Raw genomic sequence first — 288,358 nt, forward strand, 5'->3', positions numbered from 1 at the left:
TCCTTGTCTGAAACCTCTTTTGGTACAAAATTCTTCGGAGAGGTTCTTTCCAATTTTAACTGGGGACCTAGTATCAGTTAAAGTCATCTTACAAAGTCGGATGAGCTTTGCGGGGATACCAAATTCAGACATTGCGTGGAATACCTTTGATCGGAGGGGACTGTCGAATGCTGCTTTATAATCGACAAAAAGGTGAAATGTGTCGATCTGCATCTCTTGGGTCTTCTCTAGGATTTGCCGCAGGGTAAATATCTGGTCAATGGTGGACTTGCCAGGTCTAAAGCCACATTGTTATGGTCCAATTATTTCGTTGACCATTGGCTTTAGTCGTTCGCACAATATCCCTGACACTATCTTATAGGCAATAGGGAGAAGACTTATGCCCCTATAGGTGGAGCATACAGTCTTATCTCCTTTCTTGTGGACGGGACATAGGATGCTCAGGTTCCAATCGTCGGGTACGCGTTCTTCCTGCCAGATGGTGCTAACTAGCTGATGCATACACCTTATCAGCGCGTCGCCTCCGGTTTTAAACAGCTCCGCTGGTAAGCCATCGGCTCCTGCTGCTTTATTATTCTTCAGCCGGTTGATTGCTGTTTTTATCTCATCTTGGCCGGGCGGTATACATTCTATACCATCTTCTGGGATTGGATCTGTGGTATCATCGTCTTCGCTACTATTGGATACCAACAGATTGGAGAAATGTTCCTTCCATATCCTGAGCATGCTATCTGTATCTGTTACCAGATTACCTTGCTGGTCTCTACAGGAAGATGTGCCTGTACCAAAGCCATCTGTTTGATGTTTCACTCTTTGGTAGAATTTTTGGACTTCATTCTGGCTCCTGTACATCTCGATATTTTCACACTCCCGCTTTTCCATTTCTCTCTTTTTCTTGCGAAAAAGACGTTTCTCTTCTCTCCTTTTCTCCCGATATCTCTCTCGTGCGCTACGCGTTGCTACTGATTGTAAAGTAGCTCTATGTGCCGCATTTTTCTCTTCGGTAGCAGCACGACACTCCTGGTCATACCATGAATTCCTTTGTGGAGGTCTCTGGAATCCAAGTATGGATTTTGCGGCTGTTTGCATGGAGTGGGCAATATGTTGCCATTGTGTTGTTATGTTATCGGGACAAGGAGTGCTCGCGTGAAGCAATTGGGCTAGTTGAGTGGAATATGCTGTGGCTATCTGTTGTGTTTGCAGCCTATCGATGTCCAACTTCCGCGTTGTGTCTGTTCGTGCTTTATTTGCAACGTTTAGACGGGTACGTACCTTTGCTGCAACAAGGTAGTGGTCCGAATCAATGTTTGCGCCTCGGAACGATCGTACATCCAACACGCTGGATGAATGTCTTCCATCTATTACAACATGATCAATTTGATTACTTGTTCTTTGATCTGGAGACAGCCAGGTGCCCTTATGAATATCGAGATGATTAAATCTGGTACTGCTAACTACCATGTTTTTTGCAGCTGCAAAGTCTATCAGCCTCATACCATTGTCAGATGTTACACTGTGGAGACTTAATTTCCCGACTGTTGGGCCAAAGATATTCTCCTTCCCAATTTTGGCATTAAAATCGCCTAGAATGATTTTAATGTCATGGGTAGGACAATGGCCATATGTCGCTTTTAGGCGCTCGTAGAATATCGTCGGTGTCATGCTTAAGTGTTCCATACGCCATTTCCCTGATTCGAGAAAAACTCAAGTTAATGTTTAAGGCCATACAAGATAAAAATGGTGCAATAATCCAACACTTTAAGAGCTCAGTTCTACTTAACTAAACTCATAGAATATATCAGTAGTTTATTTTAGTCAGATATCTGTGATAGTCTAGAAGTTATGGCCAATTTTTATAATTGCAAAAAGTTGCTGAATTGTTCCATGGAATCTTTTTTTCATGTTTTTGGCAGTTTGTGTCACATGGAATACGTTTTGTCTCATTTCAACCAAAACACTTTTTATCAATCCTGTTCCACCTCCCTTATATGAAGTGCTACTGTGGAGTTTAAAAATCAGGACTTTAAATGAAACATTTATTTTTCTCATATAAATATAATAAGGACCATTATTAAAGGTTTCCTTAACATTTATTTAAGGAATTTCCTCCACTTATCACTATGTTCTTTGTGGTAAAATTTCGGTCGGACAAAACGGATTGATATTTAGCATTTCTTAGGTAACATAAAACATTTAAACGCGATTTTCTTATAATACAATTTTTGTAGTCGGTGTACACACTAGCTTCAAGTCGTATGGACGTTTTGCGTATTTTTTTGTGGACTTACATCAAAATTTTGTTTTTAAACTAGGGATTTTTTGTTTAAACGATTGATAAATTTTCGTTTTCATATCACAATACAATATTAAAAAATATTTGTATTTAGAAACTATTATTCATCAGTTTTTAAACCAAGTCCTTTAAACCAATTGGTTCCATACGCCACATTTTTCCGTAACCTAGCAAAAATGGGCAATTTTTTGTTCCAAACGCCATCATTTTTGGTGCGGAACAATTCGTTTTTGTCTCTTTTTGTTCCATACGCCAAACGACATGGATATGGAACTAAAAAGTTCAAAGTTGTTTTGTTCCATACGCCAGCCTTTATGGATATGGAACAAAACGACAAGATTTGTTGGGTCACAAAGAGGATATAGAACATATTGGCATCCGAATATCTCAGAAACTATAAGAGATAGAGAAAAACCGACCAAAAAATCTGAAAAAGCATGGTTCAAAACCTTGTAAGGTACCTTTATCTCAAAATGTCAAAAATAGCGTATGGAACACTTAAGCATGACACCGACGATATATCTTTGGTCTGTTTGTCATTGTCTTCGGTTGGACCATGAGCGCAAATAAGGATAATGTTGAAGAATTTTGCTTTTAACCGTATTGTAGCAAGTCTTTCATTCACTGGGGTAAATCCGGAGACCAGATGTTGCAATCCCACGGCAGCGGGTTCTTTCGTACCGGATTGACCCGAAACCATAGTGTTTCGGCCAGCGGCTGCCAACCCAGTATCAAACCTGTGCTTCTAAGTAGGTTTTTATGCTGATATAACAACCACAACCAGATGTTTTAACTTCCGACCAACTACAAATCTCTAACCAAACTCATGCTTTGTGTCGTGGTAGCTATAATACAGTGCGTCATCTTTAGGCGCTGTTATGACGGATTTCCCAATCCATCGTATTTCCTGTATGGCAGTTATATCGGCCTTATACTTTTGAAGTACATCTGCCAGCGCGTAAACTGCACCTTCTCTATAACGAGTGCGAACGTTCCTGGTGCAGATTCGTAGATAATGGTCCTTTAAACGTTTGCGGGGGTCGTCAACCTTCGGAGGGGTTTGTGTTTCTTTTCTTTCGTTTTTTTTTCATGGTATGCTGCTTTTTCTAGGGGAGGGTTGCTAACCTTACGCCCAAACCCAAGGCAGCTTTCCAGGTGACACCACGGGGAGGTCAGTGTCCGCCTCAGATGAGAGAGGGACCAAGATAAATCCTTGGCTTTGCAATGTTAAATCTTGTCAGGTCCGTTCCTCAGTATCTTTCATCCCACACGTGTACTTTTGCGCTGTTAAAAATGTGATGTTGGCTGACCTGGATATCGAATTCCGGCTTGCAGCTTACACCACGGTGGCCCTGAATATACATCGTAATATCAAACTAAACGACAAAAATGCCGCAAATCTACTATTAACAACAAATAACCAAGTCGTTTAAAAGAAAGAGAATAGCGCAACTCCTTTGCCTATAAACTTCCATCTCTCTAGGAAACAAGTACATACTACCAACCTACACTCGAGTTAGTTTGCCAATATGATCGTCAACCAGTATCCTCTCATTCATTCATTCATTCATTCATTTGTGCATTTATGTCAACACCGCCTTTCGTTCGCATCCATTTGATGAACATCCACATATATTTTCATTAGGAGTCAATGACAACAGAAACGGCCGGCCATCATCCGACCAGCTAAGCAACCAAACCAACCAACTAACTAAAGATTATTATTGTCATTTGGCACCAAATATATTTATTTATATTTTTTATGTTATTATTAATGATCCTTTCCATGGACCGCGTAAAAAAACACAGCCACTAAGTCAAGAGAATTGCAGCGAAAAAGCGACACATTTAAAAAGAAATTTAAACTGTCATTTATCTTAACAGCCCAGCTGTAGAGTTGTGAATGAATGAAAAACAAAAAAAAAAATGAAAAACATAATTTTGAAAGGTGTTAAAAACAAAAACGCGGTGTAATAAGAAAGAAATTATAATTGCTTAAATGTGACATATCGTGAAATAAGTATTCATTTATTGTAAACTGCTGTGCATCACAGAGTGTAAAAGATTTTTATAACATTTTAATTGTTGATCAAAAAGAGGTAAAGTAATATTCAAGTAGTGGACTTGAAATGTGTTTGATGGCAAAAATGTAGATTTTGCAATATAAACTGTTAACTGTGAGTTTTTAGAATAAGATTGACTGACTACTTATAGATGTTATTGTTTAAATGTCTTTATTTATTAGGCAACGATTGAACTGTGGTGAAGAACCATTCTCCTGTGATATTGTAAGAGATATATAGCATACTAAGGTTGCAAAAAGCGATTTTTACGATAACCCCAAATTTGTACAATTTTTTACTGACAGCCAGTTTCTGTATATGGAACTGGCTGTGAATGCTGTTCGATAATAAAATTGTCCAGTAAAAGAGAGCGAGTTGAGAGAGATTTTTTTGACAGTTCTGTGACTGAGAATTTGTAAATTTTTCCTGGGAAAATTTGTCCCGTAAACATTTGTAAGTTTGGCTAGCTGATTTCTAATCAGCTGTTCAATGTAAACAACTTGAAATGTTAACATTTTTGGTCAAGAAAATTTCATAATTTCACATTTTTTTAGAAAGGATTATTGCCAAGGTCTAAGCAAGGTCGGCCAATAAGCCCACCTGTGATTTAAAATACAAAGAAACTCAAATCCCAATAATGTAAAATCTATTATGTTTGTTGTCAAAAGTTGTTAACAGAATTCTGAATGGCCGACCTTCTGTACGCCTTGATTATTGCTTTAAATATGTTAAATGCAATTTTAAATCTTATGTTTCTGTTCCATTTTGTTTAAAATATTCAAAGAAACAAAAACAATGTTCATACATTTTTGGAAACAGCTGACTTTCTTGCAATTTCTTACAAAATGTTGTTCGATAACTTTCCGCAATTTTTATACCCTACACCACTATGTGGTAAGGGGTATTATGTGTTAGTGCATTTGTATGTAACATACAAAAGGAAGCGAGATAGACCCATAGTTCCTTCTAGGGATATACATAGAATCACTTTCTGAGTCGATTTATGCATGTCCGTCCGTCCGTCCGTCCGTCCGTCCGTTCGCAACATACAGGTCACATTTGTTGACCGATTTCGCTGAAAATTGGGGAATACAATTTTTTTAGCCGTCGGAAGATCAAGTTCGAAGATGGGATATATCGGTCCACGTTTTGGTATAGCCCCCATATAACGGTACCCCCCGATTTACGGTATTTTGACGTTTTCAGCTACATTTTCAAACCGATTTGGCTATAATTTGACATTTAGGGTTCTTAAGTGTCAATAAACATATATAACAAAACTTTTGGACATAGGTCCACGTTTTGGTATAGCCCCCATATAACGGTACCCCCCGATTTGCGGTATTTTGACGTTTTTAGCTACATTTTCAGACCGATTTAGCTATAACTTGACATTTAGGGTTCTTAAGTATCAATAAATTTATATAACAAAAGTTGTGGACATAGGTCCACGTTTTGGTATAGCCCCCATATAACGGTACACCCCAAATTAACGGTATTTTGACGTTTTTAGCTACATTTTCAGACCGATGTAGCTATAATTTAACATTTAGGGTTCTTAAGTGTCAATAAACTTATATAACAAAAGTTGTGGACATAGGTCCCCGTTTTGGTATAGCCCCCATATAACGGTGCCCCCCGATTTACGGTGTTTTGATGTTTTTAGCTACATTTTCAGACCGATATAGCTATAAATTGACATTTATGGTTCTTAAGTGTCAATAAACTTATACAACAAAAGTTGTGGACATAGGTCCACGTTTTGGTATAGCCCCCATATAACGGTACCCTCCGATTTGCGGTACTTTGACGCTTTTAGCTACATTTTCAGACCGATGTAGCTATAATTTAACATTTAGGGTTCTTAAGTGTCAATAAACTTATATAACAAAAGTTGTGGACATAGGTCCCCGTTTTGGTATAGCCCCCATATAACGGTGCCCCCCGATTTACGGTGTTTTGAAGTGTTTAGCTACATTTTCAGACCGATATAGCTATAATTTGACATTTAGGGGTCTCAAGTGTCAATAAACTTATACAACAAAAGTTGTGGACATAGGTCCACGTTTTGGTATAGCCCCCATATAACGGTACCCTCCGATTTGCGGTACTTTGACGCTTTTAGCTACATTTTCAGACCGATGTAGCTATAATTTAACATTTAGGGTTCTTAAGTGTCAATAAACTTATATAACAAAAGTTGTGGACATAGGTCCCCGTTTTGGTATAGCCCCCATATAACGGTGCCCCCCGATTTACGGTGTTTTGATGTTTTTAACTACATTTTCAGACCGATATAGCTATAATTTGACATTTAGGGTTCTTAAGTGTCAATAAAGTTATATAACAAAAGTTGTGGACATAGGTCTACGTTTTGGTACAGCCCCCATATAACGGTATCCTCCGATTTGCGGTACTTTGACGTTTTTAGCTACATTTTCAGACCGATGTAGCTATAATTTAACATTTAGGGTTCTTAAGTGTCAATAAACTTATATAACAAAAGTTGTGGACATAGGTCCCCGTTTTGGTATAGCCCCCATATAACGGTGCCCCCCGATTTACGGTGTTTTGATGTTTTTAGCTACATTTTCAGACCGATATAGCTATAATTTGACATTTAGGGTTCTTAAGTGTCAATAAACTTATATAACAAAAGTTGTGGACATAGGCCCACGTTTTGGTATAGCCCCCATATAACGGTACCCTCCGATTTGCGGTGTTTTGACGTTTTTAGCTACATTTTCAGACCGATTTAGCTATAATTTGACATTTAGGGTTCTAAAATGTCAATAAACTTATATAACAAAAGTTGTGGACATAGGTCCACGTTTCGTTATAGCCCCCATAAAACGGTACCCCCCGATTTACGGTATTTTGACAGTTTTAGCTACATTTTCAGACCGATTTAGCTATATTTTGACACTTAGGGTTCTTAAGTGTCAATAAACCTATATAACAAAACTTGTGGACATAGGTCCACGTTTTGGTATAGCCCCCATATAACGGTACCCCTGATTTGCGGTGTTTTGACGTTTGTAGCTACATTTTCAGACCGATGTAGCTATAATTTGACATTTAAAGTTCTTAAATGTCAATAAACTTATATGACAAAACTTGTGGACATAGGTCCACGTTTTGGTATAGCCTCCATATAAGGGTTCATTTAAGTTCATATTTTCGTATAGCCCAGATACCTCCGAACTAGCTGTTAATGACATTTGAAGTTCCCACGTTATGTACCGATTTTCGATATTTTGAAGATTCTAGCTAAATTTTTTAACCGAATTAGGAGTTATTTGACATTAAGAGCTCCCATCAAAAACTGTCAACATAGGCCCATGTTTTATTATAACCCCTATATAACAGTACCTCCCAATTTCTAACCAAAAATTGTCAACATACATAGTCAGATATAGGCACCATAAAAAAGGGCCTCCCGAATGAAGCATAAATGTACATAAACATTATCTGACATTTTAACGTACCCACTTAAAGTTGGGGACAGGAATGAAAAGTAATTATTCCATTTTAGTTCAGAATATTTTATGGTGGAGGGTATGAAAAGTTCGGCCCGGCCGAACTTAATGCTTTTTTACTTGTTCTTGCTTGAGAGAGTAAAATTCACTGAGAGAAGTTGCTGGAACTTGCTGAGTAATTATTGCTGGGAAAATTATTGTACAGACCTAATATATCGCGGTCAAAGGCCACATTTTTATATCCTCCACTATATTATGGAGGGCATAATTAAATTTGTCATTCCGTTTGTAACACATCGAAATATTCATCGGAGACCCTATAAAGTATATATCAAGTCCTATAGAAGGTCGGCCATTCAGAGTTCCGTTAACAACTTTTGACAACAAACATAATAAATTTTATATTATTGTGATTTGTGTTTCTTTGTATTTTAAATCACAATAATGTTTTTGACAACAAACATAACAATCAGGTGGGCTTAGTGTCCAACTATATAAACTGTGGCATATATATTCTTGATCAGTGTCAGTGTCGCCTATCAGTCCGTATGTTGAAATCAAGATATAGCTCGCAATTTTGAAGATAGAGCATTGTAATTTGGTATAGAAGTTTCTATTACTTCTAGGATGTTTGTTATTGCAAATGGGCTATATCGGTCCACGTTTTGACATAGCTCCCATACTTTGACGCTTTTAGCTACATTTTCAGACCGATGTAGCTATAATTTAACATTTAGGGTTCTTAAGTGTCAATAAACTTATATAACAAAAGTTGTGGACATAGGTCCCCGTTTTGGTATAGCCCCCATATAACTCTATGTTCTAAAAATACAAACATTTTATAATTGAAGAATTTTCCCACAATGCATGTGCCATAAAATCTTAAGTGCATAGCGCACACACAAACAACTAGCGATCCCAGCTACCACTGCAAGTGGGATCTTCAACTCTTATCTTAAAACACTTCCATTATCAAATCAATGGAAAATGTGATAATCTGTTCAAAGTATTTTGAACACTCAATATTCCACCGAAATGGCTGAAATTTGGTATTTGGTGTATGTTAGAAATTTGTCAGTACAGGTCCACGCCTTCATGTAGCCCCCATAAAACGGTTCCGTATTTTGAAGTTTGTGGCCCCAACAAACCTGAAATTTGATATTTAGTCTACTTTGGAGATAAAAACTTTTCCGATTGAAATTCGTCGGTGTAGGTACACGTTTCGATATAGGCCCCATAGAAGGTTCCATAGAACTTGCGGTTTCCAAGCAAAATCCTGAAAACCAAAAAAAAACCTAAAAATGTGACCTTTGACCACGATTGATATTCCATGATATTAATTGTGAATGTTTTCAGACAGAGTCAAAATCTCCCAAAAGACTTTACTACTTGGGGATAGTGTCAAAAGCAGAAATGGTCCAAATCAAATTTCACTATGAGTCTCTGAATAAAAGCAATCTGTAACCGTAACATACCCAGCAAAATTTGAAGGAAGGGGTTCTATGCGATGACGTGATTTCATGGCATATTTTGCATTGGTTCAAAGCAAGTCGTAAAAGATCCGATCTTTTCATTAGCATTTAAACCCATGCAAAGAAAGTCGTGAAAGATCCGATCTTTTCATCAGCATTTGAATCATTTGTACAGATCACTAGAAACAAACAAGTCGATTTGTACATCCCTACATGTAGCGACATCAAAACAAAAGAGTATACATTTCCAAAATTTTTGTTATAAAATTCCCAGCAAAATGTTCGATGCCAAAGATGACATTCAATCATGGGTGCAAGTGATCTAGCATGTCATCTTTTTAGCATCTTCATCGATGAATTTTATATGAGCGTGGACCCCAAAAGATGACGTTCTTTTCTGGATCCTAAGCATGTCATTTTAACCAATGCTTTGACACGTCATTTTCACCCATGCTTTGACATGCCATTTTAACCAATGCTTTGGCATGTCATTTTCACCAACCCCTTGGCATGAAATTTTCATGTCTTGTTTGGAAAATGGAAATGCTGTATTGAAATATGGTTTTCATGAAAAACAAAACTCTTTATTAATTCAAACGAATTCATGAAATAGATACAGTTAATTTATCAGTTTAGTTTTTCAAAAGTTTACATCCAAAATTGCAATGTAATCACCACTGCTGCAACGCAAAAGATTACTTCCTCCGTTCTCCGCAACTGATATTCTTTCATCTTACAAAAGGTTTTTTCAATTATCTTCCCATCACCAGTTCAGATTTCAACATGGACTCCAAATGCACTCCTTTAAGTATTTTTATTTCGTAAATTACTTTTATTTTATAATTTTGTTATTTTATAACAACATTTTGGTAATTTATACTCTTTTGTTTAGTGACGGATATATGTAGGGATCTACAACCCGGCTTGCTTTAGGGATCTCTAAGAACAAAATGTAACGAACGGGGAGGTGAGACTTTTTATGGAAAATACCATTTATGCTTAATTAATTTATTTTTAATTGTTTCTTTCCAAAAGTAGTTTCTTCTTTATTTTCAGACTCTTATTTCTTTTCGTTTCGGAATTTTTTTCAAATTCCAAGAAGCGAGATCTGATTGATTTCATTCTATGTCAGATTTAGAACAGACAAGGGAGCTTTTAAAATAGCAATGTGTGCAGTCCGATTCTATTTTTAGCTCGATGGTTGGACTTCATATAATACCAATTGTTTAGAAGTTTTAGTTGTTTGATATGCAGGAAATGTAAGACAACATCACGACGACAGTTCTAACAAATTTGGTCTGTTCAAGAAACTGCAAGAATCTACTTATTTTTACTACGATAACAATTTTTCCTTTATGTTATCAGAAAAAATAGTAAAAATTAGTAGATTTTTGCAGTACTGGAACATACCAAAATGAAAATAAACAGGTGTGTAAATAAAAACATAAACATCATCTCTATTGGAGCGATGGAATGGGCACAAATGCTGATGAAAAGATCGGATCTTTCACGACTTCCTTTGCATTGGTTCAAATCCTAATGAAAAGATCGGATCTTTCACGACTTCCTTTGAACCAATGCAAAAGATGACATGAAATCACGTCATCGCAAAGAACCCCTTCCGTCAAATTTTGCTGGGTTACAAATTAAATGTAGGTTCACGAACTAGAAATTCTTAAAGGAGTGCTGTTGGAGTCCATGTCGAAATCTGAACTGGTGATGAGAAGATAATAGAAAAGCTTTTGTAAGATGAAACAAAATCAGTGTCTGAGAGTGGACGAAGTAAACTCTGTTGCGGTGCAGCGGCGGTGATAAAATTGAAATTTTGGGTGTAAACTGTATGCTGATAAATTAGTTCTAGGTATTTCATGAATTAGTTTAAATTAATAAAGGGTTTGGTTTGTCATGAAAATCATATTTCAATACAGAATTTTCCATTTTCCAAACAAGACATGGAAATGTCGTGCCAAAGGGTAGGTGAAAATGACATGTCAAAGCATTGGTCAAAATGACATGCTTAGGATCCGACAATGAATGTCATCTTATAGTGGTCACGCTCATATAAAATTCATGAGTGAAAATGATAAAAAGATGACATGCCAGATCATTTGCACCCATGATTCAATAGCATCCTTGGCATCGAAGATTTTGCTGGGATATAACATCTTTAGTAGCCATTGTTTTTGATGTCTGCGATTCCTATATGGAGAAAATTTACTAAATTAACCATTGCAATTTGGTACGATCATTAAAGGTACAGCCATTTATGTATCCCAATATTAAAGGTTAATTACCCAAATATTCTCAACGCAGGAGTTAGAATTAAAAAATTCGAACAAATAACTTCTACTTTTAATATACTAAGTTGCATGTTAGTTTCATACATCATTCGAAGTGATGAACGGAACAAATTTTATTAAAAATATGTTTGTGTTTTCTTGGCAAAATTGATATAGATATTTCGATGTTATATAATGTAAATATATATTTCATATCTTCGGTGACTTATTCTAAAATTTAACTGAGAATATTTTTGTCTTTGACGTCATCCACCTAGAATGAATTTGACAGTATTGTAGACGTTCGCATCCGATTCGGTCACATTTTAAAGGGCATCTAAAACTTATTTGGAAAAAGGGGCCAAAAATACCTCTTTAGTGACGCGTTTGTGGGTTAATTTTTGTAACTAAAAGATTCCTCGCATTGTTGGCAGTAATATTGCCAAAGACAATATATGCCTGAAATGCAAGGATTCCAAGGAATCCTAACTCGAATATTTCCAAAAATGTACAAAAAGGGGGAACTTTCCCAGAACATTAATCGTACTTCCCGACGTAAACTTTCAAAACGCCGATGCACGTGTCTTCTCCTTTTCGACCCTCTTTCATAATCTGCCCGATTTTATCTCAAATTATTTTTTGTGCTGTACAGTGTTATGTTCACATTAACTTTGATTTTTTTTCGATTTTTATACCCTCAGCATTTATGCTAACGAGGAAATATACACTTTCATACGGGCAAAATGTGCCTCATCGAAATAATGGTTTTAGACCCCAAGTATGTTTGGGCGAAACGTGTTTCAGACAATTTGGAGTCGATTGAGTAATGTCCGTCCGTCTGTCTGTCTGTCTGTCTGTATGGCTGGAGCGCACGATAACTCTCGAACGAATGAACCGATTCGGTTCAAAATTTTTCGTAATATTTTGCCCAAACTTAGTTTAAGTTCGAAGATGAGCTATATCGGTCCACTCCTTCCGGTACCTCCCCCACAAAAGTTCGAAAATGTTCGGAAAATTTGTGCGCACGATAACTCTTGAAGGGAGTAACCGAAATAGTCCATACTTTGCCCATCGCGAAATGTGTACCAGGCTTAGATAAGGTTTCAATATAGACTCAATCGGCCTACTCCTTCGGGTACCTCCCACACAAAATTTCGGAAAAGTTCAGTTTAGGGCCATCTTTCGAATCACTTTGATTTTTGTTTTAGCATCTTGTATTCACTGCCCTTCATACGACGATACAAGTTTTATCAGGGGCAAGTCCATACTTCCTGAGAAAATAGCCTGAAAGTTGCAAAAAAATCCCCTGTGACACCGTTGAGGTGGTTAGAACGAAAGATAACTCTCGAACGGATCTGCCGATTCGGTCTAAAATTTGGCCTTCGTAATATTTTGTTCAAACATAGTTTAAGTTTGAAGATACGCCATAACGGTCCACTCGTTCAGGTACCTCCCCCACAAAAGTCAAAAATGTTCGGAAAATTTGTTTGTGCGGTAACTCTTGAAGGGAGTGGCCGAATTGGTCTATACTTTACACATCCTAATATATCTACCAGATATAGATCAGGTTCAAATATGGACTATATTTGTCCATCCGGTACCTCCCACACAAAATTTCGTATAAGTTCACTTTAAGACCTGATATCAAATCACTTTGTTTTTTTTGAAGCAACTTGCATTCGCTGCCTCAATTACGATGGTAAAAGTTTTTTTTTGGGGCAAGTCCATACTAATTGAGCAAACAGCCCGAAGAGTGTAAAAACCCCCTATGGCACCATATGTTGTGGCTGGAGATCCACTTCCATAAAGGTCAATGTCGATCCACTTTTGATCTTTAATCCTAATCAACATTTTTGTCGGTTCAAACGCTCACAATTTTTAAACCCCCCCTAAATACATACGTATTTTGGGAAAAAATTGTTTCAATATACACAGGCTGAGGGTATATCTCTGTCGGCAAAGCCGACTGATACTTTTTTACTTGTTTACTTGTTAATTTGTTTAATAGCTAAACAAAAATAACACCTGCTATTATGAAGGGTTTTAAAATTTTATTATTAGCTCTGTTTTATATTGCTTGATATTAAACTTCGTAACAACACAAACACAAAGATTCGATTTTTGGTGACCAAATGTCTGGCTGAAACATTTATGATCCGCTTCTTTTTTCTAAAAACAAATTACAAAAAAAAAAACAAACTAATGTCTGCACAACTACTTACATTAGCCGGCATCTTATACTGCAATACCCGCATTATCAACAATCCTAATAACAACATCTGCAGCAGCATCTCAACCGAGACCGGTTACATTAACGTCGTCGGTAATCGTCTCTGCTACGGCGGTAAATAAAACGTGTATCTTGTTTTGTAAACGTAAAGTCATTATTACTTTATCACTGTTGTTAACTTGCTGATGTTGTTGTTGTAAAGCTCTTTTGCATATCAATTTTATGCCGCAACATTTTGTTGCATGTCCAACTACATGTCTCCTGTTTGGCGTGTCTGTCGGTCAGTTGTTAAATGCGTTGGATGTTGTTTTTCGTTCGTCCAGAAGATGATGATGATTTCCATGTTGTTTGTTGTATCGGGGCAATGATGCTGCGTCACGCAAGTTCAGCGACTCTATTTATGTTGAACATGTAAAGAAGGGAGAGTGAAAAGAAGAATGTAATAAATATTTTGAAAAAAAAACGCTTAGTATATAATTTAAGATCCTGTCCGTCGTTGAAATATACTCTTTAAGAAACAACGCTTATGGAGCCTTTGGTAATTGAAAAAAATATTCTTAAAGACAGCTCGCCTTTGGGGCTTTTGGTAATTGAAAAAAATATTCTTAAAGAAAGCTCGCCTTTGGGGCTTTTGGTAATTGAAAAAAATATTCCTAAAGAAAGCTCGCCTTTGGGGCTTTTGGTAATTGAAAAAAATATTCTTAAAGAAACCACGCCTTTAGGGCTTTTGGTAATTGAAAAAAATTCCTAAAAAACCACGCTTATGGGGCTTTTGGTAATTGAAAAATGTTCTTAAAGAAACCACGCTTATGGGGCTTTTGGTAATTGAAAAATGTTCTTAAAGAAACCACGCTTATGGGGCTTTTGATCGTTGAAAAAATATTCTCAAAGAAACGATGCTTATGAGGCTTTTGGTCGTTGAAAAAATATTCTTAAAAAAACCACGCTTATGAAGCATCTGGTCGTTGAAAAAAATATTTTTAAAGAAACCACGCTTATGGGGCTTTTGGTCGTTGGAAAACATATTCTTAAAGAAACAATGCTTATGGGGTTGTTGGTCGTTGAAAAAATTTTGTTAAAGAAACCACGCTTATGGAGCTTTTGGTCGTTGGAAAAATATTCCTACAGAAACCACGCTTATGGGGCTTTTGGTCGTTGGAAAACATATTCTTAAAGAAACAACGCTTATGGGGTTGTTGGTCGTTGAAAAAAAAATTGTTAAAGAAACCAAGCTTATGGGGCTTTTGGTCGTTAAAAAAATATTCCTAAAGAAACGACGCTTATGGGGATTTTGGTCGTTGAAAAAATATTCTTAAAGAAACCACGCTTATGGGTCTTTTGGTCGTTGGAAAATATATTCCTAAAGAAACCACGCTTATGTGGCTTTTGCTAGTTGAAAAAATATTCTTAAAGAAACCACCCTTATGGGGCTTTTCGTCGTTGAAAAATATTCTTAAAGAAACCACGCTTATGGGGTTTTTAGTCATTGGAAAAATATTCTTAAAGAAACCACCCTTATGGGGCTTTTCGTCGTTGAAAAATATTCTTAAAGAAACCACGCTTATGGGGCTTTTGGTCGTTGAAAAAATATTCTTAAAGAAACCGCTCTTATGGGGCTTTCGGTGGTTGAAAAAAATATTCTTTAAGAAACCGCGCTTATGGGACTTTTGGTCGTTGAAAAAATATTCTTAAAGAAACAACGCTTATGGGGCTTTTAATTGTTGAAAAATAATCTTAAAGAAATCAGGCTTTTGGACGTTGACAAAATATTCTTAAAGAAACTACTCTTATGGGGCTTTCGGTGGTTGAAAAAAATATTCTTTAAGAAACCGCGCTTATGGGACTTTTGGTCGTTGAAAAAATATTCTTAAAGAAACAACGCGTATGGGGCTTTTAATTGTTGAAAAAATAATCTTAAAGAAATCAGGCTTTTGGACGTTGACAAAATATTCTTAAAGAAACCACGCTTATGGGGCTTTTGGTTATTGAAAAAATATTCTTACAGAAACCACGGTTATGGGGCTTTTGGTAATTGAAAAAATATTCTTAAAGAAAACACGCTTATGGAGCTTTTGGTAATTGAAAAAATATTCTTAAAGAAACAACGCTTATGGAGCTTTTGATCGTTGACAAAATATGCTTAAAGAAACCACGCTTATGGGGCTTTCGGTCGTTGGAAAAAATATTGCCAAAGAAAATACGCGTGCGGGGCTTTTGGTAATTGAAAAAAATTTCTTAAAGAAACCACGCTTATGGGAATTTTTGGTAATTGAAAAAATATTCTTAAAGAAACCATGCTAAGGGAGCTTTTGGTCGTTGAGAAAATATTCTTAAAGAAACCGCGCATATGGGGTTTGGGTCGTTGAAAAAATATTCTTAAAGAAACAACGCTTATGAGGCTTTTGGTCGTTGGAAAAAATATTCTTAAAGAAACCACGTTTATGCGCTTTTGGTCGTTGAAAAAATAATCTTAAAGAAATCAGGCTTATGGGGCTTTTGGTCGATGAAAAAATATTCTTAAAGAAACCACGGTTAAGGGGCTTTTGGTAATTGAAAAATATTCTTAAAGAAAGCAGGCTTAAGACTTTGTTAGCCATTGAATTGTCTATTGAACTAAGAAGAGATCATAGCTTGATCCTTCACGAAGTAAAGAATATGAACTGCTCAATATTATATACAACATGAACATGTGTTAAGCAATACAAAACAAAAGAGTTAAGACACAAACTTACAAAACATTTCAACATTGTTTCCCCTTTACAATGTTTCACTCAACTATTCGCCTGGTAATGGCAACAAATGTTGCTTCAACAATGTTCCATCATTACATCCCATTAACAATAATCAATAAACAACACGCACTTGTTGTACAATTTTCTTGTTGTCCATCAATGTCGAATGGCAACGGCAACAAGTAAAAGCATTTCTTCTTGCTTTATTTGTATTGTTGTAGTCCAAATTGACACTATTTTGGTTGCTGTCGTTGTTGTTTTGGTTGGCAAGGTTTTTTTGAATTGGCTTTCTGACAACGACAACAGACAAATGTAGTTATGTATGTGCGGCAAATGAAAACATAACTCTAAATAATACATATCACGTTTAACACTTTTCAACGTACTATCCACACACACACATGTTCACATTGATTACTCATACACGCATTCACATAGATGTGTTTTTGAAGAGCTTTTCTTTTATGCCAAAAAATCGAAAACGAAACCAAGCAATCGGCTGGCTGACCAGTAAATACAAAACATCATCACATCACTTTTCAATTGCCGGTCAATTGGGTTTGTCAACAAACCGATGCGAACAACAAAAATGCCAGTTGCTACTGAAGTTGCCGTCCAAGTGTTTGTGTTCAGCTGCTCTTCTTGGTGATACTCATAATGCTTAACATCTTCATTATGAAGATGTTACTGTGTTGATGTTAAAAAAGGTAAATAACATCAAGTGGGGATGCAGATACATGGCTAAGGACTGTATTGACTTTTGCTGAATTACCAGGTTGAATAGGGTTTTTAATACGAAAACTTATATTCAACCTGGCTGAATTTGGTTTTCCATAGGAAAACTTATTTTCAGCCAGGCTGAATATGGTTTTCCATAGGAAAAATTCTATTCAGCCAGGCTGAATATGTTTTTCCATAGGAAAACTTCTATTCAGGCAGGCTGAATATGGTTTTCCATAGGAAAACTTCTATTCAGCCACGCTGAATATGGTTTTCCATAGGAAAACTTCTATTTAGCCAGGCTGAATATGGGTTTCCTTAGGAAAACTTCTATTCAGCCAGGCTAAATATGGTTTTCCATAGGAAAACTTCTATCCAGCCAGGCAGAATATGGTTTTCCATAGGAAAACTTCTCTTCAGCCAGGCTGAATATGGTTTTCCATAGGAAAACTTCTCTTCAGCCAGGCTGAATATGGTTTTCCATAGGAAAACTTCTCTTCAGCCAGGCTGAATATGGTTTTTCATAGGAAAACTTCTCTTCAGCCAGGCTGAATATGGTTTTCCATAGGAAAACTTCTCTTCAGCCAGGCTGAATATGGTTTTCCATAGGAAAACTTCTCTTCAGCCAGGCTGAATATGGTTTTCCATAGGAAAACTTCTCTTCAGCCAGGCTGAATATGGTTTTCCATAGGAAAACTTCTATTCAGCCAGGCTGAATATGGTTTTCCATAGGAAAACTTCTATTCAGCCAGGCTGAATATGGGATTCCATAGGAAAACTTCTATTCAGCCAGGCTGAATATGGGTTTCCATAGGAAAACTTCTATTCAGCCAGGCTGAATATGGTTCTCCATAGGAAAACTTCTATTCAGCCAGGCTGAATATGGTTTTCCATAGGAAAACTTCTATTCAGCCAGGCTGAATATGGTTTTCCGTAGGAAAACTTCTATTCAGCCAGGCTGAATATGGTTTTCCTCAGGAAAACTTCTATTCAGCCAGGCTGAATATGGTTTTCCATAGGAAAACTTCTATTCAGCCAGGCTGAATATGGTTTGCCATAGGAAAACTTCTATTCAGCCAGGCTGAATATGGTTTTCCACATTACAACTTCTATTCAGCCAGGCTGAATATGGTTTTCCATAGGAAAACTTCTATTCAGCCAGGCTGAATATGGTTTTCCATAGGAAAACTTCTATTCAGCCAGTCTGAATATGGTTTTCCATAGGAAAACTTCTAGTCAAGCCAGGCTGAATAGAATTTTCCATAGGAAAACTTCTAGTCCAGCCAGGCTGATTAGGGTTTTCCATAGGCAAACTTCTATTCAGACTGGCTTCTTCCGAGCGTAGTTGAGCCAAAATTACTCTAGTTGCCGTAGCAGCTGAGATGTGGGATGTTCTCCGATGACCGCATTCACACGATAGTCGTTAATGTTGTCTGCGTTGGACTTCTCATTCTAGAACCTGAAGATGCCATCTGAAAGACCTGGTTTGGGGGGAGAGAGGTTGTCTTATCCACCATATGGTAATTAGGATGGCTTTCACGGTAACACTTGAGCAAGTTCTGCAACGAAGGCATGCCATTGTTTTGCTGTACTGTAAGAATCTTTGTCTCCTCATTTAGATGGCCCACTGAAGACATGATGAGGCATCTGTTGCAGATCTCAGGGCGGCTTCAGACAGGTTGGAATATTTTTCCATCGCGTTACACTTATATCCGGCGCCGCATATGTGTAGAGATGGCGTGATGTGCTGTTTAAGGAACCCAGGTATATAGCGAGCGTCTGCAACAGTGAAGATGTCGTGGAACGTTCTCTCTGATATCCGAACATCAGAAGGTTTAAGCAAAATTTTGAAGCTTTAACATGATTGATGAAAGTGCGGCATTCAGAGGTGACGAAATTGGGCGGTCTGCTGATGGAGACAATTCTGTGGAGATGATCTGACCCAAGAGAAACGAAGGCGACGTCATTTGTCAGACCGGTAATGCGATTCTTTAACTCATTTGTTGAGTTACCGCAAACGCAAAATTATGAACCAAAAGTTCAGATAAAAGTTGACAGCACTGTTGCTATCGGTAGCACTTTACGACTTCTTTTTATTGGTCCCCAACTTACCGAATAATATCGTTAATTACCGAAGTTATAAGAATTTTTATTTTACTGATTGTTGTCGGTAACTCAAAAAATGAGTTAGAGAGTCGCATTACAGGTGTCGCGATGGTCAAACCTGGGGAATTGTGACACTCTACGCAAATTCTGGTAGAGGCGTTTTCATAATCGCTCAAAATGTAGAGTTATCAATCTGCTCAGCCAGCACTATACCCCTCTGTAGTGCGATTCTCTAACTCATTTTTTGAGTTACCGACAAAAATCGGTAACATTAAAACGAAAATTATGAATGAAATTTTCAAATAAATGTTGACAACACTGTTTCTATCGGTAGAACTTTGGGACTACTTTCTATTGGTTGCTAACTTACCGAATAATATCGTAAATTACCGAAATTCTAAGCATTTTAATTTTACCGATTTTTGTCGGTAACTCCAGAAATGTGTTAGAGAATCGCACTACTGGTCATTTCTTAGGACCGAATGCCATGATTCATGATGAGCCTTAAAGTCCCCCAAAACCAGTCGGTTATAACCCTCTAAAAGTTGGCTAATGTCGGGCCTATAACATAGAGTACTGCTGTTAATTGGCGGGATGTTTACATTAAGCAACTCTACATCGGCAGTTCCACATCTGACTGCTACCATGTACGGGTCATTAGAGCCAGGCCCAAGCGAGATAGGTCCGTATTGAGCAGATTGGAGCAATATGAAATCTCATCCCTCAACTCCACTTCTGGTGTGATCCTTCCTCAGTAAGTTGTAACCATGCCGATGCAGATGTCATAAACCAAGCACATCTATATTGCTCATGGATTTTCATCAGTCCCGGTACGACAAATCTTTGTAAATAAAATCAAATTTTTATTTAATTGTTGTCTTATTAGGACGAAGGTAATTTATTTGTGAGAGTTGTATTTAATTCAATTAATTGAGCTATCATGACCTAAGGAGTTTTGTATTGAAAAAGTGATATCTAGCGAAGTCCACACGCATCCAACCAATATGCTACGATCGTTTCGCTGGTGGTTTAATTCATTTCATCAGGAATATGTAAATGTGGTGCTAGACAAAGGCTGAGTTTGAGTTTGTGAAGTATTTTTGAAGCCTTTTTACTATCAAGTCAACATTGCGTCTCTGGTCTTCTTAGAATCATTCTTCAATACAAGCACATAATAAATCAAAGAGGTTTTTCTTCATGAATTCTAATGCATTCCAGTTCGGAAGTTTGATAGATTGGCAGACCTCTCCAACAAACAGACAATGTTGCCGACGTCTTAGCGTTCTAAGCAACTACCAATATATCAAACTTCCTAATTGGAAGGCATTACAATTCATTAAGAAGCCCACTGTGAAAATAGGATGCATATTTTGTTGAATTTCGAAGGGGCGGGGAGTCTCCCCTACGCCATATTAAAAAAAACATATCTTTATTAATTACCAGCACCAGGGACGTACGCATGGGGGGGGCCACAGGGGGCCCGGCCCCCCCCCCAAAATGGTTTGGTCCGACAAAATTTTTTGAGCTACTTTAACAAATTATTACGATTTTGTCCCTAAAATAATTTTTGTTTTTGAAATTTCAAATGAAAACTGATATTGTTCTGAAGGTTCTGTACTGAAAATGAACTTTATCAACAAGCCGTCTGAAGAAATATTTAAATTTTTTTTGTTTGAATACCATTTTTGAGAGAAACTTCCACTAAAACTGAATTCCTTCTTTATGCCATTCCAGTGTTTTGGAATTCTGTAATGAATATAAAGGTCTTGAGGCTTTAAACTCATTTTGTTTTCAAAATGATTACAAATTCAATGTTGTGCGGATTAGAAGTACATAAAATGAAGTGGCTATTGGACAATATGTACGACATATCAAGGGTTTTCGGTGGAGTATATCTCGAAAACCAATTAGAAAATTGATTTACTGCCTTAATCACCATTTTGTATTCCTATTTTATATCAACTTGTTGCTAGTGGGAGAAAATAATGGAGAAAAATTTATTGTTGTGCATTATAAAGTGATAATATCTGCTATAAATAGCATGTCCATCTGAATTTTTTCTTATCAGTAACAAATTTGTAGCTAAAAACAACCGTAAACGAAATTAATGCTCAAACTTTGGTTATTTGGTATTGTATTAAAATCTGCTGTTATTTGTAAATGGAAGAAGCTTACACCCTAGATGAAAAAAATAAAAAATAGCATTTGTAGTTCTTTTTAAGGTTTTGCTAAAGAAAAAGTTGTAGAAGTGAAAACTCTTATTCTCTTATGATATTTTCGTACGTTTAACAATTTTTGAGATATAGAAATTCAAATTGGGACATTTCACAGACTGTATCGCCTCCTTATAAATTAATGTCATGACTGCAATTTCCCAACTTAAGTTTATATATCTCAAAAATGGTCCAACCGAGGAAAAAATTACGAATTCCAATCTTGTAGAGATTTTTCTGTAGTCCCATTTCGAAAAGACTTACTGTTTTGAAGCAAATCGTGAAAACCTAACAAAAAACCTAAAAATGTAACCTGCACTTCTATATCTCAAAAATGGAAAAATCCTAGGAATAGATTTGCATAGCTACAACATTTTCTTTAGCCCCATTTCGATAGGACTTGCGGTTTCCAAGCAAAATCGCGAAAACCTAGAAATGTGAATTTTGACCGCGATTTATTTAAAAATCTCTACAGCGATTTTTTCTTGTTTTTGGATTTTTCTTATCTATGAAGATTGCTGTTCCAGAATCCGCAAGATCTTCCCAGTTGTAAGCTCCTTTCATTTAACGTTGGTGCAAGAGCACCGTGATATTGTAACCACAGCCGTTCGGCTAATGATAAAAATGTAACACGCGTCAAACAATTTGGAGTCGCTTTATCCCAATTAGTCCGTCCGTCCGTCTGTCTGACTCGAGCCCATTATAACTTTCGAACAGGTCAATAGATTTTGTCAAATTTTTGGATCTCGCAATATTTTGCTCAAACTTCCTTTGGACACTTCCCCAGCCAGACTTCAAAATGTTTCCCTAAAATCTTGAGCAAAGTCCAATTCGATTTTTTCGAGGCCTAGAGTACGTTCGAATATGGACCGATTCACTCCTTCTGGTACTTCCAACAATATTTCAATTATCCGATTTGACCGAAACTTTAAACATCCTCAAATTACTTCCAAACGTTCATATTTTAAGTACCAAGAGGGTCTATTTGGGAAAACATCTTCGGATACATCCCTCACAAAAGTCCAACCTCAGTGTAGTAGTATAAGGGCCGTTCGAGGAGCCATTGCACATTTTGATCAATATTACTTCTTGAGGTCACGTTTACAGCGATATTGTATTTTTCGTGGGTGAGTCCACGGTTTTGGCAGGATTGGCCCAAAAGCTTTAAATCTTACGCCGACCAACTAAATTGACTTCCAAAATTAAGTCCACTTCCAAAATGGACTTTATCAGTTGATTCTTTCAGGCATAGTCTGTACAAAAGTGCAAAACTTTTGCGCTTTCATCGAAGTCACATTTTTAGCATAACGCCAACAATCGAGAAGTTGTACACCCTAAATTTTTCCAAAATGTTGTCGGAAAGTTTATACGTCAAAAAAAGGAGCCGAAATTCTGAAACTTCCTGGCTACCATTTACAGAAAAAAATTTGGCTATGCAGCCCGTATTCGATCAGTCTATGTAAAAGTCTCAACTAACACAGGGTGAGGGTACATCTCTGTAGGCAAACCCGACTGTTACTTTTTCTTGTTTTCCAGAAAACAAAAGTTATGAATTTTCATAAGTTTGCCTCCGCTGTGCCGACAGATGGGATTGGTCGTTGGAAACCATTGATGTATCAGATGGAGTTTTTCGGCTTATTCTATTTTTACAGGATTTAGCTAAAATGTTGCCGAGCTATTTTTAGAGATATTTTTTCGATCATGTTTTTGCGAAGTGTCAAACAGTACTGCGAGTAGGATTCGGAGTCTATGAGTCGTAGATTGCATCGCCCGGCTCCTGATTTTTTTTTTTAATATAATTTTCTAAATTTTTAGTTGGCTTTCACTGACTCTATCACTTCTGGTAAAATAGTACAGTTTTGGCGTTTTTATGCACTTAAAGAATATTGTTTTCTTACATCTTTGTGTTTATTTCAGATTTAGTCCATATTTTGTTGTAATTCAATTGTTTGAATAATACAAAATTTTTTTAATTGCACTGAAGTTAGTGTGTAATATATGTACTTTAAAGAAGAAACGGCGTTATGTTCGAGTCGAACTGATTATATCCTCCAAACACTGTATATATCTATTCGACATATTCGTACTTTTTGCGTGGAAGTTCTTCCACCAAAAGGATTTCCAAACTCCATATTACTGACGATATTTTTAAAAATTATTCTAATAGTCTCGAATTATAGAAAATCTTTCGAAAGCTTTCGCTGTGGGATTTAGAACCCAAAATGCCAAATAAAAGCTAATGTGGTTGAATTTTGGGCAGTATACATTTGAAATGTTCGTTGGAGAATTTGGTTAAAAACTTCTGTATGGGGACTATAACGAACGTGGTCTGATATGGTTAATTTCAATTCTAACTTTGTGGCAATATTGTATATGCATAAAATCGTAAAAACACTTTAAAATAGCTTTACGTAACGATACACAACATTTTTAAGTTTCATGATTTTTGGTCAAGTTGGGCCCCCCCCGAAATGAAATCCTGCGCACTTCCCTGACCAGCACGGAAAGTATCAAAGTCGGGCGGGGCCGACTATATGATACCCTACACCACTGTGAATATTTAAAATATATATTGGAGATATATATAGATCTGAAATGATTTCTATATATTATGGTCCGTCAAAAATTCAAAATTTCATGAAATTTGGTACAGCAAATACGTGAAATCGGGCGAAAATATATATGGGGACTATATCCAAATCTGAACCGATTTCGATATAATTTTGAACATTTTTTTCTAGACCAAATTTAGTAACATATTCCAAATTTCATCAAAATCGGAAGTATATTGCGCGTTTAGTGCAGCAAATACGTGAAATCGGTCGAAAATATACACTGCCGCTCACTTGAATAGAACCCCCCTGCAAAATTTTATTCAACCTCCATTTTTTCCGAACTATACAAGATATGAAGTTTTTAACTTTTATTATATTTTGCGTCATGTGTTTGGAGTAAACTTAGTCATTCATTTGCATTGAAATCCAATTTATATAAGAATTATACAAGAAATACTAAATTAAGTCAAAAATTGGAGTAAAAAATTTGGCTCATTTGAATAGAACCCCCCTTTAAAACTAGGGAATACAGAAAGATTGTGTTAGAATAGCGATGCATATTCACTCTATATTGAAAACGAAGTACTTTCAGTACTATTCAGTAAAAGGATATCCATCCTGATTAAGGATACATCCGTATATCCTGCTTTGGCAAGGATACGTTAAATAATCAGGTGTAATGCCTAACAAACCTTGCTTATTTCTGTCAACAAGTTTATTTTTGGAAGCGTACTGTCTCCTAGAGTCGTATATTTTACGCATAAGTCATTCCCACACAGATTAGAGAATATTTACCACTGTAGAATATGGTGGCCCCTCCAGGATATCCGCATTTCTATTCAAATCTTTAAGTTTCGATGACTCGAAGTGTACAAAAGTTTATAAAATCGTAATGAAATTGCCACTCGGGATATCTGAAAATGTTTCTCAATGCTTAAAATGCCTGTTTTAGAACTCCTTTGTAAATTGTCGTGCGCATTTAGGGTGAACTAAATTGACGCCCAAGTCCTTGATAATTAGTAATGCGTTCCAGCACAATAAAAACTCATTCATCGCTACAGAAACAATTTAGAAGATGGTCTTCCATTCAATAGACGCGAAAATAATAGTTATATTGCTATACAATTGTTTACTTAATGAGGAGAATCCTTAATAATTATGAAGGACTTGGGCGTTAATTTCTTTTACCCTAAATGCGCACGACAATTTACAAAGGAGTTCTAAAACAGGCATTTTAAGCATTGAGAAACATTTTCAGATATCCCGAGTGGCAATTTCATTACGATTTTATAAACTTTTGTACACTTCGAGTCATCGAAACTTAAAGATTTGAATAGAAATGCGGATATCCTGGAGGGGCCACCATATTCTACAGTGGTAAATATTCTCTAATCTGTGTGGGAATGACTTATGCGTAAAATATACGACTCTAGGAGACAGTACGCTTCCAAAAATAAACTTGTTGACAGAAATAAGCAAGGTTTGTTAGGCATTACACCTGATTATTTAAAGTATCCTTGCCAAAGCAGGATATACGGATGTATCCTTAATCAGGATGGATATCCTTTTACTGAATAGTACTGAAAGTACTTCGTTTTCAATATAGAGTGAATATGCATCGCTATTCTAACACAATCTTTCTGTATTCCCTAGTTTTAAAGGGGGGTTCTATTCAAATGAGCCAAATTTTTTACTCCAATTTTTGACTTAATTTAGTATTTCTTGTATAATTCTTATATAAATTGGATTTCAATGCAAATGAATGACTAAGTTTACTCCAAACACATGACGCAAAATATAATAGAAGTTAAAAACTTCATATCTTGTATAGTTCGGAAAAAATGGAGGTTGAATAAAATTTTGCAGGGGGGTTCTATTCAAGTGAGCGGCAGTGTATATGGGAGGTATATCCAAATCTGAACCGCTTTCAATATAATTTGTGACATTTGCTTTTAGACTGAATTCAGTCCCAAATTCCATATTTCATCGAAATCAAACATATAAAGCGTGTTTGGTGCAGTAAATACTTGAAATCGGCCGAAAATATATATGGGAGCTATATCCAAATCTGAACCGATTTCAATATAATTTGGCACATTTATTTTTAGATCGAATTCAATCACACATTCCATATTTCATCGAAATCAGACATATATAGCGTCTTCGATGCAGCAAATACGTGAAATCGGCAGAAAATATATATGGGAGCTATATCCAAATCTGCACCGATTTCGGTATAATTTAGCACATTTATTTCTAGACTGCATTCAGTCACACGTTTCAAATTTCATCGAAATCAGACAAATATAGCGTGTTTGATGCAGCAGATATGTGAAATCGGCAGAAAATATATATGAGAGCTATATCCAAATCTGAACCGATTCCGATATAATTTGGCACATTTATTTCTAGACCAAATTTCGGACATATATTGCACGTTTGGTGCAGCAAATACTTTAAATCGGCCGAAAATGTATATGGGAGCTATATGAAAATCTGAACCGATTTTCACCAAACGCAATAGCGTTCTTCCTTTGGCTAAGAAAATTATATTCCCCAATTTCCAGCTGAATCGGATAATAAATGCTACCTGTACGTTGTAAACGGACGGACGGACATACATAAACCGACTCAGAAAGTGATTCTATATACATATATGCCTAGAAGGAACTCAAAGTCTATTCTGTTTCCTTTTTTTACAAATGCACAAAGACATAATACCCCTTACCACAGTGTGGTGTAGGGTATAGTCAATATTTTGAGGACTATAAGCCAGTCAATCGAAAATATACTTTCCACTGTGTTCAACATGTGTGTACAAATCGACAAAGTGTAGCGAAGCAACGATGATGATCCCCTGAACTGGCGGCCTCCGACTTAGTGACAGAGCAACACGAACATTACCAAATGATGTACATTCAACATACTCGTATGCTCGTTGTGCAGTTTACGTTATGTTTGGCATAAAGCAGCGTTGTCGTTCGCCGACTCAGCCGGCAGCAACATTTATGCCACACCACACAGCTCAGCACACAACTTGTTAGTTTAGCAAAGAAACAACGCGAATTCAGTTTTCAAACGAACATCGACTGCAACGGATGCTTTTAGCGGAAATAAGCAAAACGTTCGAAAGTAGAAAAAATCACAAAACGTTTAGTGAATGATATCTCGTCAATATTGTACGGCAAAATTTTAACATTAAATACTTGAAAATTTGTTCACACAATCATTCATACATACATACGTACGATTCGTTTATACGTATGAATTGTTTGTATTGAAGAGTGCGTTACGTTTTATAAGCTCAGCTAATCAAGTGGCAAGTGAATGAGCGAGTGAGTGAGTGCGAGTGTCCGTCCCCCGTGTAATGTTATTTCGTTTCCTTTGTGTCGATTTGACGATTCCAGCCTCCTCTGGTCCATTTGTGATGTTAGATGTTGCCAATTGCTGTTTGATGAAGAAGATGATGATGATGACGACGATGCTTATTTAGCAAGTTTGTTACATGCAACATCGACAACAATAAAAACAACAACAATTATCAACAACAGCAGCATCAATTGCAACAACAATTGTAGCCAACAACCAGACAGTGTGGTGTTATTTGTATGAAACGACATCTCCTTACCTCGCCCAATTACTCCATCAACAGCATCTCCATATTTTTCTAGGAGCTTCAAATGTTTTAACTTGAATTTTTGTTGTTTTTGTTTAGTTTGGTTTTTCTTCTACTGATTTTCTTGCTTTATTTGATGTGACAAAAACAAACAAATAAAAAGTGAAACTTTTTTGCATTGCATTTGTGTGCGTAGAAGAAGCAAGTGTTTGTGTGTTTTTCCAATTTGTAATCGGTTTTCAAATATTTGAAAACAAAAACGTTAATTTGTTGAAAAATTAAGAAACAAAAAATTGTTTGAAATTAAAAGCGAAAAAAGGATAAATACTTTGTAAACGAAAGAATTTGAAATACGCATTTTGACAACAACAAGTGGAATTTCCTAAATTGTCCTGTTACAGAAAAAAGTTCAATACTCGAAGTGCAGTTTTAATAAAATTTTCTTGGATTGTCCCCCAGTTTATGGTGAGTATTAAAAACCAATATTATTTTTACTTGTTTACTTTTACTTAATGTGGGTGCGTGCCTTAAGTTTTTGTTTATCTCGACAGGTGCAACAGATATTTCGAAAACTGAAATTAGGTACATATAAGGAAATTAGTACTGAATTTTCGAATTGTGTTATGTGTCATTTTTCGATAAGGATTTTCGTTAGATGGTTGGGTCTAAAATTCCTGAGCCAGAAAATACCCACGTTCTTGTCAGCAATTCTCATATAATATTTAACCATTCAGTGACTAAAATATATTTTCCTCAGTCAAGTAGAAGTTTGGTTGCAGCTCCAAAAATTCTAATTCATCCTCAGAAAATTAAAAAATGTATATATGTAAATCCAAATAAAAAGCAAAGGCGATAATACTGAATAGGGATGATGTTGACACTGAAGGGATTAACCACCTCAAGCAAATTTTTTCACAAGTTTGCCTTAAGTGAACCCTCCTCCCATTTTACGTTGGTTTTGGTATCTGTGACTATTTGTTAAAGATCTTTTGTATATGAGTATGTAATAAAACTAGTAAGGAAAGGAAGGCAAACATATTCTCACCAAAAGCAATAGAGTTCGTCCTTTGGGTAAAAAATACCATCCTCAATTTTCACTAGGATAATAAATGTGCAGGTCACATGAACTTGTTATACCCTTCACCACGAGTGGTATTTAAGTAAAATGGAACAATTAGTTTCTTTCGTTTATGAAGAAGTCTTAATACCGAATTTCAGCAATTTCGGTAAAACAATGTCACTAACCTTCAAAATACCGAAATTCGGGAGGTACCGTTCTATGGGGGCTATATCAAAACGTCGATATATGAACACGTGGAACAATATTGGTAATTCTTTTCTGGAACATTTTATAACCCATTGAAAGACTAATCGGGAGTTACCGTTCTATGGGGCTATATGAAGGCGTGGACCTATACCGACTAATTTTATATGGAAATACGAGGGCGGTTCGGAAACTTCTTAGCCTATCAATGAAAGAGAATAGTTAGTTTTTCAAAAATATTTTTATTTTTCAATATAATCTCCTGAAACTTCAATACACTTAGTCCAACGCTTTTCTAGCAATTCTATCCCTTGATTAAAATAGTTTTCCTCAAGGTCTTCAAAATTGTGGTTTACAACTGTAATTGCATCTTCATTTGAGGTAAAACGCTTGCCAGCAAGGATTTTTTTTAGATTTGGGAACAAGTAAAAGTCACTGGGAGCTAAATCAGGAGAATAAGGTAGGTGGTCAAGCAACTCGTACTTTAATTCGTTGATTTTAGCCATTGTTAAAACACTCTTATGCGCTGGTGCGTTGTCTTGATGAAAAATTATTTTTTTGTGTTGTAAGCCAGGACGTTTTTCTCGAATTTGTACATTTAATTGATCCAAAAGGTTGCAATAGTACTCTGAATTTATTGTTTTACCCTTTTGCAGATAGTCAATCAATAAAATACCTTTGAAGTCCCAAAAAACCGTTGCCATAACCTTACCAGCCGATTGAATTGTTTTTGCCTTCTTTTGGGTACTTCCTCCAGCTTGAGTCCATTGTTTGGATTGTTCTTTTGTCTCTGGAGTATAGTGGTGGATCCATGTCTCATCAACAGTTATGAAACGACGCTTAAAATCCATTTTATTTCGCTTAAAACGATCCAAACAAGCTTGAGAAATGTTCATTCTTATGCGTTTTTGATCGACTGTTAACAAATGCGGCACCCATCTTGCAGAAAGCTTTTTCATCTGTAGTTCTTCATGCAAAATTCAATGGGCTCGATCATTTGAGATGCCCATGATATTAGCAATTTCACGCACTTTTATTCGTCGATCATTTAATACCATATCATGCACTTTGGCTACAATTTCTGTTGTTGTTGCTGTTTTTGTCCACTACGTGGTTCATCTTCAATGCTTGTACGACCACGTTTAAATTCAGCATCCCAATTTTTTACTGTTGCATATGAAGGAGCACTTTCACCTAACACATTCACCATATCATTATGAATTTCTTGCCCCGATAAACCTTTTTTATGTAAATATTTAATGACAGCAGGCATTTCTAATTTTTCCATTGTAAAAAAATTGCAGATGCGTCTTTTTTGAACACCTGTTTCTATATGCAGGAGTTGCCAGATCGAAACAAAATTTAACATGTGTTCATAACAGAGATGGAAGTTTCCAAAACACTTAACTTTTTTCTGTTTATGCCGCGCTTTTTGTGCTAGGCTAAGAAGTTTCCGAACTGCCCTCGTAAATACCTTAAATGAGGACTAAATACCAAATTTCAGCAATTTCGGAGGAGTATACCGAAAATCAGGTGGTACCGTTCTATGGGGCCAGGCGTGGACCTGTACCAACAAATTTCAGAGGGACGGTTTTATACCACCAACGAAGATTAAATACCAAATTTCAGCCACTTCGGATGAATATTTAGGCCACAACTTTAAAAATACCGAAAATCGGGAGGTACCGTTCTATGGGGACTAATATGAAGGCGTTGACCTATACCGACAAATGTAGAGGGGAAAGTTGGATACCTCACAGGTTGTTTTACACATGCTCCAGAAGATGTTGTCCTACATACACCTTCATAGAACTTAATGTACGTTTGAAATACGTTTTACCATGTGCAAAGTTCCGGTCAAATTGGATACTCAATTCCTAAGTTCAATCATTTTAGTTGGTGCCGGCAGAGTTTTTATAGAGCTGTTAGACCATTATCTCAAGAAGTAAAAAAATTTTACCGCCGCAATAGGCGCCTCGAGGACTATTTGCTGTACATATTTCAAAACGATCCGAATGCTGGTCTTAAACTGCACTTTTGCGAAATTTTTTGAAATTTTGCGTGAGAGGTACCCGAAGGAGTGGATCGATGTATGCCATATTTAAACTTAATCTACAGTATTGGCATAAACAAATGAATAGTATAGACAAAGAAATGCTCTCACCAAGTTGTTAACATTGTGTTTGTTTACAGAACAACTCAATTAAAAATGCCAATAAACACGATTCTATAAACATTTTGTTCTAACAGTATGGGGTTAGTTTTTGACGAAATCTACATCCTCATATAGAAATATAGAAGAAAGTCTTTAAATTTTCTTCAAAAATCGCCTTCGAACAATTTTGAGTTTTTCTGTTTGAGTCAGTTGACAGCACATAACATGAGTTTTTTTTTGTCTATACGATAATTTGTCTATGGTATCGGTCAAAATTAAAACACCCTCAGTACATTTTTTTAAAATGACAATTTTTACAGTGTTTTTACAGTGTTTTATTATACCCTACACCACTATGTGGGGCCGACTATGTGATACCCTACACCACTACCCCTGTTCAGAAGCTTTTGACTAATAAAATTCAAAATATTAAAATTGGGATAGCTTAGCACCTTTGCTCTGAATGTCGTCATTAACACAGATAAATTTTTTTGAAACGCATTTAAGTGCATCGACAGTACAACCCAAATAAAAAATGGAAAAGTGGGATGTATGCCAACCATCAATAGGCTTCTTTCTCTGTTAGACCCCCATCAACCCCCAAAATTTCGTGAGGATCCGATCAAAATTTCGTAGTGTGGTTGCACAAAAATGGAAAAAGGGATGCATTACCGACTATTGCGATATATCTGTTGTTTGACCACCTATGACAACCTACTTCACATCGTTGCAAAGGTGATATTTTCTACTTTCATCAGCAGGTTTTGCTTTTGATATATCCCTTTTAGAAGCGGAGATATTCGCTTTGAAGTAAAACGTTGACCTTTTTCTCCAAATAAGTTTTTTCCCATTCCGACCCCTGACCATCACCAAAATCAATAGGCTTCTTTCTCTGTAGGATCCCCATTAACCCCCAAAAATTTAGTGACGATCGGATCAAAATTGCGACCTGTAGCGTGATTACCAAAAAAATGAAAAAATGGGATGTATGGCCGACTATTGTGATATCTCCGTTATGTGGCCACCTACGCCAACCTACTTTACATCACTGTAAATATGGGATTTTCTACTTTCATAGTCGGACTTTGTTTTTGGAAGATCCCCAACCGAAGCTGTGATATTCGTCATTATTATTAAAATCGCAAAAATAAAAGGTTGGGTTCTATTAGCGGCATCATTAGAAAGGCGATATTTTCTACATTCATGACCAGGTTCTGCTTTTGGTATACCTCATATTGAAGCTGAGATATTCGCTTAGGAAAAAACGTTGTCTTTTTCTCCAAATAAGTTTTTTGCCCATTACGACCCCTAAATATTATCCGACCATCACCAAAATCAATAGGCTTCTTCATCTGTGTGACCCCCATCAACCCTCAGAATTTCGTGACGATCCGATCAAAATTGCGACCTGTAGCGTGATTTCCAAAAAAGTGGAAAAATGGGATGTATTACCGGCTATTGCGAAATCTCCGTTATTTGGTCACCTACGCCGAACTAGTTTACATCATTATAAAGATGGGATCTTCCACTTTCATAGCCAGGCTTTGCTTTTGGAAAGTCCTCAACCAAAGCTGTGATAATCGTCATTATAATTAAAATTGCAAAAATGAAAATTTGGCTTTTATTTGCGACTATTGTGATATCTTCGTTGTTTGATCACCTACGAGAACCTACTTTACATAATTAGAAAGGTGATATTTTCTACTTTTATTGTCAGGTTTTGCTTTTGGTATACCCCGTGTAGAAGCCGAGATATTCGCTTTGGAAAAAAACGTTGTCTTTTTATCCACATAAGTTTTTTGCCTATTCCGACCCCTAAATATTATCCGACCATCACCAAAATCAATAGGCTTCTTCCCCTCCGAGACCCCCATCAACATCCAAAATTTCGTGAATATCCGATCAAAATTGCGACCTGTACCGTGATTACAAGGTTTAGATGGACAGACGGACAGACGGACGGACAGACGGACGGACGGACACACATAGCCAGATCGACTCAGCTCGTCGAGACATTCATTTTGGTATATATAAGTATGGGTCTACGACCATTATTTCGATGCGTTACAAACTTTTTGGCCAAAACCAACTTATAATACCCTCCCCACATAGTGGTGTAGGGTATAATTAAGTTTCAGTGTTTTATTTAGAAATGCACTTAAAACTAAAAAAATTTGTCGCTTAGCCTCAATAAATATATTCTTTCTCATTATAGAATTTCTCAAATAAATTAATTTTGCCACCATTCATAATATAAATGCAAGCGTTTTATTTGAGAGATTCTATCATGAGAAAGAATATATTTATTGAGGTTAAGCGACAAATAATTTTTTAGTTTTAGTTTTTAGTTAAAAGTGCATTTCTAAATAAAACACTGAAACTTAATTTTTTTTCTATGATAATTTTTTGTATTTTTCTATTTATTTATTTCTCTATTATTGAAAAACTCAAACTTTAGGAATTCTGAATTTAATAAAAAAGTTAAAATTTAATAAAAAAACATTTTAAGTCACAAATATAAGTGGACAAAATTAAAGCACAACCTATTAAATTAGCAAAAAAAAAAAAATAATTAAATCAATATTTCGTTGCGCACCTTTATTCTGGATAACACACGCATACCTTGTATGCATCGAGGATATTGAATTATTAATTATTTCAGACGGTATTGCTTCCCAGGCTACTTTTGTGGGTTCAAATAAATGTTCTTTGATTTTTATGTTTACCTGTTAAGTCTTTCGAGGAGAGCTAATTCATCAGAAGGTTTTTGTGAATGAAAAATAATGTCAGAGAAATTGTCATCACAAACCACTGCACTACATGTTTCGTACTTGGGGAGAGTGCTCATCAGGTGTATCTAGTAAATATTATATATACAGATTTTTTGTCTTCGGCAACTTATGTTAAAATATTATGTAGAATATTTCCGTCTTCGGCACTTTCTTTCTAAAATGATGTTTTGTTAGACAATCTGGAGCCTATTCAGAAAAAGTGCGTCTTTAACCCTAAACCGAGTTTTTATATTTTCACATTTTCTACCCCTAGTTTGGATTTTTCAATTTTGGTGTATTCTGAGACCTATAGTATAAATCTTATGGCGGACATTTTTGTGGAATATATGAACTAGGGTTATGACTTTTTGACATTCTTTTTCAAAAATGATTTCCTGTAGTGAGAATGAATGAACTTTTGTCTTTTAATGATCAATTAACATTCATTCCAATTTATTATAAAAAAATGTTCCGCAAAAAGAAATTTGAAAAAAATATTTTTAAAAAAATTCTATGAAATGAAAAACAATTTTCTCAAAAAAATATTTCCTGTTGCACAAATGAATGGCTATTTGCATATTAATGCCTAAAATAACTTTTATTCCATTTAAATTTTAAAAAAGGTCCCGCACAAACCACTTTTAATTTTTATGATATATGAAATAAAGTTATATGTAATATAAAATGATATATATGTTATAATACGATGATAAAATTAGTGAGAAACAAACGGTTATGTCATTTTACTTATGTCGTGTGCCCCTATACGTTGTTTTCAGTTAAATATCTGCTTGCATTGACTTAAAAAATGCCAAAAGTTCTGAAAACTTTAAAGGCTTTTTGTGAGAATCACTCTATAATTAACATTTTATGCAACCTTAGGTAAAAAATCATCAAAATATCATACAGGTATACGAGGTTGTAAAAAAGTCATAGACCTAATATGAACCCGCTGCGACCAACTCTTAAAGACGATTTAAAAATGTTATTAAAAAAGTGACCAAAAAGACCCCTTTAGCGACGTTAGAAGGTTAACATATTCTACAAAAATGTTCAGCAGAGTATTCTTAGTAATATTGCCAAATACACTATATACCTAAAATGCATGGATTGCGAGGAATATTACTCCGACTATTTACAAAACAGTTCACAAAGCGAAATACTGGACCCCCTATTTAGGTTACCTCCCGACGTAAACTTTCAAAATCCCGATATACGTGTCTACCATTTTTCGGTACTATTTCATAATCTGCCCTATTTTACCTGTAATATTTTTTGTGTTGTACAGTGTAATATACGAATTAAATAAAGATTGTTCTGATAAATGCAGAAAAAATTGTTCGGAGTCGGAATAGAATTCTTGTTTACAACTCCAACTCTCAACCGTTCGAAAATCTTCTCTCAAATAATAATCTCGGAGATCTTTTTGCGTCTACTTGTATTTTCTACTGTTACTGCCCTTTGTTCTTGGATCGTTCCAAATTTTTTATGCGAGTTTTTTTGCATTGATTAAGAAACGGCCACAACTGTAACACTTAAACGGCACGTACTTTGTTGGTCATTTAAGTAGCAAACATAAAACCATCATTGTCATCATCATAATCAAAATCACGATGATGATGTAATTTCCAATGATAATCACATTAACCACAACATATAATAAAACATTACATTAAATGTCTTAAAGACCGTACTTGTATTACTACAATATACACGTGCTTTGTTTGTATTGTTGGCATAAATTAGTTAAGCTTACCAAGTATGCGTTGTGTACTGATGATGATGATCGAATTACAACTATTCAATTGTTATTTTATGCTGCTTTTTGTTATATAAATATGTAGTACAAACACTGCAATCATCACCTTCCGCCATCCGAATGAATGGAAATAACACTTATGCATAAACGATTCAAATCGTTTGCTTTAGTGAAAAGTTTTTACTCTTTAAAAAATCCCCTCCCCCTTTGCCAAATAAAAATAAAAGAAAAGCCCATTAAATGTGTAACGGTTAACAATTGTTTTTTTTTTTTTTTTTGGGTCATGTTTCATTAAAATTTATGACTTGAAATGGTGTTATGTGGTAAGATGTGCTGGACTCTTTGAGGAAAATAGTAATTGATTTAAATATCTATTTTCATTGTAGTAGGTTGGTAGGTATTGCAAAATTGCATAATTCTTTATATTAGGGATTTTCTTAAGTTTTTTCCTTGAAATTATTTTGCAATTTTTTGGGATTTACACATGAAAGTAACACGAAACTTTATGCTAGACATATGATGTCAAAGAATGAAATATTCTACATCAAATTTCACTATAAATCCCAGAATAAACTATATATGTAGACGTGACGGATTAAAAAAAAAATACAGCAATACAGGGAAGAAAAACAAGAATTTTTATGTTGGTTTACTTTTGTTATAATTTCAAATATTTCCGATTTGAACCAAAATCTCCCATAAAACGTAATTTTTTGAGGGGAACGTCAAAAAAATAAGTGTTCCGAACTAAAATTTAATGTAAGTTTCCAACGAAATGGAATTTGTAAACGTAACAGTTATCATAAAAAAACTTGATCCAATTTCGGTTTACACATTGTTTCTGGTACAATTCCATCAATGTTCGAAACATGTGCGCTTAATTCCAAGTTAAGGCTCCCTCGAAATGTCTATTAAACAGATCTGTAATGATATTCAAAAAAGATTTTGATTAATCACGAGTTCTCCAATAGACGACCTTCGTGGCGGTCGCAGAAGGTTTCAACACCCTCTTCAGTGCCGCTCGGGAATTTAACCACCTGGCTGTTTGGTTTGGTCAAGTCCCGCCACAAGGATAGTGATATCCTCTTTCTCCTCCCTTGTGGTACATTATTATTAGGTCCCTCATTAGCTCGCTGCTGATAATTGCTATTGATCCACGCCTTTCTAATATGTTGTTCAAGAGTTTATCGTTGCCATTTTCTCAAATATTTCCTGGTGATCCTTGGGTAGCCCGTCAAACTCTCTACCAGTGTTGATCACCGCATAAAACATCTCGGTGCCTTTGGCTTACCATGGTGTAAGTAGACGGTGAACATCGTTTGAGACGTAATACGCCACAAGGAGCGTGTCATCCTCTTTCCCCTTCCTATAGAAGATCTCCCATCGCAACACCTTTAAAGTCTGGTTTGGGTTGTCAAAGACTCTGAGCATGCTTTCCGTCTGGAGTTTACATCCATTCCCCTTGACGCATACCGCCGATTTGGTAAGATGTCAAAGACTCTGAGCATGCTTTCCGTCTGGGGTTTGCATCCATTCCCCTTGACGCATACCGCCGATTTGGTAAGATGTCTGCCTCACCAGCTTCAATTTGCCATCATCTCAGGAAGTCTCAATGCTTCTTTTAATCTCCGGCAGAGTTCGCATGAGGACCCAAGTGGTACAAGAGCTTGTCCCTCATAAGTTCGCTGCTGATAAATGCTATTCGTCCATGCCCTTGTCGTTGACCATTTTCTCAATGGTTCCTGGTGATCGTTGTGTTGGCCGTCAGACTCTCTGCTAGTCTCGATCACAGCCTTACACAGCACGTCGCATTAATACCTTTTGGTTACCTTGGCGTAAGTTGATGGTGGCTTCTTCTTGGTCTTCTCGGTCTATAGGATTTCCTTTGGAAGACCCAATTCTTTCATAAGATTGAATCAGTAGTCGAACTCTGGTGGAAGATCTATTTCTTCTTTGATGATTTAGTTATGTTCTATTTTCCATGAGAACTTATGCTCTTTTCCGCTTCCGTGGAATTGGAAAGAGTGTTTTTGATCACCTTTAGAGCATCCTGCTGTTTTTTATTTAAACGCGCCTGTTCATTCTTGAGCATCCGTTGCGACTCCTTTCTGCGATTTGCGAAGGAAGAGCAACACACTTCATCCAACATCTTGTGAACGGTCGATTTTCCAGTCAGAAAAAAATCGGGAAAAGTGCAGTGAAAGACCTGCTGTCGAATAGTTTTGATTTCTGGCAACAGTTTGTACTCGATACCCCTACTACGATGTTACAATTTTTTTCAGAAGCAAGACCATAATTCCTGAGAAAATGGCACAAAAGCCCCACGACCACCATGTGTAGTGGTTGGTGGGCACAACATTTTTCGTTGGTCCAAACCTTACATATGGTAATATTTCTCTGAAACTTCTATAAAGTTCCGACAAAAGTTAGTTTAAGTTAGAAAAATTATAGTTCTACATTTTTGTTTAAGTGCAGTTAAAGGCCTGTTCGAGGATCCTTTGGGAATTTTTACCAAAGCTGCTACTTGTGGTCCTGTTTACAGCGACATTATGTTTTTCGTGGGCAAGCTCTAAATTATACGGAGACCAACTGAAGTGACTGTAGGGCGGCATACCTATCGAATGGAATGACTCCCAAAATAAGATCCACTTTCAAAATGAACTATGTCGTCCATTCCTTCAAGGGTACCGCCTCCGAAACAATTTTGAGCTTTAATCCAAAGTTCGTACATCCAAAAAGGACCAAAAAATTCTAAAAGTCCCTAAGTATAGAATTTTTGGGGAAACGGATTTTGGTTCTGTAGTCGGTATTCGATCTATTCTTAAATAAAAGTTTCAATTCATCACACAGGCTGAGGGCATGTATCTGTCGACAAAGTTGACTGATACTTTTTAGTCGTTTCCTTTAAAGCTTTGTCCTTGTAGCAGTACCTTTGACCACAGATGCCAAGGCACCCAGATCATGGGGTCCTCCTAAGAATATTAAAAAAATCCACGCTTATTGTCCAGTATGGGTCCTCCTTTGAATTAAAAAAAAATCACGCCTATTGTCCTGTATGGGTCCTCCTTAGAATTAAAAAAAACACGCCTATTGTCCTGTATGGGTCCTCCTAAGAATTTAAAAAATCCAATCTTATTGTCCGGTATAGGTCCTCCTAAGAAACTTAAAAAATCCACGCTTATTGTCCTGTATAGGTCCTCCTAAGAATCTTAAAAAAATCCACTCTTATTGTCATGAAAGGTCCTACTAAGAATCTTAAAAAACCCCACTCTTATTGTCCAGTATGGGTCCTCCTTAGAATATAAACAAAATTGAGCCTATTGTCCTGTATGGGTCCTCCTTAGAAACTTAAAAAAATCCACGCTTGTTGTCCTTTATAGGTCCTCCTAAGAATCCTAAGAAAATTCACGCTTATTGTCCTGCATAGGTCCTACTAAAAATCTTAAAAATACTCACGCTTATTGTCCTGTATGGCTCCTCCTAAAATTCTTTAAAAATCCACGCTTATTGTCCTCTATGTAATAATTGTTCCACAAACATCTTAGACGGGACAAGGGAGAATTCTCTCATATTAATGAGTGCACCCCGATTCATATAATACTTATTGTCCTCTAAGGGTCCTCCTAAAATTCTTTAAAATATCCACGCTTATTCTCCTAGATGGATTCTCCTAAAAATCTGTAAAAATCCTAGTTTATTGACCACTTTGAGTCCTCCTTGAAACCTAGTAAGAACCTTAAGAAAGAATACGTTTATTTTTCGAGTTCTTGTAAAAATGTTAAAAAATTCACCTTTGTTATCCTCATTGAGTCCTCGTAACAATTTAAAAATATCCACGTCAAATAGCGTCCCAGAATTCACCTAAAACATCTACAATTTTGCGTCTTTGTGTGAAAGAAAAAGTCTGATATTTTTCATCCAAATGAAAGATAAGCTAGCTATGATTCCTTTTTGCTGGTTTATTACATTTCGGCCGGCTTACTGCTGCCTTACCTCATTCTCGTTGGACCGAATACATTCAATGACATCTTCTGGGATCAAATTCTAAATTAAAAATAACATTTTTAAATTTCGAGATGAACCACATAAGAATTACTTTTTATATAATTTTTTAATTTTGCGAAAAACCTAATTTTTGCACGAAATTTCTAACAGCGCTCCAGGAAAAATTCCAGTATACAAGTATGTAGGATTCTAAAAATGTAACACAACCTATTTCACATAATTGCAACGTCGAATGTTTCGTCACGTTTAACATCATAAAACTATTTATTTTTAATTGCCTTAATATTACGTAACATTGTAATTAATTGCAAGAACTCATTATTAATAAAAATAATATCCAAGCATTCCCCAAAACGAAATCTAAAATATTTATTATGCAGGGAAAGGCCAACAAATATCGCAATCTATGGTAAAAAATGCCATAAAGAAAGAATGGTTTCATCTAAGTTTGTTGCTTAAGTCTTTTGTTTATACATTCACAACACACCCATTGCATACCAAAAACCTAAAAAAAACCAAAATTAAATAAAAAACGGTGGCGTTAATGAAAACCCTCAGAAGCATGAAATACCAATTTCGAATATAGATGAAAAGTTTCACTTGCCATTGTTTTTGATAGATTTGCCGAAACGAAAGTGTAGGTAATAAACACTGTGGCTAGTTAACACTTAACAACAATTTTCACCCTTTTTTCAATTAAACACGTACCAATGTTGAGTACTGAGCTACTCCACTCCCCATCTATTTATGGTGCTTACCTTTCCCTTAAGTCCATAATATTTATTTATTTATTTTGTATGTTTATTGTTTTGTTATTTGTTAAATATTTAGTGGCCACAGCCAGCCACATGCAACTCTCTACAGCAATTTGGTGACAATGTTGACTAATAGCCAAAGTGCTTCGAGTTGTCGCTATGTTGTATGAATGTTGTTGTTTTTAATGTTTTGTGGTAGCTATATGCAGCGCTGGCTAGTGATGGCGATTTAGAAATTTTTTATTGTTCATTAGGGCTATAACCAAAAAAATACCACCACATAGCCGTGTAGAGCATGGAAAACTATTATGAAATACGGTGTCAATTTTTCTCTATCGCGAAAAAAGTTTCCGCGCCAAATGCATGGAAGTTCAGAAATGCATTTTTAATTTTATCTGTTACAACAACATATTTGCTTTTCATTAAAATTTTTATTTTTTTGTAATCTAATTTAAAATCATTATCAAAGCGTTCTGGACCAATTTGATCTCAAATCGCGCCATTTCGGAGCATATTAGGAACTTTTGACACTATTGTAATTTTTGGTTTTTCTTTCTAAACTCGTGAATTTTATGTTTATATTTTTTGTACCTATCGGACAAGAGAATTTGGGGTCATTTGCAACTAACTCGCGAAAGTTACAGGCTGTTTTTGTTGACCTTGCCTGTGGGAATTGTATTTGTTTTCTACAAAAATACAACACCAGTACCATGTGGGGAATTTTGTCCTAATAATGAAAACGCGTTTCTAAGATCGATTCGATGAAAAAAGTTTCAGCACCGACCGCAATTACTAAATCCCTTTTGGTATTTTTTCTACTTATAATTTTAAATTTGCTTTGTTTGAGTAAATATTTAAAACGGTCTGTAACTTTCGCGAATTTGTTGCAAATGACACCATATTCTCTTGTCCGATAGGTACAAAAAATACAAACATAAAATTCACGACTTTATAAAGAAAAATCAAAAATTGCAATAGTGTCAAAAGTGTCTAATATGCTTCGAAATGGCGCGATTTGAGAACAAATTCGTCCAGAACGCTTTGATAATGATTTTAAATTAGATTACAAAAAAATAAAAATTTTAATGAAAAGCAAATATATTGTTATAACAGATAAAATTAAAAAATGCATTACTGAACTTCAATGCATTTGGTGCGGAAACTTTTTTCGCGATAGAGAAAAAATTACACCTTATTTCATAATAGTTTTTCATGCACTACACGGCTATGTGGTGGTATTTTCGATATCTGCAAACAAGTGCAAAAAGTTATATCCCTATTGTTCATACGTGATATAATATTATTAAGACAAAATTATATTTTACATTATTGTTAAGTACCTTACAATTCTCAGACTTAGCGAAGGGGTTAGGCTCCATTGGAGCCAACAATATTCTATATGAACGATTCAAATCAGTTCAACGGAAGCCAAAGAAAATGTTTGCCTATTCTAACGAAATACTGTGAGTGAGTCGTGTTTACCAAAGGGTGTACTAGTAAGTAATTTTTTAAGAAATGATTTGGAAGCATATACCTATTATGGGTTTTCCTTTCGATTCTTCTGTCTTATGGTGACATCCCTGTTGTGGAAGCTGATACAACACACAAACCACTGCTACTGTTGTTGTTTACTCGTACTTTGTTTTCAACGCAGGTGCAAGTAACAATTTTTTTACTACCAACATAACCACAACAAACTTCGTAATACCATAATAATCATAATTATTATTTTTATTACTGATATTAGGATTATTTGTTAGTATTACTTTTCTTTCAAGTTAAAAGTGGTATTTGACTACTTCTCTAAACATTTAGCGGCATATTTATCTTTCACTTAAGAGTGAAGAAGACATTCTTCTAATGAAATTAATGTTTAATTTTTTTCTTCACTGATTCGTTGCATGATGATACCGGTGGTGTATTTGATTTTGTAAATATTTGTTGTCATTTTATTTGCTTTTATTGTGTTCCATTACGTCTATGTTTACCATTAACATTTTAGCATGAATTTCACAGGAAACAAATTATTTATTTGGTATGTTGGTATTACACTGAACAGCACGTAAAATGCAAACAACTCCTGCATATTGGGGCTACAAAAATCCTAGATGGTTTTTTGTTGTCAGATCGATTTTGGATTATATGGCCTCAATTAATTTGTCCTATAAGCCATTCCTCTCGATTTCCTGCTTTACTTTACCAATTTGGTATATCGTGTTTTTCGACCTTGCCTTCCACTTGTTTATAAGCCTTTTTAGCGGATTCATCATCGCTCATTCTTATGAAATGACCTAGCCAACGGAATCGCTGTGTCTCGATGCCTTCAACTATACTGATGTCGTTGTATAGCCGATTTAACTCACGGTTCACACGACGTCGGTATTGGCCCGTAGATCTTTCCAAGATTTTTTCTCTCAAGCACACCAAGCACAACTACCCATACATTATCACGGGTAGTATCAATGTTATTATACCCTACACCACTATGTGGGGAGGGTATTATAAGTTGGTTTTGCCCAAAAAGTTTGTAACGCATCGAAATAATGGTCGTAGACCCATACTTATATATACCAAAATGAATCTCTCGACGAGCTGAGTCGATCTGGCTATGTGTGTCCGTCCGTCAGTCCGTCCGTCTGTCCATCTAAACCTTGTAATCACGCTACAGGTCGCAATTTTGATCGGATCGTCACGAAATTTTGGGTGTTGATGAGGGTCCCGGAGGGGAAGAAGCCTATTGATTTTGGTGATGGTCGGATAATGTTCAGGGGTCGGAATGGGCAAAAAACTTATGTGGATAAAAAGACAACGTTTTTTTCCAAAGCGAATATCTCAGCTTCTATATGGGGTATACCAAAAGCAAGACCTGAGAATAAAAGTAGAAAATATCACCATTCTAATGATGTAAAGTAAGTTCTCGTAGGTGATCAAACAACGGAGATATTACAATAGTGGCAAATAAAACCCAAATTTTCATTCTTGCGATTTTAATTATAATGACGAATATCACAGCTTTGGTTAAGGACTTTTCAAAAGCAAAGCCTGACTATGAAAGTAGAAGATCCCATCTTTACAATGATGCAAACTAGGTCGGCATAGGTGACCAAATAACGGAGATATTGCAATAGCCGGTAATACATCCCATTTTTCCACTTTTTTGGAAATCACGCTACAGGTCGCAATTTTGATCGGATCGTCACGAAATTTTGGGTGTTGATGGGAGTCCCTGAGGGAAAGAAGCCTATTGATTTTGGTGATTATCGGATAATAATTAGGGGTCGGAATGAGCAAAAAAGTTATTTGGAGAAAATGTCTACATTTTATTCCAAAGCAAATATCTCAGCGTCTATAAGGGGTATATAAAAAGCAAAACTTGGCAATGAAAGTAGAGAATATCGCAACGAAGATATCGCAAGAGTCGCTAATAGAACCCAACTTTTCATTTTGCGATTTTAGTTATAATGACGCATATCACACCTTTGGTTGGGGACCATCTAAAAGCAAAGTCCGACTAAGAAAGTAGAAAATCCCATCTTTAAAACTATGCAAAGTAGATTGGCGTAGGTGGTCAAATAATAGAGATATCGCAATAGTCGCTAATACATCGCTTTTTTTACTTTTTCTGCAATCACACTACAGGTCGGAATTTTGATCGGATCATCACGAAATTTTCTCACATAGATTGAAGAATATTGATGTTGGTGATGTCGATAGTAGTCCAATATAAAATTAAATATTAATTATTTTGGTTCAGTTCGCCTTAAGTCATTTGGTATAAAAGCCAGATAGGTGAAAACTTTCGTATCTCCCTAAAAGAAATGTTTTCGAGTGAAAAGATTATGAACAGAGGTAGTGGTGTAGGGTATCACATAGTCGGCCCAGTACCGACTATAGCCTTTTCTCACTTGTTTAATAATCGTGTTTTTTAATTAATTTTTAGTAACCGTCGATTTTTTTTCCTGGATATAAAAAAAAATTTTAATCGTGGGTTTGTTTAAAAAATTGTTTTTAATAACTGGATTTTATAAAAGAATATTTTTTTAATGATCGTCGATTTTGAAAGAATATTTAAATAAACCGTGTAATTTTTTTAAGAAGTATTTTTTAATAATTGTGAACTTTTATTTTTTAAAACCGTGGATTTTTTATAGTATATTTTTTAATAGTATGTTTTTTAAAGAATATTTTCTTTAATAATCGTGAATATTTTAAAAAATATTTTTTTGTTGTTTGTTATTGTTGAGCTGTTGACTTCTAATTTTTTTGATGATCGCTTGGCTTTTTAATGATCTTAAGCCAAACGATCATCAACAAAAATATCTTTTTTATAAACGTGGATTTTTTAAAAATTATCTTATAATAATTGTGGACATTTTAATAAATATATTTTTTAATAATAGTGGATATTTTAATTATGGATTTTGAAAAATATTTTTCTATAATCGTGGATTTTTTTTAAAAAACTGTTTAATATTTGTGGATTAAGGAAAAAAAAATAATTGCGATTTTTTTACGAAATGTTTAATAATCATGGATTTTTTAAAATCCTGGATTTTTATGTTTTTATATTACAAAATATATTCGTGGATATTTTAAAATATATTTTTAATAATCTATTTTGTTTTTCAAAATAGTCAGGCTTAATCCCATAGTCGTTGTTTTAATTATTTTTTTTATTAAAACAACTTTAATTTATTAGTGGGAAAAATTGGCGATGTTTACCAAGGGGTAAGGCAGGGAATACTATAGTTTCAGATCTCGCCACAGATCTTCATCAGTTCCCTTATTTCTTGTTTTTCAACAAGAAACTTTTTATACCCAAGTGTCAATTGCTAGCTCAAATAGATACGTGCGCAAAGAAACACTCTGATCGAGAATTTCTTTGGCACTACCTAAACTCTAGCAACTTCACTTGCAAACAAAACCAAATTTTTTTCCCACTGCTATGCGTTCGTCGATTCTCGACGAAAAAGCACATAACTAATTTCTTGGTATTGCATACTACAGTAATAAACAACATTTTGACGGTGCCCGGTCTCACAATTAGGAGGGTTGGCGTTTTTTATTTGGGATGACGACTTCTATTTTGTTTTTCAAAATCTTAATCCCATAGTTTTCCCACTAATAAATTAAAGTTGTTTTAATAAAATATTAAAACAACGACTATGGGATTAAGCCTGACTATTTTGAAAAACAAAATAGAAGTCGTCATCCCAAATAAAAAACGCCAACCCTCCTAATTGTGAGACCGGGCACCGTCAAAATGTTGTTTATTACTGTAGTATGCAATACCAATGAAGATCTGTGGCGAGATCTGAAACTATAGTATTCCCTGCCTTACCCCTTGGTAAACATCGCCAATTTTTTCCCACTAATAAATTAAAGTTGTTTTAATAAAATATTAAAACAACGACTATGGGATTAAGCCTGACTATTTTGAAAAGCAAAATAGAAGTCGTCGTTTTGTCCTGTCAGATCCAGTTACGATTTTATGGTCTCATCTAAACCGGCCTAAAACTATAGTTTTTTGCATTTATCGGACCTTTGTCTCAGTAACGATTAGGAATTTGGCCTTGCTGTCTTTGGCAATATTGTAACCCTCAACTAGTAGAAATTATCTTTTGAACAGACAACATAAGAAAAACTCCATCTAGGGCATCAAAATCGATAAAATATAGAAAATTTTACATAATTTCGGAAATTCTGGTCAGTATCAGCTAAACTATTAGAAGTTGAACCAAGTAACCTTTTGCAAAAATCTTCCAAATAAAGTTCTCAGCAATTCTTCAGAACATTCCGAAACTCTAAAGTGCTTACTTCATGTTGTTTCAGTGGTATTTTGCATAATATCTTTTACAACACCTATTTCAAACACAGTTCACACCAACAGTTTATTCTCGCATTTCGGATTTCACCACATTATTGATATATTTATTAAATCGTCGTTGGAAAATATACTGAAAATAACATGATAGAGGCATTTTACAACTATAGCATGTTCTGAAGAGTTGTGTATTACATTCCAGCGAATATTTTTCTGGAAGAAAATATTAATTATCGTGGATTTTTTAAATAGTATTGTTTAATAATCGTACATTTTTAAAGAAAATTGTTTAATAATCGTGTATTAAAAAAAATATTTTTAATAATCTTATTATTTCTTTGGGTACCTCCCTCACAAAAGATAAAAACTTTTCGCTTAAATGCAGTTTTAAAATTATTCGAGGATCGTGTGGAAATTTTAACCTGTTTACTGCTATATAATGTTTTTCGTGGACTAGTTCATACTTCCTGACACACAGCCCAAAAGCCCTAAAAATCCTCCGGTGGCACTATGACTATTGAAAAGAGTGAATGATATTTGTCCAACATTTTCCCATTTTAATATTTTTCTCACACTTTAATCAAGTTCAAACATAGACTATATTTCAAAATTGTTGGCAAATTGCAGATTAAAGACTTGCCTCGGATGGTTCTGAACATTTTAAAGCAAGTTGTTCTCGACAGCATTCTAATTTTATTCTGGGTTAAGTTTATTCCTTCATGAGATAATTATGCTAACGCTGTAAAATATCAAAGGTACCAACTAACAAGTAAAAAAGCATTAAGTTCGGCCGGGCCGAACTTTCCATACCCTCCACCATAAAATATTCATTCCTGTCCCCAACTTGAAGTGAGTACGTTAAAATGTCAGATAATGACCATTTTTGGTGGGCTAGAAATTGGGAGGTACTGTTATATAGGGGTTATAATAAAACATGGGCCTATGTTGACAGTTTTTGATGGGAGCCTTTAATGTCAAATAACTCCTAATTCGGTTAAAAAATTTAGCTAGAATCCTCAAAATATCGAAAATCGGTACATAACGTGGGAACTTCAAATGTCATTAACAGCTAGTTCGGAGGTATCTGGGCTATACGAAAATATGAACTTAAATGAACAATTTTTGTTTCTGAATTTTTGTTGACTTTTAAATTTCAAATTACAGAAAGTTCGTCCAAAAAAATAAAGCTAAGGTACGGAAAATCGGGAGGTTTGTTTTGGGGCTATACAAAAACATGGACCTACGTTCGGTTAAACATTTTAAGTAAAATCCTCAAAGTGCCGAAAATCGGGAAGTATCGTTATATTGAGGCTATGTTGAAAATTGTTGATGCAGATGTGTGGTGACCACTACAACCTTCAAATGTCAAATTGCAGTTAGTTCTGTTAAAAATTGTAGCTAAAACTGCCAAATTACTGAAAATTGGGAGGTACCGTTACATGGGAGCAATATCCGAACATGGACCTATGTTGACAATTTTTGATGGAGAGGTGTTGTGACCACTAAGAACTTCAAATGTCAAATTACTGCTAGTTCGGTTTAATATTGTAGATAAAATCATCAAATTACTGAAAATCGGGAGGTACCGTTATATGGGGGCTTTCTTGACAATTTTTGGTGGAGAGGTGTGATGACCACTAAGAATTTCAAATGTCAAATGTTCAAATTACAGATAATTCGGTTAAAACTTGTTGGTAAAATTCTCAAAATACCTGAAATCGGGCGGTAACGTTATATGGGGGCTATTCCAAAACATGGACCTATGTCCACTAGTTATATAAGTTTATTGACATTTAAGAACCCTAAATGTCAATTGATAGCTAAATCGGTCTGAAAATGTAGATAAAAACGTCAAAATGCCGTAAATCGGGGGGTACCGTTATATGGGGGCTATACCAAACCGCGGATCTATGTCCACAAGTTTTGTTAAATAAGTTTAATGACATTTAAGAACTTCAAATGTCAAATTATAGCTTCATCGGTCTGAAAATGTAACTAAAAACGTCAAAATACCGTAAATCGGGGGGTACCGTTATATGGGGGCTATACCAAACCGCGGATCTATGTCCACAAGTTTTGTTAAATAAGTTTAATGACACTTAAGAACCCTAAATGTCAAAATATAGCTAAGTCGGTCTGAAAATGTAGCTAAAACCGTCAAAATACCGTAAATCGGGGGGTACCGTTATATGGGGGCTATACCAAACCGCGGATCTATGTCCACAAGTTTTGTTAAATAAGTTTAATGACACTTAAGAACCCTAAGTGTCAAATTATAGCTACATCGGTCTGATAATGTAGCTAAAAACGTCAAAATACCGTATATCGGGGGGTACCGTTATATGGGGACTATACCAAAACATGGACCTATGTCCACAACTTTTTTTATATATGTTTATTGATACTTAAGAACCCTAAAAGTCAAATTATAGCTAAATCGGTCTAAAAATGTAGCTAAAAACGTCAAAATACCGCAAATCGGGGGGTACCGTTATATGGGGGCTATACCAAACCGTGGACCTATGTCCACAAGTTTTGTGATATATGTTTATTAACACTTAAGAACCCTAAATGTCAAATTATAGCCAAATCGGTCTGAAAATGTAGCTAAAACCGTCAAAATACCGTAAATCGGGGGGTACCGTTATATGGGGGCTATACCAAAACGTAGACATATGTCCAGAACTTTTGTTATATAAGTTTATTGACATTTAAGAACCCTAAATGTCAAATTATAGCTACATCGGTCTGAAAATGTAGCTAAAAACGTCAAAATACCGCACATCGGGGGGTACCGTTATATGGGGGCTATACCAAACCGTGGACCTATGTCCACAACTTTTGTTATATAAGTTTATTGATACTTAAGAACCCTAAATGTCAAATTATAGCTAAATCGGTCTAAAATTGTAGCTAAAAACGTCAAAATACCGCAAATCGGGGGGTACCGTTATATGGGGGCTATACCAAAACGTGGACCTATGTCCACAAGTTTTGTTATATAAGTTTACTGACACTTAAGAACCCTAAATGTCAAATTATAGCCAAATCGGTCTGAAAATGTAGCTAAAAACGTCAAAATACCGTAAATCGGGGGGTACCGTTATATGGGGGCTATACCAAAACGTGGACCGATATAGCCCATCATCGAACTTGACCTGCCTGCAAACAAAAGACGCACTTTCCCAAAATTTCAGCGTCCTATCTCCATTTTTGTGGATGCTAGAGTGATTACCACAGACGGACGGACGGACGGACGGACGGACGGACGGACGGACGTGCTCAGATCGACTTAGAATTTTACCCTGATCAAGAATATATATACTTTATAGGGTCGCAAATGAGTATTTCAATGCGTTACAAACGGAAAAACAAACTTAATATACCCTCCATACTATGGTGGAGGGTATAAAAAGGCTAGTGCAAAGTAATTCTCGAAGGGAGTCTCCGATTTGGTGCAAACCTTGGACATTTAAATTTACATCAAGATCAGACTATATTGATTTACTCCTTTCGGAATATTCCCCACAAAAATTCAAACTTTGGATATTTAGATATTTTAAAGATTATAGCACCCATTTAATGGTACCTAGTTATTTCACGTATTGTGAACAAAATGCTTAGTTTAAAAATATATTATATAGATTTCAGATGTAAACGATTTGGGGAAAAAGTAACCTATATTGGGGTTGCTTCTTTTCTTTTTTGCCACAGACTGAGGATATATCTAGAAATTATGGCAAACTAGTAAACGATCCAACGAGCGTATCACTCACATTCATATAAATAAATCAGGTACGATTTGTTTTATGACCCTTCTCAGCTTAAAATATCCTTTAAGCGCCTTTGGTAAATAAATAAAGAAAACAGCAACAACCACTTCATGTAATCTGATACAATCGCATAATTTCTTCTATTTGTATAAAATTTACACTGTGTGGTCAACCGACGAAAATCATGTGAATTAAGAGGAATCAAGCAGGAAAGGCGATTGTAACAACTAGCCATCCTCTCAGCTTGCGGTAGAAACGCCACATGCTGTGCATAGCGGCGGTAACATGTCTGTAAATCTGTGTATCTCCCTCTCTGTCTGTGCGTTTGTATTTTCCCAAAGGGCTTTAAGTTCGAAAATGAAACAAAGAAGATGTTCGTTTGTGTTGTGCTTTGTGTTAAAGATACTTTGCCGCAAACAACAATGCCATCAATTGAGAAGACACAATCATTAAATGGCATCAATCGTATGATATTGTCTGTATGACCGGAACCCAGGAGGGAACCAAAAAGAAAAAAAAAACGACATGAATTAAAATTATCAAATAAAGTGAGATATATGCGACTAATATATGTCACTAATATCTTCGCGAAGTTCAGAAGTTTTAAAATCTAATTTCTAAAAGTTCTAAAGTCTAATGGGGACTATATCAAAACTTAGATCGATATAGCCCATCTTCGAACGGACTCGAGAATTTTTTAATTTTGTTTTTAAGAAATAAGAGAATTGAGAGTGTATTTAAAAAAAATCTTAAAACCTTACAATTGGACAATTTATTCCAAATTTTCTGTTTCCAATCATTTGTAAAAGCCTCGTCTGTAGGGTGTAACAACGCCACACCACACAACTAGAATGAAAAAGTAAACAAGTAAAAAATGTTAATAATTAGTTTCCTTCCACAAGTTTAGTTGGAAACATTTTTCGACCATGGATACCCCGAATGCCTAAATTATCTAATCTAATCTAGATGAAAGGTACCATCTATGGGGCTATATCAAGGTGTCTACCTATCTTTACCATTTTTGGTGACAAGGTTTATATTTGCAGGGAACCTCAAAAGTCAAACAAAATACTGAAAATCGGGAGGTACCGTTAAATGGCGCTATACCAAAACATGGCCCTATGTTGACGATTTTTGGTGGAGAAGTTTTGTTACCAGTTACTTACTTAGCTGGCCCATTACAGAACATTTGTTCCATAGGCCGAACTAAGACAAGATCTCCATTCCTCTCTATTTATTGCTTCGCACTCTGGAATACCGCGCCTTCTCATCTCATCATCCACTTGTTTGCTTGGCCTGCCAATTCTGCGTGCACCGCCAAGCGGCCCGTATTTATACGCCTTTTTAGCGGGTTCAACATCGCTCATTCTTATGATATGGCCTAGCCAACGCAATCGCTGCATCTCGATACGTTTAACAATATTGATGTCGTTGTATAGCAGATACAGTTCGTGGTTCATGCGACGTCGATGTTCACCGTCAACGCAGATTGGTCCGTAGATCTTTCGAAAAATTTTTCTCTCAAACACACCAAGCTCTGTCATGTCTGCTTGAGCAAGTACCCAGGCTTCGGAGCCATACATCAGCACGGGTAGTATCAGTGTTTTGTAGAGCGTTATTTTTGTTTGACGAGATGTGGCTTTGTTTTAAAACTGCTTACTTAAACCAAAGTAGCATCTGTTGGCCAATACAATTCTTCTTTTAATTTCACAACTGATGTCGCTTGTTGTGTTTACGGAGGTGCCGAGGTAGACAAAGTCTTTTACTACCTCAATATTATAGGAACCAACTTCCACAGTCGGTCCGAGCTCAATGGACGCATTGCGCGTCGTCACCATCAACTTGGTCTTCTCACCGTTTACCGCCAGATTCTCCTTCGACCTTCATAAAGGTATCAGTTACTTCTTTTACTGATCGGCCTATGATGTCTATATCATCAGCATAAGCAAGTAACATGTGACTATTGGTGTAGATTGTGCCACTTCTTTTGACGTTTGCCTTTCGTATAACCTTTTCCAGCAGGATGTTGAAGAGATCACACGAAAGGCTGTCTCCTTGTCTGAAACCTCTTTTGGTACCAAACTCTTCGGAGAGGTTCTTTCCTATTTTAACTGAGGACCTCGTGTCAGTTAAAGTCATTTTACAAAGCCGGATGAGCTTTGCGGGGATACCAAATTCAGACATGGCTTGAAATACCTTTGAACGGAGCGGGCTGTCGAAGGCTGCTTTATAATCGACAAAAAGGTGGTAGGTGTCGATCTGCATCTCTTGGGTCTTCTCCAGGATTTGCCGCAGGGTAAAAATCTGGTCAATGGTGGACTTGCCAGGTCTAAAGCCGCATTGGTATGGTCCAATTATCTCGTTGACCATAGGCTTTAGTCGTTCGCACAATATCCCTGACACGATCTTGTAGGCAATAGGGAGTAGACTTATGCCCCTATAGTTAGAGCATACAGTCTTATATCCCTTCTTGTGGACGGGGCACAGGATACTCAGGTTCCAATCGTTGGGTACTCGTTCTTCCTGCCAGATGGCGCTAACTAGCTGATGAATACACCTTATCAGCGTGTCGCCTCCGGTTTTGAACAGCTCGGCTGGTAAGCCATCGGCCCCTGCTGCCTTATTATTCTTCAGCCGATTTATTGCTGTCCTTACATCATCTTGGCTGGGCGGTATACATTCAATACCATATTCTGGTATTGGGACTGTGGTGTCTTCGTCGTCTTCGCTGCTATTGGATACCAACAGATTTGAAAAATCTTCTTTCCGTATCCTGAGTGCACTATCTGTATCAGTTACCAAATTACCTTGCTGGTCTCTACAGGAGGATGTGCCTGTACCAAAGCCATCAGTTTGATGCTTGACTCTTTGGTAGAATTTTCGGACTTCATTCTGGCTCCTGTACATCTCGATTTTTTTACACTCCCGCTTTTCCATCTCTCTCTTTTTCCTGCGGAAAAGACGTTTCTCCTCTCTCCTTTTCTCCCTGTATGTCTCTCGTGCGTTACGCGTTGCTATGGATTGTAAACTAGCCCTATATGCCGCATTTTTCCCTTCGGTAGCAGCACGACACTCCTGATCATACCATGGATTCCTTGGTGGAGGTCTCTGGTATCCAAGTATGGATTTTGCGGCTGTTTGCATGGAGTGGGCAATGCTTTGCCATTGCGCTGATATGTTATCGGGATGAGGAGTGCTTTGATTAAGCAATTGGGCTAGTTGAGTGGAATATGCTGTGGCTATCTGTTGTGATTGCAGCTTACCGATGTCTAACTTTCGTGTTGTGTCTGTTTGTACTTTGTTTGCTGCGTTTAAGCGGGTGCGTACCTTTGCTGCAACAAGGTAGTGATCCGAATCAATGTTTGCGCCTCGGAACGATCGTACATCCAACACGCTCGATGAATGTCTTCCATCTATCTCAACACGATCAATTTGATTTCTCGTTTTCCGATCTGGAGACAGACAGGTGCCCTTATGAATATCGAGATGATTAAATCTGGTACTGCTAACTACCATGTTTTTTTGCAGCTGCAAAGTCTATCAGCCTCATACCATTGTCATATGTTTCACTGTGGAGACTGAATTTCCCGACTGTTGGGCCAAAGATATTTTCCTTTCCAATTTTGGCATTAAAATCGCCTAGAATGATTTTAATGTCATGGGCAGGGCAACGGTCATATGTTTCTTCTAAGCGCTCGTAAAATATATCTTTGGTCTTTTCGTCCTTTTCTTCAGTGGGAGCATGAACGCAAATAAAGCTGATGTTGAAGAATTTTGCTTTTATTCGAATTGTAGCAAATCTTTCATTCACTGGGGTGAAGCTGGATACAAGATGTTTTAGTCTCCGACTAACTACGAATCCGCAACCAATCTCATGCTTTACGTCATGGCAGCTTTAATACAGTGCGTCACCTTTAGGTGTTGTTGTGACGCCTTTCCCAATCCATCGTATTTCCTGTATGGCAGTAATATCGGTCTTGTACTTTTCAAGTACGTCTGCCAATGCGAAGACTGCACCTTCTCTATAAAGAGTGCGAACATTCCAGGTGCAGATTCGCAGATCATGGTCCTTAAAACGTTTGCGGGGTTCGTCAACTTTAGATGGGTTTGTTTTTCTTTTCTTTCGTTTTTTCATAGTAGGCTGTTTTCTAGGGGAGGGTTACTAACCCGACGCCCAAACCCAAGTTTTTAACGTTCTTATGGGTGAACCGAAAATCGGAATGAACCGTTACATGTGGGGCTAAAGCAAAACATGAGCCTATATTGACGATTTTTAGTGGAGAAGTTTCGTGGCCACTGAGAACCTTTAATGTCAAAATACAGATAGTTGGGTTACAAATTGTAGCTAAAATTCTCAATATACCGAAAATCGGGAAGTACCGTTATATGGGGGCTGTACCAAAACATGGACCTACTGAGAACCTCAAATGTCAAATTGCAGATAGTACGATTAAAAAATGTAGCTAAAATTCGCAAAACACCGAAAATCGGGAGGTACCGTTATATGGGGGCTATAGCAAAACTGGGCCTATATTGACGATTTTTGGTGGAGAAGTTTTGTGACCACTGAAAACCTCAAATGTCAGATTACAGCTAGTTCGGTTAGAAATTGTAGCTGAAATTCTCAAAATACCGAAAATCGGGAGGTACCGTTATATGGGGGCTATACCAAAACATGGACCTTTGCCCATAATTTGTGGTATATAAGTTTTTTGATCACTATAAACCCTAAATGTCAAATTAAAGCTAATTCGGTTCGAAAATGTGACTAAAAACACCAAAGTGCCTGAAATCGGGTGGTACCGTTATACGGGGGGCTACACCAAAACCTGGACCGATATAGCCCATCAGCGAACTTGACCTGCCTGCAAACAAAAGACGCATTTTCCCAAAATTTCAGCGTCCTATCTCCTGTTTTGTGGATGCTAGAGTGATTACCAGAGATGGACGGGCGTACGGACGAACATGCATAGATCGAATTTTACCCTGATGAAGAATATATCGCTCATTTACTCAAAGAGTGACACATCTCAAAAAATCAAGTTTCGAGAAAAACGCGTTTTAAGTTGGAGATGGAAATTTGACTTCCCAACTTTAAAAGGCTATTACAGATCAAGCATGATTAGAAGTGTGCTCCATAAACTCAAAAACGCTTTTGTTGATTTATGGCACACTCGTAGTAAATGAGCTGTAACTCGTTAAGTTTTAGAGATATCAACATGAAAATTTGACATAAGATAAAGTAAGGGTCGTAGAAAAAATAGAAAATGCTAACTCAGAAAACACATTTTTTGAGTTATGCCACACTTTGAGTAAATGAGCGATACATACCTTTTAGGGTCCCAAATGATTATTTCAATACGTTACAAACGAAAAAACAAACATAATATGCCCTCCATACTATGGTGGAGGGTATAAAAAGAAGATATAAAAATTGCATGGGTGGGCTGATCAATTTTTGACAATTGCATTTTTGTGGCAGCTAAGACAAGCGGCCAACGAAGTGTACGCAACGAATAGCCATTGCCATGCCAGGAGAATTAAAAAGGATGGGAACATTTCTTGTTTCGTTGTTTCTGTTTTGTTTTCTTTTTTTTTGCTGACTTCTTTGTGAACGACGAAAAATATGTTAACGTGTGTCCTTAGGGATTGTTCGTTCGTTCGATTGTAGGTTGTGTTACATGATGGCATGATCTGTGGGTTCTTTTGCTTTGCTTTGTGGCATCATAACTCAGAGGGGTTTCCTGTAACATTTGTTTTTGTTTTAAAGTTTGGAGGTCCGTCCAATCACAGAAAGAAAAGAGTCATTCATTCATGTTGTTGAACTTTTTTTTTTTTGGTTGTGCCTTCAACTTCTGCTGTTGGCTGAAAGTGAAATTATGTTTCCCTTTTCATTTGTGTTGGGTTATGTTATAACATCAAGTAACCTACGAAGAAGAATAAGAAAAAAGATGCTGCCACAGAAAGAAAGATCGATGTTCCAGGGTTTTATTTTTTGGCAATGGTGCTGGTTGGTGGTTGTGGTGGTGGCGGCATCGGCTTCCTTTTTTGTTTTTAATTTAAAATTGTAACTTCGAAAATGAGAATCATTTTTTATTTTTATAAAAATTTTTACTTGATTTATACAGCATTCAACACACCGCCTTGTTGTTACATTGCCAAAGCAAAATGTCTTTCTGTTGTTTTTTTGTCATTTCTTTTCCTTGTTGCTCACCCGTTGACAGTTAATTTAAATTTATGTTGTGGTTTTAAAAAAATCATAAATTTTCCCACCAAATACTCAACTTCTGAGTTTTTTGTGAAGATTCATTCGTTTGGCCATTTGTTGTTTTTTTGTTTCTTCTTTCTGTCATTTCTTTCTGTGAATATTTGTTTTAATGATTGCAATGAAAGCTAAAATTTGTCACTTGGCAAGCAGAAAATTTATGTCTTTATTGTTTGCTAATTGAATTTAATGTCATACATAGACAATTTAACAAATAAAAGACTTAAGGCACAAACTCCCAATTATGAATGTTAATTGGCTTTTAATGTCTGTATTTAAAAACAAATAAATTTTATTTTTTCCAAAATATTGCTATCTACAAATCGAAAACTGCTCAAAAAAGCAACATACTATTAAAAAACAAACAAAAAAAAAACAACCCCGTCTTAAGTTGAAAATCCACGTTTTGTGGTCAGATGGTCCATGAAAAAATATTCTTTAAAAAATCCAGGTTTTGGGGTCAGATGGTCCATTAAAAATATTCTTTAAAAAATCCAGATGGTCCATGAAAAAATATTCTTTAAAAAATCCACGATCGGTGGTCAGATGGTCTTTGAAAAAATATTCTTTAAAAAATCCACGATCGGTGGTCAGATGGTCTATGAAAAAATATTCTTTAAAAAATCCACGATCGGTGGTCAGATGGTCTATGAAAAAATATTCTTTAAAAAATCCACAATCGGTGGTCAGATGGTCCATGAAAAATATTCTTTAAAAAATCCACTATCGGTGGTCAGATGGTCCATGAAAAAATATTCTTTAAAAAATCCACGATCGGTGGTCAGATGGTCCATGAACAAATATTCTTTAAAAAATCCACGTTTTGTGGTGGTCCATGAAAAAATATTCTTTAAAAAATCATAGTTTTGTGGTCAGACGGTCCACGAAAAAATCCACGTTTTGTTGTCAGATGGTCTATGGAAAAATATTCTTTACAAAATCCACGTTTTGTGGTCAGGTGGTCCATAAAAAAATATTCTTTAAAAAATCCACGTTTTGCGGTCAGGAGGTCCATGAAAAAATATTCTTTAAAAAATCCACGTTTTGTGGTCAGGAGGTCCATGAAAAAATATTCTTTAAAAAAATCCACGTTTTGTGGTCAAGTGGTCCATGAAAAAATATTCTTTAAAAAAATCCAAGCTTTTTTGGCCAGGTGATCCATGAAAAAATATTCTTTAAAAAAATCCACGTTTTGTGGTCAGGTGGTCCATGAAAAAATATTCTTTACAAAATCCACGTTTTGTGGTCAGGTGGTCCATGAAAAAATATTCTTTAAAAATTCACGTTTTGTGGTCAGGTTGTCCATGAAAAAATATTCCTTAAAAAAATCCAAGTTTTGTGGTCAGGTGGTCCATGAAAAAATATTCTTTAAAAAAATCCACGTTTTGTGGTCAAGTGGTCCATGAAAAAATATTCTTTAAAAAAATCCACGTTTTGTGGTCAAGTGGTCCATGAAAAAATATTCTTTAAAAAAATCCAAGCTTTTTTGGCCAGGTGATCCATGAAAAAATATTCTTTAAAAAAATCCACGTTTTGTGGTCAGGTGGTCCATGAAAAAATATTCTTTACAAAATCCACGTTTTGTGGTCAGGTTGTCCATGAAAAAATATTCTTTAAAAATTCACGTTTTGTGGTCAGGTTGTCCATGAAAAAATATTCCTTAAAAAATCCAAGTTTTGTGGTCAGGTGGTCCATGAAAAAATATTCTTTAAAAAAATTCACGTTTTGTGGTCAGGTGGTCCATGAAAAAATATTCTTTAAAAAAATCCACGTTTTGTGGTCAGGTGGTCCATGAAAAAATATTCTTTAAAAAAATCCACGTTTTGTGTTCAAGTGGTCCATGAAAAAATATTCTTTAAAAAAATCCAAGCTTTTGTGGCCAGGTGATCCATGAAAAAATATTCTTTAAAAAAATCCAAGCTTTTGTGGCCAGGTGATCCATGAAAAAATATTCTTTAAAAAAATCCACGTTTTGTGGTCAGGTGGTCCATGAAAAAATATTCTTTAAAAAAAATCCACGTTTTGTTGTCAGGTGGTCCATGAAAAAATATTCTTTAAAAAATCTACGTTTTGTAGTCAGGTGGTCCATGAAAAAATATTCTTTAAAAAATCCACGTTTTGTGGTCCATGAAAAAATATTCTTTAAAAAAATCCACGTTTTGTGGTCCATGAAAAAATATTCTTTAAAAAAATCCACGTTTTGTGGTCCATGAAAAAATATTCTTTAAAAAAATCCACGTTTTGTGGTCCATGAAAAAATATTCTTTAAAAAAATCCACGTTTTGTGGTCCATGAAAAAATATTTTTAAAAAAATCCACGTTTTGTGGTCCATGAAAAAATATTCTTTAAAACAATCCACGTTTTGTGGTCAGGTGGTCCATGAAAAAATATTCTTTAAAAAATCCACGTTTTGTGGTCAGATGGTCCATGAAAAATATTCTTTAAAAAAATCCACGTTTTGTGGTCAGATGGTCCATGAAAAAATATTCTTTAAAAAAATCCACGTTTTGTGGTCAGGTGGTCCATGAAAAAATATTCTTTAAAAAAATCCACGTTTTGTGGTCAGATGGTCCATGAAAAATATTCTTTAAAAAAATCCACGTTTTGTGGTCAGATGGTCCATGAAAAAATATTCTTTAAAAAAATCCACGTTTTGTGGTCAGGTGGTCCATGAAAAAATATTCTTTAAAAAAAATCCACGTTTTGTTGTCAGGTGGTCCATGAAAAAATATTCTTTAAAAAAATCCACGTTTTGTGGTCAGATGGTCCATGAAAAAATATTCTTTAAAAAAATCCACGTTTTGTGGTCCATGAAAAAATATTCTTTAAAAAAATCCACGTTTTGTGGTCCATGAAAAAATATTCTTTAAAAAAATCCACGTTTTGTGGTCCATGAAAAAATATTCTTTAAAAAAATCCACGTTTTGTGGTCCATGAAAAAATATTCTTTAAAAAAATCCACGTTTTGTGGTCCATGAAAAAATATTTTTAAAAAAATCCACGTTTTGTGGTCCATGAAAAAATATTCTTTAAAACAATCCACGTTTTGTGGTCAGGTGGTCCATGAAAAAATATTCTTTAAAAAATCCACGTTTTGTGGTCAGATGGTCCATGAAAAATATTCTTTAAAAAAATCCACGTTTTGTGGTCAGATGGTCCATGAAAAAATATTCTTTAAAAAAATCCACGTTTTGTGGTCAGGTGGTCCATGAAAAAATATTCTTTAAAAAAATCCACGTTTTGTGGTCAGATGGTCCATGAAAAATATTCTTTAAAAAAATCCACGTTTTGTGGTCAGATGGTCCATGAAAAAATATTCTTTAAAAAAATCCACGTTTTGTGGTCAGATGGTCCATGAAAAAATATTCTTTTAAAAATCCACGTTTTGAGGTCAGATGTTCCATGAAAAATATTTTTTAAAAAATTCACGTTTTGTGGTTAGATGATCCATGAAAAATATTCTTTAAAAAATCCAGTTTTGTCGTCAGATGATCCATGAAAAAATATTCTTTAAAAAATCCACGTTTTGTGGTCAGATGATCCATGAAAAAATATTCTTTAAAAAATCCACGTTTTGTGGTCAGATGATCCATGAAAAACTATTCTTTAAAAATTCACGTTTTGTGGTCAGGTTGTCCATGAAAAACTATTCCTTAAAAAATCCAAGTTTTGTGGTCAGGTTGTCCATGAAAAAATATTCCTTAAAAAATCCAAGTTTTGTGGTCAGGTGGTCCATGAAAAAATATTCTTTAAAAAAATCCACGTTTTGTGGCCAGTTGGTCCATGAAAAAATAGACTTTAAAAAATCCACGTTTTGTGGTCAGATGGTCCATGAAAAAAATATTCTTTGAAAACCCCACGTCTTGTGGTCAGGTGGTCCATGAAAAAATATTCTTTAAAAAATCCACGTTTTGTGGTCAGATGGTCCATGAAAAAAATATTCTTTGAAAACCCCACGTCTTGTGGTCAGATGGTCCATGAAAAAATATTCTTTAAAAAAATCCACGTTTTGTGGTCAGGTGGTCCATGAAAAAATATTCTTTAAAAAAATCCACGTTTTGTGGTCAGATGGTCCATGAAAAAATATTCTTTAAAAAATCCACGGTTTGTGGCCAGATGGTCCATGAAAAAATATTCTTTAAAAATCAACGTTTTGTGGTTAGATGATCCAGTTTTGTGGTCAGGTGGTCCATGAAAAAATATTCTTTAAAAAATCCACGTTTTGTGGTCAGATGGTCCATGAAAAAAATATTCTTTGAAAACCCCACGTCTTGTGGTCAGATGGTCCATGAAAAATATTCTTTAAAAAAATCCACGTTTTGTGGTCAGGTGGTCCATGAAAAAATATTCTTTAAAAAAATCCACGTTTTGTGGTCAGATGGTCCATGAAAAAATATTCTTTAAAAAATCCACGGTTTGTGGCCAGATGGTCCATGAAAAAATATTCTTTAAAAAATCAACGTTTTGTGGTTAGATGATCCAGTTTTGTGGTCAGATGATCTATGAAAAAATATTCCTTAAAAAAATCCAAGTTTTGTGGTCAGATGGTCCATGAAAAAATATTCTTTAAAAAAATCCACGTTTTGTGGTCCATGAAAAAATATTCTTTAAAAAAATCCACGTTTTGTGGTCCATGAAAAAATATTCTTTAAAAAAATCCACGTTTTGTGGTCCATGAAAAAATATTCTTTAAAAAAATCCACGTTTTGTGGTCCATGAAAAAATATTCTTTAAAAAAATCCACGTTTTGTGGTCCATGAAAAAATATTCTTTAAAAAAATCCACGTTTTGTGGTCCATGAAAAAATATTCTTTAAAAAAATCCACGTTTTGTGGTCCATGAAAAAATATTCTTTAAAAAAATCCACGTTTTGTGGTCCATGAAAAAATATTCTTTAAAAAAATCCACGTTTTGTGGTCCATGAAAAAATATTCTTTAAAAAAATCCACGTTTTGTGGTCCATGAAAAAATATTCTTTAAAAAATCCACGTTTTGTGGTCCATGAAAAAATATTCTTTAAAAAAATCCACGTTTTGTGGTCCATGAAAAAATATTTTTAAAAAAATCCACGTTTTGTGGTCCATGAAAAAATATTCTTTAAAAAAATCCACGTTTTGTGGTCCATGAAAAAATATTCTTTAAAAAAATCCACGTTTTGTGGTCCATGAAAAAATATTCTTTAAAAAATCCACGTTTTGTGGTCCATGAAAAAATATTCTTTAAAAAAATCCACGTTTTGTGGTCCATGAAAAAATATTTTTAAAAAAATCCACGTTTTGTGGTCCATGAAAAAATATTCTTTAAAAAAATCCACGTTTTGTGGTCCATGAAAAAATATTCTTTAAAAAAATCCACGTTTTGTGGTCCATGAAAAAATATTCTTTAAAAAATCCACGTTTTGTGGTCAGGTGGTCCATGAAAAAATATTCTTTAAAAAATCCACGTTTTGTGGTCAGATGGTCCATGAAAAATATTCTTTAAAAAAATCCACGTTTTGTGGTCAGATGGTCCATGAAAAAATATTCTTTAAAAAAATCCACGTTTTGTGGTCAGATGGTCCATGAAAAAATATTGTTTTAAAAAATCCACGTTTTGAGGTCAGATGTTCCATGAAAAATATTCTTTAAAAAAATCCACGTTTTGTGGTCAGATGGCCCATGAAAAATATTCTTTAAAAAATCCACGTTTTGTGGTCAGGTGGTCCATGAAAAAATATTCTTTAAAAAATCCACGTTTTGTGGTCAGATGGTCCATGAAAAAAATATTCTTTGAAAACCCCACGTCTTGTGGTCAGATGGTCCATGAAAAAATATTCTTTAAAAAAATCCACGTTTTGTGGTCAGGTGGTCCATGAAAAAATATTCTTTAAAAAAATCCACGTTTTGTGGTCAGATGGTCCATGAAAAAATATTCTTTAAAAAATCCACGGTTTGTGGCCAGATGGTCCATGAAAAAATATTCTTTAAAAAATCAACGTTTTGTGGTTAGATGATCCAGTTTTGTGGTCAGATGATCTATGAAAAAATATTCCTTAAAAAAATCCAAGTTTTGTGGTCAGATGGTCCATGAAAAAATATTCTTTAAAAAAAAACCACGTTTTGTGGTCCATGAAAAAATATTCTTTAAAAAAATCCACGTTTTGTGGTCCATGAAAAAATATTCTTTAAAAAAATCCACGTTTTGTGGTCCATGAAAAAATATTCTTTAAAAAAATCCACGTTTTGTGGTCCATGAAAAAATATTCTTTAAAAAAATCCACGTTTTGTGGTCCATGAAAAAATATTCTTTAAAAAAATCCACGTTTTGTGGTCCATGAAAAAATATTCTTTAAAAAATCCACGTTTTGTGGTCAGGTGGTCCATGAAAAAATATTCTTTAAAAAATCCACGTTTTGTGGTCAGATGGTCCATGAAAAAATATTGTTTTAAAAAATCCACGTTTTGAGGTCAGATGTTCCATGAAAAATATTCTTTAAAAAAATCCACGTTTTGTGGTCAGATGGCCCATGAAAAATATTCTTTAAAAAATCCACGTTTTGTGGTCAGGTGGTCCATGAAAAAATATTCTTTAAAAAATCCACGTTTTGTGGTCAGATGGTCCATGAAAAAAATATTCTTTGAAAACCCCACGTCTTGTGGTCAGATGGTCCATGAAAAAATATTCTTTAAAAAAATCCACGTTTTGTGGTCAGGTGGTCCATGAAAAAATATTCTTTAAAAAAATCCACGTTTTGTGGTCAGATGGTCCATGAAAAAATATTCTTTAAAAAATCCACGGTTTGTGGCCAGATGGTCCATGAAAAAATATTCTTTAAAAAATCAACGTTTTGTGGTTAGATGATCCAGTTTTGTGGTCAGATGATCTATGAAAAAATATTCCTTAAAAAAATCCAAGTTTTGTGGTCAGATGGTCCATGAAAAAATATTCTTTAAAAAAAAACCACGTTTTGTGGTCCATGAAAAAATATTCTTTAAAAAAATCCACGTTTTGTGGTCCATGAAAAAATATTCTTTAAAAAAATCCACGTTTTGTGGTCCATGAAAAAATATTCTTTAAAAAAATCCACGTTTTGTGGTCCATGAAAAAATATTCTTTAAAAAAATCCACGTTTTGTGGTCCATGAAAAAATATTCTTTAAAAAAATCCACGTTTTGTGGTCCATGAAAAAATATTCTTTAAAAAAATCCACGTTTTGTGGTCCATGAAAAAATATTCTTTAAAAAAATCCACGTTTTGTGGTCCATGAAAAAATATTCTTTAAAAAAATCCACGTTTTGTGGTCCATGAAAAAATATTCTTTAAAAAAATCCACGTTTTGTGGTCCATGAAAAAATATTCTTTAAAAAAATCCACGTTTTGTGGTCCATGAAAAAATATTCTTTAAAAAAATCCACGTTTTGTGGTCCATGAAAAAATATTCTTTAAAAAAATCCACGTTTTGTGGTCCATGAAAAAATATTCTTTAAAAAATCCACGTTTTGTGGTCCATGAAAAAATATTCTTTAAAAAAATCCACGTTTTGTGGTCCATGAAAAAATATTTTTAAAAAAATCCACGTTTTGTGGTCCATGAAAAAATATTCTTTAAAAAAATCCACGTTTTGTGGTCCATGAAAAAATATTCTTTAAAAAAATCCACGTTTTGTGGTCCATGAAAAAATATTCTTTAAAAAATCCACGTTTTGTGGTCCATGAAAAAATATTCTTTAAAAAAATCCACGTTTTGTGGTCCATGAAAAAATATTTTTAAAAAAATCCACGTTTTGTGGTCCATGAAAAAATATTCTTTAAAAAAATCCACGTTTTGTGGTCCATGAAAAAATATTCTTTAAAAAAATCCACGTTTTGTGGTCCATGAAAAAATATTCTTTAAAAAATCCACGTTTTGTGGTCAGGTGGTCCATGAAAAAATATTCTTTAAAAAATCCACGTTTTGTGGTCAGATGGTCCATGAAAAATATTCTTTAAAAAAATCCACGTTTTGTGGTCAGATGGTCCATGAAAAAATATTCTTTAAAAAAATCCACGTTTTGTGGTCAGATGGTCCATGAAAAAATATTGTTTTAAAAAATCCACGTTTTGAGGTCAGATGTTCCATGAAAAATATTCTTTAAAAAAATCCACGTTTTGTGGTCAGATGGCCCATGAAAAATATTCTTTAAAAAATCCACGTTTTGTGGTCAGGTGGTCCATGAAAAAATATTCTTTAAAAAATCCACGTTTTGTGGTCAGATGGTCCATGAAAAAAATATTCTTTGAAAACCCCACGTCTTGTGGTCAGATGGTCCATGAAAAAATATTCTTTAAAAAAATCCACGTTTTGTGGTCAGGTGGTCCATGAAAAAATATTCTTTAAAAAAATCCACGTTTTGTGGTCAGATGGTCCATGAAAAAATATTCTTTAAAAAATCCACGGTTTGTGGCCAGATGGTCCATGAAAAAATATTCTTTAAAAAATCAACGTTTTGTGGTTAGATGATCCAGTTTTGTGGTCAGATGATCTATGAAAAAATATTCCTTAAAAAAATCCAAGTTTTGTGGTCAGATGGTCCATGAAAAAATATTCTTTAAAAAAAAACCACGTTTTGTGGTCCATGAAAAAATATTCTTTAAAAAAATCCACGTTTTGTGGTCCATGAAAAAATATTCTTTAAAAAAATCCACGTTTTGTGGTCCATGAAAAAATATTCTTTAAAAAAATCCACGTTTTGTGGTCCATGAAAAAATATTCTTTAAAAAAATCCACGTTTTGTGGTCCATGAAAAAATATTCTTTAAAAAATCCACGTTTTGTGGTCCATGAAAAAATATTCTTTAAAAAAATCCACGTTTTGTGGTCCATGAAAAAATATTTTTAAAAAAATCCACGTTTTGTGGTCCATGAAAAAATATTCTTTAAAAAAATCCACGTTTTGTGGTCCATGAAAAAATATTCTTTAAAAAAATCCACGTTTTGTGGTCCATGAAAAAATATTCTTTAAAAAATCCACGTTTTGTGGTCTATGAAAAAATATTCTTTAAAACAATCCACGTTTTGTGGTCAGGTGGTCCATGAAAAAATATTCTTTAAAAATCCACGTTTTGTGGTCAGATGGTCCATGAAAAAATATTCTTTAAAAAAATCCACGTTTTGTGGTCCATGAAAAAATATTCTTTAAAAAAATCCACGTTTTGTGGTCCATGAAAAAATATTCTTTAAAAAATCCACGTTTTGTGGTCTATGAAAAAATATTCTTTAAAACAATCCACGTTTTGTGGTCAGGTGGTCCATGAAAAAATATTCTTTAAAAATCCACGTTTTGTGGTCAGATGGTCCATGAAAAATATTCTTTAAAAAAATCCACGTTTTGTGGTCAGATGGTCCATGAAAAAATATTCTTTAAAAAAATCCACGTTTTGTGGTCAGATGGTCCATGAAAAAATATTGTTTTAAAAAATCCACGTTTTGAGGTCAGATGTTCCATGAAAAATATTCTTTAAAAAAATCCACGTTTTGTGGTCAGATGGTCCATGAAAAATATTCTTTAAAAAATCCACGTTTTGTGGTCAGGTGGTCCATGAAAAAACATTCTTTAAAAAAATCCACGTTTTGTGGTCAGATGGTCCATGAAAAATATTCTTTAAAAAAATCCACGTTTTGTGGTCAGATGGTCCATGAAAAAATATTCTTTAAAAAAAATCCACGATTTGTGGTCAGATGGTCCATGAAAAAATATTCTTTTAAAAATCCACGTTTTGAGGTCAGATGTTCCATGAAAAATATTTTTTAAAAAATTCACGTTTTGTGGTTAGATGATCCATGAAAAATATTCTTTAAAAAATCCAGTTTTGTGGTCAGATGATCCATGAAAAAATATTCTTTAAAAAATCCAGTTTTGTCGTCAGATGATCCATGAAAAAATATTCTTTAAAAAATCCACGTTTTGTGGTCAGATGATCCATGAAAAAATATTCTTTAAAAAATCCACGTTTTGTGGTCAGATGATCCATGAAAAAATATTCTTTAAAAATTCACGTTTTGTGGTCAGGTTGTCCATGAAAAACTATTCCTTAAAAAATCCAAGTTTTGTGGTCAGGTTGTCCATGAAAAAATATTCCTTAAAAAATCCAAGTTTTGTGGTCAGGTGGTCCATGAAAAAATATTCTTAAAAAAAATTCACGTTTTGTAGTCAGGTGGTCCATGAAAAAATATTCTTTAAAAAATCCACGTTTTGTGGCCAGTTGGTCCATGAAAAAATATTCTTTAAAAAATCCACGTTTTGTGGTCAGATGGTCCATGAAAAAAATATTCTTTGAAAACCCCACGTCTTGTGGTCAGGTGGTCCATGAAAAAATATTCTTTAAAAAATCCACGTTTTGTGGTCAGATGGTCCATGAAAAAAATATTCTTTGAAAACCCCACGTCTTGTGGTCAGATGGTCCATGAAAAAATATTCTTTAAAAAAATCCACGTTTTGTGGTCAGGTGGTCCATGAAAAAATATTCTTTAAAAAAATCCACGTTTTGTGGTCAGATGGTCCATGAAAAAATATTCTTTAAAAAATCCACGGTTTGTGGCCAGATGGTCCATGAAAAAATATTCTTTAAAAAATCAACTTTTTGTAGTTAGATGATCCAGTTTTGTGGTCAGATGATCTATGAAAAAATATTCTTTAAAAAATCCACGTTTTGTGGTCAGATGGTCCATGAAAAAATATTCTTTAAAAATTCACGTTTTGTGGTCAGGTTGTCCATGAAAAAATATTCCTTAAAAAATCCACGTTTTGTGGTCAGGTGGTCCATGAAAAAATATTCTTTAAAAAAATTCACGTTTTGTAGTCAGGTGGTCCATGAAAAAATATTCTTTAAAAAAATCCACGTTTTGTGGCCAGTTGGTCCATGAAAAAATATTCTTTAAAAAATCCACGTTTTGTGGTCAGATGGTCCATGAAAAAAATATTCTTTGAAAACCCCACGTCTTGTGGTCAGGTGGTCCATGAAAAAATATTCTTTAAAAAATCCACGTTTTGTGGTCAGATGGTCCATGAAAAAAATATTCTTTGAAAACCCCACGTCTTGTGGTCAGATGGTCCATGAAAAAATATTCTTTAAAAAAATCCACGTTTTGTGGTCAGGTGGTCTATGAAAAAATATTCTTTAAAAAAATCCACGTTTTGTGGTCAGGTGGTCCATGAAAAAATATTCTTTAAAAAAAAATCCACGTTTTGTGGTCAGATGGTTCATGAAAAAATATTCTTTAAAATCCACGTTTTGGAGATATAACAGATCAAATCCCGGCCAAGATGAGGTAAAGACAGCAATAAACCGGCGGAAGAATAATAAAGCAGCATTATGCGATGGTCTACCAATCGAGCTATTCAAAACCGGAGGCGACACGCTGATAAGGTGCATGCATTAGCAAGTGAGAACCATCTGGCAGGAAGAGCGCGTAAGTCTGCTCTCTATTGCTTATAAGATAATGTCATATTGTGCGAACGATTTCAGCCTAGGCTAAAAAGGCGTATAAATACGAGCAAATGGCGGTACACGCAAAACTGTAATCGCAAGGCTTCGATTCAAATAAATTTTCTCTAGAGGACCAACTAAGTAAGGACGTTTTTGTCGTTCTAAAGCTTGTGTTCAATTACCCAGCAAAAAATCGGATCCCTTAGTCATTATGTAACCCATTACAAAGTAATGTAAACAAAAATAACTACTTATATTACTTCTTACTAAGTTATGAGTACGGTGCCAGAGAGCATGTGTGCCCGACTACATACCCTAGGGTTGTGTGTTCAACTCTCACCGTCGGCACACAAGCTTTTTGTTAACAAAATGAAAAAACTGATGGTGGTGCACACGTTAGTGTTTAAACAACCCTTAATGTGCGTACCCGTGGCCGAGTGTGTAGTATGTTCGGCTACAAATCAGAAGTTTGCATGATCAAATCCAGCAGAGGGAGAAATAAAGTAAAAAATAAAATGAAATAAATATAGGAAGTATGTTGAAATTGAAAACAAATTCCATCGCAACTGTTTTTAACACAGAAATTGTTTAGCTTATATTTCAATTTTTGGCCACAGAATAACTAGTTATTCGTCGAGCCGTCTTCAATGGATTGGAGACAACTTTAAAGACATATAGCAGACAACTTCCAACTGGGAAAGATGGGGAGATAATCTCGTGTGTGTGACCAACACATACCGGTTGCATTTGTAGTTGTTGGTGAGCTCCGGTACATAGAAGCTCAATACTTAGCCTTTATTCCCAGTTGGAAGTTGTCTGCTATGTGTCTTCAAAGTTGTCGCCAATCCATTGAAGACGGCTCGACGACAGCCCTTTGCGATCATCGACGACATTTTCGCACAAATATCGGAAACTCGTGCACGATAAGTTGAGTGCCAATGTAAGCGAAGTTGTCTTCATGGACGATAGAATGATCATTAAATTGTACTAAGGCACATTGCAAGACATTTTCGTTCAGAATGTCACACATCGCACATGGAAGAGTGACAAATTTGGTGACACCGTCTTTTTTAAAGACAATTTTGAAAATTTTCGTTGATGAAATGGTCATCGCAGATTCAATTTCCTACTGGGTTGTTACCGTGCCCGTCTTAATTTATTAATGGAGAAAATTTGGCATTATTCGCTAAGGGGTATAGCGGATAAAACTGCAGTTTAAGACCACGTCACATATCCTCAACAGTTTCCTGAATTTTTGGTTGTACAATAGGGTTATGACTTTTTTACAACCTCATATCCCTGTATCATAACTTTATGAGTTTCTACATAAGATTATATAAATCTTAATTATAAGGTGCTTCGGTGAAAAAACCTCACGCACAAAATGATTTTAAACTTAGAAATTTTGAGAATTATGAGCAATTTTTTGAAATCACTGTAAGCAGATATATAATTGAAAATAAACTTTAGAGCCATATGAGATATCCAAACTGACAACATTTTTTTCTCACTCATTATACCCTCCACCATAATATGGAGGGTATAAATAAATTTGTCATTCCGTTTGTAACACATCGAAATATTCATCGGAGACCCTATAATGTTTACATATTCTTGATTAGTGTAAAATTCTAAGTCGATATAACCAAGTCTGTCCGTCTGTTGAAATCAAGACACAGCTCGTAATTTTTAAGATTGAGCTTTGTAATTTGGTATAGAAGTTTCTATTACTCCTAAAAGGTATTGCAAATGGGCTATATCAGTTCACGATTTGATATAGCCCCAGAGAACGGTACCACCCTATTTTCGGTATTTTGAAATTGCTGATATTTGGTACTTAGTCTTCGTTGGGGGTAAAAAACTTCCCCTAGAATTTTGTTGGTAACTCCCGATTTTTGGTGTTTTGAAGGTTGTCCTTCAAATGGCTGAAATTTGGTAGTTGGTCTTCATATGGGGTATTAATCGTTCCATACGAAAATTTGTCGGTCCACGCCTTCATATAGTCCCCATAGAACGTACCTCCCGATTTTCAGTGCTTTGAAGATTGTTGCCTCAAAATATCTCAGAAATGGCTGAAATATATATACAACTTTCCCCCAGAAGTTTATCGGTACAGGTCCATGCCTTAGTATAACCCCCATAGAACTGTACCTCCCTATTTCCGGTATTTTGAATGTTGTGGCCTCAATATTCCACAGAAATGGCTGAAAATTGCTATTTGGTCGTAATTTGGGGTATTAAACGTTCCATATGAAACTCGTTGATATAGGTCCACGCCTTCATATAGCCCCCATAGAACGGTACCACCCGATGTTCGGTATTTTGAACGTTTTAGCCTCATTATCACATTGAAATAGCGGAAATTTAGTATTTAGTCTTCGTTGGGGGTATAAAAATTTGTCGGTATAGGTCCACGCCTTCATATAGTTCTCATAGAACGGTACATTCCGATTTTCGGTATTTCGAAGGTTGTGGCCACATCAACCCACCGAAATGACTGAAACTTGGTAATTAGTCATTGCTGGAGGTAAATTCCTTTCCGACTGAAATTTGTCGGTATGGGTCCACGTTCGATATAGCCCCCATATAACCGTACCTCCCGATTTTCGTAAATCTGAAGGTTGTGACGTCAATATCCCACCTAAAGACTGAAATTTGGGAACAAATCTAGTTTAGTAAAAACTCTCCGATTTTTTTGAAATTTTTTCCAGAGGTAGGTATTTTTACGCTGATTACGGGAATATAAAATTTTCTTGGGGGACGGACCCGGTTACCCGGTTATTCGACCCGAAAGTCCGGGTACCCGGTACCCGATAGACCCGGTTCTACTGAACCGATTCTTACAAAATGGGTATCGTTGGAAAGCTTATGAAACTACCTATCCAACAAGTGGTCATATGATGGGGTTATCTCCAGGGGTTCAGAAGTTATAACCAAAATACCTCTTTTTAGACCCGGGTTTTTCCATAAAACCCTCAAAAAGTCGAAAAAGGGTCCATTATGGGTGCTCAATAAATTCACGTAATTTTATAGCTCATACTTCAACCTTTCCAAAATGGTGCCATTTGTTATAATACCTTCACTGGGTCCAGAGATATTGACCTTAGAACCATCGTACCCTCTTTTTTTAAGTAAATTTTTTTCTAAGTAGCCGGCCTTCGGCCGGGGATTTAAGACTTTCTCCTATGGACAGGTTCAAATCTAGGGAATGGGAACAACATTTTCTTTTAAATTATAAATTTTCTCTAAGTAGCCGGCCTTCGGCCGGGGATTTAAGACTTTCTCCTATGGACAGGTTCAAATCTAGGGAATGGTAACAACATTTTCTTTTAAATTATAAATTTTCTCTAAGTAGCCGGCCTTCGGCCGGGGATTTAAGACTTTCTCCTATGGACAGGTTCAAATCTAGGGAATGGGAACAACATTTTCTTTTAAAGTATAAATTTTCTCTAAGTAGCCGGCCTTCGGCCGGGGATTTAAGACTTTCTCCTATGGACAGGTTCAAATCTAGGGAATGGGAACAACATTTTCTTCTAAATTTTAAATTTTTCTCTCATTCTAAGGTCAATATCTCTGGACCCAGTGAAGGTATTATAACAAATGGCACCATTTTGGAAAGGTTGAAGTATGAGCTATAAAATTACGTGAATTAATTGAGCACCCATAATGGGCCCTTTTTCGACTTTTTGAGGGTTTTATGGAAAAACCCGGGTCCAAAAAGAGGTATTTTGGTTATAACTTCTGAACCCCTGGCGATAACCCCATCATATGACCACTTGTTGGATAGGTATTTTCATAAGCTTTCCAACGATACCCATTTTGTAAGAATCGGTTCAGTAGAACCGGGTCTATCGGGTACCGGGTACCCGGACTTACGGGTCGAATAACCGGGTAACCGGGTCCGTCCCCCAAGAAAATTTTATATTCCCGTAATCAGCGTAAAAATACCTACCTCTGGAAAAAATTTCAAAAAAATCGGAGAGTTTTTACTAAACTAGATTTAAGCCGAAATTTGTTATTTAGTCTTACATGGGTTTATAAAATATGCCAGACAGAATTATCAGTATAAGTCCGCGGATTCCTATATCCCCCATAGAAGCGTACCCCTTGATTTTCGGTATTTTGAAGGTTTTTCCGATATATCGGAAATTTGGTATTAAGTCTTCTTTGAGTCTAAAAACTTCCCGCCAAAAATTTGTAGAATTTCGGTATTTTGAAGGTTAGCCACATTGTTTTACCGAACTTGCTGAAATACAATACAATACAACTCATGGTGGAGGGTATAACAAGTTTGGCCTGGCCGAACTTAACGCCGTTCTTACTTGTTTTCTTTAATTCCGAGAATCATAAAAATGTAGTAAATGCTTTTTTCAAAGATATAATAAAAACAAAACAAAATTTTTTGAAAGTTGTTTGTGCATGACCTTTTTCAATATTTGAAATGATAAACGTTATTTTGCTTATAAGTAGGCTTAAGTTTATCCATTCGTGCAACAGAAAATAATTTTTAAAAAAATTGCCATTCATACATTTTTTCAAAAAAAAAAAATTCGATTTGGGCGTTTACTTTTTTATATTTCATGGAATAAACGACATTTTTGAGAAAAAATGTCGAAAAGTTATAAACCTATTGCGCATATGTTCCTTCAAAAAAAAAAAAATGTTAATACCCAAAGATCAATTGTCCGCTCCAAATATAAGAGTGAGCAAAGAAGTTTTCTTTGGTACATTCATATAACCCCAATAAAAAAACCACTACCAAAGTTCATATATTTGCAATTTTTTAAGACTTTCATTAGTTGGAAAGCCACAAATTATAAAAAATATTAGCCACAGAATAATTACACAAGCAGAGTTACAGAAAAAAGTGCCAGATGATACATACGATAAATATGGCCACCTAGGTACATAACACTGTGCTACAAAAGTTGACAAATTTTTTTTGCAGGGGTTCTGATGCATAAGTTCAGTATTTTCGTCTTCCATTGACTCCCACAATACCGAATTTATGCATCAGATCCCATGCAAAATTTCACTGTAGCACAGTGTAATTAATCCAAAAGTTGTTTTTTAAATTCATTTGGGATGGAACAAACCAAAATGTGACAAAAGAAAGTACAAAAATCGGTTTTATTCATTTCATAAGAGACAGCCGTTTTAATCTTATTACAACCCTATCAGAGGAATTCTCAAGTTTCGTGACTTTCATGGTAATACTGTACAATTATTTTCCCATAGTTTAAAAAACATCCCAATGTTGATATTCACGAAAAGTGTTCAATAGCTAATTGTAAAAATATAAGGAACTTCAACATTATTATCTGTGTGGTCAACAAATTTAGAAATAAACGCGAAAACTCACTACAAAAAATATTGTAACAATCAAAACAAAAGACTTAAGATACAAACTTCAATACCCATAAAAATATATTTCCAACATCTTTAAATATTCCATAAAAAATAATTCAGTTTTTAAATTTGTCTAATTTAAATAATTCCATTTCGTTTTAACAAATTTTGTTCATACACTAATTTAATATTGTTTTTTTTTTTCATTTTTCGTTACCATTTCTATTACCATTTCAGATCCCCTGACAGCAATGATTACCGATCGCAACAAATTGAATTTTGTTACGATACAATGGTTGTGGCTTTTGTGTCTCATTTTGGTGTTCAGTGGCGGCTTCACAACAACACTGGCCCACAATATTGCCGGTGGTGGTGAGACCACACAACAAAAGCAACATGCAGCACAACAGATCCAGGCTCAACAACAACAGCAGCAGCAGACACAGCAGGTTGATACACAACAGCAACAGCAGCAACAACCAGCCGCGTTACAAATAGTCCAGCCACAAGTAGAGAGCAATGGACCACAGTCACAACAACAAGATGTAACAGGTATGAAATGACAACAACGACGACAACTACGACTATGCTGATGATGACGATGGCATATGGACACCGACATAGCCAATGACAAAAAAAATTTTATATGTATGAAAAAAATTAAATAATCATTACAGACGCATAGCCGAGAAAAAAAACGAACTGGCCAAGAAAACAATGAAAAATATGTTTATGACAGTCAAATTGCTCAAAATGGTATTGACAAAAAACGAAATAATAACAACTCAAATACTCACAAAAAAATGATGACAATGATTATTGCCAGATCAGAGACCAAAAAAAGATAAATAGCCACCATTATTGTCAGTGTCAAATCAATATCAATCAAATTGTTTAAATGACAATATAAAGTAACAAAAACAATTGATTGTAGGATGTTTTTTTTTTGTATTAAGAAGTATTGAAAACTAATAAAAATAATAATCATTTTTGTAATCCACACCACAACCGCTGAATACAAATTCATAATTGTAGCAAATTTGTTTGCAAATACTTTCACTAATCATCATCGAGATTGATGGATGTACTGTTGTGGGAATTGGATTGTGTGAAAATTTTATGAAGTCCCACCATGTCTTCCATTTTTCTGTGATCGTTATGTGATCCCTCAAAGGATTTTTAATTGCGTAGACTTTTTTTGCTTATCACGAAAGGTTTTTTTTTTGAGATTTTTACCATGATACTTAAGGTTAGAGTTAAAGCAGTGGCAAGCATATTATTCTTGTATTCAGAAGGTCCGCGGTTGTTTAGTTCCTGACCAAACAATAACATTTATTGCCTCACCTAAACGCTAGAAAGATCTGAGTGTATGCGATATAAACAACTGTTTTATAAGTTGTGTACTATTGTAATATGTTGAACACGCCACTCAGTGTTACCACTTCTTTATAAACGTGGACAAGTATAGAAGGAGATTACCTGAACTATTGAAATTTTACACAAGTACATATATCCTTTTTTATATCCTCAGCATTTATGCTAACGAGGGTATATGGCCAACATTTTTCAAAATTCAATATAATTGAAGCCAAAATTTACCCTTTTATAACTCGCGAATTGTGGTTGTACATTATACAAATTCAATGCTTTTGGGCAAAATGAAATGTTTTTAGACATGGCAAAAAATATTGGCCTTAAAATTTAATTTGCGCGGCAGCTGTGGTTATATGTACATATATGTTAAACCAATAAGGACACGATTAAAGTCGCTCGGGGCCGACTATATAATAACCTACACCTCTGTGAATATGTAAAATATATATTGGGGGCTATATCCAAATCTGAACCGATTCCGATGTAATATGGCACACTTATTTCAAGACCAAATTCCGTCACACACATGTAGACCAAAATTCAGTCACACATTCCAAATTTTATCAAAATCGGACATATATCAAGCTTTTTGTAGAAAATTTTGTAGTTATAGTTTTTTTGTGAGGGTTTTCAGACAGAAACCACTATAACTTAGCCATTTGTAAACCGATTAAAAAAATAATAACTTATTCGAAAGATATTATTCGCCCCTTTACGAGGCAGAAGGATCAATAGAAATCCGTTGTGAAAAAAAGAAGATATGCCCGTTTAAATTTTGAAAATGTAAGAAACCCAGATTTTCACTACTTTTTCCGTTATAAACAAATAAAGCGAAGTGACCCAAACCTACTAAAGGCATTTTCGTTGTCCATGGATCCCAACACGATAGAATTTTGCATCATCACAGTGCCATTTATCGACATTTTCCGAAAAGTTTGCACCTTCTCAAGGCCAAAACTGCCTGAAGTAGGGTTACAATGGTTTTGCGATGTATTAGAGAGTTCTTAATCACTGTCTTGGCTACAATTTTTGTCTTGGTATTGGATCGAAAATCTCAATGGTTTGGCCGTTATATGCTAAAATATCAAAAAAAAAAACGTGGATAAAAAACTTAAAGTGAAAATCGGGAGGCTCGATTTTCGCGGTAGACCTATGGTCTAGTAGACTTTTTTGCTCAGTTCAATCCCAGGAATCAGAAACGCGAAGGGCCCATTAAGGTTTTTTTCTTTCCATACAAACCGCCCCACCCTAACCCTCAGCCTATGTCAATTTAAACTTTCATTTACGGACAGATCGAATGTATTTAGGGTCTTTTCAGAATTTGGTAGCCCTTTTTGGATATTTGAACTTGCCGAAAATGATGTGCATTAGTTCAGAAGTATTGCGGAGGAGGTACTTAAAGGAATGGACCGATTTGGTTCATTATGGAAGTGGATCTTATTTTGGCAGTCATATCTTTTCGATAGATAACACGCCCACTAGTAATTTCAGTGGGTCATCGTATAATTGGACCAGTATGGATTTATCCACGGAAAACATAATATCGCTTTAAAAAGGAACACAACGAACATCATCGGTATATATCTCTAAATGATCTTCGAATAGACTTTAAAATGCACTTAGATACAAAAATTTAACTTTTGTGGGGGAGATACCCTATGGAGAGGACCGTTATGGGTCATTTTAGAAGTTAAACTAAAGTTGGACAAAATATTAGGAGATCCAAAGTTTGGACCAAATTGGTAACCCGTTCAAGAGATATTGTGCATACCATTTTAGTGACATTTTTTAAATATTTTGGATCAAATCGGTTGATCAGCTCGAGAGTTATCGTGCTCTCCACCCACTACATATGGTGATATCTGGGTGTTTTATACCTTTGGGGCTGTTTTGTAAAAAAGTATGGACTTGCCCCTGAAAAAAACATTTACCGTCTTAATTGAAGCAGCGAATGCAAGTTGCTTCAACAAAAATTAAAGTGAACTTATCCGAAATGTTGTGAGGAAGGTACCAGAGGGAGTGGAAAAAAATATAATCCATATTCGAACCTGATCTATATCTGGTAGATATATTATCATGTGTAAAGTATGGACCAAATCGGTCACTCCCTTCAAGAGTTATCGTGCGCACAATTTTTCCCAACATTTTTGAACTTTTGTGGGGGAGGTACCTAATGAGTGAACCGATATGGCTCATCTTCGAACTTAAACTTAGTTTGGACAGAATATTACGAAGGCCAGATTTTGGACCGAATCGGCAGATCCTTTCGAGAGTTATCTTGCGCTCCAACCACTACACACGTTGTAATAGGGTTTTTTTTATAACTCACGGGCTATTTTCTCAGGAAGTATAGACTTGCCCCTAATGAAACTTGCACCGTCATATAGGTGGCGGTGAATACAAGTTGCTACAACAAAAATCAAAGCGATTCGAGAGCAGTTCCTAAACTGAACTTTTCCGAAAATTTGTTTGGGGCCGATATAGTCCACATTGGAATCTCATCTAAGTCTGATAAAAATATCAAGATGTGCAAAGTATGGATCAAATCGGTTACTCCCTTAAAGATTTATCGTGCGCACAAATTTTCCGAACATTTTCGAACATTTGGGGGTAGGTACCAGATAAGTGGACTGATATAACCCATCTTCGAACTTAAACTTAGTTTGGACAAAATATTCCGAAAGCCACATTTTGGACCGAATCGGTTGATCCGTTCGAGAGTTACAGCGCGCTCTGAAACGGATTTCGTCCAAACATACTTGGGGTCTTAAACCATTTATTTCAATGAGGAACATTTTGCCCGTATGAAAGTGTACATACCCTCGTTGGTATAAATGCTAATTTATAGTAATAAAAATTATAACAGCATCTAGACATTGTGAGGAATAAAATGAAACCTAAGTCGTGGAGATAGGAGCTATAGTATTCATGTTATTTGCAAAAATACGAAGAAAATATGACGAAAAAAATAAAAACCATATTATTCTAATTTAATTTTTTTATGGTTTTATAGGAAAAGTTGTCCTTCCGGTACCTCCCCACAAAAGTTCGAAAATGTTCGGTAAATTTGTGCTCACGATAACTCTTGAAAGGAGCAAACGATGTGATCCATACTTTGCACTTCGTGAAATTTCTACCAGATTTAGATGAGGTTCCAATATGGACTCAATCGGTCCACCCCTTTGGGTACCTCCCACACAATATTTCGGAAAAGTTCAGTTTAGGACCTGTTCTCGAATCGCTTTGATTTTTATTGTATTCACTGACCCCATACGACGGTACAAGTTTCATCATGCGCAAGTCCATACTTCCTGAGAAAATAACCTGAAAGTTGCAAAAAAAACCTCTATGACACCGTGTGCAGAGGTTGGAGCGCAAGATAACTCTCGAACGGATCCGCCGATTTGGTGCAAAAGTTGGCCTTGGTAATATTTTCCAAACTTAGTTCAAGTTCGAAGATAAGCCATATCGGTCCACTCCTTCAGGTACCTCCCCCACAAAAGTTCAAAAATGTTTGAAAAAATTGTGCGCATGATAACACTTGAAGGGAGTGACCGATTTGGTCCGTACGAATATGGACTACTTTGGGTACCACCCACACAAATTTCGGATAAGTTCATTTTAAGAACTGCTCTCGAATCACTTTTATTTCTGTTGAAGCAACTTGCATTCGCTGTCGCAATTACGACGGAAAAGTTTTTTCAGGGGCAATTCTATACTTCTTGAGACAACAGCCCGAAAGATGTAAAAAGCCAATATGTAGTGGCTAAAGAGCACGATAACTGATTAACCGATTTGGTCCAAACTTTGGCCTTCGTCATATTTTGTCCAAACTTAGTTTCAGTTCGAAGATGGGCAATTCTGGTCCACAACTTTCGGTACTTCCCCAATATATAAAAAATGTCACTAAAATGTCATGATATCTCTTGAAAGTGGCAACGAATTTGTTCCAAACTTTGGATCTCCTAATATTTATACCCTACACCACTATATGGTTTTGGCCAAAAAGTTTGTAACGCATCGAAATAACGGTGGTAGACCAATACATACATATATATACCAAAACAAGTAAGCAAAGACTATAGTCGGACGGGACCGACCATGTGATACCCTTACACCACTACCCCTGGAAATTAGCTTTCAGCAAATCAAAATTCATTTATGGAACAAATAAACTTATTGTAAGAAATACCTTTGTGGATTCTGCCACCTTATCACATCAAGCTGAAATAATAATATAATAATTGTTCCACAAACATCCCATAAGGGACAAAGTAGACTTCTCTCATATCAATGAGTACACCCCGATTCATATTTCCTGATATGGGGACCTACAGTTTATCGCCGAGTCCCAACGGCGTGCCCTAAGCCACCACTTGTAGAGAAGTTTTACATGACTTAAATACTCAGAAAATGTCGCCAATCGTTTGAAGTTACCTGGCCGGGGAATTGATCAAAGGTGGCGAAATACCCCTTAGTAATGTTGACGACAGTTCCTGAATATTCCTGCCATGAAAACATTCTCTACAAGTGGTGTCTTAGGGCACGCCTTTCGGACTTGGCGGTTAATTGTTGTATGTATAAATCCCAAAATAATACGGCAGGAGGAATTCAGTAGGTGCCTTCACCTTCACCAAAATTAATATTTCAAAAAAACTTTAACGGTAGCGAAACCGAGTACATTTTGAAAAAAACGTGGCGAAGCGACCCCATGCTGCAATATATCGCAAAAAGGTAGTAACTCAAAGTGAAATACCGGTATTTTTGACGAAAGAATAGACAAAGAAATGCCAGATTTTTACAGTGGGTATGGTAATTCATTTTCTTAATAAAAAGTTAGTTACTACCCTTCTGTTGAACAGGTGCGATACGTATAAAAAAAATCCAATTGGACAATTAATACGCCTGGGCTCCACGTAATTCGCAATAATGCACAAACTGGGAATTTTTCTGTCATGATAGACACATAGCATGGGAGGAAAATGTGGTTCTCTACAGAAAACCCACTTTATATTAGGCAGTACCCCCGTTATCTATCAAACTCATTATTGCAATTTGTATCAGTGGAAAGGTCAGTCGTTCTCCAGAAATTAAAATATGGACCGAATATAAAATGTTTATATTTTTTATACAAAAATAATGGTCCATTTCACCCGCTAAATAATACTAGATCATCATCCAAAATTGTAGGCACCTTCATCGACCTAAAGTCTTACCTCGTGCAAAATTTCGTGACTATTGAGTTATAATTGCGACATCTAGCGTGTTTATTCCCAGCAAACCAAATGTCTGATGTCCGACAAGTCTGAACAATTTCGGAAGCAAAGTCGTTCAGATTTCGTTCCGATTTCTAAACGATTTTTCGTAGAGGAAATAGTTCAGATTTTGTACCGATTTCGTTCCGATTTCGGAACGAATGTCGGAAAGAAATTTCCTTTTCGAATTTCCCAAGGATTTCCTTCAGATTTCGTTACGAAATCGGACCGAAATCGATCCGATGTCGCTCCGACATTTCGTTCCGAAATTATGTCAACCACTTCATACAACTTTCGTTAAGATATCGTTACGATTTCGGATCAGATATCGGACGAATCGTCCGAATTTTGTTTCGATTTCGTTACGATGTCGGTACGATTGGTTTGCTGGGTTATTACACTACAAACAAATAATTGGATATATAAGGCTGTAACTCTGTTATCTTACACTATGCAACACTAAAAATGCAAACAACTTGTAGTATGGATTTTTTGAAAGTACATATTTAGACTACAGAAACCCTAGTAGGGTTTTGTCCTGTCAGATCCAGTTCGGATTTTATGGCCTCATCTAAACCGGGCTAAATCTACACTTTTTTGCATTTATCAGGCCGTTATCTCAGAAACGAATAGGAATTTGGCCTTGCTGTCTTTAGCAATATTGTAGCCCTAAACTAGTAGAACTTATCTTTTGAAAAAACCACACAAGAAAAACTCGATCTAGGGCATCAATATCTATAAAATATAGAAAATTTTACATAATTGCTGAAATTCTGGTCAGTATCGGCTAAACTATTGGGAGTTGAACCATGTTACCTTTTGCAAAAATTTTCCAAATAAAGTTCTCAACAATTCTTTAGAACATTCTGAAACTCTAAAGTGCTTACTTCATGTTGTTTCAGCGGTATTTTGCATCATATCTTTTACAACACGTATTTCAAACACAGTTCGCACCAAGAGTTTATTCTCGCATTTCGGATTTCACTACATTATTGACATTTTGATTAAATCGTCGTTGAAAATGTACTGAAAACAACGGCAACGAGGCATTTTACAAAAATGACATGTTCTGAAGAGTTGTGTATTACATTCAACGGAATATTTTTCCAAAAGGGAATATTCAGAAAAAAATAACGGTTTTGGAGATACGGTGCAAAATGTATAAAAATTGTGCCATTTTTGCATATATTTTGAAATTTGAGGCCATAAATGTAGTTTTTCGAGTTCATTATTTCTCCAAATATTTTATTCTTGTCCTTATCTACAAATTTGCTTCAGAGGTCTGAAGAAGATTCGCATTGGTTTCAGAGATATAGCCCCGAACTTCTTTAAAAACTTAATATTTAACCATGTTTAGATGGGGCCATAAAATCCGAGCTGGATCTGACACAACAAAACGCTATTAAGGTTTCTTGTCGTTTGGGTCTGTACTTTCAAAAAATCCACAGTTCGAATTGTTTGCACAAGATCACCTTAAAAATGTTGCACAGTGTTATCATATACGCCAACACAACTGGCATCAATAGAAAGGTCACAAGTTTATTTTCCAAGTATATCTTACTTACCCGGAATATGTCTTCCAAGAATTAATATATAAGCTGTATATTATTAATTTTCACAATTTTCACACAAAAGTTGTGGTCCATTTAACCCTCTAAATATTATCTGATCATCATCTCAAATTGCAAGCTTCTTCTTCCTACCTACAGAGCCGCAACAAAATTGGATAAATATTATGTTTTTCGTCCATTTCACCCGCTAAATATTTCATGATCATCACCAATAAAAATAGAGATCTGTTCTGGTCTGAACCCGAACTCCATACAAAATATCGTGATGATCGGTCCATAATTACGGCCTGGAGTTTGATTACAATTTATAATGGACAGACGGAAGGACGGACGGACACACATCTCAAAATCGCTTTATCTCGTCGAGATATGAAGATTGGTATACCACATTGGGGGTCTCCGACAAATATTTCGCGGTGTTACATGATTTTTTACCAAAACAGACTTATAATACCCTTTCCACATAGTGTGTGTCTCGACGATCTGACTCGATCTGGCTATTTGTGTCCGTCCGTCCGCCTGTCCATCAAAACCTTGTAATCACGCTACAGGTCGCAATTTTATCCGTCACCAAATTTTGGGTGTTGATGAAAGTCCCGGAGGAGAAGAGGCCTATTGATTCTGGCGAGGTCGGAACGGGCAAAAAAACTTATTTGGAGAAAAAGTCAACATTTTATTTCAAAAGCAAAACCCGCTAATAAAGCAATATTTGCACCAAATAAAAAGTAGGTTCATATCATTGAAGCAATATGAATCTTCATGCACTCGTTGATATGAGAAAAGTCTCCCTTGTCCTTGTCATATGTACATTGTTTACATATACGCTAATTGGGGTGTACCATTCAACTTTTAGAGTCCTCTGTAAACAGAAAATCTCTTCTCAAAACACATGTGTAATTATACCCTACACCACTATGTGGAAAGGGTATTATAAGTTTGTTTTGGTAAAAATTCATGTAACACCGCGAAATATTCGTCGGAGACCCCCAATGTGGTATACCAATCTTCATATCTCGGCGAGATAAAGCTATTTTGAGATGTGTGTCCGTCCGTCCGCCCGTCCGTCCGTGTATCCGTCTGTCCATTATAAATTGTAATCAAACTCCAGGCCGCAATTATGGACCGATCGTCACGAAATTTGGTATGGAGGTCGGTTTCTCATCAGAATAGATCGCTATTTTAATTGGTGATGATCGTGAAATATTTAGCGGGTGAAATGGACCAAAAACATAATTTTTATCCGATTTTGTAGATGCTCTGTAGGTCGCAATAATAGTCCGATCGCCTCGAAATTTTAAATAAGGTAAGAGTATATGACAAAGAAGAAACTTGCAATTTGAGATGGAGATCAGATAATATTTAGAGGGTTAAATGGACCAAAACTTTTGTGTGAAAATTGTAAAAATTTTAATATACAGCTTATATCTTTGTTCCTGAAAGACACATTCCACACTCGTGAGTTATATTTGGAAGACGATCGCTTGATCTTTCAATTGGTGTCAATTATGTTGATGTACGTGATCAGATAACAGAGTTGCAGCCTAATATGTCCAGTTTTTTGTTTGTAGTGTAATCATAAACCCGCTAGAGGTCGCAATTATAGCTCAATAGTCACGAAACTTTGCACGAGGTAAGAGTTTAGTTTGAAGAAAATGCCTACAATTTTGCATGATGATCTGATATTATTTGGCGGTTGACATAGACCATTACCTTCGGATGAAAAATATACAAATTTTTTTGTTGGTCCATATTTTCATTTCTGGAGGGCATATACTGGCAAAGTAGCCTACATATGGAAAAATAACTACTGATCTTTCCCCTGATGCAAACTGCAATAATTTGTCTGCTAGATAACGCACCTACTGCCTGTTATATAATGTGTTTTGTGTAGAGAACCACAATTTCCTCCCATGCTACAAATTGTCTCTATCATGACAGAGAAATTTTCAGTTCAGTTGTCAAATTGAATTTTAATGCAAATATTGCAGCATGGGGTCGCCTCGCCACCTATTTTATACCTCAGGATTTAGGGTAAATTGGATACATACAACCGGACCGCTTGGCGGTGCACGCAGAATTGGCAGGCCAAGGAATAGATGGCGCAAACAAGTGGATGTTGAGATGAAAAGGCGCGGAATTCCAGAGAGCGAAGCAACAAATAGAGAGAATTGGAGATCTTTTCTTAGTTCGGCCTATAGAACAAATGTTCTGTAATGGGCCAGCTAAGTAAGTAAGTAAGTAAGATACATACAAAATACGACCAAAGATGTGTCTCATCGAAAAATTGGTTTTAGACCCCAAGTATATTTGGACGAAATTTGTGTCAGATAATTTGGAGTCTATTTAGAGCTGTCCATTCATCTGTCTCTTTTAATGTCTAGCTGGCTAGTGCGCACGATAACTCTCGTACGGATCTACCGATTAGAACCAAATTTTATACTTCGTAATATTTTACCCAAACTTTGTTTAAGTTCGAATGTAGGCTATATCGGTCCACACCTCCCCCAAAAAATTTCAAAAATGTTTTCGATAAATTGTGTGAACGATAACTGGCGGAGTGAGCAATCGATTTGCTCCAAACTTTCCATATATTATTATTCCTTCCAGATATAGATCGGATAAGACTATATCGGTCCTTAGGGTACCTCCCACACAAAATTAGAAACGGGAAATTTAAGAGTCCTCTCGAATCGCTTTGAATTTTTTTCAGCAGATCGTACTTGCTCCGCAAATCCGCAAGTTAACTCTCAAGGGGATTTTCTGATTGGTCGAAACTTTACACATCGTATTATTTCATCCAGTCATGTGTCCGGTAGGAATATGGACTATATCGGTCCGTCCTTCGAGTACCTCCCACACAAAATTTGGGAAAAGTGCAGTTGGAGGACCCGTATCGGATCTATTTGATTATTATTATTTTTTGGAGAAGGTTCTTTTTACGGTCCCTATTATGGTCCCTTTCCCTGGGTAAGTCATACCTCCTGAGATAATAGTCCAGAAGTTCCAAAAACCCCTGCCAGCTCTAACTAAAATTACAAATCTGAAAAAATAATTCTCAAATATTTCCAAAACTCAGAATTTATCTTACTAAAATTGATTTGGTATAGTCCCATATTACGATACCTACAGATTCCACGTATTTTGAAGCAAATTCGTGTTACAAAATAAATATATTTTTTACGGCTGAGGGTATATCACCGTTAGCGCAGCTGACTTATACTATCTTCTTTGCTGTGTAATTGAATATGAATAATTTTGGGATTTATAAATTTGTTTGCATGCAAAATTTTTGAATTCCTATTCATTGTTAGTTATTATTACCGGTATAAAACATATTTCAGATATCACAATATATGCCCACAATGAACTATTTTCTAGGCATATGTGAGGTACAAGTGCACAATTTTGGACGATAGATCTTCAATAAACTCGCAATTTTCCCAATTAACAAATATACCAAATTGCGTGGTATATATGTATTTATTTTAGGTGTATTCCAAAAAGGAACCTGATATTCAAAGACAATTTGAAGGTGTAGCAGGTGGGGCCAATCAATGCGAATTTTCCAATTTTCGAACATTTTTTAGAAATGATAAATTATACATATATTTTTCCACAAACATCCCAGTAAAGAAAAGTGGGCTTCTCTTATATCAATGGATTCATATGATGTTATATAGTATATGTGACCTAGTTTTTATCGCCGAGTCCGAACGGCGTGTCCTAAGTTGCCACTTGTAGAGACGTTTTTCATGTCTGAAATACTCAGGAAATATCACCAACAGTACTGCGGGATATTTTGCCACCATAGACAATTTGATGGGAATCGAACCCGGACATTCAGCGTGCAAGGCGGTTGCACATAGCTAATTCCTACAGGTTGTGGTGTAGGGTATCATATGGTCGGCCCCGTCCGACTATAGCCTTTGCTTACTTGTTGCTGATATGAAAATGTGTTTCCTTTAAATAGGAAAAATGTCCTTATTCATTATCCCGTAAATTCTCCTTATACCCCGCCAAAATTCGAAATAAAAACTCCACACAATTTTACAAAAGTATTTCTCGTGTGTGTGTGCGTGTGTGTTTCTGTGCGAATAAATGTTTGTACACTTTCAAAACACTTGATATTCCGACATGATTGCATTTAGTTGATTGTCATGGGAATTTCAAATAAACTCTTAAACAGAGAGCCGGCACTTTAGTACAAATGACAACGACAAGACAGCCACACAGCAGTGGCAATAGAAGTCAGTTGTGTTAACATTTCAAAAATCAAACAGAAAAACAAAAAAAAAAAATACCACTGACAACAACAACACAACAACTTTACCACAAAATTTTAAAAGACCAAAAAAGAGACGACAACGATTGAATTGACCACAGCTAGTAATTGTACTGACCACAAACCAAAAAACTGCATTGAAAAAACGTCAGGCAAACAGATGCCAAGAAGAAACAAAAAAACTGATGCCTACTCTTCATCCATGTAAGTGACAACTATGAGTCCAGTAGAGTAGTGGATGGATGGCGACGGCATGATCTAATATTCGTATTGGTGCTGCTACTTGTTTGGGGTCTGGTGGCTGGCGCATAATTGTATGACAGTGAGACTTGATGACAGTTATGATGTCCAGTGACAATGATCACGTACATAGCTTCGTATTAACTGTGATTGTTTTTTGAGGTACGAAGTTGTGCAGTGCAATGCGATGATGGGAATTTAATACCTACGAAGATAATGACGAATGTAATTGCAGTGATTAGCATTCTTGTGGTTTTGTTGGGGAGTTGCACTTTTGTAAACTGCTTGAAAAATATTAGTTTAAAACATTCTGTCTTTAGGGTAAGAATCGTCTTAGAAATAATCGGGCTTAGAAATAAATCTCTCCGCCAATGTTATTGTTTTGATAACAGTATGTATATTAGGGCGACCAAAAAAAATTTTTTTTTAAATTAATTTTTCGTTGGAATCGATCTTCATGATCAATAATGCAAGTGAAAAAGGAAAGCCGACGACTCGAACCCACACACCCACCACTATATGACATGACATGTTTCGCCTTTGGTAAAGGCTCCTCAGACATATCGGATGTGGGGCGGCTTCGCTATCATCTAACTTTTCCTCTTTCAAATGCAATTTGTTTTTTTTTTTTTTTTTTTTTTTTTTTTGGAACTCCTACCCCCTATTTTTTCCATTTGACCCCAGAAATTCGTCGGTATAGGTCCACGCCTTAGTATAGCCCCCATAGAACGGTACCTCCCTATTTTCGGTATTTTGAAGGTTGTGGCCTCCATATTCCACCGAAATGGCTGAAATTTGGTATTTAGTCATCGTTGGGAGTACACAACTTTCCCCCAGAAACTTATCGGTACAGGTCCACGCCTTAGTACAGCCCCCATAGAACGGTACCTCCCTATTTCCGGTATTTTTAAGGCTGTGGTCACAATAATCCACCGAAATGTCTGACATTTGGTATTTGGTCTTCGTTGGGGTTATAAAACTTTCCGCAGAAATTAGTCGGTAGTGGTTCACGCCTACATATAGGCCCCATAGAACGGTACCACCAGATTTTCGGTATTTTGAAGATTTTAGCCTCATTATCACACCGAAATGGCTGAAAGTTGGTATATGGTCTTCATTTGGGGTATAGGTCCACGCCTTCATATAGCTCCTACCCAGCAAAAAAAGTCCTCCCAAAATCATGGGTTTTGTAAGGGATTTTTGGCAGCCGTAACTACTCGCAAACCACCTTTCTTCCCCATTATTTTTACAAGGGCATGTCGCACTCAGTTTGTAGTTATTTTATGACCACTAGAATAACTAGTTATTCTGTGGCCACTAGAAGTTGAAAAATAAGTTGAAAAAAATGCTATTTTTAGAACAGTTGATGTGGAGATTTTTTTATTTCAACACACTTCTTACTTTCATTTTACTTTATTTTAATTCGCTGTCTGCCCGAATTGAACCCACGAACCCTCTGATTTCTGGCCGAAGACACTACACACTGTGCCACGCACACGAACATTAAGGGTTGCTTAAGAACTTAAATGTGCAGTGCACATGTTCACCACGAACTGTTATTTTTTAATTAAAAAAAACTCGCGTGCCGACAGTGAGCGTTGAACACACAACCCTAGGATTTATAGTCGGACACACACTCACTGTGCCACCGTCCTCATTACTTAGTGAGGAGCAAAGTAAGTAGGTTTGCCTTGTAATTTTTTTAAGAAGTATCCCATTACTTTTCAGATTACTTGTAATGGGAAAAGAAGCTTATTTACATTACTTTGTAATGTGTTACGTAATGACTACAGGATCCAAATTTTTGCTGGGTATAGAACCGTACCTCCCGAATTTCGGTATTTTGAAGGTTAGCCACATTGTTTTAACGAACTTGCTGAAATTTTGTATAAAGTCTTCTTCATAAAGTTCGACCTGGCCGAACTTAACGTCGTTCTTACTTGTTCTGCTTAATCTGGTTCTGGGTCTATCTTCAGTTTTAGGAATGTGGCTGCTTCGATGGTTTGTAGCAACAAAGCTACTGGAGTTAGATGAATAGGTTTGACAGGACATTTGAAAAGGTGCAGTATGTTGTGTGGGTCTGTACCGCATGCTAGGCAGATGTTTTGCACAGTATCATCGATCCTTGTCCTATAGGAATTTAGACGGCTGCAATAGATGTCGGATGTATTCCCAGGGCCGCATTCAAACCTGCTTGATACCAGATGGTCTAGGGGTTCTCTCTGCTAAGGTTGGACCTCTTTTTCTAGATCATAAATATCTCGCCTGACATGCCTGAATGGGAAGTCCTATCCCCCATATGGTGATTAAGATGGCTCTCGCGGTAACGCCCGAGCAAATACCATTGCTTTGCATGGGGAGGTATCCTGTTGCAGTTCTCAGGGTGGCATTCTGACACGTTTGAATACTGTTCCATCGCACTGCCCTTATATTCGCGGACCACACTGGCGCCCCATAACTTATTGGTGGTCATATGTGGTTAACAAGGTTTCTTTATCTACACCCTAAGTGCTGCAGGCTAGGGGCTTGAGGACATTGATCCTGCTTGTCGCAGATAGCCGTGGCGTGGGCGGCTGATGTGAACATGCTGTCGAATGTGACCCCAAGAATCATTGACCATGACATTCAACTCAGTGCTCACATCTGCAGTCCATGTGGTGAACAGAAACAAACAAATTTAGTGGCAGATATTTGCACATTAGGAGTAGACCCTTTCACAAATGGCATCAAGGAAGGTATCTGTCTTCCAGATAGTATAGTCATCCGCATACTTTACGATCTCAATGCCGTCTGGTGGGGATGGTATACAGGAGAGCTAGAGGTAAAACAGTTCCGGAGATATCACCCCATCTTGGGGATCAGCCTGTTTCTTTCTACGGGGTATGTACTTCTTGTTCCTGTATTCTACCGCTAGCGTCCACACATATACTTATCCAACGTTTCAAACTTGGCCGGAGGGCAGTCTGCTCGATGTCCTCAAACAGCGTGGAGTGTTTGACAGTATCAAAAGCATTTGATAAGTCGAGCGCCACCATCACTCTTCTATCACACGACTTGCTCTGGTGGAGTCCTCGACTAATATGCGTGGAGATGGCGTGCAGAGCTTTTGTGGAGCTGTGCTGCTTACGGAACCCATGCTGATGATCGGCAACTGTAGTGCGATTCTCATGTTTTGAGTTACGGACAAAAATCTGTAAAATTTAATGAAAATTTCAAATAAAAGTTGACAAAACTCTTGCTTTCGGTAGAACTATACGACTACTTTTTATTGGTCGCTAATTTACCGAAATATATCGTTAGTTACCGACATTATAAGCATTTTAATTTTACCGATATTTGTCGATAATTCAAAAAATGAATAGCTATTTCTGATGCTGGGGAGGACTAAAGTCTCAAGGGTCTTTGCTAAGGACGACAAAGGCGAAATCGGTGTACGATTCACCTTTGCTTGCATTCTTGCCTGGCTTCAATTACGAGACCACCCTGTCCATTTTCCACACTTCGGGAACGATGTGGGTACATAGCGACAGGTTGAGAACTTTAGTGAGATACTCTACTCCTGCCACCTCCAGCTGCTTCAGCATTACCATGGAGATTCCATCAGGGTCCACCGCTTTGGATGATTTAGCGTTCCTGATCATATTCGCAACATCATCCATTATAATTTGTAGTGGTTCATCCTCGGCAGGAACACATCTAATACGACGTAGTACTCTTCTCTTCGCCCTGTCACTACCGGGGTGCTCGACAAATTGTCGATGGAAATCACTTGCGCCCCTCTTCGGATCAGTCAGCATAACGTCGTGACTGAGGTCATATCTTTCTTCTTTCCAGGATTCGAGAGTGACTTAACCGTTGCCCACAGTTCACTTATTCCGGCTTCAATGTTGTAACTCTTGATGATTTAACCACTTGTTCCGTTTGTGCTCACCGACCAACCTGTTAACTACCAGTGTCCTGACTCTGGGGTCACTGGGGCTGGTAGCACGAAACTAATCACGCCCATTTGCTAATCCCGTCGCTTCTGCTGGGAAATTTGGCTGCAGCAGAGATGATGTCACGGAACGTTCTTTCTGCTAAGCGAACATCAGAAAGGTTGAGCAGATCTCTGAAGCAGTGATTAGTGAAACTCGGCCAATTAGCTTTCCCCGGGCCTTTTTCTGATGGAGACAATTATGGGGAGTTTGATCCAAGAGAAACGAAATGTTGCCCGGTGACGTCATTTGTCAAACCAGATGACACGATGGTTAAGTCTGGCGAACTGTAACACTCTTCGCTATTTCTGGTAGAGGCTTCCTCATTGACAGTGCAAAACGTAGAAATCAATCTGCTCAGCCAGCACTATATCCCTATGCAACTACTCATGATGAGAATTAAAGTCCCCAAGATCAGGCGGTTATGACCTTCCAGACGCGAGGTAATGTTGGGCCTGCAACCTGGAGAACAGCTATTTATCGAAAGTATGTATACTCTACCTAGACAGTTCCACACCTGAGCCTGGCTCAAGCGAGATAGGTCTGTATTGAACTGGCTGGTGCAATAGGAAAGCAACTTCCCCCTTCTACTTGTGGTGCAATCCTTTCTCAGTACGTTGTAACCATCACAACGCTGTTAGCTGTAGTTTGTAGCTTGATTTCCTGCACCGCCGCGACAATGATATTCATAAAATCCACTATTTCCTCCATCTTACGTCAAATCCCATTCGAATTAAATTTTAAATAAGATGCATTTTCAGGTATTGGAACAACAACGGCTGGTCTTAAGAGCTGCGTGTGTGGTTGCTGTTGGGGGACTGCGGGAGAGTCGCGTGACGACGACGACTCACTGGGGGCTGTGTTCACGCAGTATGCAGCAACATAGTCCCTGTCGTAGCCCCTCGCATGGACGAGTCCAGTGCAATCTCTGAGATGCACTCATTCTCGAAATCTAATGCATCTCACTGAAGTTTGAGTGTGATGGATGGGGATGTGACAAATCGAACACAAATAAATTAGTCCTGGGTTTTCCTCCGTCCCGGCACGGACGAAACATGTGTACACTGAGGTGGCATCCGCTGGCCGGAACACGGCTGTTGTTTGGTTCCGGGTCAATACGGCGTGGAAAAATCCGCCGCCATTTGGATTATGTGTGGTGTGATAGACATGTTCTCTGACCAAAGGGTCGGATGAAAAAATTGAAGCTCGAACTCTTAAGGGAGTTCAAGGGAAAATTGGAAGGGAAATTATAGTTATAGTCGTTCCAATTTATTTCCAAACGATGCCATTGAACGAATAGCAACTGTCAAAAGTTATAATGTTAATATTTCCATCTAAAATAAAATATCTTATAAGGGTATATCTTCTACGTATCAAAACCACTTCTCCAAACATTTTTTTCTGTTTTTTGCCTTCAAAGAAAAATTTCAAAATAATTATTATTTCATTTTTACAAATGCAATTCCTCACAGTAGTCGCATTTATTTAACCACCACACCATCTGTCGTCATTATCCGAAAATGACAACGATAAAATGTTTAAAAAAATTTTAATGATAATTGGAAATTATTTTTCAAGTTTACAGAAGCACAAAACAAACAGCAGCAGTTTATAGTGAGAGAGAAAAATAAACACAAAAAAAAAACAAATAATTTTAATGCAATCGAAAACTATTAGAGGCATGTTTGAAAAAAAAAACTACAACGCATTGTTTTTGGGTGATCGGTTAAGCTGAAAAAATTATCTACTCTACGAGTAAATCGAAGAAGAAAGTTGTTAGACAATTTGGTTTTTCTTCGCTTGTAATCAACCACAATTATGCAAGGATCTCAACTTAATGTAACACTTGGTGGTAAGCAGCTTGTTTTTGTTTAAAATTACATAGGCTTCAAGTAAAATTAAGGGGAAGAAGCAAATAAAGTAATTGAAAATTTCAAATTTACTACAATTTTCATAATTGAAACGTTTTTGTGTTTCAACAAATTGCAGCACTAATGGAAGATTCTTTAAGAATATGTATATTTAGATCTATTCTCAGAAGATAATACTGCTTTGCGTAATATTAAAAATATTTCCTGACCTTTTCAGCCATTAAAATTGTCTCTACAAGTGGTGCCCTAAGACACGCCCAACGAATGTTAGCCTCATTCCGTTGTTGGATGTTTTTCTGCGTAGGTTATAATCTTCGACAGTTAGGCCAAATACATTTTCCGTTCCAGTGTTGTCATTAAAATAACCTAAAAAATAATAGCACCATTATTAAAAATTCTTATAAAATTTTAGAAATTGGACTAATAACTAAACTTTATTACTCAAGAATAGTAGTACATAAACAGAAGCTAGTGTCTACTGATTTATTCTTCAGTTTATGGCGTTAGTACCGCCGGGGGATAGGCGTGGTATCGAACCAAGTGGATTCTGGTATTGGTTGCAGGATTCTTTTTCAAGGACCTCTCAATTGATTTTCTGGTCCTTGATTTTGATGCTGTAGTTGCCTTATTGCCTAACATGTGCCGCGCGTTCACCTATAAGAACGTTAAAAATTTGGGTTTGGGCGTCGGGTTAGTAACCCTCCCCTAGAAAAAACAGCCTACTATGAAAAAACGAAAGAAAAGAAAAACAAACCCCTCTAAACTTGACGAACCCCGCAAACGTTTTAAGGACCATGATCTGCGAATCTGCACCTGGAATGTTCGCACTCTTTATAGAGAAGGTGCAGTCTTCGCATTGGCAGACGTACTTGAAAAGTACAAGACCGATATTACAGCCATACATGAAATACGATGGATGGGGAAAGGCGTTACAACAACACCTAAAGGTGACGCACTGTATTATAGCTGCCATGACGTAAAGCATTAGTTTGGTTGTGGATTCGTAGTCAGTCGGAGACTAAAACATCTGGTATCCACCTTCACCCCAGTGAATGAAAGACTTGCTGCAATTCAAATAAAAGCTAAATTCTTCAACATCAGCTTTATTTGCGCTCATGCTCCCAATGAAGAAAAGGACGAACAGACCAAAGATATATTTTACGAGCGCTTAGAAGAAACATATGACCGTTGCGCTGCCCATGACATTAAAATCATTCTAGGCGATTTTAATGCCAAAATTGGAAAGGAGAATATCTTTGGCCCAACAGTCGGGAAATTCAGTCTCCACAGTGAAACATCTGACAATGGTATAAGGCTGATAGACTTTGCAGCTGCAAAAAACATGGTAGTTACCAGTACCAGATTTAATCATCTCGATATTCATAAAGGCACCTGGCTGTCTCCAGATCAGAAAACAAGAAACCAAATTGATTACGTTGTGATAGATGGAATACATTCCTCGAGCGTGTTGGATGTACGATCGCTCCGAGGCGCAAACATTGATTCGGACCACTACCTTGTTGCAGCAAAGGTACGCACCCGCTTAAACGTAGCAAACAAAGTACGAACAGACACAACACGAAAGTTAGACATCGGTAAGCTACAATCACAACAGATAGCCACAGCTTATTCCACTCAACTAGCCCACTCCTTTTCCCGATAACATAACAACACAATGGCAAAATATTGCCCACTCCATGCAAACAGCCGCAAAATCAATACTTGGATACCAGAGACCTCCACCAAGGAATCCATGGTATGATCAGGAGTGTCGTGCTGCCACCGAAGAGAAAAATGCGGCATGTAGTGCTACTTTACAATCCGTAGCAACGCGTAGCGCACGAGAGAGATACATGGAGAAAAGGAGAAACGTCTTTTCCGCAGGAAAAAGAGAGAGATGGAAAAGCGGGAGTGTGAAAAAATCGAGATGTACAGGAGCCAGAATGAAGTCCGAAAATTCTACCAAAGAGTCAAGCATCAAACTGATGGCTTTGGTACAGGCACATCCTCCTGTAGAGACCAGCAAGGTAATTTGGTAACTGATACAGATAGTGTACTCAGGATACGGAAAGAACATTTTTCAAATCTGTTGGTATCCAATAGCAGCGAAGACGACGAAGATACCACAGTCCCAATCCCAGAAGATGGTATTGAATGTATACCGCCCAGCCAAGATGAGGTAAAGACAGCAATAAATCGGCTGAAGAATAATAAGGCAGCAGGAGCCGATGGCTTACCAGCCGAGCTGTTCAAAACCGGAGGCGACACGCTGATAAGGTGTATTCATCAGCTAGTTAGCACCATCTGGCAGGAAGAACGAGTACCCGACGATTGGAACCTGAGTATCCTGTGCCCCGTCCACAAGAAGGGAGATAAGACCGTATGCTCTAACTATAGGGGCATAAGTCTACTCCTTATTGCCTACAAGATCGTGTCAGGGATATTGTGCGAACGACTAAAGCCTATGGTCAACGAGATAATTGGACCATACCAATGCGGCTTTAAACCTGGCAAGTCCACCATTGACCAGATATTTACCCTACGGCAAATCCTGGAGAAGACCCAAGAGATGCAGATCGACACCTACCACCTTTTTGTCGATTATAAAGCAGCCTTCGACAGCCCGCTGCGTTCAAAGGTATTCCAAGCCATGTCTGAATTTGGTATCCCCGCAAAGCTCATCCGGCTTTGTAAAATAACTTTAACTGACAAGAGGTCCTCAGTTAAAATAGGAAAGAACCTCTCCGAAGAGTTTGGTACCAAAAGAGGTTTCAGACAAGGAGACAGCCTTTCGTGTGACCTCTTCAACATCCTGCTTGAAAAGGTTATACGAGATGCAAACATCAAAAGAAGTGGCACAATCTACACCAATAGTCACATGTTACTTGCTTATGCTGATGATATAGACATCATGGGCCGATCAGTAAAAGAATTAACTGATACCTTTATAATCTGCTAAAGTGGGTCTGGCGGTAAACGGTGAGAAGACCAAGTTGATGGTGTCGACGCGCAATGCGTCCATTGAGCTCGGACCGACTGTGGAAGTTGGTTCCTATAATATTGAGGTAGTAAAAGACTTCGTCTACCTCGGCACCTCCGTAAACACAACAAACGACATCAGTTGTGAAATAAAAAGAAGAATTGTATTGGCCAACAGATGCTACTTTGGTTTAAGTAAGCAGTTTAAAAACAAAGCCACATCTCGTCAAACAAAAGTAACGCTCTACAAAACACTGATACTACCCGCGCTGATGTATGGCTCCGAAGCCTGGGTACTTGCGCAAGCAGACATGGCAGTGCTTGGTGTGTTTGAGAGAAAAATTCTTCGAAAGGTCTACAGACCAATCTGCGTTGACGGTGAATATCGACGTCGCATGAACCTCGAGCTGTAGCTGCTATACAACGACATCAATATTGTTAAACGTATCGAGATGCAGCGATTGCGTTGGCTAGGCCATATCATAAGAATGAGCGATGATGAACCCGCTAAAAAGGCGTTTAAATACGGACCGCTTTGCGGTGCACGCAGAATTGGCAGGCCAAGGAATAGATGGCGCAAACAAGTGGATGATGAGATGAAAAGGCGCGGTATTCCAGAGTGCGAAACAACAAATAGAGAGGAATGGAGATCTCTTCTTAGTTCGGCCTATAGAACAAATGTTCTGTAATGGGCCAGCTAAGTAAGTAAGTTGCCTTATTGACCTAAGTTCGCAATTTTGTTTTAATTTGTTATAGTCTAGGAACAACGTACAACCCTAGAGAATGGCTACAAAACTTCTATACCACAAGTTCTTTGACTTTCCTCCAGATTATAACCCAGCTTATCCTTTTGGAAGGACCAAACTAGTGTCAACTTATCTTCTAAATGAAATAGACTCATGTTTTCTACGATTTCAACGAAAACAAGTTAATTCTTCAAAGTTTTGTTGCCACGCATTGGGTTTAGTTTCTAACGACAAAGCCAGATCCATACTATTACGGTTAAGCAATCCTCTGTTAATGAGCTTTGTTATATATTTTTGGTTCTATTCCGACCTTTTGAGGACATCTAACTGACAAAAGAAAATATTTTCCTCCAAACATAAATATTTAGCCCCACGTTTTCGCAACTGTAAATCAGGTTCGGTTAGCTTCCACACAAAATTTCGGATAAGTTCACTTTAAGACCTGTAGTGCGATTCTCTAACTTATTTTTTGAGTTACCAACAAAAATCGGTAACATTAAAACGCGAAATTGTGAATGAAAATTTCAAATAAAAGTTGACAACACTGTTGCTATCGGTAGAACTTTGCGACTACATTTTATTGGTCGTAAAATTACCGAATAATATCGTTAATTACAGAAATTTTAAGTATTTTAATTTGAACGATTTTTTTCGGTAACTCAAAAAATGAGTTAGAGAATGGCACTATTGCTCTCGAATCCTTTTGTCTTTTGTTGAAGCAACTAGCAATCGCTGCCTCATTTACAACGGTAAACGTTTTTTCATAGGCAAGTCCATACTTCTTGAGAAAACAGCTCGAAAGGTGTAAAAACACCCTCCGGCACCATATCGCTCATTTACTCAAAGAGTGGCATAACTCAAATTAGCAGTTTCTATTTTTTCTACGACTGTGTCACACTTTGAGTAAATGAGGGATATGTAGTAGATGGAGAGCACGATAACTCTCGAAGGAAGCAATTGATTTGGTCCAAACTTTGCACATGGTACTATTCCTTCCAGATATGCATCGTGCTCGAATATGAACCATATCGATCCACTCCTTTGGGTAGCTCCCACACAAAATTCGGTTAAATTGAATTTTAAGATCTTCTCTCGGATCGTTTTGAAGTTTTTTTCAATACGCTGTTCTTGTGGCTCTTTTTACGACGGTACATGATACACTGACGGCACCAACCAAAATGGCAAATCCGCAAGATAATTATCGTAGGGAGTTTCTGATTGCGCATCGTATTACTTCATCCAGTCATGTATTAGGTTGGAATATGGACTATATCGGTCCACTCGTTCGGGTACCTCCCACACAAAATTCGTATAAAATGAAGTTTAAGAGCTCCGCTCGGATTTTTTTGATTTTTTTCAGTAGGTTGTCCTTGCTGTACCTTTACGATGGTACAATTTTTTTTTTTGTGCAAGTCCATACTTTCTGAGATATTTGCCTAAAAGCTCTAAGAAACCCTGACGGCACCAACCAAAGTGGCAAATCCGAAAGATAATTCAAGCGGGGAGTTTCTGATTTTTGCACACTTTGCACATCGTATTATTTCATCAGGTTGGAATATGGACTATATAGGTCCACTCCTTCGGGTACCTCTCATACAAAATTCGGATAAAGTGAAGTTGAAGAGCTCCTCTCGGATCGTTTTGAAATTTTTTCAGTATGTTGTCCTTGCGGCTTCCTTTGCGACGGTACAAAGTTTTTCTTGTGCAAGCCCATACTTCCTGAGATAATGGCTATTGTACAAGATAACTCTAAAAATTTTCAAAAATTTCTTCCAAACTTAAACTTAAATTACGTTCAACTAATTTAATATTTCGAGTCCTTTATGAAGAAGTTTGGTTACTAAAAATTTTTGGTATATGTCAATGATTTGGTATAGCCCCACATTACGGTACCTACAGATTTTAAAGCAAACTCGTGATACAAAATCAATATATTTTATATACGGCATAATTATTGTGTTTGGTTTTGTTGTTGTTGCTCTTTTTTCAGTGGCTGAGGGTATATCTCTGTCAGCACAGCTTACTGATACTTTCTTACTTGTTTTATTTCATATATCATAAGAATTAGAAGAGGTTTATGGGGGCCTTTTTTCAATATTTAAATGAAATAAAATTTATTTTAACCATTAATAGTCAATCATTCTTGCAACAGGAAATAATTTTTTTAAATTATTTTTTCATTTGATAGTATGTATTTAAAAAAAATTCAAAATGGTTTGTGGGGAACCTTTTTTTATAATAAAATAGATTGAATGTTCTTATAGGCATTAATAGGCAAAAGTTCATTCAGTCTCACTACAGGGAATCGGTTTTGAGAAAAAAATGTCAAAAAGTCATAACCCTAATATATGTATATACTTATAGGTTCTCCGACGAATATTTATATGTGTTACAAACGGAATGGAAATTTTAATTTTACCCTCCGCAGGGGACGTAGGGGATGAATGATACCAAGGAACGGTCTTGACCGGCTTTAACATGGCAAAGCCCAGGACTTATCTTGGTCCCTCATTCATCTCAAGTGGACACTGACCTCCCCGTGGTGTCACCTGGGGAGCTGCCTTTAACGCCCGTTAAAGGTAGTGAGCTAACATGTGCCGCGCGTTCACCCATAAGAACGATAAAAACTTGGGTTGGGCGTTGGGCTAGTAACTCACCCCGTCAAAACAGCTTACTATGAAAAAAACAAAAAAAAGAAGAAAAACAACCCCCTCTAAAGTTGACGACCACCGCAAACGTATTAAGGACCATGATCTGCGAATCTGCACCTGGAATGTCAGGACTCTTTACAGAGTAAGTGCAGTTTACGCATTGGCGGATGTACTTGACAAGTACAATGCTGATATTATCGCCTTACAGGAAGTGCTATGGAATCGGGCAGACGTAAAGGTCACAAACGATTATGCAATGTATTATAGCTGCCATGAAACGAAGCATGAGCTAGGTGTTGGATTCATGGTAAACCGGAGGCTTAAAAATCTTGTATCCAGTTTTACTCCGGTTTTCCGGTTTCCAGTTTTACAAAGATTTTTAACATCAGTCTCATCTGCGCCCATGCTCCGACCGAAGAGAAAGACGAACAGACCAAGGATATATTCTACGAGCGCCTAGAGAGAGTATATGACCACTGCCCTGGCCACGACATTAAGATTGTTCTAGGAGATTTTAATGCTAAAATTGGAAGGGAAAATATATTCGAACCCACGGTCGGCAAATTCAGTCTTCATGAGGTAACATCCGACAACGGAATGAGGCTGATTGATTTTGCAGCGGCAAAGAACATGGTAGTGAGCAGCACCAGATTCCCACACCTCGACATACACAAGGCTACGTGGATATCCCCGGATGGAAAAACAGAAAATCAGATTGATCATATTGTGATAGATGGAAGACACTCGTCCAGTGTGTTAGATGTCCGATCGATTCGAGGTGCGAACATCGATTCGGACCATTTCCTTGTAGCAGCCAAGGTACGCACTCGTGTTAATGTTGCGGCAAAAGTGCGATCTAACACAGGACGGAAGTTGGATGTCGAGAAGCTGCAAACACAACAGACAGCACAAGCCTACTCCGCTCAACTGACTCGCATGCTGGAAAACAGCACTCCTTGTCCCGATAATGTAGAAGCACGTTGGCAAAGAATAGCCCACTCCCTTCAGACTGCCGCAAAAACCATACTTGGGTACCAAAAACCTCCACCTAAAAATGTATGGTACGATCAGGAGTGTCGTAAAGCTACAGAAGAAAAGAACGCGGCACATAGAGCAACACTGCATTCAGTAGCAACACGAAGAACGAAAGAAACTTATCGGGAGAAGAGGAGAGAGGAAAAGCGCATTTTCAGGAGAAAAAAGAAGGAGCAAGAAAAACGTGAGCGTGAGAAACTCGAGATGTTCAGGTGTCAGAATGAAGTCCGAAAATTTTACCAGAGTGTAAAACACCAGACTGAAGGATATGGTGCAGGCACATTCTCCTGCAAAGATGACCAAGGGAATCTGGTAACTGATACAGATAGCGTACTGAGGATCTGGAAGGAGCACTTTATGAAGCTTTTGGTATCGAATATGGATGGCGATGAAGATACCCCAGAACCAATCGTAAATGACAATGTTGAATGTCTACCACCTAGCCAAAGCGAGGTTACGACAGCCATTAATCGGCTGAAAAACAATAAGGCAGCAGGAGCTGATGGACTTCCCGGTTCAAGACCGGTGGCGAAATGCTGGTTAGGAGTATGCATCAGCTAATTTGCGAAATTTGGCAGGAAGATAGCATACCCAACAATTGGAACCTCAGCCTACTATGTCCCGTACATAAGAAAGGAGACAAAACGGTTTGTGCAAATTACCGAGGTATAAGTCTCCTTCCCATCGCATATAAAGTGTTGTCGAGCATACTGTGTGAACGGTTAAAACCCATGGTCCATGAAATAATCGGGTCATACCAATGCGGTTTTAGACCTGGCAAGTCGACAATTGACCAAATCTTCACACTGCGCCAAATATTGGAGAAGACCCACGAAAGACAGATCGACACATACCACCTATTCGTCGACTATAAGGCCGCGTTCGACAGCCCAATTAGAGCAAAGGTGTTTCAAGCCATGTCTGAGTTTGGCATCCCTGCAAAACTAATTCGACTATGCAGGATGACATTGGCTGACACAAGATCAGCGGTTAAAATAAGAAAGAACCTCTCCGAACTTTCAACACAAAACGAGGTTTCAGACAAGGGGACAGTCTATCGTGTGACCTATTTAATATCCTACTGGAAAAGGTCATACGAGATGCGAATATATATACGGCCAGAGATAAAAACAACACAGTTTACAATAAAGATATAATGTTACTGGCCTACGCAGATGATATAAACATTATAGGTAGATCAGCGCGAGCCGTAACAGCCACCTTTGCAAAAATTGAAAAAGAGTGTGCCAAAGTGGGTCTGGCAGTCAACGGCGATAAGACGAAGTTTATGCTATCAACACGCAAGTCGTCCAGTAGACTCGGACCAACTGTGGATGTTGATAATTATAAAATTGAGATAGTAAATGTCTTTATCTAACTCGGCACCGCCATAAATAAAACCAACAATATAAGCCTTGAAATAGAGAGAAGAATAATATTGGCCAACAGATGCTACTTTGGTGTAAATAAACAGTTTAAAAGCAAAACCACCTCTCGTCAAACAAAACTTACACTTTACCGGACACTGATACTACCCCTTCTTTTGTATGGATCTTAAGCATGGGTACTTGCGAAAGCAGATGAGGCAGAACTTGGTGTGTTTGAGAGAAAAATTCTTCGAAAGATTTATGGACCAATATGCATTGAAGGTGAATACCGACGTCGTATGAACCACGAGCTATACCAGCCGACCGACATCGATATAGTAAAACGTATCGAACTACAACGATTGCGTTGGTTTGGCCATGTCAGCAGGATGGATAAAGATGCCCCCGCCAAAAAGGCATTTGAATACGAGCCACTCGACGGTATACGCCCCAAGGGAAGGCCAAAACTCCGATGGAAAGACCAAGTTGAAGAAGATATCACAAAACATGGCGTCCAAAATTGGAGAAGTAAGGCAAAAGATCGGTGCGTTTGGAAATCTATTCTTATTTCGGCTTATGGAACAAGACGTTCTGTTTAGTATAAAAGCCATCTAAGTAAGTAAGTAACCCTCCGCACTCTAAACAAGACAAAATTCAAACCTAATCAGGGATTTTACTTAGACCTAAAGTCTACACGCAAAAAAATAAATGCAGCAATCAAATAATATGTTTGGGTGCAAACATATAATATGTTAAGATTCAAACATATTATTTGTTTGCAACAGTTTGTAACATAACATATGTTTGGATCCAAACATATTATTTGTTTACACCCAAACATATTGTTTGCTGCATTTTTTCTCCGTGTATTGAAAGAGTATTGTTCATAGACCATTATATACTTCCTGTCCTCTTATTTAAACTAATACTATATACAAAATACTTAAAAATCGTCTTAAAATCAAAGTTTCTTCTTCCCAAAATCACAAAAAAGCATTTGAAATATTTCTCAAATTTTAAAAGATCATGAATCAAAATCTCAAAACAAAAAGAAAAATTAACGTTGATAGGATATTTGTTTCATGTTTGTTGTTTTTTAACGAAAACACATTCACATCATTATCATCATAATCGGAAAATGAGATATAACCATAACAGAGAAGAGGAGGTTAGTCTCAACAATCATCAACTTTTTGATGGACTATCAGTCATTTGATGAATGGTGCAATAGACGAAGGCAGTAGACACATAGACCTCAATAACCTCCAATTCCAACATCCATCCACACACATTCACAATGAAAAAGTAGTTTCCCAAAGTCAAATGGAAAACAACAAAACAAAGTTTCGTGTTTGGAACCACCTTTGTTTGTTTGTAATCATTTCAAGCAAAAATAAATAGGGAGGGTAGACTGTTCAGTAATTTTGTAACACAATTAAGTCCAAATGGTAGAAAATTTGACTCGAAAGCTTAACTGGAATATTTTGGTAAGAAATTCTGGAAGATATCAATTGTTATTGGACATATCTTAGAAAATGAATGGATCGATATATGTAAATATGCTATGCTATTGAGTATACAATAATAACATTATCATAGTTATATTTATAAATATTAATTATATTTAAATACAGAATAATGGGCATTCTTACCAACAAACGTCATAACTTCCTAAAGATGTACATTACTCATTAGCGAATTATTGAGATAAATAAAGATTTTCCTGTGACATGATATTCAATACCTACTTACTTACTTACTTAATTAGCTGGCCCATTACAGAACATTTGTTCCATATGCCGAACTAAGAAAAGATCTCCAATTATCTCTGTTTGTTGTTTCGCTTTCTGCAATACCGCGCCTTTTCATCTCTTCTGCAGATTGCAGAGTAGTCCGTAGTCCATGCTTCAGAGCCATACTTAAGCACGGGTAGTATCAGTGTTTTGTTAAGTGTTAGTTTTGTTTGACGAAATGTGGCTTTGTTTTTAATCTGCTTACTTAAGCCAAAGTAGCATCTGTTGGCCAATATAATTCTTCTTTTTATTTCACAACTGATGTTGTTTGTTGTGTTTACGACGTTGCCGAGGTAGACGTAGTATTTTACTACCTCAAAATTGTAGGAGCCAACTTCAACAGTTGGTCCGAGCTCTATGGACGCATTGCGCGTCGACACCATCAACCTCGACACCGCCAGATCCGCTTTAGCAGATTCTCCTTCGATCTTCAGAAAGGTATCAGTTACATCTTTTTTTACAGATCGCCCTATGATGTCTATATCGTCAGCATAAGCAAGTAACATGAGGCTATTGGTGGAGATTACGCCAATTCTTCTAACGTTTGCCTCTCGTATGATCTTTTCCAGCAGTATGTTGAAGAGATCACACGAAAGGCTGTCTCCTTGTCTGAAACCTCTTTTAGTATAAAACTGTTCGGAAACTGTTTTAACTGAGCTGTATGAGCTTTGCGGGGTTACCAAATTCAGACATGGCTTGGAGAACCTTTGAACGTAGGGCGCTGTCGAAGGCTGCTTTATAACACTGTGCAACAAAATGGAGGTGAAAGTCTGGGATACGGAAAATTCCTCTTGTTGAAGAAAGGCCTTGGTGAGTATATTAAGAACCCCGAAGCACAGATCCGCCGTGAGTCGAACTACCTCGCTATGGCGTGATGAAGTTGTTGCTAGAGACCCTGTAAGCCATCAGGAATTAGCGTTATATCTTTGTTCACTGTTGCTTTAGCTTATTTTTGAGATGACATGTCTGCACTCAAATCGAATGAGGATTATTTTCGTAGAGTACTTCGACCTTATAAATCGCTTCCTTCAATGTCCTTTTCATCCTTTATTTTAAGAGCCGCTATACAAGTACCACAAGATGACGTTTTTCAGCTTCGAAATGTTCGGCAAAGATGTCGCTCAGAAAATTTTAGGTACGACACTCATTGACAACTGTAGACATGTCATCTCAAAAATAAGCTAAAACAACAGTGAACAAAGATATAACGCTAATTCCTGATGCCTTACAGGGTCTCTAGCAAAAACTTCATCACGCCATAAGACGGAAGTTCGACTCACGGCGGATCTGTCCTTTGGGATTCTTAATATACTCACCAAGCGCTTTAATCTCCAAAAGGAATTATCTCTGCCCCAAAATTTGTGTTCACAGTGTAATCAAAAAAAAAAAAAAAAAAAGTGGTAGGTGTCGATCTGCATCTCTTGGGTCTTCTCTAGGATTTGCCGCAGGGTAAATATCTGGTCAATGGTGGACTTGCCAGGTCTAAAGCCGCATTGGTATGGTCCAATTATTTCGTTGACCATAGACTTTATTCGTTCGCACAATATCCCTGACACTATCTTATGGACAATTGGAAGAAGACTTATGTTCCTATAGTTAGAGCATACAGTCGTATCACCTTTTTTGTGGACGGGACACAGGATGCTCACGTTCCAATTGTCGGGTACTCGTTCTTCCTGCCAGATGGTGCTAACTAGCTGATGTAAACACCTTATCAGCTGATGCAAACACCTTATCGCCTCCGGTTTTGAACAACTCGGCTGGTAGCCATCAGCTCCTGCTGCCTTTTTATTCTTCAGTCGGTTTATTGCTGTCTTTACCTTCTCTTGGCTGGACGGTATACATTCAATACCATCTTCTGGGATTGGATCTGTGGTATCTTCTTCGTTTTCGGTACTAGTTGGAAAAGTGCTCTTTCCATAACCTCAGCACACTATCTGTATCAATTACCAAATTACCTTGCTGGTCCCTACAGGAGGATGTGCCTGTACCAAAGCCATCAGTTTGATGTTTCACTCTTTGGTACAATTTACGGACACCATTTTAGCTCCTGTACATCTCGATTTTTTTAGACCTCCTGCGGAAAAGACTTTTCTCTTCTCTCCATTTCTCACGGAACCTCTCTCGTGCGCTGCGCGTTACAGCGTAGCAGCACAACACTCCTGTAGTGGGATTCTGTAACTCATTTTTGCTGTTATCGATAATTGTCGGTAAAATTAAAATGCTTATAATTTCGATAATTAACGAAATTTTTCGGTAAGTTAACGATAAATAAAAAGTAGTCGTTAGCCTCTACCGACACAAACAGTGATGCCAACTTTTCTTTATGTTTTTAGTCATAATTTTGCGATTTAATTTTACCGATTTTTGTCGGTAACAGCAAAAATGAGTTACAGAATCCCACTACTGGTCATACCATGGATTCCTTTGTGGCGGTCTCCCCTATTCAAGTATGGATTTCGCGGCTGTTTGCATAGAGTGGGCAATATTGTGCCATTTTGCTGATATGTTATAGGGATGATTAAGCAATTGGGCTAGCTGAGTGGAGTATGCTGTGACTTTCTGTTGTGTTTGCAGCTTACCGATGTCTAACTTCCGTGTTGTATCTGTCCGTGATTTATTTGCAACGTTTAGACGGGTACGTACCTTTGCTACAAAAAGGTGGTGGTCGGAGTCTATGTTGGCTCCTCGGAACGATTGCATATCCAACACGCGAGATGAATGTCTTCCATCTATCACAACGTAATCAATTTGATTTCTTGTTCTGTGATCTGGAGACAGCCAGGTGCCCTTATGAATATGGAGATGCTTAAATCTTGTACTGCTAACTACCATTATTTTTTTGCCGCTGCGAAGTCTATCAGCCTCATTCCATTGTTAAATTTTTTACTATGGCGACTGAATTTCCCGACTGTTGGGCCAAAGATATTCTGCTTTCCAATTTTGGCATTACAATCGCCTAGAATACTTTTAACGTCATGGGCAGGACAACGGTCATATGTTTCTTCTAAGCGTTCGTAAAATATATCTTTGGTCTGTTCGTCCTTGCCTTCGGTGTGAGCATGAGCGCAGATAAAGCTAGTGTTGAAGAATCTTGCTTTTATCCATATTGTAGCAAATCTTTCATTCACAGGAGTGAAGCTGAAGACCAGATGTTTTAACCTCTGGCCAACTACAAATCCGCAACCAAACTCATGCTTCGTGGCATGGCAGCTATAATAGTCTGTTCGTCCTTGCCTTCGGTTGGAGCATGAGCGCAGATAAAGCTAATGTTGAAGAATTTTGCTTGTATCCGTATTGTAGCAAGTTTTCATTCACTGGGGTGAAGCTAGAGACCAGCTTTTTTAACCTCCGACCAACTACAAATGCGCAACCAAGCTCATGCTTTGTGTCATGGCAGCTATAATATAGTGGTGTCGTTGTAAAGCCTTTCCCAATCGTCGGCCTTGTACTTTTCAAGGACATCTGCCAATGCGTAAACTGCATCTTCTCTATAAAGAGTGCGAACATTCCAGGTACAGATCCGCAGATCATGGTCCTTAAAACGTTTGCGGCGGTCGTCAACTTTAGAGGGGTTTGTTTTTCTTTTCTTTCGTTTTTTCATAGTAGGCTCCTTTTTCCTAGGGCAGGGTTACTAGCCCCCCGCTTAAACCCAAGTTTTTGACGTTCTTATGAGTGAATGCGCGACACATGTTAGCTCACTATCTTTAACGGGTGTTAAAGGCAGTTCCCCAGGTGACACCACGGGGAGATCGGTGTCCACATGAGATGAAAGAGGGACCAAGCTAAATCCTGGACTTTGCCATTTTAAGCCGGTCACGACCGTTCCTTGGTATCTTTCATCCCCTACGTCACCCATTCAATACCTACTACAACTCTTTAATTTTTTACATAAATGGACTTATTACATTTTTAAATATTATGAGAAAACTTTTTTGTTCGAATTGGCTAAGAAAACCTTGCTTTGAATGATAGTACGTCACGATGCAATGGGCAGTGGCGGTAGTGATGGGTGTTTGTTGACATGAATAGATTTACCGAAATTTTTTCAAATATTAGCATAAGTATGAATGTATGTGTGTATGGCATCTAAAGTGAGGAACATAAAGATCATTACCATCATCCTTACCATCGTCACCATTACCCACAATCTCTGGCGACCATCATTGGTTGGTTTGGACTTCATGCTGCATCCAAGTGGATGCTGAGGATGATGACAATGCCCAAGGCAATGATTGCAGTAAAAAAAAATACAAAAACAAAACCGACACACATACTACTTACTTCTCCAAGTACATAACATACAGGCTCCAGTTGTTGATAAATTATTAGCTAAAACGAAACCAGACAAATCGCTTTCCATTTTTACCATTAAACGATTGGGTAAGCTATTGAGAAGTTCAATAATGAAGTTCGATGAATCATGACGAAAGTCATGAGAATTTCAAAATAAATTTGAAAAACAACCTAAAAAAGCACCATAAAAAAATATTCCGTATATGTTAGTGAACTTGAGCGCTGACATTAAGTTCGTGTCCTAAGTCTTTTGTTATCAATTAGTCAGATACTAATTCGTATTGAATATCCTAAATCTTGGAATTTAAGGTTTCATTGGAACTAATTGGAATGGCTAGGAGAAAAGTATTTCGATAACTCAAATCTTAAGATCGGAAACTTTTAATACAGGAATAGAAAGGTGAATCCTTATAAAGCTTACAATAATTAGGAGGTTTAAATAGATGTTCAAATCCGAAAACATATTGACATTTTACACACAAAAGACTTGTAGAGCTACTAACCAACCATCGGTCAATTGGCAATCATGCTAAGCGTCTACAACTTCCATACAAGGAGCACTGCATCGGCTTAGGAAACGGTTGAGCACCTCTTTTTTCCTGCCCGGCCCGTATACATAGCTCAAGGAAGTACTTTCCTTTACAACCTAAATGTGCCTCATCGAAATAAGGGTTTTATACCCCAAGTCCCCGTTTCAGACCATTTGGAGTCGATTTAGCAATGTTCGCCTGGCTAGCTGCAGCGCTCGAAAATTTTGGCCGTCGTAATATTTAGATCCGTACTTAGATCAAGTTCGAAAATGGGTCACATCGGTCCACTCCTTCAGGTATCTCCCCCACAAATCGTAATATCAACAACACATCGTACACATCGTAATATACAAAAGTTCAAAAATATTCGGTAAAATCCCAGAAACCAAATGTCGGATATCCGACACGTCTGAACAATTTCGGAATCAAAATCGTTCAGATTTCGTTCGGATTTCTAAACGATTTTTTCGGAGGGGAAATAGTTCAGATTTTGTAACAATTTCGTTCTGATTTCGGAGCGAATGTCGGAAATAAATTTCCCTTCCGAAATTTCCAAGGATTTTCTTCAGATTTCGTTCTGAAATCGGACCGAAATCGATCCAATTTCGCTCCGACATTTCGTTCCGAAATTATGTCAACCACTTCATACAACTTTCGTTAAGATATCGTTACGGACGTAGCGTCCGAAATTTGTTCCGTTTACGTTACGATGTCGGTACATTTGGTTTGCTGTGATGGTACGCGCTATATCTTTTGAAGGAGCAACCGTTTTCGTCCTATATTTCGTCCAAACATAGTTTATGTTCAAAAATTAGCCTTTTCGGTACAATCCTTAGAATACCTCCCTTACAAAAGTTTAAGTCCATTTAAATGTTTGTTTGAGGATTTTTTGAAATTTTTACCGAAAAAGTAGCCTTTATGGTCTTATTTACAGCGATATTATGTTTTCTTGACCAACTGAAATGTCTGGTAGACGTGTTATCTATCGAAAGGAATGATTCCCAAAATAAGATTCACCTCCTTATGGTTGTCTATTGATACTATCTTCTAAATGATTGGTCCTTTTGGTCGTCGAATAAGACAACCTTTTTGTTGTCTCCTATGACCGGTAAGTTAGAGGACTTTATCATCACGAATTGTGGCATTCGGTCATCGGCAATGTACTGAGGGGTGTAGCACTGGCTGATCAGATTGATAGCCTTACCTTTTATACGGTCAACGAGGACCTGAATTGCCAGAATTAAAGGAAAGTAACACAGTTCTCCAGACAGAACCATCTGGTCAGATGGTGTGAGAAATCAGTATGGAGGGTATATTAAGTTTGTTTTTCCGTTTGTAACGCATTGAAATAATCATTTGCTCCCCTATAAAATATATACATTCTTGATCAGGATAAATTTGTCAGTCGATCCATGCATGTCCGCCCGTCCGTTCGTCTATTGTAATCACTCTAGCATCCACAAAAATGAAGATAGAACGCTGAAATTTTGGAAAGATGCGTATTTTGTTTGCACGCAGGTCAAGTTCGATGATGGGCTATATCGATCCACGTATTGGTATAGCCCCCATATAACGGTATCACTCAAGTTCAGGTATTTTTACGCTTTTTTTTTAGGGGATTTTAGCTAGAATCTGTAACCGAAACTGTAATTTGACATTTGAGGTTCCCGGTAGCCACGAAACTTCTCCACCAAAATTGTCAATATAGGTCCATGTTTTGGTATAGCCCCCATATAACGGTACCTCCCGATTTTGGGTGTTTACAGGATTTTAGCTAAAATTGTTAACCAAATTAGCTGTAATTTGACATTTGAGGTTCTCAGTGGCCAAAAATCGTCAACATAGGTTCATTATTTGGTATAGCCCCCATATAACGGTACCTCCCGATTTTCGGAATTTTGAGTGTTTTAGCTAAAATTTTTAACCGAACTACCTGAAATTTGATAATTTAGGTTCTCAGTGGTCACGAAACTTCTCCACCAAAAATCGTCAACATAGCTCCATGTTTTGGTATAGCCCCCATATAACGGCACCTCCCGATTTTCGATATTTTGAAGATTTTAGCTAAAAATTTTAACTGAATTAGCTATAATTTAACATTTGCGGTACTCAGTGGTCACGAAACCTCTCCACCAAAAACCACCAACATAGGTCCATGTTTTGCTATAGCCCCCACATAACGTTACCTTCCGATTTTCGGTATTTTAAGGGTTTTAGCTAAACTTTTTAACCGAACTAGATGAAATTTGATAGTTTAGGTTCTCAGTGGTCACGAAACTTCTTCACTAAAAAATCGTCAATATAGGTCCATGTTTTGATATAGCACCCCTATATCGGTACTCCCGATTATCGGTATTTTGAGAATTTTACCTACAATTTTTATCCGAACTAGCTGTAATTTGACATTTGAGGTTCTCAGTTGTCACGAAACTTCTTCACTAAAAATCGTCAACATAGGTCCATGTTTTGGTATAGCTCCCATATAACGGTACTTCCCGATTTTCAGTATTATGAGGATTTTAGCTACAATTTTTATCCGAACTAGTTGTAATTTCACATTTGAAGTTCTCAGTTATCACGAAATTGCTTCACTAAAAATCGTCAACATAGCCCCCATATAACGGTACCTCCCGATTTTCGGTATTTTGAGGATTTTAGCAACAATTTTTATCCGAATTTGACATTTGCGGTTCTCAGTTGTCACGAAACTTTTTCACTAAAAATCGTCAACATAGGTCCATAATTTAATATAGTTTCCACCCATATAACGTTAACTCCCGATTTTCGGTATTTTGAGTGTCCTAACTACATTGTTTGACGGAACTACCCGTAATTTTACTTTTAAGGTCCCCTATAGTTATAAAATTTTTCCACCAAAAATTATAAAGATATAGCCCCGTAGGTGGTACCTTTCACGTGTCTGAACACATTTTTTAGATTAGATTATATAATTTAGGCAGTTGGTGCGTCGTCGAAAAATGTTCCTAAAATTGTGAAACGAAAATATTGTTACGGAATTACATTTAACTAATCTCCGTGTAGACGTTGTTTTATTCCCCTGTACGATTTGTACCAATTAAAATAGGGTTCGTTTTAGATTACGTTTCTACAATGCTTTATTTACTTTATTACACTTATTCGGAACCGAATTTAATTACTAAGCACACAGCTTGTATCTAGTTAGCACGCAGCACTTCTTTAACCGATCTGTTCAGTTCAACACTTAAAACACAACTAACTCAATGTTGCCTTTCCTACCGCTACTTATACCCCAAAATCTCCCTGTTCTAGAGTCCTATAGAACACATATGGCAACACCTCGAATCTGCGCAGCGAACACACAGACGCACATTCGCACTAAGCGAACAACCATACTCACATACATACTAGGGGGGAATACAATTGGACGACAAGCACAGTAATGACGTAACTACAACAACAAACAAATGCAAGAAATAAAGAAGTAACAAACTAAACAATAATTACATGATTATGGCAAAACAAAACAAAAGCACATTAATGAAAGGTAAAGAACTAGAATGATGAAGAGATTTCTACATGGTAGTTGTTGTTGTTGCTTAAATAAAGTAACTGCGTAATAAAACTTTACGTTACAATTCAAATTTTTAAATTAACGGAAATTAAACTAAATTAACTTAAACCTATCAGTTACATTCGCAACAATATTTATTCCATTTTAAGTAAGACTATTTTATGGTGGAGGGTATAAAAATTTCGGCCCGGCCGAACTTAACGACTTTTTAATTGTTAGTCTTCGAAGGTTAGGAATGTCACAAGTCCCACACTTTGGCTTTGCAAAATGAGCATGCCGATAATAATCACACGAGTTATTATATGCCTAGGTTTCAGGTCTGACTTACCTACTGTAACTATTCTCTTCGGGACTATTTGGCAGTATATATAGTTGGTTTGCAGAAGTGCTCTGTATAATGTATGGTAAACTGTTCTGGATTCATTATTATGAAGTAATTCTGGGAGGCTCCAATACGATTGATATAAATTTGAGTCTTTTGCAGGTCTATAAATATTCTCATTGAGGAAATCGGCGTTTTAACTTAGTTAGTAGCTTAGTTTGTAGCTTATAGCCCCATTTTTGAATCGCAATCACCGCCAAAATTTAAGATTGGTTTTAATTCTAAACTCTAACATACGCATAACATTGCACTTACACTTATGTTTTGCGAAGATTATGCTAAAGGTAATAATCTCCAAAATTGTTTCCTAACCAAATCATATCAATCAAGCTATGCCAATTTGCATTGTCTTAATCCGCTACTCAACGATCGCGTCCAATCCTAAATATTCATCTAATTTTACATTTAAATGTTTGATGTTATAAGTTTAATCCTGCAACTTGATGTTGTTCGGTGGCTATTACATTCATTCACGACAGACACACACACACACCAACATATTTTGTTATGTATGTAAATGCCATTTGTTGCTATAGTTTATCTTAAATCATAACTTGTTAAAGTGTTAACAAATATTGACCACAACAAATGCCAAAATCTGTGCATCATCCAATTGGCTCAGCTAACCATAGCACCAACCACCATCACCACAGCACGACTGACAATATTACCGCCTTATGATTGTCATACAGTCAGTCATTCACTCACTCACAGGCTGCAACATTTATTAACAGCTTTACATCGGCTTAACCAGTGGTAGTGGTGTTGGCCGGCTAGCTGGCTGGCTGGCTGATGTCAATGACAACCAACAAACTGCACTTCACAGTTTGGACTAGTCATACCGCCGGCTAGCTACCCAGCTTGCTATAGCTACATACTTTTTGTATGTTTAGTCTACTTGTTGTAATATTGTTGGTGTTTTTGTTTAGACTGTTAGTGTCGCCTTCACCAACGCCAACATCATCACCGTCATTTATTTCGGTTTTGGTTTTTTTTTCTGAGTCAAGCTTGTGGCCACAACCATACCATGTCCACTGGTGGACTCACATTGAAATTGTTAGCTTCTGTTCATGGTGTCGTCTAGCCACGGTCTGAGGAGTGTCTGGTTTAGACAAATTATATTGATTTAATAGCTGAATGGTGGTAGCTTGTTTGCTGCTCCTGCTAGTCGCAACAGATTACCAAAGTAGTTTTGATTTTGTTTTGGGAGAGGGGGATCATGTTTATCATGTTGGTAGGTTATTTTAAATATGAATACCCTATGATTGGTCTTAGCTATGAAGATCAGGAGTAATTTCGTTCATAAGAAGATCAAAATAACATGAGAAAACCTTGGGACCTATCACAAGATGACCACGTGGTTTTCTACATGAAGACCTTGTGGTCTTAAATAAGAAAAGCTTATAGTCTTCCATAAGTAGACTTTATGGACTTTAGGTCTTTTACGAAAAAACCTTGAAGTCTTCTATGGAAAGACCTTGAAGTTGCCTATGATAAGACCTTGAGGTCTTCTATTGGAAGATCTTGAGGACTTTTAAACGGAGACCTTCAGGTCTTCTATGAGAATAATTTGGGTTTACTTTGAGTCTCCTAAGATAGGACTGGGAGGACTTTTATGAGATGATCTTGAGGTCTTCTATGAGGAAACCTTGACGTCTTCTATGAGAATACCTTGAGGACTTATATGAGAATATTTTAATGTTTTCTATGAGAAGATCTTGAGGTATCCTATGTAAAGACCTTGAGGTCTTCTATGAGAAGACCTTGAGGTCTCCTGTGAGAAGACTTTAAGGTTCTGGGGTCTTGAGATCTATCTACGGAAACACATTGAGGTATTTTATGAAAAGACATTGAGGTGGTCTTCTATGAGAAGATATTGATGTCTTCAATGAATAGACTTTGAGGCCTTCTATGAGAATACAAAGAACTTGAGGTGTTCTGTGAGGTCTTCTATGAAACCTTGAGGACTCCTGTTAGAAGTCTTTGAGGTTTTGTGGTCTTGAGGTCTCCTATGGGAAGGTCTCCTATGAGAAGACCTTGAGGTCTTCTGTGAGAAGAGTTTGAGGTCCTATGAGAAGATCTTGTGATCTTTTACGAGAAGACCTTGAGGTCTTCTATGAAAAGACCTTGAGGTCTTCAGTGAGAAGACCTGGATGTCTTCTATAAGAAGAACTTGATGTCTTCTATGAAAAGAATTTGGAGTCTTCTATGAGAAGACCTTGAGTTCTTGATGTCTAGATGTCTTCTATGAGAAGACCTTGAGGTCTTCTATGAAAAGACCTTGAGGTCTTCTACGAGAAGAACTTAAGGTCTCCTATGAGAAGACCTTAAGGTCTTCTATGAGAAGGCTTTAAGGTCTCCTATGAGAAGACATTGAGGTATTCTGTGAGAATGCCTTGAGGTCTTCTGTGAGAAGATGTTGAGGTCTTCTGTGAGAAGAACTTGAGGTCTCCTATGGGAAGACCTTAAGGTCTTCTGTGAGAAGAACTTGAGGTCTCCTATGAGAAGACCTAAAGGTCTCCTATGAGAAGACCTAAAGGTCTCCACGAGAAGACCTTAAGGTCTCTTATGAAAAGACCTTGAGGTCTTCTGTGAGAAGAACTTGAGGTCTCCTATGAGAAACCTTAAGGTCTACTGTGAATAGGCCTTGAAGTCTTCTGTGAGAGGACCTTAAAGTCTCCTATGAGAAGGCCTTGAGGTCTTCTGTGAGAATATGTTGAGGTCTTCTGTAAGAAGAACTTGAGGTCTCCTATGAGAAAACCTTAAGGTCTTCTGTGAGAAGAACTTGAGGTGTCCTATGGGAAGACCTAAAGGTCTCCACGAAAAGACCTTAAGGTCTCCTATCAGAAGACCTTGAGGTCTTCTGTGAGAAGAACTTGAGGTCTGCTATGAGAAACCTTAAGGTCTGCTGTGAGAAGGCCTTGAGTTCTTCTGTGAGAAGACCTTAAGGTCTTATGTGAGAAGACTTTGAGGTCTTCTATGAGAAGCCCTTGAGGTCTCCTATGAGAAGACCATAAGGTCTCCTATGAGAAGACCATAAGGTCTCCTATGAGAAGACCTTAAGGTCTCGTATGAAAAGATCTTGAGGTCTTCTGTGAGAAGACCTTGAGTTCCTATGAGAATATCTTATGATCTTCTATGAAAAGACCTTCAGGTCTTTTGTGAGAAGACTTTGAGGTCTTCTATGAAAAGACCTTGAGGTCTTCTGTGAGAAGAACTTGATGTCTTCTGTGAGAAGAACTTGATGTCTTCTTTAAGAAGACCTTGATGTCTTCTATGAGAAGACCTTGAGGTCTTCTACGAAAAGACCTTGAGGCCTTCTACGAGAAGACCTTGAGGTCTCCTTTGAGAAGACCTTGAGGTCTCCTTTGAGAAGACCTTGAGGTCTTCTATGAGAAGTCCTTGAGGTCTCCTATGAGAAGTCCTTGAGGTCTCCTATGAGAAGACCTTAAGGTCTCCTATGAGAAGACCATAAGGTCTCCTATGAGAAGACCATAAGGTCTCCTATGAGAAGACCTTGTTGTCTTCTGTGAGAAGACCTTGAGGTCTGCTGTGGGAAGACCTTGAGTTCCTATGAGAATATCTTATGATCTTCTATGAGAAGACCTTGAGGTCTTTTGTGAGAAGGCTTTGAGGTCTTCTATGAAAATACCTTGAGGTCTTCTACGAGAAGACCTTGAGGTCTCCTATGAGAAGACGTTAAGGTCATCTATGAGAAGAACTTGAGGTCTCCTATGAGAAGACCTTAAGGTCGCCTATGAGAAGACCTTAAGGTCGCCTATGAGAAGACTTTGTGGTCTTCTGTGAGAAGCCCTTGAGGTCTTCTGTGAGAAGACCTTGAAGTCTTATGTGAGAAGAACTTGAGGTCTCCTTTGAGAAGACCTTTTGGTCTTCTGTGAGAAGACCTTGAGGTCCTATGAAAAGATCTTGTGATCTATGAGAAGACCTTAAGGTCTTTTGTGAGAAGACTTTGAGGTCTACTCCCTGAAGAAGACCTTATGATCTTCTGTGAGAAGACCTTGATGTCTTCTTTGAGAAGACCTTGATGTCTTCTACGAGAAGACCTTGAGGTCTTCTATGAAAAGACCTTGAAGTCTTCAGGGAGAAGACCTTGAGGTATTCAAGGAGAAGGCCTTGAGGTCTTCTATGAGAAGGCCTTGAGGTCTTCTATGAGAAGACCTTGAGGTCTTCTGTGAGAAGACCTTGATGTCTTCTATAAGAAGACCTTGAGATATTCTATGAAAAGAATTTAGAGTCTTCCATGAGAAAACCTTGAGGTCTTCTATAAGAAGAAGACCTCAACGTATCCTCATAGAATTCCTTAAGGTCTTCTCATAGAAGACTCCAAATTCTTTTCATAGAAGACCTCAAGGTCTTCATATAGAAGACATCAAGGTGATCTTATATAAATGAAGACCTTTTGGTCTTCTATAAGAGCAGTGGCCTTCCATAAGAAGTTCTTATTTGCTTCATAAGAAGTCCTTATGAGCTTCTATAACAAGTCCTTATAATATTGCATTAAATGACCATGTGGTCTTCTAAAATAATACCTTGCGGTCGTCCATAAGAATACCTAGTGGTCGTCCATAAAAAAACCTAGTGGTCTTCCAAAAGAAGACCTAATGGTCTTCTAAAAGGGTCCAAGTGGTCTCTTTATAAAAAGAACTTGTGGTCGTTGAAATAACTCACTGTCTTCTATAGAAAGACTTTGTGTTGCATATCTACGAATACCTTATAGTCTACTATAAGAAGACCTTGTGGTAATCTATATGAAGAACACATGTTCATCTATATGAAGATCGTGGGGTCTTCTATAGGAAGACTATGTGTTTATCTATAAGAAGACCTTGTGAAGGCCTATATAAAGATCTAGTGGTCGTGCCGAATTGATTGTGGAATTTATGGTTCCTACAGGTTTTTGTGTAGTTGTTGTTATCTTCTGCATAGGCTGTGTGGTGTTACTATTCACATGCTTGACGTGGAAGGTTTTTGGTGTTCCACGTTCCTCATTGAAATCAACCATACGCACCACAGTTTAGCGAGTCGTTGTGACTGCACCTTTTTATGGTTTGTGTGGATCCAATTCACCTTTGAATGACCCTTAATAATCAAATACATGTGGCTCTCTGAGGGGTTTCTCGGGTAGACCTTAATGTGTGAATAACGAATCTGTTTTCATTTTCATGGGACAGATTACTGGTGTTGGGTATAAGTAGGTGGAGGAGTTGTGCTAGAATTGGCTGTTTAAAATGTTGGGAAAGAGGGAGAGCTGACATATGACCGTATGGCCTTCTGCAAGAAGATTTTGTGATATTCCATGAAGAGACTTTATTGTCATCAATGAAGAAACCATGTTAGTCTCCCATAAGAAGTTTTTATTAAGTTTTCAAAATTCGGCAAAAGTTTTGTTTAGTGTATTTTCTAGTCGACTCTGTTTGTATTTCGTATTTGCAATACTCGTTTTTGCTATGTGAATGAATTTGTTGTTTTTGTATTTTTTTCGATTTCTTGCTCCATTTAAAAGAGTAATCGGATCCTATAATTGTTACCTGAGGCAAAATACAATGCCATAATTGCAAAATATTTTGATGAGTTTTGGTTTTGGTAATTTTTGTTAATATTTTTTATATTTTATTTTTGTTATTTAAATGGAAATTATTTTGTGTGTGTGTACATGTGTATTAAGTCTTTCATTTGATAACATTGCAAAGAGGATGGATGGAATTCCAACTTAATTTGGTTTTATGGTTAAAATTAAAATAGATTTTTTAAGGATACATTTTAATCATAGATTCCATTCAAAGTTAGGATTTTTGCCCATCTATGTATATTTAAAAGGACACTATCGTTTAGCCTTCAGTGTCGAATTTCACCAAAGATAACATGAAGTAATACTCCGTGTCGATGGTGACGATGTGTAGTAGTAGTTGTAGCAACATAAAAGCTACTTAGAGCATAGATTTGATGAGGAAATAGGTTTGCCGATGTGAAAATTGGAGGTGCCGTGACATAACTCCAACGGACATAATTCCCAAAACGAGTTTGGGAGTTATGCCCGACTTGGTTTGCGGACATAACTGCCAAATTTTTTTGGGAGCTAAGTCCGACGCCCCTAGCGGACATAAGTCCCAATTAGAGTTATGTCTGTTTTTAAAATTTAAGTGATTTTTAGTGAAATGCAATTTTTGCACTATTTAAGAAAATAAAAAGTTTTGTTAAAATTTGCAAACACTCTCTGAAAAACAAAAAGCTCCGAAGGCGAAAACATTTTTCAAAAAATCGAGTGATTTTTTACAGTGTTTTATTTAACTTGCTTTGGTGTCCGTTTAGTTCAAATCTAGTAACTCATTTTTAACACAGTTTCAGTTTACCATTCAAACTCACAATACATGAATATGAAATCAAAACCAATATGGGTCATTTTTTTCCTATAGCCACCACATAGCAGTACCACTCGATTTAGTTCAAATCTAGTAACTCATTTTTAACACAGTTGCAGTTGACCAATCGTACTTTGAAACTTTGCACACTTTTCAGATTTGGGTGACAATACATGAATATGAAACCAAAACCAATATGGGTCCATTTTTTCCTAAAGCCCCCATATAGCTATACCACCCGATTTCAGGTGTTTTGAGGATTTTGTCTTAATTTTTATTCCGAATTGGCAGTACCTCGGCATTTGGATTTCCCAATTATACAGAAACTCCCCCACCGAAAATTGTGGACATGGGTCAAATTTTGTATCGCCCCCATATAACGGTACCAATCGATTTTAGGCAATTTAAAGTTTTTATCTACATTTTCGGCATAAATTGGCTGTAATTTGGTTATGGTAAAAATAAATGGTCAGTAGTCAAATGAAATATGAAACCAAAACCAATATGGGTCCATTTTTTCCTATAGCCCCATATAGCGATACCACCCGATTTCAGGTGTTTTGAAGATTTTGTCTTCATTTTTATTCCGAATTGGCTGTAACTTGGCATTTGGAGTTCCAAATTGTACAGAAAATAATTTCGGGCATAATTTTGTTTTTAAATAATTTAATGAAATCAGTAGAGGAATTCTGTAACTCATACCGAAAAAATTCGGTAACATTAAAATGTTTATAATTTCGGTAATTAAAGAATTTTTTCATTAAGTTAACTACCAAAATAAAGTTGTCGGTAAGTTCTACCGATATCAACTGTGTTGTCAACGTTTATTGATACTTTTCATTCATAATTTTGCGTTTTATTTTTACCGATATTTGTCGGTAACTCAAATAATGAGTTACAGAATTTCACTACAGAAGGATTTTGTGGATACTTCGGCATTGGTTGGCACTTTTGTTGTTGTTGTAACGGTGTTTTTTTATTATGTTTGTGTGTTCGTTCTCCTGTTCAATCTGGATCTGGGTCTATCTGCAGTTCCAGGAAAGTGTCTACTTCGATGGGATGTAACCACAGATCCACTGGAGTTAGATGAGTAGGTTTGGCGGGGCAGTTGAATAGATGCTTAGTATCGTGCGGGCCCATGCCGCATACTGGGCAGATGTCTTGCACGGTGCGATCGATTTCCGCCCAATACGAATTTAGGCGACTGCAATATCCCGAGCGTAGTTGAGCCAAAACTACTCTGGTTTGTCGTGGCAGCTCCACAGCTGCGATAGATGGGAAATGTACTCCGATGACTGCATTCTGTGAAAATAGAAGGTGCCGTGACATAACTCCCAACTGACATAATTCCCAAAACGAGTTTGGGAGTTATGCCCGCCTTGGTTTGCGGACATAACTGCCAAATTTTTTGGGAGCTAAGTCCGACGCCACTAACGGACATAAGTCCCAATTAGAGTTATGTCCGTTTTTAAAATTTAAGTGATTTTTATTTAAATGCAATTTTTATTTCAAATGTTTAAGAAAATTAACAAATAACTTTAAGTTCTATAGTTTCTGAAAATAGTGTTTAAAAAAATTGCGCATTCTTTTACAAAAATATTTGCAGTATTTAATAAAATAAAAAGTTTTGTTAAAATTTGGAAACTCTTTTTGAAAAACAAAAAGCGCCGCAGGCGAAAATATTTTTGAAAAATCGAGTGATTTTTTACAGTGTTTTATTTAACATGCTTTGGTGTCCGTTTAGTTTAAATCTAGTAACTCATTTTTAACACAGTTTCAGTTTACCATTCAAACTCACAATACATGAATATGAAATCAAAACCAATATGGGTCCATTTTTTCCTATAGCCACCACATAGCAGTACCACTCGATTTAGTTCAAATCTAGTAACTCATTTTTAACACAGTTGCAGTTGACCAATCGTACTGAAATTTTTGCACACTTTTCATATTTCGGTGACAATACATGAATATGAAACCAAAACCAATATGGGTCCATTTTTTCCTAAAGCCCCCATATAGCTGTACCACCCGATTTCAGGTGTTTTGAGGATTTTGTCTTCATTTTTATTCCGAATTGGCTGTACCTCGGCATTTGGAGTTCCCAATTGTACAGAAACTCCCCCACCGAAAATTGTGGACATGGGTCAGATTTTTGTATCGCCCCCATATAACGGTACCAATCGATTTTAGGCAATTTAAAGTTTTTATCTACATTTTCGGCATAAATTGGCTGTAATTTGGTTATGGTAAAAATAAATGGTCAGTAGTCAAATGAAATATGAAACCAAAACCAATATGGGTCCATTTTTTCCTATAGCCCCATATAGCGATACCACCCGATTTCAGGTGTTTTGAGGATTTTGTCTTCATTTTTATTCCGAATTGGCTGTAATTTGGCATTTGGAGTTCTCAATTGTACAGAAAATAATTTCGGGCATAATCTTGGTTTTTAAATAATTTTATGAAATCAGTAGAGGAATTCTGTAACGCATACCGACAAAATTCGGTAACAATAAAATGCTTATAATTTCCGTAATTAAAGAAATTCTTCATTAAGTTAACTACCAAAATAAAGTTGTCGCTAAGTTCTACCGATATCAACAGTGTTGTCAACGTTTATTGCTACTCTTCATTCATAATTTTGCGTTTTATTTTTACCAATATTTGTCGGTAACTCAAAAAATGAGTTACAGAACTCCACTACAGGAGGATTTTGTGGATACTTCGGCATTGGTTGGCACTTTTGTTGTTGTTGTAACAGTGTTTTATTATTATGTTTGTGTGTTCGTTCTCCTGTTGAATCTGGCTCTGGGTCTATCTCCAGTTCTAGGAAAGTGGCTACTTCGATGGGATGTAACCACAGATCCACTGGAGTTAGATGAGTAGGTTTGGCGGGGCAGTTGAATAGATGCTTAGTATCGTGCGGGCCCATGCCGCATACTGGGCAGATGTCTTGCACAGTGCGATCGATTTCCGCCCAATACGAATTTAGGCGACTGCAATATCCCGAGCGTAGTTGAGCCAAAACTACTCTGGTTTGTCGTGGCAGCTCAGCTGTACTTTGATGGGGATGTACTCCGATGACTGCATTCACACAATAATTGCTTATGGCCTTGGCAACTGTGTCCGTGTGAATGCTATTCAAACCTGCCTGATATGCCTGTTGATCTAGAGGTTCTCTCCTATATTGCTGGACCTCCGTCTCTAGAGCATGAATATCCTTCTTGATATGCCTGGGTGTATCGGTGGCCTGCAGATGGTGATTAGGATGGCTCTCACGGTAACACCCGAGCAAGTACTGCAACGACAGCATCTCATTATGTTGTCGTTTTGGAAGAATCTTTGCATCCTCATGTAGATGGTCCACTGTAGATTTGAGGAGGCACCCTGCTGCTGTTCCCATGGCGGCGTTCTGACAAATTTAAATCTTATCCCACTGCGTGTCACATAAATTCGGGGACCAAACTGGCGCCGCATAGCTTACCACAGACCGACCTATCGCTTTATACGTGGTCAACAAGGTTTCTTTATCTGCATCCCAAGTGCTGCCGGCTAGGGACTTGAGGACCTTGTTCCTACATTTTAGTTTATCGCAGATAGCTGTGACATGCGGGGACGACGTGAAAGTGGTGTCGAATGTGACCCCTAGGGGCAGTTTGTGGTCGAAATTCTGCTACCATTGACCCTGATATTCAGCTCTCTTCTATACTGCGACGTCCATGTGGTGAACAGAGTGGCCGTAGATTTAGAGGCGGATATCTGCATATTCCTCGCGTGGAAAAAGATGGAAAGATCGGTTAAATAGGAGTTCAGTCTCTTACAGATGTCATCAGGGTAGGTACCTGACGCCAGGATCGTACAATCATCCGCATACGTTACGATCTCAATGCCGTCTGGAGGGGCCGGAATACAGGAAAAGTATAGGTTAAACAGTTCCGGAGATATCACCCCTCCTTGCGGAACTCCGCGTTTCACTCTACGGGGCTTGGACTTCTTGTTTCTGAATTCCACATACGACTGGCGACCACACATATAGTTGATTATCCAACGTTTCAGACTTGGCCAGAGGGTCGTCTGCTCGATTTCTTCGAACAGCGTGAAGTGCTTGACAGTATCAAAAGCTTTTGATAGGTCAAGCGCCACCATCACTGTTCAATCACACGGCCGATCCTGGTTGAGTCCTCGACAAATATGTGTGGAGATGGCGTGCAGCGCTGTTGTCGTGCTGTGCTGCTTACGGAATCCATGCTGATGATCGGCAACTTGATAGCTATTTCTAATGCTGGGGAGGACTAAGGCCTCAAGGGTCTTCGCTACAGGTGACAAAAGCTCCAGACTTCAGGAACAATAAGGGTGGCTAGCGACAGGTTGAGAACTTTAGTGAGATACTCCACTCCCGGCTCATCCAGCTGTTGCAACATTGCCAATGACAATTCCGTCAGGGCCCAACGCTTTAGATGATTTAGCGTTCCTGATGGCATTCGCAACATCATCCATTGTGAACTGTGGTGGTTCATCCTCGGCATGACGATTTGTGTGATTTTCTATGAGAAAACTTTGAGATCCTCTATAAAAAGGCCTTGAGAAGACTTTGAGGTCTTCTATGTGAAAACCTAGAGATCTTCTGTGAGTAGAGCTTTCGGTCTCCAGTGAGAAGACCTTGAAATCTTGTGGTTTCCTATGATCCACTATAAAAAGCCTTGAGGTCTTCTATGAGAAGACCCTGAGGTCTTCCATGAGAAAATCGTGTAGTCTTCTATGAAAAGATATCGAGATGTTTTAAGAGAAGACCTTGTGGTCTTCTATAAGAATACTTTGAGATTTTTACGAGAAGACCTTGAGGTCTTCTATGATACGACTTTGAGGTCTTCTATGAAAAGAACTTGACCATCGGTCATTCTCATAATCAGAATATTATATTTTAAAAGGCATAAATTAATAAATTCCACCGTTCCATTAGCATCAAGCCATCAACACCTTACTTTCTTAATGGCACAACAACAACAAATCACGTTTTGCAAAAGATATCAAATTGCACTGCCGCTGGCAAAGTTTACGAACAAAACTCAGACGCTCTCTAATGGTTGGTTGGCTGCATGGCAATAAAACTGGCAATTATAACACGCTTGTAATAATCATTGAAAACATATGTAAAAATTATGAATTTTATCGCCTCCTTTAATCGTTTTTCTAGTAAACATATCTACAACAACAGCAACAGCTTCTCATGTTAACATTTTTTTCTTATTTCTTTTTCTTCTCTTTCTTTGCAGTACGCAACTTTAGTCCACGCATGGATTACAACAACAATGAATGGCGTCCAGTGGGTCGTGGTGATCCATTAAAGAATGATCCAACATTTGATTATAGTCCTCCCACCTTGGATAGGGTGCGTTATTGGGCTGATCCGGACAAGGATAAAGAGAAGTCCGAAGATGTGGCCACAAATGTCATTGATGCCAAATTGAAAAAAGCCAATCCGGGTAAAAATGAAATTTTACTATTGGGTGTGACAGGAGATCGTATTAGGGGACCTGCTGCTCCAGGTCAGCAACATGTTGGCCATGCTCAGGCTGGACATGGTGGCCAGATGCATGTTATGAAAAATGCCAAGGGTGAAACACCGTTACTGCAGCCAAAATATACCTCTGTAAGACGTAGCTACTATTCTCACCAGCTGCCAACGCATTTGATGCCACCACCCATGCAACCAATGGTTCCCCAACAACAACAAATGACACAACAATCACAAGCTCAGCAAACACCTGGACAGTCCCATATGCAAACAATGGGTCATATGGTGAAACCAGCTCATGGTGAATACAGACATCATATGGCAGCCGGTCCAGCAGCAGCCACCAATGGTGGTCATCATTCCTATGTTAGCTCCCCCGCCATGTCCGCTTCAATGAATGTCCATGCCAAGCCTTATCACATGGCATCCTCATCCTCAACATCATCACAACCCTGGATGCATGCCGGAAACGCACAATCTTCATCAATGGTTACATCAATGCCATCATATCACATGGCTAAACCAATGGGTATGGCCCATACTCAGCAGCATTACTCACATGCTGGACCCAGTCACCCGGCTGCGGTTCATGACACACATCACCAAGAGTCGGTGAATTACTTGGCCTATACCAGACCCAGTGGACAAAATCCTCACATGGCAATGAATGCCGGTAGTCATGAATATTATTCTCCCAATTCGATTAGGGGAGCGGCATCAGGTCACCACAAATCCTCCTCCTCTAGCTCTAGCTCAAGGAAGCCCTGGATCCATGATTTGCTGAAAAAGGAGGTAGTAAAATCCATCAAACCCACAGCGGGACCCAATACGTATCACAGTGAGGTATCCATAAAGCCATCGCACTCCTATCACATAGAATCCAATCCAATGAGGCCACAACAACACATTGATAACCGCTTTGAGCCCATGATGGCAGGCAACATACCCGTAAGCACCACAACATATACACCTGTTTCCTTTGTCACCACCACCAGCACCACTCCAGCCACAACCACCACAACACCAGCACCTCTTCCCACGCAAGGAGCCATTTACATAACCAGCAGTACTAGTACCACACCCTCTTATGTTACCTCTCCATCTTCCCCACCAATTTATACACACACCTCTACCACAACACATGCTCCCAGGACAACAACAACCCTGAGTCCCACACGTCTGCTGATACCCAACACCAGTAATCTCTCCTATCGTCCCACTGTGGCTCCCATGAAAATGACCACCGATTCATTGTTCTCACACTATAATCAACCCGAGAAACCCCTGCGAGGACCCATGTATTTGATTATTGAAGGTCATTCGAAGGTCAAGACATATGGTAAAGATGAATTGGATCCACACAAACCGAAAATAGTGCCAGTCATATCGAGTCGGGAACCAGTGGTGCGTATGGCTGATCCCAATGAGCAGCGGGGTACACCAGAAACTTTCCAAGTCAAGCATTTGCATAGTAAAACCACACAGCCCATGGAGAAGATAACAACAACTACAGCAAAACCTACAGCCAACACAAAGACTACCACCAAACCGACAACCAAAAAACCCACAGTAACCACCACTACCAGTAAGCCCAGCAGTACTGCCAGCCCCAAACCATCTGCAGAGAAAATCAAACCTGCCAGCACCAAGAAAACTCTGGAGGCCACACCCACAAAGAAACCAGTGGCAGCCAACACAAAAACTGCAACAACGACAACAACACCGAAACCCTCAACAACAGTGGCCACAACCAAAAAACCGGCCCCCAAATTAAGTGTTACCACAAAACCCGCCACCACCACCAGCACCCCTAGAACCACAACAACCACCACCACCACTCCAAAACCAACAAAATCTGAAAAACCTGGCCCCACCAAAGAAAGTAAAATTCCCCCAAAGACCCCCATTAAAGGAGAAAAATCTAGCCCCAATAATTTAAATGTTTTGGATTCGCAGAAAAAACCAAGTCAAACTGGTCCCACAGCCATGCAGGGATTGCTTAGCTTTTTGGATTCATCACTTGATTCACTGTTCAAGGAAGAAAGCCCCCTAACTGGACCAAGTGGCCCAGCACCAGCCAAACCCACTTCCAGTAGTGGTACCACCAAACTAAAATCTGTAACCATGGCAACAAATACACAATCCGAACCCAACATCGAAGCAAGAGTCAGTACCAAATTACAGGCCATCAAGGCTGAAGATTATGACGATGACTACACAGAAGAAGAACTGAAATTGATGAAAACAACCACCGAATATTTACCCCGGGAAACAAGGCAAATTTTCGATTACGACCAACTGCCAGAATCGAGAATAACTGGCAGCCCCAAGGATGCCAACTCTAATTATGAAGATGACCTCTCCGCATTGGGTTTTGATGATGAATATGAATACGAAGAGGTTGAAGAAGATCCAACAGCTGCTGGTTCCCAGCTCATCAAACGTATCGATGCCTTGGTCGACGACGATTTCACCGATGATGATTTAGAAGCCTTGAACCAGGCCAGACAACAAACGGCAAAGAAGTCAGCGTAACGAATTTCATATCTCGTTTTAAGCATCTCCACAAAGTCTTAATTTATATATAATCGCATGTTGTTAGTATTTTTTATCAGATACTGTTCTATACCAAAATCTATTCGCAAGAAATCAAGTTTTATATAGTATTTATATATTTATTTATTTTTTCCCGCCTCCAATTTCCTTCCAACTGTAAATAGCAACGATTTGATTTTGGTAACAAACATTTAACATTGAAATTTATTCCCCCTCAATATTTAGCCTCAAAAGATCCCCTGCACCATAAAGTGGTCACAGACGGTTTATGTTTTAAGTTGTATCACGATTATTTTTGTGATTATTATTAATAATAATATTTATTTATTGATTTAGTTTTATAAGTGTAAATTATTTAAATAAAAATTATATTTAATCTATATATATAAAAGAGCTCAGTGAGTGAGTGAGTGAGTGAGTGAGTGACTGACATATCATCGCCCAGACGAAACCGCTGAAGCTAGAAAGCTGAAATTTTGACTGCGGGTTGCTGTCGGTGTGTAGGGGTGAGATAAGGCTGGGTTTTTGGAAATTCGACCTAGAAGGGTACGAAAAGTACTAAAAGGTACTAAATATGGTACCCTTTGTATTAGGCAAACGGGAAGAGCTAGAATTCTGAAATTTGGAATGAGGGTAACTGATGGAGAGTTAGAAAGATGTACCAAAGGGTTTTTGGAAATTCGACCTATAAGTGTACGAAAAGTTACTAAATTTGGTACCAATTGTATATTTTGATCAGATACAGCTACAATCTTCATATTTGGTATGGGAATCAAGGTTGGGAAGTGGCGTTAATATAAGGAAATGATTTTGAAAGTTCGTACTTATGTGTACGAGTAATACTAAATGGTACTAAATTTGGTACAATTCGGATTTGGGTGACCGGATAGAGCTGAAAACCTGAAATTTGGAATTTAGATTACCGTTGAAGCGTGCGATTGAGATATGGGTGTACTTTTGGAAATTCATACTTATGTGTACGAAAAGTACTAAATGGTACCAAATTTGGTACAATTTGGATTTAGATAGACATAGAAACCTGAAATTTGGAATTATGATTACTGATGGAGTGAAGGATTGAGGTAGTTTTGGAAATTCTTACTTATGGGTACGAAAAGTTGTAAACGGTACTAAATTTGGTACAAATTGGATTTGGGTGAACGGATAGAGATGGAATCCTGAAATTTGGAATTTAATTACTTTTGGAGTGTAGGATTGAGTTAGTCTTAGAAATTTATACTTATGGGTACGGAAAGTACTAAATGGTACTAAATTTGGTACAATTTAAATTTAGTTGAACGGATAGAGTAGGAATCCTGAAATTTCGAATTAAGGTTACTGATGGATTGTTGGATTGAGGTAGTTTTGGAAATTCATACTTATGTGTACGAAAAGTACTAAATGGTACCAAATTTGGTACAATTTGGATTTAGATAGACATGGAAACCGGAAATTTCGAATTAAGGTTACTGATGGAGTGTAGGATTGCGGTAGTTTTGGAAATTCATACTTATGGGAACGGAAAGTACTAAATGTACTAAATTTGGTACAATTTATATTTGGGTGAACGGATAGAGCTGGAATCCAGAAATTTCGAATTAAATTGAAATTTCGGAAAATACTAAATTTGGTATAAATTGCATTTGTATGGAGAGATAGCCCTGTAATCCGGAAATTATAATAAATAGTAAATAATAAATAATAAATAATAAATATTAAATAATAAATAATAAATAATAAATAATCTATATATATAAAAGAGCTTAGTGAGTGAGTGAGTGAGTGAGTGAGTGAGTGAGTGAGTGAGTGAGTGACTGAGTGAGTGACTGACATATCATCGCCCAGACGAAACCGCTGAAGCTAGAAAGCTGAAATTTTGACTGTGGGTTGCTGTCGGCGTGTAGGGGTGAGATAAGGCTGGGTTTTTGGAAATTCGACCTATAAGTGTACGAAAAGTTACTAAATTTGGTACCAATTGTATATTTTGAGCGGATATAGCTACAATGTTCATATTTGGCATGGAAATCAAGGTTGGGAAGTGGTGTTGATATAAGGAAATGATTTTGGAAGTTCGTACTTATGTGTACGAGTAGTACTAAATGGTACTAAATTTGGTACAATTTGGATTTGGGTGAACGGATAGAGCTGAAGTTTGGAATTTAGATTACCGTTGAAGCGTACGATTGAGATATGGGTGTACTTTTGGAAATGCATACCTATGTGTACGAAAAGTACTAAATGGTACCAAATTTGGTACAATTTAAATTTAGTTGAACGGATAGAGTTGGAATCCTGAAATTTCGAATTAAGTTTACTGATGGAGTGTAGGATTAAGGTAGTTTTGGAAATTCATACTTATGGGTACGAAAAGTACTAAATGTACTAAAGTTGGTACAATTTATATTTGGGTGAAAGGATAGAGTTGGAATCCTAAAATTTCAAATTAAGGTTACTGTTGGAGTGTAGGATTGAGGAAGTTTTGGGAATTCGTACTTATGGGAACGGAAAGTACTAAATGTACTAAATTTGGTACAATTTGTATTTGGGTGAACGGATAGAGTTGGAATCCTGAAATTTGGAATTAAGATTACTGATGGAGTGTAGGATTAAGGTAGTTTTGGAAATTCGTACTTATGGTTACGAAAAGTACTAAATTTGGTACAATTTGGATTTTGGGAACGAATAAAGCTGGAATCCTGAAATTTGGAATTAAGATTACTGTAGGATTGACTTAGTCTTGGAAATTCGTACTTATGGGTACGGAAAATACTAAATGGTACTAAATTTGGTACAATTTAAATTTAGTTGAACGGATGGAGCTGGAATCATGAAATTTTGATTTAAGATTACTATTGGTGTGTAGGATTGAGCAAGTTTTGGAAATTCTAACTTAAGGTTACGAAAAGTACTAAATTTGGTACAATTTGGATTATGGGGAACGAATAGAGCTGGAGTCCTGAAATTTAGAATTAAGATTACTGATGGACTGTAGGATTGACTTAGTCTTGGAAATTCGTACTTATGGGTACGGAAAGTACTAATTGGTACAAATTAAATTTAGGTGGACGGATAGAGCTGGAATCCTGATATTTCGAGTTAAGGTTACTGTTGGAGTGTAGGATTGAGGAAGTTTTGGAAATTCGTACTTATGGTTACGAAAAGTACTAAATTTGGTACAATTTGGAGTTTGGGGAATGAATAGAGCTGGAATCCTGAAATTTGGAATTAAGATTACTGGTGGACTGTAGGATTGACTTAGTCTTGGAAATTAGTACTTATGGGTACGGAAAGTACTAAATGGTACTAAATTTGGTACAATTTATATTTGAGGTAGTTTTGGAAATTCATACTTATGGGTACGAAAAGTACTAAATGTATTAAAGTTGGTACAATTTATATTTGGGTGGACGGATACAGCTGGAATCCTGAAATTTCGAGTTAAGGTTACTGTTGGAGTGTAGGATTAAGGAAGTTTTGGAAATTCGTTCTTATGGGTACGATAACTACTAAAGTTGGTACAATTTGGATTTTGGGCAACGTTGGGCTGTAGGATTGACTTAGTCTTGGAAATTCGTACTTATGGGTACGGAAAGTACTAAATGGTACTAAATTTGGTACAATTTAAATATAGGTGGAGTTTTGGAGTTAAGATTACTTATGGAGTGTAGGATAGAGGTAGGTTCGGAAATTCGTACTTAAGTTTACGGAAAGTAATAAACATTTTTGGATTTGGGTGAACAGATAGAGCTGGAATCGTGAAATTTATAATTAAGATTACTTATGAAGTGTAGCATTGAGGTAGTTTTGGAAATTCGTACTTATGGGGACGGAAAGTACTAAATGGTACTAAATTTGGTACAATTTCTATTTGGGTGAACGATAAATTTAGTACGATTTAAATATGGGTGGACGGATAGAGGCGGAATCCTGAAATTCCCAATTACTGTTGGAGATAGTTATTGAAATTCGTACTTTCATACGAAAAGTATTAATGGTATTATGAATAGAGGTGGAATTCGGAAATTTAGTATTAAGCCGCTGTTGGTGTGTAGGGTTGAGATATGGATGTTGTTGTGGATATACGTACAATAAGTGTACAAAAATTACTAAATGACACAGAATTTGGTCCAAATTGTTAATGCGTATAGGGGTAGAGCTAAAATTGTGAATATCGGTATTAGTATAGCAGTTGACGTTTACAGTGGAGATAGAGAGGAAGTTTTGGAAATTCATACTTATGTATACGAAAAATACTAAATCGCGGTTGGGATATAGTTTTGAATAAAAGGAAGTAATTTTTGAAACTTATACATACTATCAGTACTAAATTTGGTACCAGCTTGGTGTTGCATGAAGGGATATACATAGGTGGAATTTCGAATTGTTGTATGAGGGATTGTGTTGGTGTTTAGATATGGATTATTTGAAATGCATACAAATTCTAAAATTAGGCTGAGGGCAGGGTGATTTATTGAGAAATACGAAATGTACTAAATGCTATTAAATTTGACGTTGGGTGAAGCAATTAAGATGGAATTATATCATTAGTGCGTGAAAAGTACAAAATTGCAGTAAATTTGGTATTGGGCTAAGGAATAGAAGTGAAATTCTGATATATTACTGATTTGTCAGTTTTATTGTTAGAGATGGTCGTACAATAAGTATACTAGAAGTATTAAAAAATACTAAATATTGAACCACTGGTATTGGGTGAATCGATAAATAAAATTTGTTATGAGGATAACTGTTAAGATTGGATCAGAATGTTTATTTAAATCCGCCTTTAATGTATGAAAGGTTTCTACATGTAATACCATTGACATTGGGTGAACAAGTAGAACTAAAACTGTAACATTTGAGCTAAGGTCCTAGATTTTAAAAATTACTATTGTTTCTAGGTTAACACGAATTCGGTTTCTAAATAATGTAGTGAAATCAAAAAGTCTAACGTGCCTTTCAATAAATTTTTTTATCTTTGTTGTCTATTCTGAACGTTATAGTAAGTTCATTTGAAAAGGCAGATTTATGCGGCTAATGTTTTACAAGAAGGGTTTTTACATCCTGAAAAAAAGGGCTAAAATAAAATGTCTCAAAAATTTATTGTTATATAGGGTAACATCTTCTGAATAATGGTTTTCCACATTTTGATATCACAAATTCCAAAAATCGGTTGGAAAATATGGATAAGATTTTCAAAATACCCATACCGTTCTAATAAAACATGAACTGGAATTTAAAATGTAGGCCGCTGTTGAATTGTAGAGGTATTTTTTTTTTTTTTTGAAATTCGAATAGAACGTTTACGAGCGGTACTTGAAAGAAATTTAATATCAATACAAATAGGTATTAGTACATCAAAATTTTCAGTGTTCTCCATATTAAATATTGTTGATTTGTATATTATTCCTTTTCCGCATACGAAGTAGCGGGCATTTTGCTAGTAAAACATAAAATGTGTGTCTAATAAATCAGTATATTGAACAAATAAGAACGGAGGTACTGTTCTATGGGGCTATATCAAAACGTGGACTTTAATTTCTTAGTGGAAGTGTTATAGCTCCAAGGAAGACTCAATACCAAAATTTAGCCATTTCGGTTAGATAAATTGGCTAAAATCTTCAAAAAACAGAAAATCGGGAGGTATCATTGTATGCAGGCTATATAAAAAAACGTGGACTCGTACTGTGAAATTTCCGTAAAAAAGTTTTGCATTCCCGAGAAAAATCTAACACCAAATTTCAGCCATTTGGGTTAGATAAAAATAAAGAAAATCCAGACGTACATTTTACGAGGGCTACATAAAAACGTGAGCGTTCTTTGTAGGAATGCTATATATCCCTAACGAAGACCGAATTTTGCCCATTCCTGAGGATAATGCGGCTAAACCCTTGAAAATACGGGTAATCAGGAGGTATCGTCCTATGGGGTCTATATCAAAACGTGACCCTATACTGACAAATTTCTAGGGGAAAGTTTCTAGGTCCTAAGAATACCAAACACCAAAGAAGACCGAATACCAAAATTTATATTGAGGCCACAACCTTCAAAACACCGAAACCCGGGTGGTACCGTTCTATGGGGGGCTATATTAAGACGTTGTCCTATACCGATAAATTTCAAGTGGAAAGTTTTATACCCTTAAACGAAGACTTAATATCAAATTTCAGGCATTTAAGTAGGATATTGAGGCTAAACCCTTGAAAATAACGAAAATCGGGAGGTGCCGTTCTATGGGGGCTATATGAAGACGGACACCTATACCGACAAATTTCAGGTGGAAAGTTTTTTACCCCATGCAAAGATTAAATACCAAATTTCAGCCATTTCGGGAGTTATGGGGCTATACGAAGACGATGACCTATATAAAAAAGCACATCCCGCTTTTTGGTATCACACCAAATGGATGACAATTTTTCAATTTTTATACTCTACAAAAAAAAAAACAAAAAATTCATGTCATCGTTTTAGAAATTTAAAGATGCAAATCGCTTCAAAACATTCCAAATTTTTCGAAACCCAACTCATTGTTTTCCATTTTTCGCGGTTCTTAAGGAGAAAAAGCCTCACAAACATAACTAATTTTGAAGAAAAAATGTATTTAAAAATGAGAAAATAAATAGTTATATTCTAAGCGAATTTATGAAACACAGGACTATTATTAACGCCTTAATTTAAGTTGAATCATTTAGTAAATTGCCTAAGCTTCATTTTTCTAGTTATGAAAATTCCTCTTAATTGCAAGGGTTGCCAAATATTTTGGTATAATATTGGTAAAAATGAAATTATTTAATATAGATGTATGGATTTCCTTAAAGTTTTAGTCACTTTCCAAAAATAACAAGAATGGCCACTGGTACCTAATTGAAAGCTAGCGCCTGTATATTTCAAAACTGTATAGACAATTTGCGGAAATTTGCCGTTTTGGCAGTTAAAGTTTAAAGTTTAAAAGTCAACGAGATAGAAATCTATCGTGGTATAGTAAATCATGGACAATTATTGACAGTTTCTCTCGGGGAGGTTTACTATGCAATAACAACTCCTAGTACCGGATTAAAGCGAATTCGGTTAAACAATATGCTGGCAGCAGTAAAATACCACAATTCAGAATGACTTGCTACATGGGAAACAAGCGAAATTTTAATATTTTTGTTAGAGTGTTTTTAGCCCCCGAGGACCAATTGATAAAATTTTCAGTTCGATATATCATCTAGAAGTATTTTTGTCACGCCTTTCCATGTAAGTGCCACCACTGTGCTATGTGGGGAGGGTATTATAAGTTTATTTTGGCCCAAAAGTTTGTAAAACACATATGTCGTAGACCTATACTTATGTATACCAAAACGAATGTTTCGACGAGCTGAGTCGATATGGGCATCCGTCCCTCCGTTCGTCCGTCTGTCCATATAAACCCGGTAATCACGCTACAGGTCGCAATTTTGATTGGATCGATTGGATCGCTAAACCAACTCAACTTTTTATTTTAGCGATTTTAATTGTAATAACGAATATCATAGTCTGACTATGAAAGTAGAAACTTCCACCCTTAACATTGATGCAAAGTAAATTGGCATATGTGGTCAAACAACGGAGATATCGCAATAGTCACACGGGGTTAAGGTAAAGTACACTTAAACTAGGGGAGTACATACTTATGCTACTTAATCTACTACTGTGTACAATTAACTACTACTATATACACTACTAGGCAGAGCAGCCCTGGGTCCAGTTACCGGGGTCATACGTTTTCCATAATCGCATATTACAGGCCTCGATATTTGGGTGATCTGGAAATTCTCTATATCTCTGACCACGTACCGATCATGTGGCAACACCTTATGCACCACGTAGGTACCTTTCAACTCCGGTATTAATTTTTTATTCACCCCCACTTTGGTGTCTACATTCTTTATCACCACGAAGTCGCCCACTTTAAATGAATTGACCTTAATGCCATTTTCTTCCGATTGCTGTTCATTGTACTTTTGCGCCCTCACAATGGCTACCTCAGCTTTGGCTCTAATTTCCTTGATACCCTGGCAACACACATTGTCGCCAGGCATCATTTGACATTTTTTGGAAAGTTTGACAGTTTTTAGCCTAAGCGTACTCAGGACAGTTTGACTGACATACGACCATGTGTTGAGTTGTTTGCAGTGGCTTGATTGATACACCTCCAAAACATGGTTTTTGGACGCTTTTTCACCATATTCTGTCGGCGAAAATCATTGACCACGCCTTTTTTTCATGATGTGCTGGAATTAAATTAAGTCATCGGATCCCCAGTCAGGGCTGTACGGTGCATGACCCATTAATTCCATTTTTTGTCCGGTCAAACAGGCGCTGCACACTAGTCGAAACGACTGATCTAGCGGCGCGAAAGTCCGAAAATCAAACCATAAAATTGCGAAGTATTTTCCATTGTATCGATTACAGACAAATGGACTCTTTGGATACGAAATAACCACACTAGGGCTGCAAATATTTGCAAATCTTCTGATAACTGCCCTTTTAAAATATGGGATTTTGCTTGAAGTTAATACTAATTTAGCTGGGCATTTGTATGTGAGCTATATCAAAATATGGACCTATCATGAGCATTTTTTGGAAGGAGGAGTTCTACACCCGGAGACCCTAAAATACCATATTATAACTAAATCCGGTAATAAATATGGGATAACAAGTACAAATTCAGTAAATCGGGGGGTACCATAAAAGGGGTCTACATCAAAACATAAATCCACATTGAAAATGTTTTGTAAGAAGATTTTACACGTAGTGATAACACGTAATGGAAATTGAAAAATGTGGTCATTGAAAAATGTGGTAATGATATTCAAAATACCTTAAATCGGGAGGTACAGTTACATGAGGACACTATCAAAACGTGAACCTATGTTCATAATTTTTGGTGGAAATGTTTTGTGACCACTAGGAACCCTACGTGCAAAATTACAACTAATTTGCAACGAAAATGTTGCTTAAATCCTTCAAATACGGAAAATGGGAAGGTACCGTTATATGGGGGCTATACCAAAACATTAGCCAATATTGTTCATATTTGGCACATTATTACCCACAGACACAGGCTGTGTTTTCTGTAACATATCTCAATTCGTTTTTAAGTTATTTATTTCGCCGCTAGATCAGTGGTTTCGACCACCGTGCGCTGGTTTGAATCGATGTGTGCGAGCTGGGATTGTCATGATGCAAAACTATTCCCCTTTTCTTGTTCGTTTTTCAAATTTCTCAGCAGGCTTCAGGCAAACAAAGTTTAGTGTAACACTCAGAATTTACCGTCCTAAATTTCTCTAGCCGTATAGTCGCCGAAGAAATTTTGCACCAATCCACGAGAGTATTTTTTTGAGCTATTGACCAATTTTGCTGGATCTACACGCAGAAAAATATATTTTAGAAATATGTTTGGATCCAAACAAATATTTGTTAGGGGCTGATTGCAACTTTTCAAAAAAAAAATGTCAAATGACGCCTGGCGACACTGTGTGTTGCCTTGACCATAAGGTTTTCTAGTGTCCCTCGTAAAGACATGTAAAATTCTAATCAAGAAGACCAGCAAGCTTTCAATCAGTGCAAAGTAGATTGGCGACAGTATTCAAATAAAACTTAATTATTAATTAAATAATAATTAATATATATGGGGGTTTTCTGAGTGAAATCGGACACTATTTCAAGATGAGGTCTTTGATTTCCTTTATTTTCTGCTGTGGCGATGCTGCTGATTAGCCAAACATTTTAGTATATTTTCAGATTTTTTTGACTAACGGTCCCAGAGATATCGCTCCATGAAAAAGCCAAATTCTGTAAAAACTACATGCAAAGTAATACTCATAACTTATTTAATCTATAACTTATTTAATTTAGTCTAATTTCAAAAAAAAATCTTTTTTTGTATGTTTTTTTGTTTAATGAGCTATTAAATAAAAAATAGTAAAAAAAATTGCACAGTGAGCTTGGATGCTATTTTCGCGATTTAATATTTAAAATAAATTTTTGAAGACGTTCGACCCCTTCGATTTTATTTAATTTTTTTTTGTATTAAACTGCGTTCAATTACAAAAATTTTAAGTCCTATTTGGTAATGGGGTTCGGACGATTACTATTTTTTCTGAATTTTTAAAAAATTTGTCAATTCAAATTTTCCTTTATAAAAAATGCATCAGCGAAAATTCCATTAAAGCCCACTGTGCATTTTTTTCTGTTTTTTTATGATAAATATATAATATATAATGATAAATATGTACTCCTAGCTTCAAAAATACAGGAAATACAAATTTTGGACAAAGGTATTAATAAGGAAAAATTGTATTGACTTTAAAAATTGATTTTAAAAATTAAATCGCGAAAATAGCATCCAAGCCCACTGTGCAAATTTTTTTTGCTATTTTTATTTAATATCTGATAAAACGACAAAGCATACAAAAAATGATTTTTTCAAATTGGACCAATATTAACGTGTGATGCAATCCGATAATCGTTTATTTTTCTCGTTTTGAAAACGGTCATATTTTTGTGGTCGATTGAAAAACGATGTAATAAATTTGGATAGATTTTTTATGAGAAATGGTTTGAAATTTAAGAATGGGAATAAAAAGATAAAATAACATTTATTTTCCTCATTTTTGGCAAAAACAAGCACGGACCAAAAATCTACTTTTAACATCTGTGTTTTCTCCAAATTGGTGAAGACACCCGCTTAATATGTTGTTATTCGCTGTTTGTAGTTCTCATCATGTAATAGCACAAGAGTTTCCTCACTAAGCTCTCATATAGGCCAATTTAAATAAGAACACACATTTATTTTATTTTCCATTAAATTTTATTTCGCCTTTTGCCTTCGCCACAACAAAAAGTCTTTTATGTCGCTTTCAGCTGGAGATTCGGAATCACTACTCCGTTTATTGTATGTGGGAATTTAATGAAATTGAAACAACGTGCAATTGAAATTTGATGCGGTTCCCTTCACATCTAAATAAAATTCAATCGTTTTGGACAAATCGTTTTCATACCAAATCGATTCAAAATTCATCACATACCTGTAAAGAAGAAATACTCATCTTTGCATGTAGTTTTTAGAGAATTTGACTTTTTCAAGGCGCGATATCTCTGGAACCGTTAGTCAAAAAAATTTTGAAAATATACTAAAATAAAGGAAATCAAAAACCTCATCTTGAAAAAGTGTCCGATTTCACTCAGAAATAAAGTAGAAAAATGGTTGTATGTTTGTTTGAAATCTTCCTGAAATTTTCAGGGTATATTACTACATCACCTGAAAGTAACATAGGCTATAAAAAGTTTTGAAATTCCGCTCTGTTCCGGAAATATATCATCAAAATCGGAGGTACCTCCAAAAAATTTAAACTTTGTATGAAAATATCTATAAAATAGCAGTAGTTCTTCTTTTAATTTTCTAGGGAGTTAGACATATGACGTCAATTTTTCGTAGACAAATTTTCCACATTTTGATATAACACCTATATCAAGGACCTTGATTTAAGGTACATACTTCATGATTTTAGCTATTTTGAAGACTTTAGCTACATTTTCCGACCAAAAAAGCCCTAGTTTGCAATTTAAAGTTTCTATTGGTTAAAAACTTATTCACAAAAATTGTAGTCTTACTAACGTAGGTCCACATATAACGGTTTCTCCCGTCCGATTTTGCAGTAATTTTGTACAGCTGTATCTCAGATTAGATTCCGACCGATGTGAATGAAGTCTATTAAAGGATTTTCCTACAGAAGTTCTTGTAACATATTATTTCGTATTCTAAATAGATAGAAAGCCTTCACGCATCAATATAAATTCATATTTTGGTATATACCCCATACCCTATTTTACGTATTTTTAAGGTTGTACATGGTATTTCAGGTTTTGAATATGTAAAAAAACATTGATGTCTCATTCGAATTAAACCTTGTATAAATTAAATTTTTTACCGACCAAAATTAGTAAAATTAAAATGTTTATTTATTGTCGTCTTATTAGAATGATTGTCATTATTTGTGAAAGTTTTTAATCGACCTTTGTCTATCCAATTCGCCTGATGAGCTGAATAATCAGCATTGAAACGATCGTAGCATATTGGTTGGATGTGTGGGATCTCGCTAGATGTAACTTTTCCAAAACCAAACTCCTCAGGTCAATCAATTAGAATGCTTATAGTTTTGTTAACGAAATTTGTTGTCGACTTTTAATGGTACTTTTCATTCATAAATCCCAGTAAAACACGTTAAAATACTATTTAAAAAATCCATTATAATATTTTACAATACGTATTAGTTTTGCGATCTTTTGAATATGTATATTTACTTGCATGTAAATTATAAATTGTACTCACTACACAAAATATTAATCAAATGTTCCGACTTCTGGAGCTATTCTTAAGAAACAAAAACTAATATCTATATCAAAATGTTGACATATATATTTTTTTTTTTTAATTTTGACCAATGCACAGAGGTGGCACTTACATGGGAAGGTGTGACAAAAATACTTCTAGGTAATATATCAAGCTGAAATTTTAATCAATGGGTCTTAGTGACCTAAAAAAAACCCAAACAAAAATATGGTAGTCCTAGGTCCAAGTTTTCGCGTGGTTCCCATGTAACTAATCATCCTGAATTGAAGTATTATATCGGGTATCCGGTACCATGAGTTCTTATTGCATAATAAACCTCCCCCCGAAAAATTGTCAGTATTGGTTCCTGATTATGTATACTCCCATATGATTTATATCTCAATTTATTTCGGCAGATGTTAACCAAATATTCAAACCTAATGGTTTTTAATAATTAACTCTGATTTAGAGAACACCACCTTATAAAGAAAAGTGATAACGGGCACTTTTGACCACAGTCTCTAATTAGGGTTACCATCCAATTATCGGTACTCTATAAGATGTAATTACCTGTAATAACGTATTTTTGGTTCTCAGTGCTGGAAAAATGTCCACGTTTTGGCGTGTTGCCACCGTAATGTTGCAACAAACAAGAACAAATATTTATTAAAGTGTGTACCCTCAAAACCTTTTATTTTTCTTTCATGACTTTTCAATGCGGCTCCAAGTTACCACTATAAAGGAAATCACTAATAGCACAACAAACATTATATTGCATATAAATTAAAGAAAGGATAACGACAATACTTTACTAAATCATTCTACTTAAGTTAAGGCGTGAATAATAGTCCTTTGTTTCAGAAACCCGCTTATAATATAATCATTTTTCTCATTTTAAAATAATTTGTTTCTCAAAAATTAAGAACCACGAAAAATGGCAAAAAAAGTTGAGTTTCAAAAAATGTGAAATATTTAGAAGCGAATCGCATCTGAAAATTTTTAAAATGGTCACATGAATTTTTGTGCTTTTTGTCCACTGTGGCTGGAACCACTGTGTACTGGTCTAATTACTCTTGTAGCCTGCATCTTTTCCGCCTATTATTCGTTTGTTGCAGTCATAGGCTTTCCATTTGTTTTATGTTAAGAGTTGAATACATAATGTTTGTCAAAATAAGGAGCATACTTTTAGGCGGTTATAAAGAACTTAAATTGGTTGGAGAAGCACTGAAGGAGATAATGAAACCCGATTGGTTCTTGGCAAAACTAAGCTCTTGTTGCCACTTTGTTTTCCATTATAAACATGACTAAACCATACACTAATTAATGCAGGAGGAGGCATTGTGACTCACAAGAGAGCCCATGAGCTCTAAGTGAGCGTAAATTTGTTATCGCTCACAGCCTGTGTAGATGCTAACACGTTGTGAACAACAACAAATTTACGCTCATTGAGAGCACAAGAGAGACCCAAAAATGTTCTCTGCCTCACTCTGAATTAATGTATAGACCAGGAGGAGGCATTGTGACTCACAAGAGAGCCCATTTGCTCTAAGTGAGCGTAAATTTGTTATCGCTCACAGCCTGTGTAGATGCTAACACGTTGTGAACAACAACAAATTTACGCTCATTGAGAGCACAAGAGAGACCCAAAAATGTTCTCTGCCTCATTCTGGTATAGACGAAGAAGTCCTCTCAGTGAGTATGTTCGAATTGAGTCTGTTTAATATGCACTCAATTTTTAAAATGTCAATAACTATGCATTTTTAATCTATTTTTTCTGGCAAAATACAATATTTGGGTAGTCTTTGTTTGGCCAGATCTACATCCTCATATATATATATGTGTAACAAAATCTTGCAATTAACCCGAAAAAATTGTCTTCGAAAAATGTTGAGTTATTTGGTTTGAGTCACAACGCCGCTCGTTTATGGTTTTTAGTTATGGTTTTAAACGCCTGCTAGACTATACACGTTTAATAACACCTTTAAATGCATTATCTCATTTTATTTGACATATAAGCTTGATTCCAGTACTTTTTTAATGATAACAGTGTAAAAAGAGCAAACCGTCGAAAACGAGTTCCACACTTTTCCAAAATGTACTGGAAATGGAAAAATGACAGAAACGTAAAAAACTGGAAAAAAGTCAAAGTCGGCGTATCAGCCAATCAGAAGCCGGCAAACATGTTGCACATTTTTGCTTGCCCAAATTTGCCATGTAAAAAGTTCCTAAAGAAAAAGCTATTCGCATTTTTGGGGAAAATGTGTAAAAACTTTTTAGTTCTGGAGCGAAGCTATATATTGTATGTATATATTGTATGAAAATGAGAATTTAAATCGACTGGATTTGCAAAAATCACCATATTCTAAACGTACTATTACGTTGACTATTCTTGAAGTGCATGAAGTGTAGGACTCCTCTAGATATAACTTTTTCAATGTAATCTCCTTAGGTCATAAAGCTCGATTAATCAAATTAATTAAAATCTCACAAATAATGGCCTTCACCGCTAAAAATGCAAAAAACTTGAAAATAAAAATTAAGCTGAGTCCGGCTGGGATTCGAACCTGGGTCGTCGTCAACTAACAGACAATATTGCGGAAATCTTAGCGTTCTGAACCACAATCCACTTAAAATCTTTCGATGTGAAAGACATATACAATCTACGATGGAAAAAAGCCGTTATCTGTAATATGAATGTAATATTGAACAACTAGATTTCTGGAATAGAAAGGGAACAAATCAGTCGTCTTTGGAAATAAAAAGCTTCAATTTGAAATTCACAAATGCAAATTTGCAATCTTGGATGTATAAAAAGGGGATCCAAATGGCGAAAATTGTCTAGCAACAACAACATCTTATATACCTGAGGATGTTAACCTAACCAGCTTACGAAACGATCGTCGCATAGCGGTTGAAGTGTGTGTAGCACTTCTCTAGACATCAATTTTTCAACGTAATCTCCTTAGGTAATAAAGCTCGATTAATTAAATTAATTAAAATCTAACAAATAATGGCCTTCGCCCCTAAAAAGGCAAAAAGAAAAACATAAAAATAGTGCATACCTTCCATTTTTTCTTATTTGATCCAGAATCCTTAAATACGAAATTTTTTGGCTATCGATTAAAGTTAACGCTTGATCATTGATGTCAGCCCATATACGTTATCGTAATAACTAACCAAAATTTCTCTCTCTCTCATTTCCTATGTTTGCAGTTGTTTCACAAATTTTTGTAAGATTCGTTTTTTAGTCACAATAATGAACTGGTAAAGTTGTTTCATCGATTGGAAAAAATGGTGGCCTGTAGCAGGGACGTACGCAGGGGGGGGGCACGGGGGGCCGGGCCCCTCCCGAAATGGTTTGATCTGACTAGATTTTTTGAGCTACTTTAAAATATTTTTACGTTTTTTCTCTAAAATAATTTTTTGTTTTTGAAATTTCAAATGAAAACTTATATTGTTCTGAAGGTTATGTACTGAAAATGTACTTTATTAAGAAGTTGTCTAAGAAATATTTAAAAATTTTTTCTTTAAATACTCTTTTTGAGAGAAACTTCCAGTAAAACTGAATTCCTTCTTTTGCCCCAAGTCAGTGTTGTGGAATTCTGTAATGAATATAAAGGCCTTGAGGCTTTAAACTCATTGCGTATTCAAAACGTTTACAAATTCAGTATTGTACGGATTAGAAGTACATGAAAGGAAATGTCTATTGGACAATATGTACGACATATCAAGGTTTCTCTGTGGAGTATATCTCGAAAAACAATTAGAAACTTGTTTTACTGTCTTAATCAAAATTTTGTATTCCTATTTTATATCAACTTATTTCTAAATATTGTGAGAAAGTAATGGAGAAAAATGTATTAATTATTAATTTATTGTTGTGTATCATAAAGTGATAATATCTGCTATAAATAGCATGCACATCTGATTTTTTTCCAATTTGCAATTTGTATTGTATGTCATGGCGCTCTTGAACCAACTTTAAGTGAAAGAAGGTTACACCTGTTTTTATTGGTGGTTCATAGATGAGAAAAATAAAAAACAACAAAATCGCCGAAGCGCTTTTTAAATAAATCGCGGTCAAAGTTCACATTTTTTGGGGTTTTTTAGTTTTTTTTATGATTTTGCTGTGAAATGGAACTAAAGAAAATTGCAGTGAAAATTCTCTATAATATTGTCCTTTATGATATTTTCGTAGGTTTCATTTCACTGACTGTATCGTCTTAAACTTATATATCTCAAAAATGGTACTACCTAGAAAGAAATGACGAATGCCAATCTTGTAGAGAATTTTAGCAGCTATAAGATTTTTTTCTAGTCCCATTTCGATAAGACTTGCCGTTTTCAAACAAATCGCGAAAACTTAAAAACTTTGGCCGTGATTTATTTTAAAATCCCTGCAGCGATTATTTCTTAGTTTTGGATTTTTCTCATCTATGAACATTGCTGTTTCAGAACCCGCAGAAATTCCCAGTTGTTAGCTCTTTTCATTTAACGTTGGTTCACGAGCACCGTGATAGTGTACCCTCAGCCGTTAGGCTAATGATAAAAATGTACCTCAACGAAATAATGATTTGACAATTTGGAGTTGATTTATTCCAGTTCATCCGAACAGATCAATAGATTTGGTCCAAATTTTGGATCTCCCAATATTTTATCCAAACTTTAAGTCATATCGGTCCACTCCTTGGACATTTTCCCCGCAAGACTTCAAAAACTTTCCCTATAATCTTGAGCACAATAACTCTCGAAAGTCCAAATCGATTTTTGTGAGACATAGATTAGGTTTGAATATGGATTATATCGATCAACTCTTTCAGGTTCCTCCAACACAAATTTTCAATTATCCGATTTGACCGAAACTTTGAACGTCCTAAAATTACTTCCTTACGTACATATATCAGGACCAAGAGAGTCAATTCGGGACAACATCTTCGGATACATCCCTCACAAAATTCAACATAAGTGTAGTTTAAGGGCTATTCGAAGAGTCATTGCACATTTTGACCAATGGTACTCCTTGCTGTCTTGTTTACAGTGATATCGTATTTTTCGTGAGTAAGTCCATGGTTATGTCAGGAGTGGTCCAAAAGCTCTAAATCTTACGGCGACTAACTAAATTGACGGCTTGACACCATAACTATCAAAAGGAATGACTTGCAAAATGGACTATATCAGTCGATTCTTTAAGGTATCTTCTGTACAAAAGTGCAAAACATTTGGGCTTTCTTTAAGCCAAATTTTTGAGCACAACATAAGCATTTATCCGCAACGCCAACAATCGTGAAATTGTATACCCCAAATATTATCCATATTATCTGAAACTTCCTGGATATACAATTAATAGAAAAATTTTTGGCTATGTAGCCCGTATTCGATTCGATATTAAAGTTTCAACTCACACAGGCTGTCACTTTTTAATTGTTTTCCGGAAAACAAAAGTTATGAATTTTCATAAGTTTGCCTCTGCTGTGCCGACAGAAGTGATTGGTCTTTGGAAAGTTTTTAATGTCATCGAGTCCATAAACTTCTAGTCGTACAATTCAGATATTAATAAGTGGCAACAACAACCATTGAGGTATCAGATGGAGTTTTTCGACTTAACCCATTTTTTCAGGACTATCAAACAGTACTGCGTGTTGGATTCGGAGTCTATGAGTCGTTGATTGTATCGCCCGGCTCTTGATAAAAATGTTTTCTTTTTTAATGTAATTTTCTGAGTTTTTAGTTGGATTTTACGGACTCTATCGCTTTTGGTAAAATAGTAAAGTTTTGGTGTCATTAAAGAAAATTATTTTCTTGCAATAATAAAAAAACTAATTTTAATGGGACTGAAATTAGTTTGTGATATCTGGATATGTACTTTAAAGAAGAAAAGGCTTTCGGGCCGAACTGTTTATATCCTCCAACCACTGTATATCTCTATTTGACATATTCGCGATTGCAATCCCTGTATTCGAAGGTGGATCTATTTTCACCACTTTTTGCTTGGAGGTTCTCCCACAAAAGGATTTCCAAAATCCATTTTACTTACGATATTTTTAAAAATTATGCTAATTGCCTTGAATTATAGAAAATCTTTCGAAAGCTATTTTCTGTGGGATTTAGAACCCAAAATGCCAAATAAGAGGTAATGTAATTGCTTCAATTCCGTTGGAGAATTTGGTTAAACTTCACTTTCAATTCTATACATCCAAGGACTATCATTCCAAATTTCAATCTTGCTTCTAAAATATTGTGATCTCTCTATTGAATGTATATACTTTGTGGCAATATTGCATATACATACATAAAATCAACTAAAAAAACCTTTAAAATAGCTCTATGTAACCATACACAACATTTTTAATTTTCATGATTTTTGGTCAAGTTGGGCCCCCCCGAAATGAAATCCTGCGTACGTCCCTGGCCTGTAGAGCGATTTCCTAAAAGATCGCCTTGGCCCCCCATACAAAGTACTATGGCACGGGTTATCGTTATCCGATCGTCATAAATTTTTGTAGAAATCGTTTTTTAGCCACAACAATTCCATGCCGTGAACAACGCCAAATTTTAAGTTATAAGAGACTTAATACTGAATTAGAATATCCAGTGATTTGATATTCCGTACATCATTTAATGCTTCCTGAGTAGTGGTAGTAGTAAAAATACGCCCTAGTAATGAGAACTGACACAGGTCTTTGTACAATAGATAACCTGTAGTGGAATTCTGTAACTCATTTTTCGAGTAACCGACAAATATCGGTAAAATTAAAATGCTTATAATATCGGTAACACTGTACAACAAAATTGAACTTTTTTAAAATTACAAGAAACCCCGCGCAGATTATGAAAGAGGACCGAAAAAAAGAAGACACGTGTATCGGCGTTTTGAAAGTTTACGTCGAGAAGTAACCTAAATAGGCGTGGCAAGTTTCGCCCATTTCTACAGGTTTTGAAATATTCGACATCAGATTCCTTGGAATCCTTGCATTTTAGGTATAAAGTGTCTTTGGCAATATTACTGGCAACAATGCGGGGTATCTTTTTATGAAAAAAACTAACCCTCATGCGAGTCACTAAAGGGGTATTTTTGGTCCATTTTTTCAAAAACGTTTAAAAAGTCATTTAAAATGAAATCGAATCAGATCAAAATATTCTACAAAATTATTTGTCATAACATTTTACTATAGGTCCCCGAATACACCAAAACTCTAAATCGTACCTAAACGCCAGGAATCTGCCAAAGTAAAATCACGTTTTAGGGTTAATGTTGTGCTTTATCTGAGTTTATTAAGTTTTGTCCCACAAAACTTCATTCTAGATAGAAGACGTCAAAGATAAATATATTTTCCATCAAATTTCAATATAATTCGCCGAATAAATGAAATATGTATTTACAATATATATCAAGAAAATATATACATCAAGTTTGCCAACAAAACACCCAAATATTTTTTTTTGAATAAATTAGTTTTGTTCTTTTTTCGGGTTGATTCATGAAAGTAACATGAAATTTAATTTAGACGAAAGTTGTTAAAAGAAGAAATATTCTACATAAAATTTCACTTAAGTTCAGAACAAACTATATATCTAAGTAAAACACTTTGTTAAGAAAATGACGTTACAAAATTAGATGTTATATGTAGAAATTATTTGTTAAACTTTTAGACTCTTAATTAAAATTTATTCCATACTGAGTCAAAATCTCCTAAAATACTTCACTTTTTGGGGATTGTTTCAAAAGAAGAAATATTCCAAATGAAATTTCGTTATGAGTCTCTGAACAAAAGAAATTTGTAGCTATAATATTTAACATCTCCCGAAGCTTTCCCTTTTAAACAGGATTTAGGACCATATTCTACCGTTTTTATTCACATTTTCGTTATATTCGGTCATTTTATTGATTTTTTTCATAATAAATTCTTTTAGAAGAACATGTGTGCTCGATCCAAACTGTTTTTGAAATATCTATGGTGAATATATATAGGGAAAATATTGACAACCCAGATTGGACTTTGTAAAATTACGTATTTTAGTACTATAAACTAAAATAAAGACATCAGGATAAGTCGTAGGTTCCTGATATTGTATGTGAAAATTCGGGAATAGTCTACGGCTATATTGTATGTGAAAATTCGGGGATAGTCTACGGTTATTGTCCAGTGAATATATATCTGACATATGAGTCTTAACATCCATGATTTTGGTATGGTCCTAAATACTATAATGATGACAGCTACTCCTGCTCTGATAAAATTGACTGAATTAACCCTTGAAATCGAAGTAACTAGGCATATCTTAACTAAATTTGTTATGATCGTTCATTATACATACATGTATGTCAGTTTCTAGGGTTAATTCAGACAATTTTATTAGAGCAGGAGTAGTTGTCTTCATTATAGTATTTAGGACCATGCCAAAATCATGGATGTTAAGACTCATATGTCAGATATATATTCACTGGACAATAACCGTAGACTATCCCCGAATTTGCACATACAATATCAGGAACTTACGACTTATCCTGATGTCTTTATTTTAGTTTATAGTACTAAAATACGTAATATTACAAAGTCCAATCTGGGTTGTCAATATTTTCCCTATATATATTCACCATAGATATTTCAAAAACAGTTTGGATCGAGCACACATGATCTTCTAAAAGAATTTATTATGAAAAAATCAATAAAATATATTTTGTGACCGCAGATAACGAAAGTGTGAATAAAAACGGTAGAATATGGTCCTAAATCCTATTTAAAAGGAAACGCTTCGGGAGATGTTAAATATTATATCTACAAATTTCTTTTGTTCAGAGACTCATAATGAAATTTCATTTGGAATATTTCTTCTTTTGAAACAATCCCAAAAAGTGAAGTATTTTAGGAGATTATGACTCAGTATGGAATAAATTTTAATTAAGAGTCTAAAAGTTTAACAAATAATTTCTACCTATAACATCTAATTTTGTAACGTCATTTTCTTAACAAAGTGTTTTACTTAGATATATAGTTTGTTCTGAACTTAAGTGAAATTTTATGTAGAATATTTCTTCTTTTAACAACTTTCCTCTAAAACTAAATTTCATGTTACTTTCATGCATCAACCCGAAAAAAGAACAAAACTAATTTATTCAAAAAATATTTGGGTGTTTTGTTGGCAAATTTGATGTATATATTTTCTTGATATATATTGTAAATACATATTTCATTTATTCGGCGAATTATATTGAAATTTGATGGAGAATATATTTATCTTTGACGTCTTCTATCTAGAATGAAGTTTTGTGGGACAAAACTTAATAAACTCAGATAACGCACAATATTAACCCTAAAACGTGATTTTACTTTTGGCAGATTCCTGGCGTTTAGGTATGATTTAGAGTTTTGGTGTATTCGGGGACCTATAGTAAAATTTTATGACAAATAATTTTGTAGAATATTTTGAAAAAAAAAATGGACCAAAAAGACGCCTTTAGTGACTCGCATGAGGGTTAGTTTTTTTCATAAAAAGATACCCCGCATTGTTGCCAGTAATATTGCCAAAGACACTTTATACCTAAAATGCAAGGATTCCAAGGAATCTGATGTCGAATATTTCAAAACCTGTAGAAATGGGCGAAACTTGCCTCGCCTATTTAGGTTACTTCTCGACGTAAACTTTCAAAACGCCGATACACGTGTCTTCTTTTTTTCGGTCCTCTTTCATAATCTGGCCGAATTATCTTGTAATTATTTTTTGTGTTGTACAGTGTAATTAAAGAAATTATTCGGTAAGTTAACAACCAAAATAAAGCTGTTGTTAAATTCTACCGAGAGAAATAGTGTTATCAAATTTTATTGATACTTTTCAGACCCTCAGCATTTATGCTAACGAGGGTATATACACTTTCATACGGGCAAAATGTGCCTCATCGAAATAATGGTATGTTTGGACGAAATCCGTATCAGACAATTTGGAGTCGATTAAGCAATGTCCGTCCGTCTGTCTGTCTGTCTGTCTGGCTCGAACGGATGAACCGATTTGGTCCAAATTTTGGCATTCGTAATATTATGTCCAAACTTAGTTTAAGTTCGAAGATAGACCATATCGGTCCGCTTCTTCAGGTACCTCCGCCACAAAAGTTCGAAAATCTTCGGAAAAATTGTACGAACGATAACTCTTAAAGGTAGTAACCGATTAGGCCCATACTTTACACATCGTGAAATTTCTACCACACATAGATGAGGTTCCAATATAGACTCTATCGGTTCACTCCTTCGGATAACTCCCACACAAACTTTCGGAAAAGTTCATTTTAAGACCTGCTCTCGCATCGCTTTGATTTTTGTTGTAACAACTTGTATATGCTGTTCCCGTTACGGCAGTACAAGTTTTATCAGGCGCAAGTCCATACTTCTGAGAAAATATCCCGAAGTTGTAAAAACCCCTTATGGCACCAAGTGTAGTGGTTGGAGCGCACGATAACTCTCGAACGGATCTGCAGATTGGGTGCAAAATTTGGCCATCGTAATATTTTTTCCGAACTTATTTTAAGTTTGAAGATGAACCATATCGGATACCTCCCTTACAAAAGTTCGAAAATGTTCGGAAAAATTATGCGCACTATAACTCTTTAAGGGATTAATCGATTTGGTTCATACCTTTAACATCGTGAAATTTCTTTCAGACATAAATGAAGTTCCAATATGGACTCTATAGGTCTACTTCTTAGGGTGCCTCCCCCACACAATTTCGAAAAAGTTCTTTTTGCAAACACTTGTATTCGCTGCCCCCATTATGACGCAACAATTTTTTCAGGAGCAAGTCCATACTTCCTGAGAAAATTGCGCGAAAGCTATAAAAAGCTATACGGTACCATGTGTAGTGCCTGGAGTGCACGATAACTCTCGAAAGGATAAGCCGATTCAGTCCAAAATTCAGCCTTCTTTATATTTGTTCAAACTTAGTTTAAGTTCAAAGAAGAGCCATATCGGTCCACTCCTTCCGGTACCTTCCCCAAAAGTGCAAAAAAGATGAAAGTTTAAATTCACACAGACTGAGGGTATATCTCTGTCGGCAAAGCCGACTGATACTTTTTTATATGATATGGACTCTATAGGTCTACTTCTTAGGGTACCTCACCCACACAATTTCGAAAAAGTTCTGTTTAGGACCTGCTCTCGAATCGCTTTGATTCTTTTTGCAAACACTTGTATTCGCTGCCCCCATTATGACGCTACAATTTTTTCAGGAGAAAGTCCATACTTCCTGAGAAAATTGCGCGAAAGCTGTAAAAAGCTATACGGTACCATGTGTAGTGCCTGGAGTGCACGATAACTCTCGAAAGGATAAGCCGATTCAGTCCAAAATTCAGCCTTCTTTATATTTTTTCAAACTTAGTTAAAGTTCAAAGAAGATCCATATCGGTCCACTCCTTCCGGTACCTTCCCCAAAAGTGCAAAAAAATATGAAAGTTTAAATTCACACAGGCTGAGGGTATATCTCTGTCGGCAAAGCCGACTGATACTTTTTTACTTGTTTCATAAATTTGCGTTTTAATGTTACCGATTTTTGTCGGTAACTCAAAAAATGAGTTACAGAATCGCACTACTGGACATGTTAGAAGTATAACTTACGGCCTGCCACCAGACAAGGCAGCATTCGGCCAATATCGCACAGACCACTATTCTCTACAGCCAGTGTATTACATGCGGTTTCAGACCCCAGCATTTAACTATGGAATTCTTTCATGAATAAAGTGCAAGTGGGCCTTCTTTTGCGCTCCTCAGTGTTCCTCCTAAGTCTTAATCGATGATCAAGGACCACAGCAAGGTATTTCGCTTCCGCTGAGATATTTAATTGCACACCATCCAGTATCGGCGGCACAAAGTCAGCAATATTTTGTTCCTGGTGAATAGTACCAATTCAGTCTTACTAGATTCACACCAAAGGTATTATAATGAGCCAGAGTAATGGAGATAAGACTCCTCCCTGTAAGGTGTCTCTAATGAATGACTTCTTAGGGAACGCTCTCCAGTGTCTGAATTGATTAGTATGCCATTCTATCAATCCAATTAGAGGGGACACACAGTAGCTCTAGAGTCTAGAGCCGAGTTTAATATTACTGTACGCACACTATATCATTGAAATTTCGATGCCAAAATAATTTGGTGTATGTGTTTACACCTCTCTGAAGCTTTTTGAATCCGCGAACGTCTTACACATGGGTGATTGCGAATCAGAACTATTTATGCATGCATAATAATCATACGCACCCAGAATATATACTATTTCGATTCTGCAAATCAAGTCGATTCGGTTTTCATTACAAAATTTACTGTTTAAATACATTTGAGCTATATTTGCCAAAAACAATCTGAATCTAAGATTGATCTATAAGGGACGAACGACTAAAATGAAAGAACTTATCTATATTCAATAAGAGAACATACTGATCCATTCTAATAGAATAGGTAGAAAAAAACATTTATCAAGGTCTCTACATGATCCCTCCCACAGAGTTATGCTTGGTTTACATTTACGAAATCCACTCGATTTCAACTGTCAAATCCATAAGTTAAACGTCAAACGAAATCCAATGGATTTCAGATGAGATTTCATTTGACGTTTGAGCTATGGAATTGACAGTTGAAATCGAATGGATTTCGTAAATGTAAACTTAGCATTAGATAAAGTAAAATACTACTATACGTCAACGTGATTGCAAACAGGGCCCAAAAAGAACATAATTAAATATAATTGCATTTTAAAACTTACTCGTACATACATATATATTTACAATAATTTTTATACATGAACAGTGTGTTTACTCAGTAAACTTTACTGATACCAGCAATTGACGCTAATTAGTAGCCACGTTATTTTTGGAATGATATGATTTTTTACTGTGCAGGGAAGTGATAACAAACAATGTGACGAATCACAAATATATTTATGAATGGCACACTGATACAGATTTTACTGGTTAACACTCATTTAAACTTTTAAAAATAATTAAAATTGACGTTAAGGTGAAAGTACTTACTCCGACACAAATTTGAATTTTTTTCTTTACCCAGAATTCAATTTAAATAATGTTTAGTAAAATCTTTTGTAAAATTTTGCATGTTGTTGTTGATGGATATAAGCCTAATTTTTGATTAGAAATATTCTTTATCAGTTTCAGAGGTATCCTTGTTCAAACAATGTAGGTATAGAACGTCAAATTATAGCAAAATCCAAATTTAAACAATAGCAACAATAATATATGTTTTCTTGTCTATCATTGCCGTGACATTTGTAGATAACCACAAATTTTGAATTAAAATTATAACCAGAAATATGTGCACGCAACAAAAATTAATATGACAATGACTAACATAAAACATTCTCGATAATGTAACACACGATTTTAATCCTACAGCTTCGAAAAATAGTCTTAACAAACCTTAACCTTAAAAAAACTGAAGAAATATAATCTTCTGTGCAGGGCTTTAATAACCAGAATGGACGGGTGCCTGTGATCTACACTGCCGCACACTTGAATAGAACCCCCCTGCAAAATTTTTTTCAGCCTCCATTTATTCCGAATTATACAATATATGAAGTTTTTAAGTTTTATTATATTTTGCTTCATGTGTTTGGAGTAAGCTTAGTCATTCATTTGCATTCAAATCCAATTTGTATAAGAATTATGCAAGGAAAACAAAATAAAGTCAAAAATTTAAGTAAACAATTTGGCTCATTTGAGAAGAACCCCCTTTTAAAACATGGGAATACAGAAAGATTGTACTAGTAGTCCGGTCAAAATAGACATGCGTATAAGGGGGATATAGCAAAAATTCCCACAAAGCAGAATTTTGGTGGAGAGCTAGGGTTGGCCATTAGAAGCAACGTCCTAAAAGTCCCCATCGATCTCATGTGTGCAAAACAAGTTATTCGGGGTCAAAGGTCATTTTTTTAGGCATTATTCAGTTTTTTTTAATTTTTCTCAAAAAAAAAAGACTTAACAAAAGCCGACTAAAGTAAAAGTTGTAGATTCTATAATTGTCTACAAGACTGATCTTTATAATTCTTAAAAAAGACTTACCATTTTCGAGATATCGCGATCTTAAGGTCAAATAAAAAATTGGCCGCGTAAGTACATTGTGAGGCAAACCGACACTATGTGTTAGATACTTCCGTAAGCTTTCAAACGATATCCACTTTGCAGTAGCAACAATCCCTACCTTCGGACAAAACTTGAAAAAAATCGGAGAGTTTTCGTTGGGGTCGTTCCCGTTGGGCTTTCGATTATACATGTGGGTTAAATGGGCTATTTTTGCATAAAATGACTCTAACATTGAATAACTCTACTAAACACGCTCCGATTTTTTTGGAATTTTTTTTAGAAGATAGCTATAATTTTGCTCTTCAAGGAAATATATATTTTTTTGGGGGACAGACCCAATTACTTCGCTTATTTTAGCCGGTTCGTCTGAATATGTGCATATTTCCCTTATAAGTGCATAAAAATCATGTGTTTTTTAGAACAGCTATATCTCAAGAATGGTTCCTTCTGGGAAAAAATTATAAAGATCTAACTTGTAGATAATCTTTCTGTCTACAATATTTACATTAGTCACTTTTTGATTAGATCAACCGTTTTCAAAAAATAAATCCGAAAACCTAAAAACCCTTAAAATTTGACCTTTGACCCCGAATAATTTTTTTTACACACATGGGATCGATGGGGACTTTTAGGACATTGCTTCTAATGGCAAACCCTAGCTCTCCACCAAAATTCAGCTCTGTGGGAATTTTTGCTATTTCAATGTCTATTTTGACCGGACTATTAGAATATCGATGCACATTCACTCTATATTGAAATCGAAGTACTTTCAGTAAAAATATATCTCTCCTGAATAAGGATACAACCTTATATCCTGCTTTGGCAATGATTCTTTAAATAATCAGGTATAATGCCTTACAGAGCTTGCTTTTTCATTCAACAACTTTATTTTTGGAAGCAAACTGTCTTTAGTCGTATATTTTACGCATAAGTAATTCTCATATTAGAAAATATTTACCACAGTAGAATATGACGGCCCGCATTTCTCTTCAAAAATTTAAGTTTTGATGACTTCAAGTGTACAAAAGTTTATAAAATCGTGATGAAATTGCCACTCGGGATATCCAAAAATGCTTCTCACTACTGGAAATGCCTGTTTTAGAACTCGTTTGTAAATTGTCGTCCGCATTTAGGGTGAAAGAAATTGTGCTGAGATGTAATGCTACAACACTAACTACGTGCAAATATGTACATTTTACATATAAGCGGAACAAGTGGCTAAAGAATGTGAACGGTTAATTCGCTCTCAAACCGACGTTATTTCAGACTGATCGGAAGAGGCGCGCAAGTTATTTCAATCGAGAGTTTATCGAGCAACCCGTAATGACAGGGCGAAGAGAATAATAATACGTATTAGATCTCTTCCTGCCGAGGAGGTATCCCGAAATTGCGGATACGAGTGCCATCAACAACTTTAAATCATCTCAAACTTTGGGTCCTGATGGAAACTCAACGTTAATGCGGAAATAGCTGGATGAGCCGTGAGCCGAGTATGTCACCACTTTTGACGCCCTTAACAAAGACTTTTGAAGCTTTACTCCTCCCCAGCGTCAACGATAGTTACGTGAAGTGCTAAGCAAAAATTATATGCATAAATGCAATGAGAGACTCATGCCCGGTCAATAGAAATTCTTGACTAAGGCCAAAAACAAAATTGGGGTTATTCATTTCAAATGTAACTTCCGGGATAAACTTAAATTTCACACATCCATTTCCGCTTTAGTTACCGCACACAGAAAAAAACGGCCTCTCCAACATATGTCCCAACCATATTTTGCAGCAAAAATACATTTGTTTGCAAGCAGTCCCAAACATAACATATGTTTGGGTCCTGCAAACAAATACAGTCTGTCGCAAAAGTTAGTATACACCGTTGAAACCAAAATGTATTAGGGATAAATATCACTATAACTTATTGAAAACAACAAACAATTAGCTTTATTTGATAGACAAGAAGGTTGTATTCCGTAATAAAAATTAAAAGTGCCCAATATTTGCATACAATAGCAAATGTACGGTTCGAATCCCAAAAAGACCAAAAATTATGTCGCAAAAGTTAGTATACAACGGGGAATCCTCGTGGAACTGTGTAAAAAATTCTTGATATTTTTGAACAAAATGAAACTAAATCTGTACTTAAGATCATAAAGAGTATATTAATTGGTTTTAATGGCAGTTATAGTACTTATAGTGACAAGTCCAACGTACACTGGATCGTAAAATCCACAAAAATCGGTCATCTACAAATACAACAACTGTAGCGACAAAATTCCGAGTGTTATGTCCTGTTTATGAATTTTAAAGCCATTAAATGCTCAGAAAAGCTCTAAAGTTTCAATTTGGGGTGATCGTGATCGAGTTTCGACTTGTCCTGTTTGAAAAAACGGGAATTTCTTGAAGGAAACCCATACTTTTGAGGCCATTGTACTTTTGAAACATGTAATAATCCTTAATCCTTACACACAAGGACTTTCCTTTTGAGTTAATTTTCTCACAAATGTTGCCCCTTTTCATATTCCCACCAAAAGTAAATAGTAGGAGAACCTCAAGGTCCGTTGTAAGCCCTACAGTTATACTGTCTTACCGGCCTTTTAGCAGTATGGGACATTCTTCTCGTGTCCCTAGTGTCTAATGTACTACTAAAGTCTAATGAACTACTTCTAACTGATCCATTTAGTTGTATTTTAGTCCTAAGTGAAGCGAACACAGCTTTTCAGAACGTTTTTGCACAATCCATGCGTTATAACAGCAGAGAAAGATCTGTATTAAAATTTTAAATGAGCTATCATATCCTTCTGTGGTGGTGGAGTATCACTGTAGGGCTTACACCAGAACTTGAGGTTCTCCTACTATTTATTTTTGGTGGAAATACGAAAAGGGACATAATTTGTGAGAAAATTAACTGAAAAGGAAGGTCCTTATGTGTAAGGATTAAGGATTATTACATTTTTCAATAGGACAACGGCCTCAAAAATATGGGTTTCCTTCAAGAAATTGCCGTTTTTTCAAAAAGGACGAGTCGAAACTCGATCAAGATCACCCCATATTGAAACTTTAGAGCTTTTCTGAGCATTTAATGGCTTTAAAATTCTTAAACAGGACATAACACTCGGAATTTTGTCGCTACAGTTGTTGTATTTGTAGATGACCAATTCTTGTGGATTTTACGATCCAGTGTACGTTGGACTTGTCACTATAAGTACTATAACTGTCATTAAAACCAATCAATATACTCTTTATGATCTTAAGTACAGATTTAGTTTCATTTTGTTCAAAAATATCGAGAATTTTTTAAACAGTTGCACGGGATTCTCCGTTGTATACTAACTTTTGCGACATAATTTTTTGTCTTTTTGGGATTCGAACCGTACATTTGCTAATGTATGCAAATATTGGACACTTTTAATTGTTATTACGGAAGACAACCTTCTTGTCTATCAAATAAAACTAATTGTTTCTTGTTTTCAATAAGTTATTGTGCTTTTTATCCCTAATACATTTTGGTTTCAACCGTGTATACTAACTTTTGCGACAGACTGTATATGATTGGGTGCGAACAAATTATATGTTTGGGTGCAAACAAATACAAGCCCAAAAGGGCCCAGCAAGTATGCTGACTTGCTCTCAATAAGCGCTCACTAGATATCTGTAACATATACACACATTTATAAATAATGGTGGTTGTTTATTGAAACGCAGACACATAGGTACATAAAAAATTCCAAAGAAATACATAACGGACTTTAATAAAAGAAAAAACGGAATGAAATCTATATATATATAAAATTATTCGAGTCTGCCATGATGTTCGAAATTAAACTCCTCCGAAACGGCTGGACCGAATTCGATGAAATTTTGTATGTGGAGATTTTAGGTCTGAGAAATTTTTTAAGAAAACGTGAAATTAAGGATATTTTTGAACGTATTGTTTAAAAATTACTTGCAAAACTATGTTAAATACTGCCTCGATCCTGAATGGTCATCTCGGAAGTGGAATATCGCGGTCAGCCCAATTTTTCAAAAATGTATTATTATAGATAATATCCTTAATTTTAGTAAGCGTGACTACACAAACGCTTTAAACACTGGCTTCAATAAGTGTGAAAGCGCGATCAACCCCACATTTGGGAATACAGTACAACCTCGATAATGTAAAATGCTGCGTGATCGAAATTCCAAAAAATTTATTGAGAAATCAGGCAAAACGTAATTTCAAAGATGGGTAAATAACTGGAACATCTAAAAATGTGAAATGGTCACTAAAACGACGGGTAAACTATGCTATGATCTATCTAAATGTATATAAATTCTTTAAGACTGACATGATGTTCTAAATTAGACTTCCGTGTGTGCACGTTCATAAGGTGGTAGAATACATAAAAATGGAGGGGATGGGGGACCTCTCCCATAACAGGTTTCAACAAATCGCGAAACTCAGAGATTATAAGAAGTATTAGTAAAAACAATAGTAATTGTGGCCTCTGTCAATAATGGGTTTTTGGAATCAGAATATCGCGATTGCTTCCAATTTTTTAAAACTTTATTCTTTCTGATTAGATTCACTAATTTAATACGGGGGCAGCAAACACGCCGTGAACATTAACTTTAGTGATTGAAATACAACAGAGTCTAGATATATTCAACTAGCATTTTGAAGTCATTTTTTATGAATTGCCGATGTTTCATGTTTAAAAGTGTAAAATAATAACGTGCTCAATGAAGCAGCACTTTGCTAACAATAAGTAAAAACGACGTTACCCACCAGCATAAATTATATTGAAATCAGGTTGCAGACATTTCGGTTAAAAAAAAATCCCCAAAAATCGGTAGGTATCGTTTTATGGGGGCTATATGGAAACGTGGATTTTACCGACAATTCTCTGCTAAAATATTTGATACGTCTAAAGGAGACTACATACCAAATAATGTTGAATAATGCCGCTAAAACCTTGAAAATACCGAGAACCGGAAGGTGCCGTTCAATGGAGGCCATATAACAACTTCTACCGGTAATGTTTTATACCCATAATGGAGACTAAACACAAAATTGTAGCCTTTTCGGTGGAATAATGACTCTAAAAACTCCAAAATATTGAAACTCGGGAGGTACAGTCCTATGGTAGATGTATTAGAACGTGGAACTATGCCAATAATTCTCTGTAGAAATGTTTTATGCCACCAAGGGAGACTTAGTGCAAATTATAGCCATTAGGGTTATGACTTTTTTATAACCTCATATCCCTATATCATCTTAATTATAAGGTGATTCGGTGAAAAAACCTCACGCACAAAATGATTTTAAAATTTAAATTTATCAAAATTATGGACAATTTTTTGAAGTCACTGAAAACAGATATATAATTGAAAATAAACTTTAGAGCCACATTAGATAATTAAAATGACATAAAATTTATTTCTCACTATTTTTCTTCAATTCTGAGAATCGTAAAAATGTCGTAAACGCTTTTATTCAAAAATATAATTTGTTAACAAAAAACAAAAAATTTAAAATTTTTTCAAAGTGACTTTTTTCGCAACGTTTTTAATATTAGAATGAAATAAGCGTTATTTATTATGCAACAAAAAATAATTTTTTGAAAAAAAAAATTTAATTTCATATATTTTTCAAAAAATGATTTTTTTAAAATCGATTTGTGCGTGATTTTTTTTATATTTCAATGGAATAAACGATAGCATAGTGATTAATAGGCAAAAGTTCACTCATCCCTGCTACAGGAAATCATTTTTGAGGAAAAATGTCAAAAAGTCATAACCATAATAGCCATTTCGTATGAATAATGTGGCTATACACATACAAATATCGAAGTTAGAAATCTAGCGATGACTATTTACAAAACCTGGACATGTACTGAATATTCTATATTTTATACCCACACTGAACACTTAATACCAAATTGTAGCCATTTCTGTGGGATTACGAGACGAAAACCTTCAAAATATCGAGACTCGGGAGGTACCGATTTAGAGTAGCTCTATCAAAACGTGGACCTATGTCGATAATTTATTACAGAAATATTTTATGCCTTCAAGGGAGACTAAATACTAAATTATTGTCATTTCGGTAAGATAATGCTGTTAAAACCTTGAAAATACTGCAAATCGGGCGGTCAGTGGTATGGCGGCTATATCAAAATGTGGACTGATATAATAACTCTTCAATACCAAACATACTACGAGTATAAATAGAAACTTCTGTACCAATTTGAAGAGTTCTATGTTAAATATCGCGAGCTGTATCATGATTTCAATAGATAGACATTATATGGACTTATTTTTTATGTTGACCACAAATTTATACATACTTTATAGGTTCTCCGACGAATATTCCGATGTGTTGCAAACAGAATCACAAAGTTAATTATACCCTTAAACATCGTATGGTGGAAGCTATAATTTAACTAGCTTTCTATTCTACATCTGGAGATACCATTGTATGAGCGTTATACCAAAACATCGACATATCGTCAATTCGGCTCGACAATCTAGAGGTATCAATATTAGATAGATAAATTGTTGATAGACTACTAATGCTTACATGGAAATCCAAAACGACGGGCCAGCAACGCGGAACCGGGTCAGCTAGGTCTCTTTACGAACAATTATGACGGAGAAAACCAAATATTGCCAAGGACTACAGTCGAACCCCTAATCCCAATGTAATTTTTCCTTTTAAACGTTTTAAGAAGTAACCCATTATTATTCATCTTACTGATAATGCAGAAAGTAGGGACTAAATACCAAATTGTAGCCATGACGGTGGGAACCCTCCAAACTGTTCTATGGTACCTATATCAGAACGTTGACTTATACCTACAAGTCTCTGCAGGTATGTTTACGACCCCCGACGGAGACCAACAACAACCATTTCGGTGGGAAAATTAGGCAAAACCTCTTTACTATAGAAATTCATGCGGTATCGTTCTATGGGAGCCTTATCAAAAAGTGGACCTGTAGCAACAATACTCTGCAGAAGTATTTACGACCCCCAACAAACCAAATTATAGCCATTTCAGTTTAATAATTTGGCATAAATCTTGCAAATACCCAACATCGGGTGCTTTATCAAAAAGTGGGCACAGAATGGGAATGCTTATAACCAAAGGAAGACTAAATCCCATTTAATGGCGAATACCGAAAATCGAGTGGTACATTTCCATGGGGTTTATATCAAAACGTGGACCGGTACAACCCATTTCCAATACCAAACATCCTAGGAGAAATTTATTACAAAGTTCAGTGTTAAATATTTCTGGCTGTATCTTGATTTCAGCTGAAGAACATCGCTACATTAGCTCATTTTTATTCTGATCAAAAAAATTCGAAGTGTTACAAAAGGGAAACAAAAAGTTAGTTATACCCTTCATCTTATGGTGGAGGATATAATTAAAAGAATTTTCTATTTTAAATCTGGAGATACAATTACATGAGAGTTTTGCTAAAAATTTTATTTTCTGAAGTTTTAAGAGGAATGCATAGTTACGTCAATTCGGTTCGAAAATCGCAACATTTCTTTCGTAATTCGATTATTCTATTTGTAATTCAAATTATTCCATTTGTAATTCGACTATTATATTTGTAATTCAATTTGTTCCATTTGTAATTCGAATTATTCCATTTATAAAAAAAGGAACAAAAAGGAATAAATGGAATAATTCGGATTACAAATAAAATAGTTCGAACTACAAGTAAAATAAGTCGAATTACAAATGGAATAATTCGAATTACAAATATAATAATTCAAATTACAAATAGATAAATTCGAATTACAAATGAAATAATTGAAATGAAATAATTACAAATAAAGTGATTCGAATTGAATCTGAAAAGGTGTAGATATATAAATATGTAGATGGGTTATAAATGTTTACACGGAAAACTAAAAACGGGCCAGCAACGCGGACCGGGTCAGCTAGTAATTTATAAAAAGTTACACTTTCAAAAAGAAATAGATATGGTAAATAACAAAAATGTTTTGCAATCGATGAATCCGAGTTTCACCCTTTCAGAATTCGCGAACTGTTAACATATTCTATAAAGTATGACTATTCTTTAAAATGAAGTGTTTTAGGAGGGATCCCATAATGTCGACCATTAAAATTAATTTTCGTGGAAGCTGTGTTGGCATCAATGTAAAAAAATGGGTAAAAATGGGTTGAAGCCAACAAGTTTTTTTATGTTCCCATGCGATTTCTGGTTTAACCTTACATTTTATGGAACTATTCCCAAAGAATGAATCACAGAATACTCCATGGACAATAAGATAGCAGTGTATGATTTTTCGATATATCCACTGCATCCACCTAAAATTGATGCTGACATATTTTTAAGCCGGAATTTCGGAGTTTTTTGAATTTTTTTAATAATCCGGACGCGCAAGAAGATAATATTCCAAACTCATAACACGATTATAGAACTCGTGATTTTACGTCGTTTGGTGCATATCTCATGAGTGTGCTCGTTACAGCATCCTAGTAATTGGAGTCGAAAGGCCAAAATTGCATGCGTGAATTTTCTTACAAAACATATTTTTTGCGTGTAAAATTTACAACTGTCATTCAGTTTCCTTTGAAACTCGCGTGAATTTAGTTTTTTTTAAGCGACGGTTCTAATGAAGCCTTCTGCGATCGAATTCATCTACTAAAACCGCGGATTTAGATACCTTGAAAATCGGAAAATCAGCAAAAATATATTTTGACAAATCCGCGTACTAAACCGCGAGTTTCTTTAAAAATGTTTACATAAATTGAATCCTTTACTCGCGATTATAATATTTGCGAAAACACGTGTCATAAAAAAACAGAGATACGCGAATGATATGGGTATTTCGCCAAAAATTTAATGTGGAGGCACATCCGAGGTTTTTGAAGAATCTATTTGAAATAAGTGTATATTGACGTATTTTTGATGGGCGCTGATGAAACCGGATGCGCATCAAAATCGTATGCACATTGCGTGACTTTTACCAACTTTAAGGTTTTTTGAGGTGCATGATGCAACTGGCGGCACACAATGACCGCTGAGTGAAACATCGAAATATGCATAAATATTGAAAGAGATTGATTCGCTTTATCCAAACTCGGATGCGCATCAATCGACTTTAACTAATTCGCGAGTTACAGGCTTTTTAATTTTCATACCTTTTAAATGATAGTAATTTCAATGTTACTCTTAATTTCCTATCCTTATAAGTAATCACAGTAAGCAGTTAAGCTTTCACGATGGTAAACCATATATTTTGAAAAAGTTTTAGCAGAATACTTTAATATATGTATTACATTTTAGCGAAATAGTTGGATAACTCTCAAATATTTTTTTCTAATTTTTCGAAACAAACCAAAAAATATATTTGTAACAATATTTTCCAACAATGAGTTGTTTTTCTTTTGTTGTTGTTATAATATGCAATTTAAAAAGCCAATGTTTATAATTTTGGTTTCACATTTTTTTACGCGTTGTCTAGTTTCTGTACGTATTTTTAATTTAGTTTTTAGAGGTTTATACGGACTCTGAGTTAGTATAATTTGAATTTATTGTCAGATTTTTTAATTTTTTTTGATATTCCGCGAAAATAAAAACACATTTTGGAAATTTTGGTGCATCTACGGATGGATATCAAATGCTGTTACTGATATATGCTTACATTTTCTCAATACAAAAAATAAGAAATTTTAAAATATTTTTTTCTATTAAGAGGATAAAAACCGCTATAACTTTTGCGCGCATCGGCCAATTTCGTGAACGCGAGCAGATTTGAAACCAGATTTTTTTCCTTTAACTCTATACCAAAAATCGTAGATGTGCTCGCGAAAAATTTTTTTTAATTTTTTTCAAATGGAATTGCAAAGGAATTTTGTTATTTGCCATATATTGAATAGGGTTATGACTTTTCTACAACCTCATATCCCTGTATCATAGCGTGATGAGTTTTGCCATAAGATTACATAAAATCTTAATTATAAGGTGATTCGGTGAAAAAACCTCACGCACAAAATGATTTTAAAATTTGAATTTATCAAAATTATGGACAATTTTTTGAAGTCACTGAAAAGAGATATATAATTGAAAATAAACTTTAGACCCACATGAGATAATTAAAATGACATAAAATTTATTTCTCACTATTTTTCTTCAATTCTGAGAATCGTAAAATGTCGTAAACGCTTTTATTCAAAAATATAATTTTTTAACAAAAAAAAAATTTAAAATTTTTTCAAAGTGATTTTTTTCGCGACTTTTTTAATATTTGAATGAAATAAACGTTATTATAGTTATTAGTAGGCTTATATTTATTCATTCGTGCAACAAAAAATAATTTTTTGAAAAATTTTGTTTTTTCATTTTATATATTTTTTCAAAACACTTTTTTTTTAAATCGATTTGTGCGTGAACTTTTTTTATATTTTAATGGAATAAACGACAACGTAGTGATTAATAGGCAAAAGTTCATTCATCCCTGCTACAGGAAATAATTTTTGAGGAAAAATGTCAAAAAGTCATAACCCTAATATTGAAACATCGACGAACGCTTCCCCTTACTTGTGAAATAAAACACATTTTTCTCAAAGTTGAAATCATCACAATATCGTTTTCAAATGTTTTTTGATAGTTTTGCGGATATTTTGTTCGAGAACGATACGATAGTGGCGAACAAATTTTTTGTGGAGTTTCTTGATGTTTCTGTTAGGTACCTTTTCCGTTTTTATTTCTTTGTTATTGTTACGGAATTAGATTTAACTAATCTCCGTGTAGACGTTGTTTTATTTCCCAGTACGATTTGTACCAAATAAAACAGGGTTCGTTTTAGATTACGTTTCTACAATGCTTTATTTACTTTATTACACTTATTCGTGACCGACTTTAATTACTAAGCACGCAGCTTGTCTCTAGTTAGCACGCAGCTATTCTTTTACCGATCTGTTCAGTTCAACGCTCAAAACACAACTACTCAATGTTGCCATTCGTAACTCTATTTATACCCAAAATCTCCTTGGTCTAGAAATATCTAGAACATATCGCAACCTCTCGAATCTGTGCAGCGAACACACAGACGCACATTCGCACTAAGCGAACAACCATACTCACATACATACAAGTAGACAAGCACAGTAATGACGTAATTACAACAACAAACAACTACACGAAATACAAGAAGTAGGAACTAAACGATAATTACATTATTATGGCAAAACAAACAAAAGAACATTAACAAAAGGTAATGTAACGACTAGAATGATGAAGAGAGTTCTACATGGTAGTTATTGTTGCTTAAATAAAGTAACTGCGTAATACAAACTTTACGTTATAATTCAAATTTTTAAATTAACGGAAATTAAACTAAACTAACTTAAACCTATCAGTTACATTCGTAACATTATGTTTACGACTCGATATGTAACTGTTGATGGCAACTTGTGTTTGGCAACCTACCCATATGTGGTCTTTATCAACACTTATTGTTTATATTATACGAAGCGTTTATATCGAAATTATTTAAAAAAAAGCAAATGGGAATTTTATACAAACAATATAAAAAAAGTTTCTTGTTGAAAAACAAGAAACAAGGAACTGATGAAGATCTGTGGCGAGATCTGAAACTATAGTCTTCCCTTCCTTACCCCTGGTAAACATCGCCAATTTTTCCCACTAATAAATTAAAGTTGTATTAATAAAATATTAAAACAACGACTATGGGATTAAGCCTGACTATTGTGAAAAACAAAATAGAAGTCGTCATCCCAAATAAAAAACGCCAACCCTCCTAATTGTGAGATCGGGCACCGTCGAAATGTTGTCTATTGCTCTAGTATGCAATACCAACAGATTAGTTATGTGTTTTTCGCTGAGAATCAACGAACGCATAGCAGTGAGAAAGATTTGGTTTTCTTTGCAAGTGAAGTTGCTCGAGTTTAGGTAGTGCCAAAGAAATTCTCGATCAGAGTGTTTCTTTGCACACGTATCTATTTGAGCGGGCAATTGACACTTGGGTATAAAAAGTTTCTTGTTGAAAAACAAGAAACAAGGGAACTGATGAAGATCTGTGGCGAGATCTGAAACCCTGCCTTACCCCTTGGTAAACATCGCCAATTTTTCCCACTAATAAATTAAAGTTGTTTTAATAAAATATTAAAACAACGACTATGGGATTAAGCCTGACTATTTTGAAAAACAAAATAGAAGTCGTCATCCCAAATAAAAAACTGCCAACCCTCCTAACATAAAATTATTTTTTGAAACAAAAATTTTTTCAAAGTAAAAAATGTTACTCGAAACAATTTTTCTTGTAAAGAAAAAACATTCACCAAATGTTCGAAAATGATATCGTTTTCGAACTTTTGACGAACAAAATAACAACGTGCTTGTGTACACACGAAAAACATTCGATTGTGATAGTCGTTTTCGAAAGTTGTGCCGAACATTCGAATAATATCAGCAACTGGTATGGGGGGAAGGTTCATCGATATTTCAAACATACATACATATACACATATGTATGTATGTATGTATGTATATGAAAAATGTATTGATGTAATTACCAATATTAAATGCGATTTCTTCCTTGTCCAATAAAATGTTTCCATTCACCTTTTTGATTCAAATATAAAATGTTCAATTATAAAATGCATTGGGTATTTAATTTACTTTAAGAAACACAAAACACTGATTTATTCGCTCACATTACCGTCTTTAAGGTAAGGTCACATTAGGCAAATATTTGCTCCAGCGACGGGCAGTGTGCGCTTACTGAGAGCAAGTGAGCATAAATTGCAATGCCTTATTTACGCTCACTTGCTCTCAGTAAGCGCACACTGCCTGTCGCTGAAGCAAATATTTGCCTAATGTGACCTTACCTTTACTCTCTTCGCTGGCTACGTTGGTTAACAACAACAAAGCACGAAACACACGTGTTTGGCCAAAGCTTCTGCGTCTCCTATTACATCATACACATAGCTCTTTGTTATAAAACAGCATTCCGCATCCGCGAGAGCCCTGTTGTTACTCTCATTGACAAAAATCCTCTCTCCACCCATAAAAAATATGTTCTAACATAAAAAATATGTTGGTACCCAACAAAATAAAATTGAGATATGTCACAAAATATTGCAAACATATATTTGTTTGGACGCAAACAAATTATGTTTGGATCCAAACATATATTTGTTTGCAACCAGTCCCAAACAAATATTTGTTTGGACCCAAACCTATAACGAAGAAAGATTTAGGAATAACAAAACAAATTTTTAATTTATTTCGTCATTTAGGTATAGATGGCGCCTGTGTGGGTGGCAAAGTTCGTATTCGTACACCTATGAGCACTATACATATATTTAGGGGGTTTAAGGATTTTAAAGCAAAATACCTCAAATTGTTCTTCTTTGGGAATGTCTCTGCTATAGAATTTACATATTCTAAAACTTCAATACATTTTATGTCAAATATAAAACTTGCGATTTCTACCAAGTAGAAACCAAAAATGTGTTAACTTTATCTTAGCCCGGAATACGTTTCTTGGCATATACAAAGACCTCAAATATTGTTGCAGAAGAACTGCTATTAGCTATTTTTGTCCAGAATTCGGAAAAAATTGTCCTAGTTAATCATGCCTACCATATTTTTCTTAAGAATTTCAAATGTTTGTCCGATTAAGGATTTGCAAAATTTTTAATAAAATTATCGATATTTTTACAGTGTTTTATTTAACTTGCTTTGGTCCGTTTAGTTCAAATCTGCGTACTCGTACACAGTTGCAGTTGACTAATCGGACTAAAACTTTGCACACTATTCAGATTTGGATGACAATGCATGAATATGAGATTTAAACAAAGATTGGTCCATTTTACATTGTTTAACGGTGTTTTATTTAAATTGCATTTCAAATCTGGTAATTCAATTTTGACACAGTTGCAGCTGACCAATCGGACTAAAATTTTGCACACTTTTCGGATTTGGATGACAATACATAAGTATGTGCCCAATTTTTCCTACAGCCTCCATATAGCGGTACCACCCGATTACAGGTGTTTTGAGGATTTTATCTTAATTTTTGCCCGAATTAGCTGTCATTTGGCATTTCCAATGATACAGACATTTCCCCACCAAAAATTGTGAACATAGGACAAGGTTTTGGTATAGCTCCCTTATAGCGGTACCACCCGATTTCAAGCATCATGAGGATTTTATCTTCATTTTGAGGCCGAATTGGCCGTAACTTGACATTTGGAGTGCCCAATGGTACAGAAACTTATCCACCAAAAATTGTTGACATAAGTCCAGGTTTTGATATAGCCCCCATATAGTGGTACCACCCGATTTCAAGTGTTTTAAGGATTTTATCTTAATTTTTAGCCAGAATTGGCTGTAACATGGCATTTGGAGCCCCAATGGTACAACAACTTCCCCACCAAAAATTATGGACTAAAGTCCAGGTTTTGGTATAGCCTTTATATAACGGTACTACACGATTTCAGGCATTTTAAAGTTTTTATCTAAACTTTCGGTCTAAATTGACTATAATTTTGTTCTCAGTGGTCAAAAAAATGTATTTACTAAAAAGTTAAAAATAAAATATAATTTAAAAAAATTAAGTTTCAGTGTTTTATTTAAAACTAGGAAATAATTTGTCGCTTAGCCTCAATAAATATATTCTTATTTATTTATTTATTATTATATTAACTTGTAGTAAATACAATGTTAATAAGACATAGCATTGGCTACAATGGCCATCAGCTAAAAATATATTCTTTCTCATTATGGAATCTCTCAAATAAAACGCTTGCATTTAAATTATAAATGGTGCAAAATTAAACGGCAAGCGTTTTATTTGAGAGATTCCATCATGAGAAAGAATATATTTATTGAGGCTAAGCGACAAATTAGTCCCTAGTTTTAAGTGCATTTCTAAATAAAACACTGAAACTTAATTTTTTTAAATTATATTTTATTACATATTTCTATAGCAAAGGCATTCATCGTTATAGCAATTCCCATAAATTGTTTCATATTTGCACATAAAATATGGAATTAATAACAATTTTATTCAATTTTTATGAGTGTACAAATATGAACTTTGCATACTGTATAGGTATTTTTCTGCGTGTGCTTGCTGTACCAGATCATCTTCCGGAGTATCTCCAACTTCATCGTCAGATTAATCGTCATCATCTAACACCACATATTGTTGCAATGTGCGATGGTTACAACGTTTTTCGAAAGGATCGTATACCATTCTGTCCAATACAGACCTATCTCGCTTGAGCTTGACTCTACCCAGTTGTTCAAGAAATAGCAATTGTCTACTTTGACATAGTTATGTAACTAGTTACTCATTGATCCTAGTTACTTTAAATGGCACACAAAATAGCCTATAGCCTGCTTTTGTCACTGGAAATGGGCTTCCCTGCCTACCATGTCAATTTACTAGTTACTGGTAATGCGGAGTGTAATATATTGACTATTTTATAGACTACCGATGGATGGTGTAATCAACAAAGTTTCTCTCTTGTAATCTCTTTTCAAAATTATTATTTCTCTCTTTGAAAACAAAATAGAAAAAATGTCAATATATTTTTTTTCTGAATTTATAAAAGACGTATTTTGATGCTTTGATGTGCAAAAATTGGTTGATAAATGAAGATACAACAAACATAAAGAACAGAAGAATATTTGGTAAGTATCGATATTTTTGGGGACAATAGATTTTTTCTTATCTCATTACATTTTGTACATTTTATTTCAGGTACTTCTGGATTATCTGAAGGACACTTGAGATGAACATTCCCAGGACAAAATATACTGTTCTAGTTCATGGATCCACACACAAGTTTCAATAACAATTAAATCAAACGATTAACATTAAATTGTCCTTTGTGATATATGTATGTATGTATATACACGTCATGTAATTAAATAAAGCGTGGTTAGCGCATATACAGATTAACTGTTATAATTATATATTTTTAACTGATATAATATCCGTTACACGTTAAGGATTTACCCATTTAGCTGATCAAAACAAACAATTGAGTTTCCCAAGACTATCCAATTTCCTGGTTACTGGTAATGCAGTGAGGAGGCAATAGACCCCTTCCTATGACATCTCCATGTTAAATTCACCAGTCTATAACATTGCGAGTAGATTGGGCGGTAACTAGGGGTGTTTACCAGTAGCCAGTAAAATTGCTAGTTATTCCCTAGTTACCCGAACAACTGGGTAGTGTCCCATAGAATGTATAGGGGTAGCAGTAAAGTGTGGTGAAAAGTTGCTTAATGTGTATATACCGTCGATGAATAGTTGTGCCCTGTGTTATATGCCAAATATTAGTCCGCTTTTGAAGGTTTGAAGCGCAATAACGTTTGATGCTGGGGGACTTCAATGCTCACCATGAGCATGCCATTCTGACTTTTCTGAATCGTGGAAGAGCAGATTGGCAAGGGTTCAGAGAATTTATAATAACTGGCTGCATCCGCTCGCAATATACCTGCTGGCCGAATTCGCGAAATTAAAGCAAATTTCCACGCATCGCACAGTGGTCGAAATCACTGATCTAGCGGCGCAAAATTAATAACTTGCAAAAGAATGGAGTTATATTTCTGAAAATTTGCACAAACTCAGTCTGTGGTATTTTGAGGATTTAAACCACCCTTTCCTTCCAAATTATTTGTAATTTAGTCCTTAGGGTTTCTAGTGGTCACTAAACGTTTCCACCAAAAATTGTGGTACCTTCTTAGGTACCTCCCGATTTTCAGAAGTTTGGGGATTTAAGCTACATTTTCCGCCCAAATTAGGTGTAATTTGGTATTTGGAGTTCCCAGTGGAGATAAATATTCTTCACCAAAAATTATGGACACCGGTCAACTTTTTCATATTGCCCCCATATATAAATGTAACTCCCAATAGTTGGTATATTGAGGATTTCGTCAACAGACCAAATACGCTGACATTGGGGGTTATCGTTCGTTATACATCTTCTCCACCAAAAAATTGTGAACATAGGTCAACGTTTTGATATAACCCCCACCACCCGATTTTTGGTATTTTAAGTATTTAAGCTGCATTTATCAGCAAGAGTGGCGGCTAGTTGCAGCCAAAGGTTGGTTATTCGGAATCTAGGAAGTCCAATTTAATTTGTCGAAAAATAATTGGACTGGACATTAGAGAATTTTTGTAGTTACGTTCCATTCAACAAAAGTATATTACACTAAAAAACATAAGAAATATAATTTTTGAAAATTTATTGCTATATAACTATGTATGTCCATTCAGTAGTGCGACTCTAACTCATTTTTTCAGCTACTGACAAAAATGCTTATAATTTCGGTAATTAACGATATTATTCGGTAAGTTATTGACCAATAAAAAGTAGTCGTAAAGTTCTACTGATAGCAACAGTGTTGTCAACTTTTATTTCAACTTTTCATTCATAATTTTGCGTTTTAATGTTACCGATTTTTGTCGGTAACTCAAAAAATGAGTTAGAGAATCGCACTTTACCGACATTTGTCGATAACTCAAAAAATGAGTTAGAGAATCGCACTACTGAACGCGATCATAACTACCACCATGATATTCGTTGTATCTTACGATAATACCCCGTTTGCACTTAACCGGATTTAATAAACCGACTGGGTTTCAAATGTCAATTCCATAGCTCAAACGTCAAATAATTCCTCATAAAGAAGTTTAACCCGACAGAAGCTCTAATACAAACGCCGTTAAACACGTTTAAGTCGTCCGCGCAAGCCACAGCTATTTTCGACATAATCAAAAGTAGGAACAAGGTCCTCATGTCACTGGCCGGCAGCACTTGGGGTGCTGACACCAGTGTGGAAAGATACTGTTAGCGCTACACAATAGAAGGATATTCAAATCTGCTAAAATTTCGCCCTGAAAAGCTTAATGACGATGATTTTGCCCATGCATCAGCACAAACAGTATTCTCCGATACTAACTGGATTATATGACGAATTTCATATTTATGAAAAAATCAACATTACGCATCAGAATTGGGCAAGTTAAGCTGAAAACACATACAACGTTTGAGTAAAGTTTTGTGTTGGGCGTTGAGAAAAAAACAACAACAACAGGGTGACGCCGATACCAAAGTCCAGCGTTTATCTGTTTGTCGGCATATATTTCAAATGAATTTGAATTTTTCGGCATCATGCCCAACAGTGTAAAAACGGACAAAATGACACAAAACTTTGCCCAAACGTTGTATGTGTTTTCAGCTTTAGTTGACTGAATGAGTTCTCAATTATTTCGCCAGTACCATTGTGATACCATCAGAACCAAGTGATTTTACTTTAGGGTCTTGATCACATTCTGCCCGGTTGGATGCTCTATAAACTGCTGACCCAATCTTAACGCACATTTCTTTCTGGATAGGTTTGAAGATGAAGTGTCCGGAATATTGCTGTGTTATTGATCGATGATTTTGTAGAGAATAGATCGAAATGAAAACCTGATGCTCGACCTTCCCTATCTCATTTGCATATCCACGTAATCTATATTAGTCGAAACCACTGTCATCCCATCTTGAACTTAAAGACCTAACCCAACTGTCACCCGTAATAAGTCCCATAGTGATCCTCATCCCTTCCTTAGCGAGTGAGAGATAGACAATTGTTCTACGTTAAGACATTGCAGGCCACATTTCTTTGCATATCATGCATTCAGGTTCAACAAGTCCTCTCAAAGTAGATGTTACGAAGTTTACCTATGTAGTAGCCCATCTAGCAAACTCATCATTTGGTAAATCGATTGACTTAGAGCTATTATGTCCTGAAACCCATCAAAGTTTAACGATATTTCGTATATCATACAGAACCTTTCTGCAATCAAGAATAGATCGCGAGTTTATGATCCATGACTTGAGAGCTTTAAGGGTCAACTGACTATCGACATATACAGTCGCGGGTCCCGTAATATTGGTTGCAAGTCCCCTGACCATCTCTGCTGCTTTCCTAATAGCAAGAATTTCTGTTTAAAAGATGCTATAGCTACTAGAGTTGTGTAGTTCCGAAACGAACTAGTTCCAAGAAACTATTCCGGACAATGAAATATTGGAACTATATCCGGCTCTTGCATTTATATAATTCCTTTAGTTCGTATAGTTCCAGACGTGCATATAATTCCTTTTATTTGTATAGTTAATTTTCTCTTTTTACTCCCACACTCACTTCGATCTTTTTCATCCGGTTCATCATTTAGATGCGTCTACATTGTTAAATAAACGTAAATCACATCCTCGTTACATCGCTGCAATTTATTTATTTTTATGTCAATTCACCCACCAAAAGATGAAAACAAAAAGAAAGAGAAAGATTCGTTAAACTACTTCACTCTCGGAACTATTTCGGACGAAGGAAATAAAAAGAACGACGAAAAAGAAAGGTTCGTTGAACTATGTCGGTCTCGGAACTATTTGTAACGAAGCAAACAGAAAGAACGATGAAAGAGAAAGATTCATTGAATTATATCGCTCTCGGAACTATTTAGAACAATGGAACTACATTAAGGAACTAGTTCCTTTTGGGAAAAGGAACTAGAAAGATCGATCCGCTCCAGGAACTAGACTGCCCTACTCTTATAGCTACCATTAAGCTTAAATCAGTGTTTGATTAATGGATTTTCGCAGTAGACATCGGCGCCAGTGCCATTCTCCATTTTGGATCCATCTCTGTACATTGCATGTTGTATTTATTAGGCCATCCAGAGGGGAGTTGCCCACATCCCAAATGTACTTGCTTGGAATAAATATTGAGGATGAGTCAACCGGACAGGATATCCAGAGGTTGAAGATCCTGGATCATCTTAAAAGCAGCCTGAGGTGTGTGTTTGATTTTTCCGGTGATCGGAATTGACGAACCCCATTACAAGCTGATAGTTTTGGCATAAGTGCATTTTTTTAAGTGCTTGACACAGTTAATTACAGCCAATGTATGACATGTGGTCTGAGTCCCAAATTATTCCTAATGGAGTTTTTGGAGAAGTAGAGTGTAATAACAACTTTTTGATCCACCATGTCAAACCAGGATTGTTCAGGATTGTACCGGGGTATTAGCTTCAGGAGAAAGTTCTAATACAACCCCAATTCATAACTGGTGACTGGAAATTTGGAAGTTTGCGTTTCCTGAATAATAAGGTCAGACAAAGTATGTTCTGTAGAGGGCAACCTAAGAAACAACTTTTTCCAGCCGGATGTTAGAGAGAGTACTAAACAGTTAGTATTCATCAGTGTTTCACTCCAAATTTGCTAATTTCCGTCGGTTTTAATTTGAGACTATCCGGATGATTTCTTAATGTCTCAAATGTATTATTATTACTATTTATTTATTGAGTACCTACACAACAAGATATACATCTTATAATTAAAGTGCAGGATTATTTATGCTATGAAATATCCAACTTAAAATACATAAAATGAAAAAAAATTGAATGTAAATCACATTTTAAAATCTGTAAAAAGAAAAAGTTATACAAAATGGACAAACTCATATAAAATGCAATTATGCAATGTGGAATAAACTAAAGATAATTTTTTTAAGGACAAACATGTTGCTGGTGCTTTGAATCTCAGGTGGTAGAGTATTCCAAAGACGTATTGTATAAATATACAAGTGGCATTCCAAAACTGAACTCCGCCTTCTGACGGGTTTTAATATTTTTCCTCTATTAGACCGGGCAAATGTTAGTTTGTCAAAGATATTTTTCGGTTTTTGCTTATTAATAATTTTGTGCAAAACTATTAGTGACCTAATTCCGAGATATCTGCTAAAGGTGCAGCCATAGACTGAGTTGGCAAAAGACGAAACGTGTTGTGATTTCTTTAAGCCGTAAACGTAACATGTAATATTGTTGAATGCAACGTTTATTTTGCGTTGACTTAATGAATCACAGTTGGCAAATAGCTCGCAGCCATAGATAAGTCCTGGAACTAAATAAGTTTTAGCTAAAAGCAATCGGATATTAAATGGAGCGAAAAAGTGTGTAGCCCATAGTGTGCGCAGCTTTGCGTATGTTAGTCCAACAGCAACATTTACATGATTAGTCCAAGTAAGCGAGCTGTTGAAAACAACACCAAAGTTTTTTGCGCTAGTAACAACGGCAATTTTCTCCTGGTTAATGAAGATATCAGGCTCTTGTAAAATAAGTCTATTTTTCTTATGAATTACTAAACACTTGGATTTTTGAGAGTTTAGGAGTAATCCGTTTGCAGTGGCCCAGTTGAATACTTTGGAAAGATCTTCATTAAGTTTAGTAATGCAATTGCTAACATTTTCAACAGAATCACTCAAAAATATTTGGACATCATCCGCGTACATGACAATATTACTGTGGATTAATTGAGAGGGTAAATCGTTAGCGTACAATGAAAATAGCAGCGGTCCTATAATTGAGCCCTGCGGCACTCCCTGTGAAACTAGTAAGGGGTTTTGATATTGTATCCTCAACGTTTACAGATTGGTACCGTTTATGCAGATAGGACATTATTAGGTTTGATGCACTGCTCGAGAAATTGAAAAAACGTCTAAGCTTCATACATAAAAAAGAATGATTGACAGAATCAAACGCTTTGGAGTGATCGAGCAGTACCAGAAAGCTCACTTTATTATTATCGATGTCGCTTCTTAAGGTGAGTACACATTGCCAGTTTTGAATGACAGCTTTGTTGGTTCTTGCTAGTGTGACCGTTCATTTTTGTCATTCATCATGCAACCACAAAATGTTTTGTTGGACAGTTATCGATAACTGCAAAATATCGACATTCAAAACTGACAATGTGTACTGCTCTTTTTGGATTCTGAAACTTCGAGCAATGCGCTTGTGCAACTATGAGTGGGGCGAAACCCGTATTGCATATAGGATAACAAGGATTTGTCAGAGAGGTATTCGGACATTCGAAGATGTAAAATGTTTTCGAAAACTTTTGATAAAAAGCATAGAATCGCAATGGGGCGATATTCTAAATTTGACTTGGGGATTGGAATAATTTTTGAGTGCTTCCAGATAGTTGGATAGACGCTTGACATTAAAATGCAATTGAAAAGATGTGTGAAAAAGTTGAGGAAGCAAAATACGAATAAATTTTGGATCAATGCCATCAATGCCAACAGCGTAGGATTTCACATGAGACAAACAATTCAGAACTTCGACTTGGGAGACACATCTGAATTCAAAATCGGAGCCATCATCATTGGAGTCTATTTGTTCAATTATATTTTCGTAAAAAGAAGAATCAGTATGTATAGTGGGTATGTCTACAAATGATTTATTAAGTTCATCTAAGTCTCCTTGATACTTTGCAGATGATTTAGATTTCCCAATTCCAAGGTCCTGTATTATTTTCCATTTACTTTTAGAATTTACAGCGGAACTGAATTTGGATGAATAATATTCCCGTTTTGCAGCATTAATAGACTTATTGACCTCTCTTCTTGCATTACGAAATTCCTCGTATAGATCAGGGATTCGGAATTGCTTCCATCGGGAGTAAGCCATATCCCTTTCACTTATTAACGTTTTTATTCTGGTATTAAACCAAAGTTTTGTTTTTGAGGTTGATCTCTTTACTTTCAAAGGGACTGTTGCGTTATAAAGATTCATAATATTGTCTTGGAGAAATGCAACGTGTTGATCTACAGATGTAAAAGTATAGGGTTCATTCCAGTGAATTTGGGACATTTCATAAGACTTAAGTTTTTAAAATCCCGATATGAAAAAATAACCTCTTCTTTTGGGACATAAAACTTGTAAGAGAGAAAGATGAGGTCGTGTTTAGAAAAACAAGGGGCAGAGATCTGGTCGTAGAGTAAAATGTTTGTGATGTTGTTAACAAAGAACAAATCTAAAAGTGTGGAAGTTGTTGATGTAAAATGATTGGGGTTTGTGTTGTTTACAGGGAAAAGTCCCAGTGTTTGCATATTATCTACCAAAGACGAGTCTACGAGTATATTTGAGTTGAAGTCCCCAGTAATAATGACGTCCTCATAGCCCAAACTTGCGATTTCCAATGTGTCTTGAAGCTAATTTAAATCTATTGTGTTGTTTGGTCGGTAAATGCACCCAATTAGAATTTTATTCGTTCCGTTTGATAACTCAACAAATATATGTTCTATACTATCACCGGTGGCTGATCTCAAACGAAGTCTGGCTTTCAATGTGTTCTTCGCATAAATAGCGACAACACCACCACGTCGTTCTCTGTCAGATCTAAATAGAGTGTAATCATTCAAATTGATTAAGCTATCCAAAATTGAAGAATTTAGCCAAGTTTCTGAGAGGCAGATTATGTCAAATTGTACAGAAAATATACTTAAAATCACGATAGGCAAATTAAGTAAGAAAGACATATACGCCAAATCTTTAACGAAAAGTCTTTCCAAAACTATACGAATACGAGTAAATAACACAATCAGTTATCAGATGTAAGTCCGAAAGTCTTACAAAAATATTCTCAAAAAATCCCCAATATCCATCATTCCAAAATACTAAACCCCCATATTTCATTCTTCTCCACGTTTATCACTCTCACTTTCTCTCTATTGCCCCACAACATAATCATTATCATCAACAACATAATCATCGTCGTCTTCATCAGAAACTACATTGACGATCAATGTTATAGGTTCGGCTCAAGAGATTGTGGTGCATCGGTGGTATTCGTTCCATTGTTTATGTAGTACCAGGTCAGGCAATGTGCGCTTGCTGAGAGCAAGTGAGCGAAAACTTCAATGTAAAATGCATTGAAATGCAATCATGAACAAGAAGAGTGAGTGAAGAGTCGTACGAAAAAGTAAAGGCAAGTGCTCATATTGTTCATCTATGGAAATGTATGCTCACTTGCTCTCAGCAAGCGCACATTGCCTGACCTGGATGTTGTATTTACTCTGTACAACAAATAACTTCTTTAGACGATAATCACAAGAAACCGGCACAATTTAATAGCAGCAGCACACATTATAAGTGGTGTGTGTGTGTATGAAGTGTTGAAAGAAGGGGTCAGAGGGGGGATAACACATTACTCGATTATTAACTGAGAAGCCAACAATGATGACGATGACAACAATAACAACAACTGCATCACCTCCTCCTCCAACTGAACCGAACCCACATGCACAAAAACCAACAACAACAACGCACCATTAATGCTTCACTTTATCTTTTTTGCTGGCAATGTTTACCCATCAGTGGGGTAAGAAACAAAACATAACGAAGAATAGGGAGCGAACGAAATAAACACAAAAAACAAGAAACAACTCATAAAAAATACCACAAAGACATTGATGCTCAAAATAAAAAAGAGAGTAAAGTAGTGAGAGAATCACAAGAAAGTTTGTATCAGCATTCAGTGGTTGCTAGACCTGTGACCAGTAAACATGTGGCGGGTGTGTGCGTTTTTGTTCAGTGTCCCCACTAAAATTATGCGTATATCCATGCACATGTTTACTTGTCGGCTGCTCAACGACGACTGATTGTTATTCTCACATACGTTAACGTATATGGATGATCTTGGCTGCACAAAGATTGTTTGCAAGCAACTGGAGGTAGGTATACAGTGGGGCTCAGTGAGAAAAAAAGATTTAAAGTAATAAAATCAAATCGAAACGAGTAAAAAAATCGGGCCGATTTTTTATAGCCTACACCATGAAATATTCTGAATTAATATTGAATAGGTATTTTATTAATTATACCCTCCACCATAATTACATTTAATTAAATTTTTCATTTCGTTTGTAACACATCGAAATATTCATCGGAGACCCTATGAAGTATTTATATTCTTGATCAGCATAAAATTCTAAGTCGATATAACTATGTCCGTCTGTCCGTCCGTCTGTTGAAATCGGAATACAGCTCGCAATTTTTAAGATAGAGCTTTGTAATTTGGTATAGACGTATCTATTCCTCCTAGGATGTTTGGTATTGCAAATGGGCTATATCGGTCCACGTTTTGATATAGCCCCCATAGAACGGTACCACCCGATTTTCGGTATTTTCACGCCAAAATGACTGAAATTTTGTACTTAGTCTTCGTTGGGGTTATGAAACTTTTCCACAGAATTTTGTCGGTATAGGCTCACACTTTCATATAGCCCCCATAGAACGGTACCTCCCGATTTGCGGTATTTTGAAGTTTGTGGCCTCACCGAAATGGCTGAAATTTTGTATTTTGTTTTCGTTGGTAGTATAAAACTTCCCCCGAAAGTTGTGCGCACAGGTCCACGCCTTCATATAGCGCCCATAGAACAGCCACATAGCTTTACCGAAATTGCTGAAATTTTGTATTCAGTCTTCTTCACAAACGAAAGGAAACTAATTGTTCCATACTTGAAATCGGGCGGTGCGGGTACGGGGGCTATACCAAATTTTTTAATGGAGAAGTGTGTTGCCATATGGGAACCTATAAACTTCCAAATATCTGAAATCGGGCGGTACTTGGGTATAGGGAAAATACTAAAACATGGACCTAGGTGGAGAAGTTTATTGACCAAGTCTAGAAAATGCAGCTAAAATGCCGAATTATAGCCAATTCGACCAGAAAATGTAGCTAAAAACGTCAAAATATCTGAAATCAGCCGTACCGTTGGGGTACCACCTTATGGAACTCCATGTTTCACTCTACGGGTCTTAGATATATTATCTCTGAAATCCACAAACGACTAGCGTCCACACATTTAGTTGATTAACCAACGTTTCCAACAAGGCTGAAGCAAAGTTTTCTCTAGATACTCGAACATCTTGGCATTGTTTACGGTATCGAAAGCTTTCAATAGTTCAAGAGCCACCACGGCCTATTCTGGTTCAGTCCTCGACTGATATGTGTGGATATGGCTTGTAGTGCTGTTGTGGTAATCTATATTTTACGGAATTCATCATTGGGAGGAGTAGCGCCTCTAGTACTAGTACTTCGGTACCAGTGACAGGAGGACGACTATTTCCCTCTGCTGGCATCCTTGACTGCCTTCAGTAGCAGGCTTCTGGCACAATATTAATGGCTAACAATAAATTAAGGACTCTGACTCTAATACTCAATTCCGAGTACATCCAGTTGATTAAGCATTATTGTTACTATGTATTCTGCATGGGCGCAAAGCTTTAGTTGATTTCGCGTTTCAGATAACATCTGCAACATCGCTCATCGTAAATTGTGGTGGTACCTTCTCGACTGAGAGAGTTCTTATAAGGCGTACAACACTCCATTTCACCTGTCTTTCTCGGGGTGCTCTATAAACTGCTGGTTACAATAACACGCGACCTCTTCAGATCCATCACTGTCACGTCGTTGAAAGTAGAAGCCGTTCTACCATGCTTCTTTCCTGAATTCGAGAGTGATCTAACTGTTGCCAGTAATTTACTTAATCCTTTACCAATGTTGTATTGCTTCAGGCGATCTAGCCAAGTTTTCCGCTTATGTTCGCCTACTAGGCTGTTGACCTCAAGATTATGTTCAACAAGTCTTGGGTCTTCATGGTTCTTACGACGAACATCCTCAAGCTCAATTGTTGTTCCGATGCCTCGTGTATTCGACCAGCAGGTATATATCAAGTGACTGCTATTGTGGTTATGTCCCGGATACAATTTGACAGCTACCCGAGCATCTGAGGGACTGGACATTTTTCTTAACATGTGATTGTCTGGCCTGAGCCAAGCGAAATTACAGATTGCCAAGACTCCTAATTTATTAGACCCTGTGCTACAAGGGTGATGTCTGGTTAACTGTGGCAATCTTCTCTTATCCTCGTAAGAGCGTCATCGTTCTCTGACGCGGTGATTGTAAATTTTCTGACACGTAATTTATCAGACCCGGTGCCACAATGGTGATGTCTGGCGAGCTTCTCTTATTCTCGTAAGAGCGTCATCGTTCTCTGAATCGGTGATTGTAAATTCTCTGAACACTTGCCAATCTGTTTTTACATAGTTCAGTACGGCGGTCAGAGATTATGAAGTCTGAGCCACGGGAAATGACGGTTTTCCTGCACATATCATTTATCAGGTGCCGGTGCCACAATGGTGATCTCTGATCTTTGTGGCAATCTCCTCTTATTCTCGCTGGATAAGACGTGAATAAATCAATTGGCTCGGTATGGTCATTGCCTAGGACGTAATGCCAAAGCTCAAGCTGAGCGTTGCAATCGACTAGCATCAGACAATTATTGCCCTCACAAGCAAGTAACGCAAGTTACATCTATTCATAGGTTATATATAGCAGTTAAACGTCTCTCGGGAAATTTGGTATAACTTCAGACATTCGAACTAAAGGCATTTTCGTTGTCCATGGATCCCAACACGATAGAATTGCATCAGAACGCTTTAATATTTTTCTGGTCAACTTTTGTAGCACAGTGCCATTTATCGACATTTTCCGAAAAGTTTGCACCTTCTCAGGCCAGGATTATGAGACCAAAACCTTTAAAACATGGAAATTTTGGAGGTACCGTGTAACGTGAGAATATGATCACGTACGTAACACAACAACTACTACCAAAAAACCCCTTGCAGTCATACAGGAACAGCGCTTCAACCACACTCCACCGTACATTATTTCGACCTGACACTAGTGGCATAACCGGCCACACACTGGTAAATTTCACTCCAGTGTATTTTTGCAACCATCGTAGTCGGTGCCAAGGGTGAATAATTCCCCTTCACTTCATACCGCGAGACACTCTAATATTTCAAAATTAGTTGCCTATGGGAAGCTTACTACTGCAGGAGGTTAGCTACACGGGTTGAAACAAAAAACTGTTCTAAATCCGCCAACTTTACACTTCGGTGCTAAAGCGTTGGGAATACTTTTTGAGGGTTACCCATTAAGTTGTGGTGGCTAATACATACACAGGGCTTTCGAGTCAGCTGTTCTACTGGGCCTTCACGTGAGCAGTTCCACAGGGCATTCGTGTCGGCTTTTCCACAGTAACTTCGGGTCAGCTGTTCCACTGGGCCTTCGCGTCAGCAGTTTCACAGGACATTCGTGTCGGCTGTTCCACGGTGCCTTCGGGTCAGCAGTTCCACAGGACATTCGTGTCGGCTGTTCCACAGAGCCTTCGGATCAGCTGCTCCGTAGTTAGAAACCAGTAGCGCATGGTAGAAATTAGACTAATACCCGAACCCGTCGTGTCTCCGAGCATCAACAGCCGAACCAATTGTGTCCCCAAGCATCGACAGTCGAACGCCGGACCCATCATGTTCCTGATCATCTACAGACGAAAACCGAATACATCGTTTTCCCGAACAACAATAGCCGAAGACCGAACTCATCGTGTTTCCGAACATCAAACGCCGAATCCATCGTGATTCCGAGCATCAAAAGCCGAACGCCGAACCCATCGTGTTCCCGAGCATTAACCGCGGAACGCCGAACACATCGTGTCCCCGAACATTTCCAGCCGAACACCGAATACATCGTCTTCCCGATCAACCCCAAATAAGACCAAATACCAAATTTCAACCATTTTGGTGGGATTATGATATCAAAAACTTTAAATTATCTAAAATCGGGAGGTGCCGTTTTAAGGGGACTATCAAAACGTGTATTGATATAACCCATTTTCAATACCAAACATCCTAGGAGTAATATAAAGCTCTAATTATAAAGCTCTTCCTTATACATTGTCAGCTGTGCCCTAATTTCAACAGACAGACGGACATTGTTATATCGACCTAGCGTTTTATGCTGGTCAAGAATATGTATATAGTTAGGGTCTACTACGAATATTTCGATATGTTACAAACGGTAGGTTATCCTCCATATTATAGTGGAAGGTATACAAATATTTTGAACTTCCTTTTTCGTGAAGAGTGTATACAATATCAGTCCATTACTTGTATAACTTTTCAATATTTTTAATCACACTGTGAGCCACTGTAAACTCATCGCATTGTGTATGTGTGTCTGTCGCTTTGCCGATAGTGTATATCAGCAGCAACAAGTGAGACAGACGAAAGAAAAACATTTCAGACATTGTTTGTTCGAATTAAAATCCATCAGTTGTTTTCCAAGCGTTGATCGGTTAAGATCTGTTCGAACAGTCGAAAACGCCGTATCTCTTTCGACTCTTTAGTTTTCAAATCGAAAATAATCATCTGTCTTTGCCGACTTGCAGTTTTCCGGTTGTTTGTTGTTATTGGTTAGTAGTGTAAAACAAGCATTAACTGACTGCCGTTTTGTCTCTGGGTCTCGTCGTCGTTTTCGTCTTTTCTGGAGTGATTTGTGTGATTTTAAGTTTTATTTAAACAAATTTATAAAAAAGTGTCTACAACAACCACTGGGTTTACTTGCAGTGCAGTGAAGAAAGCTATTGTCCATCGACAATCTTTTGAAACAAAGTAAAGAAAAACAAAATAAAAGTGGAAAAAGAAAACAAAGTCAAACGATAGTATAAAATTTGTGTAATTTTTTATTGATCGCGTGCTTTTGTGAATGCACAAACTGCAATGACCCTAACTCAACAAAACAAAAATAATGTAAAGAATAAAGAAAGCCTCAACAAAAGTTTCAAGCAGACCTGCATGCATGCATTCATTGTCGTCGTCGTCGACGTGACACATAGAAGTTGAAAAAGTTCAAAAAACGCCACAAAATCAAAATACCCCTCGACGAACTCATAATACATCCATCCGCCCATCCAATCAACCTCAACAAACTACTCCAGTATCAAGAGTAGCAAACAGCATTGCCTGCCACCGGCAGCAGTGTACTTAGCACAATACATTTCTGAGTACCCACTAATCAAATCTAATTTTCCTCCATGTGTAATCTTTCGGGCATAAATGATTGTTGTTAAAATGTTAAAAAAAATATTTATTAGCTTTTATTTGAAAATTGCTGGAGTATGGGAGCGGGACTAGGGGATGGTGGGGAGGTCCAGACTGTGTCTCCACACTTTGGTTTTGGTTTGTTGGCTTTTAATGCCCCAAATTACACGTTTGTTGCGTAGACATACCGATAGACTGACTGCTGTGTCTTTTGTTTATCGTAACGTGAGTGCATCATGCCGCACACATGCACAAAAAATTACTCAAACATAAATCAGCTGTTATCCACTGTAAAGTGTAACACCTTTTTTAATGATTGATAATTTAAAACAAAATATCCAACTAACAAGTAGGGAAGACGGTCGGGCCGAACTTTTTTATACCCTCCACCACGAATTGTATTGAAGTAATCGTTAATGAAAGTATTAAGCTCTTCCTTCACGTTAAGGCTTATATGGAATTAAGCTTTTGTAACCTCTGACAACACACAAACCAAATTACAGCCATCTCGGTTCGAAAATTGACAAAGAAACCCTCGAAAGTCATAAAGTTAGGCAACAATTCAGTCATTTGGGTTGAAAATGTTGCTAAAACATTCAAAATACCGAAAGTCGGGGGTACAGTTCTATGAGGGCTATATGAAGACGTGGATCTATACCGATAAATTTCTGGTGGAACATTTTATACCCCCAACGAAAAGTAAATTACAAATTTCGATGCGATATTGAGGCCACAACCTCCAAAATACTGAAAAACGTGGATCTCTACCAATAATTCTTTTTTGGAATATTTTATACCTCCATCGAAGACTAAATACCAAATTTCATCCATTTTTGTTTGCTAATAAATTTTACACATTTCTGGAGGATAATGCGGATAAAACCTAGAAAATTCCGAAAATCGGGCGGTGCAGTTCTATGGTGGCTATATTAAAACGTGGACCCTATACCGAAAATTTTCTGCCAGAAAATTTTGTAGATTAATTACGAAAATGTAGAAAATTCAGTGTGGTAATGAGGCCAAAACCTAGAAAATACCGAAAATCGGGCGGTACGGTTCTATGGGGGCTATATCAAAACATGGATCTTGTACTGACAAATTTTCGAGAAAAAGTTATGTAGCCCAAATGAGGACTAAGTAGACATTTGCAGCCATGTCGGTAGGATAATGTGGCCAAAACCTTTAAAATACCGAAAATCTGGAGGTACCGTTCTATAGGGGCTACATGAAAAAGTGGACCAGTTCTGACAAATTTCTAGAGAAAAGTTTTATAGCCCCAAACAAGACCAAATATCAGCCATTTCAATGTGGTAATGAGTCTAAAACCTTACAAATACTGAAAATCTGCCGGTACCATCTATGTCAGCCATTTCGGTGTGGTAAATACCGGAAATCGGAAGGTACCGGCCTAGGAGGGCTATATGAAAATGTGGAGATGTTCTGACAAATTTCTGGAGGAAAGTTGTATACCCCCAACGAAGACTAAGTACCAAATTTTAGCCATTTCGGTGTAATAATGATGCTAAAACCTTTACAATACCGGAAATCGGGAGATACCGTCCTATGGGGGTATGAAAAGTTTTGTATCCCAAAAGAATATGAAATACCAAATTTCACCCATTTCTGTGGACTATTGTGGCCACAACCTTCAAAATACCGAAAATCGGGAAATACCATCTATGGGATCTATATGAACTTCATATTATGAAGGCATGGACTTATATCAACAAATTTCATATGGAAAGTTTTATACCCCAAATGGAGACTAAATATTAACTTCCAGTCATTTCGGTGGATTATTATGACCACAACCTTCAAAACACTGAAAATCGGGAGGTACCGTTCTATGGGGGCTATATGAAGGAGTGGACCTATATCAACAAATTTCTGGGGGCAAGTATACCCCCAAAGAGGACTAAGTACCAAATTTCAGCTATTTTGGAGTGATAATAAGGCTAAAACCTTCAAAATATCGAAAATCGGGTGGTACCGTTCTATGGGGGCTACATCAAAACGTGGTTCGAGCCCATTTGCAATATCAAACATCCTAGGAGTAATAGAAACTTCTGTACCAAATTGCAAAGCTCTATCTTAAAAATTGCAAGCTGTATCTTGATTTCAACAGACGGACGGACATGGTTATAACGACTTAGAATTTTATGTTGATCACGAATACAGTATAGTCTCGATAATCCGGACACTCGTTAATCCGGACAACGCTGTAATCCGGACACTAGAATTTTTTACATTGTAGACTCTGTAATCCGGACATCACACATTTTTCTTACCTCGATAATCCGGACACCAATATTTTTTCCTATTTTGAGTATTAGATTCTTATTTATTTCATTGACGTTTTCGTTCTAAGCAATAGCAATAGGTGTATAAATGAGAAAAATTAAGCTTATCAAAGTTTTCGGTTCAAATCTCGGTTTTCTGGCTAACCAGTGTTGATTCTGTTATATAACCAATATGGAATTAACTATCTGAATCTGTCAACTGATTTTCTCATCACTCAACTATTGATGCCTGGCTATGATAAGCAACAGTATTTAAAACCTAATGTTGGGTAGCCTAGTTCCCAGAAAGATCAATGTTGTGTGTTCTTTTCCTCTGAAGGAATTAGTTCATTCGCCCTCCGGTTAGTGAGAAAGTCCCTTGGGCCATGTAATGTATTCCAAGGACATTTTATCTAGAAATGTTTAAATCATTTAAAGCGTCGGGTTTAATAGATAAATTTTTATTGGGATTTATAACTAAACGAGGAAACGAGTAGATACCATAGATTCAATAAACTAAAAAAACGTATGACCCCTTTTATTTTCTTTATTTGACATTCAAAATCACTGACGACTAAGGATTGTTGTATTGCATTCTCGTAATTATGCAACCAAAAGATTTGTATTCCATTTTGTCTTATTCGTAAGCTAAAACATTTGTATAAAAAACATCTCTTTTTGGTTCGGTGATGTTCATCGAAATCGCTAAATATTCACCATAATGAGATGAGTGCATATGAATTCTGTAGTTCTATCGCGAGTCATAGAGGCTCGTGTGCCATGGAAAAGGGAAATCATTATATGTACATGGACTACAAAGTTTATATCCTTAAAATAACATTGAATTAATATACACCAGTTGTAAGGAAGTTTTAGGTGACAAAAATGCTTAGCAAATGTCACCTTACGATGGAGGAATATAAGAAGTAAATTTGGTAGCCAGGAAAGCTGTTCTCGGTCTTAAAATGGTCGCAAGCCGTGATATTTGCTTAATATGAATCCGTTTACCTTAGATGTCAGGTTATTATATAGTAAACGCCCCTTATTAATGATTTAAACTTTCAAAATTATATGTTTTTATTACTACTCGGTAATCCGGACAATTCGATAATCCGGACATCGCCGAAACATGTGGTGTCCGGATTATCGAGACTATACTGTATTTGGGCACTTTGGACACTTTGCAAAAAGTGGTTTTTGATTTCCTTTATTTTTTGCTTTGTTTATGCTGCTCATCAGCAAAACATTTTAGTATATTTTCAGATTTTTTTGACTAATGGTTCCAGAGATATTGCCCCTTGAAAAAGTCGAATTCTGTAAAAACTATATGTTAAGAAATACTCATAACTTCTTCAATATTGGTCCAAATAGAAACAAATGTTTTTTTGTATTTTTATCAGCTATTTAATAAAACATAGAATAAAAATTGCACAGTAGGCTTGGGTGCATTTTTCGCGATTTAATATTGAAAATCAATTTTTGTCAATACAATTTTTCCTTTATTCCAGTGTGTTGCATTGGTTATTTTACCAAAAAGAAAAAAAAATTAAAAAACATTTGTTAATCATGGTTTTGCTGTTTTAGAACTTTATCTTAAACATCTTAAAAATTGTAGCTATATTTTTTGACAGATCTACCTGTAATTTTAATTCCCAGTGGTCATAAAACTTCTTCATTAAAAATTGTGAACAAAGGTATCCCCCGATTTTCGGTATATTGAGGATTTTGGCTACATTTTGGATTGAAACGACCGTAATTTGACGCTGTTTTCACTTGTTATGTTGTTGTTTAAACTTAGTAAATATAAGCGTTGGCAAATAAAAATTCCTTTTTATTTCATTTATCTCTACGTTTCGTCAATGTTTGTTGACATCTTTGGGGGATAAGTAATAACTTAGAATATTTTAACATGAAGTTCTTAGTCAATAAATTGACTTATATATATTGCATATAAGCACACACACAACACAATTTAATATTGAGACAACTTCTATATCACATCAGAAACCGCTTGGAATGTGTGTTACAATATGAATTCAGTTTTCCCCTAAATACCTACCTTCTTACTCTTTTTATAACCTCCACCTTAATCTGGAGGTTATATTAAGTTTGTCATTCCGTTTGTTACTAATCGAAATAATCATTTGCGACACATAATGTATAGACATACATACATATATTATTGATCATATATATTCCACAAATTCTGAATCGATTTTGCCATTTCCGTCCTTGAGTCCGTCTGTTGTAATCAAACTATCTTTCGAATGAATTTAGATAGAGGCTGCAATTTTGTGCAAATGTATCTTTGATCTGAACATAGATCAAGTTCGAAAATGGCATATATTGGTCCATGTTTTTGGTATAGCCTCCATATAAAGCAGCGACGACCACAGAAATACAACCCAGTCGGACTTTTATTAACCAGTTGATAAAATGATTGATAATAGATCGATAATTTTTAAACTGACTAAAAACTTGCTGAAAAGTTATCTAGAGATGAACCACTTTGAACAGAAAAATTTTTCGGCAATTGTCCATGTCTAGATAACTTTTCGACCAATATAAAGTTAGTCGAAAAGTTATCTAGAGATTAACCACTCTGAAAACAGAAACATGTACCTTCTGCAAAGTATTTGTGTTTGTCGAAAAAATAAGGCACAAATGTATAAATAATTCGCACTTGCTTTTTCTTAATATTCTTCGTATAAATGCAGCATCCTGTTATAGAATACAGTGTTGATGGACTGAAGATATTCGTACATATTACTCATATTATTCTGGAATTAAAAAGGAACACAAAGGAAATATACAAATTTGCCTCTTCTTCTCTCTAACAAAAAAGAGAGAGAGACAAAGAGAGGGAGAGAGAGAATATGAAAAGTCAAAAATAAAAAACACACAGAAACAAAAATTGTTTTTTTCACATTATGTTTTAAACTGACTAAAAATAGGCAAAAAAAAGTTAGTTTATTATCAGTCGAAAAGTTATCTGGCGTTGGACAATACTGACCACTCAGGCGCTCATCGCCTTGTAAAATTAGTCAGTTGGCATAAGGAAAAATAATCGATAAAATGCCACTTATGTTTAAAAAAAAGCTAGCTTTATGTGAGCTTTAAATCGGCCACAGTCCCTACAGGGAACCAAAGCGAAGACATGTATGAACGTATGAGTGAAAAAAAGCAACAACCACATTATGTTTTTGTTTGCTTTCATTTATTTACACCGTACGTGAGAGAGAGAAGCAAATGCAAAAACAACTCAGTGGGCGCCCTCACTATACGATCTAAGCAAAGAAGCTCGCACCTGATATAAAGCTACCGCCCAATTTTTGATTTTTTTAGGTTTAAGAGCGAATTGGTCTTTAGTCTTCTTTGGGGCTACAAAACATTTCACAAAATTTGTTTAGCTCAGTTCCATGTTTTAAAAGAAGCCCCTATGGTAGAATAATTTATATGCAGGCCACAGCTAACAGCTGATTAAATTTTTTTTCTTATGTCAAATGCAGGGTTGACATTTTTACTGTTTTTGACATTATGCAATAATAAAGGTAGATGCATCGGTGAATTATTCCAACAAAAAACTTCTGATGTAACAATTCATCTTAAAATTGAAAACACGAACAACAACAACAATGTTTATTCGCGTGACAAAATTAAATTATTGGCTTTTTAATAGTTAAAAACTATATGTCAAATATTGATATTAATTGAAATTTGTTATAATCTTCTTCAAATATTGTAAAAATTCTAGCTTAAATATCAACGTATCTGCAAATTGGATGTCAGTAATAGTAATGTTAGATCAGCCAAACATGTTAAGTAAAATATAAGAGCATTGCATTTTTGTTTTCACTGTCATACGTTTGGGTACTACTTTTGTTATTTTCGAAAAACTTTTCTAGCAACAATATTCTGGAGCATAGCTAAAGTGATTTTTATTTTTTACTCTATTTAATACTTTTAACATAAACATACCTTTATTATATCAGTACATCTACCTTTATTATTCCTCCATGCAATAAGTCGTGACTACAGGGTTGTATTTTTCAGCGATTTTCATACCTGGCCTACCTGTACTTTATTGTACCATGGTAGCCCCCATAGAACAGGACCTCCCGATTTTCGGAATTTTGAAGGTTTTAACCTCAATAATTCACCAAAATGGTTGAAATTTGCTATTTAGTTTTCATTTTGGGTATACAACTTCCCATAAGAAATTTGACGGTATAGGTCCACGCCTTCATATAGCCCCCATAGAACGGTACCTCCCATTTTTCGGTATTTTGAAGTTTGTGGCCCCAATATTCCACCGAAATTGCCTAAATTTGGCATTTAGACTTCATGCGGGGTATAAATCTTACCCCTCTAAATTCGTTGGTATAGATCCACGTCTTCATATAGTCCCCATAGAACGGTACCTTTCGATTTCCGGTATTTTGAAGGTTGTGACCTCAATATACTACTGAAATGGCTGGAATTTGGTATTTAGTCTTCGTTTAGGGTACACTACTTTCCACCTGAAATTTGTCGGTATAGATCAACGTCTTCATATAGCCCCCCACAGAACGGTACCTACCGATTCTCTGAGTTTTGAAGGTTGTGGCCACAATTACCCACCGAAATGGCTGAAATTGGATATTTAGTCTTCGTTGGGGGTACTCAACTTCCCCCCTAAATTTGTCCGTATAGGTCCACGCCTTCATGTAGCCACCATAAAAATGTACCTCCCAATTTTCGCTATTTTGAAGTTTGTGTCCTCAATATACCACTCAAATAGTTGACATTTGTTATTTAGTTTTCTTTGGAGGTATAAAAGTGTCCACCTGAAATTTGTCGCTGTAGGTCCACGTCTTCACATAGCCCCCATTGAACGGTACCTCCCGATTTTCGGTATTTTGAAGGTTTTGTCCCAACTAGAGGTGGGCGCGTGTCGTGCCGTGAGTAGTGCGTGTTCGTGCCTTCCCGAAAATCGCCGTGTTTGTGCGTGTCGTGCCGTAATAAATTTTTGGCCGTGCGTGATCGTGTTTTTTTGTTCGACACGATTTTGCACGACACGACTAAACACGACCCGCACTATGTGTCACGATCGTGCTAAATTTTTATGCTCCCTTTAGAAGTCGTGCAAGAGACCATATGTTATATGCGTGAAACTGAGCATGCACTTTATTGTTGTCGTATTTGAAATCAGGTGGTAGGCAGGCACGACTTATTTAATTTGCTCCGGCTCCATTCAGGGGGCATACTGATTCACTAACAAAAAAAATTGTGTCACACATCAAAGAAACCATGATCATAATATTCAGGTAGATATATATAGCTGTTGTTGTTTCCAATGTCGTTGGTACCTAAGGGTGTAGTCTAGGTACCCAATCGCCCTCCCTTTGGATTTTGTAAAATCCCCTTATGAGTTCACATTCACTATGTGAACTCCCACTAATTCCAGTTGGCTAAACCTCCTTCTTATTTACACTACCTTAAAGTGAAACCTATTCGAACATCTTCATGTTCATTATTTCACACTATTTTTCATTTCAATTTGATTCATTTATTTAAATGCACTAGATATAGTACATCGACCTTATAGCTACTCAGTCATATGTTGTAATCATATATATCATAATTCTTCAGAATTCAATAAGCAATTAAAATTCAAAAATATTTATATGTATTCCCTTTGTAGGGTGAATCAAAATATATACGACTATATTACTTGGCTTTGAAATTGAATTTCAAAAAAAAAAAAAGGGGAAAAAATGGATGTATATCCCAAAATACTGTAGTGCTAATTCGCACTCAATCACTAATTTTACTTTTATCACACCTATCGAGCTCAATCGGTTGACTGTAGTTTCAGAAATATAAAATATTACACTCTGAAACAATTTTGTTTTAATACCAAAAAATTGTTGCTGAAGTGTAATGGGATAAACATTTACAATTTGGTCCAAACTAGAATATAGTCTGGATTTGTAGTAAGTACGATGATGAGGGAATAGGGTGACAATTTTGGGAGTTAAAGGTTGTGTATCGGGTAATAAATTTAGGGAAAAAAAAATAAAATTTGAATAAAAATTTAAATTATGTATAATCTGTAGTATGATATAGATTAATATAATAATCCCGATACTAATAATTCACAATAACTAACCGTGAGAACACACGTGCAAAAATCCCGATAATTCACTAAAATTTTAATCCGAACGAGAGTTTTGATAACCGGTCGATTAGGCCAAAAACAATTTCGTATGCAAAGGAGTAAATACTTTGCCAACTTTTAACATTCAAATATTTGTATTTAATCGGACTCTCTTTAACATCACAAATTACCACATGTACTAAGGTACCGTTATTACTTAAGGGTAGAAACAAATGATACCCGCAGGGAATGTTGCACGTGAGCTATCTGACTCTTATGAACAAACACTTATATTACTTATTAAAATATGCGGCAATAGTTTTGATTTCACGGGCAAAATTAATTTTTTAATATCGGCTGACCGTCGATTTAATGATAAAAACTAGGTCTCGATACCCCTCGGTCTGTGACTGAGAGATATGAGAACCTAACACACGTGGGTGTTCACCTAGGCAGCCGTACTGTACTCGTAAAACGACACTAACTACACTCGGATTAATTAAGTCTTGACATTTCGGACCTCGATCGCGGCATATACTGGTTCACGCCTCGGTCTAACACGGATCTGGTTACTTACTGCGCTGCTCTTATGTTTCACTTAGGCTTACTGCGAACTATCTGTACTGCCAAACTGTACCCGTGATGAAGGAACTGATCTGGGTTGGTTTGCATATGATGATGTTATGGTGACATACGCAGGTGGAGTTGAAGTGGTTATGGGGTGAATGACGGAACTAATAGATGATGGTAGTATGGAACGGTGGGGCTGTGTGGTGATGCTGCCCTGGTGGAATTTGTTAAGTGTCCTGTTAGCTAGGTGGTGGTGCGGTTCCTCACGGTGGTAACAGTAGCTGACGCAGCAAATTTTCCAATAAAAATTTGTAGCTTGTTGCATTAAAATTGTGTGCAATTAAATAACGTCGCACATTTAATTGCTTAATAAGAATCACACATCCTTTTGCCCGTACAGAAATTCGCACACCCAAAAGAATATTCCAATTGGGAAACAGCTTGAAGGCACTTGTCAGGTAACGGTACAGATACCGCGTGTTTTATGGTACAGCCCCACACAGTTGCAGAAAGTTCCAGAGAAATCTGTAAAATCGCAAATAAAATTCTTTGGATTTTGTTCCAAACGATTTTCACCGCCAAAACTAACTCACCCTTTGTAAAATATCATCAACAGCAAGGCCTCACAATTAATTCCCAATTGGAATTAACATGCAGATTTTCAGCAATGAAACTATTGCGCAATAATGCACCGCTTTACTTGGTTGCAAACTTTTATCTCAATATTAAAATTGAGATGTTGTCGCTGCCGGTAATTGTTAAAAATGAAATGGAATATGTATTCGGCGGCATTCAGTTTGACGTTTGTGGTCGGGCGTTGCCACCCCAGAAGAAAAGAAAACGAAAAGGATCAAAGCGGAACAAACGATAGTCGGTGTGGCCACCCTCAATGCGATCCTCATAGTACGTTTACATTTAAGAAATCTAAGGTGGCCATTATGTTAAACAAGGTTAACATAACACATACAAAACAAGAAAATCGAACAAGAATATAAAACCGACCAAAAAATTCACCAACTGTAGTTTTCCCAAATTTATTTTCTTTGTTTTTGTATTTCTTGCTTGTTTTGTAAAGGAGAGGAAAGAGAGTATTTTCATAGCTAAACAGGGACAAATGGAAAGAGAAATCATATGGTTTTGCTTTTACTTTATTGAAGTAAGAATATATTGTGCAAAAACAAAAAACTGTTATATTTACTCCCTTTTTATACCCTCAACATTTATGCTCATCGAAATAATGATTTTAGACCCCAAGTATGTTTGGACGAAATGTGTTTCAGACAATTTGGAGTCGATTGAGCAATGTCCGTCCGTCTGTCTGTCTATCTGGCTGGATGGAGCGCACGATAACTACGGATAAAACGATTCGGTTGAAATTTTGCCCAAACTTAGCTTAAGTTCGAAGATGGGCTATATCGGTCCACTCCCTCCGGTACCTCCCCCACAAAAGTTCATCAGTATCTGGATCGGACGGTAAGTTTCGAACGGATCAGCCGATTCGGTCCAAAGTTTGGCCTTCGGCAACTTGGTTTAAGTTCGAAGGTGAGCCATATCGGTCCACTCCTTCGGGTACCTCCCCCACAAAAGTTTAAAAAATGTCACTAAAATGGTACGCACTCTATCTCTAATACGGGCATGCCGATTTGGTCCAAGGGGATCTCCTAATATTTTATCCAAATGTAGTTTATCTTCGAAAATGGTCCATATCGGTCTTCTCTTTAGGGTACCTTACACAGGCTGAGGGTATATCTCTGTCGACAAAGCCGACTGATACTTTTTTACTTGTTGTATTTCCCTTTTCATGAATAACACATCAATCATTAGTTCTATTTGCGTTTCTAACCAAAGCTGGAGTTACTTACTGCTTATATTTGATTCAGTTGATTTTTAAATTCTTAAGCGTTTGCTCAAATAAAATACGAAAGTGATGATAATGATAATTTTGAACTAAATGTAGCACTTTTAGGAGTAAGAGAATTTTTGGACGAGAAGAAAACGGGAGAAAACATTCTTGCTAACATAACTATCATTCTTAAAGAATTTGATATTGAACACAAGTGGGGGAATTCTGTATTTGTAGCCGACAATGGTTCCAACGTTATTTCGGCTCTTAAAAGAATTAAAAGTGTATCTTGCGCTTGTCACGCTTGTCAATTTGAACTTAGCTATGGATGATGTTTTTGCAAAACACCCTCTTTCCGAATTGGGAAAACTGATTGACTGCTCAAAAAAGCTTGTAAAATATTTTAAACACTCGTAGCTAAACAACGAATTGTCGAAAACATTAAAACAAGATATAAGAACACGTTGGAATTCAACAAATATTATGCTTGAGAGCATATACCAAGTCCAGAATGAGATTAAGAGTATTTTGCTAGAAAAGAATGAGTTGAATCGTATATCTGACTTAAAGTTTTCATTGTGAGAACCTCTTTTGGCTTTTCTCAAAATTGTCAAAGAGTGTTCCGAAAAATTATGCTCGGAAAAATACCCTACTATGCATATTGTTACCCTTTGGTCTGAAAAGCTATTGAAAGTTTGCTCAATTGATACCATTGACTCTCAATTCATGAAAGATTTGAAAGCTAAAACTAAACAATCATTGCTTAAACGCTTTGTGCCAACAATGGCACATCTTATAGGGACCTTTTTATTTCCGCCGTTTAAGGAGATGAATTTCTTATTAGAAGATAAAAGAAATGACGTAATAGCTAATGTAAAAGCAATGTTACTTGATATACAAGGTGAGAACATAGAGTGTTCTAATGATTTTCAGAGTTTTTGGATCAAAATTTGGCAAAAAGACGAAAAACTGAAAAGTCTCCAGTTGATGCAGAAATTGATACATATTTAGGGAGTGCCGTATCTAGCCAGACTGATGTTTTAAGCTTTTGGAAACAGTCGAACCTAAAATATTTAAAACAATTAGCCAGGAAAATTTTGGCTATACCCGTCAGCTCAACAACGGGCGAGAGATTTTTTTCCACATCTGGAAATATTCTCAACGAAAGACGAACTAGACTTTTGAGCTCTAACTTGGACAAAATAACGTTTTTAAATAAGAATATGTAAATGTTTGTTTATAAGTAATTTTGCAATATGTATATTTTAGAACATATGAATGTTTGAACAAATAAATGTACAACTATATCCATATATCTTTTCTTTAATTTCGTGCGTGAGTGTGCGTGTTCGTGCCTTCTCGAAAAACGCCGTGTTTGTGCGTGAAAGTGCATAAAAATTTTGGTCCGTGTTCGTGCATGTTCGTGCTTGATTTTTTAGGCACGCGCCCATCTCTAGTCCCAACACCCCACCGAAATGGCTGAAATTTGGTATTTTGTCTTCGTTAAAATCGTATAAATCCATGTCTTCATATAGTCCCCATTGGATGGTACCTTCCGATTTTCGGTATTTTGAAGGTTGAAACGTCAATATCCCCCGAAAGGGCTGAAATTTGGTATTTAATCATCGTTGGGGTATAAAACTTACCACCTGAAATTTGTCGGTATAGGACCATAGAATGAATAATACCTTCCGATTTTCGCTATTTTGAAGGTTTTGGCCTCAACATCCCACCGAAATGGCTGAAATTTGGCATTTAGTCTTCGATGGTGTCGTTCCACGTCTTCACATAGCCCCCATAGAACGGTACCTCCCGATTTTCAGTATTTTGAAGGTTTTGCGCCCAACATCCCACCGAAATGCCTGAAATTTTACATTTAGTCTTCGTTGGAGGTACAAAACTTTCCACCTGAAAATTGTAGGTATAGGTTCACGTATTCATATAGTCCCCATAGGACTGTACCTTTCGATTTTCGGTATTTTGGAGGTTGTATTTGGTATTTAATCTTCTTTGGGGGTATAAATCTTTCCACCTGAAATTTGTCGGTATAGGACCACGTCTTCATATAGTCCCCATAGGACGATTCCCTCCGATTTTCGGCATTTTAAAAGTTGTCGCCTCAACATCCCACCGAAATGGAATTTGGTATTTAATCATCGTTGCGGGTATAAAACGATTCCCTCCGATTTTCGGTATTTTAAAAGTTTTCGCCTCAACATCCCACCGAAATGGAATTTGGTATTTAATCTTCGTTGGGGGTATAAAACTTTCCACCTGAAATTTGTCGGTACGTCTTCATATAGTCCCCATAGAATGGTACCTTTGAATTTACCGTATTTTGAAGGTTGTGGCCTCAACATCCCACCGAAATGGCTGGAATTGGGAATTTAGTCTAAGTTGTGGGTACACAACTTTTCTGAAATTTGTCGGTATAGGTCTTAGCATTGCGCCCATAGAAAGGCACTCACCGATTTTCGATATGTTGAAAGTTTTAGCCAGGGGTACAAAACATTATAACAGGTACAATACATTCCTTGCCAAAAAATCAGACAGCATACGTCCATGTTTTTCCAAAGGTCCCATGTAAAGCTACCACCCAATTTCAGATTTTTTTGAAGATTTCAGACACATTTTCCTACCGAATTGGTTGTTAATTGGAATTTTGTGTTCCTGAAGATAGAAAAGTTACTCGCAAAAAACCATTCATATACAAATTTTGTTGCCCAATTTTATGTATCTCGAGAGGTTTTAGCCAATTTTTCGACCCGAGATTGCTGAAATTTGGTATTGTGTTTAGTCAGAGGATAGAAAGAGCAACGATGAACTCTTTTAAAGTGTATTACGGCAAAAACCCCTCCACACAGAAAATTATCAGTATAAAGTGATTATCATAATAATAATTGTTCCACAAACATCCCATACGGGACAAGGGAGACTTCTCTCGATTATCATCAGTTAAGATATTATTCTCCTTCAAGGAATTATACTTAACGTAGAGAAAGAGCTTAGTAGTTACCAATTGTGCATATTTACTTCAATACAGTGGTAGTGAAGGGTTTAAAAAGTTCGTGGTGTACATTTAAGCGTTTAAACAACCCTAAATGTTGGTACGCATGGCGCAGTGTGTTCGGTTACATATTAGAAGTTCGACTGATCAAATTCAGCAGAGAGCAAAATAAAATAAAAGTATGACGAAGTGTGTTGAAATTGAAAACAAATTCCACCACAACTGTTCTAAAAATAGAACTAGAATAACTAGTTGTTCACAGGGACATGCCCTTGTTAAAATGATGGGATAGTGGGGGTTTTGTGAGTAGTTACGACTACTATAAAACCCCATTATTTAGTAATCACCTCTTAATTAAGATTTTAGCTAACCTTACGAGTAGATCTCAGTCATTGACATTTTCATAGTCAACAATAAAATAATTTTTTAATCAAAAAATACTGCTTCTTTTAATTAACAACAACAAAATCCCATTAAATTTGAATTGAATTTTATGAGTAGCAATAAATAGAGAAATATCTAAAAAAATATTAATTATATTATATTATTTAATTGCAGTCGGACAGTATTATTTCTACCATAGGGTGGTAATACGGACAGAGTATATTACCTTCTTCTCGATTATCGGTATATTACCACTACTAATTGTGTATCTTTTTAAGTCATATGTATGTAAATGCATTTCCAAATATCAATACTTCATTATATCGTTGGTTGGCTGTATTTATTTTTTAATATTCCCAAATAGAATAAAAACAAACAACTGGGAATAATCAGTAAGGTTATTGCCACACAGAATTCGTTGGTGATTATTTGTTAAGTAAACTTTACTTAATGTATTTGTATGTGAATAACAACAATATCTACAATATACATACATATGTACATATATATTAAATTTCTTTGTCAAAATTTTAAGAAGATCAACACAAAAATATTTTTTACAATTCCATATATAAACAAACTTAAAAATAAATTGCACTTATTATGTCTTTTGTGTTAATGTGTTGTGTGTTAAGAAAAACCAGCGCATTTTTTCATTTCTAAGTTTAAATACAAAAAGAATCTGTACTACACAACAAAAGATTCCCAAGCCTTTCCTTATCTGGGAAAGGTTCACTATATTGAAAAGGACTCGCTATGCTAAATATTGTTACGGAATTAGGTTTAACTTAATCCCGTGTAGACGTTGCTTTATTTTAAAAAGCGGTATTGACTTTGCTAGACTAATTCACACACGCTTTACTTTACTAAGCACACAGATTTACTTCTTCACTATGGTTTTAATTCACAATCTGATTTACTTCCGAGTGACTGCATCGACATTAGGGTTATGACTTTTTGAAATTTTGTCTCAAAAATGATTTCCTGTAGTAAGAATGAATGAACTTAGTCCTATTAATGCCTAAAATAACACTCATTCCATTTTATTATTAAAAAGGTTCCGCACAAATCACTTTGAAAATATTTTTTTTTTTTAATTCTATGAAATGAAAAAAATTCTCAAAAAATTATTTCCTATTGCACGAATGAATGGGCTTTTGCCTATTAATGACTAAAATAACTATTTAAATTTTAAAAAAGGTCCCGCACAAACCGCTTTTACTTTTATGATATATGAAATAAAGTTATATATAATACTAGTGGACCCGGCGAACTTCGTCTCGCAGTCATTTTTCCGTATAGATCCACGTTTTGATATAGCCCTTATAGACTGAAGTTGGTAATAGTATTCGATATGGGTAATAATTCATACCGAGAATTGTAGGTATAGGTAGTGTACTCTTTAATATAGGCCCCATAGAAGAGGTATATTCGATTTTGAAGCTTTTGGCAAATATTATTCATTTTAATACCCTCCACCATAAGATGTTTTCCATTTCATTCATTCATTCATTACAACGCTACTTTTTATCTGAGAATAAAGTATATACATACATATGTATATTATTGATCAGCATACACTTCTAACTCGATTTAACTATGTCAGTCTGTCGGTCTGATGAAATGAACATAGAACTCACAACGAATTAAATTTTATTTTGTCATTTGTAGTAATCCTAAGATAATTTTCTAACTGAATTAGCTTTAATTTCACATTTAAAATTTCCAGTGGTCAGAAAACTCCACTAACAATTTTTGGCATACATCCCCATTTCGGTACACCCCAAACATAACAGTATATCCTGATCTAATTTCCACTTAAGGAGGCCAGTGTTTTAAAAACTTATCGGCAAAAATTTTAGACATTGGTCCATATTTTCTTCTGACAGAAAGTGCAGTAATTTGGTGTGGTGGGTCGTCAGATTATAAGGTACAACCATGCCGGTCGATGTGAATTTTTTTTTAAAAAATGTTTCTCCTGTATTGACGGTAACTTGGCATTTCGGATTCTCAATGGGTAGAAAACCTCGACACAGAAAATGATCAATATAGGTTCATATTTTTGTATATATCCCAATTGAAGGAACCTCAAATTTTTATGACCTTTGAAGTTTGTACGCGCATCGTCCAAATGGAATGAACGTAACATGGTATTTCGGATTCAGAATGCGTAAAAAATATTGATGCCTCATTTGTATTAAACCTAGTTTAAAAGAAAGTTAGCAAATATAAAGTTAGCATAAGGAATAAGCCGCAGAGTTTAGTATTTTCAAAATCGAACAGCAACTAATAGTTCCGTTTTACTAAGGTACAACTCGTGGTGGCGGGTATAAAAAAATCGTCCCAGCCGAACTTGCTTCTTTTGGTTTAAAGTACCACAATGAAGAGAATTTGAAGCAAGCATTGATCTAATCAAAAGCTTTGGAAACTGATGTACATTGGACGGTTTTCTCAAAAACATCCAATCACAGAATCGACATACCTTCAACCAACTTTTTGCATTTCATATTAAATATGGATCCCTTGATGACGCACGAACTCTATGCAATGCACTATAGGTCAAACAGTCCATTTTACTGGCCAAAATTCAGATTTCGCACTGTGTATTTTCACATATTTTGTGTTACTTTCTTGTAAGAAACACTTCAAATATAATAAAAATAAATTTTGTTTTTGTATGAGAAATTATACCGTTACATGGCAGGCTGGCCAATATGTATTATCCAAATATGTTTAAAAACTTGTTAACGAAATATGTTTACTTGTATACGTTCAGGGTGAAACAAAATCACAATATTAGCATAAGTAACGATTTGATTAGAAAGTATTCGATATCTATTTATCAAAAATGTCCTCCTATCATCATTTATGTGTATAAATAGTTATTAAATGGGTGTTAACTTTGAATTTTCGAAGAAAGTTGAACATTTTGAGGTTATGTACGCTTTTAAAGTCTCGGCAACGTTCGGCAATGAAAGTGAAAATTGAAATTGGTTCATTAACACGTGCCGAATGCAGAAAATTTTATATGATTTTGCGTAAATTTGCTCGACAAGAATTATACAACTCTTTTTAGGTTACCATATTTTCCATAATATTGATTTTTTTGAAGTCAGGGTTAAACCTCTTACAAATAATGTTAGCCAAATTGGAGTCTACAGCATTCTGCTGTGTTTTAAAATCAAATTATTTACAAATCTTTTATAAATATATACAGTTATAGTCAAAATATGTCCCATCATATTGTGGGATTTTCAAGGTAATAATTTTAAGGCATATTCACATTAAAACTAAAACGAAACACAACAAAAAAGCTTCTGGACTTATAGGACGTCGATGCCTTCAATTCTGTAGACAAATAACAGATCTTCCAGTTTTTGTCCCCAAAGGGTTAAGGTACCAGTTGTGTATTTGGTCCATAAAGGGTTAATTTTTTGGCCCACGTTGTTCCATTTTGGTCCCTGAATCTAATAACGCTATATTAACTTAAACCATATACTTGTTTTAACTTTAAGAGTTTTGGCCAATAAAATGGCCCGTTTGACCTATAGTGCAATGATGTGAATAATGCAAGTTGTTGAGTTGATGAAAATAAGAATGTGGTAGCAAAAATCCAATTCGATGTTGAATTTGGCCGTGGTATGTGGGGTCGATGACAACGAACACAACAATCAATTTTGGGTTACATAGCTAATAATAACTGCATCAATAGAACGGCCAGTTAATGCCAGGTTCAATACGTTCTTCAATAATATTAATTTCAAAGTCATTTGAAAACATCCGTTATATTCTGCCAGCGTTCCAGCCTACTTCCAATTAGATTTTCCAAAAATAACAATCCAGAGAATGGTAACATCAATTGAAGCTGCTAATAAACTCTTAAAATTAAGACCAAACTCACGTCTTTTAAATTATTTTTCCCAATTAATTTGTACAAAGAATTGTTTGAATAAAATGAAAACAGACATTTATTTAATTAAATAAAACATTTTTATAGAACTTTTAAAAATTGACATAGAGATCTTTAAAAAGTCAATAGCATGTGGTGCATACACCATTTTCGCAAAAGCTCGAGAGCAATGTGTGGAAAAATTTACATTCTTCAAAAAATATTTTTGCAAATTGTTCGCAGATTTTCGAGATTTTTTTAGGTTTTATCCTTTTCTGTCATGAGACCATTCCGAATTGGTGCGAATTGTCAAAATCTGTTCAGCCGTTCTTGAGTTATAAGCGTAGTAACTAACATCATTCTTTTTTATATATGTACATATATATAGATATAGATTAAATGATGATGTTAAAATACGATGATAAATTAGTGAGAAACAAGCGGTTATGTCATTTTGGTTATTTTGTGTGCCCCCATACCTTGTTTTCTGTAAAATATAAGCTTATAGCGACTTCAAAAAATTTTCAAAAGTTCTGGAAAATAATAATAAGTTATAACCAATCCCCTATCGCCACAGATGTTTCTAGAAGATCTGGTAACATCTCTAATGGCTCATATACGGGCGAAAGGGTTGGTGGTCTTGTAACGTTAGGTGTGTTCGATAACCCAAAAGTTTGTATAAATTTGTACAAACTTTTACTAAATGCTGTTCGATAACAAACTTGTTCAGTAAAAAAAATGAGAAGTAGTTGCAAGAACTTACAAATATTTGTACTTGCGAAGTTATCGAACAGGCCTATTATATGATTTGTTAGCGCCCATGGGCTCATCACTCTTATTAATTCTTTTTTATAACCTCAGCATTTATACTAACGAGGTTATATACACTTTTATACGGGCAAGTAATGTTTTTAGACCCCAAGTGTGTTTGGACGAAATCCGTTTCAGACAATTTGGAGTGGATTTAGCCATGTGCGTCCGTCTGTCTGTTCGGCTGGCTGGAGCGCACGATAACTCTCAAACGGATGAACCGATTTGGTCCAAATTTTGCAATTCGCAATATTTTGTCCAAACTTAATGTAAGTTCGAAGACGAGCCATATCGGTCCGCTCCTTCAGGTACCTCACGCACAAAAATTCGGAAAGAGTAACCGAATTGATCCATACTTTGCACATCGTCAAATTTCTACTAGGCATATAAGAGGTTTCAATATGCACCCTATCGGTCTGCGAATCTTAGATAATGTTCGAATATGGACTATATCGGTCCACTTCTTCGGCTACTTCCCACACCAAATTTCTGAAAATTGCAATTTAACACCTCCTCTCGAATCGTTTCGATTTTTATTGTAACAACTAGTATTTGCTGCCCCCTTTACGACGGTACAAGTTTTTTCAGGGGTAAATCCTGACTATCTGAGAAAATGGGCCAAAATCTGTAAAATTAGGTCCAAAATTTGGAGTTCCTAATATTTTGACCATACTTTGTATAAGTTCGAAGATGAGCCACTCCTTCGGGTACCTCCACCACAAAAAATTCCAAACTTTTCGCTAAAATGGTCCCCGCTATTTCTGTTGAACTTTGCAGTTTAGCTTCGAAAATGGTCCATATTGGTCTTCACCTTAGGATACCTCCCCCACAAAAGTTCAACATTTATGTTTAAGTGCAAGTTAGGGTCTGTTCGAATAACCTTTGGCAATATATTCCGATGCTACTTCTTGTGGTCCTGTTTACGGCGATATTATGTGTTTTATGGGCAAGTCCAGGCTTCCTGACGTAGTGGTCCAAAACCTCTAAGTTATACTGTGACGAGCTGAAATGACTGGAGGGCGCGCTGTTTATCGAAAAAGAAATGCCTTCAAAAATAGGATCCACTTCCAAAGTTGACCATGCCGATACATTCCTTCAGGTAGCTCCTCCGCAACACTTTTCAATTTTAAATACATACTTTTGTCGGCAAGTTCGTACGTCCAAAGCGGTGAACAACGTATGAAAACCTCCTAAATACATAATTATTGAGGAAAATGATGTTGGTTGTGTAACCGGTAGTTGATCTGCCCATAGATAAAAGTTTAAATTTAAGCAGGCTGAGGGTATATCTTTGTCGGCAGAGCCGACTGATACTTTTTAACTTGTTCTACTGAATCTGGCTCTGGGTCTATTATCACCAGTTCTAGGAATGTGACTGCAGTCACATTTGTGCACAAAGCTACTGGAGTTAGGTGAGTGGGTTTGACAGGGCAGTTGCAAAGGTGCAGTGTGACGTGCAGGCCCGCGCCGTATGCTGGGGAGATGTTTTGCACGGTGTCGTCAATTCTTTCCGTATAGGAATTTGGACGCTACACCATCCCGAGCGTAGTTGATCCAAAACTACTCTGGTTTGTAATGGCAGATGACTTTATTCATATGCGATATATGAGGATCGCACAATGTTTGTTTATGGCATCTGCGACTGCATCTGTGTGATTGATCGCTTGCTGATGTAGGGATTATCTCTTGTAACGTTTCACCTCTCTTTCTAGATCATGAACATCCCTCCTGTTATGCCTGGGTGGTGCGTCCTATATACTATATGTTGATTAGGATGGCTCTCACGGCAAAACCCGAGCAAGTACTGCAACTAGAGCATGCCCTTGTTTTGCTGTACTGGAAGAATATTTGTCTCCTCAGATGATCCACTGAAGACATGAGGAGGCACATTGCTGCAAGGCGGTATTCTCATATGTTTGAATATTTTATCCATTGGGTTGCACTTATATTCGCGAACCACAATGGCGCCGCCTATCTTACCATAGACCGACTTATCGCGTTATATGTGCTGCCGGCTGGGGACATGGATCTGAGGACCTTGTTTCTACAGCTCAGCCTGTCGCAGATAGCTGTTGCATCTGCGGAAAAGTTTAACATGGTAGATAGTTAGTGATCAGAATTTTGCTACCATCGACCATGACATTCAGCTGAGAGCTCACCTCCACAGTTCATGTGGTGTACAGAGTGGTCGTAGATTTAGTGGCGGATATTTGCACATTCCTCGCGTGGAAAAAGGTGATAAGATCAGCTAAATAGAAGTTCAGCTTATAACAAATAACATCAGGAGAGGTACCTGATGCCTGGACCGTACAAAACGTAGAGCTATTAATCTGCTCAGCTAGCATTTTACTCCTCAGGTTATTTCCAACTCATGATGAACATTTAAGTCAGCTAAGACCAACTCATGATGAACATTTAAGTCAGCTAAGACCAATCGGTTTGACCATCCAAATGTGGGCTAATGTTTGGACCTATTACCTAGAGTACAAAAGAATCCGGAACAGGGATTTCGAGATATTCTGCTCCCATATCAGAAAAACGAACGAATAATTAAATTTGTCATTCCGTTTGTAACACATTGAAATATTCGTGGGAGATCCTATAAAGTATATACATTCTTGATCAGCATGTCCGTCTGTCCGTCCGTCTTTTGAAATCAAGATACAGCCCGCAATTTTTAAGAAAGATCTTTGTAATTTGGTATAGAAGTTTCTATTACTCCTAGGATGTTTGGTATTGAAAATGGGCTAAAACGGTCCACGTTTTGATATAGCCCCCATTGAACGGTACCTCCCGATTTTCGGTATTTTGAAGGTTTTAGCCCCATATTCCATCTGCACTTTGTCGGTATAGGTCCACGTTTTCATATAGCCCCCATAGAACGGTACCTCCCGATTTTCGGTATTTTGAATGTTGTGTCCTCAATATCCCACCGAAATGATTGAAATTTGGTAGTTATTTTTCGTTGATGGTGTACAAGTTTCCCCCCGAAATTGGTCGATATAGGTCCACGCTTTCATATAGCCCCCATAGAACCTCCGGATTTTCTGTATTTTAAAGGTTGTGGCCTCAATTTCACACCAAAATGGCTGAAAATTGGTATTTAGCCTTCGTTGAGGGTATAAAAATGTCCACCTGAATGTTGTTGGTATAGGTCCACTCCTTCATATAGCCCCCATAGAACGTTACCTCCCGATTTTCGGTATTTTGAAGGTTTTAGGATCAATATACCACTGAAATGGCTGAAATTGGGTATTTAGTCCTGGGTTTTGGTATAAAACTTTCCCCCAGAAATTTGTCGGTACAGGTCCACGCCTTCATTTAGCCCACACAGAACGGTACCTTCCCGATTTTCGGAATTTTGAAGGTTGTGGTCATAATAATCCGACGAAATGGCTGAAATTTAATATTTAGTCTTCAGTTGGGGTATAAAACTTTCCACATGACATTTGTCGGTATAGGTCCACGCCTTCATATAGCCCCCATAGTACGGTACCTCTCGATGTCCGGTATTTTGAAGGTTTTAGCATCATTATTACACCGAAATGGCTGAAATTTTGTATTTAGTTTTCGTTGAAGGTATTCAACTTTCAATGGGGTGTAAACTTTCTACCTGAAATTTGTCACGCTTTCATATAACCCTCAGAGAAAAGTAACTCCCGATTTTCGGTATTTTGGAGGTTAAGGCCTCAACATCCCACCGTAATACCTGAAGTGTGGCATTTGGTCTTTTTTGGAATATGAAACTTTCCACCAGAAATTTGTCGGTATAGGCCCACGACTACATATAGCCCCCATAGTACAGTACACTCCGATTTTCGTTTTTTTTTTTTATTATTTAGCCAAATTATTTAAACAGAATAACTGAAATTTGGTAAATTTCTCTAAAGGTACACGACATTTATAGAGGTACAAAACATCCCTTGCAAAAAATGAGACAGTATAGCAGGTATTTCCCAATTTTATGTATTTTGAGGGTCTTTTTGTCAAATTTTCGAATCGAGATTGCAAAACGTTGAAAACTGATGAATCACTTAATTATGGAATATTCTCGCCATATCGACAAAAATATTCCCTTTTTGGACAAAAATAATTGAAATAAAAAATTGTGAAATTGGGAAAGGGAACCAATCCCGACCGAAATTTGTTTCATGATTGCCCTGATTGTGTGTTGCCAAGAGTTCAAAATCTCAATTCGGAAAATTGTAAATATTGATCCATGTTTTGGAAAGAACTACGATGACGCCCCATATGATCCGTTTTGAAGAGAGTATTATCAGTTGGGATGTACTACTCTTGCAATAAGAGGAGTAGCTTAGAGGTAGTTTACACTATCTATCAATGTCATATGACACGAAATAAAAACATTCCATATTTACCCACGGAGGCAATGTGAAGGCGTAGTTTTTTTACATTTTTGCTGGTGTGGACGCACAAAGTAAATGGCGTAAGGAAAATCTCCAATATTACACATATTAGCGAAAATATAACGATGGAAAATGTCATGTCATATGACATTTACATATAGTGTAAACTACCCTTTAGAACTTACATAAACGAACGGAAACTAATTGTTCTTATTCACTTCAATACTGTTCATGGTGGAGAGCATCAAAAGTTCGGTCCGACCGAACGCCGTTTTTACTTGTTTTCAGAAGTTTTGATGCAATTATACCTAAAATGTATTTCATCTTCAAACAAGAAAATTAATATTCGAAAATTATTTGTTTGTCGTTGTTGTCATGCCAACATCTGAACTCAATGAAACGTGCATTTGTTCAATTGTTCGAAAATACACTGCTATTAGTAGTTTGATTGCCTTGTCAAATGCCCGGCAATATTTGTCTGACGCCTTAGTATAGGTCAATATTTTCAATTTATTTTCTTTAGAATTTAAAACCAATGCTCAACCTTATCAATTTGTTAGACTAAACAGTCACATTTTATTATCAACAAAATTAGTGTATGTTCATAGATAAGGAAGACAGAGAGAAGAAGGAAGGCAGAGGCCATGCTATTATCAATAACATCAATAAATCATAACTTAAAGTTGATACAAAATTCGTTCATAAATGTCATGGTAAATACTGACAACGACGGCGAAAAAAAGATAATTGAAAATTCCAATGCACTAGCGATCAAATTTTTAATTTAATTTATTAAATTTTAAAATTTAATTATAAATTATTTTACTAATTATTTCTAAAATGTGCAATATTTATTTTTATTTCGAAATTTAGCATGGTTCATTTAAAATTTTTTAGACATATTCAATTTTGAATTAATGCTGGTTGCCCCGAGAAACTTTCAAGCTGTACTCATCGAGATGAATTTGACATAAACCGTCATTTGTATACCCTCAGCATTTATGCTAACTAGGGTATATACACTTTCATACGGGCAAAATGTGCCTCATCGAAATAATTGTTTTAGACCCAAAGTATGTTTGGACGAAATCCGTTTCAGACAATTTGGAGTTGATTTAGCTATGTCTGTCTGTCTGTCCGTATGTCTGGCTGGTGCGCACTATATTTCTCGAACAGATCAAACATATCTAACCAAATTTTGCACTTCGTAATATTTTGTCCAAATTTAGTTTAAGTCGAAGATGTGTTATATCGGTCCACTCTTTCCGGTATCTCCCCCAGACATGTTCGACAAAGTTCGGAACAATTGTGCACACGATAACTCTTGAAAGGAGTAACCGATTTGGTTCATACTTTGCACATCGTGAAATTTTTACCAGACTTAGATGAGGTTCCAATATGGACTCAATCGATCCACTCCTTCGGGTATCTCGCAAGGCAAAATTTTGGAAAAGTTCAGTTTAGGACCTGCTCTTGAATCGCATTGATTTTAATATCCTCAGCATTTATGCTAACGTGGATATATAAACTTCCATACGTGTGAAATGCGCCTCATCGAAAGTATGTTTGAACGAAATCCGTTTCAGGCAATTTGGAGTTGATTTAGCCATGTCCGTCCTCTGTCTGGCTGGTGGGCACGATAACTCTCGAACAGATCAACCGATCCTAACCAAATCTTGTACTTCGTAATATTTGTCCTAAATTAGTTTAAGTTCGACTCAATCGGTCAACTCCTTGGGATATCTCCCACACAAAATTTCGGAGAAGTTCAGTTTATGACCTGCTCTCGAATCGCATTGGTTTTTGTTGTAACAACTTGTATTCACTGCCCCCATACGACGGTAGAAGTTTCATCACGGGCACGTCCATACTTTCTGAAAAATAGCATGAAAAGATATAGATCAGGTTCGAATTTGGACTATATTTGTCCAGTCCTTAAATCAACTTGCATTCGCTGCCTCAATTACGACGGTAAAAGTTTTTTCAGGGACAAGTGCATACTTCTTGAGAAAATAGCCCGGTATACCCCCCCCCCCCCCCCCAATATTTAAAAAATTTCACTAAAATGGTATGAACGAGGCAATCAACTTGGTCCTCTCCTTAGGGTACCTCCCCCCACAAAAGTTCAACATTTGTGTCTAAGTGCAGTTTAGGGTCTGTTCGAAGATCCTTTGTAAATGTATACCGATACTGTTCGATGTAGTCCTGTTTACAGCGATATTATGTTTTCCGTAGACAAGTCCATGCTTCCTGGAATACTGGTCCAAATGGTGCACGATGACCCACTGAAATGACAAGTAGTTGCGATATCTATCGAAAAGATATGACTCCCAAAATAACTTCCCCTTCGATCCATGCCTTCAGGTACCTCCTCCGCAACACTTTTGAACTTTAATCCTAATCCATAATTTTTCGCAAGTTCAAATGCCGACTGATATTTTTTTACTTATTATAATAGCTATGCATTTTTAAATCTACCCTTACCACTTACTATACGGACATAGCGCGACATCACAAATTAAGAAGTTATCTGTCTTATAGTACGTTTAGACTATGCTAGACTTAACAAATCCATTGGATTTAAATTGTAATTTTCATACAATATATGTTAAATATATCGAGCTAATGCTCTTAATAATCGTATAAGTGTAAAGGTTCCGTAGATGTTACCCAAAACATGGTCCGAATTTTATGCAAGCAAAGAGAAGGGTTAAAGATATGCCACATCAACTCTCAAAGCTTGGTAAATTTAATTTTAATAATTTTTAATTTAAATTTAAACACGACAAATTTAAACATATTTTTGTTAACTAAGGCATTGATTTAATATGCGTTTCCTGGCTTCGTTCGCGTATTCCTGATAGTATGGTCAACATTGACGGATACTCCGTATTTAGGTCAGACAGATAACGGCAGATAACGAGGTTGCAATTTTTTGCTAAAAATGCGTTAAACCCAAAATTATGTTTAAGGTCTAAACCTAGAGATGTGATTGAATATGTGTTCATTGAACCTAAATCAAATAACAAGAAAAGCTTAATTGGTTTTGTATATCGGCCAATGGTATTACCTAGGTCACCTGCATAATATCCTTCAAATTGTCACGATAGATTACAATGATGTTATTTTAACCGGAGATTTTAACTCAAATGTTTTGGTTGATTCGTGGTTCATAAATAATATGAAAGAACTTGGATTACGTGCCACAAATCGTACGAATCCTACACACTTCTCTTCTTCCATAACCACTCTACACGACTTATTCTTTGTCAACAATCTCTCCAATGTCCAAACACGATTTAATCTTTCTAATCTACCGTTTCAAAACGCTAATTGAACAAAAGTTTTCATATCGTGACTACAGAAACTTGAATTATAGTGAGTTAGAGGATAAATTCTGCCAAATTAATTGGAACGAGATTTATTCAATTATCTCTGTCGATGAACAACTTAATTTTCTCCCTGATCGAATTGTTTTCCTATACAATGCAACAGTACCCATCAAAATAAAACCACTCTCTTCAAATGCAAATCCGTGGTTTAACTCCACTAGTAAATCCTATATCAATGACAGGAATAGATCATATGAAAGGTGGAAACGTTATAGAACACCGAAGCTCTATGAATAATTCCGTTCTGTACGAAGACGAGTAAATAGCTCTATTCACTCTGCAAAGACCCACTACTATATCCATCGGTTCAATACAGCATTGAATTCCAAAAGCAGGTGGAAAATAATCAGTGGTATGCGGACGATTTCAACCTTTGATTCTTCGTTCTCTGGCATGCCAGCAGATTATACAACTGAAAGTTATTTTGAATTCAGATGTGTTACTCCTATGGATGTACAGAATTCTTTTGCAAAAATTAATTCTAATGCGATTGGTCCCGAACTAGTAGTTCGGATTATACTCCCTCGTCTATTGCCTTATATCACCTACTTCTATAACAGTATCCTAACCCCGAGCATATGTCCAACTATGTGGAAACATGCAAAAGTTATTTCCGTACCAAAATCCAATAACGAATACCGACCAATTGCAATCCTCAGTTATCTCTCAAAGGTGTTTGAGAAAATATTGCATAATCCGATGTCCGAGTACCTCGACAGGGTGTCGTTATTAAGAAATATGCTATCAGCTTTCCATGCTAACCATAGCTGCATTACAGCTCTTGTTGAAGTTTCTGAGGAAATTATGAGTGACATTACGATCACTTGATCGTACTTGATCACTCAAAAGCTTTCGACACTGTCGACCACAATAATTTATGTTTAAAACTCCGCAGTTTTTTTTTAATTTCTCTACCACGTCGACGAATCTCATAAAATCGTACCTTGCAAATCTGACACAACCAGTACATACTGGAACGGAAACATCTCTACTATTAAATGTAGATTAAGTGTGTACCTCAATACTAGGTCCGCTTCTGTTCTGCATTTAAATTAACGATCTCCCTTCCTAAATAATTTATAGCAAAGTGCACATGTATGCAGATGACGTGCAGCTATACTTAAGTACTTCCTTAAACAATGTCAGTCAATGCGTTACAGATCTCAATGGCAAATGGTTTATTTTTAAATCCTCTGAAGTCGAAGTGCCTGATGATTCATAAAAACAAAAATGTAACTTGGCAAGGTGTCATTAGTTTCCAGCGTAAAGAATCTGGGAGTTGTTTTCAACAGTACATTAAGCTGGTCAAACCATATTAATACTATAGTTGGACAAACATATGGAAATCTGCGCGCTTTGTGGCTTACACATTCCTTTACCCCTCCCAACATAAGATATATTTTAGCAAAAACTGTCCTGGTGCCTGGTCTCTTATACGGATGCAACATTTTTGGTCACAGTGATTCGTTGAGCCGACGTAAATTAAATATGGCTTCTAATAGCTTATATGGTCTCAGAATAACAGATTTTTCATCGGTACTATAGGTCTATGGAATACTCTCCCTCATGATTAGACAGCGGAATTTTATGCAACCCCTATATTTGGTCCGATTTATGTCAAATGTCGGGACTGGGCATATTTTTAGCTTCTGATTACATTGCAAAAATGCTTGTGTGTACAATTTTTCTATTTAAAATTCTCTTCAGACAAGTCAATAAAATAGAGAAATGTATAACCACAGACACAACCTTCAAAATACCGAAAATCGGGAGGTATCGTTCTATGGGGGCTATATGAAGACCTGAACCTAAACGGACAAATGTTAGGTTGAAAGTTTTTTACCCCCAAGTAGACCTAATACCAACTTTCAGCCATTTCGGAGGGATATTGAGGGCACAACCTTTAAAATACTAGAAATCTGGAGGTAGCGTTCTGTGGGGGCTATATGAAGACGAGGGCCTATACCAATAAATTTCAGGTGGAAAGTTTTATACCCACAACGAAGACTTAATACCAAATTTCAGCCATTTCGGAGGGATATTGAGGGCAGAAATCCGCAGGAACCGTTCTATGGGGGCTATATGAAGGCGTGGACCTATACCGACAAATTTTAGGTGGAATATTTTATACCCCCAATGAAGACTAAATACCAATTTTCAGTCATTTCGTGGGATATTGAGGGCACAACCTTCAAAATACCAGAAATCCGGAGGTACCGTTCTATGGGAGCTATATGAAGACGTGGACCTGTGCCGACAAATTTCAGGTGGAATGTTTTATACCCCCAAGGAAGACTAAATACCAATTTTCCGTCATTTCGGTGGGATATTGAGGCTACAACTTGCCAAATGCCGAATATCGGTAGGTACCGTTCTACGGGGGCTATATGAAGACGTGGACCTATGCGAACAGATTTCAGTTGTAAAGTTGCATACCCTGCATACTTAAGTCTTGTTGTACAGGAGCTATGTAAATTAATAAATAAAGTAAAATAAATAGTCTATATAGTACCGTTCTATGGGAGCTATATGAAGACGTGGACCTGTGCCGACAAATTTCAGGTGGAATGTTTTATACCCCCAAGGAAGACTAAATACCAATTTTCCGTCATTTCGGTGGGATATTGAGGCTACAACTTGCCAAATACCGAATATCGGTAGGTACCGTTCTACGGGGGCTATATGAAGACGTGGACCTATGCGAACAGATTTCAGTTGTAAAGTTGCATACCCTGCATACTTAAGTCATGTTGTACAGGAGCTATGTAAATTAATAAATAAAGTAAAATAAATAGTCTAAACCAGGGTTTCGGAGTCGAGCCATTTTTCCTTCGACTCCGACTCCGACTCCAGGCCAGTTTTTTTCACGACTCCGACTCCGGAGTCGACTCCGAGGGTAATTTCCTATACCACTAAAAATTAATAAAATTTGCTAAATTTTTCAACTTTTCCTATACTAGGACCCTATATGCTTATCTGTTCTTTTCTCTAAGACAATTTGTAATGCAATGCGATGTAAAATTGATGTTCCGTATTGAATCTGCTGTATCTTATATCAAAAAGAACAAAAACAACAGAAAGAATTTAGAAAGTTTCAGTAGATTTTGCCGAAATATATGTACGAGTATACCCTCAGATTATCAATTTAAAACAAAAACAAGTAGAACTGACGAGTTTGATTAAAATTTTTTTGTACGGACGGGTCACATATATTTTTCGTTTTATTTTGTCGAAATATGAAGATGGGTATGCCAACAGTAATTTGTTACTTACAGATTTTACGAAAGCGATAATTTTTTGCTGACTCATTTTAAAGTACATGTAGAATAGAATATGTCGAAAGGATAAAAATTAGCTGAGATATGAGCGTTAGAAAGAGAAAATTCATTGTGATTTGTATGTAACATCGAAGTTTGAAACACGGTTTTCTCAAAATAGCATTTTGGGATTATTATACGTATAAAAAGATTGTACTTAAGCAAGAGACTTTTTAAAAAAAATTTTGACGGATTTATGGCGAAAAAACTCTCAACTTTTTTAGGAAAATTGAAATTTTGACTTCTACAGTTCACATTTTTTTAAATGCATATTTTTTAATTCGTTTCGCTTAAGTACACGATTATTATGTTCTTAATGATCCCACAAAAACATATGCTGATCGGTTTATTCGTTTTCGACAGTGGTCACCGCAAACTGCTTTAGTAAAAACAGTGTTTCGTAGGTGGCCATTTGTCAGAAAACTGTGCAATATTTTTCAACAAAAAAAAATCTGAAAGTAGCTCAAGGTATTATAAATCAGATGAAAACAATATCTTTTGGAAAAAATTGGTAGATTACTTGTGAAAATTCATGAAAAATTTCATTTTTCGTGCACAATAAGTGACCATAACCCCTTAATTGTGGACAAAATAAACTTATACATAATACTTTTTCCACATTATATTGAGAAACTCTCTTAATTAGGGGCTCCCTACGTACTATATGTTTACTGAGGTCCCACAACTTTAGTGAAAAAGTTGTAAATTTTACAACAAATTTTACAACTTGTTCTAATAAAATTCAAGCTGTCTATGCATCTGAAAAATATATAAAAAATATGTACGTAATCTAAACATCGCGAAGATTCAAATGAAACCAAAACTATACAAATCCGTTTAGCGGTTTGCATATTATAGCAAAAAACAAAAAATATATTGAGGAAATTTATAAAATTTTTGTAAGAGAAAATATTTATTAAAATTTATTTTGTGAGTTAGTTGAACAAAATGTAAGAAAAATAGGTCGGAGTTTTTCTTCTATTTTAGTTAAATTTCACGCAATAAATCACATTTTTTATTCTAATCACTTCTCGAAAACACGCTAACATCTAGCAGAAGATATGGATATCTTTCAAATAAATGTTGGGTTCCTTTAAATGGGGTATAATCTTGAAATAAAATTGTATCGGGTAATGTTCATTTTGAAATGCGTGTAAATCGCGAAATCCTCAAAATCACTTGATGCGCATGCGGTTTACCAATACAGCGAATTCTTCTCTTTTAATTTGTACACATTTGCCAGGATTTACTTTGGCCGCTAAGATGTAGCATCGTCTGCAGTTTAATGTGCAACAAACACACTTTTTATGCGCATCCGATTTCACTATCAACCGCGAAAAAATACATAGATCTAAACATATTTCAATAAAATCCATCAAGAACCGTGGATGTAGCATCACACAATATTTTTTGGATAAATCGGATACAGCTGATTTGCCACTAAATTTTTCAAACCGCTGTTTTCGCACAAACGCGAGTGATGATTCACTTTCTTCATTGAAATGGAAACGATCCACATAAAGCGCGAATTAGTCAGCGATATTTTGAAAAACATTTTTCGCAAATTTTTCAATTTTTGCAGTAGCCATTTCCGCCGTTCTAGAAGATGGATTTTTACGATTTGTGATTCATATGATCCGGATCGTCGAAAAACTAAAATATCGCGGGGTACCAGCACACTCAAAACGATATTGTAAATACTGTACCCAAAAAATAGGTTTTTTAGAAATAATATCGCACTAAATTTTGGCCTTTGGCAGTAGATTGCTCTGCTGCTGTGTGGGCTACATACTCAATATGCATATCAGATAATGCGAAATCGCGAGTTCTTTAATCCTATAATTGTTTTTTTCGAAATATCCGAATGCGCGTCCCAGTTACATAAAAAATACAAAAACACCGGAAATCCGGCTTCAAAATGTCAGCATCCATAAAAGGTGGATGCAGTGGAAATTTTGGAAAGTGATACATTAGAAGCGTAATCTTCATTTTGTATTCTCCTACTTTTGCTTTGGACAGATGTCCGTCATTTGAATGGTTTAATCAGAAATCGAATAGCAATGTAAAAAACCTGTTTAGCTTCAACGTGTTTTTACCTATGTTTTTCCTTTACGCGGTCGTAACTACCACGTAAATTAAATTTTTTTGCTAAATTTTTGAGCTTTGTACAAAAACATCTAAATTAATCCGGCAAAAGTCATAGTTACTGGTAAACTACAATAGTTCGCGTATTATAATAGTGCAAACCTTGGCTTCATGGAAACTAAAAAATTTTGACTTTTCCTCATATACGTTTTGTCATAAATGTGATGGTATATTAAGAAATCGATTCATATTGAAATATGCAATTATAATTCTATTGTCATGGAACATTACTAAATATAATAAATCCTTTGCTTACAAGTTTACTCATAGATTTCCTATAAAATGAATAAACGATTTATCAAAATTTTAATAAAGTTAATCTCTCTATCATAAAAAAATAAAAACTCTTTTGATAAATGTAGAAAAAAAACATTTTGCCCGGAGTCGGAGTCGAGCTTTTTTTCACGACTCCAGACTCCGACTCCGACTCCAGCAAAATTTGCTAGACTCCGACTCCAGACTCCGACTCCGACTCCGAAGCCCTGGTCTAAACCAAGACTGACTACTTTAGATAAACCAACAAACAACAATACATTTGGAAATTATTGAAACAATTCTGGTTGATTCTAATAAACTAGGAATTCAAAAAAACTGAATATTAAATTATTAATTAGATCAAATACACGTATATCATTCTACCCTACAAAAAACTAATAGGCATAATTGCATGTAAATGAATAAATTAATATTAAGTATTTTATCATTCAATATACCCCAAAAATTCAAAAAAATCTATCTCAGTTTTTTTTTATTTGTAACCATGGTACAATAATACAGGTAGCATTATCATGCCAGCTGATGGTAACATAATGTGTCAATTGCATTGAATTGATGTCAAACTTTGACATCTTATGTTGCCAACAATTGCTGATGCGGCTACCTGTGTATTTGTACCATGTTTGTAACAAAACGTATCTCCAATAATTCAAAATCATGAAGAACAAAACAAAAAATCATTGTGATTGAGTCACGTTCCTATGTTTTGGTTAACTACATATTACGACAATCAGCCAACTCATGCTGAAACCGGTATCATTACAGTTGTTGTAGTTGCTATTTAAAATCAAACACTATTATTAGAGTTTATTATTAGACTTTGATTTTTGTCGTTTAACTTTTGTTTGTGTTTCCTGCTTTACATTTCCAAAACACTTATCTCTCTGCTTTGTTCAAAATTCTGTCCAGACATCAGAAAATAAAATGTGGGCCAGAGCACTGATAATAACTTTCCTTCTCACTTGACATAGTCTAGAAATAGAAATCATAAACAAAATCAAGTTGAAGGGGCTAGATATGGAGACGTAATTGACTACAAAATACAACCTATACACTATGTAATTTTTATTGTTATAAAATTTTTAAGCATAGTACACATTGTCCAACAAAATTGACAGGCATTGAGTTCTATTTCGTTAATATCAAAGTATAGCTGAATAATTATTTTCATAATCCTGTAAATTATATGAGTGGCACTAGAAAAATATCTGTACTCAGTACAGTTCGACAAACGACCATGTGTTGGGTTGTTTGCAGCGGCTTGATTGAGACACCTCCAAACATGGTTTTTGAACGTTTTTACCGCATATTCTGGTGGCGAAAATCGTTGAACACGTCTTTTTTTCCGGCCAAAACGCAGGAGCTAGTTTGAATCGATGTGTGAGTGCTCGCATTGTCATGTTGCAGAACGATTCGTCTTCTCTTGTTCGTTTTTCTCAGGCGACTTCTAGCAAACAAATTGTAGTGTAACAATCAGAATTAACCGTCTTACATTTTCAAGCCGTATAATCGCCACACGGTCAGTTTTGCCGAAGAAAAATGCGAGCATTTGCTTCAAAGGTCTTCTTCCATGAACAACTTTCGTTGGATTTGGAAATGCCCAAGAGAGCCTCTATCTCACGGTATATGACATGGCGATCTTCCATTATCCGTTCACGCACGGCTTTATTTTTTCTGGTACAACGGCTTTCACGTCCTTCGTTTTTTGCGAGTGTCGGCCACGATTGAATTCATTAAACCATTTTTTCATAGTGCTATAGGATGATCCTTTATCGATATACAAAGATTTAAATTTATCAATGCAATCTTGCCGTGATTATCCACTTCGAAATTTGTGAAAAATTATCGGATGAAAATGTTCACAAGTAAATTCCATTTTTTTTTTTGCAAAGTAATTTTTTCACGTCACTGTAAACAACCCAACACATGGTCGTATGTTAAACTGTCCTGAGTACGCTTAGTCTTATGCCAGACTATGAAAATTTTTATGTACGTGAAAATGAGTTTATAGGCAAGAGGTGTGAAGGCGGTAAAACTCTGTACACAAGGTTCTGTAATCTGAAATTATTCTTTGCGTTTAAATTCGTAACTCTTAAACCAATGTAAAGCAAAGAAATATCAAAATTTTCATTTGATTTAGAAGAAAATGACAAAGAGTTTTCAATGAAAATTTTCATAGTCTGGCATAAGACTTAGGCTAAAAACTGTCAAACTTTACAAAAAATTTTCAAACGACGCCTGGCGACACTGTGTGTTGCCTAGGCCAGAAAGTTTTCTAGTTCCCCTCGTACTTCATATATTGTACTTCAAACATTTATCTAGCTAAACCAAATTTGTATACCCTCAGCACTTATGCTACGGGCAAAATGTGCCTATTCGAAATAATAGTTTTAGACCACAAGTATGTTCGGACTAAATCCGTTTCAGACAATTTGGAATTGATTTAGCCATGTCCGTCCGTCTGTCTGTTTGGCTGGCTGGAGCGCACGACAACTCTTCAACGGATCAACCGATTCGGTTTTCGTAATATTTTGTCCAAACGTAGTTTAAGTTCGAATATGGGTTATATCGGTCCACTCCTTCCGGTACCTCCCCCACAAAAGTTCGAAAATGTTCGGAAAATTTGTGCATACGATAACTCTTGAGGGGAGTTACCGATTTGGTCCATACGTTGCAGATCGAAAAAACTTTACCACACTTAGATGAGCTTCTAGTCAGCACTCAATTGGTCCACTCACACAAAATTTCGGGAAATTCAGGTTAGGACCTGTTCTCGAATCGCTTTGATTTTTGTTGTAACAACTTGTATTCACTTCCCCCCATACGTCGGTACAAGTTTCATCAGGGGCAAGCCCATACTTCCTGAGAAGATAAGCCATATTGGTCCACTCCTTCAGGTATCTCCCCCACAAAAGTTCAACATTTTTCGAAAAAATCATGCGCACGAAAACTCTAGTGTATCTACCAGATATAGACCAGGTTCGAATATAAACTATATTTGTCCACTACTTTAGGTACCTCCCACACAAAATGTCGGATAAGTTCACTTTAAAACATGCGCTCGAATCACTTTGATTTTTGTTGAAGCAACTTGAATTCGTTGCCTCAATTACGATGGTAAACGTTTTTTCAGGGGCAAACCCTATGACACCGTGTGTAGCACTTGGGAGCGCAAGATAATTTTCCAACGCATCTGCCGATTCGCTCCAAAATTTGGCTTTCATATTTTGTCCAAAATTAGTTTAAGTTCGATGATGGGTTATATCGGTTGAAAAATGTTCGGAAAAATTGTGTGACCGTCGCGACGGTAAATTATTCATCGAAAATTCATCAGCTGCAAGTCCAAACTTCCTGATAAAATAGCCTGAAATGTGAAAAAAACCTATAACAACGTGTGTAGTGGTTGGAGCGCAAGATAACACTGAACGGATCTGCCGATTCGGTCCAAAATATGGCTTTCGTAATATTTTGTTCAAACTTAGTTTCAGTTCGAAGATAAGCCTCCTCAGCAATATTTTTGAACTTTAATTCTAGTCCACATTTTTGTGGGTTCATACGCCCACATTTTTGGTCTGTTTCAGAACTGTAAGAATCTACTAATTTTTACTATTTTTTCCGATAACATAAAGGAAAAAATGTTATCGTAGTAAAAATTTGTACATTCTTGCAGGTTCTGGAACAAGCATTTTGAAACGATGTTATCGGCACCTGTTTCATACATAAAAGTTGTTATCGGCAACATATTGGCAAATTTTCTTTACAGAAAATATTGCTCTGTTCCAGAACCTGCAAGAAGCTACTATTTTTTACTACGATAACATTTTTTCCTTTTGTTATCGAAAGCGTGGACCTGTACAGACATATTTCTGGCGAACAGTTTTATACCACATTGAAGACTAAATACCAAATTTCAGCCATTTTGGTGGAATATTGAAGACACAACCTTCAAAATACGAAAAATCGGGAGGTACCTTTCCATGGGGGCTATATGAAGGCGTGGACCTATACCGACAAATTTAAGGGTTAAGTTTGAGTACCCTTAACGAAGTCTAAATACCAAATTTCAATTTCCATTTCGGTGGAATATTGAGGCCACAACTTTCAAAATACCGAAAATCGGAAGGTACCGTTCTATGGGGGCTATATGAAGATGTGGACCGATACCGACAAAATTCTGGGGGAAAGTTTTGTACCCCTAAAGAAGGCTACGTACCAAATTTCAGCCACTTTGGTAGGATAATGAACCTAAAACCTTAAAAATACCGAAAATCGGGAGGTGCCGTTCTATGGGGGCTATATGAAGATGTGGACCGATACCGACAAAATTCTGGGGGAAAGTTTTATACCTTTAAAGAAGCCTACGTACCAAATTTCAGCCATTTTGGTAGGATAATGAACCTAAAACCTTAAAAATACCGAAAATCGGGAGGTGCCGTTCTATGGGGGCTATATCAAAACGTGGACCGATATATGCCATTTTCAATACCAACCATCCTGCAAGTAATAAAAACTTCTGCACCAAATTTTGACTCTCTATCTTTAAAATTGAGAGCTGTATCTTGATTTCAACAGACGGACTGACGGACTGACGGACGGACGGACAGACGGACATGGTCAAATCGACATAGGGTCTCCGACGAATATTTCGATGTGTTACAAACGGAATGACAAATTTAATTATACCCTCCATATGGTGGAGGGTATAAAAATTATCGACAGTTTTCTTTAAATTTGTTATCGACAACATTTATTAATAGGGCTGTTAAAAAGTCGTATGGCTTATTGGCTGTAGTTCAATACACTCGCTGCGATTTAATGAGCAATTGCCGGAAAATCATCGGGGCCTACAGCCTAAAAATTTTCCAATCAACTTACGTCTTAACCTCATTCTGGCTGCTCCGAATACATTAAAATAAGACCTTCTGAAGCGATTTTGAGGCCTAGAAAAGATGTCCTTCCATATTCTCAGCACGCTATTTGAATACATAAGTTACTAGGTAACCTTTGCCGAATCTACACTGTAGAAAAACTTCGTAACTTTAACAATATCAAAGCACGACATTGATCTACAGCCTTTGCTAAAGCCATTGAGTGCTACTGATTGCTGGATAGGCCCATGGTAGAATCATTACAAGGTAGGGCATAGCGAACAGCTGATTGCAATTTTTTCTATTGGTTTGCTTATTCTTTCAAATCAGTATACACAAATTGTGTATGTATGTGTATGGTTTTGAAAAATATGACAAAATATTTTATACTTATTAAAATTTAGTCAAAATGAAAATTGTTATTTCAACATTTATTATTTATATTTATTACAACATTGTGATGAAACAAACTTTTGAACATATACAGAAGCTGACTCTGTAAAGAAAACTTAGCCTCCCATTCATTTTTCCTGTATTTAGTTAATGATTCAAAATATCAAATAAACAGTACAACCTGTTGCATATACAGTTATAGTAATTCTGACAAAATAAGCAAAAACACCCAGGCCTTGTTTTCCACAATTTGTTCGAACCTCACATACCTCCCAAATTAATGTACCATGGGTAGGCCCCCCTGGTACAACAAATAACCAGGTCGAGGCATTCTTTTATGAAGCAATCGGTTAACTTGAATGAAGTATACTGCGGCAGTATGTTTTAATGACAGATGCCCGAAGTTCGGCTGTAGCGATCAGATTCGTCAACTGATTCTCCAGTCGTTCGTTTCCTATGAGTTGACCTGGTGACAGCCTTATGGCTGCTAATTAACGTCGTGGAATCTATGTTTTATTGTGGAAGATATATTTTTAAGACAGGCTGTTCAAAAATATCCCTCTTAATAAATGCCAATTATCGGTTTATGTTCGTCCATTTACCTATTTAGGATAGACCTTTTCACATTTGTTTGGTTTGAGTTAGAAAATAAAAAATACCAAAGTTTTTGTCGAGAACCTACCTCAATATTAGCTTAACGACTATATTAGCCCGTGAATTCTAGCACCTGTAGCATGTGTGTATGTACAAGGTGGCGCAAAAGTAATCCTGCTATCAGAAAATGCTATAATTTTTGCGATTGGCCCCTAATGTCAGTTCTGTTTTGACATTTGTGTAGCAAACACATGCGAAATACACGTTGATAAACAATGTTACGCTACACTGCTCCAGAACGCGTAATATTGGTGACTATTTATTTGACCAATAATCGGTCGGTGACTTTGGCACAACGTGAATTTCGTCGCAGACGTTTAGCCGCTCGCTTCGAAGAGACTGGCACAACACGAGATGCTGCCAAGCATGGCAGACCCCGGAGTATCCGTTCTGCAGAGAATATTGCTGCTGTAGCCGAGGATGTCACGGAAGCGCCTTCGACATAGACCAGACGACGTGCCACGCAAATGGGTATCAGTTGACGGTCTTTACAGCGAATTTTGGTACGATATTTGAAGATGTTTCCGTACAAAGTCCAGACGCTGCATCAGCTGTTAAACGCTGACCGCCAATCGCGTCTAACATACGATCAATCCATCCTTAATCACCACCAAGATGAAGATGATTTTTCATCAAAAATAATCATGAGTGATGAGGCGCTCCAGACTTCTTTTTGTGGGGCTTTTTGAAGTTTGACTATGGGATTAAGCTTGACTATTTTGAAAAACAAAATAGAAGTCGTCATCCCAAACAAAAAACGCCAACCCTCCTAGTCGCGGGTTTATGTCAACAAGCCTCAGACTCTTTCAGCTCTTAAAGACAATATCCGCCAAGAATGTTAGGACCTATCGCCGGAAGTTTTGGCCAAAGTGATGTAAAATGCCATAAAAAGGGCTCAAATGACAATAAACTGTGGCGGCGGCCATTTATCTGATATCATATTCTCGACATGATGTAAAAAAATTAAAAGACCAAATAAAAATAATCTACAAGAAAAATCAAAGTTGTTCATTTTTTTCTTTAAATTACAGCCAAAAAACTTCGGAAGATTACTTTTGCGCCACCTTGTAGCTATGATACGTCCTACTGTAATACAATAACAAAAAATGCTCATATACATAAGTAGATTTCGAAACTAAATTCCAATTCCACATCTCATCTTTTTTCTTGTGAGTCATAGCCATTATATAATGGAAACATTTAGTGGAAGAACAAAGTAAATGGAAATATTTTTTCTTTCCTTCTGATAACAAGTACCTTATGTAAAATAACAATGGCAAGTAAAAGAGAAAATCATTCTGACGGACATGCATATGGAAATTAAAAGAAAATGATTATTTCTGTCCTGATTTATATACATTTACAGTTGATTTCGATTAAATGCAAATTGACTTAATACAAACGAAACATATTCTTATTCCTTAAAATTATCTGAATTTTTTATTAGAGAATTAAAAAGCTCCATAATAGTATGACAAACCTTTAATGTGATTTGACATACATATGATTTTGACTTCCAGATCTATCTAAAAATCTTGATTAATTATGAAGATAACGGTAATTAATATTTAAAATTAAAATTAATCACTATTACATTTATCGGGAATTGACAGTTTAACAAAAAAAATTAATACATTTTTGGTAGTTGCATATTGTACGTTCATACCTTTCATTTTAACAGAAGGCCAATGCCAAAACACCGACACATTTACACTGCATACTGAATTCAAAAGACCACACCAGTTTCGGTCGTTGACGTTGTTTTGGCCATATTTGGCACAAGAATGAATGGTTTATGTAAAAGGGGAAACATGCGAACAATTTCTTCAACAATTTATTTTAATTACCAAAAGAGATTTAATTAAAATAATATATTTACACGGGTGTTAAAAATACTCGCATGAAACATGTTTCATTTGAAAAATATTTTTCTTATACGAAAATACTCGTGTTATAAATGACATTTTATCATGTCAGAAAAAGAAGGAATTACAGCTGGAGAAGAGCATATTTAAAAGTTTAATGTGACGTTATATTACCATAGCATTTAGATACATACAGTGACACAGAAAAGTATACATACACCCTACAAAAATGCAGTTTAGGCTAAATTGTTGGGATTTTTATAGAAACAACTGCACTATGTGGCTCATTGGGGACCAAATAACATTAATTGCTCAAATCCATTTCGGTATAATACGTTTATTTATTGCAATTAAAGAAATTCAATTTTCACAACACAGAAAAGTATACATACACCTTAAGGCTTTTTGCATTTTAGACCAAAAAACTCAAAGCAAACACATCGGGATATGTTCAATTGTTTTGCATTAAGTGCATTTAATGCATTTTTCATCAAATAGACAATTTTATGGGTAGTCTACATGGCAGGGTATGCCATTTTCCGGCTCAGGCCCGCCTGAAATCGATTTTCTATGTTTCAAGGCTACTGGCTATAGATCTTCATGGAAAGTTTCCATTTAAAGGACTCATATCGTTTATTTTCGGCTTATACTTTCCGGCTGAAGTGATAAATCGTTTTAATTTATAGTTTGAAGAAAAGTTTTTCCTCAAACAAAGACCGCTATATAATAGGAGGCCCCACCTTCCTGCTAAGTCCGTCCATTTCCAATGACAAGGCAAACAATAAATGCCTTTGGAATGTCGGAATTACTATGTCGGACCAATCTACCTTTGAAACCAAACAAATACCCCACCCTATATTACCTCCACAACTAACAAAATCTAGCCAATACTGGTAATACATTTAATACGTACTAAATACTACGTGTATTAAGTATTACAAGTATTGACTTGATTCCGATCGTTGTGGGGTAATATAGGGTGGGGTATTTGTTTGGTTTCAAAGGTAGATTGGTCCGACATAGTAATTCCGACATTCCAAAGGCATTTATTGTTTGCCTTGTCATTGGAAATGGACGGACTTAGCAGGAAGGTGGGGCCTCCTACTATATAGCGGTCTTTGTTTGAGGAAAAACTTTTCTACAAACTATAAATTAACACGATTTATCACTTCAGCCGGTAAGTATATGCCGAAAATAAACGATATGAGTCCTTTAAATGGAAACTTTCCATGAAGATCTATAGTCAGTAGCCTTAAAACATAGAAAATCGATTTCAGGCGGGCCTGAGCCGGAAAATGGCTTACCCTGCCCATGTAGACTACCTATAAAATTGTCTATTTGATGAAAAATGCATTAAATGCACTTAATGCAAAACAATTGAACATATCCCTATGTGTTTGCTTTGAGTTTTTGGTTTAAAATGCAAAAAGCCTTAAGGTGTATGTATACTTTTCTGTGTTGTGAAAATTGAATTTCTTTAATTGCAATAAATAAACGTATTATACCGAAATGGATTTGAGCAATTAATGTTATTTGGTCCCCAATGAACCACATAGTGCAGTTGTTGCTATAAAAATCCCAACAATTTAGCCTAAACTGCATTTTTGTAGGGTGTATGTATACTTTTCTGTGTCACTGTACATACATACACATTTACGATAAATAATAAAATATCTTATGAACCAACACCGGATACAACTAGGTATTTAAGTTGGTCTTTTCTTTTTTTTCAAACATTTTAAGCCACAGTATATCGTTTATATTTATCTGTAATCATTCTATAATACTGATCAAGTTCAACTTGAACTAATTACCCAAAGACAATTTTCAATGGAATCAGTGCAACTCAAACATGACTTTATTGTATGAAGAAAAACGTGTTGCTTGTTGACAAATGTGATTGTGAGAGGGGAGAAATTGTTATAAATAAAATCACACTTTTATTAAATAATTGTTTTATGCGCGCAAAAAGATTCTAGATTGAGGGTACGATGATCAAATAAACAACTAAAATAAGAAAGAAAATCATATAGTTGGGTGGGGGAGACAGCTACGTTATACCCTACACAACCACTGTCATTAAAGATGTTTGAGCTTTTAAACATAATTTGTCAAGGAAATGTTTTCTGCCTAAGAAAACTCCTTCAACCAGTTTTGGGCTCGTAAAAGCTCAACTTTTTCGTGAAAATATTGATAATTACCACACTCAAAACTGCCTGAAGGAGCATTCCAATGCTTTTGCGATGGTTAAGAGAGTTCTTAATTATTGTCTGAGCTACAATTTTTGTCTTATGTTTGGTTTACAAAATCCACTCGATTTCAACTGCCAATCCCTTTGCGTATACATACGTCAAATGAAAACTCATCCGAAATCCATTGGATTTCATTTGACGTTTAAGCAATAGGTCCATGCCTTCATATAGCCCCCATAGAATGTACGTCCCGATGTTTGATGTTTTGAAGGTAGTGGACTGAATATTCCTCAGAAATAGCTAAAATATGGTATTAAGTCTTCGTTGGTGGTATAAAACTTTCCCCCCGAAACTTGCCGGTACGGGTCCACGCCTTATTATATCCCCCATAGAACGGTACCTTCCAATTCCCGGAATTTTGAAGGTTGTGGCTTCAATATCGAACCGAAGAAGCTCAAATTTTAGTATTTGGTCTTCATTTGGGGTATTAAACGTTCCATATGAAATCTGTCGGTATAGGTCCATAGAACGGTACCTCCATATTTCCGGTATTTTGAAGGTTATGGCCTCAATATTCCACCGAAGTGGCTGAAATTTGGTATTTGGTCTTCATACCTATAGAACGGTACTATCCGATTTTCGGTATTGTGAAGGTTTTAGCCTCATTATCACACCGAAGCGGCTACATTTTTTTACTTACAGCCCTATCATAAATGAAAACTCCGTGCGGAATTTCTCTCTTTTCCCTTCTTGCTATCACAAAATATCCGCACGGAAAAAATTCCGATGGAGAAAAAGTAGGTATCATAAACGCTCTCAAACAAACATGTGTTTTCCTAAATCTCCCTTGCAAAACTGAAGGGAGTTTACAAAAAATCTTAAGGTCTGCGTACATAAGCTGCTCTGCCTGATTGCCTTGCTTTCCTGCTTCATTTTTGACATAATAAAAATAAAAGAATAAAGAAGGCCGAGCAAATTTAGAACTGGTTTGCCCTTTTCTTTTTTATTCTTTTATCAGAAGCAAGCAAGGTAAGCAGGCAAGGCAGCTTATGTATTTACCCCTTTAGTATTTCCCACAAACTTTGTACAAAACATTCAAAATAAACAGTTTTGTTGGGATTTTATACTAAAATCATTTACTTGTGGTTGGAAATTTATTAAAAATTGAACAAATTTTACAAAATAACATCACTTTGCAAACTCAGTCACTCTCCACTTTTTGTACCGATCAACGATGGGATGAGAGAATTTTGGACATACAAAATTGTTGCACAACAATTATTGAAAGAATACTGGATAAAAGCCTATTTTCAATTATTTTTATTTCAGAATTCGTATTTTTCGATTTTTGCCATTATTTAATTAAAAACACTCGTTTCTAACACATTTATGATAGTGGCAGTTCCACAGCACAATGGAGTCAATTGCACTGTCTTCCTAGAAATTTCAAATCACATCTGATGTTTTTCATAATTAATAACATCTTCTGAATGTCTTTGATATATAAAAGTGGGCTTAACTCTAGTTTAGTAAAAACTCTCCGATTTTTCTGAAATTTTTTCCAGAGGTAGATATTTTTGCGCTGATCACGGAAATGTATAATTTTCTTGGGGGACGGACCCGGTTACCAGGTTATTGGTCCCGAAAGTCGGGGTACAAAACCCGGGTTAGACCCGGCTCTACTGAACCGATTGCTGCAAAAGCTTATGGAAATACCTATCCAACAAGTGATCATATGATGGGATTATTTTGAGGTGGTCAGGTGATATAAACTAAAAACTGATTTTTGGACCCGGATTTTTCCATAAAACCCTCAAAAAGTCGAAAATGGGCCCATTATGGGCGCCGCTTAATGTATGTCAGATTATAGCTCGCACTTTAATGGCGCCAAAATGGCGCAATATTTTGTAATACCTTCATTGGATCCAGAGATATGGCTCTTAGAATCGAAAACCCGGTTTCTCCAAGTGGCTATTTATAGAAAAAATTATAATTAAAAAAAAAACAACATTTTGTTACCGTTCTCGAGATTTGCACCTGTGTCCATAGGAGAAAGTCTTAAATCCCCGGCCGAAGGCCGGCTATGTTTATAATTTAAAAGAAAAATGTGTTCCCGTTCCCTAGATTTGCACCTGTCCATAGGAGAAATCATTAAATCCCCGGCCGAAGGCCGGCTATTTTAAGAAAAATTTATAATTTAAAAGAAAATTTTGTTCCCGTTCCCGAGATTTGCGTCTGTCCATAGGAGAAAGTCTTAAATCCCCGGCCGAAGACCGGCTACCTAAAGAAAAATTATAATTTAAAAGAAAATTTTGTTAAATTTAGAAATTTAAAATTTCCCATAGACATCTATAATGTAAAGAAATGAGCCCTACAGAACCGAGTTCTGAAGATTCTAAGGGCCATTCTCTGGATCCAGAGAAGGTATTACAACATATAGCACCATTTTGGAAAGGTTAAAGTGCGAGCTATAATCTGATATACATTAAGCGGGCGCCCATAATGGACCCATTTTCGACTTTTTGAGTGTTTTATGGAAAAATCCAGGTCCAAAAATCAGTTTTTGGGTTATATCACCTGACCACCTGAAAATAATCCCATCATATGATAGGTATTTCCATAAGCTTTCCAATGATTTTGCAACAATCGGTCCAGTAGAGCCGGGTCTAACCCGGGTTTTGTACCCGGACTTTCGGGTCCAATAACCGGGTAACCGGGTCCGTCCCCCAAGAAAATTATACATTTCCGTGATCAGCGCAACAATATCTACCTCTGAAAAAAAATTTCAAAAAAAATCGGGGAGTTCTTACTAAACTAGAGTTGTTCCTAAAAGTGTAATTTATTCGATTAAATTTGTTGAATTTGTCTAAAAACACAAACACTTAACATTTTCTCTTTGTTTTCACAACAATTAGGGCACACAAGTTCTGAAAAAGACCCTTTAGTGCTGCCAAATTCAATGATTATTTTTCTCACATTATTCATGATAGGAGGAATGTTCTCTCGAGAAAAATCTATTCCGCGAGAGTGATATTCCGCAAGAATATTTATGATTGGGCTGAAAGTATTCCAGAAAAGAATTATCAGTATATGCCCACGTCTTCCTTTACCCCCCATAAAAGCGTACCTCTTGATTTTCAGTATTTTACTGGTTTTACCGACGTTATCTTTCCGAAATAGCGAAATATTGGTATTTAGTCTTCTTTTAGTCTAAAAACTTTCCGCCACAAATGTGTAGGTATAGATCGACGTTTTGATATAACCCCTATGGAACGGTACTTTGCTCATCGTACCGGATCTATTTGAATTTTTTCAGAAGGTTGTTTTCACGGTCGCCATTACAAATGTACAATTTTTTTCTTGAGTAAGTCCATACTTCCTGACATAATGACCCAACAGCCCCAAAAACCTGCATGCGTATATTAAAATGGATAGTGTGCAGGATAACTCTCAACATTTTCAAAAATTTCTTCTAAACTTAGTTTAACGTAATTTAATATTTCGTGTTCTCTCTAAAAAAGAAGTTTGTCCACCAAAATTGTTTGTAAATGTCAATGATTTGGTATAACCCCACATTATTATACCTACAGATTCCACGTACTTTGAAGCAAACTCGTGATACAAAATTAATATATTTTTTATATTGCATAATTATTGTGTTTGGTTATTCTTTTGGTCATAGGCTGAGGGTATATTTCCGTCAGCACAACTTACTGATACTTTCTTACTTGTTGAAATTTGGTATTTAGGAAACTAAAGACCTGGGTAAATAAGCTGCTTCGCCTGGTTGCCTTGCTTTCCTGCTTAATTTCTAACATAATAAAAATAAAAGAATAAAGAAGGCCGAGCAAAATTCGAACTGGATTGCCCTTTTCATTTTTATTCTTTTATCAGAAGTAAGCAGGCAAGGCAGCTTATGTAAGCAGGCCTTAATTGTTCTATTTTACTTCAATTCAACTCGTGGTGGAGGGTATAACAAGTTCGGCCTGGCCGAACTTAACGCTTTTCTTACTTGTTTTTATTATTCTTGATGTGGGAAAGCACAAACTGATGAGTTTGTTTAACTCTAGAGGATATTGCATTGTTCAAAGTAGAAGCGTTTGAAAAATATTTTCTATTTTGTATGCAGACTCAAACCTGATAATATTATCCTTCATCCAATACATAAAATTGTCACCATCGATATTTGAACAGATATCCGCTTGATATCTTTAAAATCCCTAATATGTAATATGTATATTCTACCAAAAAATGTGTCAATCTGCTTTTAATTCAAGTCCAATCTTCGAATAATAATATAAATACAACATTTCTCACAAGCCGGAATGTCCCAATGACCCTCTGTACTTCCTGTACCCTAACCAGCATTTTCATCTTCCACCATGGTGGAATAAGAAGGTGTTACATCAAATCATGTCAAACGTCAAATTTGATCACAATAATGCATTACTGTGAATTGCTTGTTTACATTTTGTATGTGATTTTATTCACAATAACGCATTTTGACAACTGGTATGAAGATCAGCTGTTTTTGCCGCTGTACCTGTATTATTGTGCCATGACCACAATGGTCCAATGTTGCCCACAGGCAACTTTCAAATTTCAATAAATTATAACGACATACTTATTGGAAATGTAAATTGTATTCTCGTTTTTTTTTTATTTTAGTAGATAAACATTTCAGCAAGATTTTTAAAAAATTTTGGATGCAATTATTCATTTCATTTGACATTTAACGGCATTTTATAAAATCACTAAAATATTTCATATCCATATTTCATATTTCATTTTTACTCGACTACTTATACTTAAACAAGCATAACTTCTAGTTATTATTTAAAAGTACTTTCCATTTTTTTATTCTTCTGAAATCAACCTAACGACACCCACTTAGTATATATACATAAATATTTGAAATGGTATGGGAAATACGCATACACAATTGCCCACAGGCAACGTTGGCCCACAGAGGGTTTATGAACGGTGTGTATTGAGAGAAAAATTCTAGGAAAAAGAATAGTGACGGTGAATATCGGTGTCATATGAATCATGAGCTTTGCAATCTTTATACCGAAATTGGCAATGCTAAAAATATCAGAATTACGTTGGCTTGCTCATGTCATGAGAATGTATAAAGATATTGCTCAGAAAGACATGTGAAAAGAAGGAAAATGATTATATTGGGGATATAAAGTAACTGGGAATATAAAACAAATAAAAAAATGAGCGGTTACAAACATCTTATGGGTCAAATGTTCTGAATCAGGCCACCTACGTAAGTAAGTGATATCTGTACTGTACGGATTTTGAAGAAAATTGGTGACACGTTTTAAATCAAATAATTGCACAGAGATCCAACGATAATTGGAAATAATAGGTGGTCTGTTCTGGTACTGCAAGAATCTACAAATTTTCACTATTTTTTTCGATAACATAAAGGAAAAACATTTATCGTAGTGAAAAATGTAGCTTCTTGCAGGTTCTGGAACAGAGCAAGGGTTTTTCAAATTGGACAAAAAGTGTAGATTTTCGTTCCAAATGCATGTCATATTTCTTGACCAAAATTGTTTTTCTCAGATGTTTAAAAAATTTGTCTTCTTTAATCGATTTTGTGAGTAGCCTCAAAATAAAAATTTTGAATTTTCCACGAATTTTCTCTTAATTTATGTATTTATTAAATATACATTGTCTTTTGGTCTGTTCTAGAACTGCAAGAATCTACACATTTTTAAAATTGTTTCGATAACATAAAGGAAAAATTTTTATTTTAGTAAAATTTTGTAGATTCTTGCAGCTTCTGAAACAGGCATTTTATTAAGACATATTCAAGAAGGTAGTCGCAGCCGTCTTTTTCCCCTTACTTGTAACTTAAATATTTAGAATTTAATAGGATCTACTCATGAAATTTACAAATTCAAAACGTAATTCTATACAATGCTTACGGTGACACCCTGTAATCCTGTACTAAAAAGAACCTACAAAACAGTTCAGGATGCTTCACAACATTTTGATCCACATCCGTAGTGCGATTCCCTAACTTATTTTTTGAGTTACAAAAAAAAAATCAGTAGAATTAACACGCAAAATTATGAATGAAAAGTTCAAATAAAAGTTGACAACACTGTTGCTATCGGTAGAACCATGGTGGAATAAAAATAGGGGTGTTCGTTTACTCAAAATTTGTACAAATTGTTACTGGATGTTGTTCGTGTACTCTACAGTACAATGCAAAAGACCTTAGCCGATTACAAGAAGTAACTGAACTTGTACAAATTTGTACAAATTGTTGAGTAAACGAACACTCCTGGTGTTACATCAAATCATACCAAACGTACCAAACGTCAAATTTGGTCACAATAATGCATTGGTGTGAATGGCTTGTTTACATTTTGTATGAGATTTTATACACAATAATGCATTTTGACAACTAATATGATGATCAGCTGTTTTTGGCGTTACGCCTTTTTATTCCGCCATGTGTAGAACTTTATTTTTTATTCGTCGCTAACTTACCGAAAAATATCGTTAATTACGGAAATTATAAGAATTTTAATTTTACCGACATTTGTCGGTAACTCAAAAAATGTGTTAGAGAATCGCACATCAGATTCTGTTTGTAGGATTTTCAAATGTCTTTATTGTATTCCCAAAAATATTGTATTAAACGGCCCTATTATTCAATATTTTCATTGACGTTTTTGCTATGTTCCTGAACTTGCTCTGAAATGTTGAAAATCTTGTCCTTTATAAATTTGTCAAAAAGTGCAAAAAATAGTAGATACTTGCAGGAACGGGGCATTTATTTTCTTTTATAACAATGTGTTTTTTTGTAATTTATGCATCTACCTTCTATTAATATACAGACCTTGGTCTTTATATTCAGCAACACTGTTATTACTATCTGTGTAATTTAATTACTATTTATAGTTTGAGATTATAGTTTACAGTTCAACATTTACAGCTTTATCAATTAAATAGTTTATAGTTCAACATTTACAGCTTTATCAATTAATCGATTAAAAGATCCTCCATGTCGTAAAGTCGTCGTAGTTTACACAATCACGTGAACATGTTGATATTATTATGAAATATTACTAAATGCTGTCTTTTTACACAAATGAGACCGAAATGAGAGAACAATTTTGACAGTTGTTTGCTGAGAACTTGCTAAAGGTTGCTAGGAGAATTTTTCCCAGCAACATTTAGCAAGATCGATCAGCTGATTTTCAATCACCTGTTAATGGTCACATGTTCAATGTTCATGTGATATTTGTGGAAAAATGATGCATATAATGCGATTTAACTATATTTATTGATTATTTTATTAATCTATTAATCTATTTCTTTATTTATTTTACTTAAAATTGAAGAAGTTTTTTACTGCTTTAGATTTAGTTTTTCTTTTATACATTGACGCCAATATTTTTGTTTCGATTATTATCTTGCTAAATTTTACTAAATGCTGTCTTTTTACTTTTCTCTCTTTTTTCGTATAATTAGGTCTGTACGATAACTTTGCAAGTGAAAAGTACTTGCAAGTACTCAGCAAGTTCTCAGTAACGTCTCTCCACCATTTTTACTCTCTCGAAGCTAAAAATTTGCAGATTGTTATCGAACAGCAATTTGCAAAAACTTGCAAGAAGTCAGGTGATTTGAAGAAGTTGGCGGAAAAGATTAAATAAATAATAAAATAAAAAATTAGTCGCCACAAACTACAAAATAAGTTATTTTATTTACATTATCGTTTTCCATCATTTATTTAATAATTTTTCCCTTTTTATTTCAATTTATTTTAATAACCAAACGTTTGTTTATGTTTTTGCCAAGAAGTCCGCCACAAAACAGTCGAATTTAAATCAGCTGATCAAACTTGCAAGTTCTTACAAGAAAAAATTTCCTTGCATAAACTTGTAAACAAAACTCTCCAAAGCTCTCCAAAATTCTCTCACTATAGTGAGATATATTAGGTGTGTACGATAACTTTCCCAGCAATAATTACTCAGTCAGTTCCAGCAACCTCTCTCAGTGAATTTTACTCTCTCAAGCAAGAAAAATTGCAGAAAGTTATCGAACAGCATTTTGCAAAAACTTGCAAGAAAGTCAGCTGTTTCCGAAAATGTTTGAAATTTGTTTTGGTTTCTTTTGATATTTTAAACCAAATGGAACAAAAACATAAATTTTAAAATTGCAGTTTACTTATTTAATGCTTTAATCCTATCCACAACGCTTTAGAATCTAGAAAAATGTGCAATTGTGAAATTTTCTTGGGCAAAAATGTTAACATTTCGAGTTGTTTACATTGAACAGGTGATTAAAAGTCAGCTGATCAGACTTGCAAATTTTTGCGGGACAAATTTTCCCAGCAAAAATTTGCAAGTTCTCAGTCACAAAACTCTCCAAAAATCCCTCCAAACTCGCTCTCTTTTGCTGAATAATTTTGTTATCGAACAGCATTCAGCAAAAATTTGTACGAATTTTTACAAATTATTGGGTTATCGTACACACCTAATGTTAACATTTCGATTTGTTTACATTGAACATGTGATTAAAAGTCAGCTGATCAGACTTGCAAATTTTTGCGGGACAAATTTTCCCAGCAAAAATTTGCAAGTTCTCAGTCACAAAACTCTCCAAATTCGCTCTCTTTTGCTGGATAATTTTGTTATCGAACAGCATTCAGCAAAAATTTGTACGAATTTGTACAAATTATTGGGTTATCCTACACCCCTATTGTCTCCAAATTCGCTCTCTTTTACTTTACAAGTTTGTTATCGAACAGCATTTTGTAAAAGTTTGTGTAAATTTGTACAAACTTTTGGGTTATCGTACAGAACTATTGTTCTTACTCTTTGAAAACAAGTTACGGAGTAAATCTTACTGAAAAAGTAAAAAGACACAGCTATAGTAAAATATTACAAAATGCATACTATCAGTTCAATTTTTATATTGGGTGAGGGGAATTCTTCTGATTTTTTATATGCTCCAAATTTATTGTTGTTGTAGCAGCATTTTAAACCTACGTAGAAGCATAAATTTAATGCTGGGTTGGCAGCCGTTGGCCGAAACACTATGGTTCCGGGTCAATCCGGTACGAAAGAACCCGCTGCCGTGGGATTGCAAATTTATTGTTGTTATTTCTTATTAATAAGAAATGTTAAAGATAATCTTATGTAAGGATCGCACAACACTCTGTATTTATTCACTTGCCCAGCAAAACCCTGTCTCCTGCAGCCAGTCCAGGTTGCAGAATTTTTGAATCCATGTATACACAGTGGAACCAGAACCAAATAACTGAAAAATTTATAACTGACTTCCGATTTTGCCTTTACAAATCGATTCAAACTGTCAATTCCATAGCTCAAACGTCAAATGAAATCTCATCTGGATTTCATTTGACGTTTAACCTAAGGAATTGACAGTTGAAATCGAGTGGATTTCGTAAATGTAAACCAAGCATAATACATATTTCTTTCAAACTTAAGGTAAGTTTACATTAGGCAAATATTTGCTCCAGTGACCGGCAGGTTGCGCTTACTGAGAGCAAGTGAGCATAAATGTCAATGCATTAGTTACGCTCATTTGCTCTCAGTAGGTGCACACTGCCGGTCGCCTAAGCAAATATTTGCCTAATGTGACCTAACCTTTAAAGCAGTAGTGGATTCTGTAACTCCTTTTTGAATTACCCACAAAATCGGTAAAATTAAAACGCAAAAATTTGAATGAAAAGTATCAATAAAAGTTGACAGCATTAAGTCTGTCTGGTTACTTTCCCAGCAAGAATTGTCCAGCAAGAACTTTCTCAGAGAGTAAGGGGATTTTGTTCTCTTTTGCTAAAAAGTAAACAGACACCTTCCCAGCAAACAATCAGCTGGCTTGCCAAAACAGAACAATTTGTCTGCCAATAAAGGTTGAATTTTATTAAAAATAGAAAAGAAAATGAAACAAAAAAGTATTTTTCCACTTTAAAAATGTGTTCTCCATAAAACAATACAGTTAGACTATGTAATTTTCACGAACATAAATCAACAAAAAAGTAAAAACAGATGATTGATTGTTTTCAGGAAGAAGAAGAATTGCTAGTGCTTGCTAGAAGAAATTTGTCCAGCAAGAATTTGCAAACTCTCAGTGAAAGAACTGTCAAAATGTCTCTCTCGAATCGCTTTCTTTTGCTGGTTTTTTGTGTTAACAGACGACTTCCAGCAACAATTAGTACAAGTTGTTGCAAATTTTAGGGTAACCAGACAGACCTATTATTGCTGTCGGTAGGATTTAACAACAACTTTATTTTGGTTCTTAACTTACCGAACATTTTCGTTTATTACCGAAATTATAACCATTTTAATTCTTCCGATATTTGTCGGTGCCACCGTGGTGCAATGGTATGCACGACCGCCTTGCACACAGAAGGTCGGGGGTTCGATTCCCCGGCCAGGCAACATCAAACATTTTTCAACGGTGGCATAATACCTCTCAGTAATGTTGGCGACATTTCCTGAGTATTTCAGCCTTGAACAACTTCTCCAAAAGTGGTGTCTTAAGACACGCCGTTCGGACTCGGCGATAAACAGTAGGTCCCATATTATTGAGCTAAATATGAATCGGGGTGCACTCATTGATATGAGAGAAGTCTCCCTTGTCCCATATGGGATGTTGTGGAACAATGTTTTTTTCGATATTTGTCGGTAATTCAAAAAATGAGTTACAGAATTCCACTACAGATTCTAAGAAGGTCTATATCGGTACAAAATGTTCGCTTAGGTGCAGTTTAAGGGATGTACGAGAATTTTTTTTTTAAATTTTAACCAAATGTGATTACAATTATATAATTTTGTTCGAGGGCAAATCCATGCTTCCTGTCACAATGACCGGAAATTTCTAAAAAATCCTACGGTGACCAACTAAAATCGAAAGGAATTGGAATTGGTATTGGTATTGACGAATCTCCAGCACAACATTAGTTAAAATATGTTCGCCTAAGTGCAGTGTTGGCTAAAGGCCTCGTCACATGAGAGGATTTCTGGCTTAATTCATTAAGTTGCATGTTCTTCCGCCTTTAAGTCAGAGCATACGAAAATCGTGTTTCAGCACACATTCAGCCGCGTAGAGTTGCCGCATCTCTACGTAGAGTTGCCGCATCTCATTAAGTTGCATGAATTAATTCAGAAATTCTCTTATGTGACTAGGCCTTAAGTTCGAAAATCGTTTCGAAATGTATACCGAAGGTAGTTCTTGTGGTCCTGATTACAATGCAACACTTAAAGTCTTAAATGCAGTTTAATGTCTCTTCTTGGATCGTGGTGAAATAAGGAAGTCGATACCGATATATGGGTCTCCAATATTAAGGGTCATTCTTTTATAAACCTCCCGCACAAAAATGCAGTTAAATACAAGTTTTTGCTGCATGTTGACTTTGTAGTCTCTATTATTAAGAGTTGGGGACTGGAAGCACGCGTCATTCATTGGATTTTAACGATCTCTTACTTATGGTTCTCTGGTATGCTGGAAAACTTTGAGTAAGACATGGTTTATTTCATAAAATAAACAATGAGAGCAGCGTCACGTCGCCGAACATAACTGAGGTCCTATCTTCCCTCCTTCCAGGATTCGAGAGTGACTTAACCATTTCCCACAATTCACTTATACCGGTTCCAATGTTGCAACTGTTCAGATGATTTAACCACGTGTTCCGCTTATGCTCGCTGACCAACCTGTTAACTTCCAGTGTCAGCTCCCTGAGTCTGGGATCATTGGGGTTGTCGGACCGGTGTGGGTAGTCTGCTGCGATTTTGGATTGCAAGAACACCTTGGAATCGGATCATTGCAACATCTAAGGAAAAGAAATAGCGGATGAAAAGGCACGTTACGGATCGGTTTCAACCATATTGAAGTCGACAACTCAACCAAGCCATTTCATGCGGCAGTTGGAACAAACAACGAACATAGCTGTATGGTATACAAGGCAATCTGACCCATGCTCTCCAAGCAAAGAACTACATCTCTGCGTTTCATGAAGAAGTCCGACCTGAAATTAACTGTAGGAATGATCACGGGTCAAAATAAATGAGAAAGATATGATACTGTTGACCTACCGCAGGTTATGCGAAGTTTAAGAAGAAAGAGAGACAATCGAGAATTTATTATGACACTGTCCTCATTGTCGATCCAATCTCTGACAAACTTCTGTCAAACAGAGCCAAAAAGACTGCTTTTTCTTGCCAAGGCTCTGAAGTGGCTTCAGCGAGAACAAAATTATGGAACATAAAATTTCAAATGGTTCCCTCTCTCTCTTCTCTACACCTAAAATCTTCAATATCTCTCAAATCTCTTTTTTATACCCTCCACCATGATATAAAAATAATTGTTCCACAAACATCCCAGAAGAGACAAGGGATATTTCTCCCATATCAATGAGTGCACCCCGATTCATTTTAGCTCAATGGTGCGGGACCTACTTACTTTGCCGAGTCCGAATGGCGTGTCTAAGACACCACTTATAGAAAAGACTTCTCCCATATCAATGAGTGCACCCGATTCATTTTAGCTCAATGATACTGGACCTATTTTTTTGCCGAGTCCCAACGGCGTGTCTAAGACACCACTTATAGAGAAGTTTTACATGGCTGAAATATTCAGGAAATGTCGACAACATTACTGAGGGTGGATTATACTCTCCATCATGATATAGAGGGTATAATTGTCATTAATTTGTCATTTCGTTTGTACACGTCGAAATATTCGTCAGAGACCCTATAAAATAATTATATTTTTGACCAGCATAAAATTCGATCCGTCCATCCCGTCTGTTGAAATCAAGATACAGCTCCCAATATTTAAAACAAAACTTTATAATTTGTTACAGAAGTTTATATTACTCCTACGATATTTGGTACTGAAAATTGGCTATACCGATATTCGGTATTTTGAAGGTTTCAGCTATATTTGGTCTGTTCCAGAACCTGCAAGAAGCTACTATTTTTATACCCTCCATCATAGGATGGCGGTATAATAAGTTTGTCACTACGTTTGTAACTACTCGAAATAATCATTGTAGACCCCACAAAGTTTATATATTCTTGATCAGCGTGCAATTCTACATCCATATAGCCATGTCCGTCCGTCTGTGGAAATCACTCTAGCGTCCGAACGGATTGACGTAGGTTGATGAAATTTTGGGAAATTATGTTATATTTACGTAGGACTTCTGGTATTGAAAGCGGGCTATGTAGGTCCACGCGTTCGTATAGCCCCCATACAAAATGACGCGTGACGCGTCGTCGTTTTAAGGAATTTTTAAGATATTTGGCCCATTTTATCACCGAATTGTTTGTAATTTGGTACTTTGTGCCTCCAGAGGCCAAAAAATATTCTTACCAAAGTTGGGTTATATAGGTCCACGTTTTGGTATAGCCCCCACATAAAGCCCCATATAAAGTACGCGTCATTTTAATATATTTTGAATGTATTAGACCCATTTGACCACAGAATTGGTTGTAATTTGGTATTTTGTGTCTTCAGAGGCCAGAAAACATTCCTACCAAAGTTGGGTTATATAGGTCCACGTTTTGGTATAGTCCCCACATAAGACCCCTTATAAAGTACGCGCATGGTTTAATAAGAAAGGTTAGCCAAAGCTTTATGTTAATTTAAATTTTTTCATTCAAGTATTCCTAAAACTTCGAAACAATATACACAAACTGTGTATATGTGTGTGGTGTTTGAATAATATGTCAAACAATTTTAAAAACAATCGAATTCAATGATTTTTAAAATTATTTTTGGAACATTTGTATGGAAATAATTTGTCAGGTTATCATTGAAACAAACATTTAATCATATCCACAACTTGATTATGCGGAGAAACATTGGTCCTTCATTCATTTTTCTCGATTTTTATAAAATGCTAAAAATTGGTGTTGTAAACAAACCCACTTGTTGCTTAATTTTGAAGTTTTAGGAATTCAGGAAAAACAAGGGTTATATAGATTTTTTTCATTTAAATCTACCTCTTTACTTATACCATGAGTACGCGTCATTTTAATATATTTTAAATGTATTAGACCCATTTGACCAAAGAATCGGTTGTAACTTTGTATTTTGTGTTTCCAGAGGCTAAGAAACATGTCTACCATAAAATGTTTATATAGGTCCACGTGTTGATATAGCTCCCATAATACAATATCTCCCAATTTTCGATATTTTGAACGTTTTAGCCTCATTATCACACCGATATGGCTGAAATTTGGTATTTAGTCTTCTTTAGGCGTATAAAATTTTCCCCCAGAAATTTGTAGGTATAGGTCCACGCCATCATATAGCCCCCATGGAACGGTACCTTCCGAATTTCGGTATTTTGAAGGTTGTGGCCACATTAATCCGCCGAAATGTCTGAAATTTGTATTGGAGGGTATAAAAAGTTCGGCCCGACCGAACTTAACGCTTTTCTTACTTGTTTACTTCAATAAAGTTTTTTAATTTAAATTAGAAGATTCTTTCAGTACTGGAACAACTAATTATCTTAACCAAAATGGCTGAATTTTGGTATTTAGTCCTCTTGGGAGCTACAAACAGAAATTTGTCAGTATAGGTCCAGAGGGAACCCCCATAGAACTGTACCACCCGATTTTCGGTATTTTCAAGGTCTTAGCCGCATTATCCTACAGGAATGGGTAAAATTCGGGATATACAACATTCCTGCAATGAATTCTCAATATGGGTCCTCGTTTTTATGTAGCCCCTATAGAAAGGTACCTCCCGATTTTCGATATTTTGAAGGTTTAGCCACATTATCCTACCGAAAGAATGACATTTTTTAGGTTCATATTTATATATATTATATATTCCCAATATGAAGGTACCTCCAGAGTGACTGTAACGTGGTATTTCGTATTCTGAATGGTTAGAAAATATGGATGCCTCATTGGTATTAAAGCTTGTTTAAAAGAAAGCGATATCCTTCAGTTAGCGTGGCGAATGAGCTTAGTACTTTCATTGACCAAAGGAAACTAATTCATATTATACTGTCTGCAAAGTCGTCTTTGATTCATTTTTTACTTTATACCGGACAAGCGTATCAATTCTTCATATCCAGTGTGTAAATAGCAAATGTATCCTATATTTTACAGAAATTCTCCCCCTATTCCTCAAGCTGTTGCTACAAAGATGGCGACCAAAGAACAAAATGGTCGTGTGGGGATGATAAGGAAATTACGACGCTCCGCATCGGCCAGTGAACACAATATGAGTGAATTAAGAAATCGCAAATCCACACAAAACCTTTTCGACCAACATGGAATACCAATTGATCTCAAACAATTTCGTAAAGTTCTCGACAAAGAAGATAATGGCAGTGCAACAAATAACAATAATAGTTCAGAGAAAAAGACTAGATACCGTAGGACGCAAAGTGTAACGAGGGCTGAAGAAATCACTACCAAATCGGAAAAGCAACGACTTCAACAACCAGATAAAGGGTGAGTGAGAAGAATATAATGCTAGAAAAATTATAAAACTTGTTGACTTACCTTCATTTTATCCCATATTGTGACTGTATTTAAACATCCTAATTCTTTCTTGTCTTCCGTTAAACCAATTACAGCTGTCATCGTCCCAGAGATTCTTTATTTTCATGGAGTTCTGGCTTTAGTAATTTCACCGGTTTAGTAAATTGGGGTTTCCTACTGCTGACAATTGGCGGATTCCGTTTATGTTTAGAAAACTTATTAAAGTGAGTAGCTATCGGGACATTTTGATTTCATTCATGTGATTTTTTTCTCCTTCCTCTTTCATTTCACTTTAGATATGGCATTCGGGTGAATCCTCTGGAGTGGTATATATTTTTAAGTGGCAAAAATGAATCGGAAGGACATGCCTCGTTGTTTTTAATTCTATGTAAGTCACAAAAAAATTAAAATTAAAAAACTTTTGCCTTCGAAAAAAATTATCCATTTGATTTGTTTGTAATCAATATTAAATGCTTACGTTTTTCTTCCAATGTTTGTTTTTAAATTCCGATCACAGATTCTTTTGTACACATATCCATATGTTTGCTGATAGAAAAAGGACTGGCCATGGTAAGTACTTTTTTACTAATTATTTTATCTACTAAATGTAAATAACTTCATAGAAATATATAATTGGGAATCCGCTTAGGAAGGATCTTATTTTATATTATTAAACATTAGGCATTAAACTTCCCTGCGGGAAAATAAATTAGTATAAAAATAGTTTATAACTAGTTTAAAAAGAACCACAAGTGGTTATTTTTCGATTATTTCCATTGCGCCAACTAACTATTTTAACACGGGAATGAGATAGGCAGTGGACAATTGTCCATCCCTGCATTACTTTTAACTAGTTATAAACCAACTATTTTTAACTAATTTATATCTAACTATTTTTTGACTTTTTATAGTCAGTTTAAAAATTTTGTTTTTGTCTTAAAGAGAGTGAAAAAAACATTTTTTTATTTATTATATTTTATTTATTTTTGATTTCTTTTAATTTTCTCTTTTGCTTTTATCTTTGACTTATTATTTTTTCACCAGTAGTTTGCAGTATGATTCCTTATTGTTCCACGTTTGGTATGTCGAGTCTATCAAAACTAGCTTGTATAATTGTATGTTCATTTATATCGAAATAATTACGAAAAGTATATGAGAATTATTTGCGTCAAAAACACACTATTGAACATTCAACGTTTTCAACTGTTTTAACAGCTCTCGCTGCACATGATCTTTTATTTGAGAAGTTGTTTCCTTACTTCTATAGTAGTCAGCTGTCAGGTACAACATTTTCACATTTTAATTAGCCGAGTCACAATAGTTTCATAACGAATGCGGTTGAAATTAATCCCTACGACTGTTTTAAAGGATATTTGTTACGGATTATTCTTGTTGGCACTGGGCGAGCTCTTCAGCTACTCATAGTCATTCAGAATGAGTCCAAAAGAAGCTTCACACAAGATTTTGTTAGTTATCTTATGAAAGGTGAGTGACGAAGTCATCATTTGATTGGGCGCCATTTTCATTTCAAACGTTCAACAGGACATCTCTCGACAATATTGAACAATTGGAGAAAATTTCCAGAAAATAGTAACTGGTAATCTTCAGGGAATATGATGAAGGTAGACGCCAAAAAATGTGTTTATTTTAAAAACTAAAAACCAAAATTATCAGGTATGTGATGAATTTCGAATCGATTTGCAATGAAAAGGATTTGCCCAAATCGAGTGAATTGTTTTTAGAAGTGATGGGATCCGCATCTAATTTCTATTCCACGTTGTTTCAATTTCATTAAATTCCCACAAACAAAAACGGACTGGTGATCCCTAATCTGCAGTTTAAAGAAGAAAAATAGAAATAAAAAACACTTTTTTAGTCTTGGCGATGGCAAAAGCCGAAAATATTTAATAACAAATAAAATAAATATGTGTTCTTGTTTAAATTGGCCTATATGGAAGTTTATTTTGGAAATTCTTGTCCAATTAATTACATGAGGAGAACTTTGCAAACAGTGCAAACAACATATTAAGCGGATGCCTTCACTAATCTAGAGGAAAGAGACATGTTCAAAGTAGATATTTTGATCCGTGTTTTTTTTATCGAAATATCAAATATTTTCTTAACAAAATACATATATGTACTAAATATAAGGCAAATAAATGTAAATTTATCTATTCTATATCCGTGTTTAAATTTCAAGCCTTTTTTTCCTAAAAAAATATCAAAATTCATTACATCATTTATAAATCGACCACAAAAATATGACAGTTTTCAAAACGAGAAAAATAAACGATTATCGAATTGCATCACACGTCTTTTTGACCAATTTTTCCATAGAACAAAATGGAATATCAAAACCGATATCGGAAACAATTCGATGTCGGAAAATGTACATGCATCACACCTACAGTAGTTTTTGACTCGTTTTGAGCTCGAAAACGATTTCCATCACATACCTGTATATTATTATTTAAGATTGATGTGATTATCTTTATTTCTTACAATAAGTTTATTTGTTCCAAAAAGGAATTTTGATTTTCTGATTTTTCCCAGGGGTAGTGGTGTAGGATATCACGTGGTCGGCACCGTCCGACTATAGCCTTAGCTTACTTGAAAATTTAATGGCTTTTCCAGAATTATGTTAAGGATTTTCACCAAAGGTAGTTCTTGTTATCCCGATTACAACTATATAATTTTCTCGTGGAAAAGTCCATTCCTTCTGCCATAAAGGCCGAAAGATCTAAAAATTCATACAGTTACCAACTAAAATTAAATATGGGCATAATAACTATCGAAAGGAGTCACATTGGTCGACATAATATTTCAAACGAATTTTAATTATTTTATTTATTTGAAATATTTATTATTATAAAAAATTACAATAAAATTATTAAAAAAAATCCAGGGTGACCATTTTTGCAGCTAAATTTAGCATTATTTTTTGTATTTAGCCGCAAATTTTCCATTTAGCATTTTCTTTAGCATATTTCAATTATTAATTTAGCATTATTCTATCCTTAAAATCCCTAATATATTAATACTTTTTCATAAAAAAACCTGACATTTTTTAGTTAATTTTTATACATTTAATACCCCGGATACACTATTGAAGGTTAACCCACTGGGTTTAATAGATCCAGTGGGTTAATCTTTGCTGGTTACACTTAGCTTTTCGAGGATATAAACTGTCAGCTGATGTTTGTTTACGTATACATACAAAATAACTAATAAAGTCGTGTTTTACATTTTTACAATTTCTCGTATGACAATTTCTCATATTGGTATATTTTACACACAGGGATACATTTTTGTATCATGGTATCAAGCGTACTTTTTGTTTAAAAAAGTGTATAAAGTAAAAAAATAAATAATTTTATGATTTTCAAATAACTTTAGATTTATTAACTCCATAAAATTTCATGCGACCAATCGTAAACGTGTAAAACACGACTAGCTCTGTTGCAAAAACAGTTGCAACTTTTGGTACTTTTTGAGTAGAGTTGGATTTTTTTGCACAAATACCGAATACAACACTGTATTTTTGGTGGATTTGTGCCGGATTTAAAATAAACCCAGTCGTGAGTGGATTTAATTTTTGTATGGCAAATCTGGTCAGATTTGACCAGATTAAGCAATAAATCCTCATGAAGTGGGTTAACCCGGCAAAAAGCTGTAGTGTAACCGTGCTATAATTTAGTAATGAAAATGTGAATAAGAAAATAAAATAAAACAAGCAAAAAAGTTAGGTTTGGCCGGATCGTGGGCATGTGTCTGCGATTTATGCTGAAGAAGTTTTATAACCACTTTGAACCCAAATGACACCTAAGTACCTTAAAGCAGCCGGAACCAGTTTATAAGACCCATTCCAAAACCTTGACCTATGTCCACAACTTTGGCGGTGACGTTTGTTGATCACTACGAAGCTTAAATGCTAATTACAGCCAATTTTAACCGAAAATTTATATAAAAACTTAAAATACCTGAAACCGGACTGTACCGGTATATGGACCTATGTCCACAATTTTTAATGGAGAAGTTTGTTGAAAACCCTAAATACGAAATTACAGCTAATTCGTTCTAGTCTCAAAATGTAGCTAAAAACATAAAAATACCCGTATTCCAAAAAATGAACCCATGTTGGCAGTTCTTGGAAGATAAGTTTTTTGACATCTAGGAACGCTAAATGCTAAATTATAGAAGTCGGGTGGTAACGTTATATGGGGCTATTCCAAAAGGGGGACCCAATATCCACAATTGTTGGTGGATCAGTTTTATGGGAATCTTAAATACCAAATCATAGCTAATTCGGCCTCAGCCAAAAACAGCAAAATACCTGAAATCGGAACCGTTATATGGGGGCTATACCAAAACATTGACCAATATAGTGCATCTTCCCCTGCAAACAAATGACGCATGTTTCCAGAGTATTTTATCTCAATTTTTGTGATTGTCACAGATGGACATGCATAAATCGACTAAGAATTTTACCCTGATCAAAATTATATAGGGTCGCAAATGATTATTTTAAAGCGTTTTAAACGGAAAAACAAACTTAGGGGTCGATCATCGATAACAATTATCGTTGAGTGGCGTTGCCAGTTGTCAAAATTGATTCACGTATGGCAACTCTCAACTGAAGTTGCGAATCTCAGTTGACGAAGCGGCTGTTTTTCAGCAACCACCAATTTTCAGTTGCAGTGAACATTTACGAAAAAACAAGAAGTAAAATAGAAGGAAAAATAAACATTTTGTTAACAATTATTGATTCTTTGCATCATTAATTAATTTTGTGTATCAATATGGTGAAAATAACGACAAAGCAGCAGTTCGAAATATTAATTGATAAACTGAGTGAAAATCCAAACTTAGCCCGAAGAGTTCGGGAGTTTTGGTGAAACCAAAGCCACAGCGGATGAAGCGTGGAGGTCCATTTCGGACAGTTTAAACAGCCATGAACCTCCAACACGAACACCTGAAGAGTGACAGAGTCTGGATTCAATTTAAAGCAAAGTAGAAAAAGAAAATGCCTCAAAATAAAATAAACTTCAACGACACTGGTGGTGGTCCATCACAATAAGTGAATTTATCGCCTTTGGAGCGGACAGCAGCAAATCTTTTGCAAATGAATTTGGTGGAAAATACAGATCTTTCCACATGATCATCAGCTTACAGTGCAGATGGCAATTCCAATGGATTCGACTTGTCCCTCAAATTTCTTCTAATAGATGCAATGTCCTGTACATTTTCTTCATCATCAAAAAATAATTCCACCTAACTTATCATTTTTTGGGACAGCAAATAAAACTTGACGATCCGAAGATTCAATGGGCAGGTTATATTCCAATCTTGGGTTGTTTTCCAAATTTGCTCGAAAACTCAGCCAAAATATTAAAATATTGTCCAGAATACACAAAAGAGTTATCCAAAGCGCAATTATTTTCAAAATGTTTTTTTTGGCGAATAGAGGTCTCAAGTTTGAAAAAACACTGATCGATAACATGTTCATCGACCACCCAGTTGAGTTGACATTCATGGTACAACATTTCGTCTCAGTCGCGCAGACAACTGACAACGCAACTCAAGTTTAGTGGCAATACAAGATAGACCCATTAGTTTACCTTCTATATTGTGGCGGAGGGTATATATTATTAAAAACGACGTTTTTAAATTTAGCATTAATTTTTGGCATTTTAATATTTATTTTATCATAATTTCAAAGCAGATTTAGCTGCAACACTTTTTTAGATCTGGTCACACTGACTGTACCTGTCAATTTCCTTAACAAAATTTAAAAAAAAATCGCAAATGCGCAAAGACATAATACCCCTTGCCACAGTGTGTTGTACGGTATAAAAGCATACTCCTCCATTGACTACAATTTCATTTAAAGAGCTTCTCGGTCTACCTGTCCTCGACTTTCTCTATGACTCCACTGATCAGTACCATCGCACCATCGCTTTGGAGACTTCTGTATCGTAACTTTTGATTTCGTTCTCTCTTTTTTCTCTCTATTTAATCTGGATATTTTCTCAAAAAGATCTAATGAAATATGTATGAATATGTTTCAGAATTTAAAAATGCACGTCATCGGTATGATTTAGAAGAGGAAACACACGCTCTGACTTAATTCCGAAATAACTCAAATACATATAAAGTTCAAGGTTTTAATATGTACTGCATCTCATTGTGATAACGCATTGTCGTATTTATTAATTTTATCAGCAACTAAGTATGAATGTGGCGATCAGTGTGACCAGATTTGAAAAAGTGTTGCAGCTAAATCAACATTAAAGTAATGCTAAAATAAATATTAAAATGCCAAAAAATAATGCTAAATTTAAAAACGTTATTTTTTAATAAAATATACCCTCCACCAGAGTATAGAAGGTATATGTGGTTGGTTTTTCCGTTTGTAGCGCATTGAACTAATCATAAAGTATATTATTAAACATTTGGGGTTCCCAGTGATCAAAAAACTTCTCCACCTAAAATAGTGGCATTGGTACTTTCGTAACAAAAAGAAAAACTAACTATTCCATATCAGTTCCGAATATTTCGTGGTGGAGGGTATAACAAGTTCGACCCGGGGAAACTTAACGTTTTTACTTGTTTTATTTTATTTGCTTATTCACATTTTTATTCCTTTAAATCAGAGCAAAGACGAAAAACTTCGATGTTTTGGGCTATTCAAACAGCTGTTCTATTCAAATTCAACCAACATTTATCAGATTTTTTTAATAAAAAATTAATTAAATATCTCAGATTTCATGGATAGGATAATGCTAAATTTATAATGAAAGAATGCTAATGCCAAATACAAAAAAATAATGCTGAATTTAGCTGCAAAAATGCTAAATGGCCACGCTGGTGCAGATTGGATTGATTCAAGAGTTTAAGTTGTCGTCAAAAACAAGAGGAATTCAAAAATGTATTTACTACAATCGAATGTTTAATGCTTAAAACACACTTTCTCCTTTATGTTCAAACAGAGGAAACTCGCGGGAAATTTTTCTTCAGAATAACCACCAATAGTTTTACTATAACCTAAAATAGAAAGTGTCAACGCCAGTAACAAAGACTCCGCTGCATTAGACTTCATATCTGGTGTTAACCACCACCCACAATAAGAGATTCAGAGTGTCTAATTTGGAGCTAGTTGGTCCATATACTCATTTCGTTAAAGACTTAGGGGTCGATTATGCATTGCCACTAAACTTGAGTTGCGTTGTCAATTGTCAGCACAACTGAGATGAAATGTTGTATTGTTAATGTCATCCCAACTGGGTTGTCGATAAACGTGTTACCGATCAGTGTTTTTTCAAACTTGTGAACTCTATTTTAATCCAAAACAAAGATGTCAATATTACAAGATAGGAAAAGTCAATTGTGAAAAATTAACTGTAGGTGGAGTTAACCTCTGTTGCTACGACATCATAGCAACATTCTGTTAAACGAAAACTGTTACTCATTGGAATATTGACAAGAAAAACATTAAAACTCAAATTTTACGGCGTTGACTTTTGTTTTTTTATTAAATAAAAATAAAAAATAGTGAAGAAACAAATTTTAGCCACAAAACACAACGTTAATGTTTTCTGCAGCGAGAAATGGGAATCAAAAGCGATTGACATTGCTGTTATCAATTCCAGTGAGTTGTGTAGCCATCTGTAACCAAAATGTGAAACTATTATCATATGTTTTTGGAAAATGCATTTGTTCAAGTCTTTATTGCTATACGTCTTTGTCCAAAAGGCACAATTCGTAAAAAAACTATTTTAAAATGATAAGTTCAGTAGAATTATTTTTGATGAAGAAGAAAATATACAGGACATGACATCTATTAGAAGAAATTTGAGGGACAAGTCGAATCCATTGGAATTGCCATCTGCACTGTAAGTTGAAGCTCATGTTCTAAAGATTTGTATAATCAGTTAATTATTTTAGGTTCAAGCCGTATTTTCGATTGAAAATGATGCCGTAGTTTACAGTGTGGAAACGTTAAAGGGATGACTTCAAAGTAAATTACAGATCAACAGCAATACCCACACTTTTAAAAGTGTGCGCTGCGTTGATATATTTTGAGGAGGGAAGTTTCCAAAAGTCCCATTACAACAATTGCATTGCTCAATCTGTATTGTGGAACGTATTGAAGGAAGTTGTCCACTTGACAAATTGTGCCAAAATTGGAACGTTTCAAATTGTTTGAGGAGGAAAAAAGACAAAACAAAAATCATTTTTATTCAAAAAGGAAATTCCCTGGTGTTGTCGGCTGTATACATATATGGAACCCATGTGTACATTGGATTTGCACTCAATTTATCAATTAATATTTCAAACTGTTGTTTCATTGTTATTTTCACCATATTTTTGATACACAAAATTAATTAATCACGCAAATAATCAACGATTGTTAAGAAAATGTTTTTTTTTTTCATTCAATTTTACTTCCTGTTTCTTCGAAAATATTCACTGCAACTGAAAATAACTGGTTGCTGAAAAATAGCCGGTTCGTCAACTAAGATCGCAAATTCAGTTGAAGGTTGCCATACATAAAGTAATTTTGACTACTGACAACTCCACTCAACGATCATTGCTATCGATAATCGACCCCTTAGACTGCTGGGGGGTTACTCAGTATTGCGATGCGAAAGCAAATGCGATGCGAAAGTTAAATGCGTTAGGCCGCCATCAGACCATCTGCTTTTTCACATGTATGACATCAGCTGTTCTGTAGTATTAGTATACCCAAAGTGACAACATACATGTGAAAAAGCAGATGGTCTGATGACGGCCTTAAGAGTACAATTTGGTACTCTGTATCACAAACGCAAACGCTTTCGCAAAATAAACGTAAAATATGGCAACGCTGGCTGCACAATGTAAACAATAACGAAGAATGAGAAAACGAAATGTCAAAAAAATTGTAAATAAAAACATTTTTGTTCGGTACGTGCGTTTTTAAAACTTACTATTCGCTTATAACAAAAAAATAATAATTATGGATTCGGTGGCGGAACGGATAACAAAGAGAAAAAATGTTTCGTCTCAATAAAGATGCGGTTATGTACATTTAGACAACTAATGCATTGCAAATTGTTCGTTTATAGCAACGAATTATGTAAAAGCTATACGGTTTCTTGTGCAAATCTCTTGCTATTGGTCCTCAAAACAATATTCCATTTACCTATAACAAGTGTTTTTACGATTTATAAAAAACAGTGAAAAATAATCATTGCCTACTACTTTGGGTGACAAATAAAGAATTTGGAACAAGTGTCGTTTAGAAGCACCCCTTGGATTAGTCTGAAATTTTTACCATAGGTAGCCCTTGGTACCCTGATTATAACGATATTAAATTTTACAGAGATAAGTTTAGACTTCCCGAGATATAGGTCTGAACATTTTTACTTGTATCACCATTAATAACAAATAAAATAAATATGTGTTCTTGTTTAAATTGGCCTATATGGAAGTTTATTTTGGAAATTCTTGTCCAATTAATTACATGAGGAGAACTTTGCAAACAGTGCAAACAACATATTAAGCGGATGCCTTCACTAATCTAGAGGAAAGAGACATGTTCAAAGTAGATATTTTGATCCGTGTTTTTTTTATCGAAATATCAAATATTTTCTTAACAAAATACATATATGTACTAAATATAAGGCAAATAAATGTAAATTTATCTATTCTATATCCGTGTTTAAATTTCAAGCCTTTTTTTCCTAAAAAAATATCAAAATTCATTACATCATTTATAAATCGACCACAAAAATATGACAGTTTTCAAAACGAGAAAAATAAACGATTATCGAATTGCATCACACGTCTTTTTGACCAATTTTTCCATAGAACAAAATGGAATATCAAAACCGATATCGGAAACAATTCGATGTCGGAAAATGTACATGCATCACACCTACAGTAGTTTTTGACTCGTTTTGAGCTCGAAAACGATTTCCATCACATACCTGTATATTATTATTTAAGATTGATGTGATTATCTTTATTTCTTACAATAAGTTTATTTGTTCCAAAAAGGAATTTTGATTTTCTGATTTTTCCCAGGGGTAGTGGTGTAGGATATCACGTGGTCGGCACCGTCCGACTATAGCCTTAGCTTACTTGAAAATTTAATGGCTTTTCCAGAATTATGTTAAGGATTTTCACCAAAGGTAGTTCTTGTTATCCCGATTACAACTATATAATTTTCTCGTGGAAAAGTCCATTCCTTCTGCCATAAAGGCCGAAAGATCTAAAAATTCATACAGTTACCAACTAAAATTAAATATGGGCATAATAACTATCGAAAGGAGTCACATTGGTCGACATAATATTTCAAACGAATTTTAATTATTTTATTTATTTGAAATATTTATTATTATAAAAAATTACAATAAAATTATTAAAAAAAATCCAGGGTGACCATTTTTGCAGCTAAATTTAGCATTATTTTTTGTATTTAGCCGCAAATTTTCCATTTAGCATTTTCTTTAGCATATTTCAATTATTAATTTAGCATTATTCTATCCTTAAAATCCCTAATATATTAATACTTTTTCATAAAAAAACCTGACATTTTTTAGTTAATTTTTATACATTTAATACCCCGGATACACTATTGAAGGTTAACCCACTGGGTTTAATAGATCCAGTGGGTTAATCTTTGCTGGTTACACTTAGCTTTTCGAGGATATAAACTGTCAGCTGATGTTTGTTTACGTATACATACAAAATAACTAATAAAGTCGTGTTTTACATTTTTACAATTTCTCGTATGACAATTTCTCATATTGGTATATTTTACACACAGGGATACATTTTTGTATCATGGTATCAAGCGTACTTTTTGTTTAAAAAAGTGTATAAAGTAAAAAAATAAATAATTTTATGATTTTCAAATAACTTTAGATTTATTAACTCCATAAAATTTCATGCGACCAATCGTAAACGTGTAAAACACGACTAGCTCTGTTGCAAAAACAGTTGCAACTTTTGGTACTTTTTGAGTAGAGTTGGATTTTTTTGCACAAATACCGAATACAACACTGTATTTTTGGTGGATTTGTGCCGGATTTAAAATAAACCCAGTCGTGAGTGGATTTAATTTTTGTATGGCAAATCTGGTCAGATTTGACCAGATTAAGCAATAAATCCTCATGAAGTGGGTTAACCCGGCAAAAAGCTGTAGTGTAACCGTGCTATAATTTAGTAATGAAAATGTGAATAAGAAAATAAAATAAAACAAGCAAAAAAGTTAGGTTTGGCCGGATCGTGGGCATGTGTCTGCGATTTATGCTGAAGAAGTTTTATAACCACTTTGAACCCAAATGACACCTAAGTACCTTAAAGCAGCCGGAACCAGTTTATAAGACCCATTCCAAAACCTTGACCTATGTCCACAACTTTGGCGGTGACGTTTGTTGATCACTACGAAGCTTAAATGCTAATTACAGCCAATTTTAACCGAAAATTTATATAAAAACTTAAAATACCTGAAACCGGACTGTACCGGTATATGGACCTATGTCCACAATTTTTAATGGAGAAGTTTGTTGAAAACCCTAAATACGAAATTACAGCTAATTCGTTCTAGTCTCAAAATGTAGCTAAAAACATAAAAATACCCGTATTCCAAAAAATGAACCCATGTTGGCAGTTCTTGGAAGATAAGTTTTTTGACATCTAGGAACGCTAAATGCTAAATTATAGAAGTCGGGTGGTAACGTTATATGGGGCTATTCCAAAAGGGGGACCCAATATCCACAATTGTTGGTGGATCAGTTTTTTGGGAATCTTAAATACCAAATCATAGCTAATTCGGCCTCAGCCAAAAACAGCAAAATACCTGAAATCGGAACCGTTATATGGGGGCTATACCAAAACATTGACCAATATAGTGCATCTTCCCCTGCAAACAAATGACGCATGTTTCCAGAGTATTTTATCTCAATTTTTGTGATTGTCACAGATGGACATGCATAAATCGACTAAGAATTTTACCCTGATCAAAATTATATAGGGTCGCAAATGATTATTTTAAAGCGTTTTAAACGGAAAAACAAACTTAGGGGTCGATCATCGATAACAATTATCGTTGAGTGGCGTTGCCAGTTGTCAAAATTGATTCACGTATGGCAACTCTCAACTGAAGTTGCGAATCTCAGTTGACGAAGCGGCTGTTTTTCAGCAACCACCAATTTTCAGTTGCAGTGAACATTTACGAAAAAACAAGAAGTAAAATAGAAGGAAAAATAAACATTTTGTTAACAATTATTGATTCTTTGCATCATTAATTAATTTTGTGTATCAATATGGTGAAAATAACGACAAAGCAGCAGTTCGAAATATTAATTGATAAACTGAGTGAAAATCCAAACTTAGCCCGAAGAGTTCGGGAGTTTTGGTGAAACCAAAGCCACAGCGGATGAAGCGTGGAGGTCCATTTCGGACAGTTTAAACAGCCATGAACCTCCAACACGAACACCTGAAGAGTGACAGAGTCTGGATTCAATTTAAAGCAAAGTAGAAAAAGAAAATGCCTCAAAATAAAATAAACTTCAACGACACTGGTGGTGGTCCATCACAATAAGTGAATTTATCGCCTTTGGAGCGGACAGCAGCAAATCTTTTGCAAATGAATTTGGTGGAAAATACAGATCTTTCCACATGATCATCAGCTTACAGTGCAGATGGCAATTCCAATGGATTCGACTTGTCCCTCAAATTTCTTCTAATAGATGCAATGTCCTGTACATTTTCTTCATCATCAAAAAATAATTCCACCTAACTTATCATTTTTTGGGACAGCAAATAAAACTTGACGATCCGAAGATTCAATGGGCAGGTTATATTCCAATCTTGGGTTGTTTTCCAAATTTGCTCGAAAACTCAGCCAAAATATTAAAATATTGTCCAGAATACACAAAAGAGTTATCCAAAGCGCAATTATTTTCAAAATGTTTTTTTTGGCGAATAGAGGTCTCAAGTTTGAAAAAACACTGATCGATAACATGTTCATCGACCACCCAGTTGAGTTGACATTCATGGTACAACATTTCGTCTCAGTCGCGCAGACAACTGACAACGCAACTCAAGTTTAGTGGCAATACAAGATAGACCCATTAGTTTACCTTCTATATTGTGGCGGAGGGTATATATTATTAAAAACGACGTTTTTAAATTTAGCATTAATTTTTGGCATTTTAATATTTATTTTATCATAATTTCAAAGCAGATTTAGCTGCAACACTTTTTTAGATCTGGTCACACTGACTGTACCTGTCAATTTCCTTAACAAAATTTAAAAAAAAATCGCAAATGCGCAAAGACATAATACCCCTTGCCACAGTGTGTTGTACGGTATAAAAGCATACTCCTCCATTGACTACAATTTCATTTAAAGAGCTTCTCGGTCTACCTGTCCTCGACTTTCTCTATGACTCCACTGATCAGTACCATCGCACCATCGCTTTGGAGACTTCTGTATCGTAACTTTTGATTTCGTTCTCTCTTTTTTCTCTCTATTTAATCTGGATATTTTCTCAAAAAGATCTAATGAAATATGTATGAATATGTTTCAGAATTTAAAAATGCACGTCATCGGTATGATTTAGAAGAGGAAACACACGCTCTGACTTAATTCCGAAATAACTCAAATACATATAAAGTTCAAGGTTTTAATATGTACTGCATCTCATTGTGATAACGCATTGTCGTATTTATTAATTTTATCAGCAACTAAGTATGAATGTGGCGATCAGTGTGACCAGATTTGAAAAAGTGTTGCAGCTAAATCAACATTAAAGTAATGCTAAAATAAATATTAAAATGCCAAAAAATAATGCTAAATTTAAAAACGTTATTTTTTAATAAAATATACCCTCCACCAGAGTATAGAAGGTATATGTGGTTGGTTTTTCCGTTTGTAGCGCATTGAACTAATCATAAAGTATATTATTAAACATTTGGGGTTCCCAGTGATCAAAAAACTTCTCCACCTAAAATAGTGGCATTGGTACTTTCGTAACAAAAAGAAAAACTAACTATTCCATATCAGTTCCGAATATTTCGTGGTGGAGGGTATAACAAGTTCGACCCGGGGAAACTTAACGTTTTTACTTGTTTTATTTTATTTGCTTATTCACATTTTTATTCCTTTAAATCAGAGCAAAGACGAAAAACTTCGATGTTTTGGGCTATTCAAACAGCTGTTCTATTCAAATTCAACCAACATTTATCAGATTTTTTTAATAAAAAATTAATTAAATATCTCAGATTTCATGGATAGGATAATGCTAAATTTATAATGAAAGAATGCTAATGCCAAATACAAAAAAATAATGCTGAATTTAGCTGCAAAAATGCTAAATGGCCACGCTGGTGCAGATTGGATTGATTCAAGAGTTTAAGTTGTCGTCAAAAACAAGAGGAATTCAAAAATGTATTTACTACAATCGAATGTTTAATGCTTAAAACACACTTTCTCCTTTATGTTCAAACAGAGGAAACTCGCGGGAAATTTTTCTTCAGAATAACCACCAATAGTTTTACTATAACCTAAAATAGAAAGTGTCAACGCCAGTAACAAAGACTCCGCTGCATTAGACTTCATATCTGGTGTTAACCACCACCCACAATAAGAGATTCAGAGTGTCTAATTTGGAGCTAGTTGGTCCATATACTCATTTCGTTAAAGACTTAGGGGTCGATTATGCATTGCCACTAAACTTGAGTTGCGTTGTCAATTGTCAGCACAACTGAGATGAAATGTTGTATTGTTAATGTCATCCCAACTGGGTTGTCGATAAACGTGTTACCGATCAGTGTTTTTTCAAACTTGTGAACTCTATTTTAATCCAAAACAAAGATGTCAATATTACAAGATAGGAAAAGTCAATTGTGAAAAATTAACTGTAGGTGGAGTTAACCTCTGTTGCTACGACATCATAGCAACATTCTGTTAAACGAAAACTGTTACTCATTGGAATATTGACAAGAAAAACATTAAAACTCAAATTTTACGGCGTTGACTTTTGTTTTTTTATTAAATAAAAATAAAAAATAGTGAAGAAACAAATTTTAGCCACAAAACACAACGTTAATGTTTTCTGCAGCGAGAAATGGGAATCAAAAGCGATTGACATTGCTGTTATCAATTCCAGTGAGTTGTGTAGCCATCTGTAACCAAAATGTGAAACTATTATCATATGTTTTTGGAAAATGCATTTGTTCAAGTCTTTATTGCTATACGTCTTTGTCCAAAAGGCACAATTCGTAAAAAAACTATTTTAAAATGATAAGTTCAGTAGAATTATTTTTGATGAAGAAGAAAATATACAGGACATGACATCTATTAGAAGAAATTTGAGGGACAAGTCGAATCCATTGGAATTGCCATCTGCACTGTAAGTTGAAGCTCATGTTCTAAAGATTTGTATAATCAGTTAATTATTTTAGGTTCAAGCCGTATTTTCGATTGAAAATGATGCCGTAGTTTACAGTGTGGAAACGTTAAAGGGATGACTTCAAAGTAAATTACAGATCAACAGCAATACCCACACTTTTAAAAGTGTGCGCTGCGTTGATATATTTTGAGGAGGGAAGTTTCCAAAAGTCCCATTACAACAATTGCATTGCTCAATCTGTATTGTGGAACGTATTGAAGGAAGTTGTCCACTTGACAAATTGTGCCAAAATTGGAACGTTTCAAATTGTTTGAGGAGGAAAAAAGACAAAACAAAAATCATTTTTATTCAAAAAGGAAATTCCCTGGTGTTGTCGGCTGTATACATATATGGAACCCATGTGTACATTGGATTTGCACTCAATTTATCAATTAATATTTCAAACTGTTGTTTCATTGTTATTTTCACCATATTTTTGATACACAAAATTAATTAATCACGCAAATAATCAACGATTGTTAAGAAAATGTTTTTTTTTTTCATTCAATTTTACTTCCTGTTTCTTCGAAAATATTCACTGCAACTGAAAATAACTGGTTGCTGAAAAATAGCCGGTTCGTCAACTAAGATCGCAAATTCAGTTGAAGGTTGCCATACATAAAGTAATTTTGACTACTGACAACTCCACTCAACGATCATTGCTATCGATAATCGACCCCTTAGACTGCTGGGGGGTTACTCAGTATTGCGATGCGAAAGCAAATGCGATGCGAAAGTTAAATGCGTTAGGCCGCCATCAGACCATCTGCTTTTTCACATGTATGACATCAGCTGTTCTGTAGTATTAGTATACCCAAAGTGACAACATACATGTGAAAAAGCAGATGGTCTGATGACGGCCTTAAGAGTACAATTTGGTACTCTGTATCACAAACGCAAACGCTTTCGCAAAATAAACGTAAAATATGGCAACGCTGGCTGCACAATGTAAACAATAACGAAGAATGAGAAAACGAAATGTCAAAAAAATTGTAAATAAAAACATTTTTGTTCGGTACGTGCGTTTTTAAAACTTACTATTCGCTTATAACAAAAAAATAATAATTATGGATTCGGTGGCGGAACGGATAACAAAGAGAAAAAATGTTTCGTCTCAATAAAGATGCGGTTATGTACATTTAGACAACTAATGCATTGCAAATTGTTCGTTTATAGCAACGAATTATGTAAAAGCTATACGGTTTCTTGTGCAAATCTCTTGCTATTGGTCCTCAAAACAATATTCCATTTACCTATAACAAGTGTTTTTACGATTTATAAAAAACAGTGAAAAATAATCATTGCCTACTACTTTGGGTGACAAATAAAGAATTTGGAACAAGTGTCGTTTAGAAGCACCCCTTGGATTAGTCTGAAATTTTTACCATAGGTAGCCCTTGGTACCCTGATTATAACGATATTAAATTTTACAGAGATAAGTTTAGACTTCCCGAGATATAGGTCTGAACATTTTTACTTGTATCACCATTATTACTAAAACCTACGAAATATGAGACTAGACGAAGAGTGTTTTCCAATGCCGCAAATAATAATTGTAATTTGATTTTTTAATAATAATTTATTAAATTATTATACGTCAACATTTTAACAACATTTCCCTAAAAGAATAAACAATTCTGATATAAATGCAAGCATTTAATTATGCTAACTTACAAGATTCGTTTCATTTGCGTTTGATATTTTGTTAACGCAAGATATTTGCGCTTATCGCACGAGTTTGACATACGCTTTCGTATTACACAGTGCGGTGATACCAGATTTGCGAAAATAAGATGCGAAAACGCATTAGAGAGTACCAATTACTTGATTCGGTACAATTTTTCTTACGCATCGCAATACAGAATAACCCCCCTGGATTTAGCAAATCCAGTTGATTTAAGTTGTCATTTTCATACAATATATGTCAAATAAATCGCAACCGACCACCCAGTTGGGTTGACATCAATAATACAACGGGGGTTATCATGAATGAAATCTCGCCGTAAGTTTCGTCTTTCCGCCGTTGCAACTTAAGGGAGAAAGTGAAAAAATTCACGGGGAATTGTCGTTCATGATAACCCCGAACATTTCATCTCAGTCGTGCTGGCAATTGACAACGCAACTCAAATTTAGTGGCAATGCATAATCGACCCCTAAATGTACTGTAACCCGACAAAAATCTCTAGTGTGTGTATGGCGTTTTAGTGTGTATTGTGAAATCTGTCGCTTGTCTGGTCACTCTTGTGCTTACTGAAATTAGCCATGTATACATCCCAATCTGTATTAAATGTTGTCTTCTTGGCTATACTATATACTATATGGATTCCTAGTTGTTCTACGGAAAATTGCAATCACTTTGCTTGCCCAACCGTTAAAAAGTTTCCAAGTTTGGCGATTGGACATAAGTGCTCATAGCATGTCGGCTTCTTCAACTTTCTGCAGAATATGATGGACAGATTACAAATTTCTGATAACAAACTCACCTCTTAATGTCCACCTAAAGAAGGAAATTTTTACCAACATTTATGCGAATGTATTTTGTTTGCTTACAACAATATTTATTTTTTGTTTACGTATCTCTTCCATCAATCATGTGACTTTTACAAAGTTGCATACAAAAAAAAGAGTATCTCTCTACAAATAGTTTAGAAAACGTACAAAAAGTATAAATCGATCATTCTATGGTGAAAGAAAATAACAATGAATTAAAAAAGAAACATTAAATAGTTTATGTGTGTAATGGATAGGATGGATAATAGATAAACTTACAAAACAGAAAGTATATAGGAAAAAATGTCTTAAACTATGCGTACTCCATACTGATCGCAATATTTTTGCAAAGCTTGTTTGTGATTATCACCAATAGCAGTTACAAGTTGAGGAATTTCACCGGGACGTGTTTGAGCCAATTTTGCCAAAGAGTCAGCCAAATATTTACGACCATCTGCTACTTCGGCCAAAAAGTCTTGTGTTTTAGGTTGAGCATAGCTCAACTGAGAGAATGCAGCTTGATAACCTGAACTTTCATCAGGTTCAATGAAATTATCACCCTCTGTTGTGGTCTTATCTGGAGGCAATTCGAAAAGTTCAACCAAAGCTTGTAAAAGTCGAGACCAATATTGATTATAGGGCGGTGCTAGCATGGCCGGGCATTCACAGAGAATTTTGGAAATGCCTACAGCAACAGTTTTACGTTCCAATTCATTGGATACTTTTGCCATATCTGGAATGAATACACGATCGACTACCATGCCAAACATGTTGGCCTGAATTTGATCAATAAGCTCCACTAAAGCAGGTGCTCCAATTTTCGCGGCATAGTAACAGAAGAATACAATTATGCACTTGACATATTTGGTGGTCTTTGACAATGACAAACGTTGGAATAGTAATGCAAAGATTTGACGTATGCTGGCTTGCATGGCATTTTGGGGATAATATGCCAAGAGATTCTGTAGTAAATTGAAACCCTCATGATCGTTGGCCTTGGAGGCAATCATTTTTTGGAATATACCCAAAATGGCATTCTAAAAGTGAAAATAAGGGATTATTTAGGGGAAAAGTTCATCATTTAAAATCAAGTAAAGTGACTTACCAATTTGTCCATTCCTGCAATTTGCACGGCACCCTGTCTTATAAATGCACACAGCAGTCTTATAAGAGGGCTAATATTACCCGAACGATCCCATAGTGGTGGAGCCAAAAGGCAGGGGAATAGAGCCCAATAAGGTTCTGGTATAGCTCCACTACCCTCACGTATCTCCAACAGCAATGAAAGCATTTGGAAAACATAGGGCATGAATTCCAAAATATCCTGTTGCAAAATACCTTGGAACACGGGGAAAAGAACCTCTTCAAAGGAGCTTACGGCAGCTGCCTCAGTTTTGCAAACAATTCTGAAACAGAAAAACAATTAAAACTTGTATATCTAAACACATTTAGCTCGCTTACTTTATGGCCAATGACAAGGTCTCAAAGAGATAATGATTGAAGTGGGGACGAGAGGGATTCTTGGCCACCATTGTAAGAATTTCCGTTAATCTGGGTAAGGCTACAGCCATAAATGGCATTGAGTGCTCCTGCAATGATGAGAAACTTCGCATAATTGCCTTCATAACATATTCATTTTCTGCCGATCCTGCTAGAGACAGAGTGCCAAATAAACCACCCAATAAATCATTGGCCACTGGAGCCAAATGTTGGGGACCAATACTGAAAAGAAAATAGATTTGAAAAAAGTTTTTTTTTTGTGCAAATCTTTACTTACAGCAAAGCATTGGTGGGATCTCTCATGGTAAAAATCCTTTCCAAAGCACAAGCTGCATAGCTGTGCACCACCACACTTTCGGCTGGTAAATGACGTATTAAATGTGGCAAGGCTGCAAGTAAGGTTTGTTGACCCAACAAACTGCGGAATACCATAACAAATTTCAAAGCAGCCGATTTTAAAACAGGAAGTTCATTGACTATGAGAATGAAAGAAGGGCATTTTATTAGTTGAATCAGGTTTTAGTTTGCAGTAATCACTACTTACTATTTGGCCTCTCCAATTCCGGCATAATATGTTGGGCACAAAATTGTGGCAATGGAACCAATTCCGATGCCTGGGTAATACCATGTTTCTGGGTACCACCACGTGAAGCAAATGAAGTAACCAAATATATGGCTGTATCCTTGGCACGCCAATTTGCGGCTGGGTTTTCCTTGTACTTGGCCAGAAGAATTTCCAAATATTGACCAAAAATACCAAAGATTTTGGCTTCGAAATTTTGAGATAAAGTCTTGACCAAATCACATGCTGCACGACGTCTAGTGTCAATGTCGGAGCCCTCAATATCACGTCTGATATACTCCTCAGGGCTATCTTCAAAGAGTTCCTCATCCGATTGACGGAAATCCAAATTGGGTATGACAACTTTTTCACAAATATTGGCCAAAATCTCGGGATTTTCAAAGATTTTGCGATAATGGGTACGTTCTGCCACCACAGACAGGAATTGAAGGGCATTGGAAACCAACTAAAAACACAATTATGAAACTTTGTTTTTTTTCTTTGCTTTTCCACTTTCAAACTTACCGCATCATATTTAGTTTGCATGCCAGTTTTGACCAATAGTTCCCAAACAGCAGTAACAAATGTTTGCATATAGGGTGCGAATTCCTCATCATATTTTTGAGCATACATGCCAATGTTTTCACACACCTGTGAACGTAAATGTTCCAAGACACCAGCATCTTCATCGTCCCCAGTGTGCAAACATGGAACATCAACGGTCAGTAGTTCATGGAAAGAATTCATCCATGTGGCCATGTTGTCTTCAAAGAATTCTGGCAAATCTTGTGAATTCAATGAGTAGAACACTTTGCACACCAACACCAATGACCCATAGATAACTTTCAAAGCTTCCGTGTTATTTTCATGAACTTTTGTCAATTGCATTGTGGCCAAAAGTAAATCTGTCAATGGTTTAGCCATGCGATCTAATACCAACTTAATTTCTTCCCATAGATTTTGTGATTTAAATTCATAACGATAGCGTTTGAATAGAGAATGGGCCGTCTGCAAAACACCATTAATGACATTGAAATCACCAGTGGCAAATTTCTCAACCATTTCATCGATAAGTTGTGGCCATTTCTTGGGGAAATCATGTTTACCAATAATACTAACAGCATCGCTTAATTGTTTCTGCAGTGCTGGTGGAGAACGTAACATAAGCGTGACAATTAGCGTTTTAATGGTATTACGATCATCAATGTGTATTTTATCCGGTGTATCAGAGTCCTGTAAGGAAGATATAAAAAATAGGAAATTATTTCATAAGACAAAGGGGAGATGGAAATTTGTTCGAAGTTTTTGTTTAAAATAAATTCATTGTGCCAAATTCCAAAAAGGTCACCACACATATTTGGGAAACAGTCAACTAACTATAAGGGCATGTCATGTCCAAAATTAAACCAAGTATATCCTAATCTCTATCAGCCAGTCAATATGCTGAGTGGGTATTCGAAGACCCTGTGGATTAATATGAAGCCTTGTAGCCTTCTATAAGAATACATTGTGGTTTCTTATAAGACTTCCGATATTTTATGAGATATTGTGGTATTCTATGAGCAGACTTTCTGGTCTTCATGCTCAAACCATTTGATCTTTTTTGGGAAGTCTTACTATGAAAAATCTTCTGGTCATCTAAAACACCTTATGTTATTCTCACTAAAAAAACCAAGTTTATGCTATTTGGCTCAACTCTCTAAAAAAAGTGATTAAAGCGTACCTAAATCACAATTATTTGCCAAATTTTCTGTTTTATTTTGGTTGAAACCAACACCATGTGACGGATGAACCTACTAATATGATAGAAAATATTTAAATTTGTTGATAACATTTTACCCTCGATATAAAGTAACAAGCTACCCCCGATGTTATTCTAACAAATTGTGTATGCCGAATTCCTTTGAAAATTGGAAACAAAGAACCTGAATATGTCAATTCCCGCCATTTATGTGCGTTACCTGAGGCCATAGAAAGACCCATTACGTTTCCCCTTAATATTACTACTAAAACACAAAAAACATACCTCATTAATAGCCCAATTACGTTTAATATAATTTTTAAATGCGATGGAACCAGCCACACGTATTGTCATATCAACTTCTGCCTTGTCGATGAGATTGAGTAAAAGCACAGCATAGTTGCGTTGGGCTTCTGTAGATTCCAGCAACTTCTCCGCTGCAAATTAAAAAATTGCAACACAACATCATGAAATACACAAATTGAAACAATTCTTATTCAAAAACACGCTGCTACTTACCAGGCCTTCGTACATTTGGGTCTGGACTCAATGTTTGTTGCAAATAACCGGCTAATAATTGCAAATTCTCGTTATTTACTTCCATTATGAAATTTGTTGTTGCTTGTATTATTCGCTTGTATCTTTGTGTGTTTTATAAAATGGACGTTCTTCTTTTCTTTGTTCTCTTATAAACTTTTGAGATTTTACGTAAATGAAATTTATTACTTCTTTTGTTATTCTTTCCTTTAAATTTATTCTTTCCTTTTGTAAATTAAACAACTTTTTCTGTTTCGCCAAATAAATTTCTTTGCAAATTTATTGAGATAACGGGAGAACGTGAGTTCGTTGCGGCAAAAAAATGAAATGCCTCAACTTCGTTTGATACGTTGATTACTTGGGTATTTGGTTGTTAATCAAGTACTCGCAAGTACAATGTACAACTAGTTAGTGGATAACGTAACGTAACACTACGATTTAAAAGTATTTGTATGGCATCACCAGTACGTTTGCAAATAGGTGGATTTAATAAATCCAGTAGATTTTTAATACGTTTACATATAGCTGGGCTTCAAATGTCAATTCCATTGGGTATACGTTAAATACGTCTTCATAAAGAAGGTTAGCCCGGCAAAAAGCTACAATATAAACAGACGATTAGTCTGTGAAATTCAAATAAATCGTCATAAAGGAGATTTACCCAGCAAAAGGATCTAATGTAAACATGGCGTTATTAACTCTGTTTTAAATAAAGAGGTTTTATTCGACAAGCGCTTGTTAAAATGTTTACATTCGAGCAGAGAACCTGTCGCCATGGGGTTATTATTAGCATAATAACTAAAGGAATGGGTACATAAGCAGCCTCGCCTGCCTTGCTTGCTTCTGATAAAATAATAAAAAAAGGGCAACATAGTTCGAAATTTGCTCGGTCTCCCTTGTTCTTTTATTTTTATTATGTCAGAAATGAAGTAGCAAAGCAAGCAGGCAAGGCAACTTATGTACCCAGGCCTTAACAGCCATTGTTAATGTCAATTTGTGTTCCTCTTGTCCCAGCATTCGGAAGCATTTCATGAGAATATTGATCCGGGACCGGGCTCTAAACTAGACTTAAGCCTCAAATAGAAATTAATAGAGACTCTCATAAAACTTCGACATGTCACCCTTAACAGGTCATCAGTTTTTATCATAAACTGGGGCTACATTCAACGTTTTTTATACCTTTTTATTGTTTCTTCATCCACATGCTTGTGTAACATAATCGAAAAATCAATTTCATATGACAGGACCTGGAAATAATAAAAAAGGATGAAGAACAAATTGACATTAATAAAGGCTGTCGGACATACTATGTAGCCATCCCCAACCAGGCTGATTCTACAGGAAATGTATTCATGGCTCTTCAAGGATCGCGTTTTATAAGTAATAAGCCGCTGCGACATCTATACATTGAGCTGCGAATTCTTGCAATATAAAAATTAAAAAGGAACAAACATTTTTCCTTTGCAAAACGAGCGGACTTAACGTCCATTTTATAATTTTAGCTTTTATTTCAGAATGCGGGATCTGAGGATATTTCATAGCATCTTTTAAAGCTGGGAAATAACGTTCCACCAAATCGAAATTTCCTCGGAAATAAGGAAATTAGTCTTGGCACAGCTTTCATCTCTTTTGTTAACAAATTGACTTACGATGATGAATTATCCGCGGTAGTTTGTTGGTGTTTGTCTAACTGATTCCACCTTCTTGTTTTAAATCTGCCATTTTTGGTCTGGAAAACCAAAAAACCAAAATTTTAAGAAATTTCAAAAATTACGTCTGTTTTGTATCTAAAGAAATCGAAAAATGTTCGATTTTTCAAATGACAACGAAACCGATTTTATTTTGATTTTTTGTATTTCAATTTTTTTGAAGTCGGTTGATAATATTTAGACGGCGGTAAAACTCTTTATATAGTGGCGGCACAATTTTGATTTACATTTTTTAATTTTGAAATAATTTTCCTTATTTTTAACGAAATATTTCGTAAGAGATTTTCAAATATTTAATAGTGAACGCGGAAATAAAGAAGTTTTTATACGCGTATGCAGATCAAAGCCACAACTACTCTCAAGATCTTAAGGCCTGCGTACATAAGCTGCTCTGCCTGATTGCCTTGCTTTCCTCCTTCATTTTTGACATAATAAAAATAAAAGAATAAAGAAGGCCGAGGAAATTTCGAACTGGGTTGCCCTTTTCTTTTTTATTCTTTTATCAGAGGTAAGCAAGGTAAGCAGGCAAAGCAGCTTATGTACGCAGGCCTTTATCCCACAGGAAAGACGAAAACAGGCATTACCAAATTAATGGATGTGGCCAGCGTTCGCTTGACAATCATAAAAGAATAATCGGTAAGAATTGATGGCTGTGATATATCGAAGACCGTTTCCCAAACATACAGATTTTGCAGCAATGATAGAGTTCGTTAGTTTTCTTTTAATTTTATTTAAATGCCTTCTTTGAAATCTGAAGAAATTGAAAATTCCAAAAATTGTTAATAGGTAGAAACTTCATATCGGATGTAGTCATAACACCGACGTAGCCATTAATAAAGCAAGCGAATCAAGGATTAATTTAATTTTAAGCCTATTATACTTCTGTAGACTTAGAATCTGTGGACGCTCTTGAAATTATTAAATTTTTGTTTCTTATAGGAAATTATATCCGAAGGTTTGGGTATGTTTATGCAGGTGACTAATATTATTGTGGTCGTGGTACTACCGGTGATAATTATGCATTTAAAGGGACATCTTTTCAGTTTAAGTAAGTACGAATTAAACATTTTACAATAATATCTAACATAACAACGAACCTATTGTATTTCCAGTGGGTGCATCTACGGTTTGCTTTTTCTATTCCATATTATTTTTGAAATTATGGAGTTATGTGCAGGTGAACATGTGGTGCCGTGAAACATATCACATGAAACAATACAATCCAAGGGTACGCAGACCCAGTATAACATTGGCTCAGTTGAGTAAGTTAGGAAAAAGACATACAGGGCAATCGTGAATAAACATTTTTTTGCGGAAATTGCCTAATATAAATATGGACAAAAGGGAATATTTTTGTCGATTCGGCGAGAATATTCCGTAATTAAGTGATTCTAGTAGTCTTAAAAGTTTCAAATTATTGATTATAAAAGAATTTCACTTTTTAAAATTATTTTCCGTGCAGAAAATTCCGAGGGAAATGTTCATGATTTCCTTAATAATAACTAATTTCTTTAAAATAGTCTAATAATGTTTCTCTCTACCACAGAAAATGGTCACTTGGTTGATGATGAAGAAAAAGATGAAGACGTCCCCGTCTTGGTACAATATCCTGATAATTTATGCTATAAGGATATTATTTACTTTTTGGCAGCACCCACTTTATGTTATGAACTAAATTTCCCCAAGACAACACGAATCCGTAAACGTTTCTTGTTGAAACGTCTATTGGAGGTAATTATTGGTGTTAATGTGGTTATGTCGTTGTTCCAGCAATGGATTATACCATCGGTAAAGAATTCCTTAATTCCATTTTCACGTATGGAAATTGGTTTGGCTACAGAACGTTTATTAAAGCTGGCCGTAAGTTTTTTGAAAAGCACTCAGTTTTGGTAGGCGTTTTATAATTTCTTCTTATTTCCAGCTTCCCAATCACTTGGTATGGTTATGTTTCTTCTACTTGACATTCCATTCATTTTTAAATGCCACTGGTGAAATTTTACATTTTGCTGATCGTAATTTCTATAACGATTGGTGGAATTCAAATAATATTGATACATTTTGGAGAACTTGGAATATGCCAGTTCACAGGTAAGAATACTTATAATGCAAATCTGAAATTATCTTGTGATAAAAACTTATTGTTATTGATGATTTCAGGTGGTGTGTTCGCCATCTTTATATACCAGTTGTCAAAATGGGTTACTCATCAAGACAAGCTTCAACCATTGTCTTTTTAATCAGTGCATTCTTCCATGAATATTTGGTAAGTTGGATTTTTTCTTGGAAAGTAAAAAAAAAAATCTGTTCGTTTTGAACACTGCAAAGTATTTGTGTGAAGCTGGATAAAAAGGCGATATACATTTTAGATAAATGAAGGGAGGCCTCTTTCTGTAGAAGCTTGTCTTTAGAACTTTAGATTGGGGTTCATGTATTGCTCTCAATAAAAATCTAATTTTATTTATTTTTTTTTATATTTTTAGGTATCTGTGCCATTGCAAACTTACAAAATATGGGCATTTCTGGGAATGATGGGTCAAATTCCCCTATCAGCTATTTCCAAATCTGTTGAACGTGCCTTAGGACCACGTATGGGCAATATCATTGTTTGGGCATCAATTATATTGGGGCAACCACTGTGCATTATGATGTATTATCATGATTATGTCATAACGCATTACACCGACGCACTGAACACGACAATGTATAGAGAGCTTTAAAAATTCCAAAAACCGTGTTTTTATCGAATTTTGTTCTTGTTATTGACTGGTACTTATAGAGATATTCATTGAAAATACCAAGTGTTAATATTATATACAAAAACATATGTGGAGATTTTAACGTAAATTTAAATATTGCATGAAATTCTATAGAATGTGGTTATATCGAACTTGTTTGGATGAATATTTTATTCATTGGAGAACATAATGTTCATAGTTTCCAATGAACATTATGTATATTTTAATATATATGTTTATTTTAATATTTTAATTAAGTGATGAACTCTTATTATGAAATATCATGATTAACGCTTAGTTTGCATTTGTGTTCTATGTAGAACACTTTCTGAGAATGAATTAAGAATAAGAATTAGATTGTAAAATACATTCTTACATAATTATATTTTGCTATAAACATACATATATAGATTTTTCTCTATAATATATTTTTTTTGTACAAAATATATTTGTAAGTTATAAAAAATATAAAAAAGGTTGTAAATAAATAAACTATTTAATTTTTTATTGTTGGTGTTATTTTCTATGATTCGCCAAATTAAGCATGCTATAAGGCATTCACCAAGACAAAGTTGGTCTGTTCCTTTACTTTTAAAAATGGTAAAGGGCTGTTTACACCATCTATCAGTGTCATATGAGCTGCCATTTCTTTCACCCATCCGACATTCTCTATGTTTGTCAAAATTGACGTCATCCATACAACTTTCAATTTGTGCGTTCATACCTGCAAGTGTTATTTTCGTATGACATAACCTAAAAATATAAAAACAGCTGTTTTTGTCATTATTTACATTTATTGTTGAATTGCAATTTTGCGCAAATTTTAATTTTGGTTGAAGGAAACTGAATTGGTGTTATAGAGGCATTCATGTTTTTGCCACCAAACAATCATTTCAAAGACTGCTTCTTTCGACCAATCGATCTAAAAATAACATTATAAATGCCATTTATTTACTTTGCTGAATATTTAAATATACATACCTTTCCATTTTCTTTTTTAAAAGATTTTTTTTTTCATTTTTTGTTTGAGAATGTCAGAAAACAGCTGATAAATTTATGTTTACATACGAGAATGCCGTATCAAATAGAGCGCTCCCTAAATGAAAAATTTACATATGAGTTGCCAAATCATTTTGATAGATGAACATTTTCATAGTGGTGTATGTGTACAACATTCGCAGGTAGAAAATTTGGCATCTCATACGACATTGATAGATGGTGTAAACAACCCTTAACAGTGGTAAAAAATGGTAAAAGTGGTGAACTGCTCCCATATAAATTGCGTGCTTTTTAAAGTAAAGGAACGCTTGGCAGGTTAAAAATGGTAAGAAATGGTAACCTCAGGTACGTAAAGGAACAGAGCAAGTGTGTTGAATACAATTGAGGTGAGGTTGAATGAGATCAAGACGGCATTAAGTCTGTTTGGTTACCCTAAAACAGGTATCGGCACTTATACCAACGCATTGTTTGCGGTCTCACGCATACGACTCTCTCTCGCTCTCTCCACAAACAGAGTGTTGGTTAATACATAGCTAAAATTATAAATCATTGAAACAAGCGACAATAGAACCTTCTTCATTGACTTCTGAACGAAGACTGAGTAGTGGTTGTTCTGTTATTTTGTTATTCTCATCAAGGGCAAGTGTGCTCTTTTTGCAGGATGCTGCCCTAAAATTTGTAACAATTTGTACCAATTGTTGCTGGAAGTCGTCTGTTAACACAAAAAGTCAACAAAAGAGAGCGATTCGAGAGAGACATTTTGAGCGATTCGAGAGAGACATTTTGACAGTTCTTTACTGAGAGTAAAAGAACTCAACTCTTCTTCTTGAAAACATGTCAGCTAATCAGCTGGTTGGTTTTTGCTATAGAGAATAAAAACTCCTTAGTCCCGGGCCACACTACAGTAATTTCATTGAAATTTTGATATGAAATTATGCGTCACTAGATCGACGTCCATAGTAGAGTAAAATCATAAAATAGCTGTAGTGGGGAATTCGATTTAAGAACACCTAATTTCATGAAATTTTTTAATGAAATTCACGCTAGTGTGGACCCTGACTTAATCTCTGAGAAAGTTCTTGCTGGACAATTCTTGCTGGGAAAGTAACCAGACAGACCTATAACACAATAACTTGGCGTTTACACAGGACAGACTGTCTGCAAATACAACTCTGATTTACTAATACATACAAACATTAAGCTAGTTGCCTCGGCACTGTCTGGTAATTTTCGTAGACAGTAAACATGGGCATTTTTGAATAAATGAAAACAAAACTATTTCAAATAACAAAAAAGACAACAGGACTGGGATGAAGCAAAAACAAAATATGTGAATGGAAAACAAAAAGAAATCGAGATTTTCATTCATAATTTTACAACTGTTTTTGCAGTTGTCGGGACGCCTACGTCACACAGGCAAGTTTTGGGATTTTGACAATCAATACATATGAAGTCAACTGTCCTGTCATGTGTAAACGCAGGATAAGACCGGTCCGGATATAAAAAAGTACAGGAATACAATGAAAAATAGCATAATAATAACACAATTTATTTTTTTAAACAACTTTTGATATTAAAATTCTTTGTTCTTGTTCATTGTGTTGCAACCTTTGGTACTTTTTTACGCAAAAACAGGGTTGTATATCATGAGTACTGTGATTTCGATGTTGATTTCGCTGAAATCACAAAATGAGATGATTTCATTTTGGTATGCGAAATCATGATAAATTTTGCTTGATTCCGCGCGAAATCACGAAACGCCTTCGAAATCACGAAACGATGCCGAATGTAAACCAAGAACTATAGTACTTTTACATTTACGAAATCCACAGGATTTCAACAGTCAATTACATTGCTTAAACGTCAAATGAAATAAATGGATTTCAGATGAGTTTTCATTTGACGTATACGCAAAGAAATTGACAGTTGAAATCCACTCGATTTTGTAAATGTAAACGTACCACTACTTTTTATAGCCAAGTCAGAACGGTGTAAATTACATGAAAAATTAGGAAATATAGCATACTTTACCTCGAGGGATATTTTTGCGACTTTTGAACATGAATCGAACCCCAGCATTCAGAGTGCAAGGCGGGCGTCCTTATGGCTACTTCACAGTGGCACCAAAGGAGGAATTAATCGGGTATGTTCTGAGACACACTTCACGCCTCAAGTATTTTGTTCACTCCATTTACTCCTACTTTGCGAATTTCTTGGGCTTAAGATTCATTAGGGTATTTAAAAAGGAGAGTACACACTAGTCCGTCCTTAAAATACCCGAAAAATAAGCGTAAAGTAAATGGGGTGAACAAAATACTTAAGACGGAAGTGAGAGGTGAAGTGTGTCTCAGAACATGCCCGAATACCTTCCTCAAATAAAGAGGTGATGCCCGTAATTTCAACGCACATCTAATGTTTGAGTAAAGTTTTGCGTGATTTATGATAAAAGATCGAATTTGCCCCAGCAAAATTTATTTGAAGTTGTTCTATGTGAAATAGTGATTGCACAAAATTTCGAAAATGTTCGTAAAATTTGAGCGAACGATAATTCTTGAAGGAAGTAACCGATTTGGTCCAAAGCTTGTACAATAAACAATAAATTTGTATTAAACAATAAATTTGTAATTTGACGTATGTTTTTTGAGACGAATTCAATTTACAACAAATTCTTTTGGCGTTTCAAATTCGACCAGATGGGCTGATGCATCTACCTTGGTAATTGTGCTATGAATAAAAATCAGCTGACTGCCATTTAAATCCTCCAAAATGTATATCTAAATGCAATGAGATTTGTACTGGATTTATTAAATCCAGTCGAGGATTTATGGCTAGTCTAAATGAGCTATTAACCTTCTTTATGAAGATTTATTTGACGTTTGCGCTATGGAATTGACATTTGAAACCCAGTGGGTTTATTAAATCCGGTTAAGTGCAAACGGGGTATAATGTAAACGTACTATAACATTTGCATACGTTTACGTCTTTTTACACATCAGCATGAACGTGTATGACCTGCTTCTTTTATTCCAACCACTGAACCGAATACCGAATACCCAGTATTTCTTGTACACAATTCAATTATTCGTTCCGTCTGTCTGTGAGAAAAAACTTTGTTACCGCAAAAAAATCAATTTTACAATTGTAAAATCCTGTCGAATAACTTTGAGAAGTTTATATTTTTAATAAGATATATACAATATATTAAAGTGAGTCAAGAATTTATTGGTTTAAGTGTTAATTAGCCGAGAGAAAATATAAACAAAAGAGTATTTGCAAATTTGTTGTTAGTCGTTTGTTTTTCGTTAAATTCAATAGTCTTTCGGCTTCTTATCCAAATTTTGCCCGGTTTCGGTTGCTTGTGTGTATGTATTATTTTTTGCTCTGTTGTTCTCTTCCTCTCCCCCAAAAGTTTTCCATTTGTTTTGGAGCAAAAAGTTGGTTATCTTTTGGGGATTCATTACTTTGTATTAGTGTGTGTGTTTCTTTTTTTCATTTATCTTCTTCGGTTTCAATATTACTCTGCATGAATTCTCACGCAACCGACCGGCTTGCTTGCTGTGTTATGATCATCAAAACTAGAAAATTTTAATTTTGTAAATAAAAAATATCAATAAAATGTTATTAATTTCTAAAGGAGCTCTAAGGCAATCGATATTCGTAACAAATTACAAACAGCTGGTGCCGAAAACATTACAAATAACCGCAGCAACACACCAACTTTGTGCTACAAAGTCTGGCGAAAAAGATTTACGCCAAGAATTAAACGGTGGGAAAATCTCATTTGTATCGACGCGAAACAGTCACGTAAGTTTTTGGGGATGACTTATTTTTGAAATAAAAGTAGAAATTTTAGAAATTCTGTGTTTACAGATCATAATGGGAAGTCGTCAGCGTGGAAATTCTGGTAATGGTGGTGGCTTCTTTGGCAGCGGTGGCGGTTATGGTGGAGGTGGCTACGGCGGTGGAGGTTATGGAGGCGGTGGTTTCGGTAACAACGGAATGAATCCTTTTAACAATAATAGTAAGTATATATAAAATATAATTATATATAAAGTATAGTCAAAAATGATCATTGTGGCATTATATTATATATAAAAGATTTTGACTTCCTTTGATATTTAAAATGAACGAACGAACAAAAATTGGTCAATAGGAATTCTAAATACCGTCTGGAGGGGGTGGAATACGGGAGAGGTAGATATTAAACAGTTGCGGAGGTATCACCCCAACTTGGAGAATTCCCTGGAACAAGTTGAGTTGAAGCATTAAGCGCGGATAAAATTATAAATTTTCCTATATAGCCGGCCTTCGGCCGCGGATTTAAGACTTTCTCCTATGGACAGGAGCCAATCTACGGAACGGGAACAATATTTTCTTTTAAATTAAAATTTTTCTCTAAATAGCCGACATTTAACAATGGAGTTTTCGGAACTTCGGAGGCCCATATCTCGGGAAGTATGGACTGCGGGATAAATGTTATATATATTTGTGATCAGGGTAACGAGACCTACCTGTGGAAAAAATTTGGTCCCGATCCGAGCTTAATGCTTCAACTCATCTTAAGCCAATTCCCTGTTTCACTCTTCGGGGTTTGGACTTCTTGTTCCTATAAAATATAAAACGTTCCAAACTCGGACTTTGGGAACGATGTGTGTTTCTAGCGACATATTGGGAACCTTAGTGATATACCCGACTCCCGGCTCATCCGGCTGTTTCTGCATTACCATGGGGATTCCTTCTGGGCCCAACGCCTTGGATGATTTACCGTTCCTGGTGGCATTAGCAACATCATCCATTGTAAATTGTGGTGGTACTCTTCGCTCTGTCACATCAGGTTTGCTCGATAACTAGAGTGCAGTTGTTGTTGATCTTGGTTTCCTGCACCGCCGCAACCATGACATTCTTCCGACACATGAAATCCACTATTTCCTCGATCTTACCTTGGAGTCCATTGCAAAAAGGATGCATTTACTTGGATTGGAATAACAACGGCGAATACGCAGCACTTAACACCAGAAGCATAGGTTTGATAATGGATTGGCAGGCTCTGGCTCCAACATTATGGTTTCGGTTCAATCCGCTACGAAAGAATTGCTGATGAGTTGCGTATTGTGTACACTGAGGTGGCCGCCGATGGCCGGAACACGGATGTTGTGTGATTCCGAGTAAATCCGGTATCGAAGAACCCGCCGCCGTGTTATTGTAGTTGATCGTGGTTTAACAGTTCGGGTTCTTATTAAGTAATATGCTTTCTTCTTTTCAATTTTAGTGGGCGGCCCTAATATGACTAATAATGATCTCATGCAAATAATGAATGCTATGGCTAGTGGATTTAATATGAATCCTCCGCCACCACCACCTGTACGTTTGTCTTGTGGAGATTTGCGACTGAATCATGTTGGCATGTATGTTGAACTGACGGGTCGTTTGATTAAGAAACGTGTTTCACGTTTTATGGAGTTAAGAGATCGTGGCAATGGAGCCTGTCAATTGGTCATTTTGGAGAATAGGGTAGGTTCTACTGCAAACTCATTGTTTTTTTTTTTTTTTCAAACCTATTTAAAATATATTAATATGTGTTTATATTTTCAGAATCCTCGTGTGGCTCGTCGTTTGGCCAACATGCCTGAAGATACAATTGTTTGTATTGCTGGTACAGTACAAAGACGCCCAAAGAATTCCTGTAATCATACAATGCCAACCGGCGATGTTGAGGTTGAAGTACAGGATATACTCAATATTGACTTCAATAGCAAAAGAGCTGGAGATAAACGTTCTTATAGTACCATGAGTCAAAATAGTACTGCCATTACCAGTACAGAATATAAAATTGCCAGTAAGTTTGGAATAACTAAAGGAAAATTGATTTCTTTTACTATAATCCAATTTCTTTTTTGATAGAAAATGAAAATATTTTAAAATACTTTGAAAATCGTGATATTACTTGCAATGATGTTAGGCGCCGTGATATTGGCAAAGATGTTACATTGGTGGGCTGGATACCCAATGGAAAAACATCGAAATTTTTACAATTGAAAGATGGTTACGGTCAAACGCAAATTATTATTGAAGATGATAATGTAAGTTTAACTTTTTATAATGAATAACATTTATGCAATCAAAATATATCTTTTAGATGCGTGATACAGTTTGCAGTGCCCCGGACGGTACTGTGGTCCAAGTTACTGGAAAAGTTTGTGCTAGGCCAAAACAAAATGTTAATTTGGTAAGTTTAAATGCATCGAAAATATTTTGATACCAATCAAACAATTATAACATTTCTCATTTCTCCTCTTTAGAAACATGATACCGGTGAGGTTGAACTTGTTGTCTCAACTGTAAAGGTATTGAATCCCGAGGAACCTTATGATGGTCCGATTAAAGTAAAGGAGAAAGTTAAGAAGTTGTCTATTAATGATGTTGTGGACGAAGAAGCAGCAGATGGTGAAAATAATGGCAATGAGGTCCAGGGTGAGGGTGCTGCGGGCGGTTCTAAAAAGTCCACCTCATCCAATGTTGTTAGTGTGGCTGATTTAAACAAATTTGCCAGTCGTACTCACACTTGCGGTGAATTAACCAGTGATAATATTGGCGAAAAAGTTACAATTTGTGGTTGGTTAGAATTCCAACGTATGGATAGATTTTTCATTTTACGTGATGGCTATGGCTCAACTCAAGTTTTATTAACCGATAAAGTTAAGGGTCTAGAAGATAATAAAAATCTTACCCTAGAGACTGTTTTGAAAGTCACTGGTACTGTTATACCCAGACCCACAGCTACCATTAATCCCAAAATGAAGACTGGTCATGTTGAAGTTGAGGCTGAAACGGTCGAAGTGCTAAATGCCGCCAAAAAGAATTTACCATTTGAAGTACGTCGTTTTAATCGGGCTGGTGAACGTTTACGTTTAACTCATCGTTATATAGATTTAAGGTAAGTTGTTTTATTTTTTAAAATATTGACTTGATTTTAAATTCAAACTTGGGGGTTTTTATAAATAATAATAATATGATTCTCTAACTAATTTTTTCTTTACCGACAAAAATCGGCAAAATTATAATATTAATAATTTAGGTAAATAACGAAAATAAAATAAAGCTGTCGCTAAGTTCTTTCGACAGCAACAGTGTTGCCATCTTTTAGTGGTAATTTTCATTTATAATTTTGCGTTTTAATAAAACCAATTTTCGCCGGTATGAAGGTCTCCACATTTAGTAAGGCTAACGTGCTACTGAACTGCTCGTGAAACACAGCATATTGAAAGACTGTCGCTTAATCTGATTTGTAATGTAATTATTTTTCTCTCTTCTTTTTTCCATTTTGCAGATTTGCTGACATGCAACACAATTTACGTTTAAGATCTCAAGTAATTATGCGCATGCGTGAATATCTCATCAACTACTTGGGTTTTGTTGAGGTTGAGACACCGACACTTTTCCGCCGTACACCTGGTGGTGCCCAAGAATTTGTTGTTCCCACACGTAAGGCAGGACACTTTTACTCCCTCGTACAAAGTCCACAACAATTTAAACAAATGTTAATGGCTGGTGCTATTGATCGTTATTTCCAAGTTGCTCGGTGTTATCGTGATGAAGCTACACGCCCTGATCGTCAACCTGAATTCACACAACTTGATATTGAGCTGTCATTCACAAAACGTGATGATATTTTACAATTGATCGAAGAAGTGTTGCGTTATTCCTGGCCCAAAGAATTGGGTAAAATACATACACCATTCCGACGCATAACCTATGAAGAGGCTGTTGAACGTTATGGTACAGATAAACCGGATACACGTTTTGGTTTTACTGTAAGTTGTTTGGGACCTAAGAATTTGAAATTACCAGAAATAATTTTTATATTATTTGCTTTTCCCTTTTAGTTATCCAATGTCACAGAGATCATTGAAAAGAATCCAACTTTTACTGAAAAGTTCAACAATTTGGGAGCCTATGTCATTGTGGCTCGCGGTTCAGATGCTTTTTGGAATAATGGTGCCCGTAAGCACTATGAAAGTTTGTCTAAGGAATTCTCAGGCACTTTATTTGTACGCAAATTTTTGGTAAGTCACTCTGATGTCAGATGTTGTTAGGGGTTATATTTTATTACATACTTACATTCGTTTGATTTTTGTTTCATTCCAGCAATATAAGGATATTTTAGACCGTTTATCCAAATTACTAACCAGTGAAGTAGCAACAGAACTAATTGAAAAATTCGACATTGAAGAAAATGATTTGCTGTTCATGGGCATTGGTGAAAAGGATGAAACTGTAAGTGTTATCTCTGAAGATGATTTTCTTTCTTTGGGTTTACGAGGGTAGTTACACATTTTGAAGTTCAAAAATGTTTCGCAAAAATTGTAAGCATGATAAATCCCAATCGGGGTAAACTGTAGTGCGAATCTTTTTATTTATTATTGTCTTTTTAGGACGAAGGCCATTATTTATGAAAGTTTTTAATTAATTAATTGAATTAGTCGAGCTAACCTGACCTAGGGAGTTTGTATTGAAATCCGATTCTCTAACTCATTTTTTGAGTTAGCGACAAACATCGGTAAAATAAAAATGCTTATAATTTCGGTAATTAACAATGTTTTTCGGTAAGTTAGCGACGACTAAAAAGTAGCGGTAAAGTTCTACCGATAGCAAGAGTGTTGTCGACTTTTATTTGAACCGTTGTTTCATAATTTTGCGTTGCATTTCGGTCTCCTATTAGAAAACGCCTTGGTCTCCTAAAACAAGATCTTCCATTAAATATTGGCCTTCTATAAGGAGACCTAATGGTTTCCTGTAAAAAGTTCTAGATATCTTCTATAGTAATGTTCCCAAAGCATTTGGAAGCTCTTCTATAGTTTACCTATCTGTGTATTTATATTACTTCCAATTACTTGTCTTTGTTTTTCAGCGCAAATTAATGGGTAAAATACGTTGTGATTATCAAACTTTCCTCGTGGATAATGGTAAGGCACGTAAAATTGCTGAAAATAAATTCGTTTGGGTTCTGGACTTCCCAATGTTTGAAAAGAACCCTGAAACGGGCAAATTGGAAAGTGTACATCATCCCTTCACTGCACCACATCCGGATGATATGGATACCTTTGTCAAAGCTAAACCAGATGAACTGTTGAATATCCGTTCCCAGGCATACGATTTGGTATTAAATGGTCAAGAAGTTGGTGGTGGTTCAATGCGTATACATGATCGTGATATGCAACATTATGTTTTGGAAGAAATTCTTAAAATACCCCATGATCATTTGGCACATTTGCTGAGTGCCTTAGAATCAGGTTGTCCGCCACATGGTGGCATTGCTTTGGGTTTGGATCGTTTGATCTCAATAATGTGCAAAGCCACATCTATACGTGATGTTATTGCTTTCCCCAAGTCATTGAATGGCAAAGATCCTCTATCACAAGCCCCGGTACCCATTTCCACGGAAGAAAAGGCTCTCTATCACTTGACTGTTGTTGAAAATGATACAGCAAATGAACACGAAGAAGAAGATACAGATCCCGATGCAACGCGACGTGTACCAACACCTGTTATGGTTGAAGAAGAGAGTGAAGTCAAAACAGAGGTAGTTGATAAAGAAGAGGAACCAATGGAGGCTGATGACACCCCTGCGGTAGAACAAAAACCAACCACAAAACGTGCTGTTAAGAAGAAGCAATAAATTGTAGGTTTAAGTCGTACAATGTTGAAATATTGGGACAATCTTCTTCCCCAACAAAAGTGAAGGAAAATTCCGTTATGATCGTATTTCAAAAAATTATTTACCGCAAATTGAGGCGTTTATTGATTTGCCACACATTTCATATGTGTCGACACAAATGTTTCATTTTTGTCTTTGTTATACATTTATCGTCATTATTATCATTATCTACTTCATATCCCTACACAAACTTCTTTTTCATTATTTTATTTGCAATTATTTGTAATTTGCATTTTTTTGGTAAATGCAACAATACTTTATTAAGATAAATTAGTACACATATAATTATTATACATCGTACATATATTAAAAAAGATACAATAAAACTTTTATTGAAAAGTATTTCGAAAGACGAGTTCATTTGTTTTCAATTCTAATGGTTAGGACCTAGGGAAGGTATCGAATAGCGTACTCACGGGCAAAAGTGACTACACCTTTTTCAGATCTAATTTGAAATAATCCAGTTGTAATTCCTAGCATTTCATTTGTAATTCGTAACATTTAATTTGTAATTCGAAACAATGCAATTATAATTCGAGAATTCCATTTGTAATACGAATTATTCCATTTGTAATTCGAATTATTCCATTTGTACTTCGAATTATTCCATTTGTGATTCGAATTATTCCATTTGTAATTCGAATTATTTCATTTGAAATTCGAATATTTAATTTGTACTTCGAATTATTCCATTTGAAATTCGAATTATCCCATTTGTAATTCGAATTATTCCGTTTGATATTCGAATTATTGCATTTCGTCACCATAAATGCCGGAAGACGTAACCGACATGAAAATTTAAATTCGTTTTTTGGTGGAATCTGATACATTAAGCTAAAATACATGCTCTGGCAAAATTTCAAAGTTCTGCGTTTAAAAATAGCGGCCCGATTCACGAAATGCCAAAAGACGTAACAGCATACTGTAATTTTCATAAAACACAAAAGGCGTAATCCACATTATTTGAAAATTAAACAGCAGTAAAAAAATTTAGTCTTTGATTTTTGCAGCAATTATAATGCCAGAGGGAGGGTATATTGAGCTGATTACGGAAATGTATAATTTCCTTTGGAGCGGATCCGGTTATCCGGTTATTTGATCCGAAAGTTCGAATTAAAAAACCGGGTTAGACCCGGTTCTACTGAACCTATTACTACAAAGTGGGTGTCGTTTGGAAGCTTATAGAAATGCCTATCACATGGCGTGTTTATTTTAACCGGTTCGACTCTTATGCGGCTTATTTCCCTATATGTTTAGTTTGACTCTAAGATGACGATACCTCCTGACTGGTGATTCCGTTTTAAAAATTATAAAGACCATTCTTGTTGCTAATTTTTACATCTACAACTTTTACTTTAGGCGGTTTTTGTAACTCGAATAACTTTTTGCACCACAAATCAGATTTGTGGGAATTTTGGATATTTCCCCTTATACGCAGGTCATAGGCAAAACCCAGGTTTGGTAAAATGTCGAAAGTTTTAATAAAAAAGTGATTGAAGTGTCTAATTGAAGATGATGTCTGAAGACCGACCTATGCCATGATTTAGATAAACCTGCCAAGAACAACAAAAAAGTAAGTGGTTATTTTGAAGACAAATGACAAAAACTGATGCACGTGACAAGTCGTATGAGACGTTGACCCGAAAACGTGTATATGCTCAAATTTTTCGTCGGTCTAAAACAAAGATGTTTTTTTTAAAGACAACTACGATTATAGTGTAAGTTTGCCGAAAAATGTTCTTATCTACCCGTGGTATAACATATATAATGGCTTGAGATTGGATAAACTCAACTGATTTTAATGATATTCAAACAGGTCCAGAGAAAAACGCAACTTTTCTGTATTGTTTACTTATGCAAATAGACAGGAGATCCAATAAACTGCAAACATTAGCGTTTGATCCGGAGATTTTGGGGCAATGGGTCCTCCTTAGATATACGCACAGAGGCTAAAAGTTTCAAAAAAGAAACTTCAACACCTGCTAGATTTAAAACACTTAATTCCAAGTGATTGTCATTATATTTATGGCAAAATTCCTTATGAGAATTAAAAGTTACATTTAAATTGTTACACATCACTTAATTTATATTACCTATATTTTGTCGATAAATTGACTTAAATGCCACAATATATATAATATTCTGGATCTGATGTTTAAAATATCGTCTAATACACTTGATATTATAAGTAATTGCAGTGCTGGTTGGAATAGACGGTTCATCTAATTGTGATCCACTGAAATATCACCGTTAAGATTGGGAATTGAACCCAACACCGTCAGATTGCTAGTTTAAAGTTCGCTTAGCCGCATAGACCAATAAACTAGTTCTAATTTAATTATAATTGTTCATTTATACTACTTTTTTCAAATGTATACTCAATAAACTGTGGGTTACGTCGTTTGGCATTTCAGAAAAATACAATACCAAAAGACGTAACCCACACAACTTCTGACATTCTGGAAAAAAATTAAATTTTTTTCCAAAAATATATTTCTTCTCTGTCTTAAAACACGATACTAAAAATTTTCGATATTTTATAACACCGTTTTCATTTTATAACGTTTTTTGCTTCTCCTGTAAAGTTTTATTTTTGTGGGTTACGTCTTCCGGCATTTATGGTGACGATTTGTAATTCGAATTATTCCATTTGAAATTCGAAACAAACAATTAAAAATATTTTGTTTGCATCAGTTTTATATTTAATTTTTCGAATTACAAATGGAATAATTCGAATTACAAGTAAAACAATTCGAATAACAAATAAAAAAAAATCGAATTACAAATGTAATAATTCGAATTCCAAATGAAATTCGAATTTCAAATGGAATAATTCGAATTACAAATGGAATTCTCGAATTACAAATAAAATGTCACGAATCACAAATTTATTTCCTGAATTACAACTAAGTGATTCGAATTATAAATGTTACTTAGGGGTCCATTATGGATGGCAAATCAACTGAAGTGCGTTGCCAGACGTGAAAACCGCACAATAAAAATAAGTGAAACGACAGAAATTTTTGTCAAATTCATTCAATATGATTGTTTTGTGCCTTCAACTATAAGTTTAATTGTAAAAAAGTATGAATTTCAATACAAAAATGGAAATTTCTATTATTAAATTTGCTGTCGGCAACGCAACTGGAGTTGGGTTGACATCAATAATCGGACCCTTAATTGCTTTATACACATTTTCCTATTTCCTTTTATACGTTTCTCTTCTCTTTTTCTCCCATCTTTACAGTACCCGCTTGCAACGAAAATTCCAATAGTCGCAATTGAAGTAGTCCAGAACTAGTTCTAATCCGTACTAGTTCAAATATTGACCACTAAGTAATGCGCAGGGAACCAATTGACACCTTTTTATCCCCAAGTAAACGAGGAGGCGTACTTTCCATTTATTTTCCTTGGATGATCACAATGGACCGGAAGGTCTCCGAGTGACGCAGTCACAATTTAGTGACTGCACATCCACAAACCCAACCTTACCTATGATACGAATTACATCTGAAAAAGGCGTACACATCCCCTAACCTAACACTGTAAAGAAAACCCCTTCTATAATATAACACGCGAAGAGCGTAATATTCCACAAGAATTTTAAACCAAATTTCAAATAAATTTTTTTTAAAGATTTTATTTACAGATTTTAAAAAAAGTCCTATTTTTATTTTTATATATCACTAGATTGTGATAACTCACAACTTATTACCTAGAGAAAGAATAAAGCATAAAATTATATTAGAAAATTAAGATGAACATTTGCGATCTAACTCGACATGGCTATGGATGCAGCAACGGCTTTCTTCGCGGCCTTTTTGGCTGCTTTCTTTTCGGCCTTAGTTGTTGCCTCGATGACACGGCGTTTCTTTTTCAGCAACCATTCTTCCTTTTCCTTAGCTTGCTTTTCACGAATTAATTTACGGAAAAGATTGCGATGGCGTGGTTTAACCATACGGGCCTGTAAACGATGTTCATCAACTTCGTTTTTACGCAGCTGGCGTTTGTTTTCTTTGTGGACCTTGCCAGACTGGACGGCCATTTTCTTTTTCTATTTCAATATAAAAATAAAAACATTTTACATCACATTAAAAAGGAAAAGTATAACTGTAAAAATTACCTCCTCCAGCCGGATTTTCTCTTTTTCATCTACTTCCTCTTCCGACTCTTGGTCTTCATCATCATCAACCTCATCTTCATTGACATCATCGCCCATAAATTGTTCGGCTTCAATTTTCTCTTCCTGATAGGCCAATTGCAATTGGGCATCCATCAAGTTTTGTGCCTCCTCACCACCTTCATTTTCATCATCAGAATCTGATACCTCCTCATCACTTTGTTCGTGGGTTTCAATGAGAGAAGGATCTTGCAATGCCTTTTCTTCTGGTGGTACATAATCATCACGTTTAGGATCAACAAACGGCGATAAATGGGGCGGCAATACAACACCCATAAAATATCTGTTTGTTGGCAACAATTGTCTCCTGTTGACACAATCAAACACCCACTGGGGTTGTATATAATCCCTTGAAATATATTGTTTGCTCAGACTTGGACGATCAACAATTTGATGGGTAATTGTTTCATCGGTTTCATCAAATGTAGCCCCAGGGAAAACAGTTGAATCCCAAGAGACTTTAGCACCAAAGGAACGCAGAATAATGACCAAAGGTTCACGTGGTACTTCACGATTTATAAAGAACTTAAGACCCTTGAATAGGGTACGTAATCTGGCCAATTCTTGAGCTTCTTGTTTCATCTTCAATACCTTTTTGGAATCACCATCTTGTTCCAACAATTCCATATCCATTTGTAGATCTTCCTCCTCCTCGACAACTGTATCGGTACGCATTAATTCAAAATTTAAGGCAGCAATACGATCGGATACAAAACTGTGTTCATCCTTTAGGGTTTCTTCATTATCATTCAAAACTGAGGCTGGGAATTGTGGTGGATACACCATGTTAAGACTGTGATACAAACGGAAGTTAACAAATCCCAACATAATGGTATAGAATTCCACAAAAATTGACATCACTTTAAAATCAACTTCCGCCTTGGAGTGTGGCTTGAAGGGATAATAATGGGGCACAATCCATGTGACCTTTTGTCCCTTAATTTCAGCTTGGAAGTAGTAGCCTTTAATGGAGATGAAAACTTTGCGCAATGATTTTGAGGCAATAATATAGTGCAGGAATTCAATTGTCAATCTACGACACAAGGCTGATTGTTCTCTTGGAATTAGACGCAATGAAGGGAAGGTACTGAAGAGAAACAGCAAAGTTAAACAATCGTCCAAATCTTTAATGGCGTCAATAAACGTGGGATAACGTTCCTTGACAATGTGATCCAATTTCAGTTCAGGATGTTGGGCCAAACGTCTTTTCAAATTACGAAAATCTTTAATGGCACGATCACGGCCAGTTTTCTTGGCAAAGATCTAAAAAACATAATAAAAAGCAAATGTCAAAAATACCACGTTTCTATCATTTGAATAAACTCACCTTGTAGTCACGCAAAGTCCACACAATCGGTTCATGCAACAAGAAACGAATATCCTTGGCATGATACAAGATCTTAATTTCAGAAGAACCCTTTTGGGCCCTACGTCTGTGTTTGGGTTCTCTGGGATAGACCCCCTTGATAATACACAGACGACGGAAATCATTTAGAGACAATTGAAGCTTACGTAGTGCCGCTCTGCGGGTTATATATTGGACCGCCTCACCGGATTCATACTGCAAAACAAGTAAACAAATATGTTATTTTATTCAACTGAAGGAATGGCGATTTATACCTTCTTGGGACGACGCATTTTCTTTTATTTAAATGTTTTTCTTTAACTTTTTCCTAGCTTGCAAACAATTGAAAAAAAACACGTGCGACGTTGAAAGTCGCTACCCGTTTATTTTTTTATTTGACATATAGCTCATAGTTGCACCAAAACGTAGGTAAAAAGAGCTAAAAAAAGCACCGCTGTCAAATAAGCAACCATTAATAAAAAGGAGGGTTCACACCTAGAAGATGTGTAATCAACGGTGAAAATTAAGAGTGAGGGCCACATAATGGCCCCGGCACACACGGTACGTTGTGCGTTGCGTCACGCGTTAAAAACAACAACCACATGAAAAAAATGTAAGTGATGCCAAGTTTGTTCTTGAAGTTTTCATGTGGTTGTTGTAACGCGTCGCATGGTTTAATAATAAAGGTTAGCTAAAGCTTCCTGTCAATTTAAATTTTTTTCTTTCGACTGTTCCTAAAACGTCAAAACAATATACACAATCTTTGTATGTGTGTGTGATGTTTGAATAATATGCCAACAGTTTTAAAAACAATCGAATTCAATGATTATTAAAATTATTTTTGGAACATTTGTGTGGAAATAATTCGTCAGGTTATCATTGAAACAAACATATTATCATATCCACAACTCGATTATGTGGAGAAACCTTGGTCCTTCTTTCATTTTTCGCGTTTTTTATAAAATGCTCAAAATTGGTATTTTGTAAACAAACCCACTTGCTGCCTTTTTGTTTACTAATTTTGAAGTTTTATGAATTCAGGAAAAACAAGGGTTCTATAGATTTTTTTCATTTAAATCTACCTCTTTACTTATACCATGACGCGACGCACAACGTACCGTATGTGCCGGGGCCATAAGAGTAATTACAATGAAATTTTAACATGAAATCTTGTTCTCGGGCCACACTAGAGAAATTTCAATGAAATTTTGGCTCTCACGGAGTTTGTTTCTCAATTTATGTTCTTTATTTACGTGTGCTCAATTTTTGCTTTTTTTTTACTTTATTAACAGATATAAGTGAACAAAATTATTTCACATTTATTTCACAAGTAAGGCAACACACGATTTGACTTTAATAAATTAATGACACAGGGTGTATTATATTTTGTTGGTGTGAGTTTTTTTGGTGAGGATTAACGTTTTTCACGAAATAAAAAGTATTTAATGGGAGCTTGTACAAAACACGTCCGTGCGCTTTCAATGATTTGCTGATGAAAAAATGTTCATGAAGTCATGAATTTGCTGTAGGGGGAATTCGATGTACGAACGCCTAATCTCATGAAAGTTTTTTTATAAAATTAGCGATAGTGTGGACCGGGACTATGAAAATTGATTTGAACAGTCGAAATATAAAAGATTTTAAAAATATATAGACGTAGGAACAAGGTGCTCAGTCAAAAGCAGGCAGTATTTGGAGTGAAGATAAAGGACTCGTGTTGACCATATATAGGAGGACAAAGATTCTTCCAGTGCAACAACACAATGACATGCTGCCGTTGGTCCCGGTCCGCACAAGAGTGATTTCATTGAAAATTTTCATGAAATTATGCGTCTCTAGATCGAGTTCCATAGTAGAGTAATATCATGAAATTGCTTAAGTGAGGAACTCGATCTACGAACGCCTAATTTCACGAACTTTAATTCAAGCTTTGTTCCTTTAACTTTTTAATGGTAAAAGTAGTAAAAGAGAAAAGTGTAAAAATTTCTCAAAATTGCTCTCTCATGAACATTTTTACCAGAAAAGTAAGGGAACGGAAAATGGTAGATCTGATAGCAATGTCAAAAAGTGTTACAAAACCCTGTAGGCGGCACTAAATGGGTCAGGTTCTCAACCGTCCACCATTTAGCCCATCAGGGCGAACACAAATTTGAACTCTATCACAACACTAAACATTCTACCAGCACAACAAGTACCGACTTAGATAAAGGAGTATTGATGGTATTACTCCTGCACTTGTCCACCCTTCCATGGTTTCCTAGGTCCCTCTAGAATTTCGTAGAAAACCCCACATACACACAACTCACCTCTTCACCTGTTAGGAAGACCCTCGTTTACCAACAATTAAAACATATTAAATTTCAATTTTCACAAAATCAACACATAATTACATTTATTGATAATTTTTAAAAGTAAAAAAAGTTAATGGTAAAATATATTCTTGGTCTTTTATCAAATTAAATTGGAGTATCTAACACCAGAATATGTAATTTAAAATATGACAATAAAAAAAATCAAATTTCTCTTAAGAGAATCCTAGAGTTGTAGGCTTTCTAAATTCAAAGCCAAATTCCTATTATAAACACCTACTATAAAGGAGCTCGCTTATATAGGTTTAAATAGCCACAAAGGGGCGTTACACTTCACTATATCTCACTCTAGCTTTTCCTTAGGAAATAGAAAAATTTAATCAAAAGAATTTACTGGCATTTTCAATTACAAAGTGGTGCCGGCCAAATAAAACCCGCTAATTATCCGCAACACAAATAATCACAAAACAAAAAAATAAAACAAGAAAAGAGAACAAAATGTTCTTTAAATATAAATTTATTTTTAGTTATTAGTTCCGAAAGACTCGAAACTCTACTTTTTGCTTATGCTGTGGGCGTTATCAAAAGTCTATACGCCAATCAGCCAAGAGCAGACTGTCACTGACCTCCTCAGCCGTTGCCAGGGAGGAGGTCAGCTATATTTGAATAGGAAGGCTACGAATTTGTTGTCCAATGGGTGTTTATTGGAGGCAGAAGAATTCATAATTTGTTGTTGCTCTAACCACTAAAAGGGCGTAAAGCCGATATCGAGGAAGCTAATGTTTCTGTTGGCACCAACACGACTCCCAATATTTTCAGTGTTTGACAACTAATCAAGGCCCATAACATCAAAGGATACATCTGGTCGGCAACCGTCATCCATCTGAAATGAAAATATAAAAGGAGAACACACGATGCTTAAAGATTTTGTTAAGTACTAAAAAAACCATATTAGTTGATGTCAAACGTATGACCCTTTATAGTGAACTAAATATCTAGATTAAGCTGTGTTGTCCTTTGTGTTGTATTTGGTTATTATATTTATTTATTTATTTACAGTTTTTTTTTTGTAAGAAAAGTTAACGCCGAGGTTTAGTTAGGGTGTAAGATTACTCTTTCGATTACGTTAGGAGATATTAATATTTAGTGTCCGTGTGAGGTGAGACAAAATTTTATAGGTCTCGACATAACCACTAATAGAGCTCTCTTAGGCAGGCCACAAATACCGTAGTGAATGCCAATATTTGGCCAAAAATGATCGTACTAGACGTAAGAGAAAGGAAAGTAATCTGAGGTTGGCTCAAGAAAAATGTTATTATGATCGGTGTTAGTTTTTCATAACGAGATGTCTATTTTTACCACTTTTATGTATGCATAACTATATATAATAAATTTGTCTTTGTTAAGTAGAATAATGATGTTTTAGAGATTTCTTCTTACGGAGTGGGTGAGTGAGGTGAGGTAAGTGGAGTTTGGGGCCCCTATAACAATTTTTATAGGATCTAGGGGTCAAGGTTGGGTGGGCCGAGTGCGGGAGCATGATCACCAAGCTCCCTTGTCTACGATGTGCTCTGTGTTATTGTATCTTTTTTTTGCTTGTTATAGATTCAGTCTGTTTTTTTGTTATTAATTATTATTCCCCTTGGGCTGTCAGTGGCAGGGTTGGGATTCCCCCTGGAGAGAAGTGTGCCACCCTGAGCAAGCCGATGGACCACTACAGCGCCGCCTACAGGGTTTTGTAACAAAAGAAACATAAAAAAATCCATTTTCGTCTTTTATTTCACAGTTTTTAATTTAGTTTTGTCAGCGTTCGACTTTTTCTTCTGTTTTTCGTCCATTTTTTCTTCATTGTCAAATAATCGTCAAACAAAAGTCGAAAAATCAGTTCTACCATTTTTTACCTGCAGAAATTTTGCTGGTAGCCAGTGGTAGAAGAGAAAGACATATGTGCTCTCTCTCTCTCCTCCCTCACTCTCTTAAAAATTGCTGCCAGTTTTACCACTTTTTGGGGTTAATGAACGCTTTGCAGGTTAAAAATGGTAAAAATGGTAACCTCAGGTAAGTAAAGGAACACATCTAATCTAATTTTGCATATTCATACACATATAATTACTATTATTCATTTATACTATCTCCTATTACACTGATATATTTAAAATTACTGCTCTGTTCCTTTACGTGCCTGAGGTTACCATTTCTTACCATTTTTAATCCGTTAAGTGTTCCCTTACTTTTAATAGCATACAATTTATATGATAGCAGTTTACCACTTTTACCATTTTCTGCCACTGCACGATGGGGCCAATGACACGTTTGCGAGGCAACAAATCACTGGGGCAAGCTAGACCTTCTAAATTTTGTACAGATGTTTATAATAGGCTTAGAAACTAATATGCCAAATTTGGTTCATATCGGTTCATATATACATATAGCTCCCGTATATATGTTCGCCCGATTTCAAGCAATTGATGGACCAAAAACGCAAATTCTGCCCAATTTTTATGCGATTTGGAAAATACCACGGAATCAGGACTACAAATAAGTTTGCCAAGTTATATTGAAATCGGTTCAGATTTTGATATTGCTCCCATATATATTTTCGCCCGATTTTAGGTATTTGGGAACCAATCCTGCTATGTATGTTCAATCTTGATGAAATTTGAAATGTGTGATGGATTTTGGTCTAGAAACATTTTTGGCAAATGATATTGAAATCGGTTCAGAATTGGATATAGCTCCCATATATATGTTCGCCCGATTTCAGGCAAATGATTGACCATGCATGCAAATTCCATCAAATTACAATAAAATTTGGAAAATGTTACGGAATTCGGACTACAAATAAGTTTGTCACGTTATATTGAAATCGGTTCAGATATAGAAATAGCTCCCTTATATACATATGTTCAAATTTCATGGTTTTGTCTGTGGTCTCTTATAAGTTAATCCAAATTTAGTAAAAATCGGCTAAGATTCCGCCACAAAAGCCAAGTTTGTCTCCGATATCTTTGAAATTATATATTATTATTATATACGTCTATTAAATTTTTCCGAAATCCAATTGATAACATTAATGGGTTTCCGATTATTCTCCAACCAAAACATAAAAATGTCCATATTTTTAAGTATTACGACATCTGAAATCAGCTTTTTATGAAAAGGCGCAGCTGGGCGCAGCTAATTTTTTCATAAAATGATAGTACACATTAATACCTTTCACCACATATATATAATATCCTAGATCTACCTAGATCTCAAAAGTTATACTCCAGAGAACACATGAATAACAAAGCAAAATACTCCAAAAAAGACATAACATCTTAACTCAAAAATACATTTACCACACATAACATTTTTATTATTTGCTAACTGTTGTATCCTTCATTATCTTTATCGAAATCCCTATCTGTTATACTTGTATTTTACTGTCATCAATGTTTGTCATTATACACTCATTTATCAATACCTGTTTTATTGTAAACCGTAATCTTAGGCTTTACATAGAAGCCATTGTTCAATA

At 35.8% G+C, this 288,358-nt stretch overlaps 5 protein-coding genes across 6 annotated transcripts; 3 read left to right on the forward strand and 2 right to left on the reverse strand.

Annotated features, from left to right (window-relative positions):
* Positions 1-27,211: 27,211 nt before the first annotated feature.
* Positions 27,212-125,574, forward strand: LOC141393155 (uncharacterized). The gene is made up of 3 exons (XM_073966113.1): positions 27,212-28,223; positions 73,360-73,674; positions 122,678-125,574. Exons 2-3 carry the CDS (start codon positions 73,374-73,376, stop codon positions 125,452-125,454), a joined length of 3,078 nt encoding a protein of 1,025 aa, XP_073822214.1. The 5' UTR covers positions 27,212-28,223; positions 73,360-73,373; the 3' UTR covers positions 125,455-125,574.
* A 55,324-nt stretch (positions 125,575-180,898) lies between these two features.
* Positions 180,899-266,797, forward strand: mdy (diacylglycerol O-acyltransferase). The gene is made up of 11 exons (XM_073969672.1): positions 180,899-181,052; positions 239,193-239,540; positions 239,666-239,794; positions 239,867-239,958; positions 240,088-240,140; positions 264,495-264,603; positions 264,668-264,817; positions 265,102-265,415; positions 265,477-265,643; positions 265,713-265,818; positions 266,036-266,797. The coding sequence occupies exons 2-11, from the start codon at positions 239,230-239,232 to the stop codon at positions 266,270-266,272; spliced, it is 1,668 nt and encodes a 555-aa protein (XP_073825773.1). The 5' UTR covers positions 180,899-181,052; positions 239,193-239,229; the 3' UTR covers positions 266,273-266,797.
* On the reverse strand, positions 257,553-263,650 carry Cse1 (chromosome segregation 1). The gene is made up of 11 exons (XM_073969671.1): positions 263,496-263,650; positions 263,154-263,432; positions 263,026-263,093; positions 261,829-262,445; positions 261,595-261,746; positions 260,094-260,801; positions 259,551-260,034; positions 259,284-259,482; positions 258,968-259,228; positions 258,612-258,912; positions 257,553-258,543 (listed from the first exon to the last, which is right to left on the reverse strand). The coding sequence occupies exons 4-11, from the start codon at positions 261,911-261,913 to the stop codon at positions 257,815-257,817; spliced, it is 2,919 nt and encodes a 972-aa protein (XP_073825772.1). The 5' UTR covers positions 261,914-262,445; positions 263,026-263,093; positions 263,154-263,432; positions 263,496-263,650; the 3' UTR covers positions 257,553-257,814.
* Positions 266,798-270,319: 3,522 nt separating the features above from the next.
* On the forward strand, positions 270,320-277,357 carry AspRS-m (aspartyl-tRNA synthetase, mitochondrial). Of its 2 annotated transcripts, none has more exons than XM_073969674.1 (12): positions 270,320-270,495; positions 270,924-271,093; positions 271,160-271,310; positions 272,559-272,800; positions 272,882-273,125; positions 273,191-273,369; positions 273,426-273,515; positions 273,589-274,223; positions 274,617-275,100; positions 275,173-275,352; positions 275,435-275,563; positions 276,198-277,357. In XM_073969674.1, exons 3-12 carry the CDS (start codon positions 271,166-271,168, stop codon positions 276,963-276,965), a joined length of 3,096 nt encoding a protein of 1,031 aa, XP_073825775.1. In that variant the 5' UTR covers positions 270,320-270,495; positions 270,924-271,093; positions 271,160-271,165; the 3' UTR covers positions 276,966-277,357. The 2 variants fall into 2 exon arrangements, with proteins under 2 accessions (XP_073825775.1, XP_073825776.1); XM_073969675.1 differs by lacking the exon at positions 270,320-270,495 and adding an exon at positions 270,535-270,651.
* A 3,314-nt stretch (positions 277,358-280,671) lies between these two features.
* LOC141394788 (pescadillo homolog) lies at positions 280,672-282,960 on the reverse strand. Its single transcript, XM_073969676.1, has 4 exons — positions 282,805-282,960; positions 282,512-282,745; positions 281,128-282,447; positions 280,672-281,058 (listed from the first exon to the last, which is right to left on the reverse strand). The coding sequence occupies exons 1-4, from the start codon at positions 282,820-282,822 to the stop codon at positions 280,777-280,779; spliced, it is 1,854 nt and encodes a 617-aa protein (XP_073825777.1). The 5' UTR covers positions 282,823-282,960; the 3' UTR covers positions 280,672-280,776.
* Between the last annotated feature and the right edge of the window lie 5,398 nt (positions 282,961-288,358).

Source organism: Musca autumnalis, unplaced genomic scaffold (genome assembly GCF_047663935.1).
Source record: "Musca autumnalis isolate F117 unplaced genomic scaffold, ASM4766393v1 scaffold_2, whole genome shotgun sequence".
Classification (NCBI taxonomy): Eukaryota; Metazoa; Arthropoda; class Insecta; order Diptera; family Muscidae; genus Musca; species Musca autumnalis.

Excerpts from the sequence above, each read along its gene's own strand:
- LOC141393155 (XM_073966113.1), top strand. The coding sequence starts at position 73,374 with ATGATTACCGATCGCAACAAATTGAATTTTGTTACGATACAATGGTTG. Across the intron at positions 73,675-122,677 it reads ACAACAACAAGATGTAACAG|TACGCAACTTTAGTCCACGC; the intron begins GTATGAAATGAC and ends CTTTCTTTGCAG.
- mdy (XM_073969672.1), top strand. The coding sequence starts at position 239,230 with ATGGCGACCAAAGAACAAAATGGTCGTGTGGGGATGATAAGGAAATTA. Across the intron at positions 240,141-264,494 it reads TAGAAAAAGGACTGGCCATG|GAAATTATATCCGAAGGTTT; the intron begins GTAAGTACTTTT and ends TGTTTCTTATAG. Across the intron at positions 265,416-265,476 it reads AACGTTTATTAAAGCTGGCC|CTTCCCAATCACTTGGTATG; the intron begins GTAAGTTTTTTG and ends TCTTATTTCCAG.
- Cse1 (XM_073969671.1), bottom strand. The coding sequence starts at position 261,913 with ATGGAAGTAAATAACGAGAATTTGCAATTATTAGCCGGTTATTTGCAA. Across the intron at positions 259,229-259,283 it reads GATCCCACCAATGCTTTGCT|TATTGGTCCCCAACATTTGG; the intron begins GTAAGTAAAGAT and ends TTTTCTTTTCAG. Across the intron at positions 258,913-258,967 it reads ACCTTGTCATTGGCCATAAA|AATTGTTTGCAAAACTGAGG; the intron begins GTAAGCGAGCTA and ends TTTCTGTTTCAG.
- AspRS-m (XM_073969674.1), top strand. The coding sequence starts at position 271,166 with ATGGGAAGTCGTCAGCGTGGAAATTCTGGTAATGGTGGTGGCTTCTTT. Across the intron at positions 274,224-274,616 it reads CATCGTTATATAGATTTAAG|ATTTGCTGACATGCAACACA; the intron begins GTAAGTTGTTTT and ends TCCATTTTGCAG. Across the intron at positions 275,353-275,434 it reads TATTTGTACGCAAATTTTTG|CAATATAAGGATATTTTAGA; the intron begins GTAAGTCACTCT and ends GTTTCATTCCAG.
- LOC141394788 (XM_073969676.1), bottom strand. Across the intron at positions 282,448-282,511 it reads GGACTTTGCGTGACTACAAG|ATCTTTGCCAAGAAAACTGG; the intron begins GTGAGTTTATTC and ends TATGTTTTTTAG. Across the intron at positions 281,059-281,127 it reads AGAAAATCCGGCTGGAGGAG|AAAAAGAAAATGGCCGTCCA; the intron begins GTAATTTTTACA and ends ATATTGAAATAG.